At 42.4% G+C, this 207,412-nt stretch overlaps 5 protein-coding genes across 8 annotated transcripts; 2 read left to right on the plus strand and 3 right to left on the minus strand.

Annotated features, from left to right (window-relative positions):
- Positions 1 to 6,758: 6,758 nt before the first annotated feature.
- SELENOI (selenoprotein I) lies at positions 6,759 to 44,629 on the minus strand. The gene is made up of 10 exons (XM_065891062.1): positions 44,573 to 44,629; positions 26,794 to 26,862; positions 26,220 to 26,328; positions 23,994 to 24,068; positions 18,307 to 18,569; positions 17,271 to 17,379; positions 12,102 to 12,150; positions 10,516 to 10,696; positions 9,115 to 9,297; positions 6,759 to 6,857 (listed from the first exon to the last, which is right to left on the minus strand). Exons 1-10 carry the CDS (start codon positions 44,627 to 44,629, stop codon positions 6,759 to 6,761), a joined length of 1,194 nt encoding a protein of 397 aa, XP_065747134.1.
- Positions 44,630 to 60,616: 15,987 nt separating this feature from the next.
- ADGRF3 (adhesion G protein-coupled receptor F3) lies at positions 60,617 to 75,220 on the plus strand. Its single transcript, XM_065890849.1, is given in 11 exon segments — positions 60,617 to 60,640; positions 70,237 to 70,297; positions 70,713 to 70,853; positions 71,300 to 71,473; positions 71,941 to 72,159; positions 72,649 to 72,858; positions 73,370 to 73,528; positions 73,690 to 73,793; positions 73,796 to 73,888; positions 74,295 to 74,474; positions 75,188 to 75,220. Coding segments are annotated over 11 exon segments (1,398 nt in total).
- Positions 75,221 to 84,510: 9,290 nt separating this feature from the next.
- Positions 84,511 to 122,747, minus strand: HADHB (hydroxyacyl-CoA dehydrogenase trifunctional multienzyme complex subunit beta). Of its 4 annotated transcripts, XM_065891688.1 has the most exons (16): positions 122,703 to 122,747; positions 116,799 to 116,873; positions 116,646 to 116,690; positions 108,156 to 108,255; positions 103,374 to 103,418; positions 99,464 to 99,563; positions 96,055 to 96,142; positions 94,525 to 94,712; positions 94,006 to 94,186; positions 92,908 to 93,029; positions 90,740 to 90,819; positions 90,613 to 90,660; positions 89,816 to 89,903; positions 89,416 to 89,490; positions 88,147 to 88,311; positions 84,511 to 85,336 (listed from the first exon to the last, which is right to left on the minus strand). In XM_065891688.1, exons 2-16 carry the CDS (start codon positions 116,863 to 116,865, stop codon positions 85,301 to 85,303), a joined length of 1,428 nt encoding a protein of 475 aa, XP_065747760.1. In that variant the 5' UTR covers positions 116,866 to 116,873; positions 122,703 to 122,747; the 3' UTR covers positions 84,511 to 85,300. The 4 variants fall into 4 exon arrangements, with proteins under 4 accessions (XP_065747760.1, XP_065747761.1, XP_065747762.1 ...); XM_065891689.1 differs by lacking the exons at positions 103,374 to 103,418; positions 122,703 to 122,747 and having other exon boundaries at positions 85,301 to 85,336; positions 116,799 to 116,865; XM_065891690.1 differs by lacking the exons at positions 116,646 to 116,690; positions 116,799 to 116,873; positions 122,703 to 122,747 and adding an exon at positions 111,737 to 111,779 and having other exon boundaries at positions 85,301 to 85,336.
- A 262-nt stretch (positions 122,748 to 123,009) lies between these two features.
- HADHA (hydroxyacyl-CoA dehydrogenase trifunctional multienzyme complex subunit alpha) lies at positions 123,010 to 177,098 on the plus strand. Its single transcript, XM_065891144.1, has 20 exons — positions 123,010 to 123,178; positions 128,021 to 128,062; positions 128,156 to 128,226; positions 129,757 to 129,890; positions 131,817 to 131,955; positions 132,945 to 133,064; positions 134,896 to 134,998; positions 149,530 to 149,652; positions 150,132 to 150,250; positions 152,212 to 152,268; positions 153,940 to 154,049; positions 158,101 to 158,235; positions 160,302 to 160,473; positions 163,690 to 163,776; positions 173,395 to 173,535; positions 173,950 to 174,018; positions 174,806 to 175,001; positions 175,681 to 175,795; positions 176,352 to 176,497; positions 176,585 to 177,098. Exons 1-20 carry the CDS (start codon positions 123,112 to 123,114, stop codon positions 176,728 to 176,730), a joined length of 2,292 nt encoding a protein of 763 aa, XP_065747216.1. The 5' UTR covers positions 123,010 to 123,111; the 3' UTR covers positions 176,731 to 177,098.
- A 2,693-nt stretch (positions 177,099 to 179,791) lies between these two features.
- Positions 179,792 to 192,797, minus strand: GAREM2 (GRB2 associated regulator of MAPK1 subtype 2). The gene is made up of 6 exons (XM_065891428.1): positions 192,686 to 192,797; positions 189,542 to 189,682; positions 184,213 to 184,343; positions 182,422 to 183,489; positions 181,295 to 181,464; positions 179,792 to 180,782 (listed from the first exon to the last, which is right to left on the minus strand). The coding sequence occupies exons 1-6, from the start codon at positions 192,795 to 192,797 to the stop codon at positions 179,792 to 179,794; spliced, it is 2,613 nt and encodes an 870-aa protein (XP_065747500.1).
- Between the last annotated feature and the right edge of the window lie 14,615 nt (positions 192,798 to 207,412).

Consider the following 207,412-nt stretch of genomic DNA (forward strand, 5'->3'; position numbering starts at 1 on the left):
AGGACTATAGAACACCCAGGAGCTGATCAAACAAAACAAAACCTTTTAATGTTTTGCTCTAAATTAACCAATGATTCTCTGAGACAAGTGACTGGACATTATTTTTCTCCCCATAGCTCCCCTCCCCTTTTGTACCTGCCAAGGAAAAACAAAGAAGACAATCTGAAAACAATTAAAAGGATTGAAAAGTCATTTTCTCTTTTCTTTTATTACAATAAATATTTATCAGTAACAGAATTAAACAATTTTAAGTTAAAACCTACTGCATTACTTTTGTGTTTCACAGCAGCAGAATAAAACACAAATCCAGTTGAAAGGGCGAGGCTTCCAGAATCCAGTGGCAAGAAACAGTCAAGGTCTTGATTATCTGGGCTAGCAACAGGATCACCGATGACACAATACTAATGGTGAAATGCACAGCTGTACTCTATTTGCACATCGAATTATCTAAGACTTCACAACATTCCAGCTAAGGAATTTAAGCAAACTGTGAAGCCCCAGTTCCCATAAGAGCTAGATTTTCCCCCCCATCAAGCCCAAGAGCACAACTGCTCCAAGGGCTGCCCTCTGGCCAGGATTGGGCCCATCATCATTCAGACCCAGAAGCCTCAACTCTGGTGGAAGCAACCATCTTTCTCAAAAGCTTTCTGGCTCACACAGTCCCTGGTGAAAGGGAAGGGGAAAGTGACGTATGTCAAGGGCCTTTCTTGGGGACTTAGATGAATGGAAAGTAGGAAAGACTATGGCTCCAGATAAGGAAGAGGCTTCACAGAGTTATGGGCTACATGCAGATTTAGTCAACATGAAGAAACAGTCTAGTGAAGGCTTACCATCTTGCTGATAATCGAGAGTAGACTGCATGTATATACGAATATATCATACATATATGTGCACAGAGAATATGTGTACATATTAAATATGCATATATACACACACCACACATAACCAGATAAAATAAATGCTACATTATTTGCTATGAACACAGCAAGTGCTAGACAGACCAGTTACTAACATGTTCAATTAAACTACTTGAAAGGGAAAATAAGACTTTGCGCTCCTTTCATCTTCTCTAATATATTCCACTTGTAGCAAACACATTCCAGTTACTTAAGTGGTATTGTTTCTAGGTACCTGAGAAGGGATGGAATCAGAATACTACAGAAAGCAACCTGCAACAGGACCAAGCTAAACAAATCAATAATTGATTCTGCCAGGATTCCTGCCGCCTATTCTTAGTCACAGGGCATGAAACCTTACTCAGAAAAGTATCGATTTCATTTCCTACAACTGGCTACAAACTTAATCTATTCTGTTAGATGGGAAGGGAAAGGGAGAAGGCAGACAGCAGGGAGTTTACACCTCAGCAGTTGCTCGCTGCCTTCCCCTTTACCCACAGGAAATGCTACTTTAAAAAACAAAACTGAAATTTGGAGTTTAATACTGAATTCTGCTTTCTTGGCACATTCCAGAAAGAGGAAATGATTACACGTAGCTGCGTCTTTGTCTCCTGAATGGCTGCTCTAATGGGATAAGTTATATAAACAAAACAACCTACGAAAAATATTCATCTTGTGGGCAGTCTTGATTAGTACTTATTGAACTAAGTCTGATACTGAATGATACCGGTAATTCAAACAGATTCATAATGCAGCATTCATAGATCTCGTAAAATAAAACAGGATCCTCCTACAACCTGATCAGTAACATCAAGTACTAAACTAAACATGCTTCTGGCCAAGAACTTACTCTTCAGGGATTAAAAAGTGCTTCTCAAGAATATCAGAATCTAGAATTCACGGTAAATTGTCTGTTTCAATAAAAAGCCAGAATCAATTCCTATTCTAATTATTACCCATAAAAACTTCTCAAGAGAAGCCCTTAGCCTAAGAGCCATAAGGCACCCACAGCATTTAGCCACTCCTCCCATCTTCACTACTGTCTCTAATTACAACGTAGCATTAGGTACACCATGGCCATGGTCCAATTCACATGCTTTCAAAATAACACTCCCCTGATTGAACCTAGCTTTCTAAGAATGATTCTATGGAGAGCAAGACAATGTTAACGGCCTGTGGGAGACAATACTTCTGTTGTGTCCAAATGGACTCTCCTCAAGACAAGGCTTTGTTAAATTATTCTAGAATCACTCCATGTGCCATTTGCCAATTCTGGGGACCGGGCCTTTCTGACCAAATGCAACACAACCCCCTCACTCAGGCCACCCGTGAAAAAGGCTACAAACGGCAAAACTTCTTTTGCTACCCAAAATATTAGCTCATTTAAGATCTGTCTGTAAGAAGAGCAGGTCTCTGCTTAAAAACAATCGATCAGCTAGATTACTATCTCTTGCATTTTTCTTAAAAAGGAAAGCATTACTAGCATGTTTAAAAGGTTACGTTTATCTTGCACTGTAGAAACCCTGGAAATAAATTAGCCAGTAAATCCGATTCCCATGGCTTCACACAAAGGAAGAAGTAAACACATTGCCACTTTCTCTGGAAAAGTTAGACAACCACAATTTACCATATACCCTAAAGTAACTGCCTGCCAATAAGTCAGTCATTTGCACCACTGTCAAAGATGAAAAGTAAAATATACAAATCACATGGGTTACAGAATTAATAAAGGAAAATCAGAAATTTACTTAAGCTTCCTAAAATGTACAGGGCATCACGCTTTCAAGTTTCACAGTGATTAATTTAACACCATTTTACTGTTAAAACTGTCACTTAAAATGTACATGTCGAAGTGCTTCAAATGCAGCATACTAGTTAAAATTCTTCCTGGAAGGTTCAACTACTGGCAGCTCACTTAAGGTTATTCACCCACAGGGTGTTCAAGAATGGGCATGCTGCCTTACAAGGACACCTCATAGGACAAAGAAAATTCTAGTCTGACTTCACAAATTTCCTACAGAGTGCTCAGGCAAGTCCAGAACTGAGGTCAAGATAAAGGCCACTCTGAACGTAAGAATCAACACAATCAAAGATTTCTGTATCTGTTTTTGGCTTATTTGGGGACCCGACATCAAATGTTCTAGTCCATCAGGTTTACTTTGTTCCCTCTGGCATGTTCCCAGCCCTTGACTAGTCAAGAGAGATAAGGCAATCGAGGAGACGTGAATGTGGCGAGATCTAGGGGCGACAGAGCAAGTGGGCGTCTCTGTCCTAGACAGTGGCTAGTTAAAAACCCAGGCGAAGAATGAACAGGACGAGTTACAAATAGGCTTCTTGTTAAAATATAAAGGGGAAAAGTAGCCTTTGATTCAAACACCTTCAGATTTTCTTCTTATCCTCCATAACTTAGAGAATCAAAGTCTGCTTTGGAAAGCAAGGTACATTCCAAATGTTTTTAGACTGACTACGAAATAAAATAATTCTTTGAAAACTGAACACTTAGGAGTCTTTCAAATTCACATTTGAACTTGAAGTTAGTAATGACTAAGTTGTGACACTTTTAAACTGTGCACTGCAGTAGGATCACTGGGCACTAAAGTGATCTCTTCTTCCCCTTAAAGTGGATACTATGCCTGCTTTCTCCTTTGCATGTTCCCCCAATGCCCAGGCTCTAGGTCATGACCAATATTCTTCTGGTAACTATTTAGAATTTGGGCAACCCTAGACATACATTCCTCTTCCCAACAGCTCTATATTTAAAAAAATTAAATGCTGGTAATAGTACTATAACATTCTAGGCCATAATCGGCATTGAACCTTCTTTTAAAAATTACAATTAGAAGTAATTTAACCATGATATTATTAAAATGCCAGGGGAGACTATTTAGTTCTTTATGTGGAAGTTATTCACTCTATTACGCTTAAGACTAGAACCCATAAACTATGTCTATTACACATTAAGGGAGGAATGTTGGTTAAATTGTGGCAATTTTAAACCGTACGTTACACTAGGATCATGAGTGCTGTTGAAGGATCATAAAAGGCAGCATTAACATACTCAGGTATTTTTTAAGATTTTTCTAATCCATGCCCCCCTCAAATACAGGGGAATTACTTTCTGACAAGCATAAAGGACATTTTTCATACCATAACCTGAAAAGAAACTTCTTACAGGTCTAGGTAATTTTGGTCAGAAGAAACACAAAGCAAACCTCTGGCCTGGCCAAGGCACTCTATTCTGAAAAGTACAGAAAACATGCATGTATGACCAATCATGCCACTGCTCCCCAAGAGGCAGCTCAGCGTATGCTGGGAGAAAGGCTGGGGTGTGAACGCACTCCAAAATATCATGCATAAGCCTAAAAGATACTTTATACTTCGGAAATGTTATGATAATTGGCAATGATGTAAATTCACAAGAGCTCTTTGTAATGAAGTCCTGCTTCGACTGCTGTATCACTACGTAACAAATGGGGGCTTTCATGACGCACTTCAAGACAGCAGACTAAACCAAGAAAAAGGGTCAACAGTACACTAAAGATTCACAAGTCCACAGTATTCTGTAACAGTTCATTACTCACTTTTCGTCTTTTATCTTCTTGACAGCCATCTTTCATCAAACGATGCCAATAAAACTGACTATAGCATAATTCTTAACCACCATTGGGAAATATGTTATAACGTATAGGCACAAAACAATTTTCAAATAAACCTGATGCAACAGAAAAAGAGCAGAAACACACTTTGAGGTAAAACAGCCCCAAAATTACAGGACATGACCCTATGCCAGAAGTAAAGGGTTTCTGTTGTTGTTGTTGTTGTTTTTACTATACTGTACCTGGTAAAGAAAGCCTGTGGTCCACATCTGTCATTTTATAAATATTTATCAGTTCTTTTATAATACGGATTAACCTCATTTTTGTATACAAGGTCAACAAAACAATAAAATGATTAGCTCAGAACCTTAAAACAAAGCTTTGTTCCAGGCCCAAATTAACACTTTATCCAGTTCAATTTTACAGATGACACAGAACAAGGTATACAAAAAATAGTTACTTTTACTTAATTAGTTCATTCTCTGACCTCCATGATGGCAATTTATTAGCAAACATGAAATCACTACCCATATTTCCCTTCATCAATTTCTCACCTATGTTCAGAGTTCATTTTTGTCTCAGAGAAAGTCACCAAATATACCTCAACCTTTACAATTTTTTAAAATGAGTACAGAACCATGTGTTAGCTCCTTGATGCCTCATTTCTAATGTCCTGAATGACAATGATTAGACTTTACACATTTAAAAACTGAAATATCAATTACATAGTTATTTTTACAAAGCAGCAGACTAAAATCCAACAGAGGAATACACTATAATTAAATTTGACGATGGTCACATTCACAGATAAATAATGATTATGGATTTAATTACATATCAACACAGTGGTGCCTATTTTATCCAAGTGCAATCCATCCAAAAAAAAGGGTTTAAGATACACTCTTCATTCAAGCACAAACTCCATTCAGTGGAAAATAAAAGAAAATCAGCCAGTAAACTTCATCACCACCAAATTAAATGGAGACAAAATAAAAAAAGAATATCCACATTCATGAAAAGGTGCGATCATAAAACAACCATATTAAAGTCAAAGAGATTTTTATGTTTGTCAGTAAACCTAAAAAATTACTCCAAGTCACATAAAGGGAGCACATACTCAGTAAGGCATATATATCAAAAATTTTCTTCAAGTGGGGAAGTGAGCAAGTTGGGGAAGAGAGAATTTCTATTTCCTTATCCTGTATGAAATAAAAAACACAGCACTCTCTTCCACAGAAAAAGACAGGGAGAGAGGAAGGACAAATTAAATCAGAAAACTAATTTCATAGTGAGGTTCACAGTAGTAATTTCATAGTGAGGTTCATGAGATTCCTAACTCCTAAGAAAATTTTTCTTATAAGGAAGTTTATCTGTGTTCTTCACAAGTAATTACTGTAAGACTGGGACTGTCACATGCATTCATATGATCATAGTTCATAGGCACCAAATCTCAGCAACTTGCAGCTGAGGGGGAAAAAATGCCACATTTAAGCAATGAGCCATGCCAATGAGTGAGCTGTAATTACAATCCATTCTCTACTAAGTCCCAAGAGAATATTTTTCTTTAAAAGAAAATTAAACCATTTATCAAGATCCATTCCATAACAAAGAGAGTCAGAATACTAGAGAATCTAAATATATATATATATATATATATATATACATATACATATATATATATATGTTTTTTTCTTTTCTAGCTCTCTTAGCACATGAGGACAAAAGGCATTTCCATGGGAAAGAGAAACCAGTATTTGGCAATTGTATATTGTTTTGTAATCATTTGGCATCTCTTGCTGAAGGTGACTTGCTCTTATCTTTTCCCTATGTTGGATTTGGGCTATTGATAGCTTCCATAGCTAAAGACCTACTCCTAGGTACCAAATATAAAAACATATTGGGTCTTCTGAATGTTATCAGTGTTCCTAAACAAATTTGGGGGTTTTAAAAATAAAAACCAAGGCATCTTTAACTCTGTAAAAACCAAAACATTATGGACTCCTGAAGCTAAAATTACTAGGAACATTTTGCTGGTCTAATGTATATTATGTTTAACCAAAACATCACATATCTTTATAAAAAACAAAATAAAAGAAGCTGGGAGTTAGTAGGTCAAAATTCCACAAGTTCAGATCATATGTATCACCCCTGCTGTCCACGTACCACACACACTGAGTTCCCATGTCTGTTAAGCAGATCAATTTAGTTCAATGGTGATGGATGAAATATTTACAAGCATCTTATTTACAGTACTTCTTTCTGTAGATTACAGGCCAATATTCTTTTCTTCCATTCCTAGTCAATCCGAGTTTGGTTTCCTCAATGAGAAGGGGTAAATCTGAAAATGGTTGCTCAGCTGCTTTACCTAACAGAAAACCAGAACATGAGGCAATGACAAATACATATGTAATTTTTTTTAAAAAGCATATAGAATTCACCCTCTGGAGACAACAATTTACTGGCATGACAAAAATCATCAGAAACGAAGAGGTTTTTCTGGACTAGGATAGCTGCAGAGCCAGCTGGCTGAATGAGTACTAGAACTACCCTGGGAGAGTTAGGACTTAAACTTGGGTCTGCCCAACTCCAAAATCTAGTCTTTCCAGAACCCTCCAGACCACACAGCCTTACATTCAAATCTACTGAAAAACTGTAGGGTTAGTTGACTTATAGTATCTATCAGATCAAATATTTACATATATGGTTAGAGTCAATGTTCACCTTCTTGTAACACTTGTAGGTAATCATTCCTAATCTGATGAAACAGTATAAAACTAGATCTGCAATTTTTGACAGTTTAAGCCATATTAGTTAGGGTATCCCCAGTGGGTAGGCAAAAGCAAGGTAATGCGCCAGTTAGCAAATATGGTTTATTTAATCCTTCTTATTTCCATTTTTCTTCTTAATATTTACATTTCAATAGTTCAAGTGAATGTTTTTGTGTGGTCTAACAAGTTTTATCTTCTGGTCAGAAGTTGTAGAAGTGTTAAGAGAGCAGAAAGACAGACCAAAAAAAGACGCTCCTGGAATTTTTTTCAGTTAGCTTGAGCTTATATTTATTTTCCAGATTTTTAACAATGAAAATGTACTGCTTTGTAATTTAAATGTGTTTTGGTTTGGTTGGGAGTGTGTACGTGGTTTTCTAAAGATATGCTTCTGAGGGTTATAAAAAGTTAAAACAATTATGAAAGACACTGGTTACTGTGCTCTACTTCATGCATATGACTGACGAAATATCAGAATAAAGGCCTCAGAGCGTTGATATAAAGCATATAATGTTAAATTTGCACAAACAAAAACATAAATGATTATGTCTTCATGTCACAATTCATAGACTTATCATGGTTTCTTTCACCTATTTTGTTCCAACAAATGTGGGCTACTTTGGGGAGAAACACTAAGGGAAGAAACATATGCAAGGTATAAGAAGTTGTGATCAAGCATGACAGGTGCCCCCGTTTTAAAAATACGTCTGACAATACAGAAGTAAAGACATTTTGTTTCTCAAACTGATTCACAGCAGGGCTCCTTTCAAAACAAACATACCAAATAGAAGTATTTTTAAAGCCACAGAAATATGAATATCCTATCACATGACCCGATTGCTATGAAATTATCCTCAGGAAAAAAGCAAATGAAGGAAAAAAATATTATTCCAGATAGTTCACTTCAACTTTATTTATAGTAGTGAAAATCTGGAAACAACCTAAATGATTAAAATAACTGAGTCATGGTTAAGTAAACTGATAATTATTAAGTAATCTCCTCAATGGAATATTGTACAGCAATTCAAAATCATAGTTATGAGACCACGCTAAGATATGTAAAATAATTAGCAAAGAATGTCACAGTGTGAGGAAAAGGAAACTAAACTGCATGGTTCTGATTTTCATTTTATTATACCTATCTTAGTCCATTTGTCCTGAAACCCGTTTCTTATTTTAGAAGAGAATATTAAGGTTTGCAGAATACTTCTTAAATCTACTCTCTTCTATATTTTCCCTTATAAAAATGCCCCTGAAGCTAAAGAAGCAAGCATAGAAATAGATAAACAACAAATAAGATGATTTTGTCCTGTATATAATTAAAAGCACAAAAGAGTTTGTAATTCTTTACCAAGAAAATGGTTTACATTTCTTCTCACTTATAAACAAGAATTAATTCCTCACAATAATTATCTAGCTTTGAAATTATTTGTAGTTACTACGACATATTAATTACAGAAATGATATATGGCATCACACACCTGGATATTATCCAAAATTTAGAGAATATCCCAAAATTCTTGCAGCTACTATATTAAGCAAGTTTCTTCTGAAATTCTCCCTCACCTCACTATTTAAGAATCAAATGGAGGGCTTCCCTGGTGGCGCAGTGGTTGGGAGTCCACCTGCCAATGCGGGGGACACGGGTTCAAGCCCTGGTCTGGGAAGATCCCACATGCCACGGAGCAACAAACCCGTGAGCCACAACTACTGAGCCTGCAATCTAGAGCCCGTGAGCCACAACTACTGAGGCCGTGTGCCACAGCTACTGAAGCCTGCACACCTAGAGCCAAAAATAAATTAAAAAAAAAAAAAAAAAAGAATCAAATGGAACCAATTTTGCTCTAGATTACTCACCACTCGTACTCCATAATGGATGTGGGCCAGAGTGAAAGCAGTTGTTAATGTAAACAGGAGAATGCTCTCAATGTAAGAGGCCACTCCTACATTTACCACTATGACAACCAAGAAGAGAGGAACCAGAAACCAGTTCAAAGTTGGGCACCGGGTACTGCTCATTTGACAAACAATCAGCTGACACTTGAAGGTATTAAAAAAAAAAAAGAGAGAATGAAAATTTAATTAGCAAAGCACGAGTCACTCCAACATTTAAAAAGCATTCAAGTACCTGTACATTACATTATTATCAAATTCAGTAATTCTCAACTGCTCAGGAGCCCAACTGGACCTCTACCCCAACCTCCAAACCCGTGGACCCTCAGACTGTGTGTCAGAAGAGACTGGAAGATAATTTAGTAAGGATGCTACAGAAGGCATTCTTCTACCGGGTAACAGTTTGGATAAAAGAAATTTCTCCCAATTTTAAGATTCTATGATATACGACAACAATTTTCTCAGAACACCCTCCCACAGCACCACACAACTAAATTTCTTCATGGTGATGAGGAGATGCTACCTCCAATCCAGACATGTTATCATACAACACCTCAAAGCCTCTTTGGCTCTCTTTACTTTCAACACCTTACTCAAATATAGTTTTATTCCTTCAGAGATACATTTTATATAATGCATTAACGTTTTCAGATCTTTAAACCCTATGAAATCAGTATGACTTGGGGCAGTAAACACAAGTTACACACATGGAAACATAAACTCAGTTGCTAAGTTAAAAAATAAAAACTTATTAAGGACCTGGCCTGAGCTAGAGCACAGGCTTCCTGGCTGTCAGGACTAACAGGGTCTTTTCTCAAGTCCTCCCGATTTTTCCTCCCTGTCTGCCCTCTTGCTGGGCCAGAGCAGAGAAGGATTTTTTAACGTATGCAGTATTTATTACAAAGTTTTTTATTCTATGTTATTAATTTAAAAATCAGTTGATTAAAAAACGTGTGTGTGTGTGTGTGTGTGTGTGTGTGTGTCTGTTTCCTCCCTCAAAAACCCCTTCCAAGCTCCCTAAATTAAGCATTAGATCTGCTGCCATTTCAACCACACTATAAATAATATTTAGAGTCTGAAGGGAATTATTCCATGAATTCTTCAGCAGGCAACCAAAACAAAAAATTTAAATTATGTCATGGTTCCAAAATACTACAGCAGTCCCCAAATCCTACTGGTTTCAAACAAAAAAATAAAATAACTTTCAGCATGTCTTTGAGGTTATTAATTATTCTTTCAAATTTCTGATATAAGATCTTTAAATTAAAATCTGCTTATTCTAATACTATATAAGGTTTCTCAAACTATTGAATTCTGTCAAATATTTCTTATATGTATTACGATTTTTAAAAGAAAAAATCTTACTGTGATATTGGCAAAGGCTGTTCCAACCATTAAGTAGAATACTCTAGGATGTAACTCTAAAATATCTGAAGGTGACCGGAGGATCCATGCTGTAGACAAAATGAATAGCAAACATGGAGAAAAGAAGGGAACCATAGCTTCATAGACTGAATTGTGTTTCAAGGTGTTATTTTTATAGCTTCTGAAAAAAAATCAAGTAATACAAAGAACATTATTACATATAAAAACACTGTACTTGTAGTTCATAGTTTTCAAAGTACTTTCACACTTATTCTCTTATTTTTATTCACAATAACCCCATGGCACAGGTAGAACCAACATTATTAATCCCATTTTAGAGACAGGTTAAGTGAGGATGTGAGAATTTAAATTTACATAACTTGCTACCAAGTGGCAGGGCCAGGACTAGAATGGAAGTCTTCTGACCCTTAGTCTCACTTTTCCCTCTGGAATGTAAAGCTGAATAAAACTTGGACTGTGTCCTATGAGATTATATTCTAATAGGAAAAATAAAATGAACGCAAAACAATACTAGCAGAGTACCTCATGGTGCTCCTATGATACACAACTTAAGAGTGAAAGACTCTGAAATGAGACGGTCCACAGCTTATCTTACTGGCTCTGGGCACACAGGTGGTACTCTCATACATGTGTGCTCATCTGAACTGAACCCTCAATCCTCATCCCGGTTCTGCCACTAATTACATAACCTTAGGCAAAATACTGCCCAATCAGGAAAGGACCTCAACTTTAGAAAAAGAGGAAGACATGACTCAAATCATCTCTAAGGCCTTCAGAGCTTTCAATTTTATGGCTTCTATGAATGACTGCCAGTGGCTGTAAAGAGGGAAGATTCATAGAGCTTGGCTTGACATGGATAGGACTGTGCAAGACAGATTTGAGCACTGAAGGATGAAGTGGCAAGTACAAGAAAGTGTTCCAAGTAGAGGAGTAGAGGAAAGAGTGGGAGCAAAAGTACTGAGGAATGAAAGAACAAAATACATTCAGGTCACATAAATGGACTCAGTGTGGCTGAGCCAAAGTGGAGAAGCGCATACATAGATCACAGAGATGCAACTCCACCAGGGCAACTCCCCTCCCAACCCCTACACACTCCTCAGGCCGGAATTTCCATACGGCGCTCTTTGAGAAGAGATGGCATAGGTCCAGGATTTGGTCCTCAACTACACAAGCTGAGAAGTTTTATTGTATGATCATGCTAACTAAACTTACACATAATCAATTTATAAAAACTTATAATCAATTTATAAAAAGAACGTAAACCTATCAATATCTGACAGGAACATACTCCCTCCTGATTCACTCACAAAAAAATGACAAATTAGAAGACTGTCTGGTGAGCCCAAAACTTTTACAAAAAAACTAGTAGTTCTGGGCTACGGTTGAATTGACTACGCAAGCCACCACAGACAAATTATCCTAACCTCATTCTAGATTCAAAATACAGGTTTCATGACCTTTTCAAAATGCCCAGATTCCAAAAGAAAGAAATCCTAAAATTCACCTAAATAACAATTTCTAAAGATGTTCATATTTCTTGCCCAATTAAAAAATTAAATACTTACCTGAAAAAGTTTAATAAACTCATTGGAAGAGTCACGCATAATGCACAACCTAAAAGGAAGAATATTTAAATTATCATGAATTATTATTCAAGAGTCATTTTTATAATAATCAAATACATACAAACTATGTAACATTCTTAGACCCAATAATTTTCAGGTTCAGGTTTACTTCTGTAATGAAATTAAACACATTTTTAAACAGCATTTACAACCGGAAAAGTGGCAGTACGGTTTGATGATTCAGAGCAGAGACTCAAGGAGCCAGAGTGGGTTGAATCTCCGTTGTGCTACCAACTGGTCATGTGACTTCAGGCAACTTTTCAGTGCCTCAGTTTCCTCTTTTATAAAATAGAGACAATAGTAGTATCAACCCCGTAGGGTTTTGAGGACTAAATGAGTTATTACATGCAAAGACACCTGGAACAGTACCTGGTATATAGTAAATCGCACAGCCAGTATAAGTTATTTATGGGAAGAGGGGACAGTTAATAAATCCTGCTGCTTCCTTTACACTTATCTTTACCTCCCTAGCATTCTTAATTTCTCCCCCTACCCTATACACTAATTCTTTTCCCTGAAACCTTAAAAGCACAGCCTTCCCAAGAAGCCTTACCATTGCTCCTGCTGCTCTCACTACCTACTTATCTTACTCTGCTATTTCCTATCACTCACCAGACTTTCCTGTTGTCTTCATTTCCTCAGCACTCATTCATTCTGCCTCCCCTCTGCAGAAACTGTACTCTTGAAATTTATCAAGCTCTCCTAATAGTCAAATTCAGTATCCTTTCTTCATTCCTGACTTCTAAGTAAGATGACTCCGCTGACTATCCACTAACTGAAATTCTTTCCTCCCTTGGCCTTCGTGATTCCATTCACCCAATGTTCCTGTTAGCCATCCAACCATTACATTTGGTGTCCTTTTTTGGTAATCTACCTCCTGCATATTCCTAACTGGATGTTTGACTGTGCATCTACACTCCCTGAGAGAATCTTCTCTTCAGCTTTAACCATAAGCTACCTGCAGATGACTCCAAAATCTAATTATGTACTCTTGGGCAAATCAGACAATCTCTCTGATCTTCAGATTCCACAGGTGTACCATGAGGATGGTTTAAATGATTTTCTAGTGACCCCTGAATCTGATTCTGTGACCTATAGAGATGTAAAGTTCTAATCTTTCTCTGTTTCAAACTCCAAATCAATATATGTGGCAACTTTCTGGACACTTCATTTGGATATTTCCTTGTCACTCAACATATTAGTCCATTCTGGACTCCTGGTGACTAAACTTGGCTTGGGGGGCAGGGGCAGTGGTCAATGCAGCTGTGACCTTAAGGATCAAAGACAGAAGAACATTCCTTCAAAACAATTCCTAAGGCATCTTGCTAAAAACAGATGAAAAGGGGCTTCCCTGCTGGCATAGTCGTTAAGAATCTGCCCGGCAACGCAGGGGACATGGGTTCCATCCCTGCTCCGGGAAGGTCCCACATACCACAGAGCAACTAAACCCGTGCGCCACAACTACTGAGCCTGTGCTCTACAGCCCGCGAGCCACAACTACTGAAGCCCACGCGCCTGGAGCCCATGCACCACAACAAGAGAAGCCACCCAATGAGAAGCCCATGTACCGCAACAAAGAGTAGCCCCTGCTCGCCACAACTAGAGAAAGCCTGTGCACAGCAACGAAGACCCAATGCAGCCAAAAATAAATAATAAATAAATTTATTTTAAAAAAGATGAAAAAACTAGAATTCACCGAACAGAAATCTCATCTCAAAAGATGAACTACTCTACTACTTTCAAGCCCAAATGGAACAAAGTTCCCTGAGTTAAAAGATCTTAGAGGGAGTGGAAGAGAAGACAAGATGTCCTCAATGTCCTCAGAAATTTTTAGCAGCTCATTCCATGTCAAGCTGGGGAGCATACCGTTAGGGAGTAAGGGCTAAATGAATTAAGCCAGAATCATTTGTAGCTTTCAAGTGCTGAAAATAGGCTGAGAGAAACCTGCAAAAGATTTGGGACCAAGAGTTTTTTAGTTTAAAACATCCTAAAATAGCTTTAGCTTAATTAAGTGCAGTAAGCGTGTAGAAAGCCTGAGCTCTATGTAGGCTGCCAAAGAGAAACAATGTATCTTCTATTTCTTCTCTAAATAACACTCGATGTACTTTCTATAAAGAATATTTAATTGTTAAATACTTGTCTATTAAACTCTATATAATGATAGTGATAGAACCCATACATATGTAGACCTGCTTTTCTTATTACCATAGGAAGGCCTAGACTTCATAATATAGGAAACAATAGCTATAGAAAAATCAGAATAGAATTTATAAAAAAGGATTGATTAGAATGAGATGAACACCAAGGATAACATGGTCACAACAAATATTTTGGTTCCTCATATTTCCAGGCTTAAGTAAAAACTTCAATAAAAACCAAGACAAAAAATACTTCAACGAAAGTAAAAAAGACAAACAACAAACAAGGGGGAAAATGTCATTTATATCAAAACAAAGATTAATATATCTAATAGATAAAGAGCTTCTAAAAATAAAGGAAGTGGTTAACAATCGTAATGCAAAAATTGACTAGCGATATAAAGAAAAAAGAAATATAAATGGCTCGCAAATACTAGAAAAGTTCATCCATAATAAGAGAAATGCGAATTAAAACTATACAGATATACCATTTCTTACCTAACAGACTGGCAAAAGTCCAAAAGTCTGACAACATACTACATTGGTAAAACTAAATAAACAAGTACTTTCATTCATGGCTGATGGGAATTCAAAAATCAGATAACCCATATGGAAGGGAATATGGGAATATTTAGTGAAAATGCATACATATGTCCTTACTAACAATTCTACTTCTAGAGACCTCTTCCAAAGTACCCTGGGAAAAATATGAACAGACATATATATGTACAAGACGATTTATTGCAGCAATTTGTACAACAGCAAAAGACCGGAAATAACACAAATGTCCATCAGTAGAAGGTTGTTTGAACAAACGATGGTACATCCACACAATGAAGTATTGTACCAGGCGGCTGTAAGAAGAAATGAGGAAGATCCCTAAACATCACTATGCAGTGATCTCTAAGATATACTATTATGCAGAGGGGGAAAAAAAAAGAAGCACGTGTAGTAAAATATGTATGGTATGCTACCATTTATCTATGAAAGGGGGTGATAACCCCCCCCACACACACTTACTTATATTAAGAAAGAAACAATGAAAAGATAAACCAAAAAATTTAAAACTAAGAATAGTTAACTATGAGGGAGGAAAAGGCTAGGGTAGTGATAGAGACTAGACTTCTTTGAATATGTCTTGCTTTATATATAGATTTGACTCTGTAATCATGTGAATACATTACACAATTATAAAGGAAAAATAAATTTTAAAAGAAAAAGTAATCCATAAATATCAAAAGTAAAATGAAACTAACTTAAATGTACATATCCACAGATGGTGGCATAACCACAGAATGAGGACTTCAGACTATAATAACCTGACTGGGCATTCTCTAGTGGGATAAACCATAGGGCAAATGGAACTGCAAAAAACCAAAATCTTCGACAATTTCCAGTAACCATATGTCACTGATTTTGGAACTACATTCTCAGACTGTTGTGGGTATTTTATGGAATAACACAAATGTATAATTATTTTGTGTCGTTGAAAGCAAAGACTTTTGTCAGAGTTTAAAGGACACACAAATATAAGATCAACTAGGTTAAGTAAAAGAAGATCTGTATCATCAAATATGATTTGGAATTATCAGTATGAATTTATGAGGTACTTTATCAAAAAACAAACTTTATTCCCCTGGCTATCCACTGAATGAATGGATTCCTAAGCAATGATCACCAGCGACTGTTAGTACCACTAGGTGAAGAGTTAAGGCAGAACTTGGGAAGAGATGGAACAGATGTACAATACCTCATCCCTCTAGTCATTACTGATACCACAGACAGAAAGACAACCAGCTATCGTGTGCCCCCTAATGTGATGCAATAGGAAGTACCATTACCTAATAAGTATTGCTGCCAAAAATTATAAATTACAAAGAAATTTATATGCCTATTAAAGTACCCACTTAACATTCAAAAATATATCTCCTATGTCGGAGATTCCATTTTATCTTTAAATAAATATTTAAATGTAAAATGCAGCACACCCGCCACAGGACAAGCTGCATAAATCAAAAGATTCACTCATGAACGACAGCTGGAGATGAAAAATAGCTCGCCTTTTCAAGGTAAAGAAATCAGTTTATAGAGGCACCCAAAAATGAACATTTGTTAGATTACAGCAGGGTTCCTAAAACATCTGCAGTCCAGAGCCACAGAAAATCCCCAAACTACTCCTTTTCTGAAAGCCAGTGCTTAAGGCACCATCTTCTCAGCTGTTTCTAAGCCTTCAATTCCCATTCTGTAACCAAGGTTCACAGACACATGGAGGGAAGATTAATTTTTAGACAAGAGAACAGAGCAACAGCCAACAAGTTTTTTTCTTTTACTCTACAAAGGTCTTAGTGTCACTCCTGGTGCCCCAAATAACAACCCAGATTCCTCTTCCTCTCTGCCTCTCTCCATAAAAACACTCTCCCTCCACTCAATCATCCTGTACATATCCCCTTTGGCTAAAATCAAAAAGGAAACATTACCATGATCATTACCATGATCAAAACCTTTACCTAGCATTCAAAGGCTTAAGAAAAAGGGTATCTGAGAGGAACAGAAGCTCAATTTTTGGAGTGGATGTATTATAAAGTAAACTCTGTGTTTCGTCATTCTATTTCCTCAAACTAACAATCTTCAATTTTGAGGTAAGTACTGAAATCAATACCTAACGTCCAACTAAATGTGGATCCTCCAGTACAGTCTAGATTAATTTGAATAGTCAGTTTACGGGGTTTGTGTGATCTATTTCGGTATTGCCTTCTGATTAGAAATAACTTGGTGCTGAACAAAAACAAAACAAAGCAAAACAAAGCAACCTTATTTTCCTTAAGGGTTTGGCTGAAACCCTACAGGGTTGCGGGGTTCTGCTTTTGCTGCAGGGCATGAGGGCAGGCGGGGAAGTGCTGCTGGTTATAATCAAACACTGGCTTTGATAACAAAGCGATGTTACAACAGGCTTCAACATGGAGCTTCTTACCAATGATCATTGCAGTGAATAGGTCTCTATATAAGAAATTAAACAGGAAAGGTTCATACCAGGCCTCAACTCCCACAATCGCAGTCACTATGTAGACAAAGGAAATAGTCTGGAAGGAAAATGCAGACAAAAATATACAGAGCATTAACAGCTGGAAAGATAAGGGAGTCAATAACGCTTTATGCAGCAGAAGTCTCGTAAACAGCTTTAGTAAAAGCAAGAAGTATGCTTAAATTTGATATGGTGGCAAGTCTTGCCTTTAAAAATAGTTTTTTCAGCCAACAACACCATAAAATAACTAACTTCTAGACAATGCAAACAACCGGCCTCATAAGGCACCTCGTAGATTGGTTTAGCCACACGATGTTCCAATTTGCCCACCCAATCATTTTCTTCAAACACACTCCAACTTCTGATTCTTTACTGGAGCCTTAGGTGTAGACGGGCAAAATGGCAACACAAAAAGCTGGGATTCTAAGGCAGGGAGAGTTCATAGCAAGCCTATAAAGTAAGAGGAAAACAAATCTCTCTACTCACTGAAAAGTTGGCAATGAAGACAAAAAGCCAACAATTTAATTATAAGCGCCTTTCTTTATAAAATCAGTTTCAATGAATGTTTGTTAAGAAACCGTTCATTTTTTGGTGTAATAATGGCATTGTAATTATGTTTTTTAAAAAGAACTCTTACCACTTAGAGATATATAGTAAAATATTTATCACATAATGCCAGGATTTTCCTTTAAAACAACTGGAAGGAGGGTGAGGAAGAGTACATGTGAAACTAGACTGGCCAAGTGTTAACTGCTCAAGCTAAGTAACAGGTACATAAGGGTTCACTATACTATTCTCTCTACTTTTGTACATATTGGAAATTTTCCATAAATAAGTAAAAATAATATAAAATAAAAAGGAAAAAAATGTCAAAGCACCCATCAGTTCTAACCAGAAAAGCAAAAGGTCAATAAAGAAGGAGTAACAAAAACTTTCCCCAAAATTCATGGCAATGTTGAAAATTTAAGGAAGAACCCATACTTACCACCTGGCTAACGTCATATCCCCATGGCAGGAAAAGAATCCCTGTGTTATACTTTTCCCAGTGGGACAGGATGAAAGAAAATAAAACTACCCATAGCAGGAGATAAAGAACAAAAACAGTGACACCCGATGATCCTCGTCCAAAAATGGAATACACAGTTACAACAAAGTAAACACATGACCAACTATCCAGGCCATGGTCAAAAAGCTCCCCTAACGGGGTGCTGGAATTGGTTCTACGGGCTTGCTTTCCATCCACACCATCTGCAACAAAAAACACATTACCACAGGAATAGGTCAACAACTGCACCAGTCTGGAGAAAGTCTTCTTTAATAAAATGGAGAGAAACAAAACAAAACAGACGAGCATATCATAGGAATGTTAATTAACTAAATTATAACTATCAGACAGTACTGTAAAAATCCAACCTTTAATTGCTACAATGCAAAGATTTCAGAAATAAAACCTGTAATTTCTCAAAGCTTAATCTAAAAATGAAAATGTTAAATCACATTGAATGGTGTCTATTTCAGATCTAAGGAAGAAGCATTCTAGTTGGACTCTGAATTCCTCCAAATCTGCGTAACAACTAACTGAGTTGTTCCACTAGGCGCAAATTCTTAACCCTCCAGAGAATATTCAATAGTTGTTCATTATAATTTATCTAACCATTCCTTGCTCTAAGATCCAAAAACACTCTGTTACTTCAGTCATAACACCTGTTTCATCTTGTTTGATATCACAGTTACTTCTTTACAGATTGACCACCTCCATAATTTTAAGTGCTTTCCAAAAAGGCTTTGTTTGCAACACAGTAGGTGTTGAGTAAATATAAGAATAAATGTATTGGGCTTCCCTGGTGGCGCAGTGGTTGAGAGTCCACCTGCCGATGCAGGAAGAGTACATGTGAAACTAGACTGGCCAAGTGTTAACTGCTCAAGCTAAGTAACAGGTACATAAGGGTTCACTATACTATTCTCTCTACTTTTGTACATATTGGAAATTTTCCATAAATAAGTAAAAATAATATAAAATAAAAAGGAAAAAAATGTCAAAGCACCCATCAGTTCTAACCAGAAAAGCAAAAGGTCAATAAAGAAGGAGTAACAAAAACTTTCCCCAAAATTCACGGGTTCGTGCCCCAGTCCGGGAAGATCCCACATGCCGCAGAGCGGCTGGGCCCGTCAGCCACGGCCGCTGAGCCTGCGTGGCCGGAGCCTGTGCCCCGCAACGGGAGAGGCCACAACAGTGAGAGGCCCGCATACCGCAAAAAAAAAGAAAGAAAAAACGAATAAATTTATTGAATAAATTGAACTTATTGAATAAATTGTGAGACTGGGATTGACAGATATATACTAATATGTATAAAATGGATAATTAATAAGAACCTGCTGTATAAATAAATAAAATAAAATTCAAAAAAAATTTATTGAAACTGTACAATGCACTATTTTTTAAATTAATTTTTATTGGGGTATAGTTGATTTACAACGTTGTGTTAGTCTGCTGTATAGCAAAGTGAATCAGTTACATATGTCCACTCTTTCTTAGATTCTTTTCCCATATAGGTCATTACAGGGTATTGAGTAGAGTTCCCTGCGAAGCACTATTCTTGATGCTCTGAAGACTATAAAAAATCTTAGAATAAACTAAGTCTGTGCCCTCAAAGGGTTTACAATTGAGAACGGAGACAAAACATGACAGTTACAGATATGATGTATCACAAACCAGAGAAGAGTACAGAAAAGGGACGAGTTCTCTTCAGGCTAAGATAAGCTAGACTGGCTTTCCAGACAAGATGAAATCTGAGTGGGGACATAAAGAATGAGTTGGATTTCGGTAGATAGGAGATAAAGGAGTGTGTCATTTCAAGAGGAGGGAGTGTTATCGGCAAAAACACCGAGATGGAAAAGCACATGTGTGTGCAGAGAATGCCAAGTACTTTAATCTGACCAGAAACTAGTATGTGAAAATGGCAGTCTAAAGAGGCTAGAAGGAAGGTCCGAGCCAGTTTAAAGGTATCAGAGAGTCTGAGGAGCTACTACAATTATCTGAGTAGAGGATTACAAAGAGAAAAGCAATGCAGTGCTTCAGGAAGACCCACTTGATATTGGTGGGAAGGACAGGCTGGGAGAGGAACCCTACCTAGTAGGCCTAAATTGAGATGGAATGCAGTGGGCATAAAAAGCTGGAGGAAGGCGAGACATTAAGAAAATAAAAATGACAGTGCAACCAAAGAGGAGAGGTGAGGCCGAAGGACAAGAAGACCATCTCCAAAATCTCCCGTCTGTGTAACTAAGAGAGTGGTAGTATTAACAGAAATAAGAAAATCTGAAGGAGCAAGACTGATAGAAAAGAGTTGAGTACAGTTTTAGATGCCGAAATTGAAGCGTTAGCAGGACATCCATATGGTAATGTCGAACAACTCAACCTAAGGATACTTACTAGCAACTCAGAAGATAGATAAGGGCTAGATACTAACACGGGAGTCAACTCAGTAGTGTTAAGGATCAGGATGACCAAGGGAATAAGGAAGGAGAAAGAGAAAGAGAAAGCACGCTGGAACACCTTCACACAGGGGCGAAAACAGAGGAGTCGGAGGGGTGGGGGGGGGAGAGGAAGAGAGAATGGTACAACCTAGTTAAAAAGGAAGAAGAGTCTGAACTATAAAAATTCCTCCTCCAAAGAAACAGTTTTGCATCAGAATTAGACTAATTGTAAAGATTCAGATTCAAGGAATTAAAAATTCCTTATCATTACTGTGTTTATCTTGCTCACCACAGTGTTATCCCCAGTGCCTAGCTCAGTTTGTGGCAAAGAGGGCCTTTAAAAATGTTGTTGAAGGAATATATGAAAGGATGAATCTCAGACTCTGGCCCAAACACTGTAGATCTCTGTTATATAGGATTGGGAACTTTTCTGCCCCCAAGTAGTTAAAATATATCCTAAGAGTCTTTTCTTATTATTTGCTGGCTTAATTTCCTATTCTCAGTGCAACTTCTGTGCAGTTATTACAAATATTATATTCATGAACTACATATTAATTAGGTTTTGTACGTCTTCTCACTGAACCCGTTCTAGCCCCATAAGTCTGGGGTCTAGATAAGTCTCACAATGTTTTTTCATAAGAAAGGCAATTCAGCGCATAACCTATATATTATGAAAAAGCCACCAGCAGAACCTACAGCAGCACCCTGTGATCAAACACACTGATATTTCTGCAGCAAAGCATAAGGATAGTCACACTAGTAGTATAAATGAAGGCTATAAATTGTTGCTTCAAGGCAGGTTTTGCAACCAACAGTTCATGTTAGATCAGGATTTTTGCCAGAATTGTGGAGACCTGAAACAGGTAGATGGTACAGTACTTCAAAAGACTCTTACGGGGACTTCCCTGGTGGTACAGTGGTTAAGAATCCGCCTGCCAATGCAGGGGACACGGGTTTGAGCCCTGGTTCGGGAACATCCCACATGCCGCGGAGCAACTAAGCCCATGCGCCACAACTACTGAGCCCGTGAGCCACAACGACTGAGCCTGCGTGCCACAACTACTGAAGCCCGCACACCTAGAGCCTGTGCTCCGCAACAAGAGAAGCCACCTCGGGACTTCCCTGGTGGTGCAATGGTTAGGAATCCGCCTGCCAGTGCAGGGGACACAGGTTCGAGCCCTGGTCCCGGAGGATCCCACATGCCATGGAGCAACTAAGCCCGTGCGCCTCAACTAATGAGTCCATGTGCCATAAGTGCTGAAGCCCACGCGCTTAGGGACTGTGCTCCGCAACAAGAGAAGCCACCGCTAAGAGAAGCCCGCGCACCACAACGTAGAGTAGCCCCCGCTCACCGCAACTAGAGAAAGCCCGCGCGCAGCAACAAAGACCCAATGCAGCCAAAGATTTAAAAAATAAATTAATTTTAAAAAAAAAGAGGGGCTTCCCTGATGGCGCAGTGGTTGAGAGTCCGCCTGCCGATGCAGGGGACACGGGTTTGTGCCCCGGTCTGGGAAGATCCCACATGCCGCAGAGCGGCTGGGCCCATGAGCCATGGCCGATGAGCCTGCGCTCCGCAACGGGAGAGGCCACAACAGTGAGAGGCCCGCGTACCGCAAAAAAAAAAGAGAGAAGCCACCTCAGTGAGAAGCCCACGCACCGCAACAAAGACCAACACAGCCAATAAATTAATTAATTAAAAAAAAAAGACTCTTATGACATGCTGTTAAAAGCCAGAGCACACAGGCCTCTCCTTTTCCCTATTCCTCTTGCAGTCCTTGGCAACCAAATCCTATAGCAAAAAAAAAATTTTGTTTTTCTGGCCACACCGCACGGCATGTGGCATCTTAGTTCCCGTGCCCGCTGCAGTGGAAGTGCGGAGTCTCAACCACTGGACCTCCAGGGAAGTCCCATTAAAACCAACTCATCTTTAATAACAAATGCACAAAAGTCTCTGTCTAAATGTAGATCTTTTAACTAAGTTTTTGCCTAATTCTTCTTGATTTCATTCTCTTCCTTCCCCAAACTCTTGCAGCTCTGGTCATCCACCACATCAGCATTTAATCCTGTACCAAATTACCCTGGTTTTATGAATACAAGTCATTTTTATCTGAAGAGACCTAAGCAACTTTAAGTCAGGGTCTGCTACTTCACATTCATTTAAAAACCACATACTGAGTACCTCCTATGGAGCAGGCACTGTTCTTATAACACTGGGTACACAGCGAGCAAGATAAAGTACCCACCCTCAAGGAACTTACATTTTAGAGCAGACAACATACAAGGGGGTCATATGGTTTTAAGTGCTATGGAGAAAAATAAAGCAGGGAAGAATAGGAGAATGCAGGACAAGTCACACAGATGATCCCAACGAAACGCACCCTTGGCAGAATACATGGTGTAGCCTGGCCCAGTGGACTTCCCTGACCACGTCCCCTCCACCAAATGAGAATTGATCACTTCTATATTTGTTCTCCCACTATGCTCTATTACAGCATCTCTCTCAGTATTCTGCAGTTATTTGATATGTCAGTACTGCTTCCCAAACTCATGGCAAAAATGCTGTCTTATTCCAGGGTTGGGAAATATTTCTTGTAAAGGGCCAAACAGTAAATATTTTAGGCACTGTGGGCCAAATGGCCTCTGTTACAACTACTCAACTATGTCTCTGCTGCAGGAAAGCAGCCACAGACACGTAAAGGAATGAGCATAGCTGTGTTCCAGTAAAACTTCACTTACAAAAACAGACAACAGGCGCTTCCCTGGTGGCGCAGTGGTTGAGAGTCCACCTGCCGATGCAGGGGACAAGGGTTCGTGCCCCAGTCCGGGAAGCTCCCATGTGCCACGGAGCGGCTGGGCCCATGAGCCATGGCCGCTGGGCCTGTGCGTCCAGAGCCTGTGCTCCGCAACGGGAGAGGCCACAACAGTGAGAGGCCTGCGTAACGCAAAAAAAAAAAAAACACAACAAAACAGACAACAGGCCAAATTTGGCGTACAAGTGGTAGTTTGCCAACTCCTATCTTATTCTTTGAATTCCCAGCAAATGACAATATTTTTCACAGAGGAACTCAAGAACGTATTTATCAAATTGAACAGGATATTAATAAACCCTAGTTAAAATGAATTAAGCACAGGAGAAAACGTTTGGTGCTATCCTTGCTGACAGTTTCACCAGCCACTGACTATTTGCCAATTTCTTACCTAGAGTGTAGGCTACGAAGTTGAGGATGCCCACTACAATCCAAACCCAATCAGGTACATGCTTGTGACCTGGTGCTGTAAAGGAAAGCAACTCAGATTTTAACACAGTCTAAGTACAATTGTTCTTACCATAGCCCATACTGCCAATGAAAAATGTTTCTATTTATTAAACAGAAGCTGAAGTACTTTACAATATATTTCGAATGCAGAACTAGGTAAATATTAGAATGTATCAGCAAACTCTGACAAAACAAAAGTAACTGCCCAACCCCTCATAAACAACAGGCATTTATTTTGAGCTTTAATCATAACTCAAGACTGACTATCTTCACTTGAAAATTACTTATGTGCCTAGAATGAAAAATAATGTTTTTGGAATTCAAAAAATGCTTGTGTTTAATCTGATCCTTGTTGTTTATGATTATACTACAAACATGTATTAAGCTTTCAACCTATACTCTCTCACTAAATTATTAATTAGCTGAACAAAAGACCTTTTGATTTGTGTCTAGGTAAATTACCTCAACTGGATGATTCTGGCAACAAAATCGTTCTGAAATGTCTGGACCTCACTTTCCCCCCGCCAAGATAAAACAAGTGAGATTCAGCTCTGGGTTCTAGTCCTGGCTCTGTGACCAACGAGCAGTGTGGCCCTGAATATACCATTTAACCTTCCTGTCTTCCACTTCCCAAATATACTGGGACTAGATGGTTAATCTGGCCCTTCAAGTTGTATGACTTGGAGAAATACATATATTTACGTATTTTTAGTTCTCTTAGTAACTAAGTAAATAGTCTTATTTAGTCAGAGAAAATACTATTTCTAGTTTCAAAGATAAACTTTTGAGGCTGTTCTGAGGATTAAAATACAATTTAAAAAAACCCCACAATATCAAAGCCATGCTTAATGAAATTTAAGCATGGTAATGGTAATGATCTTGAATTACCATTTTATTACACATACAGAAGCTGTGGCTAAAATTTTCAGTTGATAAAGTCAGGCCTAGGCAGAGTTTCAATATTCATAATTCCTATAATATCAAAAGTCATTAAGTGTTTGAAACTCCAAATTCTCCTACAAAAACAATGTTGTCAGTGATTGTTAATTTCTCTAGGTCAGTGCACAAACGTCTGCTGAACCCACAACACAGATGAATTATAGCAGCGGTCCCCAACCTTTTTGGCACCAGGGACCAGTTTCATGGAAGACAATCCTTCCATGGATGGTGGGGGGGGCGGTGCTGGTGTTTCAGGTGGTTAATGCGAGCGAGGGCGAGCGGCAGATGAAGCTTCGCTTGCCCGACCCTTGCTCACCTCCTGCCGTGCAGCCTGGTGGCTAACAGGCCGAGGACCGGTACCGGTCCGCAGCCCAGGGGTTGGGGATCCCGGAATTATAGTACTAAAACTCCTGACTACATCATTTATAAGTATTCTTATTGGAAAATATCTTCTAACTTAGAATACAAAAAATACTCATCTACCTCCATCTTTCTGTTCCTCTCAACTCCATCTACCAGCTAAGCAATAAGAATAAACTGTTTCCCACATATCCCCCCTCATCCCAGATGTGCTCCAGATTCTCTTGTCCAGCCGGGGCAGAAGCTGGGGTGTGGGAGGAAGTAAGATAGCAGTGGGTCTGAAGGAAGCCATTGGGAATAAGCTGAAAACTGCCTCCAAAGGTTCATTTTGCCTCCCATCCTCAGTAAGGGGCCAGACTTCTGTCAGTAAATATCTAAGGTCTAACAACCATTCTCAGAAGAAACTGGGAGTTATTAAAGGTACGTACAAGTGCGAGCAGAGGAAAGAGAGACCACATTGCCGTTAGAAAAAGGGGATTTTTATTCCATACCTAGAAAAGGGAAAGGGATATTTCTGGAACTGGTAGGTATGCTGGGCCTTGCTTATACTCATTTTCAGGCAAAACTTCAGAGTCCTACTTTTCCATCTTCTTATAAATCCCATTACTCTTTATTTACAAAAACCTCATTGCTTTTTAGACAGCATATCTAAATTCAATAGCCAAATCGGTTTCTAGAACTTATTAGAAACATACATAACATTGTGAAAACACAACTTAGCCTTTACACCCAATTCTAACATTTTACAACCCTTCTAATATTCAAAACTTTTCAGAAATGCAAGCATCTTAATAGAATCAGAAAATAACCATATCTCATTTTTTGCTATTTAGACATTTAAGATTTTATATTAAGGTAATAATCTTACCTGAAGCATAAAAGTCAGGATCAAAGTATGCCATAAGCAGAAAATTGAACACAACCAGCAGAAAGCCAGAAAAGGTTATCAGATTTGGAGCCAGCCAAGTAGGAAATACCTATTTGTTTCAAAATAATTACAGAATAATTAAAGTAGAGAAATCTCTCTGTCTACTACATACCACAACATGCAAATGTGTCAAAACAAAAACTATCAATTTGAAAGACCATATATACAGGAATTATATATATATATCAAATTATAAACCGTAATCAGTTAATAGAAATGTCTATTTTCTATATGTTAAATAATTCTGTAATCAACAAACTTTTATAATCATAACATTATATTTATTTTAGAAAAATTTAAGAAGCATTTTATAAATATGATAGATCTAGAGTATAAGCTTATACTTCAATGATGAGATAAATCAAAAGGTATGTGACTAAAGGAAAGGAGGACGGGAGAGGCGGTTTCTCTAAACGTCTTACTGAACTGACAGTTGGTCTGTAATACTCCATAAAATAGTTTAAAATATTTAAAACTTACTGAAACCTAAGTACATGCTTCTTAATCATCTTACCTTCACTACAGTGTTCCAAAATGGATGCATGACATACAGAGAGAGCGGATTGGTATCCACAGCACTGTACTGTTAAGAAATGAAAAGAAATATTCAGAGCTAACCCTTGCATACCAGCAAGTATTTAGAACAACATTTCTCAAATGAAAATAATAGTACAGGGACTTCCCTGGTGGCGCAGTGGTTAAGAACCCGCCTGCCAATGCAGGCGACACGGGTTCGATCCCTGGTCCGGGAAGATCCCACATGCCGCGGAGCAACTAAGCCCGTGCGCCACAACTACTGAGCCTGCGTTCTAGAGCCCGTGCACGCCAACTACTGAAGCCCGCGCACCTGGAGCCCGTGCTCCACAACAAGAGAAGCCACCGCAGTGAGAAGCCCGCGCACCGCGACCAAGAGTAGCCCCCGCTCACTGCAACTAGAGAAAGCCCGCGTGCAGCAACGAAGACCCGACACAGCCAAAAATATATAAATTTTTTTAAAAAAGAAAATAATAGTAAAAAAAAAAAATCTAGAGAATGTATCTAGTTACACAATGTCCTCTTCTAAATAACAGAACTGGAGAAGCAATTTGAATGGGGCAAAGATGGCCAAGCACATCTTCGTATAATATTTATAATATTATAATGTTGCAGCAGAAAATTTTATATTGCTTTCAAGTGCTCACCTATTTGCAGGATAATGAGCACACTGTGTGCATTCACACACTGACTTTCTCAACCTCCTTCATCCCTCTCAACTAACGGGAATCTAGCTGTTTTACCCTTGACACCATTACTAATGCACTTATTAATGGTACAACCTTGGGTAAGTTACTTAACCTCTCTGCCTTAGTTGCTTCACCTGTAAAATGAGGATCACAGCCTTTACCTTAAAGGACTGCCATAAGGATTAGATAAACTGATAACACACAGGAAGTGCTTAGAGCAGTACCTAGCCCACAGTTAGTGCTATATAAGCATTAGGTACCATTACTGTGTTTTGAGCACCAAAGGAATGACAGATCCCTTTACAGCTGGAAAATGGATTGCTTAAATAAGCAAAGGAAGAAAACAACAGGTTAGGGTGTTCAAATGTATTCCCCAATCGTTGAGCTGTTTAGTAAAACTTCAAAGAAAATTTTAACAAAATATATGTATGTAATTATGTAATACTTTAAGAGTCATGTTGATGACTTATTCATCAGAGACACAAACACACAAACACATACACACTGGAGTGCCAGGCATGTAGGAAGCATCCACTAGGTGTGGGGAAGAAGGGATACAAAATAGGTAAGGGACAACTTAATTCTCACCCTCAGGGAGTGGGAATACTACCTAATTCAACAAGCTGTCATTTAAAAGATGTCATACTAGTCAAATGCCTGAAAAAAGTTTCAACTGTGCTTTGCATTTGTTTAGTATGAATATATTGGGTTGGCTAAAAAGTTCGTTCAGGTTTTTCTGTTAAGGCCAACCCAAAAATAAGTAGTAAGCATCTGAGCAACTGATTTTTTAAAAAATCATAATTAAAGATCAATATTTCTTCCTGAATGTTTTATGGATATGCAGGAAATATTTCTCATCAGTGCTTCAAGATTTAAAAGTGTGATGGAGCAAAAAAGTAAATAAATAGAAATAATTTAAAATACTACTAGCAAAGAGAGTTAGCTAGTAAGTCAAATGTTTACTCAACAGAATCCATGGCTGAGTGCCTCCATTTCTCCAACTCATTCTGATGAAATGCGATATCCTGGACAAAAGATCTGAGACAGACAGTGGAAAGAAAATGGTGAAGGAGAACACTGGCCGGAGAAGCTCTGCAGCTGCATCCAGACTCTTAGCTGAAGCCTCCTTAAATGAGTATTACTGTTCTTGCTAAAATCAACTTCTACGTGCATGGTTCTCTACAGCCTGCAAAGCTTTTCCACATGACAGATACCATGACACCTGAACCTCTGTAGAATGAATGAGTCCCCAGTTGATAGGACTGCCTGAATTTAAGTTTTCAGACCTGAGGCCATGCAACCAATATGAACCCTGAAAAGCTGCCAATGACAAGGCGGGAGGGCCACGGCCTCCTCCATTTCACCAAAGTCCGAACCCAGACCCACATGACGTAGCCAGCAGGTCAGATAAACTGGAAAACCACACATTTCAAGTCCACCATCTACTGCAAAGTACAAAAGTTGTAAAGAGTCCAAATCAGAAGAAAACAATTTGACATCACACGAATAGTTAATACGATGTACAAAGTACAATGCTCTTAATTCAAATGTTTGCTGAATGACTCTCATTCAACAGCTTTCCATAATTTGAATTTACGTCTAAAAGAAGGTCATTTACTCATGGTATTTTGATTTGAAAAGCTCCTCTTTTTAAATTCTGAAGTTTTTTCTCTTTTTAAAATCTCTTTATTTCCACTATTATAACATTTCACCTTTTTTTTTTTTTGGCCGTGTTGGGTCTTCGTTGCTGCATGCGGGCTTTCTCTAGTTGCGGCAAGCTGGGGCTACTCTTTGTTGTGGTGCACAGGCTTCTCATTGCGGTGGCTTCTCTTGTTGCAAAGCACAGGCTCTAGGCGCGTGGGCTTCAGTAGTTGTGGCTTGCAGGCTCTAAAGCACAGGCTTAGTAGTTGTGGTGCATGGGCTTAGTTGCTCCACGGCATGTGGGATCTTCCTGGACCAGGGATCGAACCTGTGTCCCCTGCATTGGCAGGCAGATTCTTAACCCCTGCGCCACCAGGGAAGTCCCCAAATTCTCAAGTTTTAACTCTATTTCAGGAGACCAGTAGAAGTATGAAAAGATTATAGAACTCAGTACAAATAGGTCAGTTTGCCTAACTGCATTTTTTACCTTTAATAATAATAGCAGATAAGCTTAAGTATAACAAGGAAATCTAATATGAGATTACAAAAGGTAGCAAACAGTAAACCTAAAGAGCACTCTGTGCTCTAGCCTTACACACTTGAGTATTTTTCAAGGTCACATATCACTTGGTATAAACAAAGAAACTTGAAACTGTCTTGTGAATCAATAGGAGGAAAGAAGAATGAGTCACACCTTCCACATGCCTGAAAAAATAAGTAAAATTTTAAAGGAGCTAAACTAAATTTAGTTAATGCCTGTTAAATATATTATTTTCTATTGGAATGATGCTTTGGTATACACCAGAATATCTGAACAAGGTAATAATCACCTGTTTAAGGCCTGCAGGACTTGCTTGATCTACAATCTGTTGGGCCAGACTAATCCAGTGCCCTGGAGAAAGGCTTGAGAACCACAACCTGAGTTTGAGAATCATTCCAAGGCAGAATCTCAGAACCACAAGAGTTCAGGAGATACCTAGTTCTCACGTGCCTGCCCCTCACCTATGTGAATAGGTAAAACAGTCATCTAGCCTCTTTATTTTTTTCTTTAATTTATTTTATTTATTTATTTTTGGTTGCGTTGGGTCTTCGTTGCTATGCGCAGGGCTATCTCTAGTTGCGGCGAGCGGGGGCTACTCTTTGTTGTGGTGCGTGGGCTTCTCATTGCGGTGGCTTCTCTTGTTGCAGAGCACAGGCTCTAGGCGCGTGGGCTCAGTAGCTGTGGCACACGGGCTTCAGTAGTTGTGGCTCGCGGGCTCTAGAGCGCAGGCCAGCAGTTGTGGCGCATGGGCTTAGTTGCTCTGCGGCATGTGGGATCTTCCCGGACCAGGGCTCGAACCCATGTCGCCTGCATTGGCAGGCGGATTCTTAACCAGTGCGCCACCAGGGAAGCCCCTGGCCTCTTTATTTATTTTTTAATTTTTGGCTGCACTGCGCAGCATGCGGATCTTAGTTCCCCAACCAGGGATCAAACCAGCGTGGCCTGCAGTGGAAGCGTGGAGTCCCAACCACTGGACCGCCAGGGAAGTCCCTGGCCTCTTTTTAAATGCCTCTGGTTACCAAAAAGCTCATTACTTCTAGAAATAGCCCAATCCAATGTTAAAACAACTTTTCTATATGCTAACAAAATCCTCCCCTCGCCCCCTATTTCCTATCATGTTTTCAATTTCCCTAACAAAGCTAAGCAGACAAGGGTCCAATTTTTTTCCAAACAATAATGCTTCAAACATTTGAAGATGGCTCTGCCTGTCACACCTAAATCTTCTCTTCACCTGGTTAAAAAAATCTCATGTTCCTTTTGCTGTTACTCTCTTGCCAAAGTTTCACTCTCTTCATCATCTAGGTCTAATTCTCTAGACCAGAGGTTGGAAAGCTTTTTCTGGAAAAGGCCAGAGAGCAAATATTTTAGGCTTTGCAGGCCAAATGGTCTCTGTAACAATACTCAAAACTGCCACTGAAGCAGAAAGAAGTCACAGAAAATAAGAAAACAAAGAGGCATGCTGTGTTCCAATAAAACTTTATTCACAAAACAGGTGTCCGGGGGCTTCAGTTTGACAACCAGTGCTCCAGACAATCCATTTTGTTGTTAAACCAAAATAAAAGTGTGATCCAGGGCAAAAGGAATATTTCAAGTGGTGCATGAGCACAAAGGAGAACATGACTATAAGGTCTTCTTCCTCAACAACTTATTTCTGTAACAGATGCTCAACACAGTATTAATTTCCTGAGGCAACAAAGTCATACTGCAGACTTACACACACCTTCACAGCCACCCTACCCCCTCAGGCCTTTCTTATACAGACTGCAAAGTCACCTTTCTCTGCGTTAATATGACGCTGACTGTTGGAAACTAAGTGTAAGACCCTATATTTACCATTTTAACATTTCATCTTGCTAGAGTCCACTCATCTTTCTATCTCCTCCCATCTCCTCAGGGTCAGACTCAGTTATCCAAGGTACCAGCTCTGCCCCCCAAACTCTCAGCATGTAAAGCTGTCATGCTAGCAATGCCTTCACATAAGTCTCTGTAAAAATGCTGATCAAGGTAGAACTTCTAAACATTCCCCTCAAGATTGCTATTAATACATTTAGTCATTTATATTTGGGTGCAGGATTCCATACTGGCATCTATGGCAATTAGTCTATGTCACCCACGAGAAAAGATTTTCATAAAGTCTTAGTGAAATCCAGAATTATCTTAGATAATATTCTGTCAGACATTAGAAAGTTTCAAGACTTTTTTATTTTTAACTTCAGTACAAGTCAGGAAATAAAGCAGAGTTCATTCTTCATTCATTCATTCAGTGATGTCAACAGATAATTGTGACTGAGTGCCTATGACTGTGCCAGGCACTGTGCTAGGCCACCAGAAAGAGAATGGTGAACAAGACCAAACAGCTTCCTATGTTCACCAAGTGCAGTCTAGGGTGAGACGGATGCTAAGCAAGAAAACAAGTCGTAATCACAAGATGTGACCGATACTGTGAAGACAATAAACAAGGTGTTTGTATCAGAGGACCAGGGGGCTGGGAATGTGCCTGGTCAGGGTGCTCAGAGAAGGCTTTTCAGGGGAGGGGACACTTAAGCTGAGTCCTAGAAGATGAGAAGACAGGTAGAGCATGTACAAGACAGAACAGTGAGTCAAACAAGGGAGATCCTGAAGAGAACACGCTGCGGGAGATTCCATTTACATGAAGTTCAAAATCAGACAAAATTAATTTACGGCAAAAAGAGGTCATAATAGCAGTCTGGCGAGAGGGACTGAATGGGGGCCCTCCGAGATGCTAAAAATAATTCTTTATCATGGTGGTGGTTACATACATATACAAAATTCATCAAATTGTGTACTTAAGATCTGCGCGTTTGGATATAATTTATACCTTAAAAAGGAGAAAGAAAATAAAGAATATATGTGTGGCAGTGTGCGTGTGTGTGTGTGTGTGTGTGTGGTGTGTGTGTGGTTTATAGGTGTTGGGAGGGGGGCGTGCATGCCAAGATGCCTTCTAAGCAGAGGACAAAATGTAGAAGGACCACAAAGTGGAGGGAGGCCGATGGAGCTACAGCGTAGTGAGTGAGCAAGGAAGGGTGGTATGAAATGACACTGGAGCCGTGGGCAGACACCACCCAAAGGTCCACAGTGAGTTTTATTTTACCATAAGCCCAGTGCATATCCTGATTTATATTATTAAAGGATCCCACTGTCTACAGTGTAGAAAATGCACTCGGGGGGCGGGGGCAAAGGTGCAAAATAGTTATGAGACTGTTACAGTATACCAGGCAAGAGACGATTACAGGTTAGGCCAGGAGCAGTACAATGACTCTAAATTACTTCCAAAATATGCTATAAAGTGCCCGTTTTTGAGAAGGGCATTAGAAATGTGCCTCCTCTTAATTTAAGAAGGAAATTGGCTCTAACAAAAGGAAAACTATGGAAGCACTTCCCTGGACCTAAAAGTGTTTCCCTTATACATGTACTTGAAATCCTTTCTATATACTGATAAGAAAACTGACTGAACTGACACACCCTTGCACTAAATACAGAGTTTTGGACAACTTATTAATTAGACTGAGGCTAGTATCCCATGTAATACTAATACAGATGGTAATACTCTAACATCTATAAACAGATGCAGGTTTCCCTTGCTTTGTCTTCTAATCAATGTAAGGAGGATAAGTCTCCAACTATCAAATGATTTTTAATTCAAAGCCTGTCTTTACCCATTTGAAATATAAACTTTACACTTATAAAACATATTTTAGTTAACCACGGAAATCCATAAAGTATGGATTGAGTACAAGCTAATAATAGTTTATGAACAGCACTTACCGTTAATCATTTCAGATGTAAGCAAACTCAAAATGATGTTTCTGACTTTTTCAAATGATTCCCCAAATTCTTGAGTTCCAAATCATCCATGTTTTTAGGAATGAAAGGCAGGATAGTCACAAAGAACCAATTTTAGTTCACAACTGGGTTCACAGTATGAAGTTACTTATTGCTCATACCAACTTTGCAGACATAATGAAAGAAACACATTATCAACCTTTCTTAAGAACTCTGGAGAGAGAAAAGAAATGTCAGCTCTCTTCTCTCCCCCTGCACAGTGAAGCTCAGTGTCTGGTGTGGTACTGGTATGGTATGGAGGCCAGTCCCTTGCTGACAGGTCTCATGACTCAGTCATGTTTAGGCTTAAGTCTTTACAGGGGCAGGATCCATTGTGGCCAACATGTGCTCTACCACTCCTGGAGCAGAGTTCTTTAGCAATGGCATTCCAAGTCTCTGGGCCAGTCACTTAAGCAAAAAACATAAAACAAAAGATCCCAATTATTAAAAATTGTTATTTACGCAACAAATATCAAGGCAGTCAGAAGAGCTGCCTTCACATACAAACGTGGGACTCACTGAGCACTGGTATTTAAAGAAGCAGTTAAGAGAACGGAGAAAGCTTCCCGACCTGATCCTTTCTGCATCTGGAACATAGTAGGAGTTCAGTAAACATATCTGAGTGTTTGCACATATGAATGAATAAATGCATGAACTACTCTGCATGTTTAATGGCAGTATAGAGTGACTCCCTCAGTGATGACAGGAACTCTTTTCCCCCGGGAACTAGTCTACAGCAACTTTTCACTTCACAAGGGGAAGCTGCTCTTACTCTCCCCCTACTAATAACACCATGTCTACATGTGTATGTTTTATAGTTTCCAAAGTACAATTACATTTGTTCTCTTATTTGATATTGTAAAATAGATAAGGTAGATTATTCCTCCCTATTTTACAGATGAAGAAACTATAAAATTCAGGGATTAACAGCTAATAAGCAGGAAGGTCTAAACTGTAAATCCTTTATGAATCATCTTGGAACATTTCTGCGAAATGGATCACTTTGCTTTAATCCAGACTACCCGCTCCTGGCTCAAGTACAATCATGAGCTACCCAGATCCACTACACTGAAACTGTTATTAACACAGTATCCTCCAATACACATTCTTCGGTCTTCCAATTTGTGGCGGACACATCCTAAGGTAATCCTGAGAGAGTCGAGCCCTTTTATAATCAACCCCCTCCTATTGATGGTTCAGTCGTTCCCCTGAGGGTGGAACCTGTAACTTGCTTCTAACGAACAGAATATAGTGAAGGTGATCGATGTCACTGCCTTGATTGAGAGAACATTATAGGGCAAAGGTGATGAGGTGTCCCTTCCAGGATATAGTTCATTACCTAAGACTCCATCTTAACAGTTTGGAGAAGAGTCTCCCATTGACCTTGAAGAAGCAAACAGCAACGTTATGAACCGCCTATGGTGAAGGCCATGTGGCCAGAAAAGTGGGCAACTACTAGGAGCCGAGAGCCTCAGCCCTACAACTGGAAAGAACTGAATCTGCCAACAACCACATGAGCCTGGAGGAGGACCCCAAACTCCAGATGGGAGCACAGCCCACCTGACACCTTCACTGCAGGCTGGCGAGACCTCAAGCAGAGGAGCCAGGTAACTGGTGCCCTGACTCACAGAAACTGTGAGACAAAAGTCTGTGGTAATTTGTTATCCAGTGATAGAAAACTAATATCCAATACTGAAAGCACTGCAACATCCTCTTTTCTAGTAAGAGATACCTCGAGGCTCCTATCCACAAAATCAAGACTACCTGATACTTGAGGGTTAATATATGAACATTACGGTAATATAGCTTCTTACTCCTTTACATTCGTTTCTTGGTTTTATTAACTGCTCTTCAATATAATGGAATATTTCTCTGATGAGGTGCTTCTCAAAATGTAGTTGCCAAACGGAGTGCAAATTCTTGGGCCCTACCCTAAATACACAGAATCAGACAGCCTGGGGGTAGGGCCCAGCAATCTGTCTCTTAACAAACGCCCCAGTTGATTCTGAGGCACCCTCAAGTCTGAGGGCCACTGCTCTGGTGAAAACAAATGTGAATGACACTCCTGCAAACTCCTCAGCTGAAGGAAAAGCCACACCACCAGCTTAGTGGTCAACACCTAAACCTCCTGATGGCAACTTCAACTACTGCACTGCGAGCAAGAGACCAGGTGTAATAAAATTCAGCAGGTACTCACTAAACGCAAGGCACTGTGCTTGTAATAATCTACCAAGAAAGAAAAACACCAAATCGAACTGAAAATGAAAAAAGGGGGGGGCATTATATTAACCCTAAGACAGAAACTGAAAGTTTCTTAAAGTACTTTTTAATCAATACAAGACTTTAAGAACTACACCCACAGAGGACATGACTCAGTGGACAATGAGATCCCACTTCCGTGAATACTGTCATTTATATCTGCTAACGAATCAGAGGAGAGAAGGTGGTGAGAGACGACTGGAGAAGAACTAGAGCAGTAAGACAAGAACAAGCATGTCCTGATGACAAACGTTTGCTTGCTAGACTTAAACAACATATAATAAACTAACAAGAGATGAGAAGATAAGACAAAAGGAGGGGTCGTTTAGTGAAGGGACTTGAAATCCTTGCTGAGGAATCTCGACATCAAACACATGATAAATATGTGGGAGGTACTGCAGATTCATAAATAGGAAAGTGGTATTTGAAAAAATTTACTTACTCTTCCTTTGCTGAAACATCCTTTCTCTTGGTATAACGTCTTTGGGTGTGAGTATGTGTGTATATGTTGTATGACAGTTAAACGTTCACAAGCAGGGAAGCACAAATGTCAAGTTTTATTTTTTATTTACTTAACACTAACACAGCACTAAGTGCCAGGCACTTTACAAATATTAACACATTCAATTTTGACAATGATCCTATGAGGCAGGTGCTACCCCATTTCACAGATGAGGAAACCCGGTTAGAGAGACTAAGTTATGCTCAAGACTGCAAAGCTCGGATGCGGGTTCTATTTAACTCAGTATCAGTCCCAAAGCTAATTAGTTAATCAAAAGCCATTTACCGCAATTAGAGCTAATAGTGAATGAAATGTTCTTAATAGTCAACTAAATATAAGACTAGCAAATACAAGCCCACTTGTCCCTACGAATAATTTAAAACTGGGGGAAGAGAAAACAAAGTCAGTTCTTCCTTTTTCACTGTACATTTTCCCCATCTGTAAACATTAGACACAAACCCAATTAAGCACGTCACTGAAGGTCTTTATTCTAATGTTTATATCTTTTGCACAAAACACCCAGTAACTACAAAGCAGAGTTTATACGTCATTCTTAGAATTGAGAGGCAACATAGCATGAAGAACATGGACTCCGGACACAGAATGCCTGGGTTCAAATCTCAGCTGTGGGACCTTGAGCAAGTTACTTAAACACTGTGTCTCAGTAAAATGGGGTAAATAATAGTTCCTCTACCTCACAAAGCACTTGTGAATATTAAATGAGACAATATATGTAGAGCCCTTAAAGAACGCCTGGCATATAGTAAGTGCTATATGAATGTTTGCCATCATTATCATTATCACTATTGGGTATTTACAATGACGTTGCTCTTGCCATTGCAACCTCCCCTCACTGAGCTCATTAGGCTCGGCCTGGTGCCTCACACACCTTCCACTTCCTTGTGCCTCTAATTTAGCATGATCCGCCCAGGCTCTGTGCCTTGGTTCCCATCAGACTCTGACTGAAACATCTTTCCCCTCTCTCCCTTATGTGCCGGGCAAATTCTCATTCAGCAGAGAAGTTCTTGACATTTAAGCATTTCAGCAGTTACAAAAGCAAGCCATCAGCAGTGAACTGATGCTTCAGAAAGTAGTTTAAGAACCAATTCGTTTCTTCCAAATAGCACCTAGAAATGGAGTAACCTTCTACCTAACAATCTCTCTCTCTCTCACTCTGCAGAAGTTTCCCATCCATTTTTCTCTCACTTCTTCTGAAAGATTCCTGTCTCTGCCAACTGCAAAAATAATTCTTTCTATGAGACATTTGTAAATCTATATCTAAGACAACTAAAATACTTTTCAAGCCTTACTAACGTACTTACAAGTGGGAGAGGCCAGTTTCCCACATCTACTCAAGGAGACCAAGGCACAGCTAAAGATAAGTTATGCTTAACTGTAACATATCTAGCTAATGCCATAATTAACACATTATATCGTAGTCGGCCTGCAGTCATAACAAGTGAAAATCAAAAGATCAGGAATTTCTCATGTTTCCCCTGTGACTCTGGAGGAAAAGTGTTCTAGTCTTTGAAATCATTACAGAAACAGTCCTCTAATGGGGGACATTTCATCCACAAATGATATGTCTCTAGAACATGAAATTTTCTTTGTTTTAATTCCAAGTCCAAAAACCACACCTTCCAAGAGAAGTCTACCCCATGGTCCTGTCCAAGAGAAGTGCCCTGTGCAAAAGATTGCTGTTATTCTGCCAGATTCAGCATCATTCATCATTTAAATTATAACTTTGCTTCTGTTCTGTAAGGACCAATCCCGTATGAGTTAGGTTACTGATGAGATATTAATAAAATACCTCCTCACTGAAATATCAAGAGGATTAACTCTTAGACTCAACAAATGCTGGGTGCCATTATTACCAATGAGTTAATGCTTCACAAAACCCCTATCTCAGTGACTCCACCCAATCATCCTACTAGAACCTGAGTCATCCCAGACTCCTCCGCATCTTTTACCTTCACCCCCTCCAGCTAGTCAGTTACTGCGTTCTGTCAATTTAAAATCTTAAATCAAGCATCACAATCAAATGTACATAGGGGGAAAAAATGTACATAGGGATCAGGCAGGTAAACTGAACAAAGCAGACCTGCGTGGAGCACAGGGACTGGTAGGGAAATGGCACACTAGAGAGCAAATACCCTGTTGTTGTTTTTTAACATCTTTATTGGAGTATAATTGCTTTACAATGGTGTGTTAGCTTCTGCTGTATAACAAAGTGAATCAGCTATACGTATACATATATCCCCATATCTCCTCCCTCTTCTGTCTCCCTCCCACCCTCCCTATCCCACTCCTCTAGGTGGTCACAGACCACCGAGCTGATCTCCCTGTGCTATGTGGCTGCTTCCCACTAGCTATCTATTTTACGTTTGGTAGTGTATATATGTCCACGCCACTCTCTCACTTTGTCACAGCTTACCCTTCCCCCTCCCCATATCCTCAAGTCCATTCTCTAGTAGGTCTGTGTCTTTATTCCCGTCTTACCCCTAGGTTCTTCATGACCTTTTTTTTTTTTCTTAGATTCCATACATATGTGTTAGCATACGGTATTTGTTTTTCTCTTTCTGACTTACTTCACTCTGTATGACAGATTCTAGGTCCATCCACCTCACTACAAATAACTCAATTTCGTTTCTTTTTATGGCTGAGTAATATTCCATTGTATATATGTGCCACATCTTCTTTATCCATTCATCCGATGATGGACACTTAGGTTGCTTCCATGTCCTGACTATTGTAAATAGAGCTGCAGTGAACATTTTGGTACATGACTCTTTTTGAATTATAGTTTTCTCAGGGTATATGCCCAGTAGTGGGATTGCTGGGTCGTATGGTAGTTCTATCTGTAGTTTTTTAAGGAAGCTCCACACTGTTCTCCATAGTGGCTGTATCACAAATACCCTTTTTGAAGAGGGCAAGCACTATTCAGCTTCAGGAGATTCTTGTCAGGAAGAAGTTCAGGGCCTATGTTATCCACTATTTTAGTTTTTCAAGAGAATCCAGAAATCTGGGCTTTTATGGGGAAGATACTAATTTTTGAAACAAAGTAGGTGTGAGCCAAATTAAATATATCTGCTGGCCAAATTCAGTGGGCAGGTTAACCAGTTCTGACCTCCTTTAGATTCCCATCTACCCTTCTATCCCCACTGCTTTGATTCAAGCCTTCCTCATTTCTGACCCAATTTTATCTGGGAGGATCCTAAAAGGTCTCCAGATCACCCCTACCTCCCCTGCTCTCCATTCATTTTCTAGTTGCCAGGGTGAGCTTCCTAAAATTAAAATCTGATCCTGTTTAAAATTTGTAAGTGGCTCCCCAAACCTATAGCATTACCATGTACCTAAGAACCACCTGAGGTATGTGTCTAACATGAATATCACAGCAACCTACCCGATCTGAACCTCCCAAAATGGACCTAGAAATTGGCTAAACACTTTCCCCAGGTGATTCTAAAGCCAATAGTCCTTGGACCACAGAAACAATGATCTACAGGGTAAAATCCAGAAATCCTTTACATCAAATCATCCCCCTCTGAGGGGGCCCCACCTCCCTCTCCAGTCTCTTCTCTGGACACTCCACCACTAAGTCCCAACACCTAACATCTTACGGTTCCCAGAAAATACTCTCAGGCCTCAACCCCTGTGCACTCACCCCACTGCTCTCCAGTTCTGGGATGCCTTTTCTCCCCTCTTCACCTGGTAAGAACTGGGGCCTACTCAGCTTCATCCTCTAGACTGAGCTCTGCCTTCCCCTCCATCCCCTCTCTGAAGCCTTTCTCAGCTTTAACCCTTACTCCCTGGAGCTGCTTCCTTCCCTCCCACAGCACCCAACACTTACCTAATTGTATTTATTAATTATTTATATCTGTTTATTTCCTTGCCCATATGCCACCAAACTGAGTTCCTTGAAGTCAGGAATTCTAGCTCAGCTTAATTTTGCAGCCCCAGTGCCACGTCTGACCCAGAGCAGGCCCTGAATAAATGCTTACTGAATAAACAAAATCAAACTGCATGAACCAGTAAGGGTGCAGGCCAGATTCCAGTTCTTTAGCGTTACCTTCAAGATGTATGCTGCCTCTCCTTCCCACCTAAATTCACAATTATCACAATTCCTGTAATCAGGCTATTGTTGACAGTCAAGTTAATTAACTCCCATAATAGCAGAAACCAATTCATCATAAAATTATATTCTTGAAACCAAACAAGATATTGCACAGAACACTTCCTCTCTGAAGCAAAATGATATGATACAATTTGAAACTAGCTGTTACACTATCAATTAAAGCTAAGCCTTCCTTAGGTCAGATTAGGTATACCACAATAGAAGTTTCACCCTTAGATAAGTGGGGAAATCCTTCAACTAAAGATAGGGTAAGAAGAGAGAAGGAATGATAAGCCTCATGAGAGTGAAATCCCTCAACATAACCGTCTGAAGGTACATTAATAAGCAACAGAGAACAATGGTGGTTAAACTTTCTACATCTTCACATTCAAAATACAAAAGTATCCTTCCAATTCCCAGGAGATGTACAGCTCCATTTTACCATACTTCCAAAATGGTTTTTATTCTTTTACACTTGCATTCCTTCAACAAATATTTGTCAAATGCCTACTCTGTTCATGTGCCAGACCTTGGTCACACTGAACAAGAGAGCTGTAGGATGTGCCCTCCCAGAGCTCATATCCTAACAGAGAGGGCAGACACTCAACTAATTATTCAACTGTTTGATGAGGCTGGGGTAACACAATGAAGAACACAAGTGTTTAGAGAGCATATAACACAGAATCCATCCCATGCTTTCTTCTATACTCAAAATCAATTGTCTTAACAGTTTCTTACTACAGAAACCTAATTACTACTGTATGTGTGCGCTCCTTTCAGGAGTTATTCTGAATAACCGCCAGGTTTCCAACTGTAGCTCCTCAGATGTACCTCTAGGGAAGATAAAGAAATTAAACTGGTTCAAAAGTAATTTTTCCACCAGCTGCTTTTATAGTACCAATTTTTCTCTACAACTCTTTGTTTTAATACACAGGGTCACATCAGGGAATAAAAATCTCTTTTGAGTGTTTTGGGTCTTTACCCATTTATGGGATGATCTTCCAAAGCTGTTTTAATGCGATCAGCATTTACAAAGCACTCACTGTCGAAGCCCACATAATGGGAATGGGTGATCTTCAGGAAGCAAAGGTCTCTAGGTGCAATTCATGTTCCAGTTAAACTGACCACACAGACTTTTTTCCTTTGGACCTTTGGATTCATATTTTTTTAATATGAACGCAGTACTGAGTAAAGAACCTTCTACTAGAAGACGTTTAGGTTATAATTTTGTGCCACACACCCCCACCCCCAGTTTTTTAAAGGAAGCCTCAATAAACTACGTTTTAGTGAACATTGGATGCTGGCTAAATTGACCTTTGTTTTCCAAGATGATAGGAAATCTGCTCTCAGACACAGGAAGTGAGTCAGATAACAGAAGAGGGAAAAATAGGAATGGAAAAATCACACTAAAATTTTCTGTAAATTAGGACACCTATCTAGTCGGAAATACAAATCTAGGAAAGACAGCTTATAAAAGAAAAAAAAAGAAGATTCCCTATTACAGACAATGCTGCAAATGAAACAGCTGTCTACTGGTACCTACTAGAAAGCCAGATCCTAGTAAGGAAGAAAAAGTTTTATATTTATATAAAAAGTCAATATTTACAGTGCAGAAGAGGTAACAGAAAGGTGGTAGAGCTTAAGGGAAAACAAGAGGTATCTAGGTTAACAACCTTCTTTAGTGAAAGCCCTGCACTGGGTTAAATTTCGACTTAAAACTTTCAGACAAGTCAGCACCTCAGTTCAAACTGGTATGGTACCACATTGCTTGAAAGCAGAGGAACTGTACTACGTGACCTTGTAAGGTCTCTTACAGTTATCCCAATTCCAGTTTGACAAGATCCACTATGACTCTTCTCAGTTATCCATTCATTCCACAGATGTTTACTGGATGCCTACGCACAGAAGCACTGTGCTCAGGTCATGGCGATCCATAAGACAAGTCTAACCACTTGGGTACTGCATTCTAACGGGGAGACACCTAAAGAACTATTCCATAAAGGAGCAGAGGGTACTGTGAGAGCACACTTAAGGGAAATGAGATACTTAGAGAATGCTTCTCTGAGGAATATTTAAGATGTGAAGATGAACATAAATGGGCAGCTACATTCCTGGCAGACGTAACAACATTACTTGAAGATCTGAAAAAAAGGGGACGAGGGAGATGGCTGCTAATGTTGGGAGGGGTAGACAGTGAGTGGCATGACATGAAGCTGATGACACAGACAGACAAGGGCCAGGTCATTCAGAGCCATGCAGATCATGTTCTGGATTTTCGGACTTCATTCCAAGAGCAAAGGGAAGACAATGGAGGATTTTAAGCAAAGGAGTGATGTGACCAGATGTACATTTTTTGAAAAGATCACTACGAAGCATAGAGAAAGAACTGGAAGGGCAAAAGTGGAGGTGCGCAAGCAACCATATCAAGTAGTATCGGATTATAACCCAAAGTGTAAAAGAAATATCCATGAATTCATACTGATATAAATAAATCATTGAATAAATATACATTGGGAAGAAAAGATAAATCTTCCACGCAGAAATCCAAATAAATTATGTCAACACTCTGCCCTCAAGGAGGCGCACCATAACTCTCCTCTCCTTAAGTGAGGGCTGCGCATACTGACTTCCTTTCAAAGAGAAACCTGACAAACACTACCTCAGCAAGGTGATCAAAGTCAACATCAACAGTGATAAGTCATGCCGATGGCATGATGACATGTACTCTTCTCACAACGAGAAAGGCACTTCAACCCTGTGGTCTTCCCCCCCAAACCCCATGACCCTTGTCTAATCATGAGAAAAACATCAGACAAATCCCAATTGAGGGACATTCTACACAATACCTGACCAGAACTCCTCAAAACTGTCAAGGTTATCAAAAACAAGAAAAGTCTGAGAAATTGTCATAGCCAAGAGGAGCCTTGAGACATGATGAGTAAATGTGATGTGGTACTCTGGATGAGATCCCAGAACAGAGAAAGAACGTCAGGTGAAAACTAAGGAGATCTGAATAAAGTATGTGCATACGTTAATAATAATGTGTAAATATCGGTTCATTAATTGTGACAAATGTACCATAAGATGTTAATAACAGGGAAAACCGGGTGTGGAGTATATGGGAACTCTGTATGCACGATCTTCACAATTTTTCTGTAAATCTATTCTAAAATATTCTAGAACCATTCTAAAATTAAAAGATTAAAGTATATCTGGGGAGAGTGGTAATGGAACCATCTTCCTACCTTAGGCTAAAAATGACAGAACATACAGGACCCGGTGATTCACCGGCTGGTGGGTGGGGTAGAGGACTCAGTAGTGAAAGCGACTCAGGTAGCAAGGACGAAAGGTTACTGCCCAGATGTGGGGCTTGGGCAACTGACTGGACGGATAGTGGAGTCATTCACTGATAAGGGAGTCGTGGAGGAGAACCGTACGTGAAGGAAAGTGAACAACCAGCATTTACTGGAGGCCCATTCTGTACTAGGCGCTTCTCCAATTCCCATAATCATTCTGCATCGTAGAGACTATTATTTGGCCCAAAGCCAAATAAAGAAATTAGATTCTGGTATCAGGTTCGGTATCGGGTTTATATGTACTCCAAAGCCCGCGCTCTTTCCACTACACAGTTCCAGTTCCTGCCTGTGCACACGTACTTCACTGGCCGCCCAGGCGCCTCTTTGCTGGGAGTGGAAGCGAGCGCATCAGCAGTTTGGCCCCAGCAGTCACTCTCCCTCCCCGGGCCTCATGTGCCAAATGATTCTCTCCATCTCCGAAGTTGAACGCAAGAGAGCCGAGTAGAAACTTCTTCATTAAAATGAAGACAATTAAGACACCACAGAAGGGAACTGCATCACCTCTCAGGGGACTAAAAATAATAATAATAACGAAGTAAAGAAGCGAAGGGAATTCTCTCGCTCCACTCTCGTCGACCGGTCTCCTAAGGAAAAGGCAATCCCCCGGGAGGGTACCGAGTTGGAGCGGCGGGCCTAGGATGCTCCCACGCTCCCCGACCCCAAAGCCCCAGCACTCGGCAGGACCCACGGAGAAACTCCCGCCAGCCTGCCCGGAGCCACGCGGCACAAGGTGACACGGACCGCGCCGGCCCCTTAGGCGCCTAGGAGAGGCCGGGACCAGCAGGGAGAGTGGCGTCCGCGGGGCCCGCGCTACCTTGTACTTATCAAAGCCGGCCAGCTGCTCCGGGCTCACGTATTCGTAACCAGCCATGACGACGCGAACACTAGCGCCCACTCGGCAGCGACGCTCCACGACGAGATGGGGAAACACGAGCACCACACCAGCTGGGCAAGACTGGGAAGACCTGGGCTGGCAAAGGAGCTGGAAAAGCCGTGCTCCGCCCACCGCGCACGCGTAACCACCCCAGCCACTTCCGCCGCCTCCCAGAGCGCAAGCGCAGCCCCCACTTCTCCCCGCCCACCGAGGGGGTGTAGCTAGCAGGCTCACGCGGCTCCCCCTTCGCGCAGTCGCAGTCCAATCAGCGTAGATCGGGAGCCACTAAGTTCCGCCTTCTAGGCTTCCTCGTCGCTTTATTAGCTAGCGTCAAAATTGGTGAGTTGAGGTAAGGCAAGAGGGGAGGTGAAAGATCAGTTTCCCAGGAGGCCTTGCTCTTCGTCTTTGGGGTGTGCTGGCTGTGATGTGGCATCTGTGCCTGGGTAGAGATTTGGGGTTACCTTTTTAGTCTTGGGGGGTGGGGTAGGGTGATTGCGTGCGAATCAGTTCAGCAGTACCTCAGGAAAGAGGGCTTAGTTCCCCCAAGCCGTGAAGTAAAAGCAGACAAAGCGTCTGTGCCCAGCCCGCTTACAGCTCCTGGCACAGTGCGCTTCACGCAGTAGCTGAGTGAACGTAATTTGCTGTAGAGAAGCCAGTGAGAGGCTTTTTGCAGTCGGTAAAGGGGCGTGAAAGAGCTTTGGAGACAAGCCCCTAGGGACAGCGTTGTTTGTGAACCTTGGGCACACTCCGCTCTATTTATTGCTCTGTTCCAAATGAAGATTGCCAGTGTCTCCCGACCAGATAAAAACACTGATCCCTGAGTCTCTAGGGGTCCTTAAATGCGTTTGCAAGAAGTGCGTTTACATAACTGGAGACAATTATGGAAAGAACACTAGATCTATGGCTAGTGTGTATCAGACTAATAATAAAATTGAATAATGGTAATAGTTGCTACCGTTTATTGATCGCCTTATAGGTGGGGAAATTTACATAGCTTATCACCAACCCCTGTAACAACACGGTGAGAAACGGAAGGCATTTTACCCACTTTGCAGATTAGGAAATCAAAATTCAGACTACCTAACCTGACCAGGATCACTTAATTACACAGCTCGGAAATGGTCAACCCAAACTTGGTCTCTGGTATGGAAAGCCACCACATAAGGGAGCCTCTCAATCTCTCTGGGACTCTGAAACAAGGGCAATTATTTTGAGATCTCTTATGTTCTTTGCATTCATTCATTCAACAAATACTAATTGAGGACTCAATATATGTCAAGTATATTATTGTTTCTGCATATGTCTTACCTTCTAAACTTTAAGATTCTCACGAGATAGGGACTTCCCTGGTGGCGCAGTGGTTAAGAATCCACCTGCCAATGCAGGGGACACGGGTTCGAGCCCTGGTCCGGGAAGATCCCACATGCCACGGAGCAACTAAGCCCGTGCACCACAACTACTGAGCCTGCACTCTAGAGCCTGAGAGCCACAACTACTGAGCCCACGTGCCACAACTACTGAAGCCCACGCACCTAGAGCTCATGCTCCGCAACAAGAGAAGCCACCGCCATGAGAAGCCCGCACACCACAACAAAGAGCAGCCCCCACTCGCTGCAACTAGAGAAAACCCGTGCAGCAACGAAGACCCAACACAGCCAAAAATAAATAAATAAATAAAGATTCTTACGAGGTAATAGATATAAAACATCTATCATCATACTTGGGGCATGGTAGATGAGCAATAAATTTGGGTATTATTTTCCCTCACTTGCTCTAAGGGGAGGATTTGTATCTTATACAACCTAATTTTCCCCATGTCCCATAGCTTAGCAGCTTGCAAATGGTACATGGTCAACACATTCTGTTGAATGAGTGAGCAAAGATCTCTGATACACTGTGAGGTGCCCAGCTTTGAAAAGGACATTGGAAATGTGAACCTCCCTTTAAGAAGGAAGTTGGCTCTAATGAAAGGAAAACTATGAAACCACCTCCTTATAAAAGTATTTTCTTTGTGCAGGTACTGTATTTAAATCCTCTCTGTGTATTAATAAGAAAACTGAATTGGAATTTTAGACAAATCTGTTAATCAGACTGAAGCTATTCTCCCAAGTAATACACTATAGATTTCCTCTATTATGTGTTTCTTTTAATCGATATGGAGAGAAAAAATACTTGTATGATTTTTAATTTTTTTATAGAAATCCACTTTATTTTATTTTTGGCTGCGTTGGGTCTTCGTTGCTGCACACAGGCGTCCTCTAGATGTGGGGAGCGGGGGGTACTCTTCATTGCAGTGCGCGGGCCTCTCATCGTGGTGGCCTCTCGCGGAACACAAGCTCTAGGCATGCGGGCTCTAGAGCGCAGGCTCAGTAGTTGTGGCGCACGAGCTCTAGAGCGCAGGCTCAGTAGTTGTGGCGCCCAGGCTTAGTTGCTATGCAGCATGTGGGATCTTCCCGGACCAGGGCTCAAACCCCTGTCGCCTGCAGTGGCAGGCGAATTCTTAACCACTGCGCCACCAGGGAAGCCCTAAATGATTTTTAATATAAGACCTGTGGTTACGGATCTGGCATATAAACTTCATACTTGTAAAAGATATTTAGTTAATTGTGAAAAGCCATAAAATGTGACTTGAGTACATGCACCTAATAGTAGCTCATAAACTGCAGTTATTGTTAATCACTTCAGATGAAGCAAATTCAAAGTGACACTTCTGATTTTGTAAAATTTTTTCCTACCTCTCTAACATTTTCTTCAAAAGCAGTGTTTTAAAAAGAGCAGCTTTTAATTTTGTGAAAGCAGTTACAATTTGCTGCCTCTCTTCTGCAGAAGATTGTAACAAGTTTGAATCAATTATGAGTCAGTCTGAGAATTTCTGAACTAAAACATAACACAGAACTTTGTTTATACTTTGACATCTGTTACATACTGGCTGTGTGATCCTAGACAGCTTACTTCACCTAAACGTGTTCTTTCTCTCTTTTTTTTTAAATCACATTGAGTATTTATTTATTTATTTATTTATTGGCTGCGTTGGGTCTTTGTTGTTGCGCGCGGGCTTTCTCTAGTTGCGGTGAGTGGGGGCTATTCTTTGTCACGGTGCGCGGGCTTCTCATTGTGGTGGCTTCTCTTGTTGCGGAGCACGGGCTCTAGGCGCACGGGCTTCAGTGGTTGTGGCTTGTGGGCTCTAGAGTGCAGGCTCAGTAGTTGTGGTGCATGGGCTTAGTTGCTCTGCGACATGTGGGATCTTCCCGGACCAGGGCTGGAACCCGTGTCCCCTGCATTGGCAGGTGGATTCTTGACCACTGTGCCATCAGGGAAGTCACATAACATGTTCTCTTTTTTAAAGAGTGGGCATTAGACTAAATCTCTAAGATCCTATTTATCTCTGAAATTTAATTAAACTATATCATTTAACTTCTCTAAGACGAAATCAATTGATCTGTAAAGTGATCATAATTCTTGTCCTACCTTACAGTTATTTCATAGAGCACGTGAAGTGGTATGGCATAAGCCTGTTAAATTAAGCCCATACAAATATAAGATATTATTTTTTCCAAAACCCCATGAATTCTGGACCTGGGTGAGTTTTACCAGGTACTCTCACCCAGGAAGAGAAAATTGTTGAGTAAACAAGTTTGCCTTTGCAAGTGAATCACCTTCCCATCTCCTCTTTCCTGAATTCCATTCGAGGGCGCATTTATCCCTAAGGCAGCCCAGAGCTGCCAGGGACCACTTCATATTGGCCTGGCCAGTCCCTTCTTCTATACCCCATGCTGTCTCTTCCTTCTGCACCACAGTACTGAGCACAGTTTGCTATTGCTTGCTTCCTTGGTCTGCCTCCTCATCCACTGAAGTTCCTCTCTTCTTTATCTCATACACTCAGGGTCAGGCTTTTTGCCTTCCAGAATAATGATCATAAAAGATATTTGTGCTAGAACAATGTTATCAATTTCCTAATATAACCTGGGTTAGGGTGTGGGGGAAATGGTATAATTCCTACAATTCCTGTTTAACTTAGTCAGAAGTAAGACGGAGTCAGATAAATGGAGATATCTAGAAAATTGGGAGTTAGTTAAGGACTAATACAGTTAGTAACTCCAATATAAGTTATTAAAGACATAAAAATAGTCAAGACTTCCCAAGGAAGCTTGTAAAAAGATACTGATTGGGTTTTTATTTTTAAACAATGATAAAGCCTTATATTCATAAACTCAAAGCAGTTTGACATCTCACTAGATCATCCTAACAACCCTGCACCGTGGCTGGGTGGTTGTTCTAATTGTACAGAACAGAACAACAGAAGAATTACATTTGGGCAAGTTTTGGGGAAAACTTGCCCAAAAGTTTATGGTAAAACTGGAATAAGAGAACAGGTCATCAAACTTCTAGTTGAATAACTTTTCCACTGCACCATGCTTCTACGAGTTACCATGGTAAGATGTTTTAAAAAAGAAAATTCACAGGTTAGTTTTTAATCAAGTCTGGAGGGGGGGTGGAACTAGGAAAGAACCGAACAGAGTCATTATGTTGCTCGTTGTTTCTTAAAAATGGTATTCCCTGGCTAGCGTAAACCTTCTCAGGTTGGGTTTTGTCTGCCCGGTTTTTGCTGTGTTTTACATTTTTCAAAAATAATCCTACTAGGTAAGAATGTACTGAGTACTGTATTTGAGTGGGACAATCAAATGCTTTATCACAGAAAAGGGCTGTGCAGTATACTGAGTTTCAGCATAAAGTAGGGCTGCTCTGTACCTTCTACTTCCCATGTCAGTGGAGGAGGGTATTATCTCCATGATTCCGTGACTCATCATCCCACCCACCTCCATTGGTTCTCCAATGGTTCTCTGGCCATTTTTGTGCTCTTAACCTTTGAACACCACCAAGTCAGTGGTGTCAATAGTCATTCAAAACCAAAAGAAGCAGTGTAAAGATTCAGGGGGACCTGGAGGCCCAGTGTGATATGAGGTGAGAATAAAATCCAGACCCTCTATATACTTGCCATTCTTGTTTTGAAGATGAGTGATTATTTCTCTTGTAAATCCATTATTCATGAGCATGACTATTAAATAAAAGGAGAATTATTTTAAAAAACTGATCTCAGCAAAGTTTTACAGTGGGCAGAGTCTTATAGTCAGCATTCTCTGAAGTTCTGATAGTGACCCAACATCTGTATTTTCTGAGTAGAGAGACAATTGATACCTCTCCTACACACACATCCTCCTTCCCATTATTGCTACACTAAAATGGAAGTAAGAAATAAATAAATATTTTTTAAAAATAAAATAAAATGGAAGCAGAACTCTAGGTAAACCAAGTAGTAATCATTCAGATGGGCAGCCATAATGGTTTCACCCCTGTCATGCCTCTCTCCTTATTCCTGTTTGCCTCATCTAAGGTCGGGCCTGTAAATATAACCAAATGTAACCACTATTCATTTTTTTTTTCTTTCTTTCTTTCTTTCTATCTTTCTTTCTTCAATTTGAACATACAGCCAAGCAAGGGACTCCATTTTTGGGTAGGGATCATTTTTGTCTTCATGAAACTTTGAGATAATTGGAGTTGAGATGGATGGTTACTTAGTTTGGGTGGAAGAGAAAGATACTAGCAAAAACAAAACAAAACAAACAAACAAAAAACCCTAAGAGGAGCAAGCGAGTAGGAAAGTTTGCTGTGATCCATTTTCCTGTAAGAATCCTCAAAAACCTGGGGCAGGGATTGAGGTAATAGTTGCCAACATAGATATCTACTACCGTAAAGCTTTGAAATCTTTCGTGATATACCCAAGGCTGTGCAGCCTGCTTGACTAGAACTCTAGCAGAAGTTAGGGAACAAGACTTACAAATATGAAACAATGTATAAAAATAGCAACTTCATTATCTCTTCACGTGTCCTTGTTGAACATTAGCTGTGCACAAAATCCAGATACCATGACATACCTTGGAGATACAAAGTTGGATAAAACATGGACCCCAGGCAAGGAGTATATTACTACACTCTGTGAATGGCTGGTCTTATCCAATGCCCTGGCTCTTCACAGATGCCCCCTTTCTTCCTTCCTTCTCTCACCCCTCCTCTCCTTTTTAAAAATTCGCTTTTAAAGTCTCGGACAGAGAATTGACTTGAAGACAGGAAACAAATGGTTGGAATCAAAAGAAAATTAAGTAAAGACTTTGAGATTTCGTAGGAATTGACTTTGTATTTTGATGGAGTGCAGAAAAAACTCTGAGTATACTAATGACACGTAGCCTTTCATAAGGAAATGTTGTATTGGTAGGCATAAGCTGCAAGAAAACACACTTTAAAAAATTGAGGAAAAAAAAAAAAAAAAATTGAGCAGGGAAATTCCCTGGCCGTCCAGTGGTTAGGACTCTGTGCTTTCACTGCCGAGGGCCCGGGTTCAATCCCTGGTCGGGGAACTAAGATCCCACAAGCCGCACAGCCCAGCCAAAAAAAATTTTTAATTAAAAATTTTTTTTGATTGAAAAAATTTGAGCAGATGCCAAAGTGATTTATTGCCACATAACAAATTGCTCAAAACTTAGTAGCCTATAATAACAACCATTTTATTTACTGATAATTCTGTGGGTGAGCAGTTTAGGCTGGGCTTAGCTGGGCAGTTCTGCTGGTCTTGCTGGACTTATTATTCCAAGAGGTTAGAAGTAGAAGCTACAAGATTTTCAAGGCTGAGGCTCAGATGTCACACAGTGTTACTTCTGTCTCATTGTACCGGACAAAGCAAATCACAAGGCCAACCCATATTCACTGTAAGGGAAATAGATTCCACCTCTTAATGGATGGAACGGCAAAGTTACCTGGTCCTGGGGCCTGTGCAGAAGGATGGGAGGAGTTATTGCGACCCTCTTTGCAAACAATCTACCGCTTCAGATTAGCTGCTAAAAGACAAGACAGTAAATTTCATTAGGAAGAGATTTGGAAACCACTGAATGATGCTTGAATTATTTTAAGATACTCAGAAAAAGAATGACAAAAGAAATTAAATCAGTAGAACTCCTCATCACAAGGCTTAGTCAAGCTGTCCCTTACTTCCAAACCTCCACTCATGGTTCAACCCTCTCCAGTCTGGTTTCCAAGCCCACCAGCTCCACTGAAATGGCTACTTCCAGGCTCCTCCACTTACTTGGTAAATCAAATGGGCACTTTCAGTCTTATTTGATTTTTCATCAGCTTACATTGCCTACTGTTATTTCCTTGAAACTTCCTCCTCCTTTGATTGCTTTGAGTTACTCTTGTCCTTATTCTTTCTTTCTGACCCCTGACCCCTCCTCCCAACACACACACACACACACACACACACACACACACACACTTGATCTCCCAGGAGTACAGGATTATTCATAAATCCTCAACCACTTCAGGCTGTACTTTTAAAGCTTCTGTTCCTTTGTTGATGCCTGGCTAACTCCCTGTCAGTCTTCAAGATTCACCTTAAGTTTCATTGCTTCCTTCCAGCCTACTCCTCCCTCCCCTCACTAGAGACAATGCTGTTCCTCTGTGCTCCTACAGCATCCTGTGCATACCTCTTCCTTCATACTTACATGTTATGAAATTATCTGTTTTCTTATCTGTTTTACTGGACTATAAGTGCCTGGTGGGTAAGGACCACATCCGTATACTCCTGAACCAAGCATAATGCCTAGTCCTCAATAAGCCCTCAGTAAGCTTTTGTTGAATTAAATTGATGGAAGGAAATAAAGACATATTACGTTGCTTTTTTTATATCGTATAATTCCATTTATATGAAATGTCCAGAGTAGGCCAATCTCTACAGACAGAAGAAAATAAATTAGTGATAGCCAGGGAATGGGGGTGAGGAGGATTGGGAATAAGTATTAACAGGTTTGGGGTTGCTTTCTGGGGTGATGAAAGTGTCCTGGACTTAGGTCATGGTGATGGCTGAATAACACTGAGAAACCATTGAAATGTACCCTTTAGATGGTGAATTTTATGTTAAGTGAATTTCATCTCAAAAAAAAAGGCAAAGTGGATTATTGGTGTTATAATAAAAAGAAAAGCACAAAATAACACGTACATACTTCTTTTACAACCAAGGGAAAGACAAAGGAATATCGTGAATTCGGGGTTTTTAATTATTGGGTTTTTATCATTTTAGGTAAAGCGCTTTCAAATTTAGTACGTTAAAAGGCATATCAGGGCTTCCCTGGTGGCGCAGTGGTTGAGAGTCCGCCTGCCGATGCAGGGGACGCGGGTTCGTGCCCCGCTCCGGGAGGATCCCACATGCCGCGGAGCGGCTGGGCCCGTGAGCCATGGCCGCTGAGCCTGCGCGTCTGGAGCCTGTCCTCTGAGGCGGGGGAGGCCACGGCAGTGAGAGGCCCACGTACCGCAAAAAAAAAAAAAAAAAAAAAAAAAAGGCATATCAGCCAGCACATTATAGCAAGTTGTACAAAGATAAAACTGTATAACTATAAAGTTCTAAAATATAGTATAAAACTATAAATTTCTACCATTTTATAAAGTAGGAGGGAACAGGTCGTTGTGTTACCAGCGTGGCTATTAAGGATAAGCCGTGCTTTGTTGGTGGGGAGATAATCATAAGGGTTTGATGTAAGCATCAGCGCATTACTCATATGGGATTTCTCTTCCTAGTTTGGCATGAGAATAGGAATAGGAAAGGCTAAAGGGATAATTTGAGAAGCAAGTGCTTGAAGTAGCTGCCAGCAAGTTCCCTCTTGAAAGCAGTAGGCAGATAATCAGGAAAAAGTGAATTAACAGCTTCTCTAGAGAAATTGAGATAAAGAATGGTGGCATTAAGATGGACTCGAGAGCCCAAATTGCTGTGAAGGAATAAGCCTTGCAAATAAGAAAATAGGTAAAAACCAAAGGGAGGATTAAGTAGGATAAAACACTTCTTATAGGTAATTTTTAAAATTCCCATCTTTGTACAAGCACTGCCCTTTAAATTTTATAAATTGCTAGAAGTAAAGCCTTTTCTTTTAGAAATGAAAGCCTAGGTGTGTATTAGAAGACATACTTTTCTCATAAGAGAAGGCATCTGTGGCTGGGGTCCCTGAGGCGGCTGTCGCACTGTCCCCTCCCTGGAGAGGAATTGCTCTGGAAAGGTGCCTGAGAAGCTGAGGCGGAGCTGGACAGGGACAAGACAGGAGCGAGGTGAGGCCACATGGGAGACCATGGCTGACAGAGATGTTCCCCGAGAGGCTCCAGTCCAAGGCAGGAGCCTCTTTTCATTTCTCTTTCCTTGTGGCTCCAATAAAGTACAGGTTTTGCAGAACAGCCTTGTGGGTTGAGGCCACTTCCTTCCTGATCTGGGCTTTTCCTGTTGTCTTCCAGACTGGAAAGATGCTTCTAGGGCCCATCACAGGGCTGTCAGTAGGAATGCCTGGAGCTCTACCTTCACTTCCTGGAAAGGTCTAGATTGTTACTGCGATATCTGAGGAGTCTTGGTAGGAAACATTTGAAATTCATGAGTGTTCAAATTGCTGATCATTTGGATTACTTTTATTTCTATTTTATATGTTGACACCTTGATCTCTCTAAACCTGGTGAGGAGAATTCTCCCTACTTTATCTCACTGAGCGCGTCCCAAGCTCATCTGTGCTCTCCACGCTGTTCTGACCAGTATCTTCTGTCCTCACTCTGACAACAGAGTGCAGAGTGCAGACCAGTACTCCAGCCCTGGCCACCCACTCCTTTCACGGAATTGCTCCTAACCTGAAGATGTAGGGTAGGAGCTGGTACCAGCGGGAGGGATGTACTCTGCCCTTAATGACTCTTGGGTTTTTATTTTAGAATGGAGATGCTGGGGAGAGACATGCACACATTATGAAACAGACCAGATGCATTAGAGTTTAGCATAAATCAGCCACTGTGAACGGAGAGGAGGGTGGGCTGGCAGCAGCGTCGAACACCGGATGGGACTGTGGGGGACAGAGCACGAGCTCATTTCCTACGTGCATTTTGGCTGTTAGACCTCTGTGCATGTGTTTTTAAAAAAAAGTAGAAAAAAATAGTCAGCACTCACTTTTTGTCTTTAAATATTAAAATGATTCAAACTGGAAGAAAAAAAGACATCTATGTGGGTTTTTTTTTTTGACACCTATGTGTTTTTAAAGACATATCGTATATTGCATCATATATTTATATATAATATATATATACATATATTTTAGCAGAAAAAGCGTAAGGATGAATCAAATGCTGTCTTAACAGTCAAGGTCAAGACCAGGAAAGGTTCCTCATTCCTCTATCTAGCATCATCATCTTCATCATTATCCATCTTAACTATCACATATAGAAGGGAATATACTTGATATCCATATACCCACCACCAGTAATTAACAGATGTTAATCTTTTGCCATATGTGCTTCATAGCTTTTTAAAAAATGTTTCAGCTAAAGCTCCAGCTCTGCACCATCTCTTTCCCATTTGTTCCCAGAGTTAGCCACTATCTTGTTGTTGTTTATTATTCCTATTCCTGTTTTATACTTCTATTACAGATGTTCATATCCAGATTCAATATAGTACTGTTTTGTGCTTGTGTGTGTGTGTGTGTGTGTGTGTGTGTGTATGTATGTATGTACTTAAATAGTATCCCACTGTTCCTAACCTCTTACAATATTTTTCATACTCAATATTGTTTTGAGGTTGATCTATATCAATACATATAGATCTAGTTCATTTTAATTTCTGTGTGGTTTTAAAGTATGGAAGTAAAGCTATCTACAGTTTGTTTATCCATTCTACTACTGACGGATATGAGGTTGTTTTCACTTCTTGGGCCATTCTTTAATACATTTCCTGTCTAAAATTTTGTTTGAATTCACAGACTCTCAAGAAAAACAATCTGAGAACCACGTTCAAGTAAAAAACAACTTCTTTGCATATTTCTTTTTGTCTGTATATTTGAAAGCAACATGAAAAGTTGAGGTCATTTCATTATTTTAAAAAAAAGGAAATCTAACACTTTTTCGGTAAACAACTCAAAAGCAAGGTATATAGTTTGGTTCACTTTATGACCAGAAAGGGAGCCATAAGTACTTTCAGTCTCTAAATTACACATTTCTCAATTGTTTTAGGTTTTTTTTGACAAGCCAGCATTGCTCTGATAATCCAAAATCAGAGCCACTTTAATTTTCTTACGTTGTTCGTTTGCTTACTTTCATATACATATATATTATATATATAATTTTTTTTTTTGGCCGCGCTGTGCTGCTTGCAGGATCTTAGTACCCTGACCAGGGATCGAACCTGGGTCCACGGCAGTGAAAGCGTAGAGCCCTAACCACTGGACTGCCAGGGAATTCCCTTACTTTCATATATATTTTTACATTTTATTTTTATTTATTTACTTTTGGCTGCGTTGGGTCTTTGTTGCTGTGCGCAGCCTTTCTCTAGTTGGGGCGAGCAGGGGGCTACTCTTCGTTGTGGTGCGTGGGCTTCTCATTGTGGTGTCTCGTCTTTGTTGCAGAGCACGGGCTCTAGGCCCGTGGGCTTCAGTAGTTTTGGCATGCAGGCTCAGTAGTTGTGGCTCGTAGGCTCTAGAGCGCAGGCTCAGTAGCTGTGGTGCATGGTCTTAGTTGCTCCATGGCATGTGAGATCTTCCTGGACCAGGGCTCGACCCCGTGTCTCCTGCATTGGCAGGTTGATTCTTAACCACTACGCCACCAGGGAAGCCCTACTTTCATATTTTTAATGTAGATATTCTGCTGTTGCCCAAACACAGTAAGCTCTTAATTGAATACAGAATCCTATTTGGTAGGATTTTTCTTGAGCTCTGAGATAAAGGTCCAAACTAATTCTACCCAAGATACAAGTAGAGAGAGTGGTACCCAACCTCACTTTTATTTGACTTGGGTATTGTGTGATTAATTTACTTCCCACTGGCAATTGGGACCCATGAAATGGCCTCCACCTAGCTCATTAAACCAATTAGACTTGAGGAGGCTGGATTTTATCCTGTAAAGACTATTTTAAAAGGGAATAACTTGGGGGCTCCCCTGGTGGTGCAGTGGTTGAGAGTCCACCTGCCGATGCAGAGGACACGGGTTCGTGCCCCGGTCCAGGAGGATCCCACATGCTGCTGAGCGGCTAGGCCCGTGAGCCATGGCCGCTGAGCCTGCGCTCCGCAACGGGAGAGGCCACAACAGTGAGAGGCCCGCGTACCACTAAAAGGGAATAACTTGAGTGTTCTAAGAATACTTGAGAATATTCTTAAACTTCTCTGTAATGCATTTAGAGAAGTGCTTTTTAAAACTGTAATAATAATGGTTATGAGTGCTACCCACATGCTACAAAGAGAACAGTGTTTTGTTTTTGTTTTGTTTTTTTTAACATCTTTATTGGAGTATAATTGCTTTACAATGGTGTGTTAGTTTCTGCTTTATAACAAAGTGAATCAGTTATACATATACATATGTTCCCATATCTCTTCCCTCTTGCGTCTCCCTCCCTCCCACCCTCCCTATCCCACCCCTCTAGGTGGTCACAGACCACGGAGCTGATCTCCCTGTGCTATGCGGCTGCTTCCCACTAGCTATCTATTTTACGTTTGGTAGTGTACATATGTCCATGCCACTCTCTCACTTTGTCACAGCTTACCCTTCCCACTCCCCATATCCTCAAGTCCATTCTCTAGTAGGTCTGTGTCTTTATTCCCATCTTACCCCTAGGTTCGAGAACAGTGTTTTTTTGAAGGAATGGATGTGGTTGCCATCCTCTAATTCATTTAAAGAAATGTTTAAAAACACATGTAATAAAGATGGATATAAGTGTGTTATGTGCATGCTACTTTGACAAGAGGATTATTTCAAGGGAACTGGAGTAACTTCAGAGAGAAGGAATTCAGGAAGATGACTCATAGAGTTTTATGAAGTCCTGGGAGCTCTCCCAGTTGTATGTGCACAGATTTGACCTTAAACAGCATACCGTAAACTTTGAGAACTGCACTAAGACGTAGACCATCACCCAGGTCCCAGACTGGCCACTGGGTGGCACATATATGCAGTAGATATGAATAGCATCACAAGCCTTTGAAAAAAGAACTGGTATTGAAAATACAATCCACAGTAGATTGGTCAGAACTTGTGACCTGAACCAAACTAGGTCAATTACCTGCTAAAACAAGAATATCAGTATTTTTCATAGGATTTAAACAAGATCCAGAGTCTCATAACATAATATTCAAATATTATGTTCAAATATTATATTCAAATATTATGTCAAATTATCCTATTTGGTAGGATACAATCCAAAATTACATGGCATATGAAGAACCAGGAAATCTCAATTCACATGGGAAAAAACAATCAACAGACATCAATGCTGAAATGACATAGATGTTGGAATTATCAGAAAAAGACATTGAAGCCACTCTTATAAAAATGTCATGAGGGGGACTTCCCTGGCGGTCCAGTCGTTAAGACTCTGTGCTTCCAATGCAGGGGGTGTGGGTTTGATCCCTGGCCAGGGAACTAAAATCCCACATGCCAAAAAAAAAGTCATGAATAAGTAGGAACACTCTTGAAATGAATGAAAAGATGAAAAGTCTCAATGAAGAAACAGAAAGTTTAAAGAACCAAATGGAAATTTTAGAACTGAAAAATACAATAACCAAAATGTTTTTAAATGACTGGGCTTTGTATTTGTTTCTTATTGCTGCTGTAACAAATTACTACAACTGTAGTGGCTTAAAACAAAACAAACATAGTAACTTACAGTTCTGAGGGTCAGAAGTCTGAAATGAATCTTATAAAGTTACAATCAAGGTGTCAGCAGGGCTGCAATTCTTCTGGGGACTCCAGGGAAAAATGCATATTTTTATTTTTTTGCCTTTTCTACCTTCTAGAGGCTGCCTACATTTCTTGGTTTATGGCAGCCTTCATCTTCAAAGTGCATCCCTCCAACTTCTGCTTCTGCTGTAGATTTCCTGTTTTTTGTCTCTCACATTCCCGTTTCTGTTTTGTAAGGACCCTATGATTACATTGGTCCCACTCAGATAATTCAGAATAATCTCCCTCTCTTAAGACCTTTAATTTAATTAACATTTGCAAAATCCCTTTTTGCTGTTAAGGCTACATATTCACAGGTTCTTGGGATTAGGAAGTAGACATCTTTGGGTGGTCATTCTGTCTACCACAGGCTCAGTAGCAGAATAGAGATGACAGACGAAAGAGTCAGTAAACTTGAAGATAGATCAATAAAAAATTATCCAATCTAAACAACAGAGAGAAAAACAATTGAAAAGATGGGGGCAGGGGGAGTCTGTGGGAAAATCCAAAAAAAAAGTCTAACATTTGTGTCATTAGAGTCCAAGAAAGAGAGGAGAAAGAATGTGATGCAGAAAAATATATATATTTGAAGAAATAATGGTTGAAATGCTCAAATTTGATGGAAGATATAAAAGGCTCAGTGAATCCAAAACAGGAGAAAGTTAAAGAAATCCCAGTCTAGACACATGATAACAGCTAAAACCTAAAACAATGAAAAACATCTTGAAAGCAGCTACAGAGAATATGATATATTACTTACAAGGGAACAATGATCAAATGACTGTGGATTTTGCATTAGAAACCATGAAAGCCAGATGGAAGCGGAACAACATTTTTTGAGTACTACAAAGATCATCTAATTTACCTCCTTCGTTTTGTTGATGTGAAAACTGAGGTCTAGAAAGATGAAGTGGTTGTCTTGAATCTCAAGACTCTTTGACCCCATATCTTAATATAATGACCATTTTTCCACTGTCACAGTTTTCCTGGCTTTTCTCATGTGTTAATCACAAAATTTAAAAACTTGCCTTAACTAGTTCAAGCAAAAAGAGAAATAATTAAAAGAAGTTGTGGTCTCTCAAGATCAGGAGTGCAAATAAGCATCAAGAATAAATTAAAGGCTTCCCTGGTGGCGCAGTGGTTGATAATCTGCCTGCTAATGCAGGGGACACGGGTTCGAGCCCTGGTCTGGGAAGATCCCATATGCCGCGGAGCGACTGGGCCCGTGAGCCACAACTACTGAGCCTGCGCGTCTGGAGCCTGTGCTCCTCAACAAGAGAGGCCGCGACAGTGAGAGGCCCGCGCACCGCGATGAAGAGTGGTCCCCGCTCGCCGCAACTGGAGAAAGCCCTCGCACAGAAACGAAGACCCAAGACAGCCTAAAATAAATAAACAAACAAACAAAAAAAAAAGAATAAATTAAAGTTGAAACGATGGACCCGCTTCATGTTTGTCTTTGTTTTTATCTGCACGTTAGCTTCATTGTTCCTTTGAGCTCAGATCATTTTCCCAGTTCACATGACAGAAAACCAATAGCTGCTGAGTTTACATGTTTGGAGGTCCAACCTCAGACTCTCCCTAGGTCCAACTTCCCAAACTACACTGGAAGAGAAAAGTTGTTGGTGTTAGATGTGCACCAAGGACTGTCCTGGTGGGGTGGGGTTTGGGGGGCTGGACACCTTGACCTTGTATAAAATGACTACTTCCATAGTAAACCTGTGAATCAGGGTGGAGGACAGTTTCTAGGAATTGGTTCAGAAGAAAAGTGGAATATAGCAGAAACAATAGGTTTCCAGTACAAGTACTGGCTAATTTTTGTTCTTGGCACACAGTTCTCTAGGGCTTCTAACACAGTGTTCAAAAGTATTTTCTGGGTTTACTGACTTTATAAAATCTACTTATGCATATATTTTGACATTAGTTAAATGAAGTTTTTCAGTTTTCTCTCACTAGATTATTGAAATAAATCTTCTTAATATCAGTACTGCATGGTGTTGGTGAGGAATGCTATTCCTTTCTTATCACATTTCCACAGAAAGGGAGGGAACTTCCATTCCCCTTAAGGATATATAGTCTCTGTTTCCTCTCCCATTTCCCCAAGCAAAAAGTGACCTATCCAATGGGTAAGATGTGGAGAATAAGCTCTGAGTCCTCCCTCTTTTGGAGTGGCCAGTCCTCCAGACTCATTCTCAGCTCCCCCATCCCCACAAGGGAGACCTGGAGATGCCCGGCTGTGTCAGTGACTGGGTAAGTAAATTCTGTTCAAGGAGGATGTATTGGGAAGTGCATCTGGCTCACATCCAAACCACCATCTCCTACTCAGCTTTTCCAGTAATGAAGCTAATTTTGATCTCTAGCTGTCTGACTCCTATGTCTGCTTTTCCATTAGTTACCTCTTTGCAAATCTTAACATGTAGTTGTTCACTCCGAGAAAATTGTTCTTCTTTCACGGAGTAATATTACCACCTTGGAGCCTTTTGTGATTTATATAAGACACCTAGTATTTTTCACATTCAAATTGGACATCTTGTCCTATATGGTTTTAGGATTTCATTTCATGCTTAGGAAGGCCATCTATACCTCCAAGTTATAAAATGATGCTCATAGATGGGTCTAAATAGATAGGGCATGTGCTTAATAGATACTTAAATTTATTAACATTTTGATATCCTGAATTATACATTAAAATCAGCAGGCTCATGACTTAGAGGATTTGAAATTTTTTTATCTTTAGAAGAAAAAATTCTGTTCCACTCCAATGTCATAGTCCTCCCCATAGGTTTCTTCACACACACACACACACATACACACACACACACACACACACACACGTCAGCATAAAACTTCTCAGAAGCCTTGTAGGGCTCAAAGGTAGCATCGGAAATGCCACGAGTTTCTTCAGCTTCTTTAAGTTGTGCCCTTGAGCAAATACTATAACACAAATGCTGTAGCAGGGTTTTCTGAACTATCTCAGACAGCAAGTATGGGATCTCATTCTAGGATCTAAAGTTAGATGCTTAAATCATAGGAGATCTGAAATTATCACTACTCTTTCTGAATCACTTTATACCAACCACTTCTTAAAATTTTTTGATGTCAGAAATATCCTTTGTTTTTATGAAGACATATATAGCGCCTGGATTTTTGTTAAAATACTTCTTATTGTCATATATTTCACAGGTCATACATTTTATGGCATCAAACAATTTTAAACATACAGTTTCTGTATTAGAGCTTTCTGCCTCAGCCAAGAATTAGCTGATTAGCTCTTACTGAAACGGTACTGCGTCAAGATTTCCAACTGGGTAAATAGCTGTACGTTTTCCCCTCCTCTCTGCACACTGTCCCATGACATGCCCTGACACTGACCAAGGCTTGGTGGCAACCAGAAAAAATACTATATTCCATAATAACTGTCATAGTCTTTGTGCCCAAATCTTATTTTGGCAAATGCACCAAGACACGTGTAGTCCACACCACCACTGAATCTCTAGGAACTAGCATAGCGTCTGACACCAGTGCTTAATAAGTATTCATTTAATGGATATATGAGCGAATGGATTCACAACAGAATTTCTTTAAATTTTCTGTACTCCTATGACATTGAAAATATAGTTCGATTTATTAAATGGGAGTTATACTATTTGTAAGGAACATATCCACAGACCCATAACCATGGCAGTTTCCCAAACTTAATTTCTGGGCTACAAATTTGCCTCCAGACTAAGGTTTCAAATTCTTAATTGTGGTCTTCATGGCCCTTCACAATCTGACACATTCCTGCCTTTCCAGCCTCATTGATCATTATATTCCTTCAAGAGACCTTCCCAGAAAAACCAAGTTTAAATGTCCCTCTTGGTGCTTTGTATCACCATGTTGTATATCCCTTATATTAATAATGTAAAATTTGACTTTTTTGTGTATAGTTTGAGACGGGGCCAAACAGGTATTTTTTGCATGTGGATATCCGGTTGTGCTATTCTCCCATTAAATTGTCTTGGCACCGTTGTCAAAAATCAATTGACCATAAATGTTAGAGTTTATGTCTGGACTCTCAGTTCTATTATATTGATCTACATTTCTATCCTTATGCAAACACTGTCTTCATTATTATAGCTTTGTAGTAAGTTTTGAAATTGGAAAGTCTAATTCCTCCAACTTCTTTCTTCATTTTCAATATTATTTTGGCTATTCTGAGTTCTTTGCATTTCCATATGAATTTTAGAATCAGCTTATCAATTTCTGTGAAAAAAGCCAGCTGGGATTTTGATATGGAGATTGTGTTGAGTCCATAGCTAATTTGGGGAGTATTGCCGTCTTAACAGTATTAAGTCTTCTGTTCCACCAACATGGAATGTCTTCCCACATATTTAAATTTTCTTTAATGTCTTTCAACAATATTTTCTTTTTTAGTTTTCAGTGTACAAATCTTGCACTTTTGTGTAATTTATTCCTAAATATTTTATTCTTTTCGATGCTATTGTCAATTGAATTGTTTTCTTAATTTCACTTTCAGATTGTTCACTGCTCGTGTATAGAAATACAATGGATTTTTGTATGTTGATCTTGTATCCTGCGACTTTGCCGAACTTGTTTAATTAGCTCTAATAGTTTTTTAGTGGATTCCTTAGGATTTTCTAGATATAAGATCATGCCCTCTGTGAATAAAGATAATTTTACTTTTCCTTTCCAATCTGGATGTCTTTTAGTTCTTCTCTCGCTAATGGCCCCAGCTAGAGCCAACAGTACAATATGTCTGTGATCTCTTTTGGCTGCTCACAGGTCTTCTTTAGTTCCTTGTAAATCTCAGCTGTGTTCCAAATGGTCACATTTGCTGAATTAAGGACTTCTAGATAAGTAAGGTATTCATGAGCTGGCTTTCCAAAGGACTGCTTGATTCTTATGCACGTACTTTCCACAAACACCTATTTTCATGTTATATGCATTTCCCCTCCTCCTCAGGAAAAGAAATATCCTTGAAGAACTGTCTTCCTTGTGGAATCAAATTCTATCTTATATTATTTTAAATTTATTTTTTTAGCCAGAAGGTCCGATTATTCTATATTTAAATTGACCTATCTTTTCCTCTCTATCTAGATTCTCTAGATTCAGAGTCAGAAGACCTGGCTCTAAGCTTCAGCTCTGCCATCAACGAGCTGTGTGACCTTTGGCAAGTCATTTCCCCCTTTGGCTCCTTTTCCTCTTCTGTAAAGTGAGAGTTGAAGTGGATGATATATAAATTCAGGTCCCTTCCCATTCTAATAAACTATCATTTAATAGTTCTAATAATTTAGTGCCATGTCAGGTGGAAAGAGAACAGGAAATGAGGATTCAATTACTCAGCCATGAAAAGAAACTAAATTGAGCTATTTATAGTGAGGTGGATGGACCTAGAGTCTGTCATACAGAGTGAAGTAAGTCAGAAAGAGAAAAACATATACCGTATGCTAACATATATATATGGAATCTAAGGGGAAAAAAAGGTTCTGATGAACCTAGGGGCAGGACAGGAATAAAGACACATGTAGAGAATGGACTTGAGGACACGGGGAGGGGAAAGGGTAAACTGGGATGAAGTGAAAGAGTAGCATTTACATATATACACTACTGAATGTAAAAAAGATAGCTAGTGGGAAGCAGCTGCATCACACAGGAGATCAGCCAGAGCAGCTCGGTGCTTTGTGACCACCTAGAGGGGTGGGATAGAGAGGGTGGGAGGGAGACTCAAGAGGGAGGGGATATGGGGATATATGTATACATATAGCTGATTCACTTTGTCATACAGCAGAAACTAACACAACCTTGTAAAGCAATTATACTCCAATAAAGATTTTTAAAAGGGCTACCCTAAGACCTAAATAGACATTTCTCCAAAGAAGACATACAGATGGCCAAGAAGCACATGAAAAGCTGCTCAACATCACTAATTATTAGAGAAATGTGAATCAAAACTACAATGAGGTATCACCTCACACCAGTCAGAATGGGCATCATCAGAAAATCTACAAACAACAAATGCTGGAGAGGGTGTGGAGAAAAGGGAACCCCCTTGCACTGTTGCTGGGAATGTAAATTGATACAGCCACTATGGAGAACAATATGGAGGTTCCTTAAAAAACGAAAAATAGAATTACCATATGACCCAGCAATCCCACTACTGGGCATACACCCAGAGAAAACTGTAATTCAAAAAGACACATGCACCCCAATGTTCATTGCAGCCCTATTTACAATAACCAGGTCATGGAAGCAAACTAAATGCCCATCGACAGACAAATGGATAAAGAAGATGTGATACATATATACAATGGAATATTACTCAGCCATGAAAAGGAATGAAATTGGGTCATTTGTAGAGATGTGGATGGATCTAGAGACTGTAATACAGAGTGAAGTAAGTCAGAAAGAGAAAAGCAAATATCGTATATTAACGCATATATGTGGAACCTACAAAAATGGTACAGATGAACCAGTTTTCAGGGCAGAAATAGAGACACAGATGTAGAGAACAAACGTATGAACACCAAGGGGGGAAAGTGGCAGGGGTGGCGGTGGTGGTGTGATGAATTGGGAGATTGGGATTGACATGTATACACTAATATGTATAAAATGGATAACTAATAAGAACCTCCTGTATAAAATAAATAAAATAAAATTCCAAAAACATTTTCAAAGATTAAGAAAAAAAAGGAAAAGGGCTTCCCTGGTGGCGCAGTGGTTAAGAATCCACCTGCCAATGCAGGGGACACGGGTTGGAGCCCTGGTCCAGGAAGATCCCACATGCTGCAGAGCAACTAAGCCCGTGCGCCACACCTACTGAGCCTGCATGCCACAACTACTGAAGCCCACGTGCCTAGAACCCGTGCTCTGCCACAAGAGAAGCCACCACAATGAGAAGCCCGCGCACTGCAATGAAGAGTAGCCCCTGCTCGCCGCAACTATAGAAAGCCTGCACGCAGCAACGAAGACCCAACGCAGCCATAAATAAATAAATAAATAAATAAATAAAATTTATATTAAAAAAAGATTTAAAAAAAAGAAATAAGGATCATATGGGATAAAAGTCTAAGCTACCTTTATTCTTTAGTAACCTATTAGTTTACATAGTAAAGGAAGTTTTAAGATAACCTGTTTGGATACAGTTAAGAGAAGCCTAGACCTTTGTTACCAAAGACTCTACTGACATGGCCTGGAGGGCTCAAAACACAGAGAAATGGAAAGGGAAGTTCCTTTGCTCAGGGTACAAACTGGGACCTCAGAAAAGCTGCCAACAGGGATAAAAACTTACTGGTTTCAAATTAACATTCTGTATATAGAGGGATAAAGGCCAATAGCCTTATGGTTGACCTTGGATTTGGGACTAAGCAGGTGGCAGCAATAAGCATCTGTTTGAATCCCACACGAGGTCTAAGCCTGTGGGTGCTTCCAGACAACCAGTGACACCTGGGCAAAACTGAAGGACTCTGTACCTGGTTGGTCCTTAAGAAAGGAGTTGAGACTGTAAGATTTGATTTTTTTATTAAGATATTTTACCATTAGAGAATACAAAATTTAAAAACACAGAAAAATAGAAAAAACATAGCAAATCCTACCATTTAGTGACAACTACTGTTAATGTCTTGGTGTGTTTTATCTATCGATTGATTCATTGAATATAAATATTACTTCAGGCCTGCGGTGAATGGTGCTAGGCCCTGGGGAGCACTGAGGTCAACACAACAGACACTTCGTTAATCTCCAGCATCTCCTTCCAGTCTCTTCCTGGGCATTTTTTTGTACATGCCGAAACGATTCAAAGTTCTCTAAAGTTACAGGAACGGTCTAAAAATATTGTATAAGAAAACTCACTTCCTTAGTTCTGTTCGTTGTTTTATATACCTTGGACACCTCAACTTTCATTGAATCAGGAAGATGTTATCTCTCTTGTTGTTCTCACTTGTCATGAACTCAAAGGGGTTAAGATGAATAGGGTATCAATTAAGAAAAATTATGTTATGGGAGTAGAATCCTTAGGGGTTTCTCCATCTCCAGCTCCATCAACTTTCTAATGTTCTCTGAGTCACTTTTTCCTTCGGTGTTTCTGCTTCTAGGTGGAGCGTCTTCTCTCCAAGCAGTCTGTCCTTGCATCTCCTAACTGGAGGCTACCACTGCTCAGTCTCTGCCCAGCACAGAAGCAGCTCACCTCCAGGGGTCTCAATCCCACCTCTTTCTCCTGTCATTCCTGGTCCTCAAGAGGCCCTGTTGAGCACTACCCAGGTCCACTTGGCTCTCTGACTGACCCCCTTTGGCGACAGTAGCAGATGCTGTTGGTGTCCATCTGAAACGACCTGCAGCTGCAGTAGACAGTTTCCAACTTGCTGATAGCGCCCCACCCCAAGCACCTGTGTCTTCTCTCTGTGGTTCTCAAAACAGATTCTTCACCATTTTCATGTTTTCGGAAATCAATTATTTACAAAGTCTTTGCTCCCATGCATGTATGTGCTCTATATGTTTGCTGTTCTTTCAGCAGTGACCTTAGCCAGGGGTGGTGGTGAAAGTGGAAATGTATTGAGGCTAGATTTCTACCCTAGGTGGTGTGTGTGTGTGTGTGTGTGTGTGTGTGTGTGTGTGTGTGTAAATCAGCTCTTTTTTTTCCCCCTTTTTTGTTTTTTTTTAATTTGGCCTCACTGCATGACATGTGGGATCTTAGTTCCCCAACCAGGGATTGAACCTAGGCCGCACAGTGAAAGCACCAAGTTCTAATCACTGGACCACCAGAGAATTCCCATCTTTCTTTTTTTAATTAAAAAAAAAAGCACGCCTATGGTTAGAAAATATGCATATCAAACAGTACACAGACCCATTCAGACTCTTAGTCTCCTTCCCAGAAGCAACAACTAGTGCCAGATTTCTGATGTATTCTTCCAGAAATATTCCAAGTATAAAAAGCACAAGTATCTAATATAGATTCTCTTTTTTTTACATAAAGGAGAGTATAATATACACTTTAAATTTCACCATATATATTGGGGTTCACTCCAAATAGAGCTATTTTACTTTTTTTCCCATAAAAATGTTCTGTTGTTTGGAAATGCCATAATTTACTTAACCTATCCCTTTTGGACATTTGGGTTGTTTAACTCATTTGCTATCACAAACAACTCTGCTTTGAACATCCTTATATACATATTTTGTGTAAATACACTTTTGTCAACACTGAAGATTATCAATATCTTGTCTTTTGATAATTGGTAGGTGACAAAGAATATTTTCTTATTTCAATTTGCATTGCTTGTATCTTAAGCTGGATGTTTTTATATGTTTATCAAACTATTGATATTTCTTTTTCAGGAAACTGCCTGTGTTGCAGCAAAAATAGAAATGAAGTCTTCCCTCCTCTGAGAACAAGGAATATAAAGGGAACAGTGAACAGGCTAGAGAAGAAACATAACCTGGCCTGAAAGAGTTAATCACTCCTTGGTTTACTCTGTCACTAATTTGTAGTAACTAGATTTGTACTTTACAAAGCTAACCTCACTCCCTGACACTATGTAATCTACATTCATCACCTATCACCCCTAACTGTGTGAGTTACATCCAGTACGTCTCACTCCCTATTATGTGCTGGCACTTACATTCTATACGCCCCTCATAACAAATCACCCCCTATAATTTTCGCATTTCAGAAACAAAGTCACCGGCCGATAAACCAGAGGCAAACGGACACAATTACCAGACTGCTTGACCCCAATTACCAGGCGGCCTGACGCCAGCTATGACTGTTTTGAAATAATGCAAAGGAAAGGAAGAATGCAAGACCTTTGATCCTTATCATATACTCCAGACTACGAGCCCCACATATAAAATCTTCCCTGTTTCCCAAGGAGTGGAGGCACAGTTCTTGAGGCGCTAGCCTGCTGTGTCTTCCCTTCTCCCTGGCAGAAAAATAAAGCCATCTCTCTCTTCCTCCAATATCTGTCTCCATATTTCTGTTCGGCCTTGGTGCACAGGGAAGCCGATATTTCGGCAACACCTTTTCCTGTTTCTGCCCATTTTCTTAATGATGTGTAAGATAAAAAATTCCTGTGTTAAGATTAGCCCTTTATTCAATCACCATCCTACAAACATGTTGTCTTTTGCTTTTTTAACCCAACATTCTTTTCACCCCAAATTTAAAACTTTGTATACAGTCTAATTTATTTCCTTTCTGGCTTCTGGGTTTTGTGTTGTGTTTAGAAAAGCCTTCCTCACTTCAAAATTATTTTGATAATTTATCCCGGTATTTTTCCAGATTCTTTGTTACATTTAAGACTCCAGTCTATCTTGAAATTATTTTAGGATAGCAATCAGCTCTAATATTTGCCTTTTCTAACCTTGGCTCTTTGATCAATGACCCAGCTTCCTGGGAGTTCCAGAACAGTCCAGATTTCCCAGATCCTTGGGGATGTGACTGTACCTGGCTTGATACATGGTTCGTTGTGACCTAGGGCCCCCAAGTCCTCTCCTGCTCACTGAGTGCTTGGCCCAGACCCCAGCAGGGAACCTGGGCAGGCCTCTCTCACTGGGGCATGTGGGCTCCAGGTGGTCCCACAGTGACCTGGATGCCCATTTGACTGTAACATGGGCTGTAGCACTTCCTCTGTAAATTCCTCTGGCTCCCTTCCACTCTTCCCTCCCATCCCATCTGTGCAGGGCCCTGCCAGCTCTTCTCTGAGGAAATTTGCACCATGCAGCAGCGGGAGGCCTCTTGAAGACTGCTTCACTGAGCCATGGTCTGCTCGGCTGTCCCTGTGCTACTCTTGGCCATGACTCTCCCTCTGATGGGATCACCACTTGCCCGAGAGTCCCAGCCTGTGAGTAAGACTGGGGTGAGGGAAGACCCAGGGAAGATCTGCAGAGGTAACGACAGGGGCCTCTGGGTGTGAGAGGCAGCAAGATGTGGGATGAAAGGATGGATGGAGGCGAGAGGGCTGGAGGGAGAGGAAGTAATGTATTTTGAAAAGAGGCTGGTTTGTTATAAGATCTCCGAGAGTTCAGCCTTATTTCTCAGGGTGTGGGGATAGCTTTTGTTTCTTTATTTGAATTCCTATGAACACCAGCGATGCCTGCTGCACTTTGGATAAAGGCTCTTCCAGTCAGGCTTGCAATTTAAAAACGAAAATAAAAACTTTCCAAACTTGGGCACCATTGGCATAGAGGACAGGAGAGAATCTGAGGAAAGGCAGCAGAGTTGGTTTAGCACTTTCTGGTTTGTGTTTTCTCCCAGGTGGATATCTCTATCATCTCTACCTCTAGCCACATCCCTATCTAGATCAATATCTGTTTTTAGACTGATCTCCTCACCCACACGCAGTTTTGAGAGAGGGAGGAGTTGGTGAGGGAATAATTTACAGGCACCAGAGACTAAGGTATTGCCTGCCACTCACCCTCATGGCAATGCCTATGGAGGGAATAAAGCCCCCAGGCCTCTGGGCTGCAGGCAGCTCTGCCCAGCGCCCCCCAGCCCCCTCTGGAGCTCCAGACCCAGCCATTTCAATTAGCCTGGAGGCACGGGGACGGGTACATTCGGGAAGGAATTAAGCAAAGCATGTTGACTCTCCAGGGTGTGCCTGGTTCCTGGATTCAGGTGGGCTTTGCAGGCCTGGGCGGGATCCCTGGTGCTGCATCCCTGCACCTGCTACCAGAAGCCTGCTTTCCCCTCCTGAGGTGCCCGCTTGATTCCAGGCAAAAAGAGGAGCTTCAAAGAGACCAAGTCCTTCCAGATTAGCCAGGCTGGCCCCTGAGCGGCTTGGGGAAGAAGGTGTCCCCGGGAGAAATGTGGAGCCAGCTCTCCTCAGAGGTGTCTCCCCTGTGCTCTGCTCCAGGGACAAGGTCAGGCTGGAGGGGAATCAGGACAGCAATTGGACCAAGAATGTGGAGCAGGTGGTGAGTGGACAGACAGGAGGAGGAGGAGGGAGGGGGACGGGGAGCCTGGAACGAGGCAAGGAAAGAAAGAAAGGTCTGGAAGAGGGCACAGCCAGGGGGCTTAAGCGGGGTTAAGAGAGAGACTGGGTCTGGCGCTGGTCACACAGGTCTCTAGCTATGAGGCCTTGAGAAAATCCTTCCTTTTAGAGAGTCTTGCCCACGTAAGGGGGTCGTTGGGAGGGTGATATGAGACAGCGCGTGTGAAGGCACTGTAGCTGGATGAGGAGTGACCATCTTCCTGGGTCCTGTCTGCACCTGGACAGGCTATGGGAGGTGCGATGTGCTCTGCTTCCTGGCGGGGACAGCGAGGTATGGGGCCCAAAGGCCACAGGCCCGTAGCTGCCTCTCCTCTCCAGCTGTCCCCTCTCTCCTACAGAATCGGTCCTGGTCTCCGTCTATGTACAGCTATACTTTTCAAGTGAGCGCCGGCCGGCGGCACTCTCTGGGCCCCTGACTCTCCCCACCGCCTCGGCTTCCTCTGCCCCAGTAACTCTCACTGGCCTCAGCCTCACAGCCGGTGGGGTGGCGGGAATTCTACTGACCCCTGCTTCTCAGTGGCTCTTAACTGTTTGCATGGGAAGGGGGTTCAGAGTGCAAGCAGCCCAGCCCTCCCGCAGCCCCCTCGTCTGAGATACTGTGAGCTCCTCCCTATTTCTTGGAGGGTCTGTGTGGCCCAGCTCCTTCCTCACCTCCCATCAGACAGACCTCCCCCTCCTGCCCCACGTCCCATCTTCTAAACTTTGGCAGAGGCTAAGGGGCAGATGACCACGGGCCCGGGCTTCGCCACTGCCACCTCTGATGCCTTTGCCCCACACGCGCTGCTGCTTTGAACTCAGGCTGAGAAGGCGATGCCTGTGACCTTGGGATTGCTCCCGACACCCAGCCTTAGAGCCTCACAGGCATCAGGGGCTGGGCTTTCCCAGACAGCCTGCTCACTTCTTATCCCCCTTCCCTCTGTCACAGAGTGCGATGTCACCCATAAGGGGTGTAGCTACTGTGCTTGCCTCTCCAGGTACCAGTGGAACGCCAGCATCTGCTCCCATCACCGGCCCTGCCAACCCCCCGTCAAGCGCCGGCCTTGTGGCTGCCTTGTCTTCAGCCCTGCTGAAGCCGGGTACTGCCAGCTGCTGCCACCTGGTGAGGAGGGTTGGGAACGTGAAAACCAATGGCCCTGAGTGAAAGGAACCCTCTCTGTGTTTTTTCCTCTCTGACCCCCGTATCTCTGCCAGCTAGTGGCTCCTCTGGGTGAGAGAAAATGCCAGGCATCATAGCAGATCACAGGCCCTGCGCCTGGGACAGGAAGAGGGAGATTCCAATGAACGACAGGGCTCCGAGACAGGTGGACAAAGAGAGGAAGTTCCCTCCCTGGGGGAGGGGGAGTCCTAGGCCAAAAAGCTTCCCCGTTTGGTTCCCACTGACAGTTAGGGTCTTCCAGGCTGGATTGCAGCAGGCACAGTCCTCCAGGGACAAAAGAGAACAGAAAATGTTAGGTGGGGAGGGAGGGAGGAGGGATGGGCTTCAGAAGATGGGGAAGGAGGGAGAGCTTAGCTGCCTCAAGGGCCACAAGTTTCTGCTCCGGGGGTCCTATCTTTTGCCTCCCGCAGTCCCCGCGGCCCTGAGCCTCAACTCCTGGCTGCAGACGCCTGGCGACACCCTGCACCTGACCCTCCTCACAAGCCAGGAGACCACCAACCTGAACTGGTTCCTGTGGCCCACAGGGAGCCCCAGTCCCATCCTCCTGCGGGCAGGGTCACGTGAGTCCTTGACCTCCAGCTGGAACCGGGCTGTCCTCAGCATTGTCAACATCTCCCATAAGTGGGCAGGTAGCTCACCTGTCCTTCCCTCCTCTCTCCTCCCCTTCTTTTTTTCCTCCTCCCTCTCCTTCCTTCTTGTCTTGTCTTCTCTTCTTTTCCCTTATCTCCGTTTATTCACTCTGGGGAAACTAAGGCTAACAGGCCCATTGATGTGAAGAATTATAATGAGAGAACACTGAAAGCGTGGTCTCAATTTCAACTGAGAACAGATGCAGGTTTTTCTTCACGATGTTGAAATGGCAGCGGGTGGCGCAGGAAGGGCATCTACTGGGGGCAGAGAGGTTCACCTTAGGATGCATGGCTACAGGCTAATAACAAAGGGTCAGGATCTCGTCTTCCTCCTAGAAATCCTTTGGGGGACAGGGATCTTTCCTTCTGGGGTTAAGCTGAGGCTGGATGGAGAGGACAGACCTAGGGTGTGGCTGGGGAAGCAGCAGAGACCCTGTGGCGCAGGTGGGGGCCAAGCGGCCGGGAGGTGCAGCAGGTGTGTGTCTGCAGGTGAGTACGTATGCTGCTTTGAGGCCCGGGGATTCAGGTGGGAGCTGCACCAGATGGTGAGGGTGCCCCTGCAGGTGACAGATGTGGCTGGGCTCCCAGACCAGCTCTCCATCTCCTGTGCCACCTCCCCTGGCTTCCAGCTGAGCTGCTGCATCCCCAGTGCCCACCTGGGCTACACGGCTTCCCGGAGCCCCAGAGACGGCAACGAAGGTATGGAAAGGGGCTGCTTGGCAGGGCTCAGGGGAGAGGGGGCAGCTAGTTGCCCCCAGGCAGCTGGCTCTCCAGCTCCCTGGAAGCAGAGGTTGCAGTTCAACCTGGGCGTTCAGGGTCCAAGTCCAAATCTGTTTTTACCCCAATTCTGTTCATACAACAATAAGCACACGTGTATAGACAGCTTTTGCATAATGCTTCCATTCACACGATCTCCGTGAACTCACACGATATTATTCTGTGAGGTTCATTTGATGATGGTCCCATTTTACAAACGAGTTCACTGTGGCTTCAGGGCCTGGAACTAGTAAGAGACGCCCGGGAGGGTCCCCTTCCCCCCAAACCCAAGCTCTTCCTTCAGTAGTTTGCTGCCCACATACAATTCAGCTCATCTCCACGGCTTCATCCACTTCTGAAATTGCTAGAAAGACTGCCGAGGCACCTCTCAGACCCTGGGGTCTCGGTATGTCCCTGGCCCAGTGACCGTTCCCTTCTCTTGTCTCCCCCTCAGCCTCCTTATTCAACACGCCGGACTCCCAGTGCTTCATGCTGGCTGTTCAGCGATGCCCTGCAGCCGACACTATGTTCACTTGTGACCTGCAGAGCCCGGGACTGAGCCCTCTCAGGGTTGCCGTCTCTGTCACCGTCATCCAGGTACTTGGGGCCTGGGGTCCAGGTGGCTGACCTCTCACCTGCTCGTCCTGGGAGCTGCTTCCTGATGTCTCCCTGTGCTGGGCAACAGGGCCAGACCCCACACACTGCATGGGTTTCTGCCCAAGGAAAGGCTCGGGCTAGACTGGGTTGCTGAGCCTTCCCTGGTATCATTTCCAGGTGGAGACACCACCCGCCCTGAGGACTCTTCAACTATCGCCTGGAACGTCACCAAGACTGGCCATGTGGCACAGGCCCCGTGTCCCGGGAAGAGGAGGGGCATATGGTGAAGAGGCCTTGTAGGCCCGAGGGGGTCTGGGGGCCCATCCACAGCAGCTGCATGGACACGGGGCTCCTGGCCTTGCTTCTTAGAGCCCGGGTAAAGCTTCTGACCCTGCTGCCCACGTGCTCCATCCTCCACGACCTATCCCTTCCTCACTCAGGACCCAACTTTAGAGTCCTTTCCCCCAGAGACCCAGCCCGAAGGGTATTCAGGTTCTCCGAACTGGAGCCCTGGCAGAGCCAGGAAGCAGGTGTGGGCCCCTCAGAGCGGCCAGAGCTCTCATGGCAGGGAGGGTGCAGGTCCCAAGCCTTAATCCCAACAAGGGTCTGCTCCATAAAACTTGGTGTCAGTTTCTTCCACGTGGCTCGCTCCCCTCTCTGCTTCCTACTCCCCTGGGACAGGGCGCGGATCTGGGGAGAAAGGAGGTGGACTGGGGAGGAGGTGGCCCCTCCTTCTAGAGGGCTCACCCACGCCCACCCCCCTGCTGTCTTATCTGCCTCAGCTGCTGAGGGCAGGCCAGGGCTGGCCTGTGGACGAGGTACCACAGATCTTGGCTCAGCTGCTGGAGCGGGCAGTGGTGGTGACCTCACCCACCGACTTATTGGCACTGGTGGCCACCATGACAATCCTGGCCAAGGTGGTGGCACATGCCAGAATACAGCTCAACGGCAGTGCCCTGGAGGTGAGATCCTTGAGCCACATCAGGGGCCATCTGGGTAGTGTGGGCTGGCAACTCTTCACCTCTGGGCATTTCTGTCCCTCTGACATCACCATGGGCTGTCAGATGGCAGACTCTTCTAGAGTCCAAGTGTCTGCTCCTCTGGTCCATTTCTCCTCTTGGATACCAGTCTCCAAGGCCACGGAGTGTGGAGGAGGCCTGATGCTGGGAACACATGGGAGGTCAGGGAAGGCAGGGAGGGGTGTGGAGACAGGAGTTCAGAGGCCTTCACGCACATGCAGATATGCGGGTATGACGTGAATCCCCCCGTGCCCACACACAAGGTACCTATGTGGAGATACTCAAACGTACTTGGCTTTGCTGGACTCACCTAAACCGGCTCTCAGTATAGGCATCAGTTGCTGACCCAGAAGCTGCAACCAAAAGAATAATCAGGGACAATGACACTACACTGCCCAGCCTTCGTGTCTGGGAATATGCATCACATGGGGCCGCAGGCATGCAGGTGGCCCTCTACTTCAGAATGCGTGCCCTCTACCTCTGGGCAGCATTCCTAGCTTTACAGACCTGTAGGGGTCCCCTTAGGACCTGGGTGGCCTCAAGGGATGGAAGGGGGAGAAGGGTCATCAGACGGAGGGGTGGGATGTGCATCAAGGGCCACATACTTGAAGATGCCCCAGCGGTCAGCTGAACAGCCCTCCATTCTTCCTGTCCAGAAAGCCTTCACCAGAGGAGATGGGCACAGCTAGAAGCCAAGAGAAGACTGGGGTTTTAGGGCAAGCTCTCCAACAACAGAGAAAGCACCCCAGGCAGAGGACACATTCAGGTTCTTGGGCTCCTGATTATAACCTGGACTCCTGGTGACTCTGGATTGTCCCTTGTTTCTCCCTGAAAATCTGCCTCCGGTTAGCATTTGAAGGGAAAAGGTAGGATCGGAATGCACGGGAGTCACTGTAGCTGAGAGCAAAGTTCTTAGGATTTTTGCTGCCCAGGCAGGAGGGCAGGTGAAAATGTAAAAATGGATACAACCTCGTCAAAGGAGAGCTGGCAATAATAATAATTGCCCTGCAGTTGGGCCTTTCCACCCCTTCCTAGGCCACAAATGAAACCTACATCCCAGAACACAGCAAAGGAGGAAGTTAAGATGCCAGGTGAGAAAGAAGCATTCTTGGGAGCAGCGTGACCAGCGTGGAGTGAGGCCGAGTGTACAAAGGTCTTTCCAACAAAGCTCTAAAAAGAAAACTCCTCTTCATATACCTGTCCCAACCTAAAGGGTGGAAAAAAGACTTCTTCAAGTAGACATTTCTAGAGGGGCTGAAGAAGGTGGAGGCCTCGGAAAGCAGATGGCGTAGCTCCCACTGCAGGGAGTGTCACCACCACCAACCCTTGACTCAGTTCACTCTGAAAATTCCTTTTCACACTGTCGAATTTTTAATTACCCTGAAAAACCATTGTTTTGAAGGAACTGCCATTGGTGGGTCTGGTGTCCAGAGGAGAGGGTAGCTTGCAGAGGCTTTAGGGCGAGCTCTTTCATGGGGAAGACAGAAGCTCTGAGTGACCCACAGGCAGAGCCGTGTTCCTTCAAGGGTGTCGAGGGTGTGTCCTTGAATCCAGGGATGGGTCCTGGCCAATCCTCTGAACCCTTTCCGCCTCCCAGAGCTCAGCCCTTGGGAAAGATAGGCTTCTGTTTTCACTAGTCACGCTCGTCTCTCTGGCAGCTTACCTGTTCCCCACCTGTGACCATCAAAGCAAGAAAAGTATGAAAAACTAACTAAAGCTACCTAATGAATAAGGCTGCCTTTGCTGTAAAAATAATCAACAGATATCAAAGTTCAAAATAATTACAAGTAAAACTGTCTCAACCAGTTTTTAACTAATCAACAGTTCGTGTTACAGATATATTTGATAAAAATGATCTTATTTTAACTATTCAGTGATTTCTTGTCTGATTATTTCTTCTCTATAGATACAAAGAAAGGATAGCTTAATTGACAGGAACTCTGATCTTCTAAACATTGGAGGCCAAGGGGAGAATTTGGTTCATTTCTTTTCAAAATTTAGGAAAAGGTGAAGTTAATAGGTCCCTCTTTCTTTAATCTCTGTAAAATACATTACTATAAAATGTAAGTTTCATAGACGTATGCATGTATACAAAAAGTCACTGATATGAGAACATTTGTAAGAATGCGGTATAAGTTTTAAAGTAGAGAGAAAGATAACACAGACTGCCAAGAATTAAGGAGAAAAGATGACAAACACTGACATTTAAAAAATGACAGGATCAAGCTAAGACTAGATATAGAGAAGAAATATTTAAGAAACGCCTTTAGAGGACACCAAGAAGTCTAGCTGAATTATCTTACAGAATCCACAAGGGGATGCTCATAGGACTCTGAAAGTTTTTTAAAGTAAATAAATGAAAAATATCCGACGAATGTTTGTTAATTTAAAAATTCATGGATATTTTTATAAAGTGGAATGAGGATGTTTTCTTTCGAAATAAAAAAGTGATATACTAACCACATGCCACTGAAAATATTTTTCTTACATACACTGTATCTCCACTTAAGGATTTGTGTGAATATTTTAATTGCGTATAAACCAGCTCAAGTATTTCTCTGAATGGATTCAATCATTCTTTCAACTAGAACGTACCAACTCACCAGGACACCTGCAATGTCTCTGTGCCTCACACCTGTTCCAGCCCTCACAGGAAGCAGCAGCTACTGGAATCCCGTGGGGGCTTTGCCTTGCTAGTTTCCCTGGCAACAGAGTCAGGTCTCAATGCCACTTTCACTTTTTAAAATATTTATTTATTTTTAAATTAATTCATTTTTTATACAGCAGGTTATTAGTTATCTATTTCATACATATTAGTGTATATATACACTTTCACTTTATTAACAATTTACAGTCTTGTTTTAATTATAAAAATTTTTTTTGAAAAATTCAAGTAATATAGAATAGAAACAGCAGATTCCTTTCCTGAGTATGCTTCTGTAGACATATGTGTTCTCGTTTTCCTTCTCAAATGATTGCACACACTCAGTGCATGCTCTGCTGCTAAAAGCACACCTGAGAATGGATCAATGAAATGACATTAAGCCTTTGTTCACTTGGCTCTCACCATAAAAAAAAAAGGAATGAAAAAGAATGCTCTGGAGGTAAATACAAGAAGGTGAGATATAGCAGCAATTCCATTTCTAAAAAGAAGGCTTAAAGAAATAAGTAAACAAGTGAACAGATAAATGTACAAAGGGTGTGCACTCTAGTGTGTTTACATCCTCAAAAAAGAGGCACTTGGTGAAACAAATTAGGATATATCCATACAAAGGAATGCTATGTGGTCATTAAAAATGATGACATATAGCTACACCCACTAATATGAAAAAATGCTACATAGCTAAGTAAAACAAAAGGGTTCCAGAACACCATTATACCAGGCAATTATGTTCTATATGTCCACATAAATACGTACACATTAAAAAGGAGAGAGATCAAAATATAAACATTGGGTATGTCTACTTGATCTTTCATTTTCTTCTTCTACTCTATATTGTTTGAATTTTTTACGATGAGCATCTCTTTTTATATTGGAAAAAAAATGGTTTTCAAAAGGTTTCCCTACGGGCTTCCCTGGTGGCACAGTGGTTAAGAATCTGCCTGCCAACGCAGGGGACACAGGTTCGAGCCCTGGTCTGGGATGATTCCACATGCCACGGAGCAACTAAGCCCGTGCACCACAACTACTGAGCCTCCGAGCCACAACTACTGAGCCCGAGTGCCACAACTACTGAAGCCAGTGCGCCTAGAGCCTGTGCTCCACAACAAGAGAAACCACCACAGTGAGAAGCCCGCGCACCACAATGAAGAGAACCCCCCCTCGATGCAACTAGAGAAAGCCCGTGCACAGCAATGAAGACCCAACACAGCCAAAAATAAAATAAATTTATTAAAAAAATTTTTTTTCCTGAACATTTTGCATATTTAAAAATAGAATATTGACAAGCAAAGAAACACAAACAAAATACGCCCTGGAATTTAAGTTTGTACAGAAGGATAGACTATATTAGGGGTTCCTGGGGAAGCTGTGAACTCCCTATCTGGAGTTCTGCTTTGGGAATCAGTTGATCACTGACGGTTCTTTAAGTGTGGAAGGGAAAAGGGCTCCAATTTGAGTATGACATTGAGTACAAACACTGCCAACATGTCTAAATGCTTCTTCTCTTTCACAATAATCTATTTATTTTCAGAATAATATGTCTACTCACTATTTTTGTCCTCCAATCCCCACATTCTCCCACTTCCTCTCCATCAATGATCCCGCTTCATTGAGGAAGCACAATAAACCAGTTCAGAGTCCCCCAAAACCACAGCGGATATAGGCAGAGGGACTCTGAGTCATCCACTAAAATCTGAGAAAGCCCGGGAGACCCTGCTACCGCCTTTTACTCCTCAAGAAAGACCGGAACTTCAGAGGCCTTGAGAAATAAGCAAAACTGAGAAAGGATGGGGGAGAAGACAGGCGGAGAAGCAAACAGCTAGGGGCAGGGAAGAGTGGTGGGGAGAGGGTGGGGAGAAGCTGGGGAGCTGACCTTCTGAAATTTGAATGAAAGAAGATGAGGGCAAATAAAGGCTCCACTCTCAATTGGTTATTTGGTGGAACAGAGGGTCTAATTAAAGTTTTACATGAAAAGAGAGACACTTTTAAGTTGGGATCTTTAAAAACATAATCAGTTTAAGATATTTAAGAACAAACATCAAGAAGGTGTCTATAATCACCACAGCCAAGGATGATCTTTTGTAGCAGTCATGCTAATGAAAATAACGTGGCTCTCTCTATACATATAAAATGTTTTGAAATAGTACATAACGTTAACCTGTGTGCTCCTCTCCAATCCAATTCCACTGTCCCCTACCTAGAGGTAACTTCTGTTCTGAATGTTTTCCCTTACCTTAAAAAAATTTTTTTTTAATTGTGGTAAAATACACATAAAATGTTATCATTTTAATGATTTTTAAGTATACAGTTCAGTAGTGTTAAGTACATTCACACTGTAGTGCAACCAATCTTCAGAATTATTTTCATCTTCCAAAACAGAAATCCTATACCCAATAAACAACCCCTCATCCCCCCTCCCTCAAGCCCTGGCAACCACCATTCTACTGTCTTTATGAATTTGACTGTTTTAAATACCTGGGACAAGTAGAATCATACAGTATTTGTCTTTTTGTGACTGGCTTGTTTTACTTAGCATAATATCCTCAAGCTTCATCCATGTTGTAGCATGTGACAAGATTGCCTTCCTTTTTAAGGCTACATAGTATCCTATTGCATGTATATACACATTTTGTTTATCCATTGGTCCATCAGTGAACACCTGAGTTGTTTCCAAGTTTTAGTTATTGTGAATAATGCTGTTATGAACATGGGTGTATAAATATTTCTGAGACCCTGCTTTCAATGCTTTTGTATATATACTAGACCTGGAATTGCTGGATCATATGGTAATTCTATTGGGTTGGCCAAAACGTGCCTTTGGTTTTTAAGTAAAAATAGAAGACACATTTTTCCTTTTCACCAAGAACTTTATTCAACAATGTATTCACCCTTTTATTCCACTACCTTCTGCCATTTTTCAGGCAACTTCGTAATTCCATCTCCCCAAAACTTTCTTTGTGAGCAAAGAACTGTTCCAGGCGCCTTTTACAGTCTTCCAGGGAATTGAAATTTTTTCCATTAAGAGAATTTTGTAAAGACCGAAATAAATGGAAATCCGAAGGTGCAATGTCTAGTGAATACAGAGGATGAATCAGAACTTCCCAGCCAAGCTGTAAGTTTTCACCTGGTCATCAAAGAAACATGCGGTCTTGCATTACCCTGATGGATGATTATGCGTTTTCTGTTGACTAATTCTGGACGCTTTTTGTCAAGTGCTGTTTTCAGTTGGTCTCAATGGGAGAAGTACTTGTTGGAATTAATCGTTTGGTTTTCCGGAAGGAGCTCATAATAGAGGACTCTCTTCCAATCCCACCATAAAAACATCTCATTCTTTGGATGAAGACTGGCCTTTGGTGTGGTTGGTGGTGGTTCATTTCGGTTGCCCGACAATCTCTTCCGTTCCGTATTTTTGTACAGTATCCACTTTTCATAACTCATCACAATTTGTTTTATTGATGAAAACAGAACGTTTTCATTACGTTTAAGTAGAAAACCCCATGCGGAAATATGGTCAAGAAGGTTTTTCTCACTTAACCTATGTGACACCCAAACATCAAAGTGATTAACATAATCAAGCTGGTGCAAATGATTTTCAGCGCTTGGATATTTTGAGTATGTCGGCTATCTCCCGCGTGGTATTATGTTGATTGTTCTCAATTAATTTCTCGATTTAATTAATGTCTCAATTTGATCGCTATCAACTTTAACTGGTCTACTGACCATGGAGCATCATCCAGCAAGAAATCTCCAGCACGAAACTTCTCAAACCACTTTTGACATGTTTGATCAGTCACTGCACCTTCTCTGTACACTGAACAAATCTTTTTTTTTTTTTGCATTTCGTTTGTGTTTTTACCTTTCCTGAAATAAGCATAATATGCCGAAAATGTTTTCTTCCATCTTCAATACTAAAATGGCTACACAAAAATTTACCAATTTTGATTTTTCTTAAATGCACGCTGATGTGACAGCTGTCACGTACAATCTAACAAAATTGTTTTGAATGAAGTTAAAGACGACTAAGTGCTACTAGAGCCATCTTACAGAAGAAAACCGAACGAACCTTTTGGCCAACCCAATACCTTTAATTTTTTGAGGACCTGTTATACTATTTCCCATAGCATCTGCACAATTTTACATTCCCATCAACAGTGCACAAAGGTTTCAATTTCTCCATATCCTCACCACTTGTCATTTTCAGGTTTCGTAATAGCAGCCATCCTATTGGGTGTGAAGTAGCAGCTCATTGTAGTTTTGACTTGCCTTTCCTCAACAATCAGTGACGCTGAACATCTTTTCATGTGCTCATTGTACATCTTCTTTAGAGAAATATCTATTCAAATTATTTGCTCATTTTAATTTTTTAAATAAATTTATTATTTTATTTATTGTTTCTGGCTGCGTTGGGTCTTCGTTGCTGCGCGCTGGTGTTTCTCTGGTTGCGGCGAGTGGGGGCCACTCTTCATTGTGGTTCACGGGCTTCTCATTGTGGCAGCTCCTCTCGTTGTGGAGCACGGGCTCTAGGCGTGTGGGCCTCAGCAGCTGTAGCATGCACTCAGTAGTTGTGGCTCGTGGGCCCTAGAGCACAGGTTCAGCAGCTGCAGTGCATGAGCCTGCTCCGCAGCACATGGGACCCTCCCGGACCAGGGATCGAACCCATGTCTCCTGCACTGGCAGGCGGACTCTTAATCACTGCACCACCAGGGAAGCCCTTTTGTTCATTTTAAAATTGGGTTTTCTATCTCTTGAGTTGCATAGTTCTTCATATATTCTGGATATTAACCCCTTATCAGATATGATTTATATTTTCCCCCATTCCATAGGTTGCTTTTTCACTGTGTCCTTTGATGTACAGAAGTTTTTAATTTTTATGAACTCCAATTTTTTTCTCTTTCCTGTTCTTTTGGTGTCATATCCAAGAAATCATTGCCAAATCCAGTATCATGAAGCTTTCCCTGTTTCCTTCTAAGAGTTTTATAATTTTAGCTTTTATGTTTAGGTCTTTGATCTGTTTTGAGTTAATTTCTGTATATGGTTTAATGCAGGGGTCCAACTTCATTATTTTGCATGTGGATATACAATTTTCCCAACACCATTTGTTGAAAAGACTGTCTTGGCACTCTCCTAGAAAATAATTTCACTATATGTGAATTTATATATGGGTTCCTTTTTAAACTATTAACTAAACCCCAGATTTCACCAGTTTTTTTTTTTATTAGTGTCCTTATTCCGTTTTAGAATCCAACTCAGGATACTACATTACATTCAGTTCTCATGTCTCTTTCACCTCCTTTGGTCTGTGACAGTTTCTCAGTATTCTTTTATTTTTCATGACTTTGATAGTTTTGAGTACTGGTGAAGAATTTTGTAGAATGTCCCTCAATTTAGTTTTGTCTGACGTTTTCTCATCAATCGACTAGGTTATGAGTACTTGGAAAGAATACCACTAAGGTGAAGGGCCCTTTTGATGACCTCATACCAGGAGGTCTGTGATATCCACATGACAGTACCGCTAACAACCTTGGTCATTTGGTTAAACTAGTGTTTGCCAGGTTTCTCCACTGTTAAGGTTGCCTTGTTTTCTGTCTTCACACTCTATTTACTGGAATTGAGTCACTAAGTCCAGCCCACACTCAAGAGGGGAAGAGCATGATCCACCTCCTGGAGCCTGGGGTCTACATATATTATTTGGCATTCTTCTGTAAGATTTCTTTTTTCTTAACTGTTTTGGAAAATATTTTCACCTTGTACATAGGCATCCTAGAAATGTACTTAGTTTTGCTTATTTTTAAAACTTTGCTGTGGATGAACATTCGTTATTTACAATATTTTGCTATTAGACAGATGCTGCTATCAACACTTTTGTACATGTCTCCTGGTACTCATGTACAAGTTTCTCCAGGAAATATACCCAAGAGTGGAAAAGCTGGATTATAAACCATGTATCATATTCAAATGTACAAGATAATGCCAGACTGTTTTCCAAAGTGGTTGTATCAATCTACATTCTCACCAGCAGTGTATAAAAAGTTCCTACTGTTCTACATCCTTACTCACGCTTGGTATTCTCAGTCCTGTTCATTTTTGTCAGTCTAGTAGGTATAAAATAATACCTCACCATGATCTTGGTTTGGTTTTTCTTGATTACTAATGAGCATCTTTTCATGTTTATTCTGCATTTGTACATTATTTTCTAAAAAAATACCTGTTAATATTTTTTGCCATATTTTACGATGTTATCTTTCTTCTTCTTTTTTTTTTTTGGCCTCACCGCACGGCATGCGGGAGGGATCTTAGTTCCCCAACCAGGAACTGAACCCGAGCCCCCTGCAGTGGAAGCCCAGAGTCTTAACCACTGGATTACCAGGGAAGTCCCTATCTTCTTTTTGATTGACAGGAATTCTGTATACACCCTGGATCCTTTGTAAAATATATCTATATCATATATATCTTGTAAGGTATCTATCATATGTATGATATGATAGAGATATAAAAGATATATTTTTGATAAGATATATATATGTACATATATATGATATATATATGCACATCCTCTGTAAGTTATATCTGTATCTTCACCCCATTTGTGGCTTGTCTTTCCACTCTATCATATAAAGAACAAAGGTTCTTATTTCAACATAGGCCAATTTATAGATCTTTTCGTTTATGGTAACACTTTAAATGTCTTATTTAAGAAATTCTCCCCACCCCAACCTAAGGGTCATAGTGGTATTTTTTTTTCTAAATTTTAAAAAGTTTTTTTTTTTTTTTTTTTTTTTTGCAGTATGCAGGCGTCTCACTGCCGTGGCCTCTCCCGTTGCGGAGCACAGGCCCCAGATGCACAGGCTCAGTGGCCATGGCCCACGGGTCCAGCCACTCCGCGGCATGGGGAATCCTCCCAGACCGGCGCACGAAACCGTGTCCCCTGCATTGGCAGGTGGACTCTCAACCACTGCGCCACCAGGGAAGCCGCTTAAAAAGTTTTTTATCTTTTATATTTAACTTATCTAGAGTTAATACTTGTGATACGTAAATATAATGGTTTGCAGTATTAAAAACTCACATTAGGTGGAATTCACCAATGAAATCATGGGGAAATAAAGCTGGGACTCTCAAATAACCTTTTAAGAGGTTAGCACTTGCTCCCTTGCCCAATCTGTCCCTGAACTAGTGTATGATTCTGATTGCCAGTAACTTTCACAGACCTAAATGAAATTCCATGAACAGCTGCAACTGAGACTTTTGCTTCTGCAATGCACTAGCATACATGCTATTTAATGCAGTTCGGTTGTCAAAAAACTGAGAGAATTTTTAGTATGTTGACCAAATTTTTGAAATTTCTTTACATTTCATTAAACCCGGCAAACAGAAACATCTTCAAACGATAAAATAAATTTATTTCAATTGGGCACTGGGGAAAAAACGGTGTTATTCTAAAGCAGGACCTTCTTTATGATCCTAGCGGTTTCATGGTTGACTAAAATGGTTAGAAGTTACAAATGAGTAATCCAAGGCAAAATCTGTCCCTAAGCAAGAGAACCACCTTTTACCTCTAATAAAACAATGCAAATGGTTCTCTGATACTTCTCTACTTTATTAAGGTTAACCAACATGGTATTTATATATCTAAACATTTACTGTAAATTTTCAGTGACGTTTAGATTCTAAATTACCTTTCCATAATTAAGTTAAATTTAGGCACATTGGTTTGTATTTTATAGAAAACATTTATCTTTAGGTCACAAATAGGAATGAGCTATAATTTGCAAATGTTACAAAGGTGATTCCAAATCTCAGCTAAATTCTTTCCAAAATTGCAACCGCTCATTCAGTCTTTCATAAAAATAGAGACCAAACACAATTGCTTAAACTTATCACTGTTGAGAGATTCTGGTAACTAAGAAATTCCTGAAAGAGTAATAAGCCGTGATTATTGGAAAGCTCAGAACACTGGCAAGGCTTAACTGCAAAGTACTTAACAGAAGGCCACAAATTTTGTTTTCCTAAGAGGAGCTAGGAACTACGGATGTCACTGAGTAGTGCATTGAAATGGCATTGCCTAGGGTGAGTGCTGCACAGAAACTCCAGGTCACCTCTTCTTGATCTATTATTTTGGATAAGCTTCCACTATCATAGCATGGCCCTGTAAAGGAAAAAAAAGTTCAATTAGAGCAATCAAATGCAATGAATCCAGCCAGTACAGAGGCAGCACAGAACAATGGGAAAAATATAGGCTTTGGAACTTAATCCTGGCTCTGCCATTCAAATACTGTGCAATCCTGGGAAAGTTATTAGCCATTCTGAACCTCAACTTCCTCTCTAAAATGGGGTTCATGGTGCCCACTTCAGAGTATTTTTGTGAGCATTAGATAGCATACAATGTATGTATACACACACACACACATACATGTATACACATGTGTATCAGAGTCTATCTAGAAGGGTCTGACTCCTAGTAGATGCTCCGTAAGTGGTTACTATTAAAATAAGCCAGAGGGGCTTTTTTAGCTGTATAAAAATAAACGCAATACAGTGAATCCAACAACAGCCTTCTCTCTCTCCTAGGTAAGAAAACTGAGGCTTTGAGAGGTTAAGTTACTCATCCAAATCCACACAGCTATTAAGTAACAGGGTCAGGACTTGAAACCAGATGATTCCAAAACCTGGTCTCTTCTTTACTACTCTATGCGGGTGAAGATGATGATTTGAGGTCCCACAAAGGTAAAAAGGTAGAAAATCCCTTTCGTAGTACTAGGCACAGTGCTATATCCAAGTTATCTCCCTAGTTGAAACCTAGTATAGAAATTAATGACTTCATGAGTCTAAATCCTATCTGATAATCATAGTCATTCTATCTTTTGGACTGCTATCAAACTAGTTAATAGTCTAACTAACCTCCCTGCTTCTAGATTCAATTCAATCCCCACAAATATTTATTAAACAACTATTATTTATAAGGCACCAAGCTGAACACTGTGTGGGTACAAAGTTTTGCTACACGGTCTGTATCCTCAATCTAATATACACTGTAGTTCAAAACAAACTGCTAAATACCTTGCTACAGGCACAAGCAAACAAAAGAATATGGATGGGAAGGATTGACTGACTTGGGGTTGTCCTAGAAGGGCCCATAATAAGGTAGAATATTCCTTCTCCTGTTTTATTTCAACTGTGTTGTTTTCATGTTCCAAATCTTTTATATTGCACTAGATCAGTGGTTCTCAACGGCAGTGATTTTGCTCCCTCCCCTCCCCAGAGGACATTTAGCAATGTCTGGAGATATTTCTGGTTGTCCCAACTGTGTGTGTTGGCAGGGGGGCGGGGAGGTGGTGGAGTGAGGGGGGTGGTTTGCTACTGGTATCTAGTGGGTAGAGACGTTAAACACCCTACAACACACAGCACAGTCCCCTCACCCGCAACAAAGAATTATCTGGCCCAAAATGTTACTAGTGCCAGAGCTGAGAAACCCTGATCCACAATGATGGATTCCTCCTTTGACCTAATCATGTTTGTAGCACGCATTTGGCTCTTGATGAAACAATGCCAAGTTTAATCTAGTTTCTAAGATGTATCATCTCCTTCTTCACTATACTGTAAACTTCTAGAGGTAAGTAATAATACTGGATATTATTCTTTGTTCACCCACAAAAGCACCTAGTTTTGTGTTATTAATCCTCTATGTGCTAGATTAAAAAATTAGGGAACAAACACTCAAAACCAAAGGACATTAACCTATGTGGACTATGCACTGTGTACAATGCTATGCACTAGTTACCTCCCACATTTAAATTTGGCATAGGAAGATAAGAGGGAGGGCTCCAGTCCTGATTTACCATGGTTTTCTGTAAATGAAGTTACAACAGATTAGAAAATACTTCTGATTGTGAAGTCTAAAATATTCCAACCTAAAAATAACTGATCCCTTGCTTCTTCAAAGTCTCTGAGAAAAAGCCATAAATAAAGGCTTTTAAACGTAAGATGTTTATACTTTTACGTATCTTATTCATCTTGGTCGGCAACAGATAGTTTCTGTGATCTGGAGAAAAATCAAATCTGTTTCCATCAGGGTTGGAAAAAAAAAAAAAGATTACAACCAGCCTTCCTTTTGGATTTTATTCCCACGTGAAATGCTATGGCAGGTAGGAAGTTTCGTCAGTAACACAAGTAAAGCAGATAGAAAAAAAATCTGTAGAAAACCATAATTTTCCTCAGCTAAACAGCAATAGGTTATCCAGAGGCAAATTAATTCTCCGTTAAGGTATAGTTCAGTTCTCAAGAAAGACTTGGAGAGATTTTATGGATAACGTCTCATGGTGACTAGATAAATGGATAAAATTTTATTATTAAAGAAGAAAATATATCAAAGTGTGAATAATGATAGTGCCTGATGAGGGGATTATAAGTGATTATAATTTTATTTTCTAAATACTTTTTGTATTTTCATAATTTCCATAAGCAGCATATATAACTTTTATAAACAAAAAACATAAACATTATTTTAGGGGAAAAAAATAACTTGGATTTAAATAGATTCTTCCTTTCAAAGTACTATCAGAATTTAAGTTGTACTCCCTCCCCACAAAAATGGGCTGCTTTTTTTTTTTTTTTTTTGCAGTACGTGGGCCTCTCACTGTTGTGGTCTCTCCCGCTGTGGAGCACAGGCTCCGGACGCGCAGGCTCAGTGACCATGGCTCACGGGCCCAGCCACTCCGCGGCATGTGGGATCCCCCCGGACCGGGGCACGAACCCATGTGTCCTGCATCGGCAGGCGGACTCCCAACCACTGCACCACCAGGGAAGCCCAATGGGCTGCTTTTTTCCCAGTTGTCTGTCATCAGAAAAATCGCTCTAAGACTGTTTCAAATTAAGCTAAATCAAACTTTCTTGGATGAATTTGTTTTGTTTCCAAGGAAATGACTTTCTGGAAGCTCCTATGATGCTTCTGTGACATACCTGCCCTCCAGCTGCACAGGCGGCAACTAACCCATACTGGCCTCCTTCCTTCTGTAATCTGTTGGCAGTTGCCATGACCAACCGACAGCCAGTGGCTCCAAACGGGTGCCCCAGGGAGAGTGATCCACCCCAGATGTTAAACTTCTCCAAAGGAGGCGATCCAACCTGGCTCCCACAAAAATAGACACAAATATAAAGATGAGTTTACTTAAGAATCAGACAAGGCTCGTAGTTAACAGGTAGTGATGGCAATAAAGGGAAGTAACTAACTTAAGACAAATCACAAGTTATTTTACTGCAAAAGAAAGAGTCTAAATCAATTCTGAAAGCCAGGGCCCACTTATTTTTCATCTAACATCAGAATGGATGAACAAAGACAACTTAAAATTTTGCTTTTATTTTTTGTTTTTTAACATCTTTATTGGAGTATAATTGCTTTACAATGGTGTGTTAGTTTCTGCTGTATAACAAAGTGAATCAGCTATACATATACATATGTTCCCATATCTCCTCTCTCTTGCGTCTCGCTCCTACCCTCCCTATCCCACCCCTCTAGGTGGTCACAAAGCACCAAGCTGATCTCCCTGTGCTATGCAGCTGTTTCCCACTAGCTATTTTACATTTGGTAGTGTATATATGTCAATACCACTTTCTCACTTCATCCCAGCTTACCCTTTCCCCTCCCCGTGTCCTCAAGTCCATTCTCTACGCCTGCATCTTTATTCCCGTCCTGCCCCTAGGTTCTTCAGAACCATTTTTTTTTTTAGATTCCATATGTATGTGTTAGCATATGATATTTGTTTTTCTCTTTCTGACTTACTTCACTCTGTATGACAGACTCTAAGTCCATCCACCTGACTACCAATAACTCAATTTTGTTTCTTTTTATGGCTGAGTAATATTCAGTTGTATATATGTGCCACACCTTCTTTATCCTTGCTTTTATTTTTTTCTAAAGAATTTCCAGGAGGTATTTTTCAACTAAGAAATAAATATATGTAATGAAACACAAAATTCTTCATAAGCAGCAGCAGCTTTCCTCTTCATATTTTTTTAAACCTCTTCATATTTTTATCAGCAGGTATTAAAGCTCCAAATAGTAAAGTGCTTTGGAAACTCAAGCTGTGTTTTGGCTACACTGCACAGCATGCAGGATCTTAATTCCCCAACCAGGGATCGAACCCGTGCCCCCCTGCAGTGGAAGCACAGAGTCTTAACCACTGGACCACCAGGGAAGTTCCTCGAGCATATTTTTAACCAGAAACTTACCTTGGTTTTTCTACCCATGTAGTTTTGTGCAAACCAGTCAGAATCCATGGCTTTCAAATTAGCCAAAATCTGACCCTAGAAAGGAAAATAACTCAATAAGGACCTTGTTAGTAATGTCCCTCAAGGCGTTCTTTGAGTTTGTCCTAACTTTAAAGCTAAGCAAATCTTTAAATCAGTTTTCAGTGAATATTTCCCAAAGAAACAATCTGGTACTTTTGAAGGGCCTCAAAGTGACAGCTTCAAAAGGTATGTTTTTTAGCACTGTGTGTGTAGCCCTGGATTCCTCCCATCACGCCCTTCCCAGCAGTGTAAATCAGTACGTCAAATATAAAGCTCCACTCTTGTTTTACTCATATTAAATGATTATAGTCCTTTGATATGTGTCTTTAAAGTGACTTACTGAGAAAGCTTCATGAAATTCAAAAGCATCAATATCATTCATTGTTAATCCTGCCTTTTCTAAAACTTTTGGAGTAGCATATGTTGGTCTGAAAAGAAAAAAATAAGTGATACAATATTAAAACTTTAATTTTTAACCTAAGAGCTCCTTCATATTCCCCAAACTGAGTTCTACATAATTATCAGAGTGTCTTCCACTCACTCACTGATTCTACTGTACAAATATTAAGTGTTGGTGATACAATATTAAACTGAACAGACACGGCCTCTGCCCTTTGCAGTTGATATTCTGGACTCAGAGAAATAGATAATAAGCAAGTAAACAATTAATGAGAAGGACAAATTAATAATGTGAAGAGCTAGAAGAACACAGAGTTCAAAGGGTAGAGCATCAGAAGGGGTATGGCTAGTTAAAGGACATAATGGAGGCTAGTGAGGGTAGAGCCTCGTGAGGGAGGGAGAGGAGTCTAAGCATTAGGAGGCTTTTATAAAAAGCTATTCTGAAGACTGTTGCAGAGTGTGTGACAATATGAAAAAAATGCTTATGACATCTTAATGTAAAACAAGAATACAAAATTGTATATATATTTTAATTATAAGTAGAAAAGTATAGGAAAAAGTGGAAAAGACTCCAAAACTATAAAATGATAAAGCAACATAAAAGACTATTATTATTTAAAAAACCCAACTCACAAGCCAATTATGAACTCAGGGCTTAATGTACTTTAAAATCTATGTAAGAAACATTGGTAACCAAGTATTTTTCATTATAATCCTAGGATACACACTGCTACCTACCCAAGTAAAAGCTGATCTTTTGGATCCTGAGACACGTACACGAAATCCCTAGGTAAAAGAAGAGAGGAGTTAGCTCTAGTACTAAAATAAAGAAACCAGAGGTAATTTATTTGAACACTTACTTTACCTCAAATATGCCTTCGGTTTATAACCCATGGCCAGAGCTTTTTCCTCTGCCAAAATCAGCACTGCAGATGCACCATCAGTCTGAAATGTTGACCGGAACAAAAATGTTAAATTCTGCAGCCTCTCTGGTGGTCTTTATTCAGCCACCTTCTATGCCCTGTTCCTAAATCTACCAACCAGTGACACTTATACAGTGCCTCTATATAACAAAACCTTTTCATTTTATCCATCGTTAGGTCACAAGTCAAACACACACACCGACCCACTTTTGGAAGACGAGGGTACAAGAGCATATTCAGAAAGTACCATAATTATCAAAATGGATGAGGAGAATAGGTAACTCTAGAAATATGTGTTCATGATAAACTAAAAGTTTTTTGCTTTTAGTGCAGAATATGAGGAATTTTATGAATTAAAACAATCTCCAAAAAAATCTCTCATTTACTGATTGATTTTTACATTTTCTGGACTGTTTCCCAGCTGCTTTCTGCCTGTGGCTTTGAGGTGATTTTCTTCTATTTATAGACTATAACAATCGGAGAAGAAGAAATAGGTAGATAGCTGAGAACATAAGAACCATGGCCTTCCCTCTCTGGACCTACCCAACGTGCTTTCTTCCAACTGACAACTGAGAAGTTGGGGGACAAAGAAGTACCACTCACAAAAGCCCTTTACCATTGCTTCAAAAAAGAGAGCTCAAAAAAAAAAAAACCCATTTTTCCAAAGGAAAGGAAACTACTCCCTAGAATTTGCAAAATCAAAACAATTTCTACCACATCAGACCATATTTTTACAACTCAGTAACTGTGAAGAAGCTATGTAGCCACTACTGATAGGCGGGCATAAAGTCTGGAAACACAGGTGACTATACATAATGATATCACATCAATAACATATTCAATGTGCAGTTGTGCAAAACTGCAGTGAATGTGGTGCGTTAACAAAACCTCTGAAAATCCATGTATTTGTGATGCATTACCTCTGACGACTCGTGTTTCTGACTGCTGATGAATAAACCTGAACCTTTTGCACACCCCACAAGTAATCAAGGGGGCTCAGATCTGCCAAGAGTGTAACCCATACCATATGGCCCTATCATCCAACTTGGTTTTGGAAATAATCACCTAACCAGCCCTTCACCACTCAGGCTTTACAGAGTGGTACATCATCCTGTTGGAACCACTTCAGGCACCCTTGCCCGAGCTCAAGAGCAGGCATTAAATCATCATTTACCAAAGTCAAATATGTCAAACATTTGCCTATGTTTCTAGACTGTATACCTGGGTAGAGGAGTTACACTGTCAAAGAAACATTGACCAGATGAACTCTATCCAGAAGACTACACCCAAGGTAGTAGGAGAAGGAAAACCACATCTCCCAAGCAGAAGCAGAATCAGCAGGGACATTCAATTGAGGAGAAGAAAAGAAACCCAAGCAAGGACATGAAGCTACCTGCATATAAGTAAAATAACAACAACAGAAAACGAGGGTAGATTTATTCCACGATGCTTATAGGAAAGTAATTTGGGGGCCGGCATAAAACATAATTTTCTAACAATCAGAGCTAGGAGATGTATCTCGTCACTCTCTCTGCCTACTTTCCAAGTCTTATACGACTCCCTGAATTCATATCCTATGTTCCAACCAAGCTCTTCCCCAAAGAGGTCCTTGCTCTCGTAACTAACTCCTGATTTTGCATTTGCTGTTCCTTTTGCCTAGAATGCCATTTATACACTACCTGAATTGGCTTGTACTCTTCCTTCAAGATTCTCTGAGCAAGGGTCACCTCCTCTAAGAAGCCTCTTTGACTCACCCATCTATGTATCTTCCCCAAGAGTCTATGCTTATAGCCTTCACAGCACTTTCTCACTACATTACAATAAACGGTTCTTTTCATCTCCAGTGCCTAGCACAGGCAGTCTAAGTTTTTTGACTGCTGAAGTGCCTGAAGAGAACAGCTTTTTTTGTAACAGAATGGTGACTGGGTCAGGAGACTTCTATGGCTTTAAAAAACTGTAATTCTATTTTAATATTATCTTTGTAATGAGGAAGTATATTTTTAAGTCTCAATTCATAATACACACAAATAACTCTATTTCAGGCTTTTCTATTGAGAGTACACAAATATAAAAGATCACTAGTAAACACACATATACCACACATAGTTACCAAAAAAGAAGAATTTGCAGCTGTCACTGTGCCATAGGGCTTGATGAATGCAGGTTTTAGTTTGGCCATTTGCTCCAAGGAGGAAGGACGAATGCCATTATCTTGAGTAACTGTATCTTTTCCTATAAAAATATGAAGTTTTTAACTCTAAGGCACAACAAGCATTATATATCTTCTCCAGAGAAATACACTTTAAAAATTACAAGAACAAATAAAATGTAAACCACAGATATTCACTAAAAAGAAAGCCTTTCATAGTTATCAAGGTATTACCAAATTTGAAAATAAATTCTTAAGACTTTTGGGAAATAATCTAAATGATTTAACATTAGAAAGGATACCCTATTTTCTTAAGATATTCATTCACATTTGGCTCTTCTATACAGAAGAGATATGAATGAAGAATTTTAAAAACAGGCATGCACATAAGAACTAAAACATATCTGCAAGATCTAAAGGAGACGTAAAAATTTCTCTTTTTAAAAGTTTTACCAGGGACTTCCCTGGTGGTCAAGTGGTAAAGAATCCACCTTCTAATGCAGGGGACACGCATTCCAGCCCTGGTCAGGGAACTAAGATCCTACGTGCCTTGGGACAACGAAGCCTGAGCACCACAACTACTTAGCTCGCGCGCCTCAACGAGAGAGCCTGTGTGCCGCAAACTACGGGGCCCACGCGCCCTTGAACCTGCGCACCGCCACTACAGAGCCCACACACCCTGGAGCCCGTGCACCACAACTAGAGAGAAAAAACCCGCACGCCACAACTAGAGAGAAGCCTGCGCGCCGCAACGAGGAGCCCACATGCCGCAACAAAGATCCCGCGTGCTGCAACTAAGACCTGACACAGCCAAAAATAAATACATAAATAAATAATAAAATAAAATCTTAAAAAAAATGTTTACCTACTGTTACAACAAGGATTGAAACTTGAGTCCATGTTTAAGAATAAAGGCTGAGTGTCTTGGAAAGAGAACCATCATATTTACTGGAAAGTCACTCGGGGTCTTTGGAGTTTTAGAAGAAATGCAGAACCCCCTAACACGTATCAAGAGCATTAAGAGCATTCTCCCCTACGAAGTGAAGCAAACTGTTTTACCTGGTACTTTGAAGGGCACGACATCAGAAAGGAGTCCTTCACCCTGTGCCTTTTTGGCCAGGCTGTGTGAGCGCAGTGCATACTCATCCTGTTCCAGCCGAGAAATAGCAAAGGCGGCAGCCAGTCGGTCCGCAGAGTGGCCCATGGTCTCATTGGTGGAGAACTCGGCCACTGCTGGAAGCTGGGAAAGGAGATATTCAGGACCAGGCACACTGTTCACAGGTGCTATACCACACCCAGGGTTATTTGGGAAAGTTAAAGTCTACTATCAATCAAGACTAAGACAAGGGAAGTTCTTTCTGAGCAGGGCATCTCTAAAAAGGCTTACAAATTCAAATCTTCGAACCACTACTTTTTCTTTCTTTCCATCTTGACCAAATAATTAACCCTTCCCTGTAACTAACAGAATCTGCAACTGCTAGAGCATAGCTGAACCCATGCTGTCTCCCCTAAGTCTAAATCTCTGCAATGGGATGCTTCGGCAACACAAGTCTTTATGTAAGCGTTCACAATTCTCACCTCGGGTGACAGGAAATTCAATCTGAATTTAGAGACTAAAGACAATCGCTGACCCAGAGTCTTGGCCTTACTGAGATCCAGCATCATCTTCCTCATTTTCCTTGAGTGGCGAATAGGGACGTCAGACATTAACTCTACACCGCCTGCCACGACCACGTCACACTGGCCGGAAGCAATCAAGCCGACAGCTACAGGGCACAGGGCACAGGTACATGAGCATCTCTTGTATAGATAAACAGGTCATTGGTAATTTAAGCTGCTTTTCCTTTTTTTAAATTTAGGCTTCTTGATTTAAAATTCGTATGATAGTTACTAGCATTGTACAACATGTGTAATTAAGGTTTTTAACTCTTCAGAGGGATTAGGGTAAGTTTTTGAAATGACTAAAAATACATTCAACGCACTGGAGAAAAACAAGTTTCATTCAGGCTGTATGGACATCAACTTCCGGAAGTATCCACTGGACCAACTCTCAAACAAATCGTATTCTAAACCAGAACTTTGGGCATATTTTATATGCTCCCAGCTTTAGTTTCCATAATGACTTTTTTCCTATAAAGAGAATTTCAATTTCTACTAGAAGCTAGAGAAATTCTGGCTTTTAGATAGCAGACAGCCCCTTTCCCTCTTTATGGCCACTGGCAAGTATTGTGTCAGTTTACCCAGAAGCAGTCCCAGGCTGCGTGGAGTGGAGAATGCCCCCATCCCTGCCTCTGGCTTCATCCCCTGCCACCCCTTAGGTGGCAACCTGGACTTGATGTCACTAAGAGAGCACATGATGACCATATCTTTCATGTTTCCTGTCTTTTCACAATAAGGGTTGATGCTACAAAATGTCCCACAGATTTGCTACATTTTTTAGGAGAATTTGTAACTAATTATAAAAATGCCTAGATGTGGGGAAAAAGTAGAGGAAAAGAGTTGTATCACCTAAAGCAGTGACTTATCACTGTGACAATGGTAGAGGAGGAAGGCCACAATCTTCGTTGGGGAGTATCATATTAGAATCACCTAACTAAAATCTAGCAGGTTATAAACTTCTCATGCCTCAAATCTGGAAGTATCCCTCCAATAAACAATCCCTGAGATAGCCAGCCACACTACTGATGGAGAAACTACAAGAACGGTTGTGGTCCTCAGGTACGGAGGGCAGGAAAAAGGGCTGAGAACTACTGTCAAAAATCAAAAAATTTTGGGCTTCCCTGGTGGCACAGTGGTTGAGAGTCCGCATGCCGATGCAGGGGACACAGGTTTGTGCCCCGCTCTGGGAAGATCCCACATGCCGCAGAGCGGCTGGGCCCGTGAGCCGTAGCCGCTGAGCCTGCGCATCCAGAGCCTGTGCTCCGCAACGGGAGAGGCCACAACAGTGAGAGGCCCGCGTACCGCAAAAAAAACAAAAACAAAAACTTTAAACATTACCTTATTTTTTGAAACACACAGATCATTTATTTCTGTTAAGAGTAGTTTTTAATGATCATATAAAAGACAAAGGAGAACCAACATGTACCTTCTGTGGTCAAAAAAACATACCTGTGGTCATGGCTTGGTTGGAAGAGATGCAAGCCATGGTGACAGTGTGAGCAGGAGTCTTGTCAGAGAAGCCAGCTCCAAGGGCAGCCTTCAGGAAACAGAGTGAATGAAAGCATCACTTAGGAAGGCAGTGCTACATGTAAATGGCACTTTAAGCGATACTTCATTGTATGGTACATCAGGAAAGGATTTGAGGTCAATAATCCATAGAGTAATATTTAAAATAAAACTAAGCACATCACAGAAACGGTTTACTAATTTTTTGTCTAGCTATTAACCGACAAGCACTCTGCCAAGCTCCTTGTAGCCATTTTCTAGTGTGGTATACAAGCCTACAACAGTCTTGCAGTTCACCTAAATTCTTAGCAATGCTTTTCTCAGAGCTTTAAGGACATTAATATGTAATTTGATTTTAACTTGTTTAAATTTGCAAGTAAACCTGCTACACACAATTGAGGGAATGATGACCTATATCATGGTGTGGGGCTCTCATGATCTATGTTCCTGCAGTTATAAGGCTTAGTAGTAAAGCAAAGTCATCAAACATGAAAATCATTTCTGAAGAACTGACTCCTCATGAACAGATTCCCACACAGGTCCCTGCCTGCTTACACGCGTCTCTACTTTCACTGACTGCCTGATATTTCAGGACAGCACACCGTGATCCAACGCAAAGAGGAATTGGAAAACACGCCAAACATGCAAGAGTTCAAGTTGATGAAAGAAATTTTGGAAAACTGCCTGAGCCTCAAGTGAACCTCTGATAAATAAGGGTTAACAGTTAACAACTGGAAATGAGAAAACTGGTCAGGATGATGACACAAGAGGTGCTTCAAAGGAGAGTAATTTGAGGGGCCTTGAGAAAAACAGAGGCCCTCCTTTAATCTAAAAATGGACATGAGGACATCTATTATTTTATTATACTATTTATTGAGTAAATTATGCTGCCAAAAAAACAATGAATGCCTGATTCCATTTTTGTTTATGTAAGTAACTAATGCATAGGTGCAAAAATAAAATACTTACTTTTATAATATTAAATTTTCACTTTAAAAACAAAGCTCTCAACAGCTCATCTCCCCCACCATCATTTACTATGAAATTCTGGTTCCTATTAAGGGAATTAATTTTTAGTGGCCTTTTTCTCAAACTATTTATCCTCAGAATACAAGATTTTCTATAATTTGGTAAGGTTAACATGTTTCCAAAGCTGAGATTAAAGGGTTCTGCTTCTTAACTGATTTTTGTCTTCATACTTATACTACCTATACTAGTTACTGCATTTACCACCATTCACCATAATCCACAGGGACAGAAATGTGTTACCGTAGTGTACATGCAACATGACCTTACTCTGGTCTTTCCAGTGAGGCCTGATACTAAGTGCCCAACACTCTGTTGAAAACTACCCGCTGGCAACTGCACCTCAGCCTGTCAATGTAAGCCAACCCAGAAGGAAGAGAGAGGCAAGTCTCCAAGGGGAAGGGGAGGAGAGCTTCCCAGTGGGGCAAGTGTAAAGGGCACTGAGGTTGTAATGGCCTGATCCTCACGTGGTCCTTTCTAGCCTGTGTCACACCCTTGGCCCCAGATGACTCTCAAGATTGAAGGAACTTTAAATAGAAGTGGTTGATGGTGAACCTTGTCTACATGTTTCTATTTAAAGTCTGAATAGCTCTCAAGGCAAGCTTAGGCTCTAGATAGTACAATGAGGGGAAAGGAGGAAAATGCCTCTTAGTTAAGTTGGAGAGCAGGGAAGTATGCTGAGGCCTTTCAGTGAAGTCAGGTTCATGGGAACTCAGCAGCAGAAGCCTTTCAGGATTTCATTATTACACTATTAATACAGACAACAGGTGCTTAAAGTTTTCTAGCTGGAAGTCACAGTAGCCTTTAGGTTACAAAACAACTATAGAGAGACATACTTACAATATATCCCCTCAATTTAGCCTTTAGTATTAGTACAGAGCTGGGAGAAGAAATCTACCACATGTCAATCAATAGCTGAGATTTGCATATGGACATAAAATTTCCAGAAAAAAATTTAGAAAAAAAAAGCATTATGGCTTTAGTGTTGGGATAGAATAGAAATATAGAGAAAACTGAAACAGATTTAATATTTACTTTTTAAGCACTCTTACAAGAGTCACTTTGTTTTTTTCAGAATATAAAAGTTGAAAATGTTGATATACTCATGAAGTTGTCATATCTGATACATTTAGAAGTGTGAAGGTCCAGGAAAAACAAAAAAATCAGGACGGGAAAAAAAACCCTCTTCCTGTTCTTTTTTTTTTTTTTTTTTTTCGCGGCACATGGGCCTCTCACTGTGTGGACTCTCCCGTTGTGCCGTTGTGGAGCACGGGCTCCGGACACGCAGGCTCAGCGGCCATGGCTCATGGGCCCAGCCGCTCCACGGCATGTGGGATCTTCCCGGACCAGGGCAAGAACCCGCGTCCCCTGCATCGGCAGGCAGACTCTCAACTACTGCGCCACCAGGGAAGCCCCTCTCTTCCTGTTCTTAATTCTTTCCTGCCTCCCTTACAATATACAGTAGCTGATTATGGCGGACTTCGGTAACACCAGGCCTTGAGCAGTCTTAACATATACTGATGAGTAAAAAGGGGGGACAAAACAAATACTTTCAGTCCTGCTCGTTTCCCCTTCTCTTGGCTGACAGCGGTGAAAGTTACTGACCTTCCAACTATACTGAACACAATAATATGGCAAGCACAAACCAGAAATAAAGAAAACGCTTGGCACACTGAAATGTGCTTTGGAGCCAACTTTACCCAAATAGCCACTTTTGAATTGAAACAAAGCCCAGAAAATGTTTCTGGACTATTCATTACGAAATGCCTGTAGAACATGCTGCAGAAGTTCCAAGGCCTGTCATATCTCAGCTGCCCAATAAACACTACATGGCGCTTTGCCAACTAGGGTAAAAGTAAACACCTGTGAAATAGTTAAAAAAAGAAACTGCTCTATGTGCCATCTAGTCAAAGGGAAAAAATGAATAAGCAAGGCTACCTCCAACAAAAACCGTGTTATGAAATAAGTTCTTTGTAAAATGTTGAAATTTTAAGTTAGAGGCCACAATATCTAGCATTACTAAAAGTCACATCAACCACACTTTGTCATAATCTCTATTTCCCTAAGAGAAAACAAACTAAAATATCACAAACCAGCTTAAATAACTGATTTGGTATATAGTATAAATATATTCCAGTATAGTGTACATCATTTGATTTATACTATAATTCTTTTAAATATAAAATAATTCAAGTAGTAAAATCACATTTAAGTCAAATATAACTTTAATGAATTTTAAAAACTTTTAAAGTGCAAATTCTATTAATTAAAACTCAAATTGATTCTCCTATCAATCTTTAAACAGTACAAAGTTTGTTTTACTCACCTCTCTAGCCACATTGCTTGTTTTCACTTCCTGTATAACTGTGCCGAAGATGATATAATCAACAACATCCTTTGGGACACTGGTCCGATGCAACAAACCCCTGCCAGCAGAAGTCCAAAGCAAAGAAACATTTCACACATTCAAGATAGTGCCATAGATCATCACATAAAGCACTACAGTTAACTTTGGATAAAAGGTTAACTTTGGATTTAAGAGTAGAGATTGGATCTTTTCCTTAATTTGACAAGCGTGTGGCGCCTTAACAAAGAAATTAAAGCCTAATTTAAAAAGTCAACCTCTGATGCTCAATTTAAATAGGAAGAATCATAAATAATTTGGAATATAATCTATAAAAGTTTTAAATCACTATGTTGTACCCCTGAAACTAACATAAGATTATAAATCAACTATGACCCAATAAAAAAATTTAAAAAAAAATAATTTGAAATAGGATAAAACAGATACATAAACCCAAAGTTTTCAGTCAAAAATCAAAGAGGGAGCTTCCCTGGTGGTGCAGTGGTTAGGACTCTGAGCTCCCAATGCAGCGGGCCCGGGTTTGATCCCTGGTCAGGAAACTAGATCCCACATGCGTGCTGCAACCAAGAGTTCGCATGCAACAACTAAGGAGCCCACCTGCTGTAACTAAGACCTGGTGCAACCAAATAAATAAATAAATATTTTTTAAAAAAAGAAGAAAAGAGAAACAAATAGAAAATTAAAGAGTAAAATCCCAGTTATGTTAAATTTGAAATATCAATATAAACACAATTTAAATAACATATATTTTTCTAGTTCTGATCACTGATAGAGACTAGAAGCAATAACACTCCAGTAGGAATGAGCACATCTTGAACTCAGCCTTGGTTTCTAAATGCCATTTACTAGCAAAGGTATTAACTTTTTTAAAAAAATTAATTAATTAATTATTTTTGGTTGCATTGGGTCTCTGTTGCTGTGTGCGGGCTTTCTCTAGTTGTGGCGAGCAGGGGCTACTCTTTGTTGCGGTGCAGAGGCTTCTCACTGAGGTGGCTTCTCTTGTTGCAGAGCACGGGCTCTAGGCGCGCAGGCTTCAGTAGTTGTGGCTCGCGGGCTCTAGAGCGCAGGCTCAGTAGCTGCGGCACACGAGCCTTGTTGCTCCGCAGCATGCGGGATCTTCCCGGACCAGGGCTCGAACCCGTGTCCCCTGCATTGGCAGGCGGGTTCTTAACCACTGTGCCACCACGGAAGCCCTAAAGGTATTAACTTTTTAAAAAATGACTGAGGCCAGGTCTAAGGCAAGAAAAGTACAAAGTGAACCTCTCTGATCTTTTTTGTGCCAAAAATAAGAAAGCACTCAAAGATTAATGGGACCATAGCAAAAACAGGACCAAGGGTGTACACATTTGACAAAATTCATGAAACTATACACTTAAAAATATGTGCATTTTATTGTATGCAAATTACACTCAAAAAACAATATTATACTAAAAAACAAAGGGGCCATAGAAGCCAACTTGAAGGAACTCCCACAGATAAACTATGGGATAATCTGAGCTTCAAAAAGAACAGTGACCAAGCTTGGCTTTAACACAATTAATAAATAAAAATTTATAAGTCCACATCACTTAAAAAAAAAAAAGGAAAGCTGTTCTTTACAGAAAAATACCAACCAATAAATACAGGAGGAATAAAAGAATGATCAAAGTCATAATTTTGTAATCTCTAATGTAATAACTAATCCAGGCAAAAATTATCAATGAATGCTAAGACCATTTGGTCAAAAGTTGTTGGGGAACAAGATGTTTACATGGTGTTAAGATATCACTTTACAGGTGACTTACTAATTGCAGAGGAAAAAAATACACCTTTATAATCAAGAGATCTAGTGGTCTGATCACCATGACCGAGTGATTAGATTTAACATTACACATCATGCACCTCTTAACATGATGCAATACCCATGCGCTTTACCTATGAAGCATCCTTACCAAAAAATGTTTAACCTGAATCTGATCAAGCTTAGAGATCTAACTTCCAGTTTACAGGAAATTCAGAGGAAAGTTAAATATTACTACGAAGAAACATCCAGAATGTGGGACATTCTACAGGCCAGCTGGCCTGGTCTTTTCAAAAAGTCACTCTCGCGGCGGGTAGAGTGGAGGGATATCCTAAATTAAAAGAGACCAAAGAGACATGTTCATTTGTAATATGAACTTTGACCAGGTCCTGGTTTGGAAAAAAAAAAAAATGAAAAGAAAGGGCATTCTTGGAACAAGGGTGGGGGATTTGACTATGAACTGGATACTAGAAGTTATCATACAATCATTATCATCTTAGCTATGGTAATGGTATTGTGGATAACAGAGAAGGTCCTCATTCTTAGGAGTACTAGCTGAAGAATTTAAGGCTGAAGCATCAAGATGCCTGAAACAATGTCAAATGCTTCAAACCATATAGCTATAGAAAACATGGCAAAATAATAACACTTATTAATGCTGTGAGGGGTATTTAGGTGTTCACTTTCAATTTTATTGTACAGTTGACATTTTTTAAGACAGAAAGTTGAGGAAAAACCTGTAAATCTCCAGCCTGGGACCATAATCAGAAACAGCACCATTATCAGGAATGGGAAAGTAAGCTGGCTTCAGGGAAAAGATAATTTTTATTTTTTACATGCTGAGCTTGAGATACCTAAGAAAACAGGTCAAATATAGAGATTTGGAAGTCCTCTACATAAAAAAATAAAGATTAAGTAGATGAGATTTTTAGGGAAAAGCATGCATACAGAGAAATGCAAAGTTCTAAGGACTAAAACTTACAAAATACCTTTAAAAACGAGATAGAAGAAGGGATCCAGTTTTTTAAGAAGTAGAAAAGAATCAGTCAGAAAATGGAAGGAAAACCCTAATGGCGTAACATGAAGTCAAAGGAAGACAGTTTCAAGCACAGCTGAAAGTGTCAATGCTACAGAAGACAAAGTCATTGAGGTCTGAGAAAACATTGGTGCGTTTAGTGATTACACAGTCATTATTAAGAGAAGCTTCCAAAGTATAGATACTGTAGAGCAATGGGAATGGAAGCAATTATGGGATTAAGGAGAATAAATGGATAGTAAGAAAAGAAAAGCAACTGCTGCTTTCATTCATTCTTAGAGGCTGGCAGGAAGAGGACAAACAGAACAAGATGGGCAAAAAGGTGCAAAGAAGGGTTTTTTCAAACTATGAAAGACCTGTAGCTGCTTAAAGACACAAAGGCAAAGCATCAATGAATGATACTGCCTTACATGTTGACTCTCATCAAATTATTCTTCCATCTGAATCTCATGCAACCACATCTAATTTTACATTTTTATTTGGTTTGCACAGAAACCTTCAGGGCTCATTCTAGGCTTTTTTCTAGATAAATAACCACATACCATCCCACCAGGGATACCAAAATCTGAGGATGCTCGTGTCCGTTAAATAAAATGGCAGAGTACAGTTGGTCCTCTGTATACACAGGTTCTGCATCTGTATTTGCATTATTTGTTCAGCTATCCTCGTACAGTATGAAGTTTCTAAGATAATCATCAAATATATGTATTGTATTTAGCCTGATCAACGCAGGACCAGCCTGATCAATCTAGCCCTACATTGTTTACAACCGGCAGCTAGCTACAGTACTCATTAAGGAATACTGTCATGCCAAGAAACAGTCACGCCTACAAAATAAAGGTCGCTGACATTCACCAGCTGGTTGAATTTGTGTAGCACGTATGGCTAAAATGAAGAATAAATGAATCTGATAAAATCTACTGTTTTTTCTCACCACATAAAAGTTAACATATCTTAGATATGGAAATTCCATTAAACATGCTATTTCAAGCGTAAAAACTGGAGAAGAGTACTTTTAATGAAGTAAGAACTAAAATGAAACTGCATTTACTTACGAAAGCGCTGCTCTAGCCAAATCATGTGGCATCAGGTCTTTATATCTGGGGAAAGAAAATAATTTAAACCAAAAGCCTAGAGCTTTAATAAAAAATGTTTTTCATTCTGTTTGAAATACCTAAAGAAATAATCTAACATATGATGCTATAAATGCACTTAACATCATCCCAAATGAAGAAATAGTGTGACTTTGCTATTTGTCAGCCTTAAAAGTCTGGCAAGCCTTGACTCCTTTAGAGCTGGGTAAGAAGCGAACAAGAATCTTGCCTACTATCATATTGTTCAGCATGACACGTGTTAAATATTTAACATTTAATATTTTATTTAATAAAATATTTTTATTTAAACCCCACCTTTTAAGTTCTCCTTTATTTTATTTTATTTTATTTTATTTTGCGGTACACGGGCCTCTCACTGCTGTGGCCTCTCCCGTTGGCGAAACACAGGCTCCGGACGCGCAGGCTCAGCAGCCATGGCTAACGGGCCCAGCCGCTCCGCGGCATGTGGGATCTTCCCAGACCGGGGCACGAACCCGCGTCCCCTGCATTGGCAGGCGGACTCTCAACCACTATGCCACCAGGGAAGCCCTCCTTTATTTTATTTTTTTAAAATTCATTATTTATTTTGTGATGTCTCAAGGGACATGAGCAATACATTAGGACTTTTAAGAAAATTTTGTTTTGAAGTAATTTGAGGTTTACAAAGAATTGGAAAGATAGAACAGAGTTCCTGTATACCCTTTACCCTGCTTCCTCTAAAGCTAATCTTACATAACCATGATGTACTTGTCAAAACTAAGAAATTAATACTGGCACAATACAATTCACTAAGCTACTAACTTTATCTGGACCTCACCAGTTTTTCCACTAACGCCCTTTTACTGGTCTGTTCCAGTAAAAGGGCGTTATGCATTTTGTTGTCATGCTTCCTTAATCTATGCATTTTTTTGTCATGCTTCTATGCATTTTGTTGTCATGCTTCCTTAATCTCCTCCAATCAGTGAAGTTTCTCAGTATTTCCTTATCTTTCTTGACCTTGACACTTGGAAGACTGGGGTTATGGATATGAGGGAAGTGTATCACAGAGGTAAAGTGCGCTTCCCACTGCTTCTTATCAGAGTGTACGTGATAGCAACATGACTTATTACTGGTGATGTTAACTTGATCACTTGGTTAAAGTACGGTTTTCTTCACTATTTTTCCCTTTCTGAACTCAATTTGTTAGAAATGAGTCACTACTCTGGCCCTTACTCAAGGGGAGAAGAATTAAGCTCTACTTCCTAGTGTAAAAAGTAACAAAGAAATTATGGACACATGTTAAAATCATCACAGTAGTTAATAAATACTTGAGGGGAGAGAGTTGAGGCTATGCAAATATCTTGTTTCTTCTTAACATTTCTCACCCACTAATTTTAGCATTCATTCGTAGATCCTGGTTGCAGCAATTATTCCTGTGGTGTTCTAATGGTGATTTATTTATTTTCCTCATTCCTTCTGCATGTATTAATTGAAATTATTCTTTAAGAAAGATTTGTCCCTTCTCTTTTATTTTTTATTCAATCATTTATTTATATCAGATTGAACTCATAGATATCTGATGTATTCTTTGGGTTATGGTATAATACCATGATAACTTATTAATTAAATTGTTCCAGGTTTTGTCATTGAAAGTTATTTTAGGTTGGTCCTGTCTCTATTTTTTTTTTTTTTGGCGGAGCCGCATGGCTTGCAGGATCTTAGTTGCCTGACCAGGGATTGAACCTGGGCCCCTGGCAACGGAAGCACCAAGTCCTAACCACTGGACTGCCAGGGGATTCCCGGTCCTGTGTCCTATTGACATGCTCCATTTTCTAAAAAATTAATTAATTAATTAATTTTTATTTTTGGCTGTGTTGGGTCTTCGTTTCTGTGCGAGGGCTTTCTCTAGTTGTGGCAAGCGGAGGCCACTCTTCATTGTGGTGCGTGGGCCTCTCTCTCACTATCGCAGCCTCTCTTGTTGCGGAGCACAGGCTCCAGACACACAGGCTCATTAGTTGTAGCTCACGGGCCTAGCTGCTCCATGGCATGTGGGATCCTCCCAGACCAGGGCTCGAACCCGTGTCCCTAACATTTGCAGGAAGACTCTCAACCACTGTGCCACCAAGGAAGCCCTATTTTTTTTAAGCACTTCTTTACTTTCTGGCACTCCAAAATGCTCCAGGTGCATCCTGTATTTTTTTTTGGCCCAGACCTAGTCATTCTTCTAGGAAGCCTGGTTCCTTCTACTGAAGAATGGGTATTTAGAAACCAAGATGTGGATGTGAACTCTGTTTGTCTATTTAAATTTAAAAAATAAATTCCCTTTATTTTATTTATTTATTTTTTTGCGCGGTACGCGGGCCTCTCACTGTTGTGGCCTCTCCCGTTGTGGAGCACAGGCTCCAGACGCGCAGGCTCAGCGGCCATGGCTCACGGGCCCAGCTGCTCCGCGGCATGTGGGATCTTCCCGGCCCGGGGCACGAACCCGTGTCCCCTGCATCGGCAGGCGGACTCTCAACAACTGCCCTTTATTTTTAAGTCAAAGATTTAACCATTGGATTAAATAAGAATATTCATTCTTTAAATTCCTAAAAATTAAAACCTAAAAAATCCAAAACTGTTTTTATTTTTACTCTGAATCACAGAAGAATCATCAGTAGTTTTAAAAATCTTTCATAGGTAAAACCAGTTCCCTCAAATTTAGAGCAGAAGAACTTGGGAAAAAGTTGTGTGTCAATTTTAAAATGTCTGAACCATAATTATTTAGCATTTTACAATCTTTATTCTCATGCTCCTATACCCCTCTCTACCAGGATGCCTGATAGACTCCCAAATGTCACTGCTGCAGTGTACGCCTAAGAGTGCTTCCAAAGTGCTTTCTACCTCTAAGAAAAACTTGGCCTTTCAAATATCACTCAAGTTGAAAGCAAAGCTTCTTCAAATTAAACAGAAAAAGATCTTTTTCTACCTAGAAAATGATTTTCTATTATAGAAGACTTATTTGTCACCTCAATCATAAGATTAATAATATGACTTAACTATTTGTCTTCTTCATAAATTCTTCCTTCTATATTATTTTTTGGTCACTTTTGTTCTGTACATGAATATTACCTTAAAATTTTTATTCTTTCTTCTCTATTAATTATATTTTCTTATGTTACTCAATGCTCTTCTCTGTGTCACTAAATTACTCATGAACTTTATCTTCTTTCTCAATTAGGATCCTAAATTAAACTAAAACACAATAATAAAACACAGCAAAAGGAATAAACCCTATGCTAACGTGCTGAATATCTCAAACTTCACGCAAATACCAATTATCAAAGCAAATGTTTAAATAATATAAGTAAATATAGTTGAGCATGTTTGTATTTTTTTTAACAGCTAGTAAAACAGTCGGAATCAAACTTCTACACAGTATACAAACAGCCCTTACAAAAAAATGGTCTTCCTAGCTAAGAACTTTCTTCTCTTGATGGATCTTTCTTTTCCTACCGTGTTACTGCTGAGTACAGGGAGGATCCCCTCTTATCACTTCCCTGCCGCTAAAGCTTCAGATTCTTACTCTTACTGCTGTTGTATCAGTACAGGAAAGTTATAATACTATATTGAGAGAAGAGGGAGAATGAAGAAACTTCACCAGCATTCACTTACATAAGAAAAATACTCTCTAGGTTCTAAACCATCGTTTAAAAATGAATGTTTATTGTTTGTGTACGTATGCGCGTGCACACATACACACATACACACACACAGGTCTGTATCTTCCACAAATGGTGCCATTATATACACTGCTCTGAACCTTGCGTTTTACACCTAACATATCTTCAAGATCTTCCCATATTAGTAAAGAAAGGTCTCGTTATTTTTAGCAGATGCCTGGCATTCCCTAGCAATATTTTTAAGTTAGTAACTGTTACTTCAAAATACAAACAATAGAACAATCTAAACAGAATAGAACCGATGTTTCATTTAGTTTGCACCTAGTTCCCAAAGTCCATCGTCAACTTTTGACAGCCTGGGCCTCACTTGGGGACAAAAAAGGAGGAGAAAAGTCTAGGGAGAATAGCAGTTTGGTTCTGGGGAACCTGGGGGCTGGTCTAGGATCATTCTTATTCCATTTATTTGGGGTTGTGCTGTACCAGGGTCTGGACCAGTCCATCAACTCCAATTCTGATAATTTCCAGGAAACCAAAGCCACAGATTAAAGGCCCTTCAGAATGCCCATGGGCCCACATCCTCCATATTCAAACTTCTGAAGAGACACAGAAACAACGTACAGTACTTATCTTCAGATGAGGAAAGGATATCTCTGTTAGAAGCAAACTATCTGGTCCCACACTAGGTTTTTAAAATATGACTGGTTCAATCTAACACTACATGAGGCTTACTCAGCAGAATGGATAAAAAACAAATTTTGTCACATTATTTCACCACTGGCTTGACTTATTCTGTATTAATTTCATGAAAATGTTTTTCATATATTAGTCCACTAGCAATAGTATTACCTCCTGGGTTACACTGACAAAGATCCCTTTTGAAAGTGCCTTAAAAAAAGGAATAAATAAAGTACATGGGGTGATGGATGTGTTAATTAACTCGACTGTGGTAATCATTCCATAATGTATATACATATATATATATATATATATATATATATATATATATATAGTCATTATTTGTTAACCACACCTCAATACAGCTGGAGAGAAAAAAGAAAAAGACAGAAAGAAAGAACATGTAGCAAAATCATTTCATACTTACGAAGTGCCTGACAGCAAAAATGGAGTGCGGACACCATCTACCACCACAATGTTCCTCATGTTGGGTTTGGCTAAGGTTTGCTTTGATTTCGCCTTGACAGCTTTAAGAGAAAGTTCAAAGAACAATTAACTAAAATATATGAAGTCAGGGATTTCCCTAGCAGTCCAGTGGTTAAGATTTCACCTTCCAATACAGGGGGTGCGGGCTGGATCCCTGTCAGGGAGCTACGATCCCACATACCTCGGGGACAAAAAAAACACAAAAACATAAAACAGAAGCAGTATTGTTAACAAATTCGATAAATACTTTAAAAATGGTCCACATCAAAAAAATCTTAAAAAAATAAAATAAAATATATGAAGTCAAATGACTTTTTACATTTTTAAAGACAGACATTCTAAGAAGAATTATATCATTCAATGCCAAGTTGCATTTGTCATTTACTAAACCACTTCAACTAAAAAAAAAAAAATGATAAGGTTGTTTATGCATTAACAAATTGTTTTTTGGGTGTTTTTTTTTTTTTTTTTTGCGGTACTCTGGCCTCTCACTGTTGTGGCCTCTCCCGTTGTGGAGCACAGGCTCCGGATGCGCAGGCTCAGCAGCCATGGCTCACGGGCCCAGCCGCTCCGCGGCATGTGGGATCTTCCTAGACCGGGGCACAAACCCGTGTCCCCTGCATCGGCAGGTGGACTCTCAACCACTGCGCCACCAGGGAAGCCCTTTTGGGTTTTTTTTAATCAAATGTTTGACAATCTATTCCACTGAAAGCAACCAATTAAGTCTGCCCTTAATATTAGAAGTTACAATGACTGATATCATTTAGTCTTCATATAGCTTAATATTCTTGCTTTTCTATGTAGAAATAAAGGCATTTGGTTGGTGACTACTACCATTCTACAAAAACCCAGAATGCTTCCTGAATTCTGGCTCAATTTGTCTAGTTATTTTCTAACATCAAAAGAGCAACCTTGGGGCTTCCCTGGTGGCGCAGTGGTTAGGAATCTGCCTGCCAATGCAGGGGACACGGGTTCGAGCCCTGGCCCGGGAAGATCCCACATGCCGCGAAGCAACTAAGCCCATGCACCACAACTACTGAGCCCACACGCCTACAGCCCACGAGCTGCAACTACTGAAGCCCGTGCTCTGCAATAAGAAGCCTGTGCACCACAACGAAGAGTAGCCCCCGCTCGCCACAACTAGAGAAAGCCCGTGTGCAGCAACAAAGACCCAACGCAGCCAAAAATAAATATATAAAATAAATTTTAAAAAAAGAGAGCAACCTTTCTCTAATGTTTTAATTAAAAAATAAAACATGAACATATCCTGGTGGTTAAAAGAAGAGAAAGATAAACATAACTAAAATATGGAGAGTAAAACTAAAGTTCCCTCTTTATGTCCTCTGCTGCCATGTAATTTCCTTCCCAGAGGTAGATACTACTAATTTGGTGTATATACTTTATCACTTTTTTTCTTTTTATGCATGTACATGCACACACTTGTGTATTATGTTTACTTTTCTGACTTAACAATATAGCTGGAAGATCTCTGTGTTTGTGTATCTACATGTGTCTCATTCTTTTCTTATTGCTGTTAATGTTGAAATTCATCTCCTATCACTATTCCCTCATTACCAGAGATAGAGAAAAATCCTAAAGAATTGGGAATAAAATTTTAACAATCACCTTACCACACCCACTTATGTCATAGAGAGCTACTTATGATAAATATCTACAACCAACTTTAAGAAAATAGTGAAAGCTAAGAGTCATGATAAAATGGGGTACAAAGATTCTCCTCGCAGCTCTAATTGGTTGGTGAAGGAGACAAAGGCACGTGGAGATTATCAAGGAGACTGTAGCAAAAACAAGCATGTGGTGCTAATGGCCAAAATAAAGGCAGTATCATTGTGAATGGAAAGGAAGGGACCAATACAAGAGATTTTATAAGGGAAGACTATGTATTTTGGTGACCAATCAGATATGGAAAGAAAGGAAAACAGGATTATAAAGGAAGCTTAGAGACTAAGAAAACCTAGTTATTCTACACAGAGTAAGAACTGGTTTTGGAAGAAAAGTGACCTCAATTTTAAACATGCTAACTTTGAGGTGATGGAGAGACACCCAGGTGGATATGTACATTTGACAGAGAGCTAGAAATGCAAAACTAAAGCTCCAAAGAGAAGTGAGGTGTAGCTGGGAGAGCCATGATATATATGCATTTTAGAATACAGAAGAGGCAGATGCCCCCTTGGGTCTTGCCTGCCACTCCCTTACGTTGTACTCAATAAATCTCGCTTTCTACCCTCACTTCTGGCTTGGTAAATTCTTTTACCACCCATGTTGCCAGCCCCATCGCCACACTGTGGGCATTTTGATGGCCAGTACAGGGATCAGACTGCTCTCTCCTCTCTCTGCCGTTTCTGATCCGTCTTCCACCAGGTAGCGATCGGCCTGCTGACTCAGGGCAAATGGCCATGTCTACTCCTTGGTGGAACCCAAAGGCCTCCAGGACGAGACTCCAACTTGCTCTCACCCTAAGGGGTACATTCTGGAAATGGTCTTTTCTCCTCTTCAACACTGCCGATGGTCTGAGGTCTCTGGAGACCGGGGACTGCGTATCCTGGCCAAGGCGACTCTTCAGCGGACCTAAAACCCAGTCCCATACCGACCAACCGTCCCTGCCTAATCGGGTGGCAATGTCCTTTGGCCCTAGCCTTGGTACTCCTCACTTCCAATGCCTGGTGCAGTCGGCAGCAGCGGCTTGGTGAATCCAGGCATGCTGTGAGATTCCCCTTCTCTTTCCATCTTCCCTTGAGGACCGTCCATCCTGATCCACCAACATTTCCAGGTACTTCAAGTGAGTCACTACAAAAACGATTTCATTCCATCAAGCTACAAATGGTGACAAGACAAGGATTCCAACCTCTAGAATCAATATAGTTGACTACTCTTGAACAGGCCTCCCCAAATTTCTATTCACACACTATCCCACAGCCCTATAGCTGATCAGCAAAGCCAACTGGGACCCCACATCGCCCCTTCTCAGCAGAAGTAGCATGAGATGATATTGTCACCCAGATGTCAGTGATTTGACTTTGCTGATCTGTTGGGGGGAATTATGGAGCTTAACAATACAATAGCCATCTTAGGTTGGGGAGGTCCTTTCAAGATAAGACAATCACACCCTCCCCCAATGGAAATTACCAACAGTCACAAGCAGTTGGTATACCAGGAAGATTGAGCTATGACATACGCAGTCCTAACCACCATATGGGTAGAACATTAACCCAAGGGTGACCAAAAGGGACCAAAAAGAAGCCCAGTTTCTCTTCTCCCAGGGAAGACCCCCTCTTGGTCTCGCCCGCTGCTCCCTTGCAGTGTACTCAATAAATCTCGCTTTCTACCCTCAAAAAAAAAAGAAGAAAAGCAGAGACATATTTTGCAGTGCCTGCTCACCCACAGCCCCCTCTAAATGGAGCTGCCCTGCTTAGAGTCCCTGCAAAGGGGCAATCATAGACGTCATGTCCCTAAGCCCACACCCAAAGCTGGTTAGATTCAGGGTGGGTACTACCTGACTACCTGAAGTCAATCCATAGAGTGGCCAACCAGTAACCCACGTCATCTACCTACAAGTGATAAGCTGCATCTGATTCTCTCTCACAGGAATCTAAGCAAAACATGGAGAAAAATACCAATTAGTTGAAGCTGAAAAAATGCCATGAGGAAGAACCAGGGTGATAATAAACTGAAATTATTTTTAAGGCAGAGTTATGGGGCAGCAAAAACCCTGAGCGAGCAAAGAAGCCAGCAAGAGGAGTGAAGAAGAATATATATAAAGAGAAGCAGGAAGGCCAGGAAAGTGACACACCATGACTGAGACAAAGTGGCTGCCCCTAGAGCTGCTTGGTTCCTAATACCTCCCTAGCTGTAGTATTCAAGCCCTCTTATCCTTAACTTGAGTGGGCCCCTTACTCACAATAAAAGACACTTGGTTTTATGATCTCCCTACATTTAGAGGGCAGAGAGAAAATGTGGGACAGAGGGTAAACTTGAGAGGTAGTAGGAGACTGAGGAGAAAACAGTACATGAAAGCAAAGGCAGGAGAGTATCAAGGAGCAGAGGATGGTCAAATATTTCAACACTCAAGGAGAATGAGGACTGAAAAAAGGCCGCTAAGTTTGAAGATCTGCAGATTACTTGTGACTGACCTTGGACAGAATAAAGTGATGAGAGGAAAAGTCAGATGACATACCATCACATCATTCCACTTTTTAAGAACTGACCGCATGGTTCCTTTTACACACTTTCAAATAAAATTCAAATTCCTAACTCTTCTAACAAATTCCTTGCTTTACTTGGTTCCAACTGAATGATCCAAAAACGTTCTCCACCACTTCTCAACATGTAGCAAGATGAGCAAGCCCCCAGTCCCTCACAGCCTTGACTTCATTGCACACCCCCTGCCTTCATTCATACACCCTCCCACCTGAGTGGCTCCTTTCTGTCCATCTAATCCTTACCTACTCTTAAGGCCTAGTTCACATTCCACCTCCTAAATAAAGCCTTCCCTGATAACTACAGCCACCTGTAGTTCCTGCCTCTTAACTTCTAGGGCAACCTATGGGGCAAAAATTGGCCAAACAATTTAGCATATTATAAAGTAATTAAAGTAATACTGGAAGTCACATTTAAAAATAATATTCACTATATATTCAACAGTCACCCAAAGGACTCTAATTCTGTTTCATGTGCACACTGGCTCCTAATCACTTCAGAATTTTCTCAAAGGCTCTTTATATATTCCACAGTGCTATGCGCACTCAGTAGCAATGTAGTATAAGAATCTGAATAGGGGGTTAAAATATCTGGGTGCTAGTCCCTGCTCTGCCAAAAATTTCTTAGTTGCAAATATGGGAGCTAGATTAGATTACCTCAAGCACTCCTCCCAACTCCAAACCTAGTATTCTATGGCTGACATACACATTCTGTATTTTACATACATAATTAAAATCAAAGCACAGGGCTTCCCTCGTGGCGCAGTGGTTAAGAATCCGCCTGCCAATGCAGGGGACACAGGTTCGATTCCTGGCCCAGGAAGATTCCACATGCCACGGAGCAACTAAGCCCATGTGCCACAACTACTGGGCCTGTGCTTAGAGCCCGTGACCCACAACTACTGAGCCCACATGCCACAACTACTGAAGCCCATGTGCCTAGAGCCTGTGCTCCGCAACGAGAAGCCACCAGAATGAGAAGCCTGCACGCCACAATGAAGAGTAGCCCCCGCTCGTCGCATCCAGAGAAAAGCCCATGCACAGCAACGAAGACCCAATGCAGCCAAAAAAAAAAAAAATCAGGGTTTCCCTGGTGGCACAGTGATTAAGAATCCACCTGCCAATGCAGGGTACACGGGTTTGAGCCCTGGTCTGGGAAGATCCCACATGCCACGGAGCAACTAAGCCTGTGTGCCACAACTACTGAGCCTGCACTCTAGAGCCCACAAGCCACAACTACTGAGCCTGTGTGCCACAATTACTGAAGCCCACGTGCCTAGAGCCCGTGCTCCGCAACGAGAAGCCACTGCAATGAGAAGCCCGCGCACTGCAACGAAGAGTAGTCCTCGCTCACCGCAACTAGAGAAAGCCCGCGCACAGTAACGAAGACCCAACGCAGCCAAAAATAAATAAATAAACAAACAAAAAAACCTTTCATTTAAAAAAAAATCAATCAAAGCAGAGAGAAGACATGCCATGTATTATACCATTGTTTTATATATATGTATGTCTGTGGATATAGATATATAGATAAACAGATGGTCCCTGACTTTCCATGGTTCAACTTATGAATTTTTAACTTTAGGATGGTGCAGAAGCAATACACATTCAGTAGAAACCATACTTTGAATTCTGAATTTTCATTTTTTTCCCAGGCTAGCAGAAGTGGTATGATACTCTCTCATGATGCTGGGCAGCAGTGAGCCATAGCCCCCAATCAGTCACACAATCACAGGGGTAAACAACCAATACACTTACACCATTCTATACTTATACAACCATTCTGTTTTTCACTTTCAGTACAGCATTCAATAAATTACATGACATTCAATACTTTATTATAAAATAGGCCTGTGTTAGATGATTTTGCCCAATGTGTTCTGAGCACGTTTAAGGTAGGCGAGGCTAAGCTATGATGTTTGGTAGATTAGATGTACTAAATGCATTTTTGACTTACAGTATATTCTTTTTTTTTTTTTAGCAAACTTATTCATTTATTTATTTATTTTTGGCTGCATTGAGTCTTCATTGCTACACGCGAGCTTTCTCTAGTTGCGGCGAGCAGGGGCTACTCTTTGTTGCGGTGTGCGGGCTTCTCACTGCAGTGGCTTCTCTTGTTGCGGAGCATGGGCTCTAGGCACGCAGGCTTCAGTAGTTGTGGCACACGGGCTCAGCAGTTATAGTTTGCGGGCTCTAGAGCACAGGCTCAGTAGTTGTGGCGCACAGGCTTAGTTGCTCTGCGGCAGGTGGGATCTTCCCGGACCAAGGATCAAACCTGCGTCCCCTGCATTGGCAGGTGGATTCTTAACCACTGTGCCACCAGGGAAGTCCTGACTTACAATATTTTCAACTTATGATGGATTTGTCAGGATGTAACCCTATTGTAAGTCAAGGAAGATGCATAGTATAGATAGCCATTGAATAAGTCAAAATTTCCATCAGACACATTTCCAGTCAATCTGATGACTGGAAACATCAATAAACCTGTATCCCTCTATTCTAATTCCTTCATCCTAACAGCACCGTCAAGCATATTCACATGCAATTCAAGAGGAATTAGTTACAAAACTATTGCAACCTAAAACCTGTTCAGCATGGGTACATTCCCACTCCCTCCCCTCAAATCAGCTGGTTACATTCCTTTGTCTTATCATGTGCCCTCTTGCACCATTATCACCATCAACGTTAACAGAAATCGCTAGGACAGTGTTAGACACCAGGGACTCTAAAAGGCTTAAGTCTCAGAAGGGCTCACAACATAGTTGGGGAGACAGAAACACAAAACACTTTAAGAGCAATATGAAAAAGAATACTCTATGTGCCAGAAAAATGCCTTCCCTCTGTTGGTATGCAATGTGACCTTCTTCTGGTTGGCAAAGAATCAGATCTATCTGTCTGACTGCAAAGTCCTGGGTGAACATTAGAATTAGGGAAAAGGTGAAATGAGATAGAAAGGAATTATTTTTTGTGAGCCTATACAAATCTATATTCTAATTAGAATTTAGAGGCCACAGAAAATATATTTGTGACATGACAACGTGAAACTTTTCTAGGTGAGATTAGGCAACAGACCCCTGATAATATAGTTATGTAAAACAATATGAAAATATCATCTTGTACATATATATATATATATATATTTTTTTTTTTTTTTTTGAGCCGAGCCACGTGATATGCGGGATCTTAATTCCCCAACCAGAGATCGAACCCATACCCCCTGCAGTGGAAGCACAGAGTCCTAACCACTGGACCTCCGGGGAATTCCTACCTTGTACTTATATTGAGCTTACAGTTTTCAAAGTGCTGTGAAATATCTTCATAACTACTTGAGGTTAACAAGACTAAAATTATTCTTCTTCTTTAGAGAAAGAAACTAAAGCACAGGGAAGTAAAGTGATCGGTTCAAGGCCAAACTGCCCAGAAAGAAGTAGAACTGGAACAGAGCAGAGGTCTTCTGAATCCTAGTAAGACGCTTTTTCTATTAAGCTATTTTTCAAGTAGAAACACCATAATAAAACCAAAATCAAAAGTCATAGTCAATACAGGACCCAGGCAAGGAGAACCTGTCTGGGGATTTTTAGCGCTGGCCAGTGAAGATACATACCTACAGTAGGTTCTGCAAAAGTATGTATTCAACAGTGAAGAAGTCTTTACGAAGGGTCTAAAAGACCATATAAAATCAACAAATTTCCTTCCTTTTTCATTTCATACTGACTGAACAACCTTCTGTTATTAACTGGTTCCACAGTCACACCTATTTCATGCACGCATCCTCTTGCACATGGACTAAGAGGATATTCATTAACAGAGAAGCCTGTCACTGAAAGTTTGAAAAGTTACCTTTTGGCTCCACAGCAGTCTCCAGAGTGTTTGTACGCTAATCATCTCTAGGACTGACAGCCAGTAGCTGATTAAACTGACCAGTAAGGTTCATGGAACCTCCGTGACTCCATCAGGCTCCATATCCCAGAAAGCAGCCGCCTGTCAACATCCTCGAGCCCACCCTACACCATGTACTATTGTTACTGATTGGTCCTATATTGTTTTAATTTAAAGGCAACAGTGATGTTCATGTTGCTCAAAAAAAGGGAGAGTTAGCAAACTAGTTTTGGTTTTTATTCAAAATTCACAAATTTAGATTCTAGAATCTAACTTCTAAATCAGACTTTTTTTTTCTTTTCTTTCTTTTTTTTTTTTTTTACAAATTACTGTACCTGCGGCAGCTCGTAACTGGGAGGAACAGCTCAGAGGTCTCATAGCTGGAAGACAAAATAAAGTGTTTACAAAAAGCAGTACAATTCCATGTCTGTGCAAGATGCTTACACAACCAAATCTAATCTTAAAAAGAAAGTACAAATGAAACTTACAAAATCTGAGGGCCCATTGTGATGTACTGGGAAGATATTTTAAAGTGTAAGTCAAGAGGGAAGTCATTCTTAAATCTAAAAAGAGAAGAACAAAAAGACTTTCTGGGTTATTTGAACAATTTGTAGCTTAGAGTGTAGTCTATGATCTCTGATATCTCGTCCATGACTACTATAAAATACTTTAAAATTTACTCTATTACCAACTACCCTTCCTCTAATAATATAATAGCTACACTGACATAGTATGCAAACCACTAATCTAAGCAGTAACCCATCTAATCCTCACAAGGACCTATGAAGTATGCATGATTATTTACACCCTTCGTAAGAGATGAGAAACGGAGGCATACAGGGATTGAAAGACTAGTAAGAGGCAGAGCTGTGATTTGAAGCCAGATAGTCTAGCTCCAGAGTTTATGCTTTTCTCTAGGGAGTAGAGCCTGCTGGACGTGATCATGAAGCTACCAATGGGAACTTCCTGATTTTGATGGTTGTATTGTGATTATGCAGAATGCCTTATGGAATGTTTGTATTTGAAGGGGATACACACTAAAGTATTCAGAGATAGTGCAGTATCACATCTTAACTACTGGAAGAAAAAGAAGTTCATTCACTGCACTTGCTACTTTTTTATAAGCTTGATATTATTTCAAAATAGTAAAAATATAAACCCCTCTATATTAAAATATATAAAATATATTAAATACTTCCCTAAATTCCCAAAAATGAGTTCCTACAAATCAGTAAGAAAAAAATTGGCAAAGGATATGAACAAACTGTTCACAGAAATAGAAATATCAATACAAATGGCTCTTAGATACATGAAAAGATGTTCAATCTCATTTATAAGGGAAATACAAATTAAAACGGCACAGAGGTATAATATTTGACTTAAAGGTCTGATATTCATCATGTGGTAGCCTGCACACACAGGCTCTCTCATATACTGCTGCTGAGGGTGTAAACTGATGGCACCTCCACAGATGCATCACTATGGAGGGCAATTTGGCAATTATTGTAACTGTCAAAAAACTGCAACTGCACCTAACTTTTGATCAGTAATTCCACTTCCCTGAATTTTTATTTACATAGTTGGTCTGTGTAAACAAAAGAATACATCAGAAATGATGAGATGTCACTTTTGAGATTAGGCTGTTAAGAGATCCTGCAGCTCCCGTCTTGGTCCGTCTCTCAGATCACTCGGTCTAGGGGAAGCCAGTTGGCACCTCAGGAGCAGCCCGATGAAGAGGCTCTGGTGATGAGGAACTGACACCTCCTGCCAACAGCCATGTGACTGAGCTTGGAAGTGAATCCTCTAGCACAGACAAGCTTTCAGATGACTACAGCCCTCGCCAGCATTCTGACTGCAACCTCATGAGAAAGTCAAAGTCAGAACGACCCAGCTAATTTGCCCCCAAATCCCTGACCGTCAGAAACTGTATGAGATAATCAATTTTTAGTGTTTTAAGCTGCTAAATTTTGGAGTAATTTGTTACACAGCAACAGCCAATATAAAAGCCTTGTTTAACTTTTCTTAGGTCTTCATTGACTAAAAAGAGATGCCCTCTGGCTTCCAAAAAGAAAAAAAAATCACATTTACCAAATATATGGATTGGAAAGAGATGGAGGAGTCCAACCTCTAGGCTTACCAGCCTAGGTATACTCAAGGGACTCTGGCCAGGGAGACACAAATTGGCCCATGAGATGGACACCACTTTTCCAGAAGCTACATTTGATGCCACTTGAGTCTGGAATATAAATCCCCATAAGTAAAGTGCCTCTTGAAATAAAATTCATGAAACTAGTCAAGAAAATATTGATTGAAAAAAAGGGGGACCTTGCTCTAACAGATACCAAAACTTTCTATAAAGTACCAGTAATTAAACAGTTCAATTCTGGCACAGTAATAAATGAAACTAATCAACAGAACAGGATGTAGCAAGTTCAGAAGCATACTCATGTGTATGAGAATTTAGTATGTAATAAAGATAACATTTCAAATAAGTGGGAGAAAGGTGAATTACTCAATAGATTTGTTGGGAAAATGGCTAACCATTTGAAAAAAAGTTAGATCCATAGCTCACACTATAAGTACAAATTACAGATGCATTAATCTAAATATATATTTTTCTAGCTTACTACAAGAATATATCAGAGAATATTTTTATAATCTTGGGGAAAGGCTTCCAACATATGGTATAAAACCCAGAGGCCATAATGGAAAAGAATAACTAAAAGAACTGATTAAAGAAGCATTTAAAATATCTACATAGCAAAAGACACTAAAATAAAGTTAAAAGGCAAACAAGAGATTCAGAGAAAGTATTTGTAACATGGAAAACAAAGGGCTAAACCCCATACTCCATAAAGAACTTCTACAAATTACAGGAAAAAGAGAAACAATCTATAATGCAATCTGCGGTTTTCACCCCAATATCCATTTCACACCATTATGTAGTTGTCACATGTGGTTTACATGGGACTGAATCCAGCTCAACTCCAGGGTTTAAACCAATCAGAATAATCTCATTCTCTTTGGTTCAGGCAACCAAGGCCTAAAATAATCGTGCATGGTATTGCCTTGACCACTGGTATCGATTTAGGGATGGTCTTAGTCAGTCTGACATTCAAGTCTTCTGCCTGGAATTCTGGAACATACATCTTTCCTTCTGAGGCTTGGCATGGCTAGAGCAGTTTGCAAACATGATAAAAGCTAGTGTAAAGGTAGAGCTGGTCTCAAAGGAGGACAGAGCTGAAAATTCAGAAAAAAGAAACTAGAGCCCTGATTGAATCATATCTGAAACCCACCTTCCTACTGTGCTTTTCCGTTCTGTGAGTAAACAAATCCCCTTTATTAAGCCAATTTAAGTTTAATTTTCTGTTATTTGCAGCTGGAAGGCTCCTTCCTGAAACATGACCAAAAGGAAAAATGAGCAAATGAGCAATTCACAGAAGAAAAAAAATGTCAAATAAATAAAAATTTAAATGTTCAACCTCACTAACAATAAAATTTTTTAAAAATTAAAACAAGGTCATTTTGGGGTTATTAAGTGGCAAAAATTAAAAATATGGTTAGCACACAATTCTTGTGAGAATGGATTTATTTAAGCACTTCCATATACAGTTGATAAAAGTATAATTGGTAAGGCCTCTTTGGAAGGCAATTTTTATTTCTCTCTCAGATTCTGAATTGTGAATTTCTGAGCCTAGTAATTCTTCTTATTGGTCTTTAAGCAACAGAAATATTCAAGTTGTATATGTAGCAATCATAGATCTCTAGCCAATAGAAATACTCAAGATGTAGATGCACACAGGAGGAAATGGTTAAATAAATTATATTACAAACATACCATGGAATACTGTTCAGCAGTTTGTAAGGAAAAATGAAACATAATGACATACATGTATATACTGACATGCAAAGATGTCCACAACATATATTAAATGAAAAAGCAGGCTGCAGAACAATATATATATAGTAAGACTCCATCTTATGACAGAAAGACGAAAATCCATAAGGCTGAATCTATATCTGGAAGAGATAAAGAGGGACTTTCATTTTATATTCTTCTGTCTTCTTAAAATTTTTTTTACAATGAGCATCTTATTTTTAATGTACAGTATAATTCTAGTTTTATAGAAAATCTGCATATACTAGTATCTTGATAGATGAAAACATACAAATGCATTTTAAAAGTCCAGAAAAATACAAAGCAAATGTTAACAGTAGTTATCTTTGGGTGGTGGAGTTATTGGTATAGTTATTTTCTTTAGACTTCCTGAAGTTTCTGGGAAAAAAATTAAGTAGAATATACATCCCATCAAAAATTAATAAAAAGTAGAGACAGATTTCAAAAGAAAGAAGGACTAAGCAATATATGACCTAGTTATTGTCATCTGCTTTAAGCTTTAAGAAATACATTTTGACTCAAGGATTTGGGGAGCCTGGGTAGGCTTGAGTAGGGTGTGCAACTATAGAAAGATGCATGAAGTTGCAGGAACCTAGGAGCAAGTAACATGAAGAAGGGGCTAAACAAGTAATGAAAGCAAGATACAGTGGCTCTAACAGCTCATTATTACAGTATCATTAAGACACAGTCCACAATATCCTTAAGAGCACAAACACTAAAGGCAAACCGCCCAATCCAAATCCTGGCTGTACCCTAGTTGTATGACCTTAAGCAAGCTACTTAATTTGCAAAAAGGATTCTTGATGACCTCCAAAGGCCATTTTCTTTCTCTGTTTTAGGAGTAAGATGTAGATAATTCATCTGTAAGATGCACCTGTAAACTGTAGATAATTAAAGTACCTACTTCACAGGTTGTTGTGAGGTGTATATATATATATATATATATGGCACTTAGAACAGTGCCTGATACATAGTAAGGGTTATACATGTGTTTGCTATTAATTTTAGTGGGTGATGGTAAGACACAGTGAGAAGCATAACATTTCTGCCGTTGATGGAGCTTATGATTTTGCTCAGAATACAGGAAACAAAAAAATCAAGAGCTAAAAGCGTGACCTAATTCAGGGGATGGCAAACTTCAACCCATGGGCCTCTAGCTAACAACAGATTTTACATTTTTAAAAAGTTGTAGAGCAAAACAAAACAAGGAATATGTGACGGAGATCAATGTGGGTTGTGAAACCTAAACTCTTTACTATCTGGTCCTTTACAGAAAAAGTTTGCCACTCTTGATCTAAACAGTAAGTGCTACACCAAATTAGATGCAGAAAGAGCATTATGTGGGCAGGAGGCAAGCTTTGAACTGTAAAAACCTTATGAGCTGGAGGGCCTTTGGAGGTCATCAAGAATCCTTTCTGCAAATTAAGAGATCACTGCTCATGCAGTTTCTGCTTAAGGTGTTCACAGTGATGGGGGATTCACTATTTGTCTTGAACTTTAAACAGAAACCTCTCTTCTTTCTTTCCATACTCCTCAATTCAGTCTCAACTTCCCTGCCATTTCCCCCTGCCTCTTCCTGCTCCCTCTCCTGCGGAACAGTCAATCTGGTGAACAGTGAGACTTAAATTTATGGCCGAATCCTGGCTCTGCCACCTACCAGAAAATTTACATAATCTCCGAGCCTCCCAAACTTCATCTACAAAATGTAAATAACAATTTTGGGATCGTGAAGATTAAATGAGAGGATGGTGAAAGGGCCTAGAGGGCCCTCGACATTACTTTTTGTAGTCAATCACTTGATTCCAGGACTCAAGCCTATCTTTCCAGCACAAAAACAGCTTTCAGGCAACGCAGAGCTCTTGACTAGAAGTTAACAGACCTCTAGGCCTATTTCTACCACCTGTGGCCATGGGTAAACTCACTCACCCTGATTCATGGGCTTCACCGATAAAGTGAAGGGGATGATGAATGACCGGATGATCTCCGGGTCCCCTCCGGATTAGAAAATAATCTTGAGCCCTGGATCTCGGAGCGGGACACAGGCATGTCTCAGCTCCTCCCACATTCGAGTCCCGAAAAAGCCAAACGACCGAGACTCACCCTCGGTAACATAAAAGGGGAAAACCCCGGGCCCTGTACCGAATCTCTATCGCCGCCGGCCTGGCTCCAGGCAAAGCAGGCGAAACAACAACACTGGAACACAGGCCAGCGCTTTAAACCGACACAAACACAAGCCAACAGTTCGTTAACATGCGGTGATAAATTAAAAGACAAAGGCAACACCGCTGCTCTGAGCTACAGACCGAACGCTAGGCCAAATTACTGCCCAAATTGCACTGGTACGGGAGAGCCCCATTGAGAAGCTTCCTTCCGCTCCCTCGAACTCCACAGCCCCAGGGAGAGGAGGAGGCCGCGGGCGTAGTAGGTGGGAAAGGAAGTGCGGACCTCGCCGGGGAAAGGCCAGGCGGAAAGCCGAGGGCACGCGCCTTCTCACCTTAGCTCGCGTGGGCTCAGACTCCTGCTGCCAGCAAGGTTTGGATCCGAGCGACGGGCCCCGACTGGATCAAGGGGCGGGCCCTGCCGAGAAAGGACCCTTCAACCTTCCCACCGGCTCCGCGGGCTTCGCAGGCCTTCCGGGCTGCCCTCCGGTTGCCTGACTGGAAAATCCAGAACTCTGTCCCTCTCTTCCCTGACCTTCCTTCCTCCCCGCGGAGAAGGTGTCCTTTCCGCCCGGTTAGCCAGGAGCAAAGGGCGAGGTTAAGGAACCGGCGGCAGCTCGCCATAGCGGTTTTAGTCAGGCAGTACATCGGGCACCTGGCCAGAGCCAGGCTACGGAAAGAAAAGTCCTCTGCTTGGCTCCCCCGACTTGAAGCGCCTTGCACTTTCGTCCTCTCCTGCTCAAGATGGTGGCTTCCCGGGCAGTTGGCAGCCTCAGCCGCTTCACTGCCTCCAGAATGCTCCGTTGCCCAGGTGAGGCCTGGTTGAGGGCGCCCAACAGCCCCGGGCAGAACTCCTACGGAGACCCGAGCTTCCCCGGAGCCTCGTCTCCCCATCGCTGCCACCTCCCCGCCCCGGCCCAGGGTCCCAGCCCTGGATAAGGGGGAGGGATGCTGCTCTGGGATCTGGTCTCTTGTTCCCTGGCGCAGGGACTGACATTTCCTCTCTCATGAGTCCTGCAGCGATTTCGGGCTCCATAAGCCCTAATGTTTCTGAGCCCTGTCCACCCGGTCTGGCACTTTCCGCTGGTCTCCTCATTTCATTTAATGATGGCCTTGAGCCTGTTCCTACGAGATTAGGAGGACTAGGACAGTCCAGTCTGTCACATCTTTGTGGCTCCATTGCACCTTGCCTGTAACAAGAGGCATCTTAAAACCGTGTGTGAAATTAACCAGCCTTGCAAATTACTGCCATTCCCTGCCCCTTTTCCCCAAAACCTTTTTTGTACCTATTACCACACTTCAATAGGAAGCTCAACTCTTGCAGTTCCGATAATCCCAGTATGAATGTATAATATATTGATTTTCAAGGGGTAGGTTCTGCAATTTGCTAGAAGAAGCATTTTTTTAAAATTACGTAGATACTCTCTTTCTTAAGGAGCAAGGTGTTAGATAATTTTACAACTATTTCTACCCTTGTTTCTGACGATACCCAGTTAGCTTGCATTAGCTGTATTGTCTTTTTGTCTTCAAACTGGCAGTGAAAGAGTTAAAGTGGGTGACTGTGGAAAATCAAGCATTTTCCTTCCATCTCAAATCTTAAGGTGAAATGTGACTTTTTATTGCATGTTGTACTTAATATCGGTTACTTAATTAGAAATATAATTTGTAATATGCCTTCCTCCTTCTGAACCCCCCGGGGTAATACCGCCTGCTGTTTTTGGAGGAGTGCCTGGAATCTCCCTTTATTGTAAGGGACTAATTTCGAATGATTGAATCTCTTCTGCTTTCTTATTTCGACCAATGTTTTTAGTCTCCACAGGACTGCTTTGTGTGTGTGTGCGCGCATCAATCATAAGATTACAGAAAATTGAAATGCTGTGAAGACTGGGGAAAGGGATTAAGAAAAAAAGAATCACCCATTCCCTTACTACTCACATACCTACTGTTAGCATTTGGTCATGTGACCTGACAGTTTGTCTATTTTCCACATTTTTGGTTTAACACTTTAAAAATATCAAATGTATATTTTTGAGCTTCCCCTCCATTGATTTTAAGGTAATGCAATTAAAAGCATTAAATTTGGAGTCTGACTTCTGGGTTTGAATCTAGCTCTGCCTTTTACCCTCTGGTGACCTCGGGCAAGTAATTTCTGTGTCTGTTTTCTCATTTGTGAAATGGGGAATAATGCCACCTTGTGAGCTTTAAAGGAGTTATTTTAGGTGTAAAGCAGTTTTTCGTGGAGTAAGTGCTACTATTAACGTTAATAAACGTTAGCTGTTATAACTCTTTCCTGCCCTGAAGAACTATGATTCTATTGATACAGATATGAGACTTTTTTAAAGTAATTTTTACATTTTACATGTGATAAAAGGTTACAAGCCTAGTTTTTCTATGTTTTTTTATAGAAATATATATACACACATGTGTGTATATATTTTGCATTGTGTTTTAACCTATAAGAAAATATGGCTTGGGGAAGGAGGGTTAAATTGGGAGATTGGGATTGACATATACACACTACCATATATAAAATAGATAACTAATAAGAACCTACTGTATAGCACAGGGGAACTCTACTCAATACTCTGTAATGACCTATATGGGAATAGAATCTAAAAAAGAGTGGATATATGTATATGTATAGCTGATTCACTTTGCTGTACAGCAGAAACTAACACAACATGGTAAATCAACTATACTCCAATAAAAATTAATTTTAAAAATTAAAAAAATATAGCTTATTATAGCTATTGCTTCTTTTAGTAGCAATGTATAAATTTTGAAAAAAAGTCTAGAAAGTGAATTTAAAATTACCTGCACACCTGGATTGCCATTTAGACTCAACAGACTAACCCTAACCCTAACCCTAACTGAAAGTCTATGCCAAGGCATTGCCAAACATTTAATGAGATTATGACGTTTAATGATGGATGATTAAAATCTCTTGATGCTGCTTTGTATTTCTTGAAGTTTTGACCCATTCCTGCCTGAGTGCTATAATTCTGAGTATGACTATCAAATGAAAATCACATCTTGACCAAAATATCTTGTTTATTTCCCACTCTTACTCTAAATTCAAATTCCTGATTACCTAAGTGGTAGAATAATTTCACAGGAAAAGAATTGGAGGCAAATACCTTAGTAGATGGTGTATATTTAAATTTAACTCTCACTTCCTTAATCCTGTCCCTTCCACCGGTACTAAATATTGAGAAAAGCTGTTGATTGTTACAACAAAAGTAACACTTTCATATTTGAAATTTGTGTTAGCCTAATCCAGCTCTCTGCACTGCTGTAGTCTTAGATCTTGTAGGTATCTTGTAGGTATCTTCTCGAGTTAAATTATTTAAATGATTACAAAGTAGGCCAGAGGTTTCTCTCTCTTTTGCTGGCACAGGAAATATAGGCTAAAGTTCACCCAGCTGCTCTACAGCAGGGGTCCCCAACCCCCGGGGCTGCAGGCGAGTGCCGCCTGAACCATCCCACACCCCACACCCCCACCAGTCCCTAGAAAAATTGTCTTCCATGAAACCTGTCCCTGGGGCCCAAAAGGTTGGGGACCACTGCTCTAAAGTAAGCTCTCCTAATTAGGAAGTGAGGAAGGCTGGATTCCAAAAGCAAAGCTACCGAGTACTTCAACTTGATTTAGTTGACTGTGGTTTGAAATTGTTTTCCAGACATGTTTGTACATTTGCTGGTTTTTTCTTTGTTTCTTGTCTCTATTGATTTAGAGGAGGTTTTGTGTATGTCTATATGGGGGGGGGGGAAGGTAGGTTAGTGGATGAGAGTTTATGGTTTATAAGCTAATGAGCTCAAACCTGTTGTCTCAAATATTTGGTCTTCACAATTACAACCCACGTCCAAGCCCCTTCACCTGCTCTGTTTTCTTTTTTCCTTAGGCACTTATCTTCTAACATATTTATTTCCATATTTATTTTTATTGTCTTCTGTCTTTCCACCCCATCTTCTCCCACCCTGCATTCCTGATCAGTTCCTTCTCACTAATTCAGTTTACCCTGTTCTAGCTAGAATTGCCTATTATCTGGCTCCCCTCCCACAGAATTTCTACTTTATAGGGAAACTCCTTTCTATGCCAGGCCTGTTTTCACCTCCTCCACAAAGACAGGGATTTTTGTCTTTCTGTTCACTCTAGGCCACACTAGATTTTTGTTGTGGAATATAAATGACTATGAGATGATGTTGGAGGAGATTACAGTTTAGTTGGGGGAAACACCTGCTACAGATGCAACGATTAGAGAACAAAACAGTGAGTAATAAAGATAAAATTTGGGCAGGGAAGGCAAAGATCCTTGTAGACAGAATCTCAAGATAAGGCTTTGTGGAGCCATGATACAGATATAAAGAAGGAAGAGTCACAAACACAGATGACACAGATCTCAAATGATGGAAAAGCAAAGGGAAGTTTATCATTAGTGAAGTAGAGGCACTGGAGATTGAAGAGATGGCTGGCTTCTCTTATCTTAATTTACTTTGGTGTAGGACTTTGACTTATAGGTACTTTTATAATCATTACATCACTTTTACTCTATAAGAACACTGAAATGCTCTGAGAGACTCGTACATGGTCATACAACTAGTAAATAATAAACTTGATGGTCGAACCCACGGCTTTGGACTCTCGGGTCCTTTGTCTTTGCACCATGAGGGCTGACTTGGGTTGCTTAAAGAAAAACAAATGCAGACAGAACCAGCGATCACCCCACTCTGGTTCTGGTGCCATCTAGTTTTTTTTTTTTAAATAGTATGTTGTTTTGCCTTTGAAAGCAGTATAAAGCTGCTTTTTCCTGTGCCTTCGCTTCCCCTCCTTTAAAGAACTGCAGGATAGAGAGAAACATGGAGCCTCTAAAGCCCCTTGATTTTATTTTTCATGATACTGGAAAGTCCATCTCTCCATAGAAATGCAAGAGGACCTGGCTGGAGAACATGCTTGAGATATATTTGGAATACATTTGGAACTAACATTATGGATCGCTTTGTAGATTACTTATTTCTTAGTGTATTTGTTTCCTATTGTGGCCCTAAATTTCCACAAGCTTAGTGTCTGAAACAATAGAAATTTATTATCTTACAGTTACGGATGTCAGAAATGAGTCTCACTGGGTTAAAATCAAAGGTGTTGGCAGGGCTGTGTTCATTCTGGATGCTCTAAGGGAAAATCCATTTCGTTGCCTTTTCTAGCTTCCAGAGGCTGCCTGCATTCCTTGACTTCTTCAAAGCCAGCAAAATGAGTTCTCGTGCTGCCATCTCTGGTTCTTTTGCCTTTTCTCCTCCTTTGTAATTTCATGGGGTGTACCTGAATAATCCAGGCTAATCACCCTGTATTAAGGTCAGCTAATTAGCCACCTTAATTCCATTTGCAGCCTTTATTTCCCTTTGCCATATAACCTAACATACTGGGTTTCTGGGGACATGGGCATCCTTGAGAGGCCATTCTTCCACCCACCACATTTAGTATCCAGATAATCATTTGACCTGATAATTGAAACAAAGAGATACAGCAGTGGTCACAATAATGGCTTAGAACACTTTGTTTTGTTGTGGTTGTTATAAAGTCCAGCTTTGTTATTATAGCAGGTACTATGGAAATTCTGTTTTGTAAAATAATTAATTTTGAAATATCTTTTTCTTACAGGTTATATTTGCCGCAGCTTTACAAGGTCCTCTGCTTTGCTGAGTAAGTTTAATTTCTCGTTGACATGCTTACATTGCTTTTTATACTTATTTGGCAATAAACATGTTTACAAATAAATTTTCCTTCTCTTTTTAGCCAGAACCCATATTAACTATGGAGTCAAAGGGGACGTAGCAGTTATTCGAATTAACTCACCCAATTCGAAGGTACCTAATGCAACTTGCTGCAGTTTATTTCTACTCACTACATTCATGAATCCAGTCCTGAATGGCAAAGAAAGAAATCCACCAATTTGGCAGTAATCTTATCACATGAACTTACAGTTTTGATGGTTAGAGTTTGAGAAATTGCCCAAGGAGTGCAGTTTTCTGCAGCAGAGGTCCTTGTTTAAGAATTCCTCCTAGTTGACTTTAGTTAATCCAGATTAACATCAAGGATTAATAAAACTATCCTTTTGTTACACTGTAGAATGATAAAGTGGTTTATTAGATAAGAAGCAAATTATAAGCTTTGTTTATAAGAATTAAAACTGACCTACCCATCTTAACTATGAGGTTATTAAATCGGCTTCCTTAACCTGCCTGACATAAGTCATTATTCATAGTAAGTTGGCTGGGTTAAATGTCGTTAAGTTTCCTACGGGACCTGAATGACCCGGTGCAGTTCATATATTAGAAATCAAGTTCTGTTCAAAGTGGAGCTTCATTTGTTTTTGGCAACTTCAAAAAAGCATGCAGCATTAATCCAGTCTTTTGCCAAGAAGAGCTTTACTGCAGGAACTCATGCTTTTCCCTCACCTAAAGTTGGTGTAAAGATTTCATATTTCAGAAATCTTATTACCAGAGGCCTCAATGAAGTAGGAGGGCCTAGATGTAAGCAATTAACAACTCTCACAAATTAAGGAAAGTAAGAGGCAGTCCCCCTCACTAGAGTAAATCTTAGCATTTACTGAGCAATGATTCAAACTTAAGATATGTTTTGTAAGTTGACCATTTTTCCTGAACACAAAAATAACAGATGCCTATAGTAGCACATTTTAAAGCAATAAAGAGGAGAATAACAATCATTCATGCTCCAAACCCAAAGATAACCACTTTTAATATTTAATCTAGTTTCAGCAAATAATATTCTAAAAATTAAGATCATACTATATGTCTAATTTTTTTTTTTTTTTTTTTTTTGCGGTACGCAGGCCTCTCACTGTTGTGGCCTCTCCCGTTGTGGAGCACAGGCTCCGGACACGCAGGCTTAGCGGCCATGGCTCACGGGCCCAGCCGCTCTGCGGCATGTGGGATCTTCCCGTACCGGGGCACGAACCCATGTCCCCTGCATCAGCAGGCGGACTCTCAACCACTGCACCACCAGGGAAGCCCTATATGTCTAATTTTTATTTCTTTTTTTCCTTAACATTATACAAATTTTTTCCATGCTGATAAATGTTTGTAGACTTAATTATAGCCTGCATATGATTGAAACTTAGGAATATGACCTCCTCAGGAATATGAGTTCCTCCTTTAAGTAGAAATATTTTTAGAGGGAGGGGTACTTACAGTTGCCCAAAGCAGCTGAATAGACAGCTGCTGGGTTGTTTGTTTGTTTCCCTGTCTCTTTCTTTTAACAGTATATTTCTCCTGGTTAAACATATTTCCTATAATCAAAATAGCATTTGATGGTGATTTGCACATCTATTACTTCGAATTTAAACCCTTAGATTTATATGTATTTCCCTTTGGTAGGTGAATACTCTGGGTCAAGAAGTGCATTCAGAGTTCATAGAAGTAATGAATGAAGTCTGGTCTAGCAATCAAATCAGAAGCGCTGTCCTTATCTCATCAAAGCCAGGGTGCTTCATTGCAGGTGCCGATCTCAAGTAAGTTTTAGGAACTTTGAAGTCACCTTTTACCTTGGCTAATGGTATGTTTTTTTAGGCCTAATCATTTCTCATTTTAAAAGAAGGTAGAAGTAAATATTCTCTGCAAGTTTTTTTAAAGTTATTTTCATGAGTTTAATAAAGTTAATAAAAAAGAAGGACTTGTTGCTTAAACCTTATAAAACTGAATACAGCCTTTCTTTAAAGAAGTTGAAGTAGTAGTTCAAGGAGCAATGTTTGAGTAGAATGAAAATAAACTAACAATGAGATGCCCTTTTTTTCATCCACCAGACCAGCAAACATTTAAAAGTTTGAAAATATATTAGCAAGGACTTGGGAAAATGAGAAAGTTAAATATTACTAGTAGGAATGCAAATTGGTATAGCCACTTTGGAGAGTAATTTGATAAAATTTAGTAAAACTGAAAATGCACATATCATATATTCAAGTGATATGGTATATATCTAGGTATATATGCTAGAGAAATCCCACCCTTTGGTTTTAAGGACCCATGCATGCGTAGGCATGTTCAGTCCTGTGTAGTTTTTTTAAAATAGTGAAGAATTTGAAACAAGCTAAACGTCAGTCATGAAGGAAATAGATAAGTAAATGTGGAATATTCACAAGATAAAATACTACAAAAACAATTCAAAGGAACTAACTAGATCTACGGCATAATGTTAGAACTCAAAAACATAATGTTAAGTTAAAAAAAAAGCAAGTTACAGAACGTTTGATACTGTTTATAGTTTATATAAACATTTTTAAACCATACATGAATACTTCTCTGTATTATTTATGGATACAAATATGTAGTTGGTTTGAGGAATACACTACAGACATGAAAATGGTTGTTTCAGGGTAAATGAATTGGCTGGTAGAACTTCAGGGGTCAAAGGCTACTTTACCAATACAGCTAATATTTTCTTTTTTTTTTCAATGATATAATGTACGTATATATAACTTCTTTAAAATTCTTTAAAGCAAAAGTAAGGAGGAGAGCTGATACCTTAATATTAGTTTACTGGGTTAAAATGTTAATGGTTGTTAATTCTGTCAAAATATGGGTATTTGTTATATTATTTTTTGCAGTTTAGGCAATGATAGCCAGCATTATTGGCTTAGTAATTTGTATGTATGGTGTTTGTATATTTTTAAACTTTGTTCAATATTGTATACCCTTCTTTTTTTATGTATAGTAATTAGAAATTCATAAATATTCTGTTTGTGTATGTTTATTTTTTAGAAAAAGCAAAGTTATCTCCATCAAGTGCTTTTTCTTCTAGCTTGGTTATTTAAGCCTAGTAAGACACTGATATACCTGGTAGTAGCTACCTAAATCCATAGGAAAATACTTGTAGCTTGTGTGGGGCTAGCTGAGCAACTCCCAGCATATAAAATGACAGAAAATTCGTTGTCTTTGGTCAAAAGTAAAAAACCCACAGCTTAAATGTGTTCAGAAACAGTAAGTAGCAAATGAAACAAACTGAAATTAAAGGACATTGAGGACAACATTATTGTAATAGAAGCCTTTTTTTCTGTCATTCTGATTGATGTTTAATCCGAAAGCTACCTGATAGTGAAAATGTTTAATCTGCTTGTGAAAATATTTACCAGAAGATGATTTTCTCATGTACAGAGCTTTGTAATCTAATGATTTGTTACCAAAACAAACACAGATTATTCAACGTGTTTTGTTTCATGTTCTCTGAATCCAGAAATTTAACACTCTTTATCGAGAGGTGATGTCACTGATATTAGTGTTATCTGAAGCAAAATCATTCTTAAACTTCTGAGTGTTTGAAGATTCACTACTGAATATTGATATATGATAGGATAAGGATATGGTGGATGAAGTATTGAACAAAATAGGTTATGGTTTTATCTTTGGTTTCTTTTGGTTTTCTTCTCTCATGTTTACTGCAGCATGTTAACTGCTTGCACGACCTCTCAAGAGGTAACACAAATATCACAGGAAGCACAGAGAATGTTTGAGAAAGTTGAGAAGTCCACAAAGCCTATTGTGGCTGCCATCAATGGATCCTGCTTAGGAGGAGGACTTGAGGTACAGATTTATTCCAAAGTCATTGAGACAACGGTCCAGCTCATTGTTGGGATTCACCTGCTGCAAACCTTTAGCTACTATTTTGCCTTAAAACAAGTTGTTGAGGGAGAATCAGCTTTGTTTTTAGTTACCAAATTCCTGGATAGGTTTTTATCCTTATTCTTATGGCACAGAGCAAGTGAACCAAAGTGTCATGTTTTCATTTACAAACTGAGAAGATTTTGAACTAGATCTCTAAGGTCCCTATCAATTCTAAAAAACCTTGTTAAAGTTTGCAAGGCAAAGATTGAGAAGTGTGATTCATGCTGTTGAGCTACTGAAGTCTAGTTGAGACACATAATGCATAATGTACGTCAAGTGTTTTGTGAGTAGTAAAGATGGTAAATAACACAAGATTTGAGAGAAGAGATGCTTACCAAGCTGGAGCATGTAAGAAAGAAGGAGGGGAAAAGAAAATAACATTTATTGAACATTTATCACATGCTGGGTTCTATACTAGACACTTTCACGTGTATTAATTAAGGAAACCTGTGTCTGGTCCTAAAAGATAGGCAGAATTTGATTAACCAGAAAGTAGTGGGAAAACATTCCACATGTGGCATGGTGTGAGCAAAGACAAGGATAAACAAAGCCTAATTAGGGCACCATAAGTAGGCCTGCTTGGTTGAAGAGTCTTTACATCGTACAGGGTTTCTTAACCTGGGGTGCGTATATAATTGTGTGTGCATTTTTCTGTTGAGAGCTTCCATACCTTTCAGCAGATTTTCAAGGAGATCTGCAACCCAAAAAGAGGTTGATAACTTAGGGGAAAGGTATGAAGTAAGGCCAGAAAGGTAAATTGTAGGAAGCATCAAATGCCAGCCTAAGGAATTTCAGTTTATTCTGGGGGCACATTCCTGCTTTATGAGTAATATTTAGACCCTCGCATATCCTAAGATGTTACAAAGTTACATTTTTTAACACTCTAATTTTCTTTCATTTGTTTGAAGCTTGCCATTTCATGCCAATACAGAATAGCAACAAAAGATAAGAAAACAGTTCTGGGTTCCCCTGAAGTCTTGCTGGGAATCCTACCAGGAGCGGGAGGCACACAAAGGCTACCCAAAATGGTGAGTTTAAGATACCCATGTGAACTTGAGAACCTCGGTCCTATGTGCCCCTTTAGATCTATTTCCTCTGTACAAAAGGTATAATATGGGTATTCATTGTAAAATTTAGAAACTGGACTTCCCTGGTGGTGCAGTGGTTAAGAATCTGCCTGCCAATGCAGGAGACACAGGTTCAAGCCCTGGTCCGGGAAGATCCCACATGCCGCGGAGCAACTAATAAGCCCGTGCGCCACAACTACTGAGCCTGCGCTCTAGAGCCCGTGAGCCACAACTACTGAGCCCACGTGCCACAACTACTGAAGCCTGCACACGTAGAGCCCGTGCTCCGCAACAAGAGAAGCCACCGCAGTGAGAAGCCTGCGCACCACAACAAAGAGCAGCCCCCGCTCGCCGCAACTAGAGAAAGCCCACACGCAGCAATGAAGACCCAACGCAGCCAAAAATAAATAAATAAAAAAAATTTAGCGCTTCCCTCGTGGCGCAGTGGTTGAGAGTCCGCCTGCCGATGCAGGGGACACGGGTCCGTGCCCCGATCCGGGAAGATCCCACATGCCGCGGAGCAGCTGGGCCCGTGAGCCATGGCCACTGAGCCTGCGCGTCCGGAGCCTGTGCTTCTCAACGGGAGAGGCCACAACAGTGAGAGGCCCGCGTACCACAAAAAAAAAAAAAAAAAAAAAATTAGAAACCAAATACAATGTGAATATATGGGATCAATAACATTTTATTCCTGATATTTGTTTATTTTTTCAATTCTACTTTTTATTTATTTTTTCAATTCCTTGATCAAAATGATTGATCAGGGTCCTTTGTTAGTCCCTGAAGAAGGGAAGAGATAGATAAGATACATGTCTTGCTTTCTGGAACTTACAGTTTAATTTGTTCCTTCTCTGCACAGTGCGATCTTACCAGTTTTTCAAATCCCTGGGTCTTATTTCATGATAACTGTTAAGAGGCAGGCCTTTCCCCTGATTTGGATGATCTCACTGTTGTATTCTATAGACCCAAAAGAGGCCCATCAGGCTTTTGAATTCTTAAGAAGAAGGGAAGGACAGTCAGACCTGGAGGCTGCAGAGCAATCTTAACATCAAACTCAAGGGCTCCCTGAACCTCATAGCCTCTGGCACTGTGGGTTCTTCAGGGAAAACAACACTCAGCAGAAATGCTCTTTGCAGAGAAGATGATAGGAGTTGGACATAGAAAAATAGGAAAGTTTATGGTATTTGTTTTCTGATAATAAATAGTCTGCATTCCTTCATAGGAATTACCAAGAGGATTTACTGAAAGAATGAATAAGCCTATATGTGTATAGAAAATATTGCTGTTTCTTTTGTTTTGTTATAGTTGGTTCTTGAATGTAGCTAGAAGCTGTTCTAGCACCTACATACAAAGCCCTAGTTGAGTTCTCTTTTTGTTAAGTCTAAGATTCTTTCTAAAGACATTGTCAAAACTGAGATTTCTCAGTCTCTACTAATTCCGGTATAGGAATTTTAAATATACAAATGATAGAGAAGAAACTCAGAATGACATAAATGTACAATTCTAGGAAACATGACATTTTTTCTCCACTTTGTCAATCCATAAGACAGAAATCCTACATATTGAATTAAAAGAAGAGATATAAAGACATTTTTAACTTCAGGCGGAGATTTCTAAAACTAAACTTTACCTAAATGTGTATCAGTATATAAAATTTCGTTGATAGATACATAACATAAAAATCTGGTTTGACTTTTCTCATTTTAATATTTATTTTGCTCAGTTGGATGATTTGTAAATTGTAATTGTCACTGATTTTTTTCCACCTTTGCTGTAATCCTTGCTTGCTTGTTAGGTGGGTGTGCCTGCTGCTTTTGACATGATGCTGACTGGTAGAGGCATTCGTGCAGACAGAGCAAAGAAAATGGGACTGGTTGACCAACTGGTGGAACCGCTGGGTAAGTGCTAACATGCTTCAGAATTGAGCCTTATGAAGTTATTTATTTTCTTAAAGAGTTAATACCTTGAATATTGGTTATAGTGAAACCCAAACACTTAAGAAATGAGTCATTTTTCTGAAGAGTGAAGTTTTCTAAAAATAGCTAATACTGAATCATTTTCAACATCACCCTAATTTCTATTTTACGTTATTTATAATTGGGACATCAGGAGTACAGAATTGAATCGAGTCATTATTTTTGGTTCTTAAATTACCTGTGTCATTATCCATGATAACTATTCTTCAGTTTTTTGTGTCTGTTTTAATAATATAATAAACATGTATGAAACAACCAACCTAAGGATATTAATAATGGACATCTACTAATGTGCTGCTTCCTCCCATACAATTTCCTTGCCTCTTCTCATCCAAAGAAACCACTATTCCAGATTGTATGTTCATCACCCTCTTACATTTCTTAAAAATCAGCATTATTGAGATGTTATTTACATGATAATAAATTTACCAGTGTTTAATGTACAGTTTGCATTTTGACAAACGTATATAGCTATGTGAACACCACCACAATCATACAATAGAACATTTCTAGTATGTATCTTTTTGTGTCTTTCATTTAGCATACTGCTTTTGAGATTCATCCATGTTGTTATATGTCAGCAGTGTATTCCTTCTTGTTGCTGAGTGTCATTCCATTGTATAGATAAACCATAATTTTTTTATCCGTTCACCAAATGATAGACATTTGAGGTGTTTCCAATTTAGGACTATTCTAAATAAAGCTGCTGTGAACATTCATTGACAAGTCTTTATGTGGACAAATATTTCATTTCTTTTGAACAAATACTGAAGAGTGGATTGGCTGGACCATATGATAGATGTGCTTATTAGCTTTTAAGAACCTGTCAAAATATTTTTCCAAAGTGGTTATACCATTTTACATTCTTACCAGCAGTGTATGAGAGTTCAAGTTACAACCACTTTGCGCGCTCAGTCTTTTTGATTTTAAACGTTTCAGTAGGAGTGTAGTAATATGTCATTGGGGTTTAATTTGTATTTCCCTAAAGACCAAAGATACCAAACTTATTTCATGTGTTTATTTGCCTTCTGTATATCTTCTGATAAAGTGTTCAAATGTTTTGCCCATTTGTTTGATTTAGCTGTTTTTCTTATTACTGAGTTTTCAGAGTTCTTTATATATCAGGATATAAGTCCTTTATGAGATTAGTAATTTGCAAATATTTTCTCCCTGTCTGTGGCTTGTCTTTTCATTATCTAAGAGTAGAAATTCTTAATTTTGATGAAGTCCAATGTATCAAAGTCTTCTTTTATGGATCATGGTATTGGTGTTTTAGAAATCTTTTCCTAACAAGATTGCAAAGATTTTCTCCTATGTTTTCTTCTGAAAGTTTTGTAGTTTAGCTCTTAAATTTTGGTCTGTGCTACTTCAAGTTAATGTTTATGTTTGGTGTGAGGTAAAGATTGAGTTGTTGTTGTTTTTGTTATGTGATGATGAATATCCAAAATGTCCTGGCACAATTTGTTGAGAAGACTCTTCTTTCCCATTGACACCTTGACACCTTGGTGGAAAATTAGTTGACCCTCTGTGTTTGGGTCTATATCTAGGTTTCCTGTTTCCAATTATTTATATGTCTTTACTTAAGACAGTGTCACACTGTCTTGATTATTGTGTTTTATAGTAAATCTTGATATCTGACAGTGTGACCCCACCCTCCACCTTGCTTCTCTTCTTTCAATATCATTTTGCCTATTCTAGTTTCTTTACATTTACATATGAATTTTAAATCATCTCATCCATATCTATAAAAACATCTGCTAGGATCTTGATTGGAATTCCATTGAATCAATGTATCAATTTGGGGAGAATTGACATTTTAAAAATACTGAGTGTTTTCATTATGAACATAATATAACTTTCTGTTTACTAAGGTCATCTTTAATTTCTCTCAGTAGTGTTTTATACTTTTCATTGAACATATCTTGCACACATTTTGCTAAATTTGTACCTAAGTATTTCATACTTTTGTGCCATTATACTTTTTTAACTTTAACTTCTCATTAATTACTAACATATATAAATACAAATGATTTTCGTATGTGGACCTTGTATTCTGTGATTTTGCTAAATTTATTTATTAGTTCTACTAGGTTTTTCTGTAGATTCCTAAGGATTTTCTACATAAATAATCATGTTATCTACAAATAAAGACATTTTGGCTTCTTCCTTTCCCACCTGGTTGGTGTTTCTTTTTCTTGACTTACTGCAGTGGCTAAGATCTTTAGTACAATATTGATTTGAAGTGAAAGCTGATATTATTAACTTGTTCCAGTCTTAGGAGAGACATTCACCCTGATGCTGTAGGGTGTATAGTGTTGCGTAGGTTTTTCATATATACCCTTTATCAGATTGCAGATGTACCTTGTTTATAGTTTGCTGAGAACTATATTGCTTTTTCTGCATCTAATGAGATGATTGTTTGGGTTAGTCCTTTTAGTTTATTAAGTAAAGTCATTTACATTGATTTTTGACTATTGAATTCATTTCTGGAATAAACTTCACTTGGTTGTGATGTATTATCCTTTTTATAAAGTGCCGGCTGAATCAGCTAAAATTTTGTGAAGGATTTTTATGTCTGGTCATGAGAGATAATGGTCTCAGGAATATTTTTTTTCTTGTGAAATTTTGTTGCCTGGTGTTGCTATCTGGGTAATTCTGACTTCATAAAATGAGTTGGAAATATTTCTTCCTCTTCAATTTTCTGGAAGATTTTGCATAGAATTGGTATTATATTTTCCTTAAATCCTTGATAAAATTCACCAGTGAAGTTATATGGACTTGGGAAGCTTATAGCTTCTTGGAAAGGTTATAACCTATGAATTCAATTTCCTTAGTAGATATGGGGCTATTCAGGTTGACTATTTCTTTTTTCTTTTTTTTTTTTTGGCCTTGCCACATGGCTTGCAGGATCCCTCACCAGGGATTGAACCCAGGCCCCTGGCTATGAAAGCACTGAGTCCTAACCACTGGACCACCAGGGAATTCCCAGGTTCACTATTTCTTTTTTCTTTCTCTCCTTTTTTTCTTTTAATTGGAGTATAGTTGATTTACAATGTTTGTGTTAGCTTTGGGTGTACAGCAAAGCAAATCACCATACATTTACTTATATCCACTTTTTTAGATTCTCTTCCCATACAGGTCACCACAGAGCATTGAGTAGCGTTCCCTGTGCTACACAGCAGCAGGTCCTTATTAGCTATCCATTCTATACATAGTAGTGCAGGTTCACCATTTCTTTTCTTTTTTTTTTTAATGTTTTTAAAAAATTTAATTAATTTTTTTGCTGTGTTGTGTCTTCATTGCTGCGCACGGGCTTTCTCTAGTTGCAGTGAGTGGGGGCTACTCTTCATTGAGGTGCGCAGGCCTCTCATTGTGGTGGTGTCTCTTGTTGCGGATCACGGGCTCTAGGCGAGCAGGCTTCAGTAGTTGTGGCATGTGGGTTCAATAGTTGTGGCTCGCAGGCCCAGTAGTTGTGGCGCATGGGCTTAGTTGCTCTGCAGCATGTGAGATCTTTCCAGACCAGGGCTCGAACCCATGTCCCTTGCATTGGCAGGCGGATTCTTAACCACTGCACCACCAGGGAAGCCCCAGGTTGGTTCACCATTTCTTGAGTGAGCTGTAGTTGTTTGTTTTGCAAAGATTTTGTCCATTTCACTTAACTTGACAAATTTATTTCAATAAAGTTGTTCAGGGACTTCCCTGGTGACTCAGTGGATAAGACTCCACACTCCCAATGCAGGGGGCCTAGGTTCGATCCCTAGTCCAGGAACTAGATCCCACATGCATGCTGCAACTAAGAGTTGGCATGCCACAACTAAGGAGCCTGCCTTCTGCAGCTAAGACCCAGCACAACCAAATAAATAAATAAATATTTTTTAAAAAGTTAAAAAAAAAAAGTTGTTCATAATACTTTATTATTATTCTTTTCATATCTTTACACTCTATAATGATGCTCCTCTTTCATTCCTGATATTGCTAATTTGTGTCTTCTGTTTTTTCCCTGATGAGTCTGGCTAGAAATTTGTCAGTTTTATTGATCTTTTCTAAGAATCAGCTTTTAATTCCATTGGTTTTGTTTGCTGTTTTATTGATTTCAGCTGTCTTATTATTTATTTCTTTCTGCTTGCTTTTGGATTTAATTTGCTCTTCTTTTTCTAGTTTCTTACTAGAAACTAGTTTCTAGTTTCTTTCATTGATTTTAGGCCTTTCTTCTTTTCTAACATAAGCATTAAAGCTATATATTGGGAATTCCGTGGCGGTTCAGTGGTTAGGACTTGGCACTTTCCCTCCTGGGGCCTGGGTTCAATCCCTAGTCGGGAAACTAAGATCCTGCAAGCCGTGCGACACAGCCAAGAAAAAAAAAGCTATACGTTTTCTTCTTGGCATTGCTTTATCTGCATGTTTTAATATTATGTTTTCAATGGGTCAAATATTTTCAGATTTCTCTAGTGATTTCTTCTTTGGCCCATGTATAATTTAGAAGTGTGTTGTTTAATTTCCAAATATTTGGGGATGATTCAGATATCTTTCTGTTATTGGTTGCTAGTTGAATTCTGCTGTGAGCAGAGTATAGTCGATCCTTATTATTTGAGGTTCCCTGTCTGTGAATTTGCCTACTCACTAACATTTGTCATAACCCCAAAAGTAATACTCGTGGTTCTTTTGTAGTCACTCATAGACACGTACAGAGTGGCAAAAGATTCAAGTCTCCCAACGCACATGTTCCCAGCTGAAGTCAAACAAGGCACTGTCTGCCTTCTCATTTCAGCTTTTATAAAACCAGCAAGTGTCCTTTCCATGGTCTATTTACTGCCACGTTTTCCTCATTTTGTGCTTTTTGTTTGTGATTTTGCTGTTTAAAATAGTGAGAGCTAGGAGTGGAAAAGAATTGAGTCAGAGTGAGGGAAAATGTCTTTAAGGTTTCTCTTTACTCCCCCAGCAAGGAGGCCTGAGCAGAGGTACCTGAAGAAGACCTCGGTAGAAGGTCCCATATAAAGAGACTTAGGAATGAAGGCACATGGGCTCGGAATGAAAATGTGTGTAAGAGCATAGCCAGTCAGGGAGACCTGAGTCATTGACTGCAACTCCCATTAAAGACTGCAGTGTGTCGGCTGGGCACCAAGCCTGGTGTGGGAAGGACAGCTTTCTCCATGAGGCCTGCGAGGCCTGTAATTGCCTATGCTTGAACCTGAAATATCACATAGGTTTTTGGTTAGGCCTGGACCCCTCAATTTCTGCAAATAGTCATGTGGCCATAACAGGTATTTATAATTACCTACTTCTACCCATTCCATATTTCCTTTGCCCTTAGGGAGTACATCAGCTGGTCATGATTCTTTGTCTGGTAGGGTGACCTTCATTCCTAAAAGGTCTGGGCCACTAGCAGTCCTGCATGAACTGGGTTGTTGTAATTTTCCACTAACTAATTGTAGGTCACAGTAGCCCTAAGAGACACCCCAAGAGATCTCCCATATTTGAGACATCCTCTCCCTTACCGTCATTGTAGTAGCAACCCAACTTCCCCTGGTAATCAGGATTAATCACGCCAGCCAGTACAGTTATCCGTTCCCTGCCTGTTTCAGAGGCATGAGGAGCCCAGAGTGGCCAGATGGCAGTCTCATCTTCCAGTTCAATAGAATCATTGTTATGTCTCCTGATGGACTTTGGAACTAAATCCTCTAGACCAGCAGAACCTAAGGTTGTAGGACAGAAGCACATTCTTTGTTGGTAGATCACTAGGGGTAGCAGCAGAGCCATCTCTATATGTACTTCTGGATTCCTGGACCCGTGAATCCTTGCTATGGAAGATACGACACCGTATATTGGAGGTTGATTTAGAGCATATACAGGATCCTAGGTGATACTGCCCTAGCCTTACAAAGTATTACCACCTACCTAGTGCTCTGAGTCTTTAAAAGTCTATTCCACCATTCTCTCAATCCAGCTGCTTCACGGTGATGGGGCACATGGTGAGTTCAGTACATTTCATGAGAATGGCCCATTGCCACACTCCATTTACTGTGAGGTGGGTTGCTTGATCAGAAGCAGTGTTGTGTGGGATACCGTGATGGTGGATAAGGCATTCCACAAGTCCACAAATGGTAGTTTTGGCAGATGCATTGCATGCCAGGAAGGCAAATTCATACCCGCAATAAGTGTCCATTCCAGTAAGAACAGAGTGCCGCCCTTTCCATGACGAAAGCAGTGCAGTGTAGTCTGCCAGAATGTTGGTCACCTTGGGAGAGTCCTGGTATGAGACAGGCAGTGTTGGTCTGTGCTGCTGATTGGGCCCTGAACAGTGATTGTACCCAGGTTGGCCTTGGTGAGTCGTTGTTGCTAAGCCCACGCACGGCCTCCATCCCTGCCATCATGGCCACTTTGTTCATGGGCGCATTGGGCAGTGACGGGGTGACTGGGGAAAGAGGCTGACTGGTATCCACAGGATGGATTATCTTTTCCACTCGATCGTTAAAATCCTCTTGGAGATCACCCCTTGTTGACCATTCACATGAAACACAAATATTTTCACATTCTTTGCTGAGTTTTCTCTTTCCCAGTCAGCTGGTCATAGGGAACTTCCATGAGGCCATAGGTGCGGGCTGAGAGAGAGAAGCAGGAGTAAGGGTATTTTGGCCACTTCCTCGTGCGACTTGTACCTTTAGGGTCTGCTCAAGCCCAGCCTCATGTATACCACTTCCATTTGATAATGGAGTGCTGTTGCGCACACCCGGCTTTATGGCTTAGTGGGTTAGACAGCATCCATTTCATGACAGGCAGCTCAGATCACATAGTAACTTGGCCCATGGTTAAGCTTAGCGTCTCCACTAAGGCCCAGTAGGAAGCCAAAAGCTGTTTCTCAGCAGGATAGTAATTATTAACAGAGGATGGTAGGGCTTTGCTCCAAATTCCTAAGGATCTGTACTCTGATTCGTCTGTACGGCCTGCCAACGACTCCAGACAGCATCTCTGTCTATCACTGATGCTTCAAGCGCCTTCAGGTCTGAATCGTATGGTCTAAAGAGCAGAACAGCTATTGTCCTGAGCCCAACTCAAAACTAGCAGCCTTCAAGTTACTCAGTAAAGGGGCTAGAGTAGCACATCCAAAAAAGATGTTGCCTCCAAAATCCACTAGGTGTTGTGCCTGATTTTTGTGGTAGGAGGGGCCAGATGCAACAACTTATCCTTCACCTTAGAAGGAATGTCTCGGCATGCCCCATACCACTGGTCCCCTAGAAATTTCACTGAGATGGATATGTCTAGAGTAGTTGGTACTTCCAGCTCACCAGGTCCATTCAGCATAATATCATCAATGTAATGAACTGGCATGGCATCTTGTGGAAGGAAAAGTCAATCAAGTTCCCTGTGGGCTAAATTATGACTTATGGATGTAGAATTGATCACTCCTGAGGTAAGACAGTAAGGGTATATTGCAGGCCTTTCCAGCTGAAAGCAAACTGCTTCTGGTAGTCTTTACTACCAGCTATCAAGGAAAAAAGCACTTTCCAGATCAGCAAATACACAAGAGGTAAAAGGAGATGTGTTAACTTGCTCAGGCAATGAAATTGCATCTGGAATACCAGTGGCAGTTGCCGTTACCACCTGATTAAGTTGACCACAGTCCACTGTCATTCTGCAGGAGCCATCTGGTTTCTGCACAGGCCAAAAATACGTAAATTGAATGAGGATGCAGTGGGAATCACCACTCCTGCATCTTTCAAGTCCTTAATGGTGGCGCCAGTCTCTGTAGTCCCTCCAGGAATGCAGTATTACTTTTATTTTACTATTTTTCTGGGTAGAGGCAGTTTTAGTGGCTTTCACTTGGCCTTTCCCACTATAGTAGTCCTTATTCCACAGGTCAAGGAGCTAGTTGCTGAGGATATCTATATCAATCGTGCATTCTGGAAGTAACCAAAGGATGAGTTCAGGAACCCACTAGGCCCACTGAGATAGAACTGAGCTAATAATCCTTTTATCACATGACCTTAGAAACCCCTGCCCTGTCTGGTGGATCACAATAACATTTTGAGTCTTTTGCAATTGCTGTCAGTTCCGAGCCAGTGTCCAGTAATCCCCCAAAAGTCTGATTATTTCCCTTTCCTCAAGGTAAATGACCATAGAGTCCCTTTGGGGAAGATTAACAGTATAATTCCCTCAAGGAGCTACAACCTCCCCTTTATTCAAGAGGTTCTGGGTCTTTAAACTGGCTCATTTCTGAGAATTGATGAGGGCGATGACTTTCTCTTTCTTTTTATTTAAAAAAATTATTTATTTATTTATTTTTGGCTGCGTTGGGTCTTCGTTGCTGCGCGCGGGCTTTGTCTAGTTGTGGGAGCGGGGGCTACTCTTTGTTGCGGAGCACGGGCTCTAGGCGCACGGGCTTCAGTAGTTGTGGCACCCGGGCTCAGTAGTTGTGGCTCGCAGGCTCTAGAGCACAGGCTCAGTAGTTGTGGCACACGGGCTTAGTTGCTCCGTGGCATGTGGCATCTTCCTGGACCAGGGCTCAAACCCATGTCCCCTGCATTGGCAGGGGGATTCTTAACCGCTGTGCCACCAGGGATGTCTGATGACTCTCTTTGGTAATTCACATTATTCTTACATTTACTAGACCTAGAATTCTTCTGAATCCAGTGGGCCACCCATCATCTGTTTCTTTCCTAGGAATGCCATGATCAACTAGCCAACGCCATAGGTCTCCACAAGTCAGACTATTCTGATTACTATTTACTTTGGCTCTGCTCTCCATTTTGGTAACTCTGCCCCATTTGCTTTTGGCAACTGAGTGTTGCTCCTTGGCCCCTGCCACCCCAGAATCCCATTATCCCCACTGCATTTAGGGATCCTTTAGGGATCCTAGTTGATGGTAGCAGTTCCCACTGTAATTTCTGACCTACAGAGAGGAGCAACCACAGAGCTCTTCAAGGATGCTGGGACTCCCCTCCTAAATTGATTTCTCTTGGTCGTAGTGAAAGGTGTGTCCTCTGACCCTTCCAGGGGAGCTGAGCAGGTCCAGCATGATAAATCCAGGCTAACACTCCAGTTTCCTTAAGCCTTTTAATATTTCCTCTACCATACCAATATGGTTCTGGCATTTCAGCTTCGTTCAGTACTGCTTGTTTTCTATATGTCCCATCTCTTTTTTGTTCCCTTTTTCTTCTTTCTGCTTTCCTCTGGATTAATCTTTTTTGGGGGGGCGGGGGGGCGTGCCACGTAGCATGGGGGATCATGGTTCCCCAACCAGGGATTGACCCTGTCTGCCCTGCAGTGGAAGCACAGAGTCCTAAACATGGCACTGCCAGGGAATTCCACCCGGATTAATCATTTTTTATCTTCACTGTTGGACTTTTACTTTGCTTTACCCTTTTAATGGTTGCTCTAGGGTTTACAGCATACATCTTTTTTTTTTCCTAATTTATTTATTTTTATTTATTTATTTTTGGCTGCTTGTGTCTTTGTCGTTGCACGCGAGCTTTCTCTACTTGCGGCGAGCAGGGGCTACACTTCGTTGCAGTGCTCTGGCTTCTCATTGGGGTGGCTTCTCTTGTTGCGGAGCATGGACTCTAGGTTCACGGGCTTCATTAGTTGTGGCACAGGGGCTCAGTAGTTGTGACTCACGGGCTCTAGAGTGCAGGCTCAGTAGTTGTGGCGCATGGGCTTAGCTGCTCCGCGGCATGTGGGATCTTCCCGGACCAGGGCTCGAACCCGTATTCCCTGCGTTGGCAGGCAGATTCTTAACCACTGTGCCACCAGGGAAGTCCAGCATACATCTTTAACATGTAAACTGTCTTGATATATCATTTCACATGTAAGGTAAGAACCTTTAAAGGGTATACTTTCATTTCCCCCCATTCTTTTGCTATTCTTGTTATACTTCTGCATGTATTGTACATTCCTTAGCCTATTACTATTTTTGTTCTAAACAATTATCTTTTAAAGAGATTTAAAAAATGAGACGATTCTTTTCTGTTTATTCATATATTTATCATTTTTGGTGCTCTATTCTTTGTATAGATCCAAGTTCCCATCTGGCTTGATTTTCCTCCAACCTGAAGAACTTCCTTTAACATGCTCTATAATGTAGGTCTGCTGGCAGTTAATTCTCTCACTTTTTGATTTGTTTGAAAAAGTCTTCATTTTCAAAAGGTATTTTTGATAGGTATAGAATCCCAGATTTCCAGTGTTTTCCTTTTGGTACTTTATAGATATCTACATTGTGTTGTCACTTGCATAATTTCTGAGGAAAAGTCTGTTGTCATTTTTATCTTTGGTCATCCATATATAATGTTTCTTCTCCACTCCTACCCCAATCCTTACCAAACTGCTCTCAGGTTTTCCCTTTATTACTGATTTTAGCCATTTATTTATGATGTGCCTTGGTGTGTGTGTGTGTGTTTTAAATGTTTGCTGTGCATGGAATTCATTGAGCTTCTTAGATAGTGGGCTTGGAGTTTTCATCAAAATTGGAAACTTTTTGGCTATTTCTTTTTTTTTTTTTTCTTGCGATACGCGGGCCTTTCACTGCTGTGGCCTCTCCCACTGCGGAGCACAGGCTCCGGATCCGCAGGCCCAGCGGCCATGGCTCACGGGCCCAGCCGCTCCACGACATGTGGGATCCTCCTGGACCGGGGCACGGACCCGTGTCCCCCGCATCGGCAGGTGGACTCTCAACCACTGCGCCACCAGGGAAGCCCTTGGCTATTTCTTTAAATATTTTTCCATCTTCCCTACTGCTTTTCTTTTCTTTGTTGTTGTTCAGGGTGATTTTTCTTTAATTTTTATTTTATATTGGAATATAGTTGATTAACAATGTTGTGTTAGTTTCAGGTATACATCAGAGTGATTCAGTTATACATATACATGTATCTATTCTTTTTCAAATTCTTGTCCCATTTAGGTTATTACAGAATATTAAGCAAGGTTCCCTGTGCTATACAGTAGGTCCTTGTTGGTTATCTATTTTAAATATAGCAGTGTGTACATGTCAATCCCAAACTCCCCATCTATCCCTCCCACCCTCCCATCCCCCCTGGTAACCATAAGTTCATTCTCTACATCTGTGAGTCTGTTTCTGTTTTGTAAATAAGTTCATTTGTATCAATTTTTTTTTTTTTAGATTCTGAATACAAGCAATATCATATGATATTTGTCTTTCCCTGATTTACTTCATTTAGTGTGATAATCTCCAGGTCCACCCATGTTGTTGCAAATGACATTATTTCCTTCTTTTTAATGGCTAAGTAATATTCCATTGTATATATGTACCACATCTTCTTTATCCATTCATCTGTCAATGGACATTTAAGCTGCTTCCATGTCTTGGCTATTATAAACAGTGCTGTGGTGAACATTGGGGGTGCACGTATCTTTTGAACCATGTTTTTCTCTGGATATATGCCCAGGAATGGGATTGCTGGATCATATGGTAACTCTGTTTTTTACTTTTTTAAGGAACCTCCATACTGTTCTCCATAGTGGCTGTACCAATTTACGTTCCCACCAACAGTGTGGGAGGGTTCCCTTTTCTCCACACCCTCTCCAGCATTTATTGTTTGTAGATTTTTTGATGATGGCCATTCTGCTTGGTGTGAGATGATATTTCATTGTAGTCATGATTTGCATTTCTCTAATAATTAGCTATGTTAAGCATCTTTTCATGTGCCTCTTGGCCATCTGTATGTCTTCTTTGGAGGAATGTCTATGTAGGTCTTCGGCCCATTTTTTGATTGGGTTGTTTCGTTTTTTGATATTGAGCCGCATGAGCTGTTAGTAAATTTTGGAGATTAATCCTTTGTCGGTCACATTGTTTGCAAATATTTTCTCCCATTCTACGGGTTTTTTTGTTTTGTTTATGGTTTCTTTTGCTGTGCAAAAGGTTTTGAGTTTAATTAGGTCCCATCTGTTTATTTTTGTTTTTATTTCCATTAGGCTAGGAGGTGGATCGAAAAAGATGTTACTGTGATTTATGTAAAAGAGTGTTCTGCCTACGTTTTACTTTAAGTTTTATAGTATCCAGTCTTACATTTGGGCCTTTTATCCATTTTGAGTTTATTTTTGTGTATGGTGTTAAAGAATGTTCTAATTTCATTTTTTTTACATGTAGCTGTCCAGTCTTCCCAGCACCATTTGTTGAAGAGACTGTCTTTCCACCATTGTATAGTCTTGCATCCTTTGTAGTACATTAATTGACCATGGGTGCATGGGTTTATTTCTGGGCTTTCTATCCTCTTCTGTTGATCTATATTTCTATTTTTGTGCCAGAACCATACTGTTTTGATGATTATAGCTTTGTAGTATGGTCTGAAGTTAGGGAGCCTGATTCCTCCAGCTCTGTTTTTCTTTCTCAAGATTACTTTGGCTATTTGGGATCTTTTGTGTCTCCATACAAATTGTAAGATTTTTTGTTGTAGTTCTGTGAAAATTTGATAGGGATTGCATTGAAGCTGTAGATTGCCTTGGGTAGTATAGTCATTTTGACAGTGCTGATTCTTCCTATCCAAGAACATGGTATATCTTCCCATCTGTTTATGTCATCTTCGATTTCTTTCATCAGTGTCATATAGTTATCAGAGTACAAGTCTTTTGTCTCCTTAGTCCCCTACCCCTTTCCTGAGACTTCAATCTCACATATTTTAGATCACTTGATATTGTCCCAAAATGAAACTCTGTTTCTCTTTTTCAGTCTGTATATTTCTCTTGCCATGTATTCAAGTTTCCTGATCTTTTCTTCTTCACAGTATAATTTGCTATTAATCCAATTGCCTATATTTTTTGTTTCAGATATTGTTTTTTTCTCATATTTAGAAGTAATATTTGATTCATTGTTACATCTTCAATTTCTCTTCATTATGTTTGTTTTCCTCTGCCTTCTTTAACATATGGCATGAATTTACAGTAACCTTTCTAACATTGTGTCTGCTTATCCTATCTTTTCTCTTTTTTGTGTGGTACGCGGGCCTCTCACTGTTGTGGCCTCTCCTGTTGCGGAGCACAGGCTCCGGACACGCAGGCTCAGCAGCCATGGCCCACAGGCCCAGCCGCTCCGCGGCATGTGGGATCCTCCCGGACCGGGGCACAAACCTATGTCCCCTGCATCAGCAGGCGGACTCCCAACCACTGCACCACCAGGGAAGCCCTATCCTATCTTTTCAATTCTGCACCTGTTTCTATCGGTCAGTTTGTCTCCTAGCTGTAGGCCATGTTTTTTCTTGCTTCTTTTCATGCCTTTATGTTGGTTCTTTCCCTGGCCTCAGGTAGTTTCCTCTCATGCATGTGCAGAATGATACTTCGCCTTAGTTTCAAGGGGCCCCTCTGTAGATCTCTGGAGCTCTCCTTTTGTGTAGCAACTGCTCTCTGGTATTCTTCCATAATTCCAGCATTACATTATGACTTTTGTGGACCCTGTGCACTTTTGTCATTCAGAAGTTTGGGGCTTAGTTCCACAGAGGCTGAAAGTAGGGCAAATGTCTTAAGGTGGAGAATGGTTGCATATTGTTGCAGGCTTCTCCCTCTACTGGGATTTTGTTCCCTATACACCATAAGAAGGCACAAGATCGGCTTTTCAACCTCAGCCACCTCTCGCTCCAGTGTGGCTCTTACAAGCCTTTGACTGAGAGCCTGGTAGGTGTCTGTTTTCATAGCTGTGTGAAAACAGCCTTTGGCTCTTTTGAGTCTTTGTCTCCTGCCTCCAGCAAGTTTGGTATCAGGCTCTGCCTCAAGCAAAAAATCAGGTGCATGTTTTTGGCATGTCCCTCTTTCTGTACAAGTACTGCATGTGCTAAACATTATGACACTATAAGAGATTTCACTCTAGCTTCCAGCCTCTTGCACCACCTTAGAACTTCACAAATGTTCCATGTGGGAAAACTAGCTTTGCGTCTGGTTTCTTCTAGTACTGACTTGTTGTGTGTGACCACCAAAAACTCTGATCATTTCACTTTCCCTCAGTAGCATCCTTCTGCTTGAGCCAAGTCCAATCTTCAGCCCACACCCAAAAGCATCATGTACCCCCAGGAAAGACAATGTCCAGCAATCATCAGTTCACATTGGACAGGCTCTTCCCTCTCTGGAATTCTGTTCATATAACCTTTGTTGCTTCCACAGCTCTCCAGTGTCTTTACAAATGTGATTTTGCAATTGATCTTTTGTTTTCCAGTTTTGCAGCAAGAAAACAGGCCTCATGAGACATAATACATCCTACTCAGAAGTGGAGGCCAGACTTAAATAGGGCTTAAGACTTGTTTTCTACCAGGAGGAGGTTGTTGCACCTTCGCTCAGTGTGACTTCTCTTTTTGAGTCCATAGTTCATGACATTGCCACCTACCAGTCTCTAGTCAGACTTAGAAAGCTGCGCTGAAAGTGGGTGCTGGAGCTTTCGGCTTTGGCCTGCCTGGGTTTTGCCCACCTGGGACTGATCCAAGCCTGATTTACATTCCAGTCTGTTGTGTTCATCTTTGCAGGACCAGGAATAAAACCTCCAGAGGAACGGACAATTGAATACCTAGAAGAAGTTGCAATTACTTTTGCTAAAGGACTAGCTGATAAAAAGATCTCTCCAAAGAGAGACAAGGGATTGGTAGAAAGTGAGTGTCATTATTAAAGAACTAAGGCAAAGCTTCTTTCCAGTGAATTTAATTTTATTTTCTATAAATCCGAAATGAGGAAGAGGTAAGTGCATTATTTACTCTTAAGTGTAAAGTCAACCTTAAAGGATGCAGTAACTCTGCTCTAGGCTCAAGTCCTGGACTTTACACTGGTTAAAGACATTTTTTAAAAACTTTTTATTTTGGAAAATTTTAAATAATACCAAATTTTAAATAAATACCAAAACAGAATAATGTAACAGTGTAATAAACACCCAGGTACCCAACACCAAGCTTTAATATTTATCAGCTAATGTTTAAAGAAGTGCTTAGGTTGAAATATAGATTGTTCATATCAGAGTAAAGAGCAGTTCTTTCAGATAGCTAGAATCACTGCATTTTTATGGAGTTTACAGGACAAACTAACAAGGGAGGCTGGGCTCTTTCCAGTAAGGATCTAAAAGCATTTTACCTTACAGAATTGACATCGTATGCCATGAGTATTCCATTTGTCCGGCAACAGATTTACAAAAAGGTGGAAGAAAAAGTACGAAAGCAGACCAAAGGCCTTTATCCTGCACCTCTGAAAATAATTGATGTGAGTCTTTACCCCATACTCCCACATTTCTCATGTTTCTTTCCTTTGTCTAGAGCAGTACTCTTTATTGCCATTCTGCACCATGTTTGCCAGTACTAAAGTTCTTCATGCTGCTATCAAAGTACTTACCAAAAATAACACAAGAGCATAGCAAGCTATGAGGATTTATATAAATGGATATTTGGGGAAAATTAGAGCCAGGCATACTTTTTAGTTGATGAGCTTAAAATTACCAGTTATAAACCAAGAAAGGAACCTGTGTCATATCAGTATAACAAAACCAGTAAAATACTGGACATTAATTAAGAGGTAGTTGAAACAAAATTAATGGCTGTATTCTGTCCTTAGTCAAAACCATTGTCATTACCTAAAATGTCTCATTGACTTTCCATTGCTGTAATTATGAAAAAGATGTAATGATATAGAGAAGTTCTGGAAAAGCTCAAGGAGGATGATTAAAATGATCACAGAGTTGAAGTAACATTTGTCTAAAGGTAGACTTTAAAACTTATAAAATCTTCAATCTGGAAAGTCCAAGATCAAAACAGCAATAATTGAAGACAAGATCAATAATCAAAGATTTCAGAATTGGAGAATGAATTAGTCAACAGGTATATTTTGAGCCAAAGACACCAAAGTATATAAAATATGAAATGTGGTCCCCTACTTCCATTCACCTCACACAGTCTGGGTTGGGGAGATTAAACACATATATGTGGTAAGGCAGATGGCAGGTTGGGGGCAGTATGCAGCTGCATAGGGTTAACGCCAGCTAACTGGGACAGAGGAAGTTTGCTAAATTCACTGAGGAGGGAACGATCCCTGAAATTGTTGGAGAATACATGATGAGAAAGCCAGGTAGGATGGGCATTTTGAGCAAAGTTACAGAAGCTGGAAAGCATGAGGCTCTTCAAGGAACATCAAATCAGATCAGTTTTTGTAGGAGAATAATGCAGTGTCTTCAGAAAGGCAGACCAAAGGTGGATTTCAAAAGGTAGACAGTAATTAAGAAATTTCATCTTTGTCCTATATAGATCATAGAGAACTGTTTTCATGGCAGTGAGTAAAAATGCATTAGAAACAGAGACAAAGTAGATCAATGAACTAGGAAACTGTTCTGGTAATTCAGACTTGAAGTTTGAATAAGACCCCGAAATAGAATAGTAAAAGCAAAGCAACAATACGAAGGTAGTAAGAGACTTGCCAAAGAGAGTTAGGAGTCAAGGTTTAGAAGTGTTGAGATTAGGTATTCAGGAAATTCAAGCAACAGTAGTTTAGACAGAGAAGTCAATTAAGGATATAGATTGATTTATTTGGGTTTTTTTTAATCACCATTAAATTATGGTGATTGAATACAGGGTTATTTCTTTTATACTTGCTATTGTACTTAGGTTAGTACTTACCCCAAATGTTAAATTGAATTTCATGGAGTTCATGATTAATGTGATAAACTAAATGATGTTCCTGAGGAAGAATAAATAGAGGGGGAAATGGGCTGCAAGTGGAACTTTGGGGACCTGCCCACATTTGGAGAACAGGAGAGGAGCCGGAAGAATAATTCAAGCAGGAGGGAAGGGAGTTAAGAGGAAAAGGTAAACCTATTATTGGACTCAGAAAGGGGTGATGACAACTCTTTCTCTGACAAAATAACAGGATTCAAAGGATAAGGAGGTGGAGTTTGAGCTGTGGAACCTCTGTGCTCTTTTCCTATTCTGACTTCTTAATTCTCTTTCCTTCTGTTTTATTTCCTTCCATTGTATACTAGGTTGAGCAGTAGCCTCAGAGATGGAGAATTAAGTTAGTCTTAAGCAATAAAGCACTCCGTCCTCTTCTCTTTCTCACTCCAGTCTAGACTTTTGACTTACTCTTGAAGACTAACAACACTAGCCACTTTTTTCAGCATTACTGTGTATCTTGCCAGTTAATTCCAACAAGGAACAAGTACTTTATCTGTTTTTTAGGTAGTGAAGACTGGGATTGAGCAAGGGAGTGATGCTGGCTATCTCTCTGAATCTCAGGTAAAATTATTTCCTTTCAGTGTTTTATTATTAGAGACAGAAAAAGCGAGATCCACAATGCTGTGTAAAACTGAAAAAAGGTAAAGTATTCAAAGCCTAGTAAAAAAATGTTTTCTTCCAGTGGTTGTCATTTCTTACGATTAATCTCAGTGAGCAAGTAGGTGCTAAGAAAACCATAGTAGTCCCCAGATATTTGAACTTGCTCTCAATAAGGAGGGTATAACTAGGAAAAGCAGGGGCAGAGTCAGAATCCTTTCAAAAGGAATCATTTGGACTTTTTGTTCTGTAGTTGGGCTGGTTTTGTTGTGATAAAGTGAGTACACTGATACAAAAATATGGTTCTTGTTAGAGCCTGGAGATAAACCTGTGAAGCCCAGCCTTCCTTTGGTGAATTAGGAAATGAAGGGAAATGTTTTGCACCCACTAAGACAAGAAAACAGAGCAACACACAAACCAACCTCACCCCTTCCACTTCCTAACAAGTTGGTGGTATTGTAGATTTTAGTTGTTTGGGTTGTTTTGAAGTTTTAAGCAATCACTGAAGGATGATTGCTCTTTAGTAATAGAATAAAAGATATCTGAAGAGCTCAGGACAAGTTCCAGAGAAAACATTTCTTATACTGGGTTGCTTACTGCAGTGCACTCTGATTAATTCTTTTACATTATCACCAGGTACACATATACATATGTACAGAAAGATTGAAGCATATTTCCCCAAATGATTAGCCTGTACACTGTACTCAGTATTTTCTATTTATTCTACTTATCACAACCTGCTAAATTCAAGACCACTGATAGATTTCTACCCGTGGTGTGAAAATCACTGGTTTATTGAATAGAACCTACTTTGCCAAGATTAGTAGAACATTGTTTCATGTCCTCTTCAGACATGAAGGCAACATTATTAGAGAGATTCCTTCTTTTAAGTGCTGTTTGCAACCATGTAATCGTACCAGTAAATTCTAGTAATATTGATGATGATAATAGCTAACATTGAGGCCCAGTCATTTTACTAGTGTTTTCATTTACTTCCCACAACAATACTGTAAAATAGGTATTGTTTTTCCCATTTTAAGGATGAAGAAAGCTTCACAACTGGGAAATGGCAGGGCCAGTCTTTAAACTCAGTTCTTTCAAATACAGACTCTAAATCTCATGCTCTTTCCCACTAAGTTGAGACTTGTTCTCTGTAAGTGTTAAGGTCCTTTTAAAGTGGCAGATATCACATGGGGCAGCCTGCTACCCTGGAAGGAGAACTGGAGTTGGGAGTCATACTGCCTGGGTTCAAGTTCTGTTTCTGCCCCTTTGAGGCAGTGTGGCTTTGAGCGAGGTCAAGTTCTGAGCCTCCTCTTCCCAGTCTTTAAAATGAGAGAGATGGTTGAGATGATTGGTCCATTTTGGCTCTGACACTCTAATTCCATGAAAAAAGTTATCACAACCTCTGGTGTAGAGAATCTGAGAGCTCAGTTATATCCAGAACCTTTCAAAGCAGTAGTTGGAAGTGGAACAGATGAGGAGAGTTAAAGAAAGATGCTCAGCAGGAGGCCAACTTCAGCAGCTCAGGACCTGAGGCTTTGCGTGTGTTACCTCTGCTCTGCAGAGAAACTGACCCCAAAGAATCCACGTCTACAAGACTGAGAAGTTCTACCTTTTCTTCTTCCCTTTTTCCAGAAATTTGGAGAGCTTGCAATGACCAAAGAATCAAAAGCCTTGATGGGACTTTACCATGGTCAGACCCTATGCAAGAAGAATAAATTTGGAGCTCCGCAGAAGGAGGTTAAGTAAGTCAGCTCTACATAGGAAGCCCCTGTGGATTTCAGCACGTGCCACGCTTGTCGATGTCTCTGAAGATCCATAGAGCTAGATTTATGCCTTCAGTCTTGCCCTAAACCTCTTCTGTCCTGAGCACTTTAGATCCCTATTCCTACGAAGGATTTTTTGGCTTTCAGAGTTCTGCCTGTGCTGAGTTTTCTCCTGACCTCTCTAATGTCTCCTGTAGAGGCATTTTTGTCTCACTATTGATGTCCCCTAGAAATATGGTTTAGGTTTCCCCTTCCTAAACCAAATACACACACTATGTGCTGTTTAATGACCTTGTCTCTCTCTGTGACTTGAGATACCCTCTCTGGGAACTCACACTTCTCCCTCATTAAAAAAAGTAAAGCCTCATTCTAGTCGCTAAAGTCTTGTCCTTCGTTTAGCTTACAGCCTAAGCGTTTGAGAGCCTACTTACCTGTTTCATATCTATTCTGTTCAGCGAGCCTTTCAGTGTTAATGCTGCCTAAATGGCTCTTCAGCGTCTTAAGTTTAGTAAATGCCCCTAAACTCACCCCCTTGCTCCGTGGCTCTTAACCTGGGCAACGTTGCCACCAGGGGACACTTGCCAATCTCTGGAAATATTTTTGGTTGTCACAGCTGGGGAGGGAGGGGTGGTACTGGCATCTGGTGGCCAGAGGCCCGGAATGCTGCTAAACATCCTACAGTGCACAGGACAGCCCCACAACAAAGAAGTATCCAGTCCAAAATGTCAGCAGTGCTGAGGTTGAGGAACACTGTCTACCTGAATTACAGAGAGGGATTTGTGAAAGCAGCTAATGTTACTACTTTCTCCAGCCGCTCACATTTAATGAGATTGCAATCCAAAGCAGAAGAGGAAATTAATAAGAAGCCCAGGTGAGAAGACAAGATTCTTGCCAAGAGGGCTGATTTCCAAATTAGAATATGAAATACAACTGTAACTGCTTCTCCAGCACACATGGTGATCGGTATCAGTCGGGTTATCTGTGTACCACCTAATGTTGACAATATCTTGCGTTCAGTGGGTGAGATGAATTACTTCCACGCTGCAGTGGAATGATGATATGGCCACTTAAATCTGAATCTCTTCATACATACTACAAAAATTACTCTTAAATTTTAAATTGGACTTCCCTGGTGGCACAGTGGTTGAGAGTCCGCCTGCCAGCGGTTACACGGGTTCAAGCCCTGGTCCGGGAAGATCCCACATGCCGCGGAGCAACTAAGCCCCTGCGCCACAGCTACTGAGCCTGCACTCTAGAGCCTGTGAGCCACAACTACTGAGCCCACGAGCCACAACTACTGAAGCCCGCATGCCTAAAGCCCGTCCTCCGCAACAAAAGAAGTCACTGCAATGAGAAGCCTGTGCGCCACGATGAAGAGTAGCCCCTGCTCGCTGCAACTAGAGAAAGCCCGTGTGCAGCAACGAAGACCCAACGCAGCCATAAATTAATTAATTTTTAAAATTTTAAATTATAAAATGTTTACTCTTAAGCTGATTAGCCACTCCTGACTCCTACTCTGGTCTGCATGTAACTCTTACTGTTATATGCAGATAGAATATAATACCACCTGGAGAAACTGTTATTGTGTACCAGTACACAGAAAAGACAGGCAGCATGCATGTGAAACTCATGTAAGAAGAAATAAGAAAATGAGAATCAAAATACTTAAGCTTACAAAAATTCTCCCCCCAAAACAACCACAATGCAAAACTGTAGCAGAATGCTTCCAAACTTGAATTATATATCCTTAAATAAATATTTACAGATAAGAAAAGAATCACTTTGAATCAGAAGTTCAAAAACTGGGCTTCCCTGGTGGCGCAGTGGTTGAGAGTCCGCCTAACGATGCAGGGGACACGGGTTCGTGTCCCGGTCCGGGAAGATCCCACATGCCGCGGAGTGGCTGGGCCCGTGAGCCATGGCCGCTGAGCCTGCGCGTCCGGAGCCTGTGCTCCGCAACGGGAGAGGCCACAACAGTGAGAGGCCTGCGTACCGCAAAAAAAAAAAAAAAAAAAAAAGAAGTTCAAAAACTCAGAATTAAATGGGCAGAAAAACAGGATGATGTAACAGTTGACCTAACTTGGGAAATAAATTGAAGAAAAGGAAACATCATCTTAGAAATGAAGAATAAATTATAAGGTACTCAAGGCAGAATAGGTTGAACTGAAAATTTAATAAAAATCATTGAAGAAAGGGCATCCCCCTTCCTGCTTTCCCAGTTGTCAGTAATAGTTCCACTTCTGTCTCTCTAGGCCTCTTCTCCCTTGCCTCAGATAATAATTTGAATTCCTTATGTATTTTCTCTTTTTATAAATTAATTTTTTATGCAAAGAATGCATTCTTAATCTCCTTTTTTAAACTATTATAAGGAAGTTTGAATACTAGATGAATGTTTTGTGTTTATGGTTTGAATGTTTTAATATAAAAGGAATCCTTCAGTATGAATCCTATAATAATCCTTTTTAGTCAATGGTACGACTTGGAGACTATGTTTGTGGGTCCATACCAGTTAACTTGTTCCTTTTCATCTTCTACTGAAAGATTGATGACTTCCAATTTTTCATTATTGTAAACATTGTATGACTGTTCATCACAGCATATCATCTTGTGCATAAGTGCATTTCTCTAGAGCAGATAGTAGAATTACTGGGTCATAGAAGATGCAATTTTTGGTTTTAATACATTTGACCTCCTATATAGGGCAAAGTATATACTTCCATCAACCATGCATGAAAGAACAAAATTTTTTATACCCTCACTGTTACTTTTAAAATTTTTGCCAATCTGATGGGGAGAGAATACATTTTTTTAAATTTGCATTTCCCAGATTATTAGGGAAATTGGGCATTTTATTGGCAATTTGTTTTCATTTTCTGTGAATTGCTTTATATAAACCCCTGCCCATTTTATTGGGTTGTCTTTTTTAATTGATATGTGTGTTCTTTATATTTCCCCAGTAGTAATCCTTTGTCTGCTATACCTGTTGTCATTTGTCAAGCAAATTTTTAATTTTGGTGCAGTAAATACATGAATAATTTTTTCAGCTCCTATTCTTTATGTTTTTCTACCCTATTTTCTCATGTTCTCCAGTTACTTAACACTCACCATATAAAAATGTGTATTATCACAAAGCTGCATTTGAAAGATACTCCCAGGAGTTGAAGTTAGGGTGCCTTTTCAGGTCTTGAATATGATTTTTGAACATTATAATCAGAATTGTTTTGAATGAAACAACTCTAATTTAGGTCTACGGTCTTGTAAACTTGGGCTTCTTTTATGAAGGAAGTTCTGAAATTTTTTTTTAGTTACTTATGGGAAAATGGCATATTGTTCCAAAACTATGGAAAACTAAAAAGAGTTATCAGACATGATCTCTATCCCTCAAAAAGCTTAGAATTTAGTTGAGGAGACAAAAATGATGTACATGAAGCTGTTCCAAAATACTGTGGGGTAAGCCAAATGGTCCTGATAAGTTCAAGGGAATTCAGGGGTGGAAAAGGCAGTAATGTGCATGTATGGAGGTGTTTGCGGGAGAGGTAAGGTCTGGAAGCAAAGAAACCATCCAAGAGGCTTTTGAACCAATCCAGGTAAGGGGTGAGAAAGGCACACATTTCAAGAGGAATGAAAGATGACTGGAAAATGGCAAAATCACTAGCAAGTAAGTAGTTGGTAGAAGAGAGAGTAGTCTTTAGGCCTATCACTGCAAGTTGGCTTTTGTTTGAAGAAAAATACTCGTTAATTTAAGCGTAATCCATGTTGTTTTGTTTTCAGTGATCTCAGGTATGATTGAAGATCAGTATAATTCTGTCTCCTTGGGTAGACCAATTCTTTTAGACCTAACGGATTTTTGCATTTAACTTTGAAAATCAGTCATTTATGAAAGATATCTTTTTGTAGGTAAAAATTATTTTAAATACCTTATTGTTGTCCCTGCTTTAGTTGGTTTATTGGAAGATGACCTGGGCAATCTCCCACTTTTACTGAATTAATTAAGATTTATACCAAAAGTCATTTCATCCTTTCCTTTCAGGCAGCTCGCCATTCTTGGCGCAGGGCTAATGGGGGCCGGCATTGCCCAGGTCTCCGTGGATAAAGGCCTACAGACTATACTGAAGGATGCTACGCTAGCCGCGCTGGGGCGAGGACAGCAGCAAGTGTTCAGAGGGTAAGCCTGCTCTCTGCCTTTGCTGGGAGAGTAGCGTGTGTTTTGGTTTTTGCAGTCACCATTTCCTTTCTCCTGAACATGATCTGTATTGGATACTCCATTGTTAAGTCTCATTTCCTTTGCTTTTTAGACATGCTAATTCCTTCTTTCACTTTTTTTCTTTTTTTTGCTGTTGTTGCAGACAATGTTATTATAAATCATTAACATCATTGGAGTCTGAGTGCAGAAGAGAAAACCCTATCTATTAGACGTTTTTAAATGCCATATGGTTTATACTTTGGTATCAGACTAGAAAGTCTCATGTTTGTGAATTTTAATTGCTGTATTGTTATAGAATATTGAAACAGCACGACTGTGTCTATAGAGAGAACTGAGATAAGGATATGAGGAAACGTGTAACTGCATCTTGAAGGTAGGGCTGGGATCAGAACTCATGAACCTCATATTCCTTGACTGGCGTTACCATAGAGAAGCAGTTAACTGATTTGGCTCCACAATATCTGGATCTTATGGACTGTGTCTCCATCTTACTTCTGAATTAATAAACGGGGACTATTATTCTCCCTCCTGCCCGTCCCTCCCTCCTCTCCCCCACCCCACACACATACTGCCTGTTGTGCAGAGGGGAAGAATGGAGCAGCACTTTGGCCAAACTGGGAATTTGTTTCAGCTCATTTCTCTGCTCCAATGTAATAGACTGTCTAAGGCAGGCTGAACTTTGATGGTCTTGCATGTGACTTTTAATTGAGTTCGTTTTTTTTGTTTCTTAAGTGGATTATGTAGCTTAAGTGTGTTTTTACCCCTTTTCTGCTCATATTGCTACCATAATACTGTGCAGGACCTGGCAGGTTTAATCATGTTGGCAGATAGCAACTATCTTAATGTAAGATAGCAAGGCATTGTAGTAAAAGATTCTGACCCCCCAAAATGGCATGCGCTCGATAACACCATTGCCCTGAGGCCAGCACGCGAGTGTTCCCAGAGTTTCATACAGTCACCAAAATGAGAAATTGCTCTAAAATAGCCTTTCCCCCTCGATCTCTTGGATCCAGCTGTCCCGGCTTTCCCTTTTTGCGTTAGAAACATCGGGCTCTGGTGAGTGCGCCTCACTGTGCTGCTGACTTGGGACATATACGTGTTTCTTGTCCTCTCGGGAATAGTTTCATTAGGCATTAGAATTAGAGCAACTAATAATGTTTTGAACTCTCACAAGAATTTTGCTTGCTGACTGCTGACACGGTTGTCAGAAACCAGGATATTTGAATCCATACTTTTGAGACTTAAACTGACTACTTCTTTGAACTTACCTTGTGGCGTTAATTTTTCTTTTGGTTAAGGAAACTAGTGAATGGGGTGTAGCTTCGTTCTTCTTTCAGAGGAAAACTCTAGGTCATTTATTCTGAAAGTGCGGTCAGATTAAAACCTAAGAGAGCCTATTTTCCCTGGCAATAAAAAACAATCAGTTAAGTGTCTGAGTAGCAGGAATCCTTTTTAGCTCCCTGTGGGGAAGAAGAAACCTTGAGTTAATGTTTTATGTAATCAATATGATGTGCTACTAGGTACTGACCAGGAAATGGATTAAGAATATACGATATAATGCTTGGTCTCTGTCCTCCGGTAGATCACAATTACAGAATAACAAAATGATATGTAAGCAAGTATAAACTCATGGTCTAGGACCCATGTTGGCTGTTTTCCCTATTGTAGGTAGAGAATTACTAGAGCTGCTCTCTTGTTTGCCATTTTAGTGTTCATGTTTACTCCTCTTGGCAAATTTAACTGTTTTATTAGTGATACCGTTTATGCAGGTTGGGCGTGTAGAGGCATCTTTTAGTAGAAAGAATATGGATGTGGGGGTCAACCTGTTTGAACCCTAGGACCCTCCCTTAACTCGCTCTTGGACCACAAGTCCCTCTGAGTCTCCTTGAGCAGCTCAGCTCCCTCAAAATGGGAGCTACCTCACTGAGTTGGTGAAAAACACACAGCACACTATCTGGCCCATGGACACTCAATAAATGTTAGTTTCCTGTTCTCCTCCTCTGACTAGGAATGTGTTTTTTTCCTAGACTGAACGATAAAGTGAAGAAGAAAGCACTAACATCGTTTGAAAGGGACACCTTTTTCAGCAACTTGACTGGGCAGCTCGATTACCAGGGTTTTGAAAAGGCTGACATGGTGATTGAAGCTGTTTTTGAGGACCTCAGTCTTAAGCACAAAGTGCTCAAGGAAGTAGAAGCTGTAAGTAAGGGGCCTGCTGTACTGAATCCTAGTGTTGTGAGTGGAGAACACAGAGACAGGGTTTTTTAAAGGAACTATAGGAAACTTGTGGTTCTTTTTATAGGGCCATTCATTCCCAGATGTAAGGGGTTTTGTATGTTTGTTTGTTTGTTGGAGGCGTGAAGTAGAAAAGAACAGCTTTATTGCTTTGCCAGGCAAAAGGGGACACAACAGGCTTACGCCCCTCAAAACTGTGTCCCCCAAATGTAAGTTTTTATGTGAACCCATGCACACTGTAAAAAGGGCAAATCAGAGTCCTAAGAAAAGACAAACAAGTAGCTTATTAACTTAAGCACAGGGTTCATTAGCCTTATATGGGAGTTCAGTCACCCAAACGTACAAATAACCTCATGGACTGTAGCCAGACGTCTTGACATCATTGGTTGGCTGCAAGCTATAACTAAACTAATTCAGGTCTAGGCAGCAGAGGAAATAGGGAGAAACAGTTTCTCCAGGCAGGATTCAGATGCTCATTTTGTGGAAATGCTACTCTGGTCTTGAGCCCAAATGCTGTGTGTAGTCAACTCTTGATATGGGATGATATGAACAAAACAAGTACTTGAACTGGGTGGTATGAAGAAAGAGGAAAGAAGGAAAGAAGAGATGGCAGTAATCCAGGCAGGAGGTAGAACCGGGTACAGTTAAATAAACAGAGTGTAGGTTCGTAAATGGTGTAAATAAAATGGCACTGACTTTGCAGCATTCTGGGGTATCTTGAGTAGTGGGCTGTACTCCTAAGACTCCCTTCCATGGGAGGACAATCTCTGCTCTACTAAAGAATGAACCTAAGGAGGGTTTAGAAACTAAAGACAAGCAGCTCAGTTTGGGATGGATTCCACTTGTGAAACACACATTCCAAAATCTTTTCTTTAAGCAGAGTGTAATGTAGGTTCAGCGGAGGGAGTGAATTCAGAACAGCTGGGTAGGTGTGTGTTCTCTCTGTGCAAGGTGGCACTGCAGCAGAGAAATGGACACAACGTTCCCGGGGCTTTGGGGGCCCTGCTGGGCCAATGGAAGGTAGACTGAGGGGCGGCAAAAACAGACAGAGCCGTTTACCACTAAAAGAGCATTTGCCACCTGACTGGGTGATGGTATTTGCTTTTGGAAAATCAGGATTTGGGAGTATCTGAGTGTAGAAAAGTTTGTTAGTTTTAGCAGTTGGGAAGCCAGTGGTCAAGGAAAAGAAAGAGAAAGAAGAGGGATCAGATCAAGAGAAGTGCAGACTATGAACAAATCGATACAGTAGTTCCCATTGAAACATAAAGGTTAAGGGAGAAGAGAAGGGGAAGAAAGAAAAGAAAAGGGGTTTTATATGTCCGTGAAGTCCATGGACTGCGGGAAAGGGAGGCTATTCGGGGAATCATGAATTTTTAGCAGATAGTAAGAAAAGAATAAGAAGATTATTGCTAAAGGTAAAATCCAAAGTGTTACGTATGTTGTAGTTATTTATGTAACATGTCACAGGCCTTTACCTTTCTAGAGAAGCTAGTGAAATCATCTAAGGTAGGAGATACTCAAAGAAGTTTTTCAGAAAGGGTGGAAAAGAGCAAGGTCCAGAAAAGATCTGTATTTGGAAAATCAAAGAATTTCAAGTGAAAGATCTTTAGGAAGCCATCAAGTACATCCTCTTACCTGGCCTCTCCTTTCTTTACAGGAAAATGGTAAAGCTGAATCTACATGTGGTATTCCTCAGGGATTTAAAACTTCACTTCTCTTCCTCTCCACAGAACTAAAGAAACTCACTCCTTTGATATCTTCATAATTCTTGTCTCCAGACCCTCACTGTCTTGCTTGTCTCCTTTACTGTCTTACCATGTCTCAGTGTTCTCTTGGCGTGTGACAAACCACTGCAAAAACAATGACCTTTTCACAGTTTTGCAGTTAGGGCAGGCTCTGAGAGGCGGCTGGCCCTTAATTCCACGTGGCTTCCCAGTGGAGTCACTCGTGGGACTGCATTCAGTTGAAAGCTTGGTTGGGGCGCCTCCCTCTCCCTGTGGCCTGTCCTCGCTTAGTGGTCGAGCCAGAGCTTCTCTGCAGCATGGCTGCTAGCTTCTAAGAGAGCAAGGCAGAAGTCAGTGGACTGCATAAGGCAAGTCCTGGAACTGGCAGAGTCACTTCTGCTACTTTCCGTTGGTAAAAGCAAGTCATAGGCCAGCCCAGATTTAAGAGGAGGGGAAAGAGACTGTGCCCCTGGATGGGAGGAGAGACACACATGTACAAGAGGGGAAAGATTGTTGCCAGCCATCTTTGGAGACATTGGTTTGCTCTTCATAGAGAATTTTACCACCAACATTAGACACCATACCATTAATAATGCAGCTTGAGACTATGTTAGCTTTCGGATCATCGGGCTCTACTTTTGACCCACATTATACTTTTGTTGTTGTTGTTGTTGCGGTACGCGGGCCTCTCACTACTGCGGCCTCTCCCGTTGCGGAGCACAGGCTCCAGACGCGCAGGCTCAGCGGCCATGGCTCACGGGCCCACCGCTCCACAGCATGTGGGATCTTCCTGGACCAGGGCACGAACCCACGTCCCCTGCATCGGCATGTGGACTCTCAACCACTGCGCGCCACCAAGGAAGCCCCTATACTTTTGATTAAATAAAATCATGGGCTCTTTAACACAAGTTTACTGCCAAGCCCAGGTCTTGCCCATTAGGTGCCTACTCAGTTATTTTTTTCTCTTTCTTCTCTTTCATAAAATCTTAATGCAGTACTTCACCTTCATCCTCATTATAATTGATCTTATTTTGCACTCAGTTTTTCAGCGTGTTGAATGTATCTTGAATCTTGATTCTCAACTCTGATGTTAGGATTCTGCCTGCCCAGATTTGCACACATTTGACAGATGTGCCTTCTATGTTTCTCATCCAAGTATCTGAATTAAAATATGAATAAGCTGAGATTGTGGGCAGAATGCTGAGAGAATCTCCGTTAGACACTATTCTGCAGGTTGATAAAGCTAATAGTTGTATTCATGCACTGTAGATATAATTATAGTGCTGTACCATTTCTTAGTAACACATGTGTAACATGAAATAGGCATGCACATTATGGTTGGTTCTCTCAAAGGTGAAGGGTGGGCGGGGCCCAAGTGTCACTCATTGGCTTTGCTTTGGTCTCCAGTCATCTCCCAGGCCTACATGACACATTCTTAAATGCTTTTCTCCTGCAGGTGATTCCAGATCACTGTGTCTTTGCCAGCAACACATCTGCTCTCCCAATCAACGAAATTGCTGCTGCCAGTAAAAGACCTGAGAAGGTAAATTCTGAACAGAGGAAAACCCTGAAATGTTTTACTGCTTCAGGCTCATTGCTGAAGGCTTAGAATATGAGAAGGGACTGGTATGGATTATGAAGTGGATGAGGGTGAGGATGTAGTCCCAGAAACTGGCACAAAAAAGCTAGTACCATGACCAGTGTGAGATGCAGGAACAAGTGAACTACAACTAAAATATACCTTGATAGGTGATTTGCATCCCTAATGGGTATTATTATTCAGGTTCAGACTATAAAACCTACGTTTATTACATTTGGGTATTGAAAGATAGACCCTAAAGTAAGAAGAGATGTTCCAAAATAACACTTGAGCTACAGAGCAGACTCTGGTGACTGTCGGGGATGGGTTTGGTTCCAACTCCAGATCCAGAAATGGAAGGTCAGGGGCTGTGGTGGGATGTGTACAGCCCGGTTTGCTTAGAGCTTCTGCCCAGGACATGAGAGGGGTGGATGTAGAAGCACTTAGAGTGAGTATCTGGAATGATGCCTAGAAATCTATCTTTGGGCTTCTGCTCTCTACCAGGGAAATCAAGTGAAATCATTCAAGGAGAAATAAAACAGTTCGCCTCTCTGGAGGATACCGGTTAGCCTCAGCGGAGCAGAACCAGCCAAAAGTAGGCAGGAAATATAAAAGGCCTTTAAGCAGCTGAAACTGTTAATACAAAGTCCATGTACTAAAAACACGGAAGTCTTTTTATTCCCATTCTAATAGCTTGCTAACTCAAGGTCATCTTGTTCCCTAGCACGCAGCAGATTAGAAGTGGTGTGGGCCTGATAGAGGCAGGTTCAGTGATGGCAGGAGGAGGTTGTAGGGAGAAGTGGCAGCTGAGGGAAGACACAGACCTGGAGTAATGGCAGATAGACAGTCTGGCCACGTCGTAGTCACTCACAGCAGCTCCTCAGCACTGGAGGGCAGCAGAGGAGCCCCTGTTGCTGTGCCTTTGATGCTAACCACTTCACACTTAGCAGTCCTCGCCCCCAGGGATCTTGAGCAGCTTTTAGCACCTGCTTGCCTAGGTCATTCATGTAAGAGGAAGGCCACAGGGGCACAAGTAGGGCGACCCACCTCGGTTTGCCCAGGACACAGGCCCTCCAGTGCTACAGCTGAGAAAGTCCCAGCAGTCCAGGACACAGCTGGCCACCTTTTGGCACAGCTTCTTTGAACGATGTCAATAGGTTTTGCTTGGGGTAGTGATTACGTGGGTAGATACAAAGTTGTCAGAACTCATCAAACTGAACACTTTAAGATCTGTGCATTTTTTTCCACTTTTTATTTTTTCATTTTAACATCTTTATTGGAGTATAATTGCTTTACAATGGTATGTTAGTTTCAGCTTCACAACAAAATGAATCAGTTATACATATACATATGTTCCCATATCTCTTCCCGCTTGCGTCTCCCTCCCTCCCACCCTCCCTATCGCACCCCTCCAGGCTGTCACAAAGCACCGAGCTGATCTCCCTGTGCTATGCGGCTGCTTCCCACTGGCTATCTACCTTACGTTTGGTAGTTTATAGATGTCCATGCCTCTCTCTCGCTTTGTCACAGTTTACCCTTCCCCCTCCCCATATCCTCAAGTCCATTCTCTAGTAAGTCTGTGTCTTTATTCCTGTTTCACCCCTAGGTTTTTCATGACATTTTTTTTTCTTAAATTCCATATATATGTGTTAGCATACGGTATTTGTCTCTCTCTTTCTGACTTACTTCACTCTGTATGACAGACTCTAGGTCTATCCACCTAATTACAAATAGCTCAATTTCGTTTCTTTTTATGGTTGAGTAATATTCCATTGTATATATGTGCCGCATCTTCTTTATCCATTCATCTGATGATGGACACTTAGGTTGTTTCCATCTCCGGGCTATTGTAAATAGAGCTGCAATGAACATTTTGGTACGTGACTCTTTTTGAATTATGGTTTTCTCAGGGTATATGCCCAGTAGTGGGATTGCTGGGTCATATGGTAGTTCTATTTGTAGATTTTTAAGGAACCTCCATACTGTTCTCCACAGTGGCTGTATCAATTTACATTCCCACCAACAGTGCAAGAGTGTTCCCTTTTCTCCACACCCTCTCCAGCATTTATTGTTTCTAGATTTTTTGATGGTGGCCATTCTGACTGGTGTGAGATGATATCTCATTGTAGTTTTGATTTGCATTTTTCTAATGATTAGTGATGTTGAGCATCCTTTCATGTGTTTGTTGGCAGTCTGTATATCTTCTTTGGAGAAATGTCTATTTAGGTCTTCTGCCCATTTTTGGATTGGGTTGTTTGTTTTTTTGTTATTAAGCTGCATGAGCTGCTTATAAATTTTGGAGATTAATCTTTTGTCAGTTGCTTCATTTGCAAATATTTTCTCCCATTCTGAGGGTTGTCTTTTGGTCTTGTTTATGGTTTCCTTTGCTGCGCAAAAGCTTTTAAGTTTCATTAGGTCCCATTTGTTTATTTTTGTTTTTATTTCCATTTCTCTAGGAGGTGGGTTGAAAAGGACCTTGCTGTGATTTATGTCATAGAGTGTCCTGCCTATGTTTTCCTCTAAGAGTTTTATAGTGTCTGGCCTTACATTTAGGTCTTTAATCCATTTTGAGCTTATTTTTGTGTATGGTGTTAGGGAGTGATCTAATCTCATACTTTTACATGTACCTGTCTAGTTTTCCCAGCACCACTTATTGAAGAGGCTGTCCTTTCTCCACTGTACATTCCTGCCTCCTTTATCAAAGATAAGGTGACCATATGTGCGTGGGTTTATCTCTGGGCTTTCTGTCCTGTTCCATTGATCTATGTTTCTGTTTTTGTGCCAGTACCATACTGTCTTGATTACTGTAGCTTTGTAGTATAGTCTGAAGTCAGGAAGCCTGATTCCTCCAGCTCCGTTTTTCGTTCTCAAGACTGCTTTGGCTATTCGGGGTCTTTTGTGTTTCCATACAAATTGTGAAATTTTTTGTTCTAGTTCTGTGAAAAATGCCAGTGGTAGTTTGATAGGGATTGCATTGAATCTGTAGATTGCTTTGGGTAGTAGAGTCATTTTCACAATGTTGATTCTCCCAATCCAAGAACATGGTATATCTCTCCATCTATTTGTATCATCTTTAATTTCTTTCATCAGTGTCTTATAATTTTCTGCATACAGGTCTTTTGTCTCCTTAGGTAGGTTTATTCCTAGATATTTTATTCTTTTTGTTGCAGTGGTAAATGGGAGTGTGTTCTTGATTTCACTTTCAGATTTTTCATCCTTAGTGTATAGGAATGCCAGAGATTTCTGTGCATTAATTTTGTATCCTGCTACTTTACCAAATTCATTGATTAGCTCTAGTAGTTTTCTGGTAGCATCTTTAGGATTCTCTATGTATAGTATCATGTCATCTGCAAATAGTGACAGCTTTACTTCTTCTTTTCCGATTTGGATTCCTTTTATTTCCTTTTCTTCTCTGATTGCTGTGGCTAAAACTTCCAAAACTATGTTGAATAAGAGTGGTGAGAGTGGGCAACCTTGTCCTGTTCCTGATCTTAGTGGAAATGCTTTCAGTTTTTCACCATTGAGGACGATGTTGGCTGTGGGTTTGTCATATATGGCCTTTATTATGTTGAGGAAAGTTCCCTCTATGCCTACTTTCTGCAGGGTTTTTATCATAAATGGGTGTTGAATTTTGTCAAAAGCTTTCTCTGCATCTATTGAGATGATCATATGGTTTTTCTCCTTCAATTTGTTAATATGGTGTATCACGTTGATTGATTTGCATATATTGAAGAATCCTTGCATTCCTGGAATAAACCCCACTTGATCATGGTGTATGATCCTTTTAATGTGCTGTTGGATTCTGTTTGCTAGTATTTTGTTGAGGATTTTTGCATCTGTGTTCATCAGTGATATTGGCCTGTAGTTTTCTTTCTTTGTGACATCCTTGTCTGGTTTTGGTATCAGGGTGATGGTGGCCTCATAGAATGAGTTGGGGAGTGTTCCTCCCTCTGCTATATTTTGGAAGAGTTTGAGAAGGATAGGTGATAACTCTTCTCTAAATGTTTGATAGAATTCGCCTGTGAAGCCATCTGGTCCTGGGCTTTTGCTTGTTGGAAGATTTTTAATCACAGTTTCAATTTCAGTGCTTGTGATTGGTCTGTTCATATTTTCTATTTCTTCCTGATTCAGTCTTGGCAGGTTGTGCCTTAAGAATTTGTCCATTTCTTCCAGGTTGTCCATTTTATTGGCATAGCGTTGCTTGTAGTAATCTCTCATGATCTTTTGTATTTCTGCAGTGTCAGTTGTTACTTCTTCTTTTTCATTTCTAATTCTATTGATTTCAGTCTTCTCCCTTTTTTTCTTGATGAGTCTGGCTAATGGTTTATCAATTTTGTTTATCCCTTCAAAGAACCAGCTTTTAGTTTTATTGATCTTTGCTGTTGTTTCCTTCATTTCTTTTTCATTTATTTCTGATCTGATTTTTATGATTTCTTTCCTTCTGCTAACTTTGGGGTTTTTTTGTTCTTCTTTCTCTAATTGCTTTAGGTGCAAGGTTAGGTTGTTTATTCGAGATGTTTCCTGTTTCTTAAGGTAGGATTGTATTGCTATAAACCTCCCTCTTAGAACTGCTTTTGCTGCATCCCATAGATTTTGAGTCGTCGTGTCTCCATTGTCATTTGTTTCTAGGTATTTTTTGATTTCCTCTTTGATTTCTTCAGTGATCACTTCATTATTAAGTAGTGTATTGTTTAGCCTCCATGTGTTTGTATTTTTTACAGATCTTTTCCTGTAATTAATATCTAGTCTCATAGTGTTGTGGTCGGAAAAGATACTTGATACAATTTCAATTTTCTTAAATTTACCAAGGTTTGATTTGTGACCCAAGATATGATCTATCCTGGAGAATGTTCCATGAGCACTTGAGAAAAATGTGTATTCTGTTGTTTTTGGATGGAATGTCCTATAAATATCAATTAAGTCCATCTTGTTTAATGTATCATTTAAAGCTTGTGTTTCCTTATTTATTTTCATTTTGGATGATCGGTCCATTGGTGAAAGTGGGGTGTTAAAGTCCCCTACTATGAATGTGTTACTGTCGATTTCCCCTTTTATGGCTGTTAGTATTTGCCTTATGTATTGAGGTGCTCCTATGTTGGGTGCATAAATATTTACAATTGTTATATCTTCTTCTTGGATCGATCCCTTGATCATTATGTAGTGTCCTTCTTTGTCTCTTCTAATAGTCTTCATTTTAAAGTCTATTTTGTCTGCTATGAGAATTGCTACTCCAGCTTTCTTTTGGTTTCCATTTGCATGAAATACCTTTTTCCATCCCCTTACTTTCAGTCTGTATGTGTCTCTAGGTCTGAAGTGGGTCTCTTGTAGACAGCAAATATATGCATCTTGTTTTTGTATCCATTCAGCCAATCTGTGTCTTTTGGTGGGAGCATTTAGTCCATTTACATTTAAGGTAATTATCGATATGTATGTTCCCATTCCCATTTTCTTAATTGTTTTGGGTTCATTATTGTAGGTCTTTTCCTTCTTTTGTGTTTCTTGCCTAGAGAAGTTCCTTTAGCAGTTGTTGTAGAGCTGGTTTGGTGGTGCTGAACTCTCTCAGCTTTTGCTTGTCTGTAAAGGTTTTAATTTCTCCATCAAATCTGAATGAGATCCTTGCTGGGTCGAGTAATCTTGGTTGCAGGTTTTTCTCCTTCATCACTTTCAATATGTCCTGCCACTGCCTTCTGGCTTGCAGTTTCTGCTGAAAGATCAGCTGTTAACCTTATGGGGATTCCCTTGTGTGTTATTTGTTGTTTTTCCCTTGCTGCTTTTAATATGCTTTCTTTGTGTTTAATTTTTGACAGTTTGATTAATATGTGTCTTGGCGTATTTCTTCTTGGATTTATCCTGTATGGGACTCTCTGTACTTCCTGGACTTGATTAACTATTTCCTTTTCCGTATTAGGGAAGTTTTCAACTATAATCTCTTCAAATATTTTCTCAGTCCCTTTCTTTTTCTCTTCTTCTTCTGGAACCCCTGTAATTCGAATGTTGGTGCATTTAATGTTGTCCCAGAGGTCTCTGAGACTGTCCTCAGTTCTTTTCATTCTTTTTTCTTTATTCTGCTCTGCATTAGTTATTTCCACTATTTTATCTTCCAGGTCACTTATCCGTTCTTCTGCCTCAGTTATTCTGCTATTGATCCCATCTAGAGTATTTTTCATTTCATTTATTGTGTTGTTCATCATTGTTTGTTCCATCTTTAGTTCTTCTAGGTCCTTGTTAAATGTTTCTTGCATTTTGTCTATTCAATTTCCAAGATTTTGGATCATCTTTACTATCATTATTCTGAATTCTTTTTCAGGTAGACTGCCTATTTCCTCTTCATTTGTTAGGTCTGGTGGGTTTTTATCTTGCTCCTTCATCTGCTGTGTGTTTTTCTGTCTTTTCATTTTGCTTATCTTATTGTGTTTGGGGTCTCCTTTTTGCAGGCTGAAGGTTCGTAGTTCCTGTTGTTTTTAGTGTCTGTCCCCAGTGGCTAAGGTTGGTTCAGTGGGTTGTGTAGGCTTCCTGGTGGAGGGTACTAGTGCCTGTGTTCTGGTGGATGAGGCTGGATCTTGTCTTTCTGGTGGGCAGGTCCACGTCTGGTGGTGTGTTTTGGGGTGTCTGTGGACTTATTATGATTTTGGGCAGCCTCTCTGCTAATGGGTGGGGTCGTGTTCCTGTTTTGCTAGTTGTTTGGCATAGGTTGTCCAGCACTGTGGCTTGGTGGTCGTTGAGTGAAGCTGGGTGCTGGCGTTGAGATGGAGATCTCTGGGAGATTTTCGCCGTTTGCTATTATGTGCAGCTGGGAGGCCTCTTGTGGACCAGTGTCCTGAAGTTGGCTCTCCCACCTCAGAGGCACAGCACTGACTCCTGGCTGCAGCACCAAGAGCCTTTCATCCACACGCCTCCTTAATTTGGGATGATTCGTTGTCTATTCATGTATTCCACAGATGCAGGGTACATCAAGTTGATTGTGGAGCTTTAATCCGCTGCTTCTGAGGCGCTGGGAGAGATTTCCCTTTCTCTTCTTTGTTCTCACAGCTCCCAGGGGCTCAGCTTTGGATTTGGCCCTGCCTGTGCATGTAGGTCGCCGGAGGGCGTCTGTTCTTTGCTCAGACAGGACGGGGTTAAAGGAGCCGCTGATTCGGAGGCTCTGGCTCACTGAGGCCGGGGGTAGGGAGGGTCACGGAGTGCAGGGCGAGCCTGTGGCGGCAGAGGCCAGCGTGACGTTGCGCCAGCCTGAGGCGCGCCGTGCGTTCTCCCGGGGGAGTTGTCCCTGTATCCCGGGACCCTGGCAGTGGCGGGCTGCACAGGCTCCCCGGAAGGGGGGTGTGGATAGTGACCTGTGTTCGCACACAGGCTTCTTGGTGGCGGCAGCAGCGGCCTTAGCGTCTCATGTCTGTCTCTGGGGTCCGCGCTTTTAGCCGCGGCTCGCGCCCGTCTCTGGAGTTCCTTTAAGCAGCGCTCTTAATCCCGTCTCCTCGCGCACCAGGAAACAAAGAGGCAAGAAAAAGTCTCTTGCCTCTTCGGCAGGTCCAGACTTTTCCCCGGACTCCCTCCCGGCTAGCCGCGGTGCACTAACGCCCTGCAGGCTGTGTTCACGCCGCCAACCCCAGTCCTCTCCCGGCGCTCCGACCGAAGCCCGAGCCTCAGCTCCCAGCCCCGCCCGCCCCGGCGGGTGAAAAGACAAGCCTCTCGGCTGGTGAGTGGCGGTCGGCCCTGATCCTCTGTGCTGGGATCTCTCCGCTTTGCCCTCCGCACCCCTGTTGTTGTGCTCTCCTCCGCGGCTCCGAAGCTCCCCCAACTCCGCCACCCGCAGTCTCCGCCCACGAAGGGGCTTCTTAGTGTGTGGACACTTTTCCTCCTTCACAGCTCCCTCCCGCTGGTGCAGTACCCGTCCCTATCCTTTTGTCTCTGTTTATTTTTTTCTTTTGCCCTAACCAGGTACATGGGGGGTTTCATGCCTTTTGGGAGGCCTGAGGTCTTCTGCCAGCGTTCAGTAGGTGTTCTGTAGGAGTTGTTCCACGTGTAGATGTATTTCTGGTGTATCTGTGGGGAGGAACGTAATCTCCGCGTTTTACTCTTCCGCCATCTTCCCGGAAGTCCCACTAATGATTATTACAAAGAATATGTAATCAAGATCTGTGCATTTTATTGTATATAAATTATACATGGTAAAGGCTAATTCCTTTTGCTCAGGAGTACAGTTTGAATCAGGTTCTGTCTTTTTAAGTATTTTAGACATAAGTAGAAGGATAATTTAGAGGTTAGAAGCAACTTTTGGATTGATAAATTGATGTAACATGCAAGTGACCTGTGTGTTACACAATGGGAAGTGGGCAGGCTGTGGAGGCAGGCCGACCTTGCTGGCATCCCACTCCGCCATTTACTGACTGACCCTGAGCTACTAATTTTAACCGCCTGATGTCTTTCTTCCTCATCTAGGTAATTAGACTGACTAGTTCACCGAGTTGTCGTGGATTAAATGGAGAGGATAAATGATAAATGTGTTGATGAGTTGTGGACAGTAAGCAGTCGGTCAGTGGCAGATAGTAGTTAATACCTGGTAGCTAAAGTGGGGAGTGGAGGCAAAACTATGAATTAATGGATAGACTTCTTTCACAGTTCAGTTGTGAAGACTATCTAATCGTTAGCTTAATGAGGCTGTTCTCAAACTTTAGCATGTATCAGAATCACCTGCAGGGCTTCTTAAACACAGATCTGGGCCCTGCCCCCGGAGCTCCTCGTTCAGTAGGCCTGGGGACGCCCTGAGAATTTGCAGCTCTGACATTCCCAGGTGATGCTAGTGCGGCTGGTCCGGGTACTTGACTTTGAGAGTCACTGGTTCAATGAGCCTTGAGGGAATTTGAGTGTTGAGAAATGTTATTTAAACCCAGTAAGGTCATCCCTGGGTATCTGTGGGGGATTAGTTCCAGGACCACCAGGAGATACCAAAATCCACAGAAGCTCAAGTCCCTTATATAAAATAGTGTAGTACAGTGCATACGGGCAGCCCTCTGTATCCTCAGGTTTCAGATCCAAGGAGTCAGACCAGTTGAATCTGATTCAACCAGTTGGATCTGCGGTTGGTTGAACCTGTGTATGCGAAATCTGTGGATACGAAGGGCTGACAGTATCCTGGTGGTGAGAGGCATCGACGTAAAATCCAAATATATCTCTGACAGTCCAGCATAGTAAGTAATTCTTCTGCCTGTCTCCCCCCACACCCCGTAAAACGTGGACCCTCTCACCCAAACCATCAGCATCATTAATATAAATGGAACCCTCATTCATTCTTCCCCAGTAAATCTAATTTGGCCTTTAGCTGCGATTTTGGCATTAACTGTTGGTAGGATCCATTGCCCTTAGTGAAAAGCCCTAGAAGCAGGTGGAAGAGAATTCCAGTTAGCTCTCCCCGAACATACTGGACTTTTAATCAAAGAACCATGGCACCAAACCACTTGACGGTACCAAGCAGTATTCCTATATTACAACCGCCTTTCTCTGCAGTGCTTTCCTAGCAAAAAAAAGAATGCTATTAGTTTCCCCTCTCAGAGTTCTTAAATCTGTCGGTGTTTTGGCCCCCCTTCCCAGGTGATTGGCATGCACTACTTCTCTCCCGTGGACAAGATGCAGCTACTGGAGATTATCACAACTCAAAAAACTTCTAAGGACACAACTGCTTCTGCTGTAGAAGTTGGTCTCAAACAGGGGAAGGTCATCATTGTGGTTAAGGTAAGGAGCTGTGTGTCAGAGCAGCAGATTCAGAAAAGTTCCATGAAGACTCCTTATATTTCCAGGTTTGCTTGTAACTCTTCAGTTTAAATATACCAGCTTTTGATATGATTTCCCCTTGGTGGTCTACGGTATGGACAGTGGTGGGCCGCTGGGTCAGGGGCTGGGACATGGCGGGTTCTCCCAGCCATTCCAGACCTTTCAGATGACTGTGAGACTGTCTGCTGTGCTCGTGGATTCAAGCCAGGCTGCCCCTGGCTGTGGCTTCCCCTGCAGTTTAATATTAAGGATTCTGATGGAGATTATAAATCACCTTGAGTTTTGAAGTGGCTTCCGGGGGAGAGAGACCGCTTTCAGACCTGGGAAGTGGCCACAACTGAGGGGCCCATGAGCTCATATTCTCTCCCTTGGCAGGACGGACCTGGCTTCTATACCACCAGGTGCCTCGCACCCATGATGTCTGAAGTCATCAGAATTCTCCAGGTTGGTATCAATCTCAGAATGTTTGAGGCATCTTCCGCTCTTTCAACTAGTTTTCCAAACTGGTAATGTTAAGGTGAGGAGCAGGCTTCCTTCTAACACACTGACTCCCATCTCTTCTCCAAGGCCCTTTGGTGCCCTCTCTTTCCACACAGGGCTGGGAAGTCATGGGCCAACACTGCACTAAAATGGGCAGAATTTTACCTCTGCTCCCTTAGCGTCCTCCCTACTCCAATAAGCCAAAGGCCCCCGACATGCTCTGTGCGCGGTTTCTGCGTCCCCAACCAGAACAGGGCCCATTTGGTCGGATTGGTGCTACACCCGCTCCTGCTGCACGCAGACCCCTCCAGTGGCCGTACAGGTTGGTCACTGGTGGGAAGCGCGTGGCCACTCCTCGCTGGGGTCTTATCAGACCTGGGCATCACAGGACTCTACAGCACTGCTCCTCGGTAATGTCTCTTCTCTCAGCATCGGGAAACTTAGCCCTGTCTGGCGTGGAATCTCGTTATTCGTGAGATCCAGGATTGCAAACAAGAAGGAAATGAATAATTTGTTCATCTCTAGACTTCCTTAAAATTCTGTAGGTTAGGAAAGGCTCGGACTTTCCCCTTGTGGCTCCCAAGCCTCTTTGTGCTTCCCTGAGTGAAACAGTCCCATTCCTGGGCCTGGCGAGGCGGCACCCAGAAGAGAAGTGGGTGCTGCCCAAGGCCGTTTGTGAGGGCAGCACAAGGAGCCCTTAGGGGAATCTGGGACGGCCCTCCCCTGAGGTGCGGCTTTACTTCCAATCCAGGAAGGAGTTGGCCCTAAGAAGCTGGATTCCCTGACCACAAGCTTTGGCTTTCCTGTGGGCGCTGCTACACTGGTGGATGAAGTTGGCGTGGATGTAGCAAAACACGTAGCAGAAAATCTAGGCAACGTGTTTGGGGAGCGGTTTGCAGGTGGAAGCCTAGAAGTGCTGAAGCAGATGATATCCAAGGGCTTCCTGGGTGAGTAGCCGCAGAGAAACGTCACTAGCATCATTCGTGACGGAAGGCCCACGCGGAAGAGTGTGTTTTCTAAACATAGAGCCCACTGTCATAGGGAATTTAAAAATGATTTCATGGCCACCTCTTTTTAGGCTGGGCCTGTAGATTATGGACAAAAGGCAGAACTCTGGACTCCTGAGGCTCTGCCGTTGCCCAAGCTATGCAAAATTGACAGGCGTTTCATCCTGCCCGAGGCCTCTACTACACCCGTGATACTGCAGGAGCATTGTGTCTAGGCTTTCCGTGTTGTCTGACCACCTTTGTGGAGGAAGTAAACCTCTAAGCAGAGGATGCAATTGAGGCCCACCAGAGAGGTGGCTTTCTCTCTCGGCAAAGTAGCAACAAAATCAACACTAGGACCTGGGCATCCTAGGACCTGGTGTTGCATACCTGGACATTAAAACTCACCCACCTGGCCTTTCCTACCCAGATGCACAGATTTCCAAGCTCCAGGACACACAAGCTCTTTTTTCCTTCGCTGTCAACTCTCCTGACAAACACCAATTTCTAGAGTAGGCTAGATCTACAAATTCAGGAATACGGAAAAGAGGCTAGAGCTTTATACGGACTAGCGGAGAAGAGGACTCTCAGGCCCGGGCTCTGAGAATTTGTTAACTCTCCCTTTTCTCGCTTCTTTTAGGTCGCAAGTCCGGGAAGGGCTTTTACATCTACCAGGAGGGTGTGAAGAGTAAGAATTTGAATTCTGACATTGACAGTATTTTGGCAAGTCTGAAGATGCCTTCTCAGCCTGATGTGTAAGTTCATTTGAGGGGCTGTTGGTGCAGAAGCATGTTTCTCACCAGCCCGAAGCCTCTTGGACCCTCTGCCATCATTTTTGTTATGATCACCATACGTGACCAGAAAGAACATTCCTGATGCTTAACGCTTTTTGCCCTTCCACATTCCACCTCGTCCTCTACCAGGCCTCAGGGTAAGGACTGCAGCCCAGCCTTGGGAAGACCCCTTGGGAAGCCTTCCCTCTGAGGGTCCCAGAGAGCAACTAGAAACACGGCTCTCCTAGGCCTGCTCACCCTCCGCGCTGTTTGTTATCATTTGTAATCAGCAGCTGCTGATGTCAAGAGATGCCGTCTACCCCGCCAGACCCTGTTCTCAGTGCCCGGCTCCGGGTTAATTAGGGCAAGTAGCCCTCTGCTGTCTTCTTCCAAGGGCAGCACCTTCTCTAGCATTGGAGGTTCACAAGGGCTGGCCCGGAGCTCCAGCAGCACCAGCCCTCACTCCCATTCTGCACCGGGGTGCCTGCGTCCTCCCCTCTTACCCTGCCCCTCCCTGAATGTCTCTCCCTGTTGGCAGCTCCTCGGACGAAGACATCCAGTACCGCCTGGTGACCAGATTTGTGAACGAGGCTGTCCTGTGCCTGCAGGAAGGGGTCTTGGCCACGCCTACAGAGGGAGACATCGGCGCCGTCTTCGGGCTTGGCTTCCCCCCCAGTCTTGGAGGTCGGTCTTGCAAGTCAGGAAGGTAGCTCGCTTCATCCCGGAGCTCGTTTCACTTCTCCTTGAACAACGTCCTATTTCTCCTTTTAGGGCCCTTCCGCTTTGTGGATCTGTATGGTGCTCAGAAGATAGTGGACCGGCTCCGGAAGTACGAGGCTGCCTATGGAAAACAGTTCACCCCGTGCCAGCTGCTTGTGGACCACGCCAGCAGCCCTAACAAGAAGTTCTACCAGTGAGCAGGCCCTGAACCCTGCTCACTCACCCACTAACGCCAACCGCGGCAGCGCTGGTTCTCGACAGAGTGGCATCTAGGTTTATCAGAGGAAAACAAATTCTGGCGTTGGGTGTGCGCCTGCATTAACGTGCCTTCAGCTGTGAGCCTCTCTCCCTCCCAGGGAAGTCTGGCTGTGAAGCGGTTTGTACTTCACGCTGGAAGGTGGAATCCTCTGTGCTCACGAATTTGTAAGCCCCGAGGCCCCGAGTAGCAGCGTCTCTGGAGCCATCCTTGCTGCCTGTTCCTCCCGGGAGACCAGTGGTGGCCAACGGTGGTGAGGGCAATTCTGCACCCAGCCAAATACTTAACGATAAAAATCACTTTATCAGCTTCTCTGCCTGCCTGCCGCTTTCTCTTCTGTCTTTGCCCTCGTGGTTTAACCCCCTTTCCTCAAGGGGTGAGCTGGAGTAAAGCCCTGTGCTGCGGGGTAGGAACGTACTGGGGCAGCACCTTAAGAGAGAAACTGCGTTGATGGAAAGTGGGATTTTATGAGCCTAAAGCCTTTTAAACCAACTGTATTGAAATGCTTTGGCTGGGCCTCTGCTTGCAGCGGGGAAGAGGCCCTGGCTGAGCAGAACAGTGGGAGAGGCGTGGGGGGCCAGCGGGTAAGACGCCTTTCCGTTGCACAGTTGCGCCCGGTTCTCTTCCTGGTGTGACTCACTCGTGCGCCTCAGGGTGTCTGCGGAACGCTGACGTTAAGCAGAGGTGGCGTCTTCCTGGCCAGTGTATCCTGCACGTCTTGGCTGCCCTGGAGCACAGAAGGTGGACGATGTCTGCACAGTGATGACAGGCATCCCGTGTGACCCACCGCCACCTCCCCTCTGCTAGAGCCTCCGCTCTTCCCCTCCCCCTGCCCTCTGTGTGGAAAGTTCCTACACTTGTGTTGTGGCAGAAGCGTTGCCCAGTCCAGGTAAACAGCTTTGGGCTCCTCGCTGGGTCTGGCACAAGGACCCACACCGTGTGCATGCAGAATCATAGCAAGTCCCATCACACGGCGCAGTCTCTCGTCTTGGAGGTGTCACCAGTTCCTCCTGCCTCTGCTCCAGCTGCCAGCACTTCAGATATCCCCCTGGATGGCTCTGCTGTGGAGACTGGCAGGCGGGAAGCTCAGCTCCAGTTCTGCTCAACACTCAACAGTTGGTTGCTAGGAAGCCAGACTCTAAAACCAAGGCATCTCCGAGTTGGGAGTTTTCAGGTGACCCACAGAAGGTAGAGGACTGATCCTCTACACCAAGGCCATTAACAAACAGGCTTCTGGGGGGTGGGGGTGTGTGTGTGTGAGCAGCCTCAAGGCAGGTATTTGGACAGGGCAGGAAGTTAAACCCGGGTAGTGGCTTAGAGCTTTGAAGTATGACCTTTCCACTTAGCAGCACTAGGTAGGTGTGAATTATGTTGAAACATCAGTGGGACTTGAGGGTTCTTGTAGTGGAGGGGCTGGTGAGGGTTTTTCAGAAGGGAATGAGGGCCACTCCACCAGCTGCCTCTGAGGAACAAGTGGGCCGTGTACACACAGCGTTTCTGAAGTCCTCTCCTGCCCGCGGGCACATACGTTGTGCCAGTCGGTCCCCACGGCCCTCTGAAAGAACACAGTTGACGCCCAGAATTCCGCCTGCACTACTCTTCAGTGGTCTAGCATTTATTTCACTAGCCCTTGAGGACTCACTGAGTGATTGGCAAGGAAACCCGTCTCAGCATCCCAGTTTCTGTGCTCTACTTCCTGACTCCCCTTCCCTCAGCACTGAGGCAGCCTGCTTGGGATGAGCAACAGCCCGGCTTCGCTCCTCTTAAGATAGAAAAACAGAGGAGATAGTATCTCGGTAAGGCAAACGAGAAGGCGATAACCCCTGGGCCTGACACTGGGAGGATTAGTGCGCTTCTGGTAGGTGAGACGGGGACGGGCACGGGGGCTGGGTGGCCGGACACGACAGCCAACCTGCTCTGGGTGCTGGCAGATCACCGTGCTCGAGATACAGGGCGCAAAGACCTGCTTTGAAGCAGGTGAACAGGTGCGAGAGGACTGCGCTCCAGGAAGAAAAAAGCAGGTTTTCCCAAGCCATCGTGCTTTCTCTTTCCTTCCCATCCCACCTGTGCCAGTGACAGAAAGCCAGGAAGGGACACCACGTGTTTGCCAGGGTCAGGTGATGGGGCAGGAGACCGATGGGAGTGATGGAAGGCCACTTGCCTCAAGAATCAGGGAGCAGCTGCCCTCAATCCACCTGCTCTTGCACAGTCTTCGTGGACTGGACCCAACAGGCAGGATGCAGGGCTAGTTGCAGTGAGCTCGCGTCAGAAGCCAGTGCGCTGGTGACCTGGGGGAGCATCTGCCTCCCTAACTAGATAAGCAGGTCGAGAGCAGAGCTGTGCTCTTCCAAAGCCATCACCCAAGAACCAGAGCCCACAGGTGGAGCCTCTCGGGTGTGGTGGCACAGGCTTGTACTTGATACACCTGTGTTCAGGGCCAGGGGCCCAACACACAGTGGAGCAGAGGGGAAAGGAGGTCATCCCCGAGATACAGAAATAGGCACCCCGACTCTGGGGCAGCTAGGCCAAAAGCCCACAGAGCACAAAGGAGAGAGGGCACTTGGGGAGTCTGTGCTTAGATCATGGACCATCTTCCCTTGTCTCCAGCCTGCACCTACAAGCTATGAAGCACGAGCTATCAGCGGACCTCTGCAGCAAGACGGAGGGGGCTGTTAGGTCACCATGAAGGCCCGCTTTTGAACCCCCGTGGGAATCGCAGCAATGTGTCACCAGGCCCGGGTGTGCGCCGGCGCCTCCAGCCCCTTCCGCGCGCTCTCTGCACACTGAAAGGCAAGGTGCACGCAGGGCTCTGGCCCGGAGGACCCCGTTCCCAAGCGTGTCTCCCCGGATTCACTCTCCGTGGCCGCTTAGCAGCCTGTCTTGGCACAGATTCTTCCTGCAGGCAGGCCCCGCCCCTGGGAGTGCCGTCACCCTGCAGACCCAGGCTGGGCCCCCGGGGCCTCCGGGCCAGAATTCCAGTTGCGCAGCCCTGAGCGGGGACGTCAGATCTTGGGCCGCCAGCCTTTGATGAACTGCATGATCTTCCTGACCTGCAGCTTGGTGAGGTGGAAGTCATCTGCCAAGATGTCCTCACCAAGCTGCACGAAGATGCTGCCATCAATGCGCTCTCGGGCAAAGCAGCTCACCACGTCCTCCGAGAGCCCGATGAAACGCAGACTTCGCGAGACCTCCTCCAGGGAGAGTGCAGACAGGTCCGCGGGGGGCTGCCAGGAGGAGGCATCCCGGCCGCCCCAGCCTGTGGCCCCATCCCGAGGACTGGCCGGAGGCCCTTCCAGGCGCCCCTGCAGGGCCACGGGGGACAGGGGGGCGGGGACCTGCCGCAGCACCAAGCCTTCAGGCTCAAAGGCCTTGGGGGGTCCAAGTGGCAGGAGGCCAGGCCCAGGCCCAGGAGCCCTCACAGCTCTGGGCTCCTGACAGCGCAGCAGCTCCGGCTCTGGAGAACTGCCCCGGCCCAGCTCAAAGGGATCAGAGGGCTCCAGGGCAGGTGTCTGCCGCTCAGAGGAAGAGGAGGAGGAGGTGGGACAGCAGGAGGAGGCAGCCGCCGAACAGGCCTGGCCTGGAGGGCCCAGGCCCGGGGAATGAGCGGGGCTGGAGGTAGCCAGGGCACCTGAGCTGGCTGTGGGCCCAGAAGAGGAGGCGGCTGAAGGGCCTGAGGGGTAGGCAGGCCCGGAAAAGGGGTTCAGAGCTCCAAGGGGAGCAAAGCGTTTCTGGGGGTGGGAGGGCTTGAATGGAGGCGGGCAGCTGTGGTAGGTCTTGACCGGGGTGTCGGCCCCCCAGAGAGAAGCAGCTCCACTGCTCAGGGGCTCTACAAGGGCCCGGGAGGTCTGGCTGGGCTGCGTAGTCGAGGGCAGGGGTCCCGGGCGTGGGCGGCTGGGGGACTCGCCCACCTTGCAGTCTCCCCAGGTGCATGGGTAGCAATAGAGGGAGTAGGTATCCGGTGACGGAGAGCCACTGCCACTGCGGGAGCCCGGCCTGTGGGCAAAGAGACAGACACAGATGGAAGGGTAAGCACAGCAAGAGGGAAACGCGACAGGGCCACACACAAGACACAGCGAACCACTGCTCCACCAGGTCCCAGAGGCCGCTGCTCCGATCTCAGCAGCGCTGGCCCGCGCCCCAGCCCCCGAGGCCTGCAGCCCTCTGAGATTGCTCAATTCTTTCTCCCGGCACCCCCCTCCCCAGGAAAAATTAAACTAAACTGAATTACACAGAAAATTTTCAATAGCAAGGAGCACTCCACCCTGTGGCAGAGCCCACTCTGGAGGGAAACAGAGCAACACTCCCAACCGACTGTCATCATTTAGGAGAGGAGCGAACTGAAGCAGGAAGCCCGGACCCCAGGGCCCCCTCCCGCAGGTGCTGCTCAGAACCTCTGAACCCCGGTCCTGAAGTCTTCCTCTTCCTCAGCACCGGCTCCCCTCCCCCCCCTCCCCTGCTTCAATCCACCTGAGGAGGCCCAGGACCAAGAGAACGAAGTGGCTCACCCATCCTGGAGGCCAGAGGAGTAGTAGGAGAGGCTGGAGCTGGGGGAGTGGACAGGCTGCAGCTTGGGGAAGCGTGGGGGCACCGGGGGACTGCCCGAGAGCCGGCCACTGGCACTGCCACCTCGGGGGGGCACAGGAGGGGCGTTGAGCAGGCGGCATTCCTCCTTCACCTGCAAGCACAGGGCCATGACGCCACCCCCCGTGCCCAGGCAGCTGGGCCAGGGTGGCGTCTGGGACTGACACTGCCCCACTTTGCCAAGAGCCTGCCTTGCCTTACACCCCAGCTCCTCACCCACCCGCCCACCCCTTCTCGTCTCTCCAGCCCGTTTCGCTCATCGAGAGCCAACAACACACACACTGTCTCCTGTGGCCTTGGAAATCCACCTTGAATGTAAGAAAAAATAGAGAAGTAGATAAACAATCAGTTAAGTAGACATATTCCCTCCTCAGGGAAAAGGAGAGAAATAAGAAGAAAAACGTGTAATGAGGAGAAGGGAAGGAAAAGTATCTGCCATCTGGCTCCCTGCCTGATAGGTCAGACACTCAAAAGTGGACTCCATGGGATGTTCATAGGTGTTGTCCACAGTCTGTGGACGAGCTCGGTTGGAAAATTCTGTGTTAAACACAGATAAACGGGCTTCCTTCGTGCAGGACTTCTCAGAGCCTTTATTATACCAATACTCTGCGGCTCCAAAGTGAGAAGGGGGAAGGCTGGGCATCACAGACTACATTTTCTAAACTTACATCACCATAGAACCTTCTTTACACTGGACAACTTAAAGGACTCCTTGTTCTGTGGAACCTTCTGGGTAACACTGTTCTAGGCTCATCCCCAATTCTCTGAGGCTGGGGACCTGCTGGCATCTTCGTCCCCACAACTCCCCTGCCACCGTCCCTGGTATCCCTTCCTACAAATGCTCCTGCGTTTCTTTCCTCCTTGTTTTCTCCCCTTTCCCCACCTCGGCCACCCTCTGTCATATACTCCGGGGGGGCTGGAGACCGAGATGCCAAGGCTGGGGCCCAGGAGAACGAGCTTCTCAAGCCCAAACCCTGACCCCTGGCTGGCCACCTCCCTGGAGCTCAGAGCCCGGCCTCCCCCACTCCTCGCCGCCACCGCGTCCACTCACCGCCTCGGATTTGGGAGGCACTGGAGGCGGGGCCGCCTCGGGCTCCAGGCGGGGCGGCCCGGCGGCCCCGAAGGAGATGAGGTCGGGCCCCGGGAGCGGCCGGGTCCTGCCCTCGGCGAAGCCTTCAGCCGCCTGGTGCGTCCACAGCTCCTCGTAGGGGATCTCGGCGGGTGGCGCTGCGGGCTCGGGCGCGCCGGCCCAGTCGGGACTCACGTACTCCTGGTCGCCGTCGCCGGGCGGGCCGGGGCCGGGGCCGGAGGCGGGGGCGCGGGCGGGCCGGAGGGCGCGCGGGGGCGCGGGCAGGCAGAGGCGCGCGCGGCGCGGGCTGGCGCAGTCTTCGGCCAGCTCGGCGGGCGCTTCGCGCACGGCGGTCGAGTACTCGTCGGGGTCGAAGCGCTCGCGGCAGTAGGAGGCGCTGTCGCGCACCAGGCGCTCGACACGCGGGTCCCCGGCCAGCAGGCCCTGCGGTAGCGCGAAGCGGGGCGTGTCGGTGAGCAGCAGGAAGTGCAGCGGCGCCGGGCCCTCGCGGCGCAGCGCCAGCCCCAGCACCACCGTCTTGGAGATGATGCTGACCAGCTTGTAGCAGTGGCCCTCCCGCACCGGGTGCAGGTCGTAGGGGTTGCGCGGCGGTCGGCTGGGCACCAGCACGTTCACCGGGAGCCGCACGCGCTCGATGATGGCGCGCACCGTGTGCTCGCCCTCCTGCATCTGCAGCTCCAGCGGGCTGCGCGTGCTGAAGCGGCCCTGGCACTGGAAGGGCAGGCTCAGGCTCTCATTGGTGCGGCGGTTCATGCAGATGAGGCAGGGCATCTTGCCTTTGATGGGCCTGGCGCCCCCGCTGCCACCCGCGGCCCCCGTGCCCCCCGGGCTGCCGCCACCGCCGCCGCCGCCTACCCCGGCCAGCGCCCCGGCCCGGCCCAGCTTGCGCAGCAGGGTGGTGAAGCGTGAGCGCTCCTTGGTGGTCTTGGCGCACAGGATCTCCGCCTGGCCCATGAGAGTGAGCTCGTCGCCGGCGTGCAGCGTGAAGTTGTACACCTCGCTGTCCTCGCTGAACTCGCCTGACACAACCTGGGGATCCCAGAAACGGCAGGAGGCCTTAGCCAGGGCCCCAGGAAAGCCACCGGGACGGGACCCAGGAGGACAGTGCTCCTCTTGGGCCTTTCCCAGGGCTAAGGCCAGATCAAGAGCAGTTGACTGAGGACATTCCATCCTGGAGGGGCCACGTGGTGGCTGTGCAGCCTTCAGTGAGTTACCTCTCGGGGACCTTAGTTACTCTTACTTGGAAGAATTGCTGTAAGAATTAAATAAACTATATGTACAATGAAATACTTTGAAAATACTCAGTATATGGCAACTTTTGTTATCATTTTTTACAATGAGGGCGATAACAACCCTCCACCTATTCAACAAGACTACTCTGAAGAGAAATGAATTGATGTTTAAGCAGAGGGTTTATAAACAGGCAAGAACCGCCCGTACGTAAGTGGGGGACCGTGTGTACTATGTGCCCCACAGCTATACTACCACCACCAGTGGCTGAGAGGACGGCTGCCCTGAAAGACTTCCCAGTCAGGCCGTGACCCTCCACACACACTTCCTGCTTCCCCACCTTTTGCAGGAAGCTCCAGGAAGTTCATACACCTAGCCAGAGGCTTTCAAGGGGCTGTCAGAAGCCACACTGTGACACTTTTACCTCTTAGAGCTCAAAGGCCTCCCTCCAGCCAGGGTCAGGCTTGCCCCCAAGGATAATGGAAACCTGGGGGCACCGTTCCTGGTGCAGAAAGGACTAACCTTGACACTGAAGGTGATGGCTTCCATCACAAATATGCGATCAGGGAAGACGCTGGCCACCTCCTCCACGCTGCTGAAGTACCTCACTGGCTCCCGAACATCCCGGGCCTGCTCCAGGAGCTTGAACTTCCCTGCACAGGAAGGAATGCAGGCTGCTGCTAGGGTGGGCCTGCTGCTGGGAGCCTAGCCTGTATCCGGAGAGGCCCCACTGTCCCCGCTTCTTGTTCCCCTCATCTCAGCCAGCCTCTCTGGAACTCAGGTGGTCAGAAGGGCAGGTTTGCACTAGTGGAAGGAGCTGGTCAGCTGATTCAAGCCTCAGCAGGGAGGTGAGCACAGATTCCTAGCAACTAGAGCCCAGCCCTCACCCAGTGGACAGCTTGTGGGTGTGTGATAAGGCTACCAGCCGCCTGCCCAGAGAAACCCAAGTGCAAACTGGCACCCAAACACTTGGACACAGAGCTATCCTTGGACCAAGCGTTAGTGTGGCATTGGGGGTGCTGATTCCTAGCTTGGTCCCAGCCCCACTCTGATTTGCTATGACCCTAGACAAATCCCTTCCCTTCTCTGGGGCTTGAGTCCTCAGCTGAGGAGGCTGGAGCAGATGCTCTTGGGCCCCACCTGGATCTGGCATTCTACGTATCTGCGGTGGATTGCTAACCCACACGGATGCAATGGGCAGACGAGGGGCCCAGCCCCAGTCTTTGGAGATCCAGGGAGAGCAACTCTGACTCCTAATCTGTTCCCAAATCCTCCTCTGATCCAATAACCAGCCCCACCGTCCCAGAGGCCTCCAATCTGAGCCCAGCAAAGCCTCCTCCCTCGGATGAGGTCTTCCCAACCTGCATTCCAGGGCTATGTTTTGGCTGGCTCAGCAGATGCCCCCAGCAGACACAGACTTTAAAGAATGATGATAATCCGTAAAGCTGACACCCCTCTGTGTAAACTGTCTAACCTCACTGGCCACACATCTTTTATGTGCCCACCTGTGTGAGCACAAAGACAGGCTGTGAACCATGCTGGCATCTGGACAGATGGCCTCTTCTTAGCCCTTACACAAAAGGAAGAGAGTCTTGTACAAGCTGAGAGAAGACAAGGTGGCTCTAGCTTCTGTAATGTCTCTGGTGGCTGCTGCAGTCATAGTCCATTCATTTATTCATTCCACAAACATTTGCGGAGCACCCACTATGTGCCAGACACTAGCCTTGCCCCGACAGGGGGTGCACATGTGGGTACGACAGTCTGTCCACAAGGAAATCCAGATATAGTGTGTGATGGCAGGATGTGACAAATGCTATACCAGACTCATGACAAAAGAGTGAGAAGACCGCTGAGTTGGGGGAAATCTACCTGGCAGTCTGAGGGCATCATGAGAATGACAAGAGTTTTACGGAATGGACGTTCCACATGGGAGAAACAGCGTGAGCAAAGACACAGAGTCACGGAAGCAGACTGCCTGCCCGAAGTGGTGAGTGCCTGGAGGGTAGGACCTGAGGGGGGGTGATGACAGCGGTGAAGCAGACGGCAACTGGGTTATGAAAGGCTCTGAATGCCATATGGTAGGACTTTATTCCGTAAGAATGAAACCCCCTGGAGTGTTCTGAGCAAGGGAAGACCAAGATCAAAGTTTTACTCTATAAAGATAACAGGGACACCATTCAGGTAAATAACTCAGTAACGAGTTCTGGAAAAGAGCCAGGGCAGCAACTGAGGGAATAACAAAAATGAGTAGACCAAGAGGTACTTTCAAGGTAGGGAGCCTGTGGTGAGGAACTCATCAGACTGATGAGTAGGTGGTGGAGGAAGAGACTCGGGTCACCAGCCTGGTCAGAAATGGAGACGGCAGAGCTGTTAACCAAAACTGAGACCCTGGAAGGAACGAGCTGTGGAGCACCGGCCAAACTGGGGAGGCCAAGTGAGGCCCTGCAGGGGGTGTTCCTAGGGCAGGCGAGCGTGTGGGTGCAGTGCTTGAGGATGCCTAGTCAGAAGTAACAGACAGTAGGTCACCAGCCCACAGGAAGCAGTGTCAGCTGTGGGGCAGGCAAGATAGCTCAGGAAAGAGGAAGAACAGAGGATCTTGACCCTTTGGGGACCCTCTTCCCAGAGAAATCCCACAGTGTAACCCTAGCAGGAACACACAAAAAAGCATTTTGTATATAGTACAGGGGGGGCGGTTCTTGAAGCCCCCAAAGCCCAACCAGAAACCCGGATTGAGACACCAACTCCCTAATGCAGGGTATGAAGAGCAGAGGGCCAGGGGCAGAGCCTGCAGCATCAACATCTATGAGCAGGAAAAGTGATAACCCAGAAAGAGAGGGGGAAATGCCCAGGAGAAAGCTGGAGGGAACATACCCCACGTCCCATCCTCCATCCTTCCCCAACCACTCTGAGACCCTGGTAGGAAGAGGCCTCGGATGAGCCACAGCCCTAGAGGGCAGCAGGGATAAGCTGGGGAGCGGACCTAGCAAGGAACAGTGATCTGCAGGTCAGAAAGCAGGAGTCACAGGTCTGCTACCATCCAAGAAAAGTAGCCCCCATCCCTCACCCAGTCGCCTCCCCAATATCCACATACAAACCCCCCAACTCCAAGCAGCCAGGCAGGGAGAAGTGCCCACTGCCCCCTGTGGGGAGAGCTGGAGCCAAGTCAGGGCTAGAGCCGGGGGGTGGGGGAGGATGTGGCAAGGAAGATCGATGTAACCATGGTAGCCGGCACCACCCCCTCCGCCGCAGCCTGAGCCCAGCACCGGTCATCGCTGCCGGGAGGAAGAAAGGTAGACCTCCCGGGAGTGATGCTCTGGCCCCTGGAAGCCTTTTCCTCCCTCTGCAGCCCCACTGGGGGCAGCTTCCTCTCCTGCCTCCCCCTACAAAAGACCCGAGGTCCCCTGCGGCTCTAGGGACCTGCCGCACCCTGGCCTGCCCCTCCTCCCTGTCCGTGAGTCCCAGAGCACGTTTACGCAGCCCCGACCGTCCCTTCCAGCCTGAAGCAGGGTCTTGTTTGTCACCCCTCCCTGCCAGCACCTGACCCATAATAGACGCTCCATAAAGAATGGTGGGTAAACGCACAGACCTGGGAGTCGGACAGACCTGGCTGAATCCCAGCTCTGCCACCTACCACGTGTGTGGCTTTGAGCAAATTATTTAATCCCCATGGGCTTCTGTTTTCCCACCTGTAAAGTGGAAGCATACTACTTGGCTCAAGGGACGCATCTGCCCGGTGCTCCGCAGGGTCCGCGGCCCGCGCGGGGAGAGGCACCGCGCAGAGGGCAAGGCGGGGAGCGGGCGGGGTGGGATGGGGGGTCGTCCCGGAGGAGTCCGGTCTCCCCGCCTCCCCGGGCGGTGGGCCTTGGCCTGGAGCCCGGCTCTCCAGCAGCGGCCCCCACGCCACTCGCTGCAGGGCATCGCCCTGAGCCCTCCTCCCCTCTCCCTCCACCGCCTCCCGCGGCTCTCTCTGCGGTCCGCCCCGCCCGCCTGCCCGCGCAATTATTAATTCATTGGGAAGAACCAGCTCGGAGCTGTGCACTCAGAGCTTCCTCATTAACCCGCCGGCGGCCCAGCCCCTCCCCCTCCTAGGGGGACCTCGGCCACCCAGCCCCCATCCAGGCGGGGCCCGAGCGGCCCACCGGAAAGATGGAGCTGGGGATGCGACACCTCTGCAGACCAGCTGTCACCCGCCTTACACAAGGGCACCGAAAGAGATGGGGGGAAAGGGCCAGGAGCCCCGTGAACGCAGAGTTCCCCAGGAGGCTCTGTACCTTGGTTTCCCGGATTTTTAATGACACAACCGAAATGGTTTCCCGGATTTTTAATGACACAACCGAAATGGCGCAGTAAGTCACATTTCTGTCAGTGAAGGCTTTTTCCAATCTTTGCTTTTTTTTTTTGCATCGAACCTGTGCCCCCAGCAGTGCAAGTGCCGAGTCTTCACCACTGGATCGCCAGGGAAGTCCCCCAATCTTTGCTTTTTTTATCCCAAGAAGAAGACCTGGGACCTCTCCCTGGACCAAGGCCAGATACCCAGGCTGGGAAGTTTCTAGCTTGGGCAGGCCTCCCCAAGGGCTCCAGGCCAGGTCAGAAAGACACTTGAGACAGTTTCCTCATGTTTAAAATGGGCTGTGGGGCTACAGGAGTACAGGAGTACAAGGTGCACAGGGCGCTGTAAAGAGCAGAAGCCCCGTAAAGGGTTTAGTCCTGTCCCACTGACTCCGGGGAGACCCAGGCAGCGCCAGAAGGGGAACAGCATACCTGTGAGGAAGGGACTGTGAGCCTTCCCAGCTCAAAGTATTCCAGCCTTTGTTGGGGGGTGGGCAGCAGATAAACACAGAACTGGGCTAACTACTAACTCCTGGAGCTTGATAAAACTTCCTCACGGGGTTGCTGTGAGGATGCAATGACAACAACGCTCTGCCCAGGGTCTGAAACGCAGCACGGGTTTAGTGTGCAGGAGCTGTGGGATCCTGGGCTCACGTGGGGGCATCTCGGGGATGGGGCCACCAGAACCCTGCTTTCCTGATGTGGCAGCAAGCAAGAGCCCAGGAGTCAAGATACCTGGGTGCTAGCCCTTGCTCTGCTGCTTACTAGCTGTGTGACCCTGGGCAAGTCACTTCCCTTCTTAGGCCCTCTGTTTCATTGTGTGTAAAACGAAAGGGCTGTACTTTCTTTTTTCAGCAGCAGAATCCTTTCTTCAAACAAAATCTTTAGGACATCAGCATCATATATATAACAGATAAAAGTAGAAATTCACTGCAGAATCTTATTTAAAAGCCTAAAATTTTAACATTCACTTATGTCAATCAGTGAAAACAATAAGTTTAACACAAACATTGGGAAAAACAGGATTAGAGCAGGCAGATACAGCCACATAATGAGCCTGAGCGTCCTTTGTTTTTGAAGTCTTTTGGTTGCACAGTACTGAGAGGATCCTAGCGGGAGATACTCTCTTTGAGGGGCTGTGCAAAAAGTGTTAATGAGGCAGAGGTGCCACCTGTATGTAATGGTACATACTGAAGGTCTCTAGTCAGGGTTAAGGTTTGATTTGTAGCAGTTTGAGGGTGTGGGTACTTTTTTTTTAACATGAGTTTCAAATCTATTTTAAAACAAAATGGGAATCAAAGGTTTGCAACCAGAAACCCAGGGCTCCACAAAACAGTATGGAAACCACTGGGCCCTAACTCTAACCCTAACCCTAATCACCACCCTGCCAGCCGTGACCTCGCTCACCCCTGTGGCTCTAAGGGAAAGCCAGTCACCAAGTTTCCTCCAAGACCTCCCCACCCCTACCCCCCTGCCTACACCTCCCACCGGCTCTGTGCCATCTGTCCCTGGCTGGGCACACCTGGGTACTGCAGGGGGATGTCAATCTTGGGCCCGATGACATAGTGACCCTCCTCCAGGGTGTGGGCTGTCACCGTTGTCCACTGGCGGCAGGAGTGAATGAGCAGGATGTCTCGCTCACTGACGCCCTCGGCATACTCCCCTGAGAGGGGAAAGGAGGATAGAGGAGGAAGGACAGAAAAGAGAACATTAGGAGGGGCAGAAAGAATAGGCAGGGTGACCTCCTACCTCCTCACCGAGACTCCACCGGGGACAGCTCCCCACGATCCCTGTCTAGATCAGCAGCGCTCAAGGGACAGGCAGGCTGCCAACTGTGACCTCGGGGCTGAATCAGGCCCCCTCTCTCAGGGCTCAGGCTCCGGATGGGGCCCCAGCAACCGGCCCAGCCTCCGTCCTGCATTCATCATTCGATTGGACTGCCTGCTGTCCCAGGCCCTGTGCGGGAGCCAGGGGCTCCCAGCGGATGAGCCCAGCCTCTGCCCTCCAGGAGCCCTTAGGCCCAGGAGGAGGTGGGAAGAGATGTGAACAGAGAATGCAGGCCAAGTTTGAGGCGCTGAATGGAGGCTGTCCGAGTTCTCACAGAAGGGGCAGTAAACTGGCTGCGGGGGAGTGTGGGGCAGGAGGGAGGATGAGACAGCGCTGAGCAGTGACACTTGAGCTGGGCCTCTGAGCCACCTGAACTGAGACCAGCAGAATTCTCAGCCCCCGAGTCGGCTCCTAGGCCAGGAAAGGAGGGCCTTGGTGGGGCACAGAGAGGGCCGAGAAGGGGCCGTCCATGGTGAACCCCAGAGCTATGTGGGCCACTCGGGTCAGGAGAACGGCAGGGCTTACAGGAGCTGACTCCTGGCTCTCTTTGGGCTCTCTTTTCACCCACTGCCACAGACAGTCTCCTGCACACAAGGGACCTCAAAGGAGAGAGGAGACAGTCTCAGATACCCCCTGATCCCACCTCAGAGAAGCTGCTTCTTGGCTCGCCCTCCCTCGGCCCTTCAGCCCCCCAGTCTTTGGAACACAGTGATGAAGGCCAGAGGAAAGGGGTGGGTTTAGAAGAGTGATGGGGGCTAGTCCTGGGGGAAGCATAGGGGCCAAGCCATCGGGAGGGGCCTGGGCCCCAGAGGCTCCAACCCCAGCACCGGTTTCCAGGAGAGCAGAAGGGCTGGCCCAGCTTCCAGGAGGCCTTTGAGCCGTCTCCTGGTTGCAGCTGGTGAGTAGGGTGGGGGTGAGGGATGCCTCCTTCCCAGCCCCCTCAGACGCAACTTAATATCTGCCACCCAACCAAATGGGAAATGGTTTACTCTGATGGCTGGGGACTCCCTGAAGTGTGTGCACTTGGTCAGGGGAGGGGAGGATGTGTTCAGGACCTGCAGGAAGGGCCCGGCTTCCATCCTGTGTATGGGGGCGGGGGGTGAGCCTTTCTCCTCAATTCCTCACCTGTGGCAGAGGAGGCTTTCCTACTCTGTAACCTCCTCTTAGAGCTCTCCTAAACCCCAGGCTGCCCTTCCTAGGGATGCAGGCCACAGTCACCCAGGACACACACCAACAACCATGGGTCATGGTCACCAGCAGTTGAGCCAGCACAGCCACCTGGGCCACAGTGATAGGGTCTTATCACCTCAGTGACACAGCTCAGTCCCACGGTCCCACGAAGGGGCCCCTCCCAAATGCACGGCACACAGGGACCTTCAAGACTTCAAGACATACTTTTGATCACATATTCACACTCACAGTTTTGATCACATAAGGTGACCACAGCCATAGCCACCATTGTCACAGACACCAGGCAACTGGGCCATCACACCAGTTGCTCATTCCCTCATTCATTTACTCCTTCCATAATCTTTGTTAGGCAGGATGCCCTACCTCAAGGAGCCTGCAGCCCAGTAGAAGGACAATAAACTGACCATTACAACGGGTTACAGTAGGAGACAACACAAGGGTGCCAGAGGTGTCGAGGGAGCCCAAAGGAGGCCTGCCAGATTGAGGAGCTCAAAAAGGACCCCCCCCCCGGGGGGGGAAGATGCCAAAGAGGATGTGTGGGAAGTGGCCAGGCACAACCTAGGGCCAGCGTATTACATTCACACGCAGACACACACAGCCTTGCTGTTGACATGGGCAGTCTCGGCATCACACGCCGATGATCCAGGAAACAAGACGTTGGACTGCCAGGCAACCCTGCCCGACGGCCCAGGCATAGACGCTCTCACCGAGCCCACTCCTGGGACACGGTGACGCTCACTGTGCCCACTCCTCGCCGCCGCGGGTCGGAGGACTGGCTGCTGGCCCCGCGGAGGGGAGAGGAGAGGAGAGGAGCCTGTGGCCGCGGGCTCCATTAGCATTCAGGGAAGCGAGTGTGCCAACGCGGGCCAAACCCCTATTCTTCTCACACACAAAACCCCCGGCCTGGCTGCCAGCCCCGGCTCCTGCCCCTCCCCCAGCCAAGCAGCCCCTCTTCCCCCAAACGGTCCACTTGCTCGGCGCAGCCTCCGGGCGCCCCTCTCGGGCCCGCAAGCATCAGCAGTGCAGCCTGGGCCCCCGGGCGCCAAGGAGAAGTGGGGCAAGATGTGGGGAGGTCCGGGGGCTCGGGGGCCCGCCCGGCGGAAGGACTCGCTCACTCAGGCCCAGAGGTAGTCTGCCGGCCCCCGGGGACCGGAGGCTGCTCCCCAGGCCGCGAAAGGAGGGTGCGAGAAGGGTCCCAAGAGGGACAGAGCGGGGCTGGGGGGCGGCGGCGGTGGGAAGACAGAGTCCGAGGCCCAAGGGATACGGGAGGATCGAGGTGAGAGGCCGGAGACAAAAGGATGGAGGGGGGCGCGGCCCGGGCGGGGGTCTGAGGGCGGCGAGGGAAGGGGGTGCACCGACGGGGCGGACTTGGCGGCTCCGCCGCGCTCCCGGCTCCAGCTGGGCCGGAGAACTCTGTCCTGGGCCCGGCCCCAGTCCCTGTCCCAGGTTTCTGTCCCTGTGCCCGTCCGTGGGGCCCAGAAGGAGGCGGCCCTCGGTTCGTGGGCCCCGGCTCTCCGGGGAGGCGCTCCGGGAGCAGCGCGGGGCCCGCGCCAAGGAGCGGGAGGGCAGGAGCCGCATCCTCACGGCCCCGGGGGAGTCCCCGATGGCCCCCTGGCCCCCCAGTCGCCCTTCCCAACACCCCCGGTACCTGGCCCGAGGCAGGCAAGCGTGGGCAAGCGGCAGCGGCTGACGATGAGGTCGAGCGGGAAGGCGCCCATGCTCCAGCGCAGGCCCGCCAGCCCGGCCGCCAACTTCTCCATGGCATGGGCGTCCCGGGGGCCGCCGTCCCGGGGCCCCGACGGCCAGTTCCGCGCGGCCCGGGCTTCCGCGCCCGCCGCCGCCTCCTGGGGCCGCCGCGGCGCTCCCCGCCTGGCTGCCCGGCCGGTGCTGCGGGCGTCACGTGGCCGGCCTCCCAGCGGGGCGCCGGCCCCCGCCCCCCGCCCCTCGCCCCACCCCCCGGCCCGCGCCCGCAGCCGCCGCCAAGGCCCGCCTCTACGCCCGCCCGGCTCGCCCGCCCCATCCCTGAGCGTCCAGGTGACAGCCGGGGACCGAGACCCCCGGCGGGCGCCAGGAGGGAAAACGTGGACGCGAAGCGGCATCCCCGGGGTCGGTGGGGGGGGTCGGCCTCCCCTTCCCCGCCGAGCGTGTTCGGATCCCCCTTTCCTCGCCCGCTGGTGCCCAGGCCTCCGGGAATCGCCTCCGGTCCCGCTCGGGGTCCTGCTTCACTTCCCAAAGCTTCTGCCGCCGCGATCCCAGCAGCTGTTGCTGCCTCTAGGACGTATATCACCTCCAGCTTCACACATCCTGGCGAGGCCGCCTAATTAACCCCATTTTACTGATGAGCAAACATACTCAGAGAGGTCAAGTAGCAGCTTGATTTTGAAGCTAGGTTTAACTGCAAATCCCACTGCCTTCCCAGCTTGTCGCCGAAGCCTAATACCGCCCTCTCCGCCCCCACTTTCCAAGTTCCCGGCGCCTTCTTACCGATTGCCACTAGTCCGTGAGCCAGATAGCTCCAGCATAGACATAGGCTGGTGCTGAAAGGGCTCCATGGACTCTCGTCCTCAGCCTCGGTACCCCAGAGAGATTCCCCCCTCAACACACACACACAAACGCTCTCTTCGGAGGTGACTGACATCCCACATCAGGTGACCTGAACCCCAAGAGAAACGGCACCAGATAAGATGAACACAACTTCTCAGAGGAAGAGACATTTCAGATCACTGTTCAATCTCCATCTTTTGCAGAGGAAAGAGACGGAGACTCCAAGAGCAGAAATGCTTTGCTCCAAGGTCACACAGCGGGAAAGAAGCAGAGCTGTGACTGGAAGGCAGTTTGTCATCCAAACTGGGACACTTTTGAGAGTGCAGGAGGTGCTAACAGGGATAGGTTTATAGGCATAAACCAGGACAGAGGGTGTAAACCGGGACCAGACCATTCGGTCACCCTGTCTCTGAGAGAGGCCTCTGAGCCCTGATGTAGACGCCACATCTGCAGCTTCTAGTCCTCAGCATTGCTGGTTCACCTCAGCTCTAGACCTCAGTTTCCAGCTAAGCCCCTCTATCCCCACCGAGGCATTCACAGGCATTCCATTTCAACAATCACACTTGAACCCAGTCCTCTTTCCTTTTCTATCCCAGCTAAGGACATCACCTTTCACCTGGTCCCCCAACCTGGAACTCTTCTTAATCCTTACATGCAACTAACTGGTCACGAAGTCCTGGCAATTCTGCTTCCGCCATTTGTCGTGTGGCCCTTCCTCCTCTCCAACCTTGCTGTCCCAGCCGGACTTCAGTTCCTCCTCTGATCTTTCCTCCAGGCCACACTTCATATTTCATACCAAAAGCCGTGTAACTCTGGGTTTTGGCTGCGTCAGGGACCACACAGTTGTGAGAAATCAAGCAGAGCTACCTAAGTGGTTGGACCCACCCCCTAATTGTTGTAGAATGTTCCAGAGCCTTTCTAGGGCTTTTTAACTGGTAGCAAATCTCCAGGGACCTCTATGTGCACATACATACAATCCCTTGATTTGTTCAGGGCTCAAGAGCCATGTAGGAAGGAAGTCAGCTTCACTTTGAGCCAGAACCGCTTAGACCTTTCCTTGGGCTGAGATTGCTGGAAGACAGCTGGCAGCACGGAGAGCACAGGATGCAGCCTGAGGGAGGAGGATACTTAACAGAGAGGCCAGAGGGAGCAGCTGGGTCTGGAAGTGAGAGGGCTGGGGGCCTAGGTGATGTGTGAGGCTGTGCCTGAGCTTCACCCTCTGGGAGAGTCTGTGTGGGGGACAGAGAGGGCTGAGGGGTGGAGGCAAGAGCTGGGTTACTGGGATCCCAGCTGCTCTGCAGTGGGTTCCCCCTCTGACAGGGCTGGTGGTGACAAGTAAAAGGGAAGACATACAAGAGGTCAGTGGTCTGAAGGAGGAGGCAGGGAGGGGGGCACGGCCCCGGCAGAGGCCCACTGTTGGTCCAGAGGCCAGCCTGTGGCAGAGGTCAGCCAACTGCCCATGAGTGGGCAGAGTGGTCAATGGAGTAGAAAGATGGTGGAAGTGGCCAGCAGCAGCTCAGGTTATGTGTAAAACAAACCCACTCCACCCCACCTAGGACAGATGGCCTTCTCTGAGCCCATGAACTGGGGGAGGCCAGAAAACATTTGGATAAGCACCTCTGAAAATTCTAGGAAATGTATCCAATTTTTCTTTCAGAAAATTCTAAATGTAAACTAGAGATAATAGTATTATGAATCCCCCTGTACTCATCTCCCAGCTTTAACACTTACCAGCCCACAGCTGATCTTATTTCTGTTTATTTCCCCTCCTTATAGAATTTTTTTTAAACAGCTTTACTGAGTTATAATACACATACTATAAAATCCATCCATTTAAAATGTACAATTTCGGTGTTTTTGGTATACTCACCATATTGTGCAACCATCACCATGATCTAATTTTCAAACATGTTCATCTTTCCTTTAAAAGAAACCCCTACCCATTAGCAGTCAGTCCTTTCCCCAGCCCTCCTCCTATCTGTAGACAATCGCCAGTCTACTTCCTGTCTCTATAAATTTGTTGATTCCATACATTTTCATACAAATAATAAAATGTGTGGTCTTCTGTGACTGGCTTCTCTCATTTAGCAGAAGTTTCAAGATTCACCCATGTTGCAGCATGTATCAGTACTTCATTATTTTTATGGCTGAATAATATTCCAGTGTGTGGATAACCACATTTTATTTATTCATTAATAAGTTGATGGGCATTTGGGTTATTTCCACCTTTTTGGCCTCATGAGTAATGCTGCTATGAACATTTGTGTACAAGTTTTTGTGTGGACGTATGTTTTCACTTCCCTTCCTTGTGGTGGAATTGCTGAGTCGGATGGTAACTCTATGTTTAACATTTTGAGGAGCTGCCAAACCGTTTTTCAAAGTCACTGCATCATTTAACATTACCACCAGAAATATACTGGGTTGGCCAAAAAGTTCATTTGGATTTTTCCATTAACATCTTACGGAAAAACCCGAACAAACTTTTTAGCCAACCCAATATGAGAGTTCCAATCTCTCTGCATCCTTGCCAAAGTGTACTATCTGTCTTTTTAAGTCTAGCCATTCTAGTGGATATGAAGTGGTATTTCATTGTCGTTTCTCCCCCCCCACCACCACCCCCCACCATACGCAGGCCTCTCACTGTTGTGGCCTCTCCCATTGCGAAGCACAGGCTCCGGACGCGCAGGCTCAGCGGCCATGGCTCATGGGCCCAGCCGCTCTGTGGCACGTGGGATCTTCCCGGACCGGGTCACGAACCCGCGTCCCCTGCATCGGCAGGCGGACTCTCAACCACTGCGCCACCAGTGAAGCCCTCCATTGTGGTTTTGATTTATATTTTCCTTAATGACTAATGGTTCTGGGTAACTTTTCATGTGCTTATTGGATATTTGTATTTTCTTTGGAGAAATGACTATTCAAATCCTTTGCCTTTATTTGTCTTTTTATTGTTGAGTTGCAAAGCTTTTTATATTCTGGATATAAGTCCTTTTTCAGAGATATGATTTGTGAATATTTTCTCCCATTTGATGGGTTGTCTTTTCACTTGATGATATTGTGTGCATCACAAAAGTCTTTGATTTGATGAAGTCCAATTTATCCATTTTTTTCTTTTGTTGCTTGCGCTTTTGGTGTCATATCTAAGAAAACATTGTCTAACTCAAGGCCACAGAGATTTACTCCTGTATTTTCTTCTAAGAATTTTATAGTTTTAGCTCTTACATTTAGGTCTATGATCTACTTTGAGTTAATTCTTGTGTACAGTGCGAGGTAGGAGTCCAACTTCATTCTTTGGCATATGGATATCCAGGTGTCCCAACGCCATTTGTTGAAAAGGTTATTCTTTCTCCCATTTAATTGTCTTGGCACCCTTGTTAAAGATCAATTGAACATATATGTCCTCATAGAACTTTGAAAAGATCTTAGATATCATTTCCTCTATAAATATTTCAATATGTATATCTAAAGATAGGAACCTTTTTTTTTTTTTACAAAATTTAACTGCAGTGATATTATACAACTAACAAACTAACAATGTTTTCTTAGTATCACAAAATATGTAGTCGATGTTCATATTTTCCCAACTGTCTTGTTGGAGAATTTATTTACAATTTATTTAATCAAGTTCCATACATTTTTTCCTTGCAATTTATTTGTAGAAGAAATTGGACTCCTTGTCCTATAGTGTTTCTCACAGTCTAGATTTTGTTGATTCAGTCCCTGTAGGGTAATTTCATTTGTTACTTTGTCTGTTGATTTTCTCTAAATTGGTGGTAGACTGTAGGTAGTAAATCAAATTCAGAAGATTTGAGTTTTGCTTTCTTGGCATTACTATGTTATAGGAGGTGGTGGTCCTTCTGTCAGGAGGCACACAGTGTCAGGGTGTCTCTGTTTCATGATGTCAGCAGCCATTGTTGATAGTTGCCTAAGTGTCACCTTCCCTTTAAAACACCTAATTTCCCAAGATAGGACTGACTCATCTTTTCTCAGTGTGCACACCACACCACTCCATAGAATGTATTGCGTTGTACTATTAAATACACCTCCCGCATTTTATCTATTCACATGTGATTCTCCACAGGGACTAATATGTATCTGGCTTACAGCAGGCATCGACAGATAAGGCAAAATGGTCCTAGAGCTGAGAGGATGACATTTGAAGTCCAGTGGCTATACAAGTGACTTAATCTCTTTTCAGTGGTGGCAAGAGCCAACTGTCAACATTTCAGGAATTTCACAAGTGGGTGATTAAACACAGCTCTTATCAAAAATTAAATTATAAAAAGTTACAAATAAACAACTTATATTAAACAACCATAATAAATAATTAAAACTCATCACTTCCTCATTTTATTACATTTTACTATTTTCTATGCTCTAAAGGTTATTTTTGTCTATTGTTTCTGTATGGTGGCAAAACTATACAATGGTGTGCTACTGTTCATCTCTTCCCAACTCTATGTTTGGTGATGTCATGTTGATAGCTTGAAATTGGCCATAGTGGGATTATTTACACCATGGAAATTGGTAAATGCTATGAATCAGGTTTTTTTTTTCCTAGAGAGTGGTTATAAAACATTTACCAGTACACCATTGTCTCTCACTGTTAAATGGGGATAAAAATAATACCCACTTCATGTAAGATGTACATAAAGCACTTGGCACAGTTTCAGATACACATTTTAATAAACGGTAGTCATAAATTTTATTACTGGTATCTCATCTCATCTCTGGACTGGGGAGCTGAGGGTAGCTGTACTTTCATTAGGCATTTCTAAGGCAAATATACCATGGAGTACTACACACTCATTAAAAATTGTGCTATGAAAGTTAATAAACAGAAACCCCATTTAAAATGTAGTCGGGAGGCCAGAGGGGTAAGCTCTCACGCCCTACCGTTCCAGTGTCAACTGCAGACCCAACAGAAAGAGACTGTACCTTTGTATCTCTAATGGGAAGAAGGTTACCACTTTACTACCTAGCAGAAGGAGGAATTTCTCCCTGCCAGGAAATAGCCTAGCCATTGAGAGCCTGTCACAACTCAGCTAATGAAAAGCCACTACACTCTGAATTCCCAGTTTCCTCCAATGGACTCTATTTATAAAAGCTCCTCCCAACTCCCCCTTCTCCTCTATAAAAGAGTTTTCTCTCCTTTTTTCTCCAGACTTGCCTGTGGTTCCTTGTAGATTGCATGTCCCAAATTGCAATTCTTTTTTTTCTTTTATAAATTTATTTATTTTATTTTTGGCTGCGTTGGGTCTTCGTTGCTGCACACGGGCTTTCTTTCGTTGCCGTGAGCGGGGGCTACTCTTCATTGCAGTGTGCAGGCTTCTCATTGCAGTGGCTTCTGTTGTTGCAGAGCATGGGCTCTAGGCGTACGGGCTTCAGTAGTTGTGGCTCCCCGGCTCTAGAGCACAGGCTCAGTTGTTGTGGTGCACGGGCTTAGTTGCTCCACAGCATGTGGGATCTTCCCAGACCAGGGATCTAACCCGTGTCCCCTGCAATGGCAGGCAGATTCTTAACCACTGCAACACCAGGGAAGTCCCCCAAATTGCAATTCTTGCCAATTCCTGAATAAACCCATTTTGCAATGAAACAGATGAATTTAATAAGGTTGAAGGTCAATATATAAAAATCAACTGCATATTCTGTTCTTAAATTCATCTATTAGTTTTTATAGCTGTTTCGTAGATTCCTTGGGATTTTCTGTGTACCAGATCATGTTGCCTACAAATAAAGACAGCTTTATTTGATCCTGTCCAATCTGTAGGCCTTTTATTTTTCGTCTAACTGCATTGGCGAGGACCTCCAGTCCTATGTTGAATAGGAGAAGTGGAAATGGACATCTTTGCCTTGTCTCCGATCTTAGAAGGAAAGTCTTTGGCCTTTCACTATTGAGGACGGTGTTAATTGTAGGTTTTTTGTAGATGACCTTTATCAGGTTGAGATAACTTACTCACTATTTTATTGTTTTCTGTTCACCTCCTCTATTTTTTGTTCTTCTGGCTCTTCCTTCCTTGCCTCTTAAAGAAGTCTGTTTCATTTTTTTCTATTGGCTTTTTAGCTATACTTTTTTTTTCCACTTTTTTTTTTTTTTTGGTGGTTTTTCCAGGGATTACATTATTCATTCTTAAATTTTCACAGTCTATATAGAGTTAGCAGTATACTAAATATAGAAAACTTGTAACATATAGATCCATTTATCCCTTCTCCAATATACATAGCACTGTATGTATACATTGTATGTATGTACACACATTTACATGTATTTCATTAACCCCACAAGACAATGTTGTCATTTTTAGGTGTAAAGAGTCATACATATTATAATGAAATGAAGAAGAAAAAACAGACTTTTATATTTACCCACATATTTACTTACTGATGCTCTTTATTCCTCTCTGAAGACCCAAGTTTCCATCTGGTATCATACACCTTCAGCGTGTAGGAGTTCCTTTAACATTTATTGTACTGCAAATCTGCTGGCGATGAATTCTCTTTTTTTTTTCCTCTTTTAACTGAGAGTGTCTATTTTCCCTTTTTTCTGAAGGATGTGTTCATGGGATATAGAATTCTGGGTTGACTTTCTTTTTCTTTCAGCCTTTAGAGATATTGTTTCACTTTTATCTGGTAAATAAATAGTTCACTCTCTAGGGGCTTTATTTAGCTGATTTTTTGTATAAAGTCCAGAGTTTATCTTTTTTTAATTTTTCCCCCTGTGGAGGTTGCTTTCATAGGATTTACTCAACTATTACCAGAAGTGGAAGTGCCCCAACCTTATTTTTCTATTAAACTTTTTATTTTGAAAAGAGCTAGACCTATAGAAAGGTTGTAAAAATATTATAACAAACTCCCATGTGTCTTTCACCTCGATTCACAATACAATACGTATTATTCTTTTCTCTTCTGAGCCATTTGAAAGCAAGTTCAAGACATCACGCTCCTTTGCCCATGAATACTTCAGTATGTGTTTCCTAAGAAGTAGGACATTCTCTTACACAGCCACAGTTCAATTATTAAATTCAGGAAATTTAATATTGATACATAATATTCAGTCAACATTCAATTTTTTATCCCAATATTGTCCTTTATAGCATCTTTTCCCAAGATTTATCTAGAATCATGCACTGTATTTAGTTACCATGTCTCTAAGCTCGAACATTTTCTCTGTTTTTTTTTTTTTTTTTGCTTTTAAGACATTGGTATTTTGAAGAATATAGACCATTTGTTCCGTAGAATGACCAGTTTTGCCTGATGCGTCACTGTCAGGAATACTCAGTGCACCGTACCAGAGGGCAAGTGATGTCAGTTTGTCCCACTTTTTGTGATGCTAACTTGGATCACTTGGTTCAGGTTGTGTTTGCCAGGTGTCCGCACTATAAAGGCACCTTTTTTCCCTTTGTGATTAACAGAGAATTGGTGGGAAGACGTTTGTGACTGTTCACAACAGCCTGTTCCCCAGCACACTTGCACCCAGTGATAGCATCCATTGCTGATTCTTGCCTGAGTCAACTATTACTGTGATGTTTACTAAATGGTGATTTTCTAACTCTGTCATTCCTTAAACATGTATTAGTTGGCATTCCACTACAAAGAGGAGCTTGCCCTCAGCCCCTTATTTATTATCAATTCATGAATTCTTTTAAATTCTTTATTTTGATGCTCAAACTGTCCTATATTTGACCAAAGGGAGCATCTTTCAGCTAGTTCCTGTGTGCCATTGGCATGCACCCATAATTCTTTGGAATTTTCCTTACTTTCTGAAACAATAGGATGTTCCAGGGTCATTCTGCCCTTTGCCTGCCCAGCTCTGGAATCAGCCATTTCTTCAAGGACTACTGCTTCCTTTTAGTGATTTGGGGACTGTGCTCCCAGCAGCACCATCTGTAGAGTCCAGGTGATAGAGGCTTTTCAGAGTTGAAAACAACTAAGAAGTCTGTGTTGTCCTCTGAGGGAAATATGTCCACGATTCTGTCCACTTGCTACATAGCTCTGTGGCTGGAACACCATAATCACTTCCCCCTCTGCTAGCAGGCTGGATAGACCAAAGAACAGCCTGGAAGTCTTCCCGTTGATGTTTGAAGCACCATATGGATATTGTCACTGTGTGTTCTTTTTTTTTTTTGGCCCAGCCACGCAGCTTGTGGGATCTTAGTTCCCTGACCAGGGATCGAATCTGTACCCTCGACAGTGAAAGTGTGGAGTCCTAACCACTGGACCACCAGGGAATTCCCATGTCATCGTGTGTTCTTATAAAGGGCTGGGAATATTTATTTTAAAGCCATTCACTTTTTTCTTATTTATTTATGGCTGCGTTGGGTCTTCGTTGCTGCGCGGGCTTTTCTCTAGCTGCGGCGGGCAGAGGCTACTCTTCATCACAGTGCGCTGGCTTCTCATTGTGGTGGCTTCTCTTGTTGTGGGTCACGGGCTCTAGGCACACGGGCTTCAGTAGTTGTGGCGCGTGGGCTCGGTAGTTGTGGCTCGTGGGCTCTAGAGCACAGGCTCAGTACTTGTGGCGCACGGGCTTAGTTGCTCCGCGGCATGTGGGATCTTCCTGGACTAGGGCTCGAACTCGTGTCCCCTGCATTGGCAGGCAGATTCTTAACCACTGCACCACAAGGGAAGCCCGACACTTTTAAAATGAGCTCAATTTGTTGACTTTCAGCCCTCATTTTGTCATCGTATAACACTGTGTTAATTTCCTTCTCATAAGTTCTCTACAGTTAAGAATTCATTGAAGACGTTCTTTCTTATTTCTGTGGTATGAACTATAAAGTGTCTTAGAATCCTGCAAAGTAGAAAAGAACCACAGTTTGGTTGACCTTTGTAATTTACCTAATGTAGTTCATTAGGCAAAAAAATGTAGAAAGGAGCCTATTCAAGGGGTGGGTTTTTTTGCATGTTTATATTTTATCATAAAAGGAGAGAATGTTATAGGGATAAAGAGAAATTAGAACCCATTCCTTATCTATAGGTTGTTCCTGAAATGCTCCTTCCAAAAAATAAATAACTCATGAAATATTTATTTCGGGAAGTTAGAATTTTAAGTTTTGGTCAATAGTGAACACAGTAAATCAAACTATACGTCTTATAAGTGGGGTATTTTGTTAGTTGATACACTTTTTTTTCAAGTAAATAATACATGTTTATCCAAAACAAATAAAACATTTTGACTCTAAATAGTATTTTAAGTAATATTAGGAAAGAAGTAACAAATAATCAACATGTTTCATTATTTTTATTATTCCATATTTTTCATTTTGTAAAATTTGTTCTAATTAAGCTTCACCATCACTAAGATGTCTTTAAACTGAAGCTTCATTAGCCTTTTCATCTCTTGCTGTTAAATGGTGGTGTTTATGTTCACGACTTAAGCTTCAGAATCCTTTAAAAATGACTTTATTCAAATTGTTTTCTAAAAAAGAGATTTTTGTGCTACTTGTTTTTCATACCATTCAGAACCACACTTGCCTGAATAAACATTTCAGATGGCCTTGGTATCATCTGGGCCCAAGCGACAGCAAATAACCAAGCAAAACTGTAGAAATTGTCCAATGTCTTTTCTGTGAATCAAGTCAACGAATTAGCTGAGGCTCCTACAGCTTTGCTTTTGTTGCTGAGACAGACTGTCCAATAATTCCACTGATATTCCAATCTGAGCAATAAGACAAATAGATCAATGGAAGAGAATAGAGAGCCCAGAAGTAGACACAGGCAAATATAGTCAGCTGATCTTTGACAAATGAGCAAAGGCAATTAAATGGTAAAATAAAGAATAGTCTTTTCAAAAAATGGGGCTGGAACAACAGGACATCCACATGCAAAAAAGAGAGAGAGAGAGAGAGAATATAGACCCAGACCTTACACCCTTCACAAAAATTAATTCAAAATAGCCCATAGACCTAAATGTAAAATACAGAACTATAGAACTCATAGAAGATAACATAGGAAAAAACCTAAGTGACCTTATGTTGGGCGATAACTTTTTAGATGCAACACCAAAAGCGTGATCCACGCTTTTGAAAAGAAAAAACTGGTAGGTTGGATTTCATTAAAATTAAAACCTCTGCTCTGCCTATCTGAGCAATAGAGTCTGGATAATATTCATGGGTCTGAAAGATGTGAGCTTCCTTCTCCAGACTTAAGATCTGACGTTTTGAAGATGGCAACACAACACGGTTGATATTTTTATAACCGGGCAAGTTGACTTACTACAAATCACAGATTTACCCTTACCACTTGCTTTGCTGCTGTTTTCACCAGTCTTCTTGCCACCAACCAGCCATCAGGGATGGAAGACGGCAACTGAGAGCCCTGGGCTTACTGTCAAGCTAAGAAGCTTCCAGAACTTGTGGGAGAGCTCCCACTCAGTCACTCACATAGTGACTGAACAGTTGGTAGGAATGCCTTCTGGGGAAGTTGGATTCTTGACCATGTATGTGAGGGTTTATTTCTGGGCTCTCTATCCTGTTACATGGGTCTATATGTCTGTCTTTATGCCAAGACCATATTGCTTTGGGGTTTTGTTTTTGTCTTTTACTGAGGTATAATTGACATATAACATTATTAGTTGCAGGTGTATAACATAATGATTCAATATTTGTATACACTATGACATGATCGCCACAATAAGTATCGTTAACATCCATCACCATACATAGTTACCTATTTTTTTCTTGTGATGAAGACTTTTAAAGTCTAGTCTCTTAGCAACTTTCAAATATACAATACAGTATTTTTAACTGTAGTCACTCTGCAGCACATCAACAAAATGAAAATGCAACCTACCAAACGGGAAAAAACATTTGCAAATCATGTGTCTGAAAACCCCAAACAACCCAATTTAAAAACCGGCAGAGGATCTGAATATATATTTTTCCAAAGAACACACTACAAATGGCCAACAGGTACATGAAAACATGTTCAACATCACTCGTCATCAGGGAAATACAAATCAAAACCACAGTGAGCTATCCCCTCACACCTGTTAGAACTGCTGTTGTAAAAAAGATAAAAAATAACAAGTGTTGGCAAGGATGTGGAGAAAAGAGAACCCCCCGGGCACTGTTGGTGAGAATGTAACTTGGTGCGGTCACTGTGAAAAACAGTATGAAGGTCCCTCAAAATATTTAAAATAGAACTACCATATGATTCAGCAATTCCACATATGGTATTTATCTGAAAGAAAAAAAACACTGGAAAAGATATCTATGCCCCCATGTTCGTTACAACATTATTTACAATAGTCAAGACATGGAAACAACCGAAGTGTCCATCGATGGACAAAGAAAATGTGAACTATGTGTATATATATATATATATATATATATATATATATATATATATATGATAGACATATACACATACATACACAATGGCATATTATTCAACCATAAAAAAAGAAGGAAATCCTGCCATTTTCAACAACATGGAGGGTATTATGCTAATTGAAAAATACCATATGATCTCACTTATATGTGGAATCTAAAACAAACAAACAAAAAACAAATGAAAAAACGAGCTCATAGATACAGAGAACACATTGGTGGTTACCAGAGGCAGGGGGTTGGGGGGTGGAGTGAAATGAGTGAAGATGGTCAAAAGGTACAAACTTCCAGTTATAAAATAAGTCCAGGGGGTGTAATGTACAGCATCGTGACTGTGGTTAATAACACTGTACTGTATATTTGAAAGTTGCTAAGAGAGTAGATCTTAAAAATTTTTTTTTTTTTTTTTTGCGGTACGCGGGCCTCTCACTGCTGGGGCCTCTCCCATTGCGGAGCACAGGCTCCGGACGCGCAGGCTCAGCGGCCATGGCTCACGGGCCCAGCAGCTCCGCGGCATGTGGGGTCCTCCCGGACCGGGGCACGAAGCCGCGCACCCTGCAGCGGCAGGCGGACTCTCAACCACTGCGCCACCAGGGAAGCCCTTAAAAATTCTTATCACAAGGAAAAGAAAATCTGTAAATGTGTCTGGTGATGGGTGTTAACTAGACTTATCGTAGTGATTGTTTTGCAATATATACATACATTGAATCATTATTTTGTACACCTGAAATGAATATGTTATATGTCAATTATACCTTCATTGAAAAAACAGTATGTTGTTTAATGTTCATATATTTGTAAAATTTCCAGTTTCTCTTCTATTATTGATTTCTAGTTTCATTGTGGTCAGAAAAGATACTTTTAAATATTTCAATCTTTTAAAATTTATTGAGACTCGTTTCATATAATGCTATTTTATAAATGACCAGAGTCTATTCTATTTGCTTTTTATGTGAGCACTTATTATTACAATATTATGGGAATTTAAATTTTAATAAAAGACATTTAATCAGTTCTAAAAAACGGACTTGTAAACTCTAGTCAGTTGTGTATAACATACCTCTATGTGGTGCAGGGTCAAGTCCCATACTCAGATGATATTATAGTATACACACGTCTCATATTATTTTCTAAAGTACTGCTCTATTTTTACAACAGATATCAAGGAGTGAAAGTGGCCCTCCACTAGGGCATGGACTTCCAGGGAAGGTAAGTGCCCAGGTATGGGCGTCAGACCAATATGGGAATGGGCCTGAGTTTTTCTTTCTGCTGGTATGATTCTGACAAGTTACATAATTTGCTGAGCTTGTATTTATCCACTTGCCAAATGCGGACAACAACACATACCTCTTGGAGTACGTATCCTAACTCAGGATTAGGTGAAATCAGATTAGCACAGGGAACTCTACTCAATACTCTGTAATGGCCTATATGGGAAAAGAATCTAAAAAAGAGTGGATATATGTATATGTATAACTGATTCACTTTGCTGTACACTTGAAACTAACACAGCATTGTAAATAAACTATACTCCATTTAAAAAAAAAAGGAAGATGAAGAGGACACTGGCTCTGAGACTGAGGAGAGCAAGTGAGGGAGGGAAAGAGCAGTGTCCTGGGATCCAAGTGAAGGAGGTGTTTCAGGAAGGAGTGAGATTAATGAGTCAACATCTCAGATTCAGCACCGCTCTGACCTCGGCAAGAGCTTTCCTGATGGGGTGATGGGAATGCAGCCCTGACTTCATTGAGCAGAGAGGAGAAGGAGCAGGGGCATCTCTGGACATCTGTAAATTAAAGCCCTGCAATATGATTTCTAAGTGACCTGTTTGTCCCTCAGTTGTCCTTGCTTTCTTGAGAATTTTGCTATGCATTTAAAATTACATTTATCCTGTATTTCTAGGTGTCTGCTGTATTGCCTGGTTCAAAGCACATACGTGAAGCTTCATCAACTCTCGTTTATGCGTTCATTCACTCACTCCTTTAACATGATTTACTGGGCACCTTCTATGTGCCAGGAACACTTAGGCACTGGAGATCCAGTGGCAAACCAGGCAGATTTTATCCCTGCTCTCAGACAGCCTGGTCCCTAGCCTGGTCCCTTTCCTCACTCTTTTCACATGCTCCATCAGCTCTGTAACATCCATCACCTATCAATATTATTTCTCCCACTTGCGTTTCTGGAGACCACGTCCTCCGGGTCCACTCGAGATCGGTTGCTTCCTAGGCCAGCAGCACCACCCTGCAGGGTCTCAGGTCTCCCTCTTTCCTGGTGTACTTTTTCATTTTGCTAGAATATATCCTCCAATAGATTCCTGAGGAGGCGAGTAAGGGAAGGAAACATTTACCTCTTTGCATATTTGAATACGTCATTTCACATTTAACAGGTAATTTGAATGAGTCTAGAATTCTACATAGAATATCCTTTTCACTCAGAATTGTTTTCGAGGTCTCAGTATTACTTTAGGAACATTTAAATCATTCAGGTCCTTGATTCTTTTGCATGTGACC

The sequence above is a fragment of the Phocoena phocoena genome, chromosome 14 (assembly GCF_963924675.1).
Source record: "Phocoena phocoena chromosome 14, mPhoPho1.1, whole genome shotgun sequence".
Lineage (NCBI taxonomy): Eukaryota > Metazoa > Chordata > Mammalia > Artiodactyla > Phocoenidae > Phocoena > Phocoena phocoena.

Excerpts from the sequence above, each read along its gene's own strand:
- HADHA (XM_065891144.1), top strand. The coding sequence starts at position 123,112 with ATGGTGGCTTCCCGGGCAGTTGGCAGCCTCAGCCGCTTCACTGCCTCC. Across the intron at positions 128,063-128,155 it reads AAGGTCCTCTGCTTTGCTGA|CCAGAACCCATATTAACTAT; the intron begins GTAAGTTTAATT and ends TTCTCTTTTTAG. Across the intron at positions 150,251-152,211 it reads CACCTCTGAAAATAATTGAT|GTAGTGAAGACTGGGATTGA; the intron begins GTGAGTCTTTAC and ends TCTGTTTTTTAG.
- GAREM2 (XM_065891428.1), bottom strand. The coding sequence starts at position 192,797 with ATGGAGAAGTTGGCGGCCGGGCTGGCGGGCCTGCGCTGGAGCATGGGC. Across the intron at positions 189,683-192,685 it reads GCTTGCCTGCCTCGGGCCAG|GGGAGTATGCCGAGGGCGTC; the intron begins GTACCGGGGGTG and ends TTCCCCTCTCAG. Across the intron at positions 180,783-181,294 it reads TCCTCTGGCCTCCAGGATGG|GCCGGGCTCCCGCAGTGGCA; the intron begins GTGAGCCACTTC and ends CTTTGCCCACAG.
- HADHB (XM_065891687.1), bottom strand. The coding sequence starts at position 116,865 with ATGACTTCCCTCTTGACTTACACTTTAAAATATCTTCCCAGTACATCA. Across the intron at positions 108,256-116,645 it reads CCAGTTACGAGCTGCCGCAG|CTGTCAAGGCGAAATCAAAG; the intron begins GTACAGTAATTT and ends TTTCTCTTAAAG. Across the intron at positions 93,030-94,005 it reads CGTGCCCTTCAAAGTACCAG|GAAAAGATACAGTTACTCAA; the intron begins GTAAAACAGTTT and ends ATATTTTTATAG.